The 266,122-nt window shown below is 40.4% G+C and overlaps 7 protein-coding genes across 12 annotated transcripts; 5 read left to right on the top strand and 2 right to left on the bottom strand.

Annotated features, from left to right (window-relative positions):
* Positions 1–11,074: 11,074 nt before the first annotated feature.
* Positions 11,075–17,846, top strand: GNG4 (G protein subunit gamma 4; the record flags this gene model as incomplete). The annotated part of the gene is made up of 3 exons (XM_082302440.1): positions 11,075–11,121; positions 11,272–11,377; positions 17,718–17,846. The coding sequence occupies 3 exons, from the start codon at positions 11,075–11,077 to the stop codon at positions 17,844–17,846; spliced, it is 282 nt and encodes a 93-aa protein (XP_082158566.1).
* An 11,421-nt stretch (positions 17,847–29,267) lies between these two features.
* On the top strand, positions 29,268–56,166 carry B3GALNT2 (beta-1,3-N-acetylgalactosaminyltransferase 2). Its single transcript, XM_082300796.1, has 12 exons — positions 29,268–29,452; positions 40,203–40,347; positions 41,630–41,730; positions 42,803–42,996; positions 44,015–44,110; positions 48,512–48,622; positions 49,371–49,449; positions 50,649–50,832; positions 52,528–52,653; positions 54,745–54,904; positions 55,326–55,382; positions 55,742–56,166. The coding sequence occupies exons 1-12, from the start codon at positions 29,359–29,361 to the stop codon at positions 55,874–55,876; spliced, it is 1,482 nt and encodes a 493-aa protein (XP_082156922.1). The 5' UTR covers positions 29,268–29,358; the 3' UTR covers positions 55,877–56,166.
* An 886-nt stretch (positions 56,167–57,052) lies between these two features.
* Positions 57,053–83,958, bottom strand: TBCE (tubulin folding cofactor E). Of its 3 annotated transcripts, none has more exons than XM_082300765.1 (17): positions 83,891–83,958; positions 83,379–83,512; positions 80,518–80,602; positions 71,665–71,853; positions 70,528–70,616; positions 69,746–69,845; positions 67,868–67,970; positions 63,194–63,270; positions 62,873–62,968; positions 62,191–62,255; positions 62,042–62,106; positions 61,416–61,568; positions 60,526–60,679; positions 59,961–60,029; positions 58,881–58,940; positions 57,451–57,542; positions 57,053–57,201 (listed from the first exon to the last, which is right to left on the bottom strand). In XM_082300765.1, exons 2-17 carry the CDS (start codon positions 83,476–83,478, stop codon positions 57,109–57,111), a joined length of 1,590 nt encoding a protein of 529 aa, XP_082156891.1. In that variant the 5' UTR covers positions 83,479–83,512; positions 83,891–83,958; the 3' UTR covers positions 57,053–57,108. The 3 variants fall into 3 exon arrangements, with proteins under 3 accessions (XP_082156891.1, XP_082156892.1, XP_082156890.1); XM_082300766.1 differs by having other exon boundaries at positions 83,896–83,941; XM_082300764.1 differs by lacking the exon at positions 83,891–83,958 and adding an exon at positions 83,743–83,787.
* Positions 83,959–87,747: 3,789 nt separating this feature from the next.
* Positions 87,748–108,743, bottom strand: GGPS1 (geranylgeranyl diphosphate synthase 1). Of its 3 annotated transcripts, none has more exons than XM_082300806.1 (4): positions 108,619–108,743; positions 104,029–104,121; positions 96,611–96,681; positions 87,748–92,927 (listed from the first exon to the last, which is right to left on the bottom strand). In XM_082300806.1, the coding sequence occupies exons 2-4, from the start codon at positions 104,093–104,095 to the stop codon at positions 92,166–92,168; spliced, it is 900 nt and encodes a 299-aa protein (XP_082156932.1). In that variant the 5' UTR covers positions 104,096–104,121; positions 108,619–108,743; the 3' UTR covers positions 87,748–92,165. The 3 variants fall into 3 exon arrangements, with proteins under 3 accessions (XP_082156932.1, XP_082156934.1, XP_082156933.1); XM_082300808.1 differs by lacking the exon at positions 108,619–108,743 and adding an exon at positions 108,060–108,196; XM_082300807.1 differs by lacking the exon at positions 108,619–108,743 and adding an exon at positions 107,932–107,968.
* Positions 108,744–109,198: 455 nt separating this feature from the next.
* Positions 109,199–198,379, top strand: ARID4B (AT-rich interaction domain 4B). 2 transcript variants are annotated; one of them, XM_082277113.1, is made up of 24 exons: positions 109,199–109,382; positions 110,524–110,585; positions 139,519–139,629; positions 144,340–144,405; positions 145,005–145,095; positions 149,190–149,269; positions 151,578–151,669; positions 154,144–154,282; positions 157,920–157,999; positions 159,299–159,372; positions 160,209–160,354; positions 164,725–164,797; positions 165,839–165,933; positions 167,039–167,136; positions 167,343–167,610; positions 168,615–168,787; positions 179,160–179,408; positions 185,757–185,841; positions 186,600–186,792; positions 188,170–189,375; positions 191,235–191,345; positions 193,637–193,852; positions 195,515–195,661; positions 196,638–198,379. In XM_082277113.1, exons 2-24 carry the CDS (start codon positions 110,580–110,582, stop codon positions 196,766–196,768), a joined length of 3,930 nt encoding a protein of 1,309 aa, XP_082133239.1. In that variant the 5' UTR covers positions 109,199–109,382; positions 110,524–110,579; the 3' UTR covers positions 196,769–198,379. The 2 variants fall into 2 exon arrangements, with proteins under 2 accessions (XP_082133239.1, XP_082133240.1); XM_082277114.1 differs by lacking the exon at positions 179,160–179,408.
* Positions 198,380–200,734: 2,355 nt separating this feature from the next.
* On the top strand, positions 200,735–207,162 carry RBM34 (RNA binding motif protein 34). Its single transcript, XM_082277048.1, has 10 exons — positions 200,735–200,927; positions 201,125–201,267; positions 202,289–202,508; positions 203,089–203,148; positions 203,709–203,752; positions 204,218–204,301; positions 204,521–204,584; positions 204,716–204,758; positions 205,998–206,116; positions 206,831–207,162. Exons 1-10 carry the CDS (start codon positions 200,745–200,747, stop codon positions 207,137–207,139), a joined length of 1,269 nt encoding a protein of 422 aa, XP_082133174.1. The 5' UTR covers positions 200,735–200,744; the 3' UTR covers positions 207,140–207,162.
* An 894-nt stretch (positions 207,163–208,056) lies between these two features.
* Positions 208,057–216,247, top strand: TOMM20 (translocase of outer mitochondrial membrane 20). The gene is made up of 5 exons (XM_082276995.1): positions 208,057–208,270; positions 213,473–213,519; positions 214,214–214,295; positions 214,580–214,722; positions 215,840–216,247. The coding sequence occupies exons 1-5, from the start codon at positions 208,147–208,149 to the stop codon at positions 215,882–215,884; spliced, it is 441 nt and encodes a 146-aa protein (XP_082133121.1). The 5' UTR covers positions 208,057–208,146; the 3' UTR covers positions 215,885–216,247.
* Positions 216,248–266,122: the final 49,875 nt, after the last annotated feature.

Below are 266,122 nucleotides of genomic sequence, written 5' to 3'. Positions count from 1 at the left end.
CTGTTACCTTTATATTTGTAATTTTTGCCATCTTCTCTGTTAACGTAATAGTCTTTGCAATAGATGAAAGTAAAATATTTGTCTTAGTGATGGGCATTCACCTCATGGCATCATGAAACACACTGGTTAGATCCCAGTGCAGTGTGAACTGCCTAACTTTGTGATAGTTGGCTATTGCAGTTCTGTGGAAGAACATCTATTATGTACACACAGACCTTTTCTTCCAGAACTCTGAAAAGAGGTGTTAAAGAAGGCATAGATGTGCTCCTGCTCTAGTGTCATTGAGGTTCAATACACTGTAAAATGTTTGAATCTAACTGCTTGAATAATCAATGTTCACGAGCATCAGATGATTTGGAAAGGTTTACACAGATACACTGTGCAAATTTGTTGTGTATTCCTGGGTGCTATTTTATGAGGGGAAAAAATAAGCCGCTATTGTGAAAGGCTTAACAAATTTGAATTCTTAGGCCAGATGAAAAATTAGTATTTCAGCTGATGGATTAGAAGACCTCTAAACCTGACACCGTGAGTGAGTGCCTACTAGTCATGTGAATGGTAAAGCAAGAATGCTATTCAAGTCTGATGTAGTTACATTTTCCTTTTAAATTGCTTTGCTTTTTCATCTCTGACATCTTCTGCTATTGCCATTCAAGCTGCTGTATCTTCTCATGTTTAAAGCTCATCTGCTTTCAGAACACTTTATGTGAAATTGTCAGGTTGTGACGAAGGTGACGCACACACACAAGCAGTCTTCATACTTCTTTTGAAAATTCCAAATAGTCTTCAGAAATTCTTGAGACTTCCTGGTTGAAGAACTTTTCAAACTAGAAAAAATTAAGAAAAATGTTCTCATAGTTCATGACACAAAGGCTCATCATTGGTTCAGTTAAGCAAGTGGCTGCATACTATATGGATTGAATTTTAAACTGCATATTATTGTAGCAGCATTGTATGGGATGGCTTTAGTCATATTTTTCTCTGTCTAAATGTTAATGTAAGGTCCAAATACAGACTGAAAAGCTTCCTGGCTCATGCTGATGTGATGTGCTTTGTTTAAGAGAAAAAAGACCAAACATCATGGGTTTGGGGTGCTTTTGGGGTCCCTGTTTTGGGGTGTTGCTCACAAAGGCTTATTTTTTTATAAAATAGAATTCCACTTGTTACAAACCAATATGCAAAACTGCTGGCCTTGTAAAGAGTGCAATATTATATATTTTTATGTAAAAGTAAAAATGATTTTTTTGAAGCAAGGAATATTTATTCAGCTTAATATTCTGGAACTATTAAAATAACATTGCAATAGTGTCTGTGCATGGTGTACTTAAATTTCCTGTAAATGTCACATTCCACACTATCTGTATATACACTGTCACATTGTTGGGTAATAAACAGATCTTTGTACCAAACCATTCTGAGATGATTAGAAACACGTCTTTGGCTTAGTTGCAACTTTCTTCTTTTAGGGAATTTTTCACACCTTGCTCCAGATCAGTCTGCTGATTCCCATGTCTTTCATATTTTAAAAATCATGAAGTGGGAAAGTTGTTTATGGACTACATCCTGTGTCTGTTAAACTGAAGGGGGTAAGACAGTGTAAGACGGGAAGTGGGAAACTCTCGGCATGTCACTTTGCACATGTGGGCACATGTCCTTCCTTCCCATATGATGCATGACTAGAATTTGGATTAAATGATGGCTCTCAAAGCCATTCCCCTTCCTTCCATCTGCCTTCTCACTGAAAACCTGTCTGAGCTGCAAAGGCAGAAAAGCAACTTCTCTCTGGATTCTTATAGAGATGGAAACTGCAAGACTGGGATCTCAGGAAGGCATCTGACAGGATGTGAGGCTCTTTCTCTAGAAAGCCAGGATTTGGGAGAGGTTCATGGGGAAAGGCCTGTCTGCCTGATTGCAGGATTCTGGGGTAAACCCAGGCCTTTATGTTCTGGTAGTGCAGAGACATCGTGAGAAAGAAAGGGGACGCAATAGCTGGGTATTCACCTGTGGTGGGGAGAAGGAGTCTCCAACCCATTACTGAAAGGCAGCCCAGATCTTGCATTTAGAGATCCAGTGCTTAAACAAACCCATGACACTGAACAGGAGGAAAAACAAAACTCTGAACTGAATTAAGCAAAATATAATAATAGAAGATAACTTAATGGAGCAGTGGGGGAAGTATCTGGCTTGCTACTAACAAGCTTTCAGTTTACCTTTTAATTTCTTCATGCCTTGTTTTGCTCAAGGCTATATTGGTGGTTTTTTCCTTCTTGCATATGAAAATGGAAGTCACGCTTCCATATGCTGCTAGTCTATCACAAAAGCGATCAAACAATTACTGTTTCAAAGCTCTGCTTGCTTTGAAAAATATCCACTGAAATATTTAAGCCTCTATACATGCAGACAGTTTTTTTTTTTTCCTTAGCTACTGTAGTAGCTACTTAATGCAGTAAGTTACAAACTACTGACAAATGGCCATTGTTTAGAGATTTATTAGCCATTACTGCTCTGGAGTGGGGTCAGAAAGGCACTGATTTTGCTTCTGGGTTTCTGTAATAGGCTCTATTGTGTACTTTGCAATTTTGAAAATGGATTAAAATTAAATGTGGCTGCTCTGATTAGACTCTTAAACTGTTCTGGACTACACACCAGAAAGGAATTGAGTAAAACAGGAGCTTGCTTACTGTTTCCAGCTTTGAGCTAGCATTCCCAGGAAAAAAAAATTAAAATCCTGCTTCTCTAATGCAATTGACTGAAGCCCATATAAGACTCATTAGGGGTTAGTTTGTGTAAATTCAAGGAATAGAAATTTGTGTTAGTTTTATGGGTATTGCCTTCAGAATCTGTAGGGGAGACTCCTGGTTGTGGTGGAAGGTAAGAGTTTGCAGATTTAAAAGAAAGCAATTTAAAAGAAATATCTCTGTAATATATGATGAAAATATGTTTTAAAACAGCCATTTCCCACCTTTAGATTTTAGCTTAAGTCATAAAATTGTTAGAATCCAGTGGTAAAAATATTGGGAGTGACAACGGTTTCATGATTAGAACCATCTAACAGGTGTTGTTTGTCTAACAGCGTGTAAATCCTTTGCCATTGAAATGGGGCCTTTTGTAGACTGCTGATGTGTGGTTGAACATGAATGAAAGAGCAGCAGCATAGGCCAGTGAGGTTTCCATCAGTTTCTGGAACTCTGGTTGTAGGAAGCTTATGAACTTACCTATTTCTATTTAGTGATGTTTACCTTCTTCCTGTTGCATCTCCTTCTGCCACGCCACTGTCCCAAAAGCTGTTGACTCCGTCTCAGAAGAGGCTGCCTTTGCTCTGAAGCACCTTTAAAAATAGGGCTCTTCCTTGTTCTCTTTCATATAGAAAACAAATGTTACTTGGGAATTCTGCTCCATTATGATGGAATGCAAAATAGTGCTGAGGGCAGGGTAGGAGAAAACCTACACCTCTCCAGAGGGAACAGCCACCTTACTGGGGAACAAATTATTGAGATTCTGGTGCTCCTGCCAATGGGTTTTTGCAGCTGACAAAATTTTCAGTTAAAAATGTTAATTGGCACTTTTAAATGCTGCTGATCCATACAGTTTTTATAGGGAGAAGCATATAAAAATTGATCTATGAAGCTGAATTGTATTGTTCTGACATAGTAGCCCTGACAAGGTGAGTTTAAGCAGCCCCTTTCCCCCAGCAGTTCATTCCTCATGGCAGGCTTTTTACTTCATCTTTCCTATGTTCGCTGTGAGGGCGGGACAGGCACTGTGGGCTCTCACCCCAAATCCCAGTGCCCTTCGGGCTTTGATGTTTGAGGTACAGCTCTACAGGCTGGGGGCAGAGTGGCTGGAAAGTGGCCCAGTGGAAAAGGAGCTGGAGGTGCTGAACATGACTCAGCTGTGCCCAGGTGGCCAAGAAGGCCAATGGCAGCCTGGCCTGTATCACAAATAGCGTGCCCAGAAGGATCAGGGCAGCGACTGTACTGTGCACAGCACTGGTGAGGCTGCACCTTGGGTATTCTGTGTTTAGTTTTGGGCCCCTCAATTCAGGATGGACACTGAGGTGCTGAGACATGTGCAGAGAAGGGAAATTAACTTGGTGAAGGGTCTGGAACGCAGGTCCTGTGAGGAGCAGCTGCAGGAGCTGGGATGTTTAGCCTGGAGAAGAGGAAACTCGGGAGACCTTATCGCTCTCTACAACCACCGGCTAGGAGGCTGGAGCCATGTGGGCGTCGGTCTCTTCTCCCAGGTAACAAGTGATGGCATGAGAGGGAATGGCCTCAAGCTGTGCCAGGAGAAGTTCAGTTTCGACAGTAGAAGGAATTTCTTCACGTAAAGGGTGATTAAACATTGGAATGGATTGCCCAGGGAGGTGCCAAAGTCACTGTCCCCGGATGTGTTTAAGGAAAGACTGGCTATGGTACCTATTGCCATGGTCTAGCTGACAGTGGGTGGTGTTCGATCAAAGGTTGGACTCGATGATCTCAGAGATCGTTTTCAACCTAATTGATTTTGATTCTGTGATGTGTGATTCTGTTTGATAAATACCTGGATGACCGCTTGATCCCTAGCGCCTGCTGGAGCCGGGGCAGGAGGCGGCTGCAGCAGGAATAAGGAGGGACAGAGGCAGGCAGAGCGTGGGGGCGGTGGCACCGGGGGCCGCGGCCGCCCCGCCCCGCAGGGCCATGTGCCACCGCCGGGCTGCCCGCAGCCTCCGCGCCCGCCCGCCGCCCCGCACGGCGAGGGAGGGACACAGGGAGGAGGGACAGAGGCAGGGAGGGAGCGCCCGGGGGCCCGGGCGGGAGAAGGTGCCGGAGGGGCGCGGCGGGGGCGCGCAGCGCAGGGCGGGTCGGGGTTTCCGCGCGGGGGTTTCGCGGTCGGCGCTGGTGTCCTGGGAAAGCCTTGGCCTCTCCGCCCGGCATCCCGGTGGTCCCGTGGGCTGCTGCGGGCAAACAAGGGCCGGCGGCGGCCGCGCGAGCCGGAGTTCCCCGGTTATCCGCAGGAGTCGGCGTCGGGCTTTGGGCTGCGTTGTCGCTGGCACCGGCGGGACACATCCTTCTCCGGAGAAGCTGCCCCGAGCCCAGGTATCCCGCGGGCGGCGGGGAGGGGGTCTGCCCGGCGTGCTCGTTCCTCCTCCGTCGGCTGCCTGAGGCGGAGGCTCGAGGAAGCGGCCCCTTTTCCCGCTGCCCGGCTGCTGCCGGCGGGGATCGCTGGTGTGCGGTGCTGGGAGCTGCTGCACAGCAGAGCCATTAGGGCCGTGCGCTGAGACACAAAACTCGGAATAACAACTTGAAAAACGCTTCTGCCCTGCAGGCGATGCAGTGCCGAGCTTCCCAGAGGCGCTCTTCCTACCTTGTAGGTTACAAATCAGTTCAAGTACGTTTTAAGAGGAGTTTAAGTGGAATAATCAGAATTCCTTGTGTATTTCTTTAAAAGCTCACAGCTATCTTTGTAAATTACCTAAAGAGGTAAAACAGTAGACAGGAATCATCTTTTTGCCTCAGACTTTATGGATCTCTGATGGTTTACTGGGGTGTATGTTCACATAACCTGTATGCTGGTGATAAATAATATTGCACGGAAATATTGTCCTTGGGAAATATCGTATTAGTTTAACCATTGTTTCCTTTGATCTTTAAATGTTGAAAAGCAAGATGATATTTTTGAGTAAAAATTTGGGTACGGTGGCAAGAATTTTTGGAACTTGACAGTTAGACTGGATATGTTAGATGAGAACTGAGCTGCTGGAGTTTCACTGTTTTGCAGTTGCATGATTAGAAGTTATTTTCAAAGTCACCACGTTTATGGTATGAAAATTACATTCTTTCCTTATCATGAACAATAGTCTTGCCTTTAATTTAGTCATTCCTGCTTGTACTACTAAGCTTCTCCTTAGGAGATGGAGTGAAAAGCTGTAGTGATTTTCTAGTGTTTCTTTGTGCAGGCATGAGATAGAAAAAGAAAAGGATTCTTTACCCTCCCTCTCTGTTTACAGAGCTACATCAGTTGCTGTAAATCTTAGAGTAAGAAGTGAGATAGCAGGGGAAGTTGGGTTTCTTTCCTTTTATTTTTCCTTTTTTTTTTCTTTTAACATTTTTGGTATACCAGTTTGGCATCAAAGAGCTGGGAGGCTGTAAATTTTGCTGTTTATGTTCCTGCAAGTGGATAATTAAATGTGAAGATCTCTCCTCAGTTTAGGATGTGATTTGCAGATCATTATCCAGGGATGATTCCTGCTAATGTCACTGGGACTTAGTTGAATGATTGGGTTTTCTCTTGGATTGTGTGGTCCAGGAAGTACAGAGCTTGTGTGGAAGGTGTTCTTCAGAGCTGTCAACCTCAGGCTTTCTAATCTAGTAATTTCAGGTCCAGTACTTCAGATTAAGGCAGCAATTTCGTTTAGGGCTTTTTAGATTTAATTCTTGAGGTTGCTTTTCTGGTATGGCATTTTCAGGTTGTACTTGGAGCTGGAAGGGGGGGGGGAAATTGTGGCTTTTCATCCCTGCTACTTGTAGAAATCCATCCTAAGGAACTTGAAAATTCTATTTTGCTTCTATGTTATTCAAGTGTTCAGACTTTTTCTGCATTTTACTAACAAATATTTATAATGTTTAGTAAGCAAAAATTGCACTCATTACCCCAATGCAGGGTCAAGCTATACCTGCAAATATTTATGCAGCTTTCTGCATTATCATAAGTTAAGTTTGCCTTTGAAGTGCTGTTGGGTATAATCATCCATTGTAAAAACAAAATAAGAAGAGCTGCTCCTCACAAGCGTTTTTAGGAGCCCAGGAAATTAAGAAGTTTGGCACACGTGCGTTACCTGCACTCAGAAAAAGGATGAAGTAAGGCAAAAAAAGCACAAAACCCCAGAAAATGCAGCTGGCTGGGAGGCTGTTGATCTGCAGCTCCCAGGAGTAATGCTTTAGGAAAGGGCTGTCTGGTGTGGGGTGCCAGTCAGCAGAAACTGTTTGGCTAAAAAAGGCTCTGTAGCTGCTGTCACTGTTCTTTGTTAGCACAGTTGGTGTTCCCCTAAAAGAAAAGAATCAACAGAGACCAGGTCAATGAACTCGGTGTGCTGCATAAAAACACACTGCATAAATGAGCTGCTGTAGAAGCCAGGTCTGCTGGCTGCATCAGTCACATGCAGAATGCATGTAGGCTGCTCATTAGCATAGGTACTGTAACTACGGTGACTATCAGGACCTGTGTACGCCCCTATCGATCCAACGTAAAAACAGCCAGGAATGAGCATTAGCAAACCCAGCTGAGAATTTCTGGTTCAAGGGGTTTTAGGTAATTCAAATGATGGGGAGACATTTCTCCTTTTAAGTATCAAAAGCAATATGGCCAGCAGGTCAAGGGAGGCAGTTCTGCCCCTCTACTCAGCTCTGGTGAGACCCCACACTGCATCCAGCTCCAGGGTCCCCAGCACAGGAAGGACATTGACCTATTGGAGCGAGTCCAGGGGAGGGACACCAAGATATCAAGGGGCTGGAGCACCTCTCCTATGAAGGATGTCTGAAAGAGTTGGAATTGTTCATCCTGGAGAAGCCAAGGCTCTGGGGAGACCTTATTGCAGTGTTTCAGTAATCAAAAAGAGGCTTACAAAAAAAACTGGGACAGAATTTTTAGCAGGGCCAGTTGCAAAAGGACAAAGGGTAATGGTTTTAAACTAAAAGAGGGTTGATTTAGACCAGATATAAGGAAAAAAATTTTACTATGAGTGTTGCAAAACACTGTAACAGGTTGCCCAGAGAAGTGGTGGATGCCCCATCCCTGGAAACATTTTAGGTCAGGTTGGATGAGGCCCTGAACCACTTGTTATAGTAGAAGATGTTCCTGCTCATTGCAGGAGCCTTGAACCAGGTGATCTTTAAAGGTGCCTTCCAACATAAACCATTCCATGATCCTACAGACTGCTGACCCAGGTACAATAAAAATAAATGATAAATGTGCCTTTCTGTGGGACTAAAGGCCTAGAGAACACTTGGACAGTTTAAGAGGAGTCGTCTTAAGAGAGAGGATCGGAGCCATTTGTCAGGCTGCAGCCTCAGAGGAAACATATCCTGCAAGAGGGTGTTTGAAGGAGAGGTTTCCTCACATTCCAGGGGATGGGTGTGTAATAGATTCTCTCGTAATTAAAATTTCTGTTCTCTCCAGAGCATTATTTCTAAGTAATGATTTTATTTCATTAAAGAATATTCAGCTTAAAGTTATTATCATAGGTCCTAAGGAGAACAGGATCAAGGGTCATACAAAGCTTTGTCTGCAACAAGGACCTTTATCACAGCCTGGTTTGAAAGTGAGTATAATTCTCATTGTCAACATCACACCACTTGTAATAGGGCCTTAAATGATGCACAAATATGTACTGTATTTGCAGAGTGAGTGAAGGTAGAGGTATATGTAGCTTGGTATGTGAGAAGTCAGTCTTAGAAGGTTATGCAACCAGACCTGTCAGTAAGAATATTGAAATTAAATACTTAAATGGATGCTAAACACTTCCAGAAATATAGTAGTTAAATATTTAAATGCATGGAAAGGCCAAGGTTGGAGCAGGATTTGGAACAGAACAAATGTTTGTGCTTCAGAGTATAAACAAACCCTTGCTGGGAATAAGTGGAAATTTTCTCCAGTGTCTGAAACACCTAATGCCAGACTTTTTTTGGCTTTAAAGTTCTTTTTTTATGAAGGCTCATATTCTGGTTGTTTTCTAATACTAAAAAAATTAGAATTTATTAGAATTAGAATTAGTGCTAAAAATTTCTAAATTGCTTTACTAGACAAGATACATATTTTATTTTTTTAAATTTTCCTATTTGGTGTTTCAGAATATAAGTAAGGATATATTATCTTTGTGTCATTGCTTTAGAAACATGGTTCAGGTTTTTTTAAAGCATTTTTATGCCTGATAGCCTTTTCAAAATTCTATTATGGACTTAACTCAATCCTTATTCTGTAAATGCTTAAACACTAGCTGGAAGTACTATGAACAGTGTTCCTGCCAACTCTGTTGCAGCCAGTGACAGTTCAAATTGTCTAACACTAATGTTTATAGCTTTTACAGTGTGAGTGAATGAATTGCCAGAAACGCGTGGGAGATCTGGAATTCTCTGAACTGTTCAAGGAATTGCAGTTGCTTAATTCAGTTTAATTTAAATTTATGTGGCAAATGTAGAAAGGCCTCTGACTTGATTTAGCTTTGACTTTTTTGGCTTTGTGATCATTAGTAGGGTAGGTGTGGAGATGATAAAATTCAAATGATTCATCCTTGTGGGGATATCATTTTGTAAACAAAGCTGAATGTGTTTATTCTAATTTTTATGGATAGGTTGATACTTAAAAGTGAGGGGGCTGAGTCGAACAAAAAGTCCAGAGATGTGCTGTAATTCAGAATCTTCTCCTTTTGTGACTGTCTCGTATCCTTCCTGCTGTTTGACTTTCCACTGCGAGTCAAAACACGCCTCAAAATTGATTGGAGGCTGTGGGTTGGTTGTGGGGTTTTGTACCGTACATGGCATTTTATGCAAAGCCAGTTCCTCCACATGTATTCAATCCTGTGCCTTGTGAGGAATATGAGTTAAAAGATTGTAAACAAAGTTGAAGACAAAGAACCTGCTGTGCTCTGACACGATTTTATTTCATCAGAGCACGCAAGGGGGAAACTTGTGTTCCATTCAAATGACACACGTATATGCAAAAAACCTGTTCTTTGTCTTGGCATATGTTAAAGCTCTTGTTTTCTTTGGCACAATTAATATAAAGTAGCATTTTCCTGCCTTGACTTATACTAGACCTGAAAGAAAAAGATTCTTTTGTTTCTTCAAATTAGTGCTGAGCATGGCTCACCATGGCATTTGTATTCCACCATCCTGTTTAACAGCACAGGTTACTGATTTTTAGAAATAGTCTGTTTCATACCAGGCTGTGAGAAGAAAAAACTGTCTTTGCCTTGTCTCTGAGCATTTGTGTTTTGCAAAATCAAAGCAGTTAGAGAGTTACTCCTCCATTCTTTTTGTACTATGGATAGTGTACTTCTCTTGAGTCTAACATGGGCATTGTACATACAGGTTTTTTTACAAGAGCATTTCCAGTGTCTTTATTTCCTGTTTGTATCTTATACCCCAGTGACCTGATCAGGTAAGCTATCAAGGTTCAAGAAGGGAAATTTGTGTGATTCTGGGTGTTTGCTTCTTATCCAGCAATAAGCTGGAAGTATTCATTTTGAAAGACCTGAGCCTAAAACTCCTTTGGCAGCAATGCAAAATGCTTCCTTGTGTGTTTTTCTCGTGTGTCCCATCTGCCTCTCCCAGTCTGTGTCCTTTGCATTCTGCTGAACTTTGTATTGGTTTCTGAGGCTTGGTGCTTAGTCCAACCTCCAGTGAATTCAAAATAGTAACTGTTCTTGGGCTGGGCCAGCCCTCCATAGTGGTGTCAGCACAAGGGGGTCTAATATGCAGACCACCTCTGGCATAAATATTGTATGTTATTCAATGTCTGAATGTGGATGTCTTGACTCATTTGGTAACAGTGCTGAGGACTGCTTGATATTGATTTACTCCTAATCCCTCAGGGAGTAGCAATACAAGAGAACCAAACACTGACAAAACTTACTTAGATGTCCCTTCCCAAGAGCTGCAGATCTTTAAAAAAATAAAGCATTCCTATCCTGTATGGTGTACTGTACTGGGTTTAGTAATCTTTAGACTTTACTGGGAATGTCTAAGCAAAAAGTTGGAAACCACTGCATTATGTCCTCTTAATCTGTTATTTCATTTCTAAACTTCTTTTATCGATAGTCAGAATTCTGAGTCGTTCTCAAAATTTCTCTCTGATGCTTGGTGAGAGTGGTGTGGCATTCATTTCCACTGCACACATTTCTGAGCTTGTTTTGATGTTTCTAGGTGTAACTGGGGCATGGAGCCAAACTGTGTGATGCCTGCAAGGTCTGTTTGGGAACAGCTGCTCTGCGTTGGCAACGTGAACCAGGGCAACCATTTTCACACTGAAGTCATGGTCACATGCTCTGCATTTGTATGTCGTTTGCAGGATTCAGGCAGAATGCTGATGATGGAGGATGCAAATATGTAATGCAATAAGGTGCCATGGAGCAAGAGAACAGAAATAAGTGGTGTCTGCTTTGTATTTGTGACCTACAGCCTGGCAGCGCTGATGTGGTGGGCGAGGGTTGGTTAGACTTCAGATAACTGTCCTCTCAGTGACTGCTGTATTTCCTACCTGTACTTTAAATGGTCTCAACTTTGTCTCTTCTAGGAAAAACAAAATGAAGGAACTAGTGTCAAACAGTACAACCAGTATTTCTCAAGCCAGGAAAGCTGTGGAGCAACTGAAAATGGAAGCATACATGGATAGAATAAAGGTAAACTTAGACTTATTGTTGATATTTTGAATTCGCTGACTAGTAAGTGAAACAGCATCCCTTTAATACTGCAGAAAACAAGAATCTGTGTTGAGCTATAAAACATTATTCAGTACTGTGAGTGATTACATACTAACTCACAGTACTGGTGGGTTCTAGTGAAGAGATTTCCAAAGCCTGGCTTCAAGTCTGCTTCTGTGTGACTGTCTGTTACATTTGTCAAAAGTGGTATTTTGTGAATGCTTAAAATTAGCTGGCGGGTGCCCGGGTGCTCTTCTTTGTCACCTGTAGCTGAATTTAAGTGCAGCCTTGGTTTCTTGGGTTTTCTCCTTCAAAAATCAGAAAAAGTCTATAAGACACTGCAATATTTTTGAATAATGATGAGACAAGCTGAACTGCTTTGCTCTGTTCTGTTTTAGTGCAGGTGTCATTGCACAAAAAATGTGTATGATTGCAGCATGCAGTTATGATTCTTCACACTTGATAACTTGTTGTATGTGAAAATTTGGTTTCATCATACCTCTAAATATATGTGGATTAAATATTTTTGTTAAAGGCACTATTAAACAGAGGATTTCAGTTTTTTAAACTAGAAAATCCTGTGGATTATTCTTGCATGTCATTCTGCTTTCCACTAGTCTAAAATGTTTTGGAATATCAAGCACGTAGAAGCTAATAATATCACAGAACTTTTCAAGAAAGCAATGCTCATTTCTTTTACTCTCTGCCTCTGAAAATAGGGAATAATTATTTTTATAAAAAATCCAGTCTCTACAAGGAAGAAGTTTTTAGTCTTTCCGTCTATAAAAAGTAATGCATTTAAATTACACAGTTCTCTGCAAACAACCGTAACGGAGTTGTTACAAACTGTAACTGAGATTATTAAGTCAGTAGGACAATTTAGAAATGCTGTACATTAAAATCTTCAAGTAGTTTTAACTCAATCTGTTTGTCCATCCATCCTGTGTGCTGAAAATCTGCATGTAGTCAGCATGGGGACAGTAGTATATATTCATGATTTTTAAAATAGTCTCAGATCACAAACTCACCAGCTGGAAAAAAAGTGTTTATAATTCAGAAATATTAGTGCAATTCAGATGAGCGATCAGTCTTTCTTATATGAAAATAGAAATTTCAGTCGCTCTATTTTGTGGCAGTTTTTAGCAATGTCTTGTAAGACCACTGAATTTGCAAAAGTAGTTTCTCTCTTTCATAGTGCGTTACAAATTCATCACACAAGCTGTTCACAGGGACAGGTGTTTATTTCCTGCAGTAAAAGAAGGTCTGCCTTGGTTAGTCCCAACTCTGGTCGTATGGCAGCTGCGTGACCAGAACTGACAAGGGGGTGGTGGCAGAGGAAAGTGTTGGAAAAATGTAGCCCAATTTACTGCAATTTGAAATCATTGATACTTAGTAAATTGTCTTAGACTTGCTTCTACGTATTCAGTGGTAACTGTCACGTACCACATCATTAGGTCAGTTATGCAGATAGCTTCATTAGTTAAGTGTATACCACCCTTAATTACATATGTGAGAAAGACAAAGGTGCAAGAAAGACATAAGTTACTTTTGCAGTCAGTTTAATTAAAAAGAACACAGTTATTAGCAAATGTGGCAGACCTAAAAAACTGATAGCTTGAAAGTGCAATTATTTCACCTTTCAAAACAGCCTGTGACTGAAAACACGCCAAAGAAAATCTGACATGTTTCAGAATTATGAGAGTTCCTATACTAATATAAAACAAATTTAACTTTTCAGAATGTCTTGATTTCTAGAATTTCTTTGAACAAGCATATGGGGGATTGTGAGAAGTGGTTGCTTGGCTATTTATTCCTTAAAAAAATCTGCTTGGCTTTTAAATCTTGAATCAGTTAAGTGTGGGCTTCAGCATAGCCAAATTTTACCAAGAAACTTTCCAGTGGTTTCAACTGGAGATTTTAAGCTCTCAGATCATCACTGTGAAGGCAGATAAATGAACTTACTGTCTTTTTTTCTGGTGTCTTGCATCCGATTAAACTAGTTAGACATTTAACAAAAGATCAGTGCTTTCCAGATATTTTAACTAAACCTTCTTTTGCAAACAGCCACAGCCAAGTGGTTATTCCCACAATAGGCAAGACCACATTGCTAACATTGAAGAGGTGTCTGTGTTATTGACTGGGGAAATCAGAAGTTCCAGTTTATTTGTCTACTACAGAGGCACTTTGTTTTCCATGCACAGTAGCTGCTGTAACCAGCAAGAGTTGGGTCTGCTCAATTAAAATGTTGTAGTCAAAATGTGTTGATAGTTGCCAACTCCCCACTGTGTTCTGGATTTTTCAACAAATTTAAGAAGTCCTATCAAGTCCTCTAGCCAGTCAGAGCAGCAAAGCAGTGCTGTGTTCTGAGGTTCCACAAAGGCAATTCGCGGCTGAGGTGAGAAAGAAACAAGACAACTCAACAGAGGAGGATGGAGTTATTGGTGTATTGATTGGTAGCTGGAAGGAGGAGTACTGTGGGTGTTTTTGTAAACTGTAGGAATCCCAGAAGGATCATAATTGAACCTGTCTTACCTGGCAGAGGAACAGCTAGAGTTATAATGAAGAAGTAGAAAGCCAGAAATGCAAATTCAAGATAGGAAATACCAAATGAAATCAGATGAACAGTGGCCTCGTGACTAGTAGAATAATGTCTTCTAAAGATGCTAGCAGTAAAATTGAGAAAGCAAAGTTAATATTGGTGTTTATCAGAGTTGTCCTCAGAATAAAGCACTATTTAATCTTCTCTTTGCAAGCAGAAAAGCAAGAGTGCTCTGACATTTAGGACCCTTGGCATATCAGTTATTATTCCATTTTCTTTTTCCTTAGGAAGATAGGAAGTATTCCTAACTGGTAGTGAATAGTGTTGGGAGATGAACAGTGAGAATGCCAATAAATGTGTGTGAATCTCTTTGTTTTAGATGTAAAGGATAAGCAGAGGGGGTGTTTTAGCAGGGATGGTAATTAGTCACAACCCACGGCAAGACAGAAGACATAGTAATTGCAGCATTTTGCCCTGTCACTGAAGCTTATAATTATTAGTGCAGCTAACAGGATGTTCTAACTTTGGCAGTTTTTATCACCTCTGCTATTCTGAAATATAATGGTAAAATTTCACAGTCCACCTGAGACTAATTCTTTAAAGCATCAGGGTTGAGTGTTTTGTTAGATTTTTTTCCCCTTTTGTTGATTTGGTAACAAGATGTGGTTTTTGCTACAGAGAGTAAAAGTAATTCTACAAAATGTGAGATCAGTGTGATACTTATATACTCCATCTCTTCTACTCCATACACCTTAAAAGATTTTTAAAAAATGAAATGTTAACTTTCTGCTAGAATTCATTAATCAAACTGGAATCTGATTTTTTCCTTTAGGCACTTCTGCAATATGTATAAATTACTTTGAATCCGCAGACCAAGCCGTATTGCGTTGGAAAGCTGACATGATAAATGTGTTAGCTTCATTTGAATATTCAAATCACATGCATTTATTTTAATTCTCAGGAAAAGCTATTTTGAAGCTGTCCAGCAACATTCAGCTACAAATAACCCCAAAGGCAAGTAAAAGCTACAATAGAGTGGGCTCCATTTAACTCCTTCCATGGCACAAACAGGACGATCAGCACATCCCTTTTCACAGCACAGGCTGCAGCCCTGGCCGTGGGGCACCTCGGGGTGCTGACTGTGCCAAAGCAGCCATCCCTGCTGGAGCCTTGGTGCCACGCTCAGTGCACAGCCCTTCCACCACTGCTCTTCCCAATAATGACACTGAGCAGGAAACTTGCTGGAGGCAATGTTGTATTTTGCTCTATTTTGGGCCACAGGTCTGACTTTGCCGACACTGCTCACAGCTGCAGGAACTCATGTTTTCATTGCTCCTGGACTGTGATCAGCTCATTTAACTCCCCATTGTGAATGGTCATTATTCCACTGTGCAGGCCTAAGCTACTCCACTTCCAGTGAAGAAATGGCTGTAATTCACTTTCATGACTACTGTAATCCCAGTGGGAGGATTTCTCCTCTCAAAACCTTTTATTTGATTAACAGATGAAAATACATTTATTTTATGGCCCAGTGCAGGTTTAGTTTGTGAAAATGTGCTGAAATGTGATCACATTTCTTAGTTCCTTGTTGCAGGATTTTTTAAAATAAACTATACTATGGTTTGTTTAAAAGCAAACTAAATTGTGATTTAAACACTCTGACATTGAAGGAAGGATTTCTCTTCACAGAAAGGGGTGATAGGGCATTGGAATGGGGTGCCCAGGGAGGTGGTGGAGTTGCCATCCCTGGAGTTGTTTAAGAAAAGACTGGATGTGGCAGCAAGTGCCATGGTCTGGTTGACAAGGTGGTGGTGTTAGGTCAAAGGCTGGACTTGATAATCTCTAAGGTGTTTTCCAACCTAGGTGATTCTGTGATTCTGTGAACGTATTACTCTGCTTCACAACATTCCTACCAGCATTACAGAACAAGTTAGATACAAAAATGTATGTTGACCTTTTGGTAGTGAAAACCCTTTTAATTGTTAGATGATATCAGAGCACAGCAATACGTAGAGAAACAGGAAATTATATTATTGGGTTTATCCCTTCTAAGAATGAGGATTGAAGTTGAGCTTCTCTTCCACTGAATGAAAAGCAATATACTTGGGCTGATGTTGCTTATCCATGCATGGAAGAAACAAGATCGTTATGGGAAAATCATTACAATCCTTTGTACTTTGAGGTCTGTAACTTTGCACACATTCTTGTTTTACCTGCTTCCTTCTTGAGAAGCACTGGTCCTTGTGAACACCTCTTCTGATTTGATCATTTTTCTGTTTTGCCTGTGCCCAGCAGCCTGCTGTTCACATGTAGTGTCTCTGCCACCCTTTTGTCTTACAGGCCAATTCAAAGACAAACTAATTTTAAATAACACTCTTGCTTCCTCTGTCAGGGGGGATAGTCTATACTGGGGTGCCGACCACAGGTACTTCATAGGTTTAAGCATTCTACAAAGGCACAGAAATTAAAAATAATGAAAATAAAGAAATAAAGAGTCTGTAACTGTCTTCAGAACTTCATTTAAATTTCATGCCAATTCTGATTCAATACCCATTGACTTCGCAGGTCTAATCTGAAGCCTGCTATGGGCTGAGCTCATGTCAAAGCAAGCAAGTGGGGAAGCTTAAAGCTAACACTGATGACGCACCTGCTAGAAAAACACCAGAAATGTGATTTGTTTCTTCTCTTCACTCTAGTTGTGCAAACATGCTGACCTCAGTGCTTGACTGGGGACAAGCTGTCATGGTGCTCAGGGAAAAGACATCTTTGTCAAGACTCCAGAATTCATTTTCTCAAATATCAGAATATTGAAAACACAATAATTCACCAAAACAAAGAGATACAGATAGCTCTGCATATCTTGCTGACAGAGCAGAACAAAAAATTATGTATATACTTTCTAAATTCTTAAAAAAATAAATGAGACACTCTGGCCTACTGTCACCAATATTCCTATGGCACAAAGCTGCAAAAGTTACAAGGTTTAATATTTCATTTTTCATTTAATGCAAAACAGCTTGCATTGCAAATACTCAACACACTGCTACATTTTTATATGACTTTTCAGTAAGCATAACCCCATGTTCTGAATTTGGAGACTTGAGAATTGTTTATTTTAGAAGTATAAAAATATTAAGTTAAAAAATATTAAGGCAGTGCTCAAGTTTAAATGAATGCTGTGAATAAAGGACTACTTATAGTAACTTACTGAGCAGAAGATACTAGTCTTGCTTCATTGAAGAGAGCAGTATTTAGCTTAAATGAGAGCTATGACACGTGGCGTTCAAGTTTTGTTCCTGATCTATTGTTTCTCTTTAATCCCATGGTCACGTGCCTAAATAACTTTTTATTTTGCATCCAGAGCAGCAAAGGGCAGAGAGAGTGTTTGAGGAAAACTTAAAACCAATGAATGGGAGTATGAGCTGAAGCAGGTTCCTCCACAGAAGCAGACACCTTAAAGGAGAAGCCGTATAGCCTGTGGGAGGTTAGCGTATAAATGTTTTAATGACTCTGTGCTCCTGACCTCCTTCTGATGGAGAGGAACAGCTTCACATGGATCATATCAATTGATACCATCTATGTCACTACATCAGACAAAATGTATGTAAGGCCTAGTAAGAGCAAATTGAGAGATGTGATATCTAATAATTTAAAGGATGAAGCAATCTACTACCTGTTTTAGGATAGTTTCCCTTATCATTTGTTCTATGAAAAACATTTACGCAATTCAGATTGGTTCAGAATTAAGTGTTACAGTAGCTCTCTCTTCTCTTCTATTAGGTATCCAAGGCTGCAGCAGATTTATTGGCATATTGTGATGCACACATTGGAGAAGATCCCCTTATTATTCCTGTACCTGCATCTGAAAATCCCTTTAGGGAGAAGAAACTCTTTTGTACTATTCTTTGAGTCAGTTTTCAATTAAAAATGTCATCTGCTAAAACTTGGTATCAGTCTTGCATGCTTTTAGCATTATTTTCTTCAGATGTCAATACTTACCCCATAACTACAATATTTTTGGAAGGTAGTACAATTTCTGCTAAAAAAAACCCCTAAAATAAAAAAAATAACCCTAAAAAATTCAAGGTAATTCTTATCTTTCAGAGAAATGTACAAGTTTAATTTCAGTTCTTCATAAATATTCTTTTGGTCTTAATGAAATTATTGAGTACAGTATCAAATTGTAGATATCTTTGCCAGTCATAGATTTTTCTGGGACCTAAATGAGTCATACCAATCCTTGAAGCTATTTTTAACATTCTTATTTTCTTTGGAAGGTGAATTCAATTCATTTGCCTTTACAAATTTCTATCTAAAGAGAGTTGTGTGACCTTTTTCTCAAGTAGCACTATTTAGGAAAAAGTCCCAGTGATATACAATGTTTGGAATGATCGGTCTTATACAGTAAGTGGTGTGTATAAATATGTTTTCTGAAGACTGTAAGAAACTTGACTACAAAACCAGTCCTAGTAAAGTGCCATTGTAGCTACAAGCAGAATGAAGATGTATAGTCACACACCAGGATTGCATCAATAAAATTGTAGAAAAATGTGGTTGCTTGTATCTTTTTTCAAATTGTAATGATTTGAATTATTTAGAAAGTAAACTGGACTGTGAAATAACTCTTCCTGAGGGACTTAGTGGAGGGTGTAAATCTGCCCCGAACAGCACAGGGAGGGGGATTACATTTTTTGAGCAGCCCTCCACATGCTTTTGCCCATGAGAATAGGACGTTATGGGGATGGAGAGTAATGGTGAATAAACGTTGTTCTAGGATATGCAGCAAGACCACTGTGCTGCTGACAGCCACTATGTCTGTATATTTTGTGGCTGCAGATTAGTTGTCAGCAAGTAATTTGTGGAGGTTCTGGGAAATTTTTTTGTTTTAATTTCGAAGTGCAGTGAGAGGAAAAGAATGAGGTGTGAAATAAGACTGCCTTACTCAAGAACTAAAATTAAGCTCATACAAGGCACCTGATGGAAGCAACTGTTACTTCACAGACTTTTATTATTATTATTATTCTCCTTAAAAAAAATAATGAAAGCTGCTTTCCAATCTGGTGCAGTAGGACAGTTCTCTCACTGCAGTACCTCATATATACAATGTATCAGTCAGCCCCATAAGGCAGGAGACAATTTTGTTGGAGAACTGCCCGAGTATTAGCTGAGACTCTGAACAGCCACCGATAACAGATCAAGCTTCCTCCCTTCCTGTGCACAAATGTGTATTCCATAAACATCTTAAATACCTGCAAGGCAAAGAACTAGCTGAGGAATTGAGGGCCTTGGGGTATACTTAAATTCTGAATTTAGGTGCTAAAAAGGGCTGTTTGGTGAACAAAGCTATGTGCATTTTCCCCGAAGTGCATGTACCTTCTCCAGCTTATTTTTAGCAATTTCCATCGATATCTGCTGTACTGTTTTGTGCAGTGGAAATACAAGACATCTGCATTGTACAGGTTTTGTTTTCTTTGCCATTCAACTTGGATAATGTGCTTCACCCGACGGCGTTCAGCTACCAGCCTGGTCACACGAGACAGGGGGCTTTGGACTGTGCTTCTGCTGCTGGCAGAACTCACCTCATGTCTCACATGCAGTATTATTGTAAAAAAACCCTACATAACAATATTCCTTTTAACCAATGGGCTTTTGGGAGGTCTTTCATTCAAAGATTCATTTTTATAACTGAGCAGCTGAAGACATCAGTATCTTAGTAGGCACAGAGCTGCTTGACATGCTGAAAAACATTCAAGTGTCTTGAACATGTCTTATTTTTGTTAGGGACATTCTTGGTTCCTATTTTAAAGTTTTCAGCGTAAGAATCCCATTCCTAACTTTTAAGAAGAATATTTCTTAATGCATGGTGTGTTTTTATTTTTGGGGTAGAAAAATAGGGTTTAGCTAACTGAGTAACTATTTTATTGACAGTGAAATAAAAAAGGCTTTCTGAAAATATTTATTTAAAAAGAGCAACAAAATGCTTAATAAGGTTCTTTAGGGAATTCTTCCTACAGTGTGCATGATTTGGTAACTGCTCCGATCACCATGGCAACATTTTCATTTGTCCTTCCACATGTATGGTTTTAACTGGAACAGCATGGGAGGAGAATATAGGGCATACAGCCTTACTCTCTAAGGCTTTGCAATAACTTGCATTTGCGGCTCATCATTAACATTCCCATCTAAAATAACAAAATTGCCATAGCTTATTACAGTATTGCAAACAGCATGCTTTCTGTTTCCAATTAGGGTTAGTGTCTGACATCCTGAGATTGAAACATTTCACAGTGTTTTGAACATCTCTGGTTACAAGAGCTGCATTTACAAAAATCCAGAATTATTTTTCACAAGAGGAGAATGTCATTTTTTTGATCTTCAGGTTTTTCTCCAAAATTTTTCTTCAAGGAGTCATGAGTGTGTTGGAGTTATGTTTTAAATAGCTGGTTCCCATGTTTGTGGTTTCTTTCATCAATTCACAACTTTCATTAGGTAAAAAAAGAAGAAAATGTATCTATTAAGATGATTTCATGCTTCTAATTTAAAAAAAAAAAATACATGGAATAACATAAAGTGCATATTTATGTTAGTAGATGTCTATAATGTGTTTGAAGAGGTTAAACTCTAGAAGCATAATTCCTCACTGGAAAACAGAACAGCTTTCTCTAATATCCTTGGGCCTTATTTACCAGTTCGTTGAATGAAGATATACTGTTGGCAAATTACTAATTTGAAGGGGAAGAGGTTGAGTTGCACTCGGAAGATCAGCACTTCAAATAAAATTGTAACAGCTTTGAATTGCATTCAAATATATTACTTAAGAACACCATCAAAAAACTGGCTCTCTGAAAGAGAATGGCATCATCTGGTTTGCTTTTTTTTAATGCCAACTTGATTCACAAATCAACATTTAAAAGAATATCTTTTCCTCCAATCCCCACAAACCATAAAATGTCTTTGTCATTATTATATTCTGTGCTGCTTTGACCTTTGAGGCGGTTTGGATAATCTGCTATTGATACTTGAGTTTCATGCTTAAGCACCTTGCCTCAGCTCTACACAAAAGTATCTGAATGATCTTGTACATTTTTCTAAATAACGAATACATATGATATCATGAAGTATACATGATATAAAAAAATAAAAAGGTCTCCAACATGTGGATTTATCTAACAGAAAGGTTCCTGCAGGCTGAAGCAATGAGTTTATATTTTCATCAAACGGTCTGATTTGATTCCTGCTAACTTCAATGAAAATAAGACCAGGCCTGCTGCCATCCTAACATTGTACTCCTCTCTTTCTCTCTGTGTTTCATTTCATATGCCATTAAGCTCATTTATCTGTAGTTCAGGCCCAGAAAGTAATGGATGCTCTCTCTTAACTGTGTGAGTTGGGGCTGCCATCTCACAGAGTGAGAACTTCAGAACAGAATTGGATTCAAGGAGTTTTTGACATGTTATGAGTAAGCCTTTCTTCATATCCCAACTCTTGCTGCTCTGATGAAATGAGAGTTCCCAGTGGTGGATTGGTGGTAAATTGTAACATCTCAGCACATGTGGGGCTGCTGTTTCACCTCCTTCAGATTAATCTCCTTGGTTTACTTTGAATTTAAGATGCTACCATTTCAATAGTAAAAACTATTTTCTTCCTCTCTATTATATACTAAATTCCCCTTCTTTGCTTCCTATACCATGTATTAAATTAGTAGCAGGGTGCTTGGCTGGTGCTGACAGGTAAATTTTTTAAGCTAGCCTCTCTGAAATTATGGTCAAAGGAGAAAAAAAATATGGAGAGAAGTTTAAGCTATTCTACATCACACCATAGCTTAAAATAAATACAAGCTTTGCTGTCAGTGACACTAAGGTAAACACTGACTCGTAAGGACATTATAACCAGGCATTTTTGCAGTGACTTACAACAGGATCAGCTCTAGCAGAAGGAAAGACCACATTGGGAACAACAGTCTGCAAAGATACATATTAAAGCCTAAACTTCAACAAGGCGGTCATTTACCCAGTTGGATTTCTGATATCAAAGGAGTAACAAATTACGTACTTTGGGAGGACCTGATTATGTAGTTTTTCCTATATCTTCATTATATAGGGATAAAAATCTCTATACATAATTTTCTTAGAAAATGCCATAATTATGGCTGTCTGTTGGGTCTGCATCAGAATATGGATTTGTTTCTTCAAGGAGACTAAAGAAGACTTGGGGGAGGAGTGGTTCCTAGGAAATACAGGCTTCTTTTACTGAAAACTAATACTTAAAGTCATTAAACTGACTTAAATAGTAATGTGTGAAAAATAGTGTGCAAATTTATCAGAATAGGTGTTACATAAAATTTTACAGGCACCTGCATATTGAATCTCTAGGTAAATATTGTCTATTTGCATGTAATTGAATTCAGTTTCACAGCACTATTAAATTAAGTACGGCCACAAATACCAGAACTGGTATGGGAACAACTTTTTTGTCTGTTAGAGGAAGATGTATGTCTGAGTTTGTCAAGTACGTTTACACCACTCACGCTTGTGAACAAACAAAATGAGCAGCTTTACCCTAAAATTGGGTCTTTTCTTTACCAAATTCCTATTACAAGTAGAAACTGCACAGGCTCGTCTATTACTGCCACCTACTGATAAAGTGATAAACAGACGACTGAGACGAAAAAGTACCAACACCAACTAAGTAATGACCGAAAGAGGGATCCTAAATTAATACGCAGACTGTCCAAAACAGAGAGCCAGCACTCCTGTTTTTGTGGGCTGCATTGTGTAAGGTTTCATCTGGCACTGTGGCACTGCTGCACTGCTGGGGGGCAGTTAAACTCCATGCTTCAGTTCCAGACTGCTCAAATTAAGAAGACACAAAAGACAAATACATCACTTGGTTAAATAGGTAAGTTGCCTAGCTAAAAACATCTTCAAAAGTTGTGGAAATTGTTGAGTGTATCAGTTGGAGCTCATTTTCCAGTTTAACTCAGATATCTGTTCCTCAGTGCTGCTGAGACTCCACTTGTGCCCTTTGCTCCCTGGAGCAGGTGAGGTGGCTGCTAACAGCAGTAAAGCTCAGCTCTAGGCCAGAGTGAGCCCCCAGCCCAGAGAGCATCCAACAGCTCTCACTGACTGCTGCTCTGTTCCTTCACACTCAAACTTCACTCCTGCCTACTGGGTTTTTTATTTCGGGGTGGGGGGTGTTCTCCAATTACTGGAGTCTGGGCCAAATACTTCCTCATATGCCACAGCATAGTAATACAGCCAGAACAGAGCTTAGGCCACTGCTCATGCTTAGAATGGCATTTTATGGGAAATACACTAGACATGGCATAAGGATGTGTTTCAAAAGACCACCCATTCCACAAAATGTATTTGTTGTGTAGCTTCTCACTGCACCTCTTGTGTCTTTGAGCTTTAAGTGACATCCTTGAGCCCTTCATTCTCTCTATGGCACACTCTAAAGACATGCACAAATTTCAAGCAAAAGGGAGGAGTAAGCCATACTTTATAGGAAAGAATCATTGTGACTTTTAAAAAAACCTTTCAAGTAGTGACTTTAAAGATATTTACAGTATAACAACATATCTCTGGCAAGTGCGGCTCACATGACTTTTTATCCTTTACTTTCTTGTTGCAAAAACTGTTCACTAGCATGAATTCTTGTCTGAGAGGCTTCCCCCTGGAAAGCACACCAGCTTTTATCCTACTCATCGGAATACAATACACATAAATAGATTTCCAATATATATATCTGCAGTGCTGATATGAACATGTCAGTCATATCCTTTAAAGATCAAGTGACAAAACTTCAGGTGCTAAGATTCTCAAGAAAAAGTTCCTCTACAGAAACTTTGAGGAAAAAAAAAATGTTACAGATAGCAGCCTCTCTGGTGTCTTCTTTCTCAGACTTCACATGCTCTCTTTGTTCTGAGAGTTTGTTTCACACTTGGGAAAATTACTACAGAAAGCAACTATGAAACAGAAATTAGAAGGCCATAAAAGTGATTACATTTCTTTACAGTTCTGTCCATACCAGCTAAACAAATACTTGCAATGGGGGTGTGAATACATTTGAGGATACTTAAATAGAATCTGAATAAATGAAAAAAAATACATTAAAAGATCATCAAAGAGGCTAAGTTAAGCACTTGTTTAAGGAATGTCAGAGGTAAGTTTGTTTATGCATATTCCATTTGCTTCTCTCATTTGTATGTACTAGTATCCCAGATGACCAATGCAGGAATTCCCACTAGGCACAGCATAGGCAGTGCTCAGTTAATGAGCAGTTAGTCAGTACTATTTTGGTGTTGTTATTCATTGTCTAGCCCCAGGCCTGATTTACTCACAAATTCTGCTTTCCATGTAGAACTGTTCCCTGATGAGCTTCTCTGTGGTGCTCATCACAGATTGCTTCACAAATCATCTCCACAGTATCCTGGAGGAATATGAGGGTGGAACTATTTGCATCTTACAGTGGGAAGCTGAGGCAGAGCCTGGACAGATTCTGAGTACCTGCTGCTCCAGAGTTAGCTCTTTCAACATCTCACACAATGTTCCCATTTGCTCAGCCTTCAGCTCTGAGTCCTCAGCTCTACAAACTGAAATGCCTTTTGCAAGTCAAACACACAGAAACTAAGGGAAAAAAAGCAACATGAAAGATTTAGCTTTGTGATTTTCCTGGTCTTGTCAGTTCTCCCAAGCAGCAAAGACCCTTAGCTTTGTAACCCCTATTTTGTGGTCCCACCTCATTGATCTTGCATCTGCAACAAATGAAGCAGCCACCTGGTGCTTTCTCCAGCAGAGCACATCCATCCTAGGGCAAGGTAAACAACATGTGGGGAAAATAGCACCAGGTCATGTAAATTATTTTAAATGAAATATAGCCTGAATATTATCTATCCAGTGATAGATAACAATGAAATGATAAACAATAAGAGGCCTATTTGCTTTGCAATTCCCCAACATCTTACCTCTTTACCAGGCATGTGATTAAAAAGCGTATTTGCTGTTGTAGGTCTCAGCAGAACTTTTACAAACCTTATTCTCTTCTGTACATGCATCTTGAAGTCTTTGTGCCACTTGTTAAAAATAACTGTATTCTAGCTGCACATGAAATAGCTAACCCCACCAGCTGGCTGCTGCCTGATTATTGGATATTTGATGTTCCACATCTCTGCAAGACATTCCCATTTGCTCTCTGAGATGTGCTTGTCAAGATTTAGCTGCTTGCCATACGGGCAGTTCTGAGTCCATTTCTATTTTTGATTGTCATGAAGATGTCAAGAACTCAACTAAGACTGTAAAATTTATTATTGCTATACTGGTAAGTTTGGACAACTGTGACCTAATTCAGCAAAACTTAAAGCTACTCCTCCAAACAGACAAGAAGATGCAAAAACTTAATTTAAAAAATGAAAGGGTCAGCAAAATAACAGACAACTTTAAACAAAGCTTCCTTAACTGGAAGTTAATTTGGAAAATGTTAAGTGGAAAAATTAAGAAGATTATACTGTGTCCTAATGAAAGGCATTTAAAGAATAATGCAGTCATCAGACACAGTCAATATGGGTTCTCAAAAGGAAAGTTCTGTTGAACTAATTTGATATCCTTCTATGGTAGGGTCACTGCCTAGTGGATAAAGGGAAGAAAGTGGATATAGTTCTTCTGGATTTTAGCGAGGCTTTTGATACTGTCCCTCACAGCACCTTTGTGGACAAGTTGTCCAACCATGGGATGAGCAGGTTCATGATGCGATGGCTGAAGAACTGGCTGAAGGGTAGGCAGAGCTCAAAGGGCTGTAGTGAGAGGGGCCACATCTGGCTAGTGACCAGGGAAGCTTGTCAGGGCTCAGGTCTAGAGCCAGTTCTGTTCAGTAGATTTATCAACAATCTGGATGCAGAAGCTGAGCACACCATTAACAGATCTGCTGGGAGGTGCTATTGACTCTGTAGGGGGCTTTATAGAGGGATCTAGATAGATTGGAACACTAGGTAGTGATTAAAGGGACAAAATTTAACAAATGAAATGTCAGATCCTGCACTTAGGATGGGGTAACACTAGATACTCCGAAAGGAGTCTGGGAACTCCTCTGCATCTGCACTTCATTGGATCAGAAAGACAAAAGAGGAACCAGTAAGACATTTCTTCTGTTTGGGAAGATAAGCAAAATCTATTTATTGTAAAACCCTAAGAAAGGTAAGGAAAGGATTGATAAATTCTCAATAGGACAGTGAATTTGTTTAGATGGAAATGGAAAGTAATGGAACACTGGAAAAAGAATAAAACCACATCATTGGGATGCAAATTTACAACCCTTTAAACTAATAAAGCCCTTCATACCCTGATCTGTAATCTCTTTTAATATTTTTTCTTTAAAAAACTAAGGCACAAAGATTTTGTGAAATGTTATATATCAGTGTTACTGCTATGTGAGGAGAAAGTTAAGCCCCAAACCCCTAAAATGGAGTCTCTCCAGACCTTCCTCTGCTTTCACATGGAGCACGCAGGGATCAATAAAACACAACTCCCTGGGGATGAACTCCACCAAAATATACACAGCTCCACACTGATTCTTGCTCTTCTCATCTGCTGCTGCTGTCCTAAAAATATCCTGCTGCCCACTTGGGGCAATAATTAGGCAAACAAACATTAAAAAACCTGCATACTATGGACCAGCTAGCTTTGGTAGATAACTACAGCTCTGGTATCCATCATGTCTTCTCTCTGTCAGACAGGAGATGCTTATCCAGGGGGACTATGCAAATTTAACAGAAACATCTTAAGTTTGCAAGCAGCCTGGGGAATAAAATTTCTGTCCCTTCTGTCTCCAGCTCTTGTGGCCAACATGTTGTGCCTGGACTAGAATTTGTGTGCCAGAGGTACCCTCTAAGTCTGTACTGTCAGAAGAGTAAATCTGCTCAGAAAGAGCATAATGAAAATGGTGTACTTTAGAGAATTGTTATAACCCGAATCAAAATATAACCCAACTAAAAATCTTTTGTTTTTCAGAAAAGTAATTTAACATTATCTAGAAGCTATATTCCAGATCCATTTTTCTTTTCATAGTATACATATTCATGATTCTTAAATCTTGGAAAAGATCTAATTTTTATATGGGCACTTTTTAAAAAGCATACTTAAAACTAGGTACCTTGAAACCATGTTTAGACACTCCAATATCAGCTTGCTTCCCCAAAATAGCAGATCTCATAAAAGCCCTCAAGAACTGAAACTTCTTTACTTATGGGAACTTCTGGAAATTGGGTTAATGGTTGGGTCTGATCACCTTATGATTTACATAAAAGTACACACTGTCAGTATCATACAGATGGCAATGAAGTTGGGAGGCTTCGGTAAAATCTTTGGCTTTAAAAATCTCATAGAGAGGGCAACAGAAAAATGGGTTAGGAAAGGCCAATCCTCTACCACTACACTGTGTTTGCAACCATTTCCTACATGACTGACTAAAATGCATACGTATCATCCTTTTGACCTGGATGTCCTGTTTGTATAATGTGGAGAAACAGATTTCTCCTGGTTTGTAGGCAATACAGTTATTTATCCTTGAAAATGGTAGGTAATTCCATAGGAAAAATGAGATATGAAAGGATTGGGCGCTCTGTTTTGCCTGCAAAGAAATAATCACTCCCAGGTATTGTTTATAAGATCAATCCCCATTGGATCACCTGGCATGGGGGGAGAACCTAACATATTGGGTACAAGGAATGTAGGCAAATACAGATAAATATTAGTATTTGGACCAGTTTTTATTTCTGCAGCTGAACTTGCTGAAAAGCAAAGCAAATGTAAATAGTGATTAATAATAGCATTTTTTGTGTAAAAGCTCTCCCAAGTACTACTATTTGCTGACATATTTAATATGCAATTCATACTGCATATTAAATATGTTTTAAGTATGCAGCAAACTAAAACTGATGTATTTCCAACACATTTTCCTTCTGCTTTTAAACCTAGTGTATAAAATCACTGGTTTGCCTTCTAGTATCTCACTCCACTTGATGAAATATTAATCTTAACTAAGCAGTTTGAAAGGACTGCAGGCATTTTCCAAACACTTTTCATGACTTGAGTATTTAAAAAAACTTAAATTTAGTCTTCTTTTTGTAAAAAATAATTTCTTTCAATTCTACTTCATACAGGTCAGGTTCTGTTAGTAATTTAATGTGTTTCTAATAGACTAGCACCAGCAGTCATTCATTTAGGCCTTATGGCTATTACACATAATCTTATTGTTAACGAGAGGCAAAAGGCAGAAACTGATGTACAAAAAGTTCCACCTGAACTTGAGGAAGAAATTATTTACTGTGCAAGCACACTGGAACAGCTTTTCTGGAGAGGTTGTGGAGTCTCCCTCACTGAAGATGTTCAAGCCCCATCTGGCCTCAGTCCTGTGCCATGTGCTCTAGGATGACCCTGCTTGAGCAGCGAGCTTGGACCAGATGACCCCTGTGATCCCTTCCAACCTGACCCATTCGGTGAATCTCTGGTTCTCAGAAGCCTTTGCTTATTTAGCAACACCACTTTTTCAGGTAGATTTATCCTGGGGCAGAGGAAACAAATTTCTCCTTGTTACCTGTGTGCAGGAGACTAGAGACAAGTAAATTCTCAAGGTGCTGATAATATTATGCTCTCCTTCATCTGATGGTATTTAAACCCGTCTAGCCAGGACAGAGCTCTGCAGACGGCGGGTCAGTCCGTAGCTACCCAGCTTCTCGCAGTGGTGGCTGAAGGTAACACGTGAAGCAGGGCTCGGATTAGTGACATTTCATAACGAATTTAAAGATTCTTGGCCGTGATCCAGCCGCAGTTAAGGACACTTTGATTGCCTAGCACCCCCCAGAATTTCAGGCAATGGACATGTTATTTGCTGGAATAAAATACTCCACAAACAGTTTGCGAGCGCCGTAGCAGGTCTTTGCCAAGGCGAAGCGCTCTCTCCTCTTTACTGGACTAGCAAAGGATTGTTCTGGAAAGCTATTTTGTTCCTAACGCAACGACTTTCGAGAGGGGCATTCAGCGGATTATCGAATAACGATTACCCAGGGAGGGTTTCCCCGCAGCCGGGGGCAGCCGAGCGCTCTCGGCGAGGCGCAGTCCGTGAGGCGGACGCGCCGCCGCCGCCGCCGGTCCCTCTTCCGCGCCCCGCGCCGTGTGAGACGCGCGGAGCCGCCGCGCTCCCTCGGCGCCCCGCGGCATTGTGGGGGCTGTAGGCGGCCGCCGCCGCCGCCCGCGCCGCCGCCGCCCGCCCGGGCCGGGGCGGGACTGCAGCTCCCGGCGGCCGCGGGGCAACCGAGCCCGGCCCGGCCGAGCGGGGAGGAGCCGCGGGCGGCCGAGCCGGGCCGTCGCCCCGGCGCCGCTGGGAGAGGCCGGCGCGGACGGGAAGGGGCCGGCGGCTGCGGCGGCCAATGCGAAACTGGCTGGTGCTGCTGTGCCCCTGTGTGGTCGGGGTCGCGCTGCACGTCTGGCTGCTGCTGAGCTGCCCCGGGAGCCACCCGGCAGGTAGGAGAGGGGCGGGCGCCGGGGGATGCGCGGGGTGTCCGGGCGGGCTGGGCTCCTCCACCCTCTTTCCCCAGGCGAGGAGAGGTCGGGGCTGGCGGGTCAGGGCGCTGGTGGGGCCGAGGTAAGGGCGGCGGGAGGCGAGGGGGGATGCTGTGCCCGGGCAGCGGGAGCAGCGGCCGGAGTGCCCGCGGGGTTCATAGGGAGGGAGCGAGCGTCTCGTACCGTGGAGCGGCGGAGAGCAGCGCAGGCTGCGCCGCCCGGACAGGAGGCACCGAGCGCGGTCGCGGTGCGGGGCTGCCGCGGGTGCAGAGCAGCAGCTCCCGCTTCCGAGCGCCTCCTGCGCCACGCGTGCCCTCCCGCTCCCACCGAGGCACGTGGGGAAGGAATTCCCACCGATCTCGCTCGTGTCGCGTCATTCCCGGTCCTAGGAATAGCTCTTCGCGCTGCACTGTGTTTGCCTCAGCGGTCTTTAAAACCCCTGTGCTTCAAGAAGCTATTCATAGGACCGGGTATGATCCAACACAAGTGAAATCCGACCCCCGAGGGCTTACCTTGTGCTCCTTGTAAAATGAGGTGTAGTTTTCAGGCCACAAATCTTCCTGCCTGGAGGAAACGGGCTTTTGTTGGAACAGAAATTTTTGTCAGCTGCCCACAGGTGCTGTTTGACAATATTAAAAAATACTGCACGTGAACACGTAATGGTGTTTTTTTTGACTTGGGATGTGCTTAGGAGTGTTTAGTGACCCAGTAGCCTGTTCACTAATGGAGCCGCACTCTGCGACTGGTGCCTGTTCCCTGTGCAGGGTGTGCACAACTGTGAGAAAACAGGAGTGCTGATTTCCAGTGGCAATTAATAATGCAAATATGCAAGAAGCAGGGTCAGTGCATTTGCACAGTCTGTAGGCTGCAAGTTGTATGGGTGTCTCTGTGTATTCTGGCACTTGCATATCAAATCAGCAGTGGTCACACTTGAATGATAAAAGTATGGGAATTCTAATTGTTGAACTTCTAGCCTGATGTGCGTTTGAATTGCCTGGTTGGTTTTGTTCATCTTTCATGGGGTTGCTTCAGAGCATTAATTTGGAGTTAGAAGTGGCAATGTGAAATCTCGTGATGACCTTTCCCACATAAATGTGTTTTCCCCTAACAAACGTTTCTAAAGAAAATCCGGCAGTTTCTCAGTTGGTGTTGGTGTGAATGAGTGGTTTAGGTCACTTAAATAATCACTGTTAAAGATATTAGCAAAAGTAGGAGTAACACAAATTTGTAGAAGAGCAACTTAACAAACTTGGGTGTCAAGGTCTCCCTGTTGTTTACTACAAGGATGAAACATCCTAAGGAAACTCCAGTTAGAATTCATTTAGAATGATTTACACAGAGACCAAAGACTCAAAGGTGTAAGGGTTGACTCTGGTTGAGTCACAAGGTTCAGGGCAGATCCCCTTGCTTTCCAAGCTCCTAATGGAGCTTAGGTGTAGCTAAGTTCAGTCTTGATCTCCAACTTGATCAATGGTTTATATCTAAATGATTTAGCAGCAGTTAATCAATGACTAATTTAACATTTACAAAGTGTTTTTCCTTTCCTATTAGTGAGTACAGTGGGTGAGAAATGATAGGAAATCCAGGTATGTGTTTCCTCCAGTACCTTGAAGTATCCATAAGCTTCTGTTACTCCTTTTTAGAATGGGGCATTTGCAAATGTTCTGTTTTTCTTAAGATTGATGGAGGAATCACCACAGTACTCCCTGTCCACCAAGTGCTCAAAAACTTTAATTCTCTACTTGGTCCCTGACGTTTTTCAGGTGCTATCTCAACTTCTGCTTTGTATAGTGCTTGCTGCGCTGCTGCCGCCACTTGCCCCACCTTTTCAAGGGAATTTCCTCTAATTAGAATATCACCTATAGATCTGTACAGTTTCACATTCTGAGGGAGTGAGACTGTCTGTGAAAGTTCAGCAAACATGGGATGAGCAATTGTGGGTGAATGTTTATACCCCTGTGGAAGTCTGTTATAGGTATATTGTGAACCTTCCCAAGTAAAAGGAAGTTTCTTTTTATCCTCCTGCAAGGGGACCGACCATAAAGGACACATCTGTCACACCTGGCACTGCTGCCCACAGTGTGTGGCTCCTTGTAGCTGTTGAAATTGCAATATCGTGTACTGCAGCTCTTAGTGGGGCCATGTTGGCATTTAAGAGCTGATAATCAATTGCTAGATGCCACCTCCCATCCAGTTTTCAGACTGACCAAGTGGGTGAATTGTACAGTGGGTTCTGGAAATAATGTGCTGTTTTTCTAACTCTGCTGTTACCCCAGAATTTCCATTTCATGCCACAGCAGGAATCGGGCATTGCGGTACACTGGTAATCTTTGGATCAGGAGTGCCAGGACTGCACAAAGTACATGCACTGTACCCCAGGTTTAGGGGCAAGATTTGAACCAAAGGACCACACACTGCTGACCATCAGGCACCAGGCTTGGATATTCAAAATATCCAAACCCAAAGTAGTTCCGTCATGATCTTTCGCTGCAAAGCAAGTAGACAACATTCACTTCTCGCCCAGAGCCTTAAATTAACTTTTGTGGTCTGGCTAATAACATTTGCTCCATTCACTGCAGTGGTTTTAACTCTGTGCTGTTCAAGTGTACACCCAGCTTCTCAGCATCCTGTTGCATTAATAGTGAAATTTGTGCTCCTGTATCTGTGTGGAATTTTATCAGTTGTTGAGGGCCAACAGGAATGAGAATGTATTTTGCTTTAGTGATGGGTCTGGGCTCATATTCAGAGGAATCTGAGGGAAACAAAGAATCAGCTTTCCTCAGTTTGCTGTCATCAGGATCATCCCGTATGTTCCCATCCCATTCTTCAGGGAATACAATTAAGCTCCTAATCTGTACAATGTCAGGAGGATGGAGAGCCCACATAAACATAAATCTGATGTTTTCCTCCAACTTCTTTTTCTTGTTTTCTTCCTTTAACTGATTTTGCAGCTGCTCTGTTTTCAAAGACAGTATTAATTCAGTTGCCTTTAGGAGTTTTACTTCTTCCCTTAGTTATTGTACCCTTTTATTGTTATTCTTGCCATCTTGATAAGCAACTTCTAACCAGCTACCTAGCATTTTGCAAATAATTCCTTTTCCATCCTTTATCTGGCCCCAGCCACCTTTAGCTGTCCTTTCGCAGCTGTACAATCATGCCAGTTAACACAGCCCCATTCTTCTGAGAATTTGGAACTTGGACTTATTCCATGCTTTCCTAAGTAATCTGTGCTTCTATTTGCCATCCAGTCAAATATGCCAATTTGTCACATATGAGTGGTTTAGGTTGCTTAAAGATTCACAGTCAAAGGTAGTAGCAAAAACAGGTGTCACCTGGATTTAACCTGAGCTCACAACTAAGCACCGTGCAGCCAACTCACTTGACTTCGTTATTTACCATATTATTTACCTTGGCTTCATTAAATCACTAACACAAGATTGGAATAGACATGCCCAGCCATCAATTCTGCTTACTATTTCTTTAAAACAACTCCTGATCTCTGTTGTAAAATGGCAGGTGGGCAGCCTACATTATTTAGTGAAGGCTTGAGGTGGCTTTGTGTCTGTTTGCTTGGATTTTCCTGGCAGTCATAGGAAGAGGCTGTTCCAGAAGCTTGTTGTCCTGATTAAAAATATGTTCTCATTTCTAGCCTAAGCTTACTTGCAACTAGTTTATGCCCTTTAATTCTTAAGCTTTTCAGTCAAAAGGGTCTTTCTCCTCCTTCAGGTACACCTTCAGCATGTAACCACAGATGTCAAAGGTGTCTGTTTTAAACCTTTGCTTTCTTAAGTTGAGCACTTCAGGTACTTCTAACTTCTAGAGGAAAATAGGCTTTCTATTTCTGGAAAACAGTTAGTTTTTGTTATCTATTGGTCAGATGGCTTTAAATGTAAACAGTGTTCCAGTCTTCACTTATTTAATCTGCTTTTCTTCCTGTATTGGAAGTACCTTCTGTAATAAGTCTTCCTTTTAACTACCCCTTGTTAAAGGCCTGTAGTGTGCCTGCTTTCTTGGCCCTCAGTTGTGCAGTATTCAGACTTTCTCCATGTTCATGATCACATTTACCTTGGTGTCACAGAAGATAGAGTACACTTCTTGTAGGCAGTACTCAGTAATTGGAAAAAAATAAATATGCTCAATCCTGAGACCAGAGGCCTTTGTTTTACTGTCCTGACTTTGGTGGCTTCCTGCTTTGTTTTTGTTCATCAGTTAATGAGACTATAATTCACGCTTCTGAACAGATTTGTGCAAGAACATGCTTATAGGTTTAATTGAAATCCTTGTCTAACTGGTTACAAACAAGTGCTATCCAAAGGAAGTTTGTGAGTAGGAAGCTTTAGTTACTTTTTTGTAAAAGTCTTAGATAAATGCTAATTATAAAATGACCTCAGAAACTTGAGAAGGAACAGACAGACCTGCTTTTAGCACTCCAGGTGGATTCATTGCTAATTGTGTGTTTTAATTGATGGCACAAATCTTATTGAGTAGGAAGTTACTCACTGTAGGGCTTCAGCTACAGTGCCTAATCAGAAAGCCCCACACATTCTGTGTAATCTTCTGCTGCTTGGCTGATGCTAATGCCCTTTAAGTCGTTATTCCTGTTACATTTCTGGGGGTGTGTGGCAGCTAAAAATTGGCCCTTTTGGTTTTGCTAGAGTCAATCTTCTACTAGTGAACAATTATGCAACAGATTAAAACCCACCGTTTTCTAGAGTCGGCTTGTGTGCCATCTGTTGTCCTGTGGCTCAGCATGTACTTCTTCAGGCACTGGCCTAGTGGAACCAAAATATGGGAACAACCTATGAGGTGCTCTGTAATGAGAAGTTTTGCTAAAACATGGGACTTTCTTAAGAAAGGATGTTGTCTGAAATCTGGTAGTCCTATCTGTCAGGGAGTAGCACGCTTGGTCCCAAAGTTATTTCATCTTTTCTAGACATGTAAAGACTTACAGACTGGTGGCCTTGGGCATAGAAACTCAGCAGGTCAGGTTTGGCATTGGCAGTAGATGTGCAGTTCTGCCTAAAATGCTTTGTCTCCCACCCTTCATCTCTAAGATCTTATTATAACATTGTTTTTCATGCATGGGCCACCCCCAACATAAAACAATCCCCTAACCTTTGATGGCCACAAAATAATTGACAAAGAATACACAAATAAGCTGATGGTATTTTCCAAAGGAATTGGGATTTTTTTGGGTTTTCAGTTATTCTGTGGACTGATGTCTGAGACATTGCAAACTACTAATGAGTGGCACTGGAATTGCTTTTTTGTATTTTGGCACTGGAGCAGGGGGCAAAGAGGACCAGTTCTTCCAGAGTTGGCTGAATTAAGGTTTTCAACAGTTATCCTCTTAATTGCCTACTGGATAGAACAGCCAGAAGAGATCAAGTGGCCTTCCCTGGGGTCAGGCTTTTGTCCCATGGCAGCAGGGATTGGTAGCCAACTTTCAACAGATAAAGGTGCTATGCTCTGCTTCCCCTGCCCTGCCACATCCCCACCCCTTCCCTCCACAAAATAAAAAAAGAAAAGGAGGCATCAGTTTCTGTGTTGGGAAAAGGCTTTGCTTTTGTTTCTTCTGACTTTGCTTCTGATGCTTTGGCCATTGTTCCCAGTTTTGTCTAGAAATGTGCAAGTATTACATAATTAAGGTGTTTAGGGTATCATCACCCCACCACTATTACTACTGCCATTTGCCAATTCAGAAGGACTCTGCTGTTCTATTTCTTTTGGGGCATGCTGTTGATGTAAAACAAACAGAAACCTCTGCTTGCGGAGGTTTTGTTCTTTGAATTTGTAAACCTTTTCTAAAAGCTTGTCTGCCTCACAGAGTACTGTTCTCCTGCAGAAACCAGGGGTGCACATCTTCTAGCCTGGTGTAAAGTAGGTGCTGCAGGGAGGTCATGTAGCTCTGCTTGCAGCAAAACATGTAATGCAGGTGAGCTGTAGCAGATTACTTTGGGTGAAGTAGATTAAAGGGGGAAAGAGCTGCTTTTGGTCTTTGGTTTGTTCTTTTTCTGTGTGTGTCAGCATTCTGGGAATACAAATCTTTATATTCAGTTAATTCCTTCCTTTGTGTTTGTTTGGATCTTTCACAAAGCAGCAGAGAAGAAAAAAGTGTTAAACCCCAGGAAAGTCACAGGAACAGGCAGAGATAAAAACCTAGAATGTGTAGGATTTTTTATTTTGGAGCAGTGTTGTTTCTTTTTAGTGTTATGAAGTGGATTAGTTGAGAATATTCTAAATAACTTCTGCTTGGCCTACTTAGTTCCATTCATTTATTTATTCAGGAAAAAAAAAAAAAAGAGAGAAAAGCTGCATTGGTAGCAGACGATACAGAGCCCAGCCTTCTGTGGAGCTCACTTATTTTAGCAGTTTTCCCGTGGAGGTGCTCTGGTGCCTGATATTACAAGTAAGCACACACTGCTGTGTTTCTCAGTGCAGACACTAATGATGAGTCTTTGTCCACTCCAGTTGCATGAAATCAACTTTTAATCACTTTGTGGACTGCATATTATGCCAAATTTCACTGAAAATGGCTGGCAAATTTAGTAGTTGATTGGAGACTCATCAACAGAGATATGTGCAGCAAGACTGTGTTTGTTGACAGAATCAAGCTAAATGATCTCTCTTTTCATCTCCTTATGATGAAGCAAATATAATTAACTGCCTAATTTGACATTTTATTGAGGAGCAATCTCATGGGAAGAAGAGATGCATGTTCCTCTTTGTAGTTTGGGATTTTGAAAAACTTCAAGACCTGTTGACTGCTGCTGAGGTGGTTAAAATCTGAGTAGGGTCAGCAGACTGCCTGTCAGCAGTGACCTCTTTCCATGGCCAGCTCAGCCGGAGGCACACCTCTGCATCTTTAGCCATCTGTTCCAAAGGCACAGCTTTGCACTCTACATATGCACTTGTTTATTTTTTCCTGTATCTCTCCCAAACTTTGATCTGTTGGTAGTTCTCAGTCAAGCTTGACAGACAGGTGGAGGCCCCAAAGACGAGCGCTTTCAGCAAGTTTCATGAAAATTGGTGACTGAGAATCCTGTGAAAGCTTCCTGAAGCTCATACTGAGGGAAGACCTGTACCAGTAAAAGTAGATGTATGGTCAGATGTCAGAGAATTGTGTGGAAGCCTGTCCTTACAAATACCACAGCCCAAGAAAGCTTCAGTAGGAGCTTACCATAAACAATGTGGCACAAGGTTCTGGCAGACTGGACTTAGTAGACTTAGAGCTGGCAGAAGCACTCCTTACAGCTGCTCTATGGAATTAAATGGATCTCAGCAGCTGAGGGAGGGCTGCTTGCTTTCATGTTTTTGTAGTTTTTGCTGTGGATTAACAGGTAGGCTTTGTGTATTGTCTCAGGTTCTCCTGACAAGTCTTGGGCTAAGTAATGCAACCGAGGTGCAGCTTTGAGTCAGTAAGAATTCAAAAGCAAGGCAGGTAGTGGTAGTGTGACCTTTGGACTGCAAGCCTTCCTTTCCTTCCTCTCCTTCTCCAAAACCTTTGGTCCATAGCACTTTTCGGGTTTATCATGGAATGTGGTATGTAGCTTTTTTCTTTTTTTTCACCCCCTTCACAAACGACAAGATTTACAGTTTTTTCTTGTCTTTGAAATCAGAAAATTTAAAGACTTAATTATCTTGCACAAGCAGTTCCAGGTAAGAGTGAGCGATATGATATGATATGATATAGTATGATATTACATGGTGTGTATTTTTCAAGCCTATTACCAACACTTAAAATTTTCACCTAAAAGTGCACAAAAATAGAATGTCAGATAAATAGCTTTGGTCCTCAGTGGCAAGTATCGATTGCTTGTCTAAATTGTCACTATTGGCTTTGAGGTCAGCAATGTTTTCTCTTAAATTATGCTGCATCAGAGAGTATTTATGCACATATCAGAATTATGCACATAAGAATTATCTTTATAAATTAATAGTAGCCTTAGTATTTTTTCCCTGTACCTCTCACTTTATCTCTCTTTTTTTTTAATAGTGCGAGTTCAGAGAGACACACATGAATCTATTTTCCTGAAATTTTAGCATTATTCCTACTTTTCCAATGGAAGTAGAATTCTTTACTAGCAAGCAAAAAAAAATGTTTTTGTCAAAGTAAGCTTTCTTTTTTTTTCATTTTCAGTGGTTTTAAAAGTAAAATGACATAACTCTTGGGACAGAGAAGACAATCTTCTGAATATAGAACACTGTCATGGTGTTCTAAAAGCAATAGGATATTAATTCTGAAGCATCTGTTACATTAACATTGTTCCCATGTGGATGGTTCATAAGGAAAAGCTTCACTCATTTTAAAATATAAACTAATTAAAAGTATGTATATTTGATTTGAGTATCTTATTTTTAGTTGGGTTTTTTTAAATTCATTCAAGCTAACTTATGCTATTCTGAGTCAAGTCACCCCATAGATTTGTGCCCTTAATTTTATTTTTCTTTACTTTTGATTGAATGAAATGGTTCTACTTCTAATTAAAAGTGATATTTTAAAAAAGAAGTCTGTGTAAGCAGTACCTCATCTGCAGTCTACAAGCATATTAGACCTATGAAGTTTATACTGGAAGGCTTGGAGTTAGGGCCAAAGAATAAACTAAGGATGGAAGAAGAACAAGGGAAAAAAAGGGAAGTGGAAGAAGGAATTATGTAACTACACAGGAATTTGCTATAGTGTTGTAGTCTTATAAACATATGTCTGTCTCATGTATCTCTGGTGTCTTGGAGAGCTGGTGATTCTTGGCTATGTAATGACCTATGAGGGCATATAGTGCCTCTGGATAAATGGTGTTTACCAGCATAAAGGAAAACAAAATTGGTATTTCCATTAAACAGTGTGTTTGACGTACAAGTTTCTTCACATGTTATATAGGGCACTGGGTTTGCTGCTCTGTAGCAAACAAATCATATTCCTAAACCTCACCACCAATTCAGTTATGGTTGTTGTAATAGTGCAACAGTTGATTTCAGTGCAAAAATGAGGAATGGAACTATTGGCTCATTGCTTGGGGTTTTAAGTCGTTGTGAGCCTAAACTGATAGAAACTTCTCTTAGTAGATTAATGTTCAGTTTAAGTCATTGATAACCTTGTAGCTGTTTTCAGTACAGATTTATTTAAATAATGGTGGAATGTAACCTTCTTATAGAAAATCAGTGTTTGCATGCTTAGAACTAAAGTATTTAGTGGGAAATAGACTGGGAAGGGTTTTCTTGTGGAAACATCTCTCTGTAGTTTTTCTGCTCTTGCCTTGTTCTGAGAATCAATTCCAATTTTATTTGGCTTTGGGAGTCAGGGGTATTTTCAGTAGCCCTAAAGAACAACAACAACAAAAAAGTTCTGAAATCTTGATGTTGATCAGCATGGAACAGAGGCAGGCTAAGGCCTCTCCCCTGCATGCTGAACACTGACAGTGGGATATAAGGCTGGATGGATGTCTGGTGGGATTTGGCACAGCAGTTTTTGTGGCAGATGCTGTGAAGTCCTAGGTTAGTGAGCAGTGTAAAAGAACCATCTATTCAGCTTCAAAGTGGAGAAAGGGGATGCTGGTACGGAAGGTAGAGTCTGGATAATAATTCAGCTTTTCTAGTGGGAGTTCACAATACAGACTTGGCAGTGTTTTTGGTCTCTTAATTAGATTCTAAAAAATCTTGTCTATGCTATATGCAGTAGTTTAAAGTGCACTCACACTTACATTTGTTTTCTTTATCTTCAGCCCAATGAAAAAACCAGTGAGATAAAAAGGAAGCAATCCTTTGCTAAAACTAAATGTAAATCTGTCTTAACTCTAGGATGTCTGATAGATTAAACTAAGCAAATTCACTTTAGCTACTTGCCTGACTGTTTACAGGCTCTAAATCAGAGCTTCTCAGGTCTCTTATCTGGTCATAATCCTGCTTGAAATCAAATCCAGGTTTCATGATCTCTAAATTAAAACAGCACAAGCTAAATCCTGGATTACAAGTATTGGCAATGGCAATCAGCTTTGAATAAAGCTGGAGCATTCCCCTGTGTAGAGATGTAACACCCTGTGTGAAGGCAGAGTGGTGTTCAAAACCACTTCAAAACTTTCTAACTTCAAAAGGTTATAAACAATAAGCCTTCAGATCCCATGCTGGAATGGTGAGGCAGAAAGGTGGTCCAGCAGCTTTAGAAAGAAGGGGGAAAATGGGTTTGTTAGTGAAGGTTTTGGCATATTGAAAATGTTTCTCTGATCCCAAACCAAGAATGCAAACGTAAGTCTGCTGCTTGCTTTTAGTGTTTTAGTTCTCTTGCTTTTGAGATGTCCTTTAATCACAGAATTCCAGAATGGTTTGGGTTGAAGGGACCTTAAAGATCACCTAATTCCAACTCTCCTGCCATGGGCAGGGACAACTCCTGCCAGACCAGGTTTCTCAAAGCCCCATCCTATCTGACCTTGAACACTTCCTGGGCTGAGTCAGCCACAACTTCTCTGGGCAACCTTTGCCAGTGTTTCACCACCCTCTGAGTAAAGAATTTCTTCCCAACATCCAATCTCAATCTCCCCTATTTTAGTTTAAAACCTTTTCCCCTTGTCCTATCACTATCTGCGTTGTAAAAAGTTGCTTCCCCTCCTTTTTGTAAGCCCCCTTTAAGTACTGGAAGGCTGGAATTTTAATTAATGCTGCAACTCAGGCTTGTGGTAATAAGTTCATAAAGTAAATATTTGTCACTTTCTACTTTTAGGTCCACTGTCCTTTCCTCAGTGGAAGCTGAAACATTATGATGTTATTGTAGGAGTTTTGTCGGCTCGACACAACCATGAACTACGCAGTGTTATAAGGAACACGTGGTTCAAGCACCTGAAACAACATCCTGCCCTGAACCAACGGTAACCTCTGCTGCTCTGTAATTTGGGCCTGGGTGGCAGGGGGTGAGGAATGTAATGCTGAAATATCTTGATTTAATAATTTTTCTTTTAAAGTATTTCCTAGTTTGTTTCTTTCTTTGTTTTTGATCATCTTGTACTCTGATAGATTTTTTAAAGTCTGTTTAACAGTATATAAGAATACTTCTTGGGCTGTAACTACCTTTTATACACTGCTGTTTGCTTTTGCAATTACTTGCCACTGTTCATTAGTGACGTATAAGCCTTTCTCTTTTTTGTGTTGCAATGTATGGTATGCAACTTGAAATGCTCTCTAATCCAGGATACTTGAAAACAGGCAGGATTGCATATGGTGAGAGAACCATGAAAGCTCTTGCAACAGCCTCAACTGTAAAGTTCAGGTTTATTTCCTGCTGAACCAGGTGCACCAAACTGCTGCAGTGTGGGTGGCCCTCCCTCATTGCTTGCATAGACCTGACAGGTCTGTGTACAGACAGGTCTGTTTTTTCTGAGAAGCTCTGCTGCAGTTCATCCCTGGAAACGCTGCCATCCTCACACCTTGGTACCTGCCTTGCACTGAAAGCATTTTGCTGTTTCACAGATTTGGTGTCAGCATGCAGCCTAGAGTGCAGCATAGCCACTTCAGTCATCTACAGTTGTGACCTTTCATAGCTTATATGGAGTTCTGGGAGGACATTTAGCTGCTAGGTGAAAAGATAGGTTAAGGTGGATCCCTGCTCCTTGTAATACTGGATGTCTCCCAGCTATGGAATAACCATGACTGGAGCTGCAGAGGAACCTCTTGTTTTGCTACAACCCAAAGTTGAAACATTTAATTATAACAGATAGCCTGGAGTCCTTGTTCCTCCTTTGATGCTGTGTGTCTTTTTTTCTTACTATTTTGTCACTGACATTTGAATGCATAGTATTTAAACAATCTTGAATTAAGTAACAAACCCAGGCCAGGAAGGGCAGGTCTTTGGGATCCTTCAGTGTTGCCATAGGTCTTTTTTCTGTTTAGTATGCTGGCTGTCTTGAATCTCATTTCTAGCTGCCAATCTTCCTTCGACCTCATAATGAGATGGAAAATGTTAATGTGGCTTTGGAATTGAGCTCCTATGGGGGGCTTCACATGGTTGCTCTGCATACAGACTGTTATTGCTTATTTTTAAGGGGTTCAAAATCTTAACCCTGTGAAAGACAGGCCATGATGATAAAATTAAGTTTATTGAAGAGGGAGGGAGGAGGGAAGAGAACTGGTGTTAATAAAACCAAATTATTTTAGTGTCCTTGTGAAGTTTATAATAGGTGCGCATGGTTGTGCTGTGCCAGTGAAGGACAGAGAAGACCCCTACTCCTGCAAACTTCTGAACATCAGTAACCCAGGTATAGAAGTCAACTTTTAAAAATTCTAGTCATCTTTTCTGAAAGTAGTTTGGGGAGTTTAATTGAGACAGCCAGTCTTGAAAACAAATGCCTCCTAGAACTTGTTGGATAACCTTCCTATAAGTACCATGTGCAGGCAAGGAAGGGAGAGATATTTGGGCATGTGAAGAGGAGGCCATTGGCTTCTAATGGATTTGCATTTTCCTTGTGTCAGACAGTCTCTCCCATATAACATAGATTTTTACTTGATCTGTGTGTTAAATGAAATTGGAGAGAGACAGAATGACCTGGCATAGGTCATTGGCAAATGTGAAGAAAGTGGCAAGGTGACAGAGTCTTGTCAGGTGGACTTCTCTGGTGACAAAGTGAATTCTCTAAGCAAGTCTGGCTGATAGGTTTTTCAGATTCTGCTTTAGAGAGAAAACAATTAAGAAATGTTAAGTGGGTGAAAAAATTAAGTGCCATACAAAAATTCCTAACTAAAATGGTAAATTTTTCCTGTCACCTTTTGGTTTTTATTTCATTTTTTTTCTTTAATGCGAGTTAACTGAGGACTGCTGGGCACCTGAGCCATGATTCAACACAAAATGTAACTTCTGTTGCTTTCTTTCTGAATGGCAACATCCCCTGTTCCTAAGTATAAATGGTACCTCAGGGTTTAGGTAGGCAATAACTCCAAAAAGCAGGCTGCTGAATTAAGTGGAGCTGTATGCCATTTTGGTACATGAATAATTATTTTATTATGCTAATATACAGGTATTCATGCAGTCAAATAGCATTTTTGTCTTCCTGCTGTGGATTTATTGTGTTTCTAGTCTTTTCCTTGTGGATATGTAGGCATTGAGTTGCAATTGCTATTAGCCTGCAGATTGCTGTATCATTGAAATTTTTCCTGCTGCAGTCTGCAGCCCATTGTATTTTCTTTTACTCCAGTGTTTGATTATCCTTGTGCTCTTGTGAGCCATCCTAATTAACCAGAATGCTTTGCATGTATGCAGTGTGTTTTGTGTGTATCCAGTTCAGGAACTATGAACTTTTCTCACCTTACCTCTGTCCTTTCCTTTTCATACAGTTTTGAATCAGGAAATTGAAGCATTCAGTCTCCCTGAGGACATACCTTCTGTGCTGTCTGAAGACAGAATCGTCAGTGTGAACTTCCGTGTACTTTACCCCATTGTCATTACCAGTCTTGGGGTATTTTATGAGGCCGATGGGGTGGGATTCCAGAGGAACATCACTGTAAAACTGTACCAGGCAGAACATGAGGTAGTGTATTGTAGTTATCTTTTGAAAGCATGTTGTCTCGTTTTTGTGGATTAAGTTCTTACAGAAAGTGACATGCTGTGTTGGTGAGTTAGAAGAGAAGTATTTAACTGACAAGCATAAGAATTACATTTTTCTTCTGTTGCATTTTAAATTGTCGTATATGTACACACACACGCATCCTGGATGAGGAAAAGATGAAATTTACAAAGTGCTATGAGTTAATCTGGATGCTGTTACGAAAGAGCACTTACATCTAATTCCAATGCACAATTTTTTGTTCGTATTTGAGGTTCTGAATATTGATAGGAAGGAAAAATATAAGGAATAAAGAATAAACTGTCGAATATATTTAAAACACATGTACAGAAGCATAGATTTGGTGTCTTCAAGCAGAGATGCTGGACAGCTGTTATTTTTTCTTGTCTGTCTTCTGCCAAGACATTTTAAGGTTTCTAGAAACTGGTATTATTTACTGGTAATAATCAGACTTCACTGATAATTTCTCCAGTCCCAAGCTGTTATGGGTTTGATAGAATAGCTTTGTGCTTTGGAGGGAAAAAAAATTTTGAGCATGATTGTTGCATTTAATATATTGCATTTATCTCAATAAGATATCAATAACTTGATAGGCCAATTTCAAAACTTCTGCCTATGCTACAGTTGAAAGAATTGTATATATGACTTTCATGATGAACTTCCAAAGAGTCTGGTTTACAATAGCCATAATAAAAATAAAGTTATACTGTAATCAAGTTTATGTTTTCTAAATGGTAGAATTCCTACGTGTTCAATGTCTAATAATTTTATCTGCATTAACTTTTTACTTCCAGTGAAGGAGAAAAATTAGTATCATAAGAGAGCTTGGAGACTGTTTTCTAAAGATTGGAATTTGGCAATGCAGCATCTTTTTGTAATTTGTTATTATCTAAGAGCCCTTTGATGGCATATGTAGTACAGTAGCACTTCTAATGTGTGTTTTGGTTTTTTAAATTTTGATTTTTTTCTCTGTTGTTCTCAGGAAGCAATCTTCAGTGCTCGCTTTAGTCCACCAAGCTGTGGAGTGCAGGTGAACAGATTGTGGTACAAGCCAGTAGAGCAGTTTATTTTGCCAGAGGTATGTGCAGCGTCAGAACTGCCAGCAGTTCTTTTAAGTCATCTGGACAGACTGACTGATAAAACTGGCCTTTGCTTGAGGCTGAAAAGGGCAAGTGAAAACCTCTAGAATGTTAGTTCACAGAATGGGTAGGTAGTTGCAGGGCTGTGCTGAAATCCAGTATTTATTTCAAAGCATCTTATTATCATGAGTAGTTATAAAGCAAAAGCCTGGAAAATACAAATTGATAAAAAATTACATTGTCAAATAGTAGCAACTGCAGAAAACCTTTCTGTTTCTGATTGAAAACTGTACCTGCTTCCTTCCTGTGGGAGAGTTTACCAGTAAATGGGATGCTTCTTTCTCCCTTTTCTGCTTTATCAGACATTATCAGCAAGTTAGGGAGGGGAGGATGGCACAGGTTTCTAGGGAACAGCTGGAAAAGAGGTTTCTACATCTGATGTCTTGGACATAACATCAAGATATTGTATATTACATTTGCAATGACAGTATTATTTGGTTTTGATACAGGGATGTCAAACCTACTTGTGACTGCCTAGGAGGGAACACAAAAAGATTAAACACAAAAAGAACAGAATATCATAGGAAAATACCCTGATGTTGTTACAGTGAAGGTTTAATGAATACAGTCTGACTCAGAAGGAGAATCCTAGTTAGCAGACCCTCCCAGGTACAAGGAATTGTTCTGAGTGGACCAGTGATCTCTCACTAGATATATCAGCTACCATTTTAGACAGTTTCCCTTCATTTAAATATTTTCCTGGACTCTTGCTGCTATGTCTGTAAGTTGTCTTTAGGTCTGGGTTGTTTTATTATTCAAGAAATTGTGTTATGAAAGAATGAAGCAAGAGAAGACTGAAGAGGAAAGAGAGGACAATTTGGGCCAGTTTATTCCCCTGGCTCTATAATAATGAATGCATTTGGAAACCTGTTCATTTTAAGGGGAATCTGCAGCTGGCTGATTGGTTTATCATCTTAGACAGTGTTTACTGAATACTGTACAAGTTGGTATGCTGGCAGGAGACCTTCCACGTGAGCAGACCACTTGCAGTATTTTGTGCATATGTTTTGACAATCTAATTTCATACTAAAATGATTAGGGGTTTATTTTACATTTTTAAAAAGAGTATTGGTTACCCAGTAATTTGGTCGTCTATCATGTGAGCCTTTTCCCTGTAAGACTTTGTTTCGAGATGCTGAAATTCTAGGCAGTTGTAATTTTGCTATAAATGGTTGCAGTTTTCCTGAGAGGCAGATGGGGAGTGTTTCCTTGAGAGAGAGGATATTAGTATTCATATATTTCTTTGTGTGGGCTTCCTTAATCTGATGTGTGTCATGCATCGAATGCTTACAGGGTAACACGATGTTTCTAATGTAGATTAATAGGGCTTATGCACAGCATGTAATTTCCTGTGATGCTCAGGATGCTGAAGCATACACGATGATTCAGAAGAGATGGCAATGCCCACGTGTTCCTGTCTACTTGTCTGAGAGCACTAAATTTAGTGAACTATTAAATTGTCATAGGATGGTTTCTGAGACAGCATCTATTCTCTGTCTTTCCACCTTGAAGTAATGGATTGTACAGACTGCTGAAGAGCTTCATTCATCTTCCAGCTGAAGTGCTGCTCTTTCTGCTTGTCTTGGGGAAAGGAAAGGAAATGCAGCGTTAGAATAAGCATCTGGCAGGCCAGATTGTGAGAGACAGAATCGATCATTCAGCTTTGGAACGACTGAAGGCTCCGAACAGCAGAAACGCTAGCAGATAACAAAAATACACAAGGGGCCCTTACAGACAAGTCTTAGCAATGCACTTATTTTGTCAAAAAGCCATGGGCCCCTTGCATGGAGATGGGACTCTACTGCATGTACTCTGTATTACTAATGGGAAGTAGTTAGAGGAACAAAAAGCACAGCACTGTTGAACATTAGGGAAGGAGTTTGGCAGGGCTGCATTATGTCAGTACACCTGTTCGGTATTCACTGTAAATGCCACTGCACTCTGGCAGCAACAAGGCTGGAATTTAAATGGGGAAAAACAGATGATGTAGTCTCAGGTGTGCCACTAATGTTCTTGCTTTAAGCATTTTCAGACCTCAGCTTTCATTAAGTGACTTGGAGTAAGAATAGCTGAAGGCTAAAGTCATTAGAAAATTTGCTTACAAGTCTTTCAACCTGGAAAATAATGATAGTTTGCAGTTTTAGGACACCTTACACTGAGGTTCACTGGTAATAACTGATTAAGACTCTTGGTACGTTTGAAGTCAGTAATAGTGGTGAGAATTGTAATGTTTCTGCTTGCTGAGGCATGAAAGGACTTTCTTGCTCCTAAAGGACTCTTCTACTCACTAAACAACTTACCAAAGGTTGAGTCTGTAAACAGGGCACTGAAGTGCGATTAGAGCCCAGTCCCTACAGCAAAAACATTGGAATGGGAGATGACAGTCACTGTAAACAGAGAAATTGAGCCACTAAAAAAAGTCTTAATAATGGCCCATTTGTTTTGATAACTGAGAAATAATTAAACAAACAACAGAAAGCTGAGTATGAGTCAGCAGTGCCCTGGCAGCCAGGAGGGCCAGCCATGATGCTGCATCAGGCTCAGCATCGCCAGCCGGGCAAGGGAGGGGATTGTCCCGCTCTGCTCTGCACTGGGGCAGCCTCACCTCGAGTGCTGGGGGCAGTTTTGGGTGCCACAATAAAAGAAAGACATTAAACTGTTAGAAGGTATCCCAAGGAGGGCACTGAAGATGGTGAAGGCCCTTGAGGGGAAGCTGTATGAGGAGCAGCTGAGGTCACTTGTTCTGTTCAGCCTGGAGGAGACTGAGGGGAGGCCTCATTGCAGTTACAGCTTCCTCATGAGGGGAAGGGCAGGCACTGATCTCTTCTCTCTGGTGACCAGGGACAGGACCCGAGGGAATGGCCTGAAGTTGTGTCAGGGGAGGTTTAGGCTGGTTTAGGAAAAGGTTCATCACCCAAAGGGTGGTTGGGCACTGGAACAGGTTCCCCAGGGAAGTGGTCACAGCACCAAGCCAAGAGCTCAAGAAGAATTTGGACAATGCTCTCAGGCACATGGTAGGATTTGGGAATGGTGCTGTGCCAGGGGTTGGACAGGATGATCCTAATGGGCCCCTTCTAATTCAGCTTATTCTATGATTCTGTGAAACAACAGGAAGGTATTGAGCATGGGAGTCAGGCTTGAATAAACACTGGCTAGCTCCATTATTAGATTATAAAGCTGGCATTTTAAATAATAGATGAGAGACTTCTGAAATACACACACAGCTGTTATTAAATACTGAGACTGCTGCAGATGTTCAGAACTACTTCTAGAGGAAAGCAAAAATTAAGCTGAACTCTAATCTAGACTTTATAGTGTTTCAGTAACTGGAGAATTTTTGGAGAAGGTTTCTAGTGTACAAGGAAGCTAAAATGGGGAAGAGATGAGAGGTTGGTATAAGTGAACAGACTTCCTACAGCAACGGGGATGCATCTACAAACAAGTTGTTTTTCTGTTCCAACGCCCACGCTAACAACCAGTGTGTTTCCTGTGAAACTGGGAGAGACAAAATGGAATGTGCTTATCTAGGAGTCAGGAGTATAACAACCCTACTCTGCCATAAAGGAGAAACTGCTTTAAAATTTTTTAAAAATAAAATTCTACCAATACGTTTACCTGTACAACTGTTCCTTTGCATGTTCTCAGGGGTCTTCAGTTTAAAGTTGAGATGAAGTACTTTTAAATGCAGGAATTTACACACACACACTCACACACATATATGTAAATCATGGAGTGGCATAGCCTAATTGAACAGTTAAACCAGAAAATTTTAAAATTATTCACTTGTCTTTTTCTTCCTTATCAGCCAAGATGTGAGGTCAGAATTCTGTGACTCCTACAGTAGCTTGTGACACCTTTACTGGGATAAAGGTGGCCATATTTTCCTTTGAGTTTTGCTGGTGTCAGGATTGACTCTCTGATCTCTGTTTGGCAGATAACTATAAAAGCTGAGCTTGTTTTCAAATCTGTTTTAACGTATTCTCTTTGTAATGCAGGATTTTTTATTTGGTTTTTTAAAATTCACTTCAGGTCACCTTTAAATGCTATTTTGATGATTTCAGAAAGCCAAAGCCTGTTATACTAGGCTTCTGTTAAAAGTTTAATATATTCATGATTAGTCTTAAAAGCGTCATTACGTGTTACTGAGTTTCACGAGTGTGTTTCTTTTATGTGTAACTTATTTTTATTGAAGTGTAAGTAAAACATTTATGTTGTGCACTCTAGCTAAATCTTGTGTGAAGTTGACTATTTTAAAATAATTTTTAAAAGCCCAAACTGTTTGACTTTCATTATTTGAAGTCTTTGTATACCTGCATAACAGTGTTTTGCTCTTTTACCAGAGTTTTGAAGGTACCATTGTGTGGGAGAGCCAGGATCTTCAGGGCCTGGTTTCAAGAAACCTTCATAAAGTGATGGTGAATGATGGAGGAGGTGTTTTCAGAGTCATTACAGTGAGTCCCCTCACCTTCCTTTCCACCATGTTTCTGTTTTTCCTATAAATGTTGAGAATTTAGCATTTTACTTTCTTCTGTTTCTCTGTGTAAATCATGAATTCAGTTGGGCTTCTCCTTTTGTCTCAGAAGAGAAGTTTTGCTTTGCCTTCTAGCAAAAAAATCATGCTTGTAAGTGGCATTTTATTTTGAGGGGAGTAAAGCTCTCATTTTTTTTGTCAGATGTGAAGCCAAATGAGGGTCAAAAATCCTGTGCTAAAATCCCAACTGATGGGATTAAGTCTGGTTATTTGCTTTTTTGGTAGTGTGTCTCTTTTCATGTCAAATTGTTGCTTGCCTAAACATCCTGTGTTGTCATAATTTAGCCAGAATAACTTTACATTTTGCTGTCAACTTTGAAACTAGTTTTCTGAAAGTTTCAGTGGTACTGCTAGTTTTGGGTGAGACTTAAAAAAATACCACAAAGCGGTAGTTAAAAACCTTAGTTTTAGTGTTTCATGGCACATTGTGTGGTTCTTGGGGTGGTCCTGTGCAGGACCAGGAGCTGGACTTCAATAATTGTGGTGGGTCCCTTCCAACTCAGGATGTTCTATGATGCTTTGATTATGCAGGTACCTAAACCAGCAGAGCTTTAAATTAATTTCATTGTTAATTGCTAGAAAACTTCACACCTTAAAATCATAGGGAAAACACATCAATAATGAGAGATGAATTAATCTGTTACTTTCTATTAATCTGTTCCTAACAGGCAGGGGAAGGGTCACTGCCACATGAACTCACAGAAGGTGTGGAGGGAATAGCAGGTGGTTTTATCTACACTATTCAAGGTAAGTCCACAAAACATAGCATGACATTTGATGTTATGGCAAAACAGGTAATTTAAATTATATTTCTGAGTATAATTTGTGCTGTCTCCATGAACTTACTCATCCTAGGTTTTCTTTTAGTAGAAGCAATTTCTTCCTGGCTTTTCTATGCCTAAAGATAATGTCCTGATGTGGTTTCTTTTGCTTGCTGTTTGTGAGCCACTCCAGTTGATTTGCCTCCTTTTGTCTTTTTATCTAGACTCTCTTCTTGGTTTTTTTGTTACCCAAAATCAAGTTTTAAAAAGTCATACAATGAAATCTTTCCCTGATATTTTTCATTTTTTCCAGTTCTGCTGCAGTTAGAGGTACTATATCACCATGTTTATTATGGACAGTTTCCATCCCTCTTGTTGCTCTTTTACACCTATTTCAGCAGAATGTTCAGAGATTTTATAGGAGCCCTTTCCAGTTTCTAAGATTTTGGCCACCTAGTGCTGGAGTCGATGTGTTCTTACTGGTCCATTATAGCCAACATAAGCAGTGACTTTGAGTGTTATTCCTGTGTTTTTGTAGTTAAGCCTGGTAGATATAATTGGGCTGTCCTGTTGTCTTGTCATTTGTGTAGGAGCCTGAATTGAGGTGTGTGCTAAAGCCCTTCCATCTTGTTTGTCAAACTCTTCTTCAGTACCACAAACTACCTCCTTATCTGCAATATATTTTTTGCTTTTACCTGCAGGTATATGATGTGGCTCAGCAGGGACCATCTGTGCTACATCAAAGCAATGCCTATTTGATTATATTTAGCATAGGATTGTTTGTTTGTTTCTGTGTTTACTTTTTTATGCTAGATGCATATGCTTAGAAGTAATTGACAATAGCCTTTTTACTCTACAGATAAGAGTAATAGTGAAGTCCCAGACTGCTCTTTATATTAAGGAGCCTTAAAAAGTTGAATTCTTTTATTACTGAAAAGGAAGAGAATACTTTTTTACTTTAAACTTTTAGTGTCAGACCTTATACAAAAATATATTTCTTTGTTGTTCTGCAACTTTTACCATTTTGTAGAAATTCTAAAATTAATTGCAGGATTTTCATAACCCCATTAATTAAAATTAATTCTTCACATTCATTTGGTCAATGTGCCCTGTATGATCCAAGAGAAATGTCAAATAATATGTAGATATGCATCTTTGTTTAATAATGGGTGCTGCTTCTTTCAGAAGGTGATGCTCTTTTAAAAAGCCTCCATACTCGCCCAGAAAGGTTTACAAGTCACATAAAAAACCTTGAAAAAGAAGATGCTTTATTGAAGGAAGAAAGCAGTACCTATGATGACATTGTTTTTGTAGATGTGATTGACACTTACAGAAATGTTCCCTCCAAACTGCTGAACTTCTACCGATGGTAAGGTGAAAGTATTTTCTTATTTTCTCACAGGAATGGTGCTGTTTGTAGTGCAAGATGATCCAGGAGATTATGTTATTTGATAGGTTCCATGAAATACTTGCCTTATGTGATTTACTTCATTTAGTTGTATTTCTCTCTCACAATTTTGGGTGCATGTAGTGAGTCAAATAGGAGTGCCTATAGTGTTTTGAATGTTGACCCTTGGTGCCTCAAATCAGCATGAGCTGGCAAGACAGGCTTCTGCTCTAAGAGTCCAGGTGTGAAAATTTTCATTCCTCCTTGTAATTTCATTTCATTTGTCTCTAACTGAAAACTAGCAGTTTTAGTATTTTAAAGGATGACTTTTGGCCAGTTTGTATACTTAGTGTTTCAGTTTGTGGCCATTGCCTCTTGTCCTGTCAGTGGACACCACTGAAAAGAGCCTGGCTCCATCTCTTTACACTCTTCCCTTCAGGTGTCATTGATGAGCTCCCCCTGAGCCTTCTCATCTTCAGGCTGACCAGTCCCAGCTCTCTCACCTTTCCTCACTGGAGAGATGCTCCAATCCCATAATCATCTTGATGGCCCTTTGCTGGACTCCCCACCCCGTATGGCCGTGTTCCTCTTGTACTGAGGAGTCTAAGACTGCACACTGTGGTCTAGATGGGGCCACACCAGTGCTGAGTGGAGGGGAAGGATGGGAAGCTTGTGTACAGGGGGGACAGAAGGTTGAAAGGAAGAATTTTCTTAGTGTAATGCACTGTCTGTGGTGAATCTAGTAAGTTACTACCCCTAATTTGCAATGATTTCCATTACTCTGACACAACTGTTTCAGTTAATTGATGCTGCTGTGGAGTAAGAAATATAACTGACAGTTGTAATTTAACCAAAATTCAGTTTAGTTGCTTGCAAGATTATGCACTTACTTCACAAATTTCATGGCTATGAATGTAACTGAAAAACTGAACCATGCTTTCAGTTCAAAAAGGAGGTTTTCATGTCAAGACATAGATCTTTGTGATCATTTCTTACAGATTAGCAATTTTTCAAGATTTAGTAATAAAAGGCTTTAAAAAATGCCTTTCTTGTTATGAGAAGTTACCCTTAAAAACGTTCATAACCAACTCAGTGATGATCCCTAGAATTTTAAGCTTTTTTGGTTATTTTATGCATGTCACATTCAACTATTTCAGACAGGTAAAGATAACATTTTTCATATTTGAAGGGTGCATTTACAGAGAAAGAGTAAGTACAGAGTTGTTTCCACAAATGTTTTTTACCACCTACAACCTTCTCATTGCCCTTGAACTGACTGTCTCATCCTGAAAGTAGGCTACTGACGTGGAGCCAGTGGCTTTTAACAACTGTGCTGCCATCAGCATCAGGGATTCATATCCTTCTGAGGTCAATATTGCTTAAGATGGTTTCATTAGTAAATCCACAATCTGTCCTGGAGAACAAAACTTCAAATTTGTTTTCTTCCACTCATATACAAGTCCATGTTGTAACATCATCATAGGATACTGCATCTCCTTTCTGAAAGACAAGCAGTCAGCCTTCGTTGATAGAGAAAACATTTAAAAGTCAAGGGTAGGAAAGACATTCCTTCCCTCTTGCTTCTCCCCCTGCATCCCAAAAACCCCTTGCAGAGCCTGCTGTCTATAGTTGGTGGTGTGCAGCTCAGCATCTCATCACTTTTCTTTCTGGCTACAGGACAGTTGAATCAACGAGTTTTGACTTGTTGCTGAAGACGGATGATGACTGCTACATTGATTTGGAAGCTGTTTTTAACAGGATAATGCAGAAAAAATTGGACAGGCCAAACATTTGGTGGGGAAAGTAAGTTGTTTTTTTAAGTTATCTTTAAGAGATAGATACCATTTCTTTAGTAAATGGTTTAGTGATTTAAGTCTGTTTTCATGTGGGTTCCCCTCCCATGCCTAGGGAAGCCAGTTGTAAAAAGCAGAACTTCTGGATGACTTAGAACTTTGAATCTCAGAATACAGAAATCAGTCCTTTACAATAACTTTCCTAAGTATGCCCTTACAATGAGTTAAACTTGCTGAATATCTTGTGTGGTTTTAAAATGTGTTATAGACATCTTTGTCCTGGTACTTAAGTAAATAAGAATTTTCCAGCAATACAATGAAGTTTAAAGGAAAGTACATACTACAGAACTATAAATACTACTTTTTGTGATGTCACTGTGATTTTTCTGGTGGGCTTGAGGAAGTGGGGTAAACAGGAGAAACAAAATTTCTGTTATGGTCTGCACTTTATTTTAACATCTGTGAACTTCAGGCTGCCCATTTCTGCTGCTGTTTGAAATGGTAGGTGTGATTAACGAATTTTCGAGTGAACTTTCCCAGCCTGTATTACACTTGTGAATAACCAGGGGGATCAAAATAGCCCATATCTTCCCTTCCATCCATGGAATGCATCACAGCTCTGGTATGACATCCAATATAGCAGACACTCTATGCTACTATAGCATTCACTATAGCATAAGGGCACAATGTGCCTTCCTGTTGCCATCTGCTTATTGAAGAAAAACAGGCCTTTGCTGCTTTGCTTCACAAATCTGGTCCTGCCTGTTGCTTACTCATAACGTGATTTAATAAAGTGTGTGGTCAAGTGTGTGAAATAGTTGGTTATCTTGTGATTATCTCAAAGATCTGTAGGAGTGACATCTTTGATTGTAAATTCTCTAACAGTCACAGTCTTCAGGTCGGGCAAGTGTGACATGTAGGGAACAAAATGCTAAAATAACCATGGAAGTATAAAATGATTATCAAAGCAGATGCTTCTCAGTCTGGAGGGGGTTGAACCCTTCGTGCTGTGATTCAATGGAGTGGAAGATACCAAGTCTAAAGTGAATTCAGGTATCAGATGAGACTTTTATTTACTTGGTGCTTTAACATGTCAGCTTCAGCTGAGAATGTGCAGAATCTGATAACATATCTGCCACTCAACTGTAATTCCTCCCTTTCAGGGCTGTTGTCTGAGGTGACAATTCTTAGTAGCTCACTGAAGCTTTCAGCTGCTTGTGCTCACAACTGAAAGCTGCAATGCTGAATCTCTTTGTAAATCGGGGAGACCCTGCTGCATTGACACAGTTATGTCTCTTAGCTCTCTGTGAGTGCATGAAGTATTTGTGAGGCCAGGGGGGTGCAAGAGCAGCTTGTTCCCAAACAGGAAAAGCAGGATGCTTCTCACTGCCTCACTCGGCAGGGTCCATAGTGCCGCATGGTGCAGCAGCGAGCTCGGCCATGCTGGGAGCGTGTGGAGAGACTGTGCGGACAGAGACTGCTTCCTGCAGCCCTCTAGTAGTGAATAAAGCCTCCCTTAGAGAACACTACTGCCAGGAAGGGCTTTTTGTAATTCAGTGATGGCAGCCTTTGAACATCTCCTTTGTTAAGCTTCATTTGGAAAACAGCTGAGAGAAGGTACATATTGCTTCCTGATTTTTAAGCAGCCACTACTTTTAACAGGAAAATGGGTTGCATGACATTGCTGTCTGCATCCCTGCTGGAGGCACTGACATTGTGTCATGTTGATTAACCAAAGGGGTTAATTAGCAGGATACAGATGTGCCTATTACAAAATAGGTAAGGATGCATGTGCTTACTTGGTTCAAAACCCAGCAGCAAGGTGCACATGTTGAAGACCTGACTGTCAATGTTGCTTTTGTTTCTATTCTGAGAACTTTCTCTTATTATCCAACATTGAGGCAAAACAACAGTTACAATTTTAGCTTTGTGTTCAATTAGATGTGTGCCCTAGAGAAATAAGACTAGGAACTATAATTAGGATCACCTACTTCTTCCTCTCAATCTTACTTTGTTATCAACGTTGCTTCAGTTGTTAGCAGTGTTCATAGGTTGCACAGAGGACTCTCTATAAACATCTCATGTCTAACACGGTCTTCAGTTTCAGACTAAATTGGGCAGTTGATCGAACTGGGAAATGGCAAGAACTGGAGTATCCAAGTCCTGCATATCCAGCCTTTGCTTGTGGGTCTGGCTATGTCATCTCCAAAGACATTGTACAGTGGCTGGCAAGCAACTCTGAAAGATTAAAAACGTACCAGGTAATAAAGATTAGTTCAGTTTTTCTTTTTTTTAAACTGGTCTGGGGAACAGCATGTACTGGCTGAGTCAGAAAGAACATTGCTCAGGTGTTAGTGTTGGGTGCTCCTGGCTAATGCAGGCTTTTGCCATGTTTTTGGTTGCTATGCTTAGTGTCTGTTCTAAGTTAAAGCACAGATGTTTTGGACTGAGAATCTCTGGAGCTGTAATCTTGTTTTTTGTCCTCTGTTTTTGTAAGAACCGTGTATTACCATGGAAAAGCTGTGAGGATTATTTTAACACCTCTGCAGTAGTCTGGTGTAGGTTTTTGTAGTTACCATTCTTTACTGCTGGTAGATGAGGCAACTTATTCCAGGTCACAGTCACGCTTTAGGCTTTCTCGGTGCTAATATCTGCATTTTTTATTTTAATGTGTCATCTCAGGGTGAAGATGTGAGCATGGGCATCTGGATGGCAGCTGTAGGACCCAAGCGATATCAAGTAAGTCTGAAGAAATTGTCTGATCTTACAGAAAGAGGAACATGCCTGCTGTTCCACATAGCATAAAATAGGAGAAATGTTCTTTTCTTTAAAAAGAAATTGAAATAACCATTGAATTAAAATCCAGAGGAAAGAATCTTTTAAAGATGTATTTAAAAGAAAAACCACAAAACTGCCACAAACCACCTGCAGACCCCATCCCTCCCCCCAAGTTCTCTGAATAGGTCTAGGAGATCAGTTGGGGACCTTTGTGTGCAATATTTATTGCTAGAAACAATAAACACCTGATTCTTGGAAGTGAAGATTGTTGGAGACTAAATTCTAAGAAAAGCTATTGAAATGGTTCTCTCTCTTAACAGGATGGTCTCTGGTTGTGTGAGAAGACATGTGAGAGTGGCATGCTATCTTCCCCCCAGTACTCTCCCCAGGAACTGGGAGAGCTCTGGAGATTAAAGGAACTATGTGGAGATCCATGTAGATGTGAGGAAGGATGATGGACTTGCCTTGGAAAACAGGGTAGTGTATAATGATCATGGAAAAGTGTACATTTGGATTCATTTCTGGAACAATAAGAAATATTAAGATACCTTTTAATGCTGGGTTTCAACTAAAGTATAACAATATTTGCACATCCCTTTTGATAATTACAAGTGGACTGATACTATTCATTTTCTATAGTATAGATGGTGATCTGACAAAAACCAAAATGTTCAAGATAAAAAAATCCTTTTTATATAAAGTCAAAGACCTACTTGTAATTAATAAATGCACATAAGAATGCCAACTAGCCTGTCTTTTGTAAATTAAAGCACTACTGCTTTGACTCAGTATAGGGCCATAGCAGGCTCCTGGGGAGAGTTGTGCTCAGCACCAGGCCAGCTGGTAAGTCTTGCTGCAGCAGGTTCTGTGCTGTCGCCCTCATCTGTGCAGGGACAGGGACAGCAATGGGGGTTAGGATTTGTGATTAGTTTGTTTACGCCACTGTCATTTTAGATAAAAACAAATTCAAAGTTTGCTTATACCAAATCTTCAAGTACTGCAAACTTGGCCTCATTAGGAGGGATTTCTGAGAGCTCACTGTGTTACTAGATATGAAGCTGAGGTTACACAAGTGAAAGTAAAATAAGATTGAGGAACAGCATGCTAAAGACTGTAAAATAAATGGCAATGCCTTGCAGTGTGCTGAGAATTTATTTATACTGTGGTATGTTTACACTGTAGGGTAGAAGAGAGGTCTGTCAGATTTTGACCTTCATCATCTAAGGCTGTGTAGATACTTGTAAAATTCCTGCTGGGTTTTGTTCACTTGAAAGTCATTGGATGTAGGTGAAAGCAAAGAGCAAGTGGCCTCTCAGCGCAGCACTAATCTTGTCTGGTAAGCAAAGAGATCACAACTCAACCCTGTACTCGGTTCAGTAAAACAAATGCTCACCGTTGCCGGGGAAGGCAGTATAAAATCTTGGCAAAAGGGTTACATTGAGCTTTATTTAATTGAAGCATTTAAGCACTATTTGGTATCTCTCCAGTAAGACAAACGAGCAGATGTTTTCATGGAGGCTGACGATCAAGTTCAGGAGCTGAAAGTACAGTTGTACAGCCCTCTGGTGCCACGTGTGAAACTCATATTCACCTGTATGTGTGTTCAGGCACAGGCTGTCCGTGTGTCTGTCTCTCTTCTGCAGTTCCTGTGTCAGCTTTTCCTTCAGTCCAGCAAGAGAGTCCCTTCTTACCACCGTACTAACACACAGTCTCCACTTTCTATTGAGTAAAACTGCAAAGGCTTTAAGTCATTGTCTAGTTCAACTTCTTTTCCTTCCAACTAGAATAAGAAAGAAAAAAAAAAAATCTAATCAGACTCAAACTGAAATCCCTTCATGTAAACCAAATATCAGGCAGTTGCAGTCAGGGAGAATCTGTCATATTACAGGAATGAAATTAGGTCCTGCATTACAGCATGAAGACAGCCTTATTCAAGTGAAATGAATTTCTTTAGACAGTATTTTAGAACATGCTGTTGACCTTTAGCAGCATGAAATATTTTGTTGTTGAATACCCATTTTTAACTCACTTTAGAACTTTCATAGGACAGTTTCAGTTCTGAACCAGGAATTTTAAGTAGGCGATACAGGAGTCCTTTGACCTTCTGAATAGTCATAGAGTCTGTAGAGGGAAGAGAGAGAAAAGTTATTAGAAAAATGCTGCTGCCACTGACCTGTAGCAAAGTACCAGTGTTTCACTTTACTTGATTACAGCAACAGTGAAATGCTGTATTGCTGCTTCAGTTCTAACACTGCAATAATGTCTTTGGTACCTGAAACCATATCTGCTACCATCAAATGGAAAATGGTTTAATCTGTGGTGGATAGGGCAGGATGTGCTACTATGGTTTAAGTGCTTTGATCCCATATACCAAATTAAAGTGTTACGGCTTCATAATTCACGTTTTTGGAGTTTGTATTTCTACATGCTAAACTAAGTGACCTTTGGGACACACACCAGCCAGGTTCTGACTGCTTGCATCTGGCAACTGTTCCTTGCAGTTTTCATTACCAGGAATTGGCTTTCCCGGCACAAGTAAGCAAATGGCACTGTGGAACTAGTGACATTCTTAGGAATGGTATTGAGTTATTAGTCCCAAACACATTGTCAGCAGAGCTGTTTATATTATTAAGTCAGTTACAGGAAGGGGTATTTTTTGTAATGGAGCTTGAATGAGTAGATGTAGTTTGTTCCAGAGGCGATACCCGTGTTTGCAATAGATAAACTCAGTATTTTGGTTGAACTTTCACTTCTTTTGAAGCTTTATCTAAAGGCACAGCAATAGTGAGTTATTCCTGTAACACCACACATTGTACTTAGACAAATATTTTTCTATCAGACATTTTTGTAAAAGCTGTATCTATCTGATTTTATGCAACTTGTGATAATAAATGTGATTTTTATTTTAGAATAAAGCTTGAGTATGTCTTTTCTCTCAGACTTAATTCTGACACATCTTTCCAAAACATCAGCTTAATTTAGAATGGTCTTGTTCATTCTAGTCTCACTACAGGCACTAAAACTGCAAAAGACAAATTCGATAGAGGTCAGAACTAGATTTCTAACTTCATGTATTAGATACTAGACCTCAATATCTAGATTTACACACTATGCGGTTGCCTCTTAAGACTTCACATTCTGGTTACTTGGTTAACATATCCACTAGATTTCATCCCCATTAATTGGCCTTTAATTGCCTCAGCCCCATTAATCATGAAACCAGCAGCAGAGGTCATAAGACAAGCATCAGCTTTCAGTCCTCAAGCTGGACTGAAAGTAAGTATGAAGGCCAGAAAAATAATGACTTTTTCAAACAATTTCTGCCTTTGTCATTTCTTTATATGACAGAGGAAAAGCTTTCAGGAGCTGGCAAAGCCAGAGGCAGCTGCCATTCTTTAATATAGTTATTTGAAAAGGAGCTATGAAACAACTGCTTGAACATAAGCCAAGACTTCTTACCTGGTAGCTTTTTCTCCACTGGCTTCTGTTCAGGTTTCTCAGGACACTTAATTGTCAAAGCTTAAGGAAGAAGGGTGAGGCATTAGTGAAAGAACAATAAGCCCTGTTCTGGCAGAGGCACAGTGTTTCTAGTCTGCTTTTATTACAAGTTGTTTCCCTTAGCTCAGCCTGATCTCTCAAAAATTAGGATGTAGCCCACATCTGAGCAGTTAAGCTAGCATTTAGTCATTACCAGAAAAATTAATTAATTTTTAAAAAATTAAAATAACCAAGTTTTTATTAATCTCTGGTAACTTACGGTAGAAGTTACTCCCTAATGCTTAAAGATAGGAGTATTACCTCAAAATGCTTAATTTCTGTTTCATTTTTAAAAAACAACCTGCAGAAGAATGGATATTGCTTATTCAGTTTAAAGCAGGCTCTTGGTCCTCTCAAAAGCACCATATAAAGACTTCTTGAGGACATTATTAGCCTAATTATTTTACAGAGATTAGAAGACTTATCCTTAAAAAAGGTCTATATTATGTCTAGCCAACAAGATTCCTTGTTCTGTTTAGTCTTCCACCTAAATGCATTAGAATGTAATGCTTTAAAATACTATTTCGCCCATGGAGTGAAAAATTTCAGTTTTTCTATCAACTGGGAAACATGAATTTGCAAGTCCAGGATGTAACCTGGATTAAATATGTAGAAGGCCCCAAATAACAAAGCTACCCATATTTTTCTTGTCTGTCCTAAAGAAGTTATAAAAAAGATAGTATCAGAAGACAGTGCAGCTGTTGAGATTAAAACCTGAGATGTCTTTGTAAAGAAGCCATTCACACTGTCAGAATGGAGTATCAATTACCTTTGTTCTCCATTAAATCTCAGTTGAGAAAATCATTTGGTTTGGGTTGAGGGGGGAAATGAGAGAGAGTACACAGAATCAGGGTTCCAGTCAAACTCACTGATACAGTTCAGAAAAGAATTACAAGCTGGAACTTTTGAATGTTTTGTTCTCCATATACACCCAGGAGACACTAAGCTCATAAAATATTCTAAATGCAGAAGAAACAATTTTGACCATTTCTGTCCTCTTACTCAGGAGCTGATTTTTCAGAGTCAAAGGCTGCTGTCCCTTCAGTTCTCCTTCTTCAGGTGCTCCATATTCTGTTGGAAGAGAAGTGCATGTAGAACCCTTCAAAGACTAAAACTCAAGACCTAAGAGCACTGTGGTGTAGGATCAGGCAGGAGTTCCCTTGGCACAGACATGGTAGGTCCTGCACCATGCAGTGCCGCAGACACAATCCTTGTTCAGCTGCTACAGCATTCAGGACATGGGGGTGCTGCTTAACATTCCCACTGCTGAGGGAGCTACTGCCTGCCCAGCAGTACTGGTGGGGCAGATGCTCACAGGTGCTGGGATCTCCGAGGCAGGGAGCCTGAGTTCCTGAGGCAGCAGTGCCCCAAAGGGTGCAGTACTGTGCAGCTGCCCCACAGGAGCAAAAGCCCACTGGCACACAGGTCTACCAATGGATGGGCTTTCCTAAGGCTGTAGCAGCACATGGAAAAATGACCAAAGGGAAGAGAAATTGAAAACAGAACAAACCTGTGCTGCCACAATGCCAGAAGTGAGGAAATGCTATGGTAATGTGCTTGTACTTACTAAGACAAAGTGCTGGGTATCTGGGATGGGCAGCAAGAAATTCTTCACTTGGTTTGTTTTTCTCTGGGTTCCAATGCCCACCAGCTTCTAACCAGTCCTTTCCAAATATTTTGCGATAATCAAGCTCTGCTCCTCTTCTTTCAGCAGGAAGGATCTGTACTGACACAGGAACGGCACAGAATATAATTATGTAACTTCCAGAGAACAAAATCTAATGAATGACACTGACTCCTTGGTCTTATTTGGTGTTCAGTATGTTTTAATGCTACCAAGAATCTTCAAAACCATGTCTCCAAATGCTGACTGATCCATATATTCAGTACATTTTAGAGCCATTAAGAGTCTTACAGACCCTATATCTGTGTACTTGCTGAGCCATAAATGAATATCTAAGTGAAGATTTTGCTGTATATGATGATGCAAGGATGATTTTTGTAGCAATGGATCAGATGCTGCTTCTGCTCTTCTTTATGATAAACATTTGCTGAAAGTTTGATTTGGTTTGGGTAATGGTATTTTCCTATTGCAGAAGGCAAATGCTGGTATTGCTGTCACTGAAACTGATCAGACCATGCTGCTTTTTCTATGTTTTCTTTTTTTTAAGAGTATGGTTTTTGTTAACAGTCCTGCAACTTAAACACACCTCAGGCACTGAGAAAAAACCACCATTGACCCATCTTGTCCAAGTCCCCACTGAGTTAGCAATGCTCACAAAGTGGGCTCAGTCTTGTAGCCCTACTGACTGCCTCACTGACAAAGGGATGGACTAGTTGGCACTTTACTTTTCCTGCACCCAAATAATCAGTAATCTTAAAAGAAACTGAAAACAATTCCTCAGGCAGTGATTTAATGCTTGCCAGACTCATGCAATTTGTTGAAATACCACATACCTCACAGTTGTTCAAAAACTCCAACTGACTTATCTTGGCAATAATGAGCTGTATCAGGGTCTCTGGGTTCTTCTCTGTGTCCGTGAAGGGGTTATTGTTACACTGCAGTGCCCGCAAACTTGGCAGTTTATCAAGCTCATTGATAGATGACCACTGAAATGGAAGGGAAGAGTCTTTTGAGAAAATATAAAACATAACTTCATTTCAGAACAATACCCGGTAACACTGACTTTTCCTGTACAACAAACATGACTGGAAAAATTCTTCTGATCATCAGAACCAAGTACTTGGATCCTGTTCATTTAGCTAAGAACTCCATTACATTTAATTAAAACCCAAACCAAAACAAGGAATTAGTCAGAATTTTAGACCATTAGAATTCTGTGAGAGGGATTATGAAGCAGCAGGGAATATGACTAGCTGCCATAACATAAATGTGTTTAACTGACACATTAAGAAATGTTTTTACATTTTAAAATTATGTCTCTGTGTTAATCAAAGTGTTCAACAGTTATCTCAGATCTTACACATACTATCAAAGGAAGTTTAAAAAAGCAAACTTCAAGTTACTCTTAAACAAAGATACATTTATTTACAAAATGTGAAACCATCACAATCTAACCTACCTGTGATATTTTATTGTCATTTATTGCAAGGCGTTTTAGCGAAGGAAACATTTTAGTCTTGCATCCTAGGAAAAGAGTAACAAGCAAACAGTGAAAACTTTAAATAAACAGAATTTTAAAACTATAAATAAATTACTTCTTTTACATACCAAATCCAGCATCAGGAAAGTGTATAGAAGATATCCCAGTGTTTCTAAGTATTAGCTGTTCTAATCTGAAATTTAATAGATACAATGATCACTGTATGTAGCACAGGAAGTTTTTTACAAAGAAATACAACCTAATTTTTTTTTCTTTTCTTAATAAAGATCTGCAACTTTTGATGTGGTGCAGCATCACTGACAAATCAAAAGCAGCCTCACGGACAGTACCCAGACTTCAGCAGTGCTCAGGGAATAAAATTTTCAGTGAGTAGGTGCAACAATTTCAAGCTTTCAGAATGACTCCTGGATTTAAAATGTGTGATTTTCCAAATGATTTTTTTAAAATAGCTTGTGGTTATTGAAAATCATGGCGGCTATTTTAGTGCACAGTGGAAGATGATAATTCTGCAAATTAGCAAAATGTGGTAAATCACATTCATTTCATAAGTTATAATGAAAACCTAGTAACACACAGCTTAAGAATGTGTTATTGTACAACTGAAGTAAGATTAAATTAAAATAGCTCAACTAAATAATGCAGTTACTCTCCTCAAGAGGGCAAAATGCCTCTGCTTCAAGATCTTATTAATCTTTCATGCAACATCAATACTATCATATTTCAGCCAACAAGGATTATGGAGATGAATATCAAGGACAAAGGATTTCCAGCAAATTTGTTTACAGCTACCTGGGGAGCTGTGCTATTAGATGCAGCTGATTTCCATCCAGTAACTGGTTGTCTGAAAGGTCTAACAACTTCAGGGTCTGCAGGACAGTATCAGGCCTGATACATTGGGAAAAAAACCAAACACAGAATATTTAAAGTTATTGGCCAATGAAAACACTATTTTCCTAAGTATATAACTGCATGCACACAATTGTGCACATTTATAAATGTTCTGAAGTACATCACATGAAGTTTGCATCAATTACTGTTGTGGTGATGTAAATGTCACAGGACTGTCACTTTATGTACTAAGTAATTTCATGGTACATCAGTGTCACTCACCTTTCCAAAACTGTAATATTATTAGAAGAAAGGTACAACTCTTCAAGTACTGGCCATCCTTGAGCACAAAGAAGAACCTAAGAGCAAAACTTTATTTAATATAACAAAAGATGGGAAAAAATATTTCAGAAATTATACTTCATGCAAATTTGCTCTGAACATGTTCAGAACAAGCTGTAGCTCCCAAAACCAGAGGAACAATTATTAAAGATTTCCTAGTCTTCCCTTTCTTCCAGATGGCTCTCCTGTGCCTGGATCTACCAGCCCAGATGACATCAAAGGGGTTCTGCAGTGACAGGACTTACTGTCCCAGGCTTGAGGCCACCCTCGCAAGCTGAGACTGTGTGACCTGGAAACTGAGTTAATTTATTCAGTGAGTTGGAGGGACCAGGTTTTCCCTATGATGAGGTGAGGATATGGCTGTACAAACTCTATATATGTACAGAAGTTCCAGAACCAGCTAACACACACATCAGGTCTGACAGATTATGTTTTAATATCTTAATTTATCAGAGCTTGAAGCCTTCTCTGTCATAGGACTGTGCCAGCCCATAAACCCACTAAAGGCCAAGAATTGCATTAATTCAACATATCCTGAAGTTTTCAAGTTCTCTGAAGAAAATAAATTAATTCAAAAGGGGCTACAAATTGAACAAAGATACTTTTGTTTTAGATCTTATGCCCTGAAATTGCATAAAATATGTTATTTTACTTTACACAGGTTTTTTCTTTGCCAATATTTACAGGAGGTAACAAAACTTTAAAAAATAAACACTTATTACAAAACGATATAAAATACTGGCATAAAATAGTTCTGTATGCAATTGTGAAAGGGTCAAAAATTGTGCAGTTCTAGCACATGGAGTTTCATAAGCACTGTAACTGATTGCCTTTTCTACAAATTTGTGCCTGTGAGTGGCAAATTATTCTTTTCACTGAGTCTTTTTTCTGGTGTGTGTTCTCCAGAGTCAAGTGTGAGCTCATCCTGCTACTCCTTCTCTGGTTGGGAAACTTACAGGGGCTCTTTCATCCATCTACATTCCTGTTTTAAGGGAATTAGTAGATAATAAATTATTTTTGAGCCCCCAACTCTTTCCAAAATGTGATTGTAACTGACCAGGGGATTCAAAGTTTTTGAGATGCAAGAACACAGACAGACAGATGCACAGCAGTCACCTAAAGCTTGTTTTTACAGGAGGTTACAAAGGCCACAAGAAGTGGAGTTCAGAGATCTGGACAGTCCAATTCAATTGCTTTTGTGCATAGCTGACCCCTTCTCCTATAAACATCCCCTCACCTCAGCACCATTCTCCCCGTTACAGCTGCATGAATCCATCCAGCTGCACTCTACACAACTGATTCATAACAGACACCATGCCAAGGGTAAACACTGAGATCTCCTCAAGAGGCAGCCTATGAATTGGAGCTCAACTGCTTCACACCCAAAAATATGAAACATCAACCTGCTGCCATATCTGTAACACACAAAGACTTACAAACTCAGATACAACAACTTTTCCTGTTCCAAAGCCAGAGCAGGAGACACCAATATTTCATCTCTTTAATCTGATAGTGTTTCCCCATGTCAACAAGACAGACCAAAATAATTATCCACTGGTGATGAAGAAGCATGACAAGAAACCTGCAGAGTCAAGAGAAATGAGGTGCATGTTCAGTAACAGAGATTCCCCCACAATAGCCCTGCATTGGGATGGATGGATGGATGGATGGAATAGAAAAACTGCACAAAACTGAAGTATCTGAAGACTTTTCAATAGGCTGACCAAATGACAAAAAAATTGCCAAATGATAGGTCACAGCACAATTCTAAGAAACTCAAATTGCTAAATTTTCGGCTACTGCTTAAAACAGCTTCCACAGAAACAAAAGTTCACAGATCTGACACTGAATCAGCTCTCAGGAAAGACTGGGGCCTCATTGTGGATAGCTGATGGGGAGCTAACAAATAGCCAGAGGAGTAGCCACTGATACTCAAAACCAGAAGAATGGAAATGCAAGAGCTATTGCAAAGAAATAAAGATGAGAACAAGAAACAATTGTCACCATGTAAGTCCATTATGTTCCTATATTTTTAGTCTGTTTATCCCAGGAAGCAAAGAATATACTTGGGAAAGGCACAAAGAAGCTAAACAAGAATTAAAGCCATGAAACAGAGGATAGCAGTTCTCAGTTACTTTCATATAAAACACTGGGACTTACTAAATGAAATTATCAGGCAGCAATATCAGAACCCAAAAAAGGTTAAATTGATGTTAAACAATATCTATAGCAAAATTTTCAAATGGGTTCTTAATACAGTTAGATAAATCATGAAACAAAAACTCCAGAAATATTAATTAAATAGAGGTATATACTCTTGAACTCACAAAGCCACACAATTCCAGATTACTTTCTAAGAAGCTCTTACCATGTGCTTACCCTTTGCCTAGAATTTTTCCCAACTACCTGCTGCTACTTGCTAGTGTCAGAAGCATGATCCTGCACTTCTGTTCTAACCCAGATTTTTCTTTTACCCTGCATAATAGTAGATTATATTATAAATATAAAATCTTAGTTTGAAAACAGAATGACAAATATAACATTATGATTTAAATGCTGAATAAGAAAAAAGGGTTTGGAGCCATAAATATGAATTAATTACACTCAAATGCATTAATTAAATTTCTAAGCCAATGGCTGCTGACTTCCAAGTTATTTTACAGGATATTTTTCCCCCTTGAAAGTTATATGTTAGGTTTTGAACAATCAATCAACAATTATAGAGTAATAAGCTCTTTTACCTATATACTAATATTCTCAGAAGTATTTAGATATGTACAAATAATATACCAATGAAAGAATTCTTTTTGAAAACTGATGCTCAAGGCATGTGAATGTGGAACTTTGTATTATCGTGTAACAGTTAAGCATGTCCCTCTCCTGTGAAAAATACTTCGAAACAGAGGAACAAATTTAAAAAAATCCAAGTATAACTATCCCAATGCCATATATTCTTACAAATAACAGCAAGTAATTTTGAAATGCTGTTCACCATTAGATTGTTTTAATTTTAATTAAAACATTCCTAAGAATTTTGCTTATATTCTCATTGACAATCAGTGTATTTCTCACTTGCTTGGATTATATTCATTATTATTTTCTATTTAAAAGTTGACTTTTCAAGTAACTCCCCTCAGAGCTTAAGCAGTGACATTTTCAAGTGGTTTGTTCCCAGAGTACTAACGTCAGGTACATCCCTTTATTTTTCCCCTTTTGTTTGGCTGCCTCGGAACACCACTTTCCAGCACAGGCTTATGTCTCCCAACTTACAGGGAATGAATTGGAACAAATGTATAAAACAGATTTTGGGACCAAAGAGGTCTTTATGGCCAATGACGAATCATCAGCTAAAGGAGAGTTTCAAAAACAAATGCAAAAGCTGCATCATTTTAAATTGCTCTGACTAAGCTGGGGCTTTCTCACTGCAATTTAGTTACCCCTGGAGAACTCTAATCTGCCTGCAGCCATGGCTCCAACCAGCCTTTCTGTCACTCCGTGGTGGGATGGAGGACAGGTGCTGGCAGGTGCCAACATTTTAAACACCACAATGCACAGATTTACTCTGATGAGCACTAGATGACATTTGAAGTGTTTGTAGCCACTGAATTCTTCCATTCCCTTCACCATTCATATTGCTGCTACTATGGAAGGATTATCAACTGTCCTGCCATAAATCCCACAGGCAGTTTTAAGAGTACAGTGAATGGACACTAAACAAAAACACAGCAGTGACCTTCCTCTAGCCCTCCTGTAAGACAAGAGATAAAGAAGATTCTTTCTACCCAAGCCCTGGTTTTGTTAAGTGCTCTTTTACTGGATGGCAGCTGGCAGCCAAAATCTGAAAAGTCATGCGATTTTACAATGCAGTACTATAAAATCTGACCCTTAGAAATCCAAATAATAGTCTGGAATTTAGAAGCCATTATAAGTAACGTGACACTGCTGAGATGCACTTCCTAAGCCCCATCTCTGAAACAAGGCCCACTGCTAAATATAGTTGCCAACAGGACTGCATTGCTAATAAGACGTCATAGCAGGGGAGAGTCATTTAAATGTGTGCATGTTTCAGTGCCTGAAACAAGTCAGAACGTTGCTTTTCCTCTGCTTTGTGCTGCCAGTAACCAGGCATCATGTAGTTCAAGAACCATCAATATGGTCAAAGATACTAATCCAGTCTCCTGCTGATGCAAAGTGATGCCAAAACAAGAATTTCTCATTGTAAGGAAGTATTTTCTTTCCATTTGCATTTGTTCTATTGCATGCATAAAAGTACAAGTAAATCTTCAACAGCTACAAGGAACCACAAAGTGTTCACTTAGACAAATTTGGGGACACAAAGCTATATTATACTCCGACTGCTTTATTTTGATTTAGCAACTTACAGATGTAGATGAAGTAAAATGTTTCTTATTAGACTCCAATGCCAATAATTACTTCCTTTATTATGAAGGACGTACATTAGTTAATATGCTACTAATAGTTACCCCACAGCATCTTTTCAAAGGATGATTTGATTTCAGAAGAACAATATCGTGCACAAATGTTTATTGTGCTTTCCTTGCCTCAGAAACCTCATGATATTAAATTTTTTTGAAAATCAGGAAAGGTTATTACCTCTGTCCATGTTATTCCAGTTTGATTAAGTGCCAGAATCTTCAAGTTTGAAAATCCACTGGATATAAAAGTTGATGTAGATGGAAATCTCATTTTGTTTTCACTGTGCAAAAAGAATAATTATTCGCATGATGAATAATCACATTTATTTAAGTCATTAATTTGGAATTACATATTAAAGGAAAAAAAAATTACACTTCCCCAAAATTAAAATCACTGCCAAGATGTCACATATTTTAAAATATAATAAAATGTATTTCTAGTTATATTCAAACATATTCTTTCCTAATTTACTTTCCTGCTTTAGGAATGTATATTTATTTGAGAATGCGTATTTATTAATCTGTGGCTTCTTTCTCTTTCACTAAATTTTGAACATTAAAAGAATGATTTTCATTAATATTAAATGAAACAAAGCCAGAGCTTGGGCTTAAACTCTTTAGTGCTGACTGAAAATGAAGAGCCTATATGACTATCCAGACCTCAGTAAAACAAAGGTATGTAAAATCCACTCTCAGTAGTTAAGTATCACCACAAAGAAGAAATGATAAAGATTCTCAAATCTGCAGTCTTCAAATCAGTTTTCATTATTCACCCCAAAAGAGAAGTTTTTATTTCTTTCCTAAGGCCTAATATACCTGCATATTCTCATAAAAATCTGTCAATGTAGTTTATAGTTACATAATTATGGGTAAAATTTCCACATAGAGAGCTGGTGGATGGTTAACCACTTTTATTCTTCTTCCAACATTCCATGCACAAAAAGAAAATCAGTAACAGATTTACCTTCTTTATTTTTTAAAGCAAACAGAAGGTCAAACCAACAAAAAAACTGATTCAGACTATGTCAGTTTGTAGTTAGAAGCATCAGATTCCTGCACCAATCTCATTTTGTTTTCCATTTTTTTCACTAATAACTTCTGAAACCCCTTCAGTCTAGAGTACACTTCTTAACAATGAAAAACTGAAAAAATTATTCTGGGTGAATTAAAATAAATCCTCTGTATTCTCATGCACGCTGATAACAATAAATCATTATATGCTCTAGGCAAAGATAGATTTACAAATAGCACCCAGGTTGCAAACAGCTGTTCAGTGCTAAATATTGAAGAAAATGGAACACCTTCAACTGTTTTAAAAATACATTTTTGTCACATTAATGATAAGAATAAATAAAAACCCTGGTGATTTAGGCTGCTACCTAATCCATTGTGATATTTCACACAGAAAATTACTGTGGCATGTGCCAGTTACAGTGGATAGGTGTCTCCTAGAAATGTTCTTTATTTTGAAACTATTTTGTGAATTTTCTTGTTTCGATAGAATTGCTGCTTTATTTAACAACATCCTCCTTCTTTTTCCAATGTCATCGTTGTACAAGAGATTTTCCCAAGATCTATCACCATGATCTTATCAGTTTCTTACCAGCATCATTTTAGGACAGAAATAGACTAGGTTTTGGGATAATTATGGCTTGGTTAAAACATTATGGTTAATTAAGTTTAGTGTCAAGACACGGTTGGTTAAACAAAAGGGGGCTCCTAAGTACAGACCTGCCTGAGCAGCCAGAATGTATCAACAAAAATAAAACACAGAGTTTTAAAACTTGGAAGAAAATGTTCTTCAGAACTTAGTTTTACACAGAAGCTGAACTCCTAGGGTTCTAGTCTTTTCCTGAATACAGATGTCAGAAAAATATAGCCCACACAGGAGTTTATAAAGAACAAGATTTAAAAAAACCAAAAGAAGTGTTTAAAAACTTAACTCCCATTAGAATGAGTCTTCTTGTATCCAGTTACATTTAGAAAGCTGAACCCTGATCCTCTTGGGTTTTGCCCCTACCCCAAAGGAAGAGAAACCCAATATGAATATTTATACCTGACATTAAGTGTTTCCAGATTTTTAACTTGAGAAGCAATAGCTACTACTGTCTCCCAAGATGATATCAGATTTTTTGATAGGTTTATATGCCTCATGTCTGAAATTTCTTGTTAAGAAGAAGAAACTTATCTCAAAATTGAATTTCTTTTTTTCAGAATTAGAATTAGGGTTTGATTTTGAATCAAAAAGAAATAGATTATACTAAGGGATGTTACTGCTCAGTTACAGCAAATTTTATTTTGATTTGTGATATGGAAATGGCTTACAGTTTTATAAAAGGGCTTAACTATACAAATCCTCAAATGGATTAATTTTTATACTGACAGGAACTCTTACAAGTCCTTATAAATTAATGAATAATAACTGCTTTGTAGTCTTGTAACATTACCACTACATGCAGTGTACTAAACACATTATTTGTTACATATTGGAAACCTCTGGTGTCTACAGAATGTATCAGTTCTATTTCTACAGGGTTGTCTATTCTAGAGAATTTTTAAAAAACCCACTGCTGGAGTCTTCTGAAACTGCAGTCACAGGAGCAACCTATGACTATACTTCTATTTTTATCCACAATTTGTATTTCCTCTCAAGAACTGTGGGCGCCTGGCTTTTTAACTTCTTAACATTGCATTAAACTTCTAAATATAAACTTCAGTTTTAATTTTTTTTTTTTTTTTTAATAAAAGGATACAAGTATCATTCATTGAAGTGAACACTTGGAATGCTAAAGTATGTACTTTATTTGTGGTATCATGTAATATGGCAAAAAAGGATACTGGCACACGTTCTGCTGGTTTCCTCTTCCTGACCAGCCTGGCTCACTGCACACTCACGCACCGAGATATCCACCAGTTTGTTCAGTTGTCTACACAAGAAAGAACATTTTGTTAAGTAATCTTCAAGCAGAAATAAGAATGTTACGTAAATGCCTGGTTGTTACAACTACATAACATCCTTTTCACGTATATCTCTCCTTTGGAATTAGAAATGTGCAGATTACTACACTGCAGTGTTATTCGCACTCGAAAACAGACACATCTCTATTTTTTGCCTTTACATCACTAGTACAAATTAAGTCTGGTTGAACTACAGTTCCTACACCCCCCCAAAAAACCCTCATCCAACTGAAATAAAGAGTGATAAAACAGATTAAATATAGCTTTATTGGAATTTAATTAGAGGTTCCAAGTTAAAAAGGTTTCTTGCAACACTTTTTGCAAGAGGTTCAGAGTTATTTGGGCATTCTTTGTATCACTTATCAAAAGTATTTTTGAGTGCTTAGTACGTTCTGGGAGATAAGGAGAATAGTTGTGGAATATCAGCTCAGAAGGAGACTGCCACCTACTGAACTAATACATCCCTACTGCCGGAGGCCATTAGAACTGCAATTTATTACACATCATTAAGTTAGTTCCTTTCTTACCCTTCCAGGTACGTGAACATGACATGAACTGATTGAAAAACTTCTTCACTAGCAGTACAGTGGCTTTGTGCTTTTCTGCTCTTGGTTACAAAGTCATTAGTGATATGAGTAAAAAAAGATTAAAAAAACCTGTACGCTATTAAGAAAACATAAAAATACCCCTATTTAAGAAAGACCATGCATGTGTATAATGACTGCCAATACCATGATAATTTGTCTCTCATTTCTCACTGGATATCATCACCTGCTACTTTATGAAACCAGAATGAGGATTGTGAGCACTCAAACATGACATAATCCCAGTTCCTATTTGTAAAACCTGTGAATTACGAAGCCACAATCGGAAGATTTCCTGTCTCTTCCACCATAGTGCAGTCTGGCTTGCTTTTAGACATGTAACAATTTTATATGCACATTCCTTACAGTTGAAATACTACCTGACTAATCAATCACTAATAATGTATCTTAGATTTTCATATATTACACTTGCCTTTGCTGTTCTGCAACAGAATCCATGCCAACAAATTCCACAGTCTTTGTTCCAAATACTACTGTATTCCCTGTCCCATACTGAACATCTTGCTTATCATTCAATCCATACCGATCCTTTACTGCAGTAAGAAAATCTACTCCAAAATTTGCCTTGTTTGGCCGGATGAATGATCCTCCTTTAGGATGCCTAGAACAGAGCAGCCAGGAAAAGTTGAAATATGAAACATTATCATAACAATGACTAATTAATTACTACCTTAAAAAAAATACTGAGAACCAAAGCAGTGAAAAGGCAATTCTACAGGCTAATTGTAAACATCGCTGCTCCCAGCAAGCCAAGTAAGACTTTCAAAGTATCTTTGATAGTACTTGATACAAGTTCACATTGTGAGATACCATGACAACTGGAGCACTAGCTCTCCAAAATGTACTTACACATCAAAATTACAGTGTCAGTGCCATTATTAAAAATAACTGCTCTGTTATTTCCAAACTCATTACGAACTCAGGTTCTCCAGAAAAAGAAGGTTCTACCTACGGATAGACACAAAGTAACCTAAATCATACAATAAATGTGCCTGGAGTCTTACCAAAGCCTAAGGAATACTCAGAATAGTGATTGCTACATTGTATTTATCTTGCATAATTCACTTGTAATTCTAAGAGAAAGCAACCTTGTCCTTCAATTCACACAAATGGCACAACATACAAATTGTAGCACTCAGAACGCTTACACAAACTCAAACTTTCAAAAATCCTGATACCAACTTACTAACAATTTTGAATATTCAACAGAAATATCCCACTAATAATGTATGTTCAACACAGTCCTATGAAGTTTCTTGTTTTTTCTTGAGCACTGAAAACACTTTGTTCCTTGACAGTTTCTTGCCATGCAATTGCTTTGACATTTTCTATCAAAGTTAGTGAGGAAACACAGTATCCAGGGTGAACTAGCAGAAAAAAGTTATAGGAATGGTATCACCAAGCAGATCAGGATCTGATAGGAGCATCAGCCAGAAAACAGCAGGAAGAAAGTTGGAAGCTATGATTACCTGTGTGCCATCAAGCTGAGAAGATGACAGGCTTTGGTAGGAAAGAACCCAAGAGGAAGATACCACTTACATAAATAAAACTTCTCAAAACAGCATGTAAGCATCACGTAGCTAATTAGCAAACCATAATATAAACCACCAATGCTACAAAGTTCAAAATTCTCATAGAAAAAGCCAGTAACTAAAGGCCCTGAATCCTATGGACCTATTACAAGTAGATGGAATAGCTTGGGCACCATACATTCGCATTTTTGCTAAAAAATCAGTGCTGGAAATTTCCTGTGCCAATTTCATTCATTAATGTTTCTACTCTCATATCCTAAAGAAGGACCTAAGTAGAAACTAGATACTATTTACTTTCAAAATATTTTCAGTCTAGCTTTGTAGTGACTAAGTTTAGAGTGCAATGATTGCAAAGAAGCAGAACAGTAAACTCTTAAACAATGTCAACCTGGTATGTACTTTTCATGTTTGATAAGCATTTTCAATACATTTTTAATCCAGTCTTTTCTCCCATTCCTTTTAAATTCTTCATAGCTTGCAAGCACTTGATTGATTTAAATATTGAACTTCCTCAAACATAAAAATGATGTGATTCTTTCTTAATACCTCTTCTTAAAACAGTAGATTGCCTTTTTATGACCTGAACTAGAACATCTCTTGCCTGCAAATGTATCGCTTCTGCATTTAATTAAGTCAAACAACTTCACATCTGGCAGATAGTACAGGATTCTACCTGGGGCTCTGAAAAAAAATCCTTGTTCTCCTGTCTATCTGTAATTCACACTAGGTCCTGCTGTAAGTTTATTCTAACAACTGTCCAATTTCCTATCACCTCGATTCTCCCCATTTTGTCATCACCATGCCCCTGCACTCAATAGTTCTGCTGTCCTCAACCCTCTGGCCAGAGCTAATCTAGAACCTCACATCTGCATCCCTCCTGTCATACCATTTAGAGCTGGCATAGCCAAGACCTTTGAGCCTCTCCATCACCATATCCATTCCTAAGCCCATTTCTGTCCCCTCAGGTCACCACTTCTACTGGCATCTCCTTCCTCATTTTCTGTGCAGGAAACAGTTCTTTCCTTAGGAAAAAAAAAAAAAAAAAGCAGAGGAACTACCTTGCCCCTTGACATTTAAAGCTACAGGAAAATGTTAGTGTATTTATCTCTCAAGACCCTTCTCTTTTTGTCTTGATCACAAGATCATAGGTTTTCTCTCTCCTGTTGCTATCATTTCCCATTACTCTGCATGCTAATATGAGTTACCTAATGTATATTTAAATCAATTCCACAGCCTAAACTTCTTTTTCAGTTCCAGTCTATTTATTTGATCTACTTTTTCAGGAACTGCCACAAAGGACAGGAAAGGAAAGTGCAATAGGAACCTACTTTCAGGCAAAATTACTGTGTATTCAAGGAGAGAGGTCACTGTAACTCATTTTCCCTAAAACACACTGCCTGTATTAAATTTCCTACTAGGGCATATGAACTGTACAAGCTGTATGTACATAGCAAACAAATCATGTACGGCACCTGGACTAATGCAAAAACACACCTATTAGCCACCAGTCTCCATAAATGGGAACTAAACAGATAAATCCTAATCCAAAGAGTCATCCAGCATGCATATCATGAGATGGAAGAACCTATGGGTTCTAATCAACCTGACTTAAGCTGAACACCCAGAAGTCTGAGAATAAGGATTTTGTTCTCATGTATGGAAATTGTCTTGCAGCAGAACAAAACACTGTGTGGAAATAAAGTGGTAAAAGCAGAAAATGTGGAATATGTCCAAGTGGGGCTCTGGCAAGCGGCTGGCTCTAGTTAATACTGACATTTCCTACTGACTTTTAGAATAGAGAGGTTGACCCCAATCTCAAAAGTCATCTTGTAGGACACTTCCTATTCATGATTCAGTAGCCTGAAGCATACAACCCATCTGCTGGCATGCCCAGGGCACTTCAAGGACATTCATTACAATTTAGATTAGCCGTCAGCTTCCACTGATTAAGGAGGAAATTTGGCATCATTCTTTGCTGATGTAAAACAAAGTCATGGCAGTGCTCATCATTACAGGTACACAATGGCTCTTCATATGCTAGGGAAATATCACACACACACACTTCTCTGAAAGTACTGAAGAATAATGCAGGAGTACACAAATCACAACAGTTACACACTTGAGCTGTCTGACTGCAGAAGCTTCTGAGCCACAGAGAGAGAGGTCAGCTTTATCAGCCTTGGCAGCAAACATGGATCAAAGGGCTTCTTTGTCCAGTACCGTCTGTTTGCAATGATCAACTCCAGGCAATTATCATCATGACTGGAGTAAATGCACTACAAGGCTCATAAGGTGTCATAAAATGGAGCTGTTTGAACCCATGCACGTCTTTTCTACATAGGCCCTGAACAGATCTCTTCCTTCTAGGGGAAAGCGTTCAACAGACAAAACTTCCATTAGAAGAATCTACACACTGCAGTAAAGAAAATCCTTCAAGTTTTAGAACAGGCCATGGCACCAAATAATGCTTATCAATGACACCTAGCACTAACCTGCCATGGTGTATCAAATTCCTGACTGAACAGAAGAAGCTTTGCAAACACAAGCAAGTACATCAAGTTCTTGAAAGTTTACCTTAGCTAAACAGACATGAAACTTGACTCTGAGCTTCCACAAAAGAAGGCAAGAAAGACATCTGAGGTTTTAGATGCTATCTTAAGGTACTGCTGGTGCACAGCACATGTTAGAGCAGTGGTTAGGGACAACCTTTTGTTTCAACACAGTTCTATTGGCAGCAAAGAGCATGAGTTTCTGATGAACAAAACTTCCTAACTGAAACCCTCTCAGGAATCTTAAGAATGCATTCTGCCTTTGCAAAATGGAAATCACTTTTTTTTCATGGACACTAAAATGATATTGACATTTCTCCTGTATTTGAAGAGTTTGTGCTGTAGGTAGATATTCCCAGAGGTAAATCTGTCATCCCTGAAGAAAAAATAGCCTAATCTAATATAAGCAAATCTTTCATGGAGCAGATCATCTTGAATGCCATCATGCATCCCTGACAACCAAGGGAGCAGGCCCAGCCAGCATGATTTTATGAAAGACAGCTCCTGCTTGACCAACCTGACCTACTCCTGTGACCAGGGGGCCTGCTTAATGGATGAAGAAAGAGCCGTGGATGTTGTCTACCTAGATTTTAGTAAAGCTTAAACTCTGTTTCCCAGAGCACTCTCCTGAAAAAAGTGGCTTCCTGTGATGTGTGTGGATGGGTGTACTCTTTGCTGAGTAGAAGACTGGCTGCATGGCTGTGAGAGTGGTGGTGAATGGAGTCACATCCAGCTGGCGGCTCATAACCAGTGGAGTTCCCCAAGGCTCAGCGCTGGGACCAGTTCTGTTTAACATCTTCATCAATGACCTGGACAAGGGCATCCAGTGCACCCTCAGCAAGTTCATAGATGACGCAGAGCAGGGTGAGAGTGTTGACCTGCTGGAAGGCAGGAAGGTTCTGCAGAGGGATCTGGACAGATCCCTGTCCAGCTGGATTGATGGTCCAAGACCAATTGAATGAAGTTCAACAAGGCAAAGTGCTGCATCCTGCACTGGGGTCACAACATCCCCATGCAGAACTAGGGCAGTGATTGTCCCCCTTGTGCTCAGCACAAGGAGGCCACACTTTAAATGTTGTGTTCAGTTCTGGGCTCCTCATTACAGCAAGGACACTGATGTGCTGGAGCAAGTCCAGAGAAGAGCAGTGAAACAGGTGAAGGGTCTGGAGCACAAGTACTATGAGGAATGACTGAGGTAGCTGAGGATGTTTAGCTTGGAGAAAAGGAGGCTCAGGCAGGATTTTTTCACTTTCTACACCAACCTGAGAGAAGCTATAGCCAGGTGGGGGTTGGTCTTTTCTCCCAGGTAACATGTGACAGGATGAGACGAAATGGCCTCAAGTTGCACCAGGGGAGGTTTAGAAAGATATTAGGAAAATTTTCTTCCCAGAAGAGGTTGTAAAGCATTGGAACAGACTGCCCAGGAAAGTGGTGGAGTCATCATCCCTGGAAGTGTTCAAAAAACATGTGGTCATAGCACTTGAGGACATGGTTTAATGGTGAACATGGTGGTGGTGCTAAGTTGATGGACTTAATGATCTTAAAGGTCTTTCCCAAGCTAAACAGTTCTATGATTCTTTTGGGCAGGAAAATAAAATTCCAAAACAGTAACATACAATTGGTCACAACTGCTGTCTATACACAAATTATAAAATTCAATGAAGAGGAAAAAACTGGTGCCATGGATGACTCAGCATTTCAGGACTACACAAATACACAAAAGTCCAAGTTCCCATCAGAAGAAAACTTAATAACATAAAGGGGGAAAAAAACACCACAAAGATCGGGGCAGCAACTGCAATTCTGGCAGGCTGAAAACATCACAGAAACAAGCTTTACTTTACTTTCTTCCATTTCTCCGGCCTGCTGTGAAACTCAAACCTGTGAAAAGGGATTAAATTTCAATATGGTCAAGACTTCTACAAGATCTATTGAAATATCAGGATTCCTCTAGAAAGTGATCTGGGAAGAACAAAATATTCTCTAGCAGAGAAAGAACTATAACTAAAAGTACCCTAAATGTGTGATTAAATGTGTGTAATTGCTGTGATAACAGCAGAATGTTATGCCTATCTTGTGATACAAGCAGGGAAGTATGTCCGCTTACTGCTGGAGGATCCACACATCTTTCCCAGCAAAACAGCAGGGATAAAACCAGCTGCTAAAATAGCAGTGCCTATGTAAATGCTCTGAGTGACTGGAATACCCAAAACTGACTGAGCAGGAGGGCTAATGAGGAAGATGACCCTTCTGTCAGATTAATAGGGGCAGGGGGGGACACTCCACTTGACAGGAAGCATAAAAGAAGCCTGAACAGAACAGAACAGTTATAGAACATCTGTAACTGTGGGGAGAAAGAAGAGGTACACCAGAGCAGCAGTCAAAACCTGGCTTGATGCTGTCAAAAGTTACCCCAGCAGCAGCACATCTCTGCCTACACCACACAGAGCTGCCTCATGGTCAGATGCCGAGGTGAGCCTGGGCCCAGCAAGGACAGACATCGTGAGGAGCAACACGTGCCCCACATCTCAGCGTGCTCGTGTGGCCTCGGAGGTGCTCTCTACCAGCAGGTGCATTAACAAATTGCAGGAAGCAGTGCAAGGATGCAGCAGCTGGAGCATCCATGCATCCTTCAGGAATTGTGTGGGGCTAAGGCACTGGCATTCCCAGGGGAGGAGGGGTGTGCTTGTAACCCGCATTTCCCAGGGGAGCACCTGCATACAACTGTGTGAATGGGCCTGTGGGACAAGAACCTATTGGAAAGTATATTCATGTTTCAAAAGGTGTATACAAATTTTAACACTGTTTTAAGGCTTGATTACTCCTCATTTCTCTTGAAGGACTGTAGAGTATAATTTAATTACATTATACACTACTGACAGCAAAAATAGTAGCTTCCTCAGTTATTAAGAAACAAGATCCTATTACCACGGGAAAAAAAACCCCACAAAAATACCACTAGATTGTGCATTGCCATTTCTAGCTGATACAGGGTTGATGAACATGGCTCATGATGTCAGCATAATTTGAAGTATGGCTGTTTTGTTCCTTGGTATTCATATTCTTAAGAAGTTCAATTATCACCACACAATATATGATCCAGATAAACTTACTGCCATGAAGCATAAAAGTTTAGGTCATGTTTTCAAAAAACTTACTATAGAGATCACACAGAGCTGTAAGCAGACCTACTGTTCCAAGTAAGGACTAAAAAGAAGATTCTCTGGTAATGAGAATCTCAAAATCAGCTTTATTTTGCTCTTATGATCTTATTTTCAAATGTCACTCTGAAGGATGCATTTTTTAAAGCAGTTAGTTTCCAAATTGCCTTAAAAATAATTCTAAAATGTTCTTTCATTGCATTTGTTTACAGTACAACCTACTTGATCAGCAGCTTCTGCTTATCAGAATTCAAGAAGGGAGCAAAGTAGGCAAAGGATACTCATGATAAGGTGTAAGGTGAAAAGTATATATATATATTTTTAAAATGTGTATATACATCTACAAAGAAACATTACTCCCTCCTAATCAGTAGTAGTAAAGAGGTGATGTTTTAAGTTGTGGGAGGGTTTTGTTTTTTAGCATTCTTTTTTGCTAAAATAAGGTAACTATTTTTACTTAAGTTTGCCTACATCTTCACAGTCAGTACAAGAACTACAAATCTGCCTGAGCACAGGAATTTATGTCTGTGTGTCATGGTGGACTGCTAGAACTGTGTATTCTCTTAGACTCCAGAAGGACCTTTTCTGATTGGAAAAAAGCTGAGTACAAAGAACGGGTATTGTAAGAATGACATGTTTAAAGACCAAAACATTTACATTTGTTATGGGTATTGAGCTTCACTCAAAACATTGATTTTTATATCAATAATTGAGATTACTATCTGAGATCTCATCTTCTAGAAGCACACTAGTGGTTGCTAAAAACCCAAGAGTCTATACACATGTATGTAAATATCATATACACACAAATGTAAAGCAGTCAAGTTTCTGAAAAACATTCATGAAGTGTTCAGTTGCTTTTTCTGTCCAGAGAGATTTGGAATGGTCAGCCAATTATTTCTATCTTTTTCTCCTACAGCAGAACATAGCTAGCTTCAACTTGGAAACTGTTTCAATTACATTCAAAGCATTTAGGAAGCAACTTCCACTAATATATTAATTTAAGAGACATGGTTGCTCTAAAACCATCATTTCCAATTCTTTAGCTGAAACAAAAAATCCAACAATGTTGAATTTTTTTCTTGTATTAAATGAGTTTAGCCTCCTCAAGCCTTGTTCTATTATTATTAGATACAAGGGAAAAAATATCCAGTCCCCACAGGGGAGCGTTTTCTTCTTTACTTATTTTTCTAAAGAGTAGATTTTGTTCTCTCCTCCTTCACCACATCAATGCTCAGGAACTTACTGAGCTAGCAGTCTGCAGTAATTAAGAGCTGTTGATGACTTTCTTCTATTAATTCATCCAGTTACTATTTAACTTACAAACTTTTAGCTGTTGCATGTCTCCTGGCATAGAAATCAACAACTTGCTGCAGTTAATATCCACCCTGGGGTCCTGTATTCTGCAGTTTCAAACATGTTAAGTGCTCAAATCTTTACACTTAGAAGTAATGCATGCGTATACTTAAAAACCCCACACAGCTGCACCATGTTTTGCATGTACTAAATACAGTGAACATATTCAATGATTCCTTAGTGATACAAATATAACCCAAATCATTAACAGGAAATTGGTATTTTCCCTTAACAAGATACATGCAAGCCATCTTAAATTCAAATATAAACTGTATTTGAGACAGTTAAATACGGACCAATATTTCAGTTCAGAATTACCTAATGAAGATCAGTAGAAACTATTGATTTCCTAACTAAAGGGTCTAAAACCTACTAACGGTAATACTACTAACATCCAAAAGTCTCATTTTATAACATACCTCTGAAAACATGACTTGCATTTTCTAAGGATTTACTATATTCCAGTACCTGTAACTGGATTGATATCAATGCAAGAGCCTCTACAGATTAGCTAGTCAGAGTACTCAGAATTCTTTTTAAAATCAGAAATCTTTTTAATACTGGCCAACTGATAACAGAAGGGTTTGCCCTAAAAATCGCCAAAGGGCCTTTTCCCATGACCATTCCATCACCACGCATGACATGCCAATGCTGTGAATCAACTCACCTGCACTTAAAATACTGTGTTCCTTCATAGCTGCCATCATGCTTTCCCCTCTGAGGATCATCCCATTCCACGCCCAGCCAAATTCCTGGAAAAAAATGGTAGATACGTTTTCAAATTTAGGGCATTATATACATAGAAATCACGGCTGGAAAGAACCTCTGCAGTTCACCTAGCCTGATCTTCTCCCTCAAAGCAGGAGATTATCACCAGCACTAAAACCAGTCAGTCAGGTAATCTGTTACCTAGCCAGACCTTGAAAATTTCCAAGGAGTGAAAGATTCCAAGACATCTGGCAAGCATATTCCAGTGCTGCATCACTTCTGTAATGGAAAAGATTTTCCTGCTGTGGCTGTTGTCCTTTATTACATAATCTAGTACTAGTAAGAAGAGCTAGGCTCTGCCATCATTGTAACCACCTGTCAAACAGCTGCAGGAAGCCATTGGATGTCACTTTTTTTTCTCTTCACCACATTAACCAAGCCCAGATGCCTCAACGTCTTCACAACACATGTATGGTCTGTGCCCTTAATCACTCTGGCAGTCCTCCAAGACTCCTCAAGAGAGGAGCAGATCTTTGAGATCCTCTCAAGTTCATTGGCATCCCTCTTGAACTGAAATGGTCCCACGCCAGATACATTACTCCAAGTGTAACCTTGTTAAGACCCCCTGCCCCCAGAGAGGGATCACAACTTCCTTTAACTTGCCGGCCATGTTCATCACTTCACTCTAAAGTAACCTAGTGCAACATGTATCTTTGCTTGTTACACGAGACCACTGCTGGCTCATATTCATAACAGTATCCAACTTAATTCCCAAGTCCTTTACAACAGACTCTGAGTTACTAGTACTTCCTGGCCTATACTAGATGTGGAAATTTATCCTTCTAGAATCTTTTGGATTCAAACCTAAAGTTCATAAAGCTTGATCTGGATTGCAATTCTAACTTGTATCGCAGCAGCCATTTGAGGGTGAACACTGTTCCTCACTCAAGTCACTGGCAAATATGTGAAACAATACAGACCCCAGCATTTACTTTTGTAGTACTCACTCGTGACCTGATATCAACTAATTACATTTCTACTTGACAACTTTCAACTCATTTAACAGTCCATTCACCTATCTTGTATTTCTTCAGCTTCCAAATAAGATTCTTTATGGAGACACTATTAAAAGACTTATTAAAGTCAAGGAATATTACATCCTTTGTTCTCCCTTTATCCACATTCACAGTCATATCATCATAGAAAGTAATTACACTTGTGAAGCACAATTTGTTCTTATTTACAAGTACCAAATACTCCCAACTACTATTGTCCTTCACAGGCTTGGAAATGGATTCCAAGGAAACATGCTACAGATTTTTCCAGAAACTGAAGTGAGGCTAATTAGTCTACAGTTCCTGGTTATCCTTCTTGCCTCTTCTAGAACTGTGTGCAGGGCTAGTCTTCTTCCAAGCACCAGCAATCTTTCCGTAAGTTTGAATATCTATAGTGGGTTGACCCTGGCTAGATATCAGGTGCCCACCCAAAGCCACTCTGTCACTCCCCTCCTCAACTGGAGAGGGGAGAAAAAATATAACAAAAGTTGAGGTTAGGACAGGTAGAGATGACTCACTAATTAATTACTGTCATGGGCAAAACAGATTTGACATGGGGAAAGTAATTGAATTTATTACCAATCAAAATCAAAGTAGAATAAAAAGAAGTAAAAAAAATCTTAAAAATACCCCCACCCAAGCTCTCACTCTTTCCTGGGCTCTACCTCCTCCCCACCAGTGGTGCAGGGAGATGGAGAATGGGGGTTACAGTCAGTTCATCACACCTTACTTCTGCTGCTTCCTCCTCAAAGAGAAGAGTCCTTCCTGTGCTCCAGTGTGGGGTTTCTCCCATAGAAGACAGTCCTCCATAGACTTGTTCAACGTAAATCCTCCCTATGGGCTACAGTATACTTCCTTTGGAACTGCTCCAGTGTGGAACCCTTTTTTCATGGGGTATAGTCCTTCAGGAAAAGGCTGCTCCAGCGTGAGTTCCCCACAGGGTCACAAGACCTATCAGGGGCCTGCTCTGGTGTGGGCTTCCCCTAGGGTCACCACTTCCTTTCAGGCATCTACCTGTGTGACTCCTCCATGGGCTGCAGGTGGATCTCTGCACCCCTATTGATCCCCATGGGCTGCCAGGAAACAGCCTGTCTCAGTAGGTCTGCAGGGGAATCTCCTCTCTGGAGTGTGGAGCTCTTTCCCCTCCTTCTTTACTGATGTTGGTGTCTGCAGGGCTGTTCCTCTCACATATTCTCACTCAGCTCTTCTCTGGCCACAGTTACTTCTGTACAATAAGTCTCTATTCCTTCCCCTTCTTAAAGATGGTTTCACTGAGGTGTAACTACCATTGCTGATGGGCTCAGCCTTGGCCAGCAGCAGGTCTGTCCTGGAGCCTGTTGGCATTGGCTCTGTTGGACATAAAGAAAGCTTCTGCCATCTTCTCACAGATGCCACCACTGTAGCCCTTGCTGCTATCAGAACCTTGTCACACAAACCCAGTACAGTATGTTATCGAAGGAGTACTTGGTCTGGTGATCTGCTGCTGCTGCCTCTTACCCTCCCTGACTATGCCAGCAGAGAGATCAAGGAAAAGACTGTAAAGTACTTCTTACACTCCTTTTGACAACTCTGACTTCTTAAAAAAAACCCCAAAACCCACATAGATTAGAAATTGACATATTAACACAAGAACAATGAGGAAAAATCAAATTGTAAATTGCCTCGCTCTACTTGGCAATATTTGGGTTATTTAATTAAGAAGAACACGAGCAGAACCTCGAGAACAACCATAAAATGTGAAGATTATTACTTTTGTGGCGCTTACCTGCTGTACGAGACACGCTGCCCACATAGCGCACAGTCCCATAGTCGGTGCCACAGGAGACCCGCCGACCCAGCGCATCGGGAGGCACCGCAGCAGCCATCCCGGGACAGCTGGAGTCCGTGCTGCTCCCAGACCTGCAGGGACAGGAGAAAGGCCCTTAACACACGCGCAAGCCGCTGCTCTCACAACGCCCCTACCTTGAGCTGCTCTTTTGCCGCCCGGCTACACGCCGGGCTCCCTCCCAGCACTACCCCCTGCCGCTGGCACACCCCGCCCCGCTGCCTGCTCCCGGAGCAGCCTCCTCTGGCGCTGCGCTCAGCCCCAGCCCCCACACGCGCGGGGCCCCGGGGCGCAGCTCACGCACCGGCGGGGCCGCGCCACCGCCCCACTTCCGCCCTGCCCCGCCCGGCACCCGCCGCCCGCCCCGCCGGCGCTCCCGGCGCCCTCCTATTGGCCGCGAGCCCCGGGGCCGCCCTGCCCTGGCTTGCTATTGGCCCACCCCCGCCTTCTACCTTACTCAGGTCACCGTCTTCGGGGGCAAACCGACCCGGGGCGTCGCCGCCGTAGAGCTTTCTGGGTAGTGCAGTTCGTCGAGGGTAGCCAGCCGCGTGGGCTTGCCGGCCCCGGACTACAGCTCCCAGAATGCCGCGGGGGGAGAGGCAGGCGCTCTAATTGGGCGAGCCGGGCCCGCGGGGCGGTGCCAGGAAGGGAGGCAGCGGCCCCTCGCCCGCGTGCCGGGGTGCCCCGCCCATCCCCGGGAATTGCGGCTGTCTCTGAGTAGCCGCAGACTTGCGGTGGGATGTGAGGACGGAGCAAAGATGCCCGGGGAAGCGCTGCCCTGCTGTAAAGCAGCGCGCGGTGGGCAAAGCCCTGCGGCACCGGTGAACCGACACGGAGCAAGAGATGGTTCCGAGTCCGTAACTCAAGGCTGGGGCGCTCTCTGGGAGCAGCGGCTGAGGAGAACGTGGGCGACACGCTGAGCAGTAGAGCTCCCCGGAGCATCCCCAGGCCAGAGGAACTCCCACGCAGTTGTATTCCCCTGTACGCTGCTACACTTGTTGCTGCATTTATTTCGACATTCAGTATTTGGGAAAAATATCGCCAAGACCTGTAATGATTAGCGAACACATCTGAAAAAAAAAAAAAAAAATTAAAATCGATGTGTCCACTGTGCGTAGATTAGCAGCAAAAACTGAAAGACCTGACTGTATTCTAGTACCAGTTGGTGAAGAACATAAATTTAGTAAGAGCTCTTCAGTTTGATAGAGATAGGCATGGCAAGATCTAATAGCTGCGGTTATAAGAATCAAAGTATCCCAATTGTTGTTTTTCACATATGTTAATCTCTTGTGTTTCATAGTTCAATGGCCCATAGCAGCTTAATGCAAATAATATCATCTGAAAGTTGGCACCACAAAGACTGGAACAGTCATCAAGTAAATAATTAAGCAGCTCTTCCAGTCCTATGCCTTCATTACATTAAATCTGTCTGTTCTTTTGGCAGGCAGGATATTAGTACTCTTTACTCTGAGTCTGTAATACTGACTACAGAAATCAGGTGTGGGTATTTGGTAACACTAGCACATTCCAAACAAAATAATCTGGATAATGTGTACATTCTTTAGTATGCTGAGAGCTTGCATCTTCAAGTAACAGGCTTCAAGCGTATGCTGTACTGTCTTGCATAAAGCAGCTGCTCCCAAAGGGACAATCCAGCGAAGATCTCTGTGCCTTTATCTCATAGTCCTCCTCTGCCATAGGGTTATGATCCAGTTTTAAGGTTCTTAGAAGTGCCTCTGCCCGAATTAAGGTGCAAACAAGACCATATGCCAGTAACAATAGTAAAGGTTTTATTTGATGGTAAATATGAGAGAGAGAGAGAAAGAAAGAAAGAAAGAAGATAGGCGGGGGGGACAGAAAGAGTGACAGGGACAGAATAAGGAAATAGCACCACTCCGTGGCTCCCAGCGATGTCCGTTCATCCTCTCCAGCTGGTCTCTTGGTGGTGAAGGTCTCCCCAGAAGGCACAGAGTCCCATGGGTGTACATGCTCAGGCTAGGTGGGCACATCCGGGCGTGTCCCCTTGACTCTGGGTCTGTTGCACCACGTGCAGCCCTGAGGGGCCAAGCCTCTCACATGAAAGTCCCTTGGATGTGCCCTGTGGGGCTGGGGGTTCCACAGCTGGGCCAGTTTGTGTAACGGAGGATGGGTGTTTATTGCCTCTCACCAGAACCTCCTCCTCCCCCCTCGGTTGGGAGGAATCTGTGTAAACTTGGCTTCTGTGAGCTGTGCTCTCCCCCCACCCCAAACTCACCCGGGGATAGTTGCAGCTGGTGGCTTTGGCCTTTTGTGGATGCAAACCTTTCTCTCAGCGTGAGATGACTGACCAATGCATTTCCCTCTATCTAATCAACAGTTTGACTTTCAGTTCAAAGTCCCACTCTTCAGAGAGGCTTCTTCAGTTGCAGCTTCTTTATCAAGAGCAAAACTTTATATCAATGTTTGAGGCATGAAATATTTTCAGTCTCTGACACATAGGTAATCTGTTATTTCAGGCCAACTAATAGCATTGGGGGAAAAAATAGATACCCTAGTCCTCCTTCCACATCTTTGGTGGTGGTGCCGCCTCATCTGCGTTCCTAAACCCACTCATCTCCCACAGAGGGCACTCTTGGAACGATGTGTTCCAGTTTCAAACCATGCTGAAGCTACATGGATAGTGGTACAAGTGACAGCAGTTAAGTCCTCTTGCTCTCCTTTTCTGACTCCTCCACTGTTCCCAAGGTCAAAGCTGAGAGCCTGCTGCTCCACTTTGTGTACTGCCTGACAGGAAAAGTGCTGAAAACAAGAAAATACCTTCTGTGATCTTTCTGATCCCAGCTGCCCGTCTTATCCCTAGTTTGATGTGTAATCCATCCATTCTCAGAACCTACACGCATGTTGTCAGATTTATGTGTTTAGTATTTCTAAAATGATAAGGAGAATAGCATAACTTACTGTTTATTCTTTCTATTTCTTTGCACTTCTTGTTCCAGTGTTGTAATCAACAAATAGCCATAGCTCATGCTCTGTACTAGACAAGGAACAGGACAGTCCCAATGCCAATTTAACTAGACCAATTTAACATTTTCACCTCATTACCTCAAATTACCACTTCAGCATTTTATAAGCACTTATGTAAAAATGGATTTAGCTTCTGAATTTATTGAACATTCATGCTGGTTAGTGTACAAGATAAGAGATTAGGTTTATAGCACAGTTTTTACATTTCTGTGAAAAGCAATGACAATTCCTCTGTCTAGCTTTTACTCTGACCTGTACATTCCATCCCACCCCCAAAAGAAAGCAGTTACCTACAGGTTCTTCAGCCAAAACCACAGAAAAACTGTTGGAGTTAGTTCCATGCTTCATATACTTACTCTGCAATTATAGGAAATTCTACTTTTAGAGAACTTTGTTTTGTTTTTTTTTTCTTGCAAACCTTTTTTCCCCCCTCCAATCTGTTCACACAGGCTTGGGTGTCAGCCTGGTTTTAAAAACTTCAGTCAGTGAAAGGTTATGCCTCCCTCAGCCAACAGAAGTTCTCTGCAGAGTAACACAAATTGCAAGAGGACAGTTTTTATGCATTTCAAAATACATAAACAAAATGTATGCTTTTGCCATTTTACATACTTCAGTAATTACTGAGTGATTAAGTAACTCACACTATATGCTCTAGAAATAGCAACTGCAACATTATGAAGAGAGTGAAAATGACCCACTGTGCTCAAGAGATGATGCAGCTGCTTAACTGTCAGCATGTAATTCATATACCAATGAGTAGAACATTTTCCTAGAGTTCAAAAGCAGAAAATTATCTATGATTTCCCTTCACCTCAGAGTTAGCCTTCTACACAAATTCATGTCAGGTTTTGCAGTGCTTTCCCTGGAAGTGTCACCTTAGGCCTTCTTGGTGTATCTCCATGATTCTCTATGCTGTACTAAACAGAGATGATCAGTAAATACCTTTTCAGTAGGTTAATTGAGAACTTGCTTGTTCCATAGGGTACACAGGTGAGGAACACTATCAGGGTTAATGTGGTTTAACCTGCATCTTTATTAGAAGTTTTGCAGATTATATGCTTGAAGTGAGTTAATGAATCATGGATTATTCTTAGCCACACCTCACAAGGTGCCTCTGAAGTAATTTTAAAATAACTGCTGCAGAAGAGGTTGAACACAGATGCTCAGCTATGAAAAAGTTATTCAGGAAGGATATTAATGTGAGGTAGCAATCAACTCAAACAGGAACATGGCAGATTATGTTTCCCTGTCTTCAAGAACAGAAAAATTGTTAAGAGAAAGAAAAATACAGCGATGAAACAATGTACTCTGTTTTATCTGTACCTTTAATCAAAATCTTTAGATGATATATGCAAGTTACATAAATAATTATCAGAATAAAAATTTTTTAACTTAAGTATCTCTCACAGTCTATTTGGAAAGCAAGAAGGGAAGCTCAGAGAAACTAAACACACACTTAAGCCTTTCCTTACAAAGTCAAGTAAATTCTGTAAAACAAGGTGAAATTACATGAGGCAGCCTCAGGAAGCAAAAACGGGTTTTCTTATTCTCTCAAATCCTTTCCCTGGCCTTTGTCCACCAGCTAGCTCTGACATTCATCAGGCTCTTGCTGAGTAGGATAATTCATTAACCTGGACAAAAATTAACTTCTCTCCCTCAGGGCTAGTGAGTTAAGTTCATTCATAAAAAGACCTAGCAGGCATTACCACTAAAGCAAAATGGTCCTGAAAGCAAACAGGTAGGGTAAGGAAAGTAGCTCAAGCTACATGAGACAAAAGTAATTTATGGTAATATAAAATGCTACAGGCTTTAGCTTCCTGGAAAAGAACTTTCAGGCATTTTGAGATTGCAGAAAATCTTGGATTAATCTTGGATTACGTTAGTGAAGGCAACCGATGAGCCAAGATTCAACATTTCAAAAGTAGACCCAGACTATTTTGTTTGTCCAGGATCAAAACCAACTTTGATGGTATTATGTGTGCTTGGTATTAACAGCAGAATAGAAATATAGCTGAAAGAAGAATTACAGTGGAAGTACTGAGCAAATAATACAAAGAACATAGTAAATACCAAACCTGAAATGTAAAATGATTAAGACAAGACAAAGAAGAGCAACAGATGCCCATATGGCTCTTGCACATGAATAAAAGCCTGGCCCAATTCAGTGACAAAGGTGTATTTAAGTTCAAACCAGTTTTACGTGAGAAATGCAAACCCCCTCACAAACCCCATGTTTTTATACCTTGTTAGCATTTTAAAAACAACCAAGGAAAATAGTCATTAATATGAAATTTCCATAGCACATGCAGCCAGATTAGCAAAATTAACAAAAAAGCAGAAGCATAAAGAAATGACAACAGTTTCTTTCCCATTAACATTTTTCGTTTGTTTGTATCAACAACTGGCTGATACATACAAAGTTGCTCTGAGTGGGTACCCGAACAGCCTGAGTTCAAAAGGAGAAACCTCTCTCCTAAGCAAGGTCTTGAAATGATGCAATTTTCTTCATAATTGATGGGGTAAACATCAGCCTTTATCTATGAACATCTAACATGAACTAACATCTATGAAAAATCATAGACATATGTCCCATCCAATGGCTGGCTACTCTAAGACAGGTGACAGCATTCATTTACATCCAAGCAAGCACACAGTCAGAAAACAGACTGAGGTGGGGGGGAATGCTCCAGACTTATGAGTATTTGCATTTCTCTTAATGCGAACTGCAAGAACTAAACCCCCAAGAAATACATGAAAAACCTGATCAAAGTAGAACTTGTTTGGAATGGTAGGAAGATAAGGGGAACAATTCTGGCTCAAAGGGACTGACACTAAAACCAGTACCCCCTTCGTTTCCCTGTGGGCATCTCCCCTTGCACCTCGGATTTCCATTTACAACAGTGCATATCTTAGGAAGATCAGGAAAAATCCCCACTCCCTGTGTTGTGGGAGACATAGCAACAGAGAGGGGCACTTACACAGCTAACTAATTCTGTAGTCAAAAGAACTCCCATGCTGCTTTAAAGAAGCGGTTTTCTAAACACAGCTTAACCTCAGGAGCCTGTACCAGTGATAACATTAGAGAATAATGATGAGACTGCACAGACTCATCTTATGGCACCAAACATAAAAACTGCCTTGACTAACAGACATTGTTACTACTGACATTTAGTACTCTGAGATGCTCTACCAGCTTAACAGATGAAGGGGAAATATCCCAGCCTCTTCCAACTCCTGAATACATCAAGAAAAGCTCTCACAATCCAGGTTATCTTAACCAAAGTGATGAGCAACAATGCTCAAGTTCTGAGTCTTTTCAGATATACCTTCAGGGTATGCTTTGAATACTGCCATCAAACGCCTTGAAGGCAGAAGAGCAAGACAGAGCTCCATGGTCTCTTGTAACCTGGAAAAAGAAAGCTGGACCAACTTGTCCCTTCTTACCCATTTGTGGTTTAGATGGCCTGCAACTTGAAAACATCCATGTACCTACTCCTAACATGCTACAAGATATAGAATTAGCATAAATACTGGGGTGAATTGCCAGAACGAAACAAAGGAGGGATGACATAGCAGAAATCTCAGATGGTAGAAAAGCTTTATAGAAAAAGTAAGGAAAGCTACCTCATTATGAAAGTTTGATTACACAAAATCGTTTACATCCAGCAACAGAACAGAACAGAAATGAAATGGCACTAAGTGCACTTTGCATTGTGTTGCAGTTACAATATCCTAACAGGCACAAGGATACAGTTCACAGTAAGACTAGGAGATTCTCCTGACAACAATAATCTTTTCAGTGCTTTCCCCTATTCAACATTAACTGCAACAGTGCTTAGAAACTCCCAAGACATGGCACAAAATAAATGTAATTTGCTGCAGACAGTATTTTCACATAACACATTAAAATTTTACAGGCTTACTGAGCACTGCAAGTTATGCAAAAGGAATTACAATTCTCTTTCATTAACATTAAAGACACCTTTCAACAGCTTTAAACTATTCAGTCCTGGCAACCAGGTCCATTCAGTGAAAAGCCTATTATTCTGTGCCTAATCAGACAAAAGTTTCTCCTCAGCATGCAAATAAAAGGGGTAGGCTATCATCCATAATTACATAATATTTCTGACCAAAAGCAGCCATCCTCAATTTTGTCATGTTTGATCACTTTCAGGAGGATATTAAAGCTGTCCAGGGAAGACATTATAGCAACCTTCTTCAGTTAGTTTTCTCAATGGGTTATCATAGCTCTCCCTGTTTTCCAGGTACAGTAAATGAACACCTGCATAAAACTATCCTTTTACCATCAAAAGCCCAGTACCTCTGTCCATTTCAGAGTATGCTTGAGCTAACACCACAGCTAACGGCACCAGTCCTACTTTTGATCCAAACCATTACCTTGCTACCCCAAAGCAAAGCTTAATATACCTGTGAGTACTAAAGGAACTGAACGTGAATAAAGCCAGCCCAGCCAAGGAAAAAACAAACATCTCTGCTTACATTGTATTAACCTTTTTCTTTCTATATATTTATTTATATATATTTATACTTATATATATGAGCAGAGAACTTTGTTACTTATCCCCACCCCTAAAACTTGCTCTCAGTCCCAGTTCTATTTTGGTACGTCTACAATTTTAAAGCTCTATTTAAGCAATTAACAAAAGTGAAGTGGTATTGTAGCTTGTAAAACAAGATACTGTACTTTGTTTTAACAGAAAAAAAGACAGCTCTTGTCTCTTTGGAGAGATCTAGAACATGCCTCCAGACAGCAATTCAGAACAGGAATGAAGTATGAATTATGAATAAAGTCTTGGAGAAGCCCCTCAATTATAAGCAGAGATAAAAGAGACCTGCACCAATCATGGTGTCCTAAAGTTACCTGGTATGAATCATTTTCCATTTCTAACAGCAGCTCATTATGGTGCTAGCTACAGTTACATATATGAGCTCTAATGCATAGATTTAAGTTTCTGGCTACAGAAAGACAACTTCAAAATCTAAAACCAGGTTAGCAAAATTACTCACTGCAGAGGTGGAATCAGCAGCAAATTTACACTTTGCTGATGTGATGAAATCTTTTTTCTAAGGTACTTCAAAATCTTTATGAAGTCACAATTTCTTATTTGCATATGAAATAATATCTTTTATAACTCACTTTTCCCTGAAAATACCCACAGAAACTGAATAGGATATTCACCCTAGGACATAGTAAACTGACCCACCTGATCTTCTCAAGTTAAACTTAGAAATATCACACAACAATTTTACGTGCATTGTGGTTGCAAGTTATCTTCTTTTGTTTTTTAACACACATTTTGGTTTACAAGAGCATCGTTTAAAATGCACAATAAACACATGTCAACCTGATTTAATTTAACACAGAATTTCAACCAGAATCCTATCATAGCCTGGTTAGGGGCCTGAGAGTTTTAGGTATGAAATAACCCCTGTGATTGTGTAAAGACTATTTACATTTAGATTCAAAACTTGTTTTAGTTCTAGTACATCTGCTTTAACAAAACCAACTGTAAGCAGTTACAGTTAAGACTTCAGAGATAATAGGGTATATATTTCAAAACTCAGTGACAAGTTATTTTTAACAGTAATTTTTGTAACATAGCTACAAGAGAAAGTTTTACATGAGACTGATTATCACACCTCTCCATCTGGTTATTTTCCAATTTTAAAAACAGTTTTAATCCACACCCAGACGTTAATTTTTTAATTTGCAGTTTCTTTGAACATTTTGCTCAGCTGTTGAACTAGTGCTACAAGCTCAGGGTTTCCCCCAAGAGATTCAATTTGTTTATAGGCTTCAGATTCAAGCTCTTTCAATGTATTCCGAGTGTACTCAAAGGAACCAACATTTTCAAGGTAATGTACACAGTATTTTTTTATATCTATGTTCTCTGTCCTTTGACGTAAAATGTTTTGCACCTGAGTACTTTCAGGTCTTGACCAAATTGCATGAATGGTTGGGAATGAGAACTTGCCCTCAGTTAAGTCTTCACAAAAACTCTTGTTCTCACTATATTCTTTGGAGTGCAAGTTGGCATAGTCATCTCTTATTTGGAAGAAGAGACCAAGTGTGTTAAGCAGAGGCTTTAAGTCTTTTTTATAATTTGAGAACAGCTGCATGAGGCCTACAGCTAATCCAAAGAGACCACCTGTCTTTTGCAGTACCATAGCTTTATACTCAGCCTCCGTAGGACAGGTGTAAGTATCTCTCCAGTAAATATCCAAGCCTTGACCTTTATGGAGTTCCAGAAGTTGACGGGTAAAAACTTTAACAGCATCTGGATGATCAAGGGTTAAAACCTTCTCTAAGCCAAGAAAATAAACATAATTAGCACAGTTGATTACAGATGGAATTCCATAGATACTGTGTGCCACTGGAAAGCCCCGCCGTAGCTTTGAGTTATCTTCGATATCATCCACAAGTAGGCTTGCATTGTGCAACATCTCTGTCACTTCAATGATAACCTATCACAAGAAGAGAACATTGTTAAGTCTCTTACTGTAATTTAACCATCAGTTTTGCAAGACTATAATTTAAATGGATAATGTTTTAAAGAACTATATTCTCTATCAATGAGGTTCCTCTTTAGACAACTTGCTTTTCACTGCTAGTACAGATTTATGATTCTCTTCATCATCCAGTTTGCTGTAAGTCCTAGATCATAGAGTCTTTTGTGTAATCTTTTCAGATTCAAAGTTAACTTACTTCCTGAAGTGCTTCCACTTGCATGCTCCTCTTGACTGTTGCTACAGTTCTAAAACATGCCATTATCTAGGAGTCATGCAGTAACTGTTACTAGAAACATGACGAGGGGAAAATAAAATAAACACAGTGTTTTGAAATGTTCAGATTTACAAATCTGAAATCTCCCAAAGTCAGTTCTTGAGAGTGTCAGGTATCATCCATTATCACATTTCTCTTGTGAACCTGGTTTTGATAAGTGGAGAGAGAGTTCATCTTTCTTTTCCCACACTTCGTGCAGTTATATTCAGTACTGAGCTCTTAAAGGACAGACTATTCCCTCTGAAGCATCGTTTGGAAAATTCTTGGCAGAAACACAACAGCTAAAATTTCTTTTGGGAAGCTTTCTACACACTGCTTGTTACTAGGTAGACCAATATCACACACCACCTGATGTGTGCAATAAACCCTTCACAACGCCAGGCTTGTAGCTGACTACATTTGAATAGAATGAAACTTTAATAACTCAACAAAAAAATGAAGAGTCTTAACACTTTACACCATACATTGCTTTTATTCCACAGCTGCCATGCAAGCAACAGGTATATTCAGCACCTGCTTAAATGGAAAGAAATTTAGGCACGTAAACTGCATATTGTATAAACTCACTGTAAAACATATCTGATTAAGATATGATTTTAAAGCTAATGAACCAATTACATTTGTTAGCTACAAACATTGTGTTCAGACAACATTCATCAAAACAACTGTTAAAAAATACTAAGACCACCACAAAATGGCAGCAAATATCTAGTACGGTCCTATTTGGTGGGTGCTGTAGGACAAAACAAAGACTTTGCTGTAAGCATTTTCTTGAGCACCAAGCCACCTGGCGTTCACTGAATATTGTTCCAAAGATTAAAACTCAAACCCCAGCAATTTAATCCCTTTTCCAAGATACAAGTGCAAGAACAACCTACTTAAGCACTCATGAAATCAAAGGATAGAGTACTTACTGAAGACAACTTTACACACCTATTTGTTTGAATAATCTTTTGGTCCATTATCTCATTCTCAGTACTATCAGGAAAGTTTCCCTCTGTTGTGTGAATTCACTGGATAAGCGTACTCTAGTGTTTCTCTTGCTAACCTATTTCATATCACTGTCAGTTTCATGACCTCTTGCAACTTCCATATGTTTAAGATTTAAAGGAAACAGTGTTTCGTGACTCTGTGTTTCTATCAAATTATCTGGTAAACTTAAGACAGTGTGAAAAATGCTTCAAAGGCGAAAGAGAGGAGTGAAACAGTTCAGATACCAGAAAAAGCTTATTTTAGAAGACATCAGGAAGTAGCCTGAGAAAATTAAAAGACTGGTCTCCATTATGAAAGCTGAAGACCCAGTAGAGAATGCTATGTTTTCTGACAACCTAAACTATCTAATCAGTACCTGCTGGACTATCACACTGTGAACACACAGACTTCTTCTACCTCCTTATCTGCAATAGCTTTAAAATTTGCTTGACTCTCGCTAGGCCATTTCAGTGCCTTCTCAGAAGAAAGATCACCTGACAAACACAGTGTCCTCTAATTCACCAAGCTGAAGTGTCTCAGTGCAGCACCAAATGGGAACTAGAAATTCAGTAAGTGTTGAGGGGAAGAGATCACTTGGTTGGGGCAAAAGCTGCAACAGTGCCAGTTAATAGTAAAATAAACTATCAAGGAACAGTAGCCTCAATTGTATAATCTAAATAAACTACACAAATAATCTAAGGTAAGAAAAAAGTCCCAGAATGAGTGCCAGCATTCAGATTTTTAATAAAAAAAATACAAATAGCTGGAAATTAATCGGGCTGTTAGACACAGGGGATATCTTAAGATTATGAGATGTCAAAAAGATGACCAGAGGTGGTCCTCCAGACTTCAACCATCTCTAGTTATTAAAATTAGTATAAGAATGAACAAAAGCTGTAATAATTGGGTCACGATGCAGACTAAAAGATGACAGGGTCTTGTTTTTTCCTCCAATTACAAACAACTTGAGTAGCAAAGGAGACATTAAAGCATTGGTTTTCCTCATAAAGATAAAACAAGTGGTCCAAGTTTTCAATAGCAGTTACATCATCATCAGTTTAAAGTGGCAGAACTGATAACTTCCGCTCACACAGAGGCACTGCAGCTTTAGCTTACTATAGCACTAAGCAAAAATGGACCACATTGTCATGGGTGCTCAGCAAAAGGGCAGGAGGCAACAGTCAGATTGCAACATAAAAAAATCCAGTTGAATAGAATGGAAGGCCTTGTTATAATGAAAGGGGTTCAGCATGAGAAGACAGGCCCTGGAAAGCTGCAGAAACCCCATCACCAGATTTTTAAAACTCAACAAAGCTCCCAGAAGCCTAAAGCAGCTACAGAGCAAGCCCTGCTTTAAGCACAGGGTTGTCCTAGATAACTTCCAGAGGCTTCTTCCAATCTGAATTCTGATCTGTGATATTAGACTAAACCCATACATAAATACACAGATTGCTGTATTATATGTTTTATTTGGATATTTGTCTGAGCACAAAGCGTAAGGTGTCTAGCTGAAAGACAGAAAAAATTTTGCTAGAAAGTTACACAGACAGGCCGAAAACCAGAAGAGTGCCTAGATTATGAAATGCAGCCTCTTAAACCACTTTACTACTTGAGAGCTATGAAGTGTCACTCTTAAGCCACCCTAAAAATGACTCCTTCACAAACTCTAACTTCTGTGAACAATTAATGAAGTCAGCAAAGGACCAGCTGGTTGTCAAAAGCCACAACCAATTGTATTAATTCCTTGCATTGTCTTGGACAGAAAATGTTTTGCACATTCTGTATGCAGTTTAGCAAAACTGCAGTCTAACCTAAAACAGAGGGTAATTTTTCATTTGGCAAGCCACAGTGTTTAGATACACAGCCGTGCATCTTGCACACTTCGTCCAAGAGAAAAGGGAACGTGAACTCCTAGATAATGCTTCTCATTAGAAAGGACTGTAGACTATATGATACACCTGTCTCAGTTTTACGTTTGTAAAGTTGATTTAATTGCCATCCCCGATATTCTAGTATTAAAATCTTAAAGATTTTATTTTCAAACACTGTATTTGTGAAGTCTACAAGTTAACTGTCTAGCTTCTTTTGTAATAACTCAGTGTTAATAACTGAGTTATGTTAAGTGGGTAACAATGATAGCTGCTTATCTACAACTTCAAAGGTTGAACACACGTGGAAAGGAATACCTATTCTAGTAAGACATAGAAGTAATTGCTTTAGTGTTGCATCACAGTAAAAGCTTTGCACTGAAGTTGTTCTCCTGAAAGTTTACTTTACATTCAAAAATTAGTGCATTTAAGATTTCTGATAATTTATGCTATGTAAGAGAATCATCTGTTACGAGTAGTCTTGGAAGAAAGATAACAACCTTTTAAAAAGAATTAGTCAGTACCTGTATTTTATCTTCTGGAACATTCAGCCAGTGATTAAAGGCCTGTGACAGTTTGGTTCTCACTTGCTTACCTACAATAAAAATATTATAGGCATTTATAAAAATAATGAAGTTCATTATTAGGGACAACAGTTTGTCTTAACAACTATAGCTGATTTGAGATCTGATTACAAACACTGATCAGTGTGATGACACAAAAGTGGAAAATGTATCAGTGCATGGCTTGTTCCATCATCGAATAAACATCAATTAGCAGCAGTTTCAGTTTTAAACACTTCACAGGAATACGCAAAGCACATATTTACAGGTTACTATATTTAGTTTTCACAATTTAATTAGTAAGGGATCCTGAGCATGTTGGTAGCCTGTACAGATCAGCTAGTTTGCAAGGCATGTTAATTTTATGAATAAAAAGTTTCAATTATGATTCATTATTAGTTGAAAGTATGGGTATTCATTGAATATCTATTTATCTCAATTTTTAGGTCCTTCTCCTGTAGTATTATTCTTCACTTGCTACTTTGTAAAACATGAAAGTGACACTTCATATACTTACTAAATAACATTTTACAAAAATCTAATCAGAACATTCTGAACAGCATAGAACCTTCCAAGAATTCAGATGTTTATCTTATACCTGAGAAATCTACCTACAAATAGAATTTGGTGTGCTTTGGTAAAAACTACTTTGTTGGAGCCAGGCAGTCACTCTGTTTCAAAGGAAAGAAAGACAACATCAAATGACCCAGTTTAGTGTTAAAACATGTCATTCTATTCAATCCAGATACTTTCTACATGACAGAGTGAATTTCAATACACGTTAACCTTATGCCTATACATTATTGATGCCTGCTTTCTTCAGTAATATGCTAGTTTTTATGTACAAATTATCTATTCAGCATCTAGTCATGTTCAACATGAAAGAAAGTCATCCCCTATCCACACTGAGACAATTCTGCTCTGAACTTTGAGAAGCTCAGTTATGTGTATCTTGGAATAACCACAAGACAGGTTTGCAAAAACAGCTCTGCATATACAGCTCACAAACAAGCATTTGGAAAAAGCTTTAAATAAACTTCAAAGCAGTGCAACATAGACACCCATGGAACCCATATTACTTGACTCAAGTAATTACTGAGACATAATTGAGATACTCTGCAATACTAGTTCTCATATTGATAATTCCATCTTGCCCATAGCACCAAAGAAATGCCAACATTTGAATCTCTCCCTAAGGCTTCTCTATGACTATGCAACCAGCATATACAGAACAAAATAATAAAAATGGGTAAATTCACTTGCAGCGATAGACCCTGGAGGAACAGGACTGAGAATTTTTCCCCTTCTAATTAAGTCACCACCAGGTAAGCAATAGCTTTGTGGGCTGGGCTCTGTAGCAAGGGTGATAACCTTCCTCCCTGGATCAGAGGTCTGCAATTTTTGTCTCAGTTCTCAATGATTTCCACTGCTTCCTGTCACCACCATCTTTTGGTTTTCACTAGACAAGGTTAACAAAATGGTCCTCTTTTTTCCCCCCAGCAGCTCTGTCCTCTGCTTCTGCCACATGTGAACAAGCATTCTTACCTGGACATACACTGTCATTGGCTTATTTTCTCCATTTTTGCTGTCTGTGCTGAGTTTTAAACACTAATAGTTTTCTGCAGAAGGGAAGGATTGTTCTGTCTCTCCTTGAGAATCACTGTTACAAACAACTGCCAAACTGTATGGCTTACCAGTTAAGGATTAACAAGTATTTCACTACATTCATAAAGAAAACCAGTCAGAGATAATACCACATTAAGGAACTGTACCTTATCTGTAGCTGTTTATTCTCTTCTAAGTTACTTGGCTACAGACAGCACCTACTTTCTGCCTTTATAATAGGCAGCTAATTCTGTTTTTCTGAATGTGTTTCCTAGAAAATACACTTAAAGAATGCTGGGTGTTCAGCAAGAACCATTATTTCATCACGAGGAACTAGACTACTAGAACACACTCTAAATGGATTAGTAACATGCACAAAGGATTAAGCCACTTCAGTTCCTTAGTACAGACAGCATTTGAATTGTTAGACTTGTCTACCCTGACTAGCAAGGCTTCCTAGACACTGACTATTCATGGAAAAACACTACCTGTAGAGTGAAGCATTTATCTTTCCTTTTATAGGTGCAGATTTGCTCGTCTTCTAAAGGAACATTATTGCTACATAAATGCTATTTTATCTGATTCTGAAGTCAATCTTATCTGGTCTATGCGATAGTACAGCAATTTTCCGTATGCACAATTTATGCCTGCAGCATAAATGCTGTGATGGCAAAAGACCAAACCCTTCTAATACCGGTCTCTAAAGCCTAGATGCAGAAAGACTCCATTCCTTGCCACACCCCTCCTCTTCCCAAACTAGACAAGAAAACAATACAGGGACACCAGGACAAAATTAAAACGAGCACTGCCAGAATTATCCAGTTTCTTCACTATCATATTTCACCGCTGTGTTAAGTATTCTAAGCAGGCTATTGTAAAATTAAAGAATAGAGGTCTAACACCCAAAATTAGAAGCTCTACCTACAGTATAGAGCTATAATAATAGACATTACTGCACCAAGCTTTTATCAAAGCTCTGTTAAATGCATTCTGTTTTATCTGCCTAAGATCCCAAATTCTTACCCAAATCAAACAGCAACTATGAAAAGCTTTTCTCCTTAGTAGTGCTAGGTGGAAAAGGTGAGAAAAATAGTCAGAAATTCCTTCTAGAGCTAAGAATGTTAAAGCTTTATCCTTAAAACAAATATCAAGTTAGATTAAAGATGTTGTACTGAGGACATTCCCGCCATTCCCTCCCTGCTTCTCACCTAAAGAAATAAAAAAGGAAAAAAATCAGCCAACTTACTCTTTATTTACATGCTTGTTCTTGTGACAGGGCACAGACCCAAAAACTACGGACCCCCATTCTGGACAGGCTCCTGGTTAGTATTGCTTCACTCTTGCTGCATTAAAATAACCACAAATTATGCCCTTAAGGCAGCACCCTGCTTACAGAGAGGGTACATGAAAGGGCTAGAACAGCATGGGAAAGAGCAGAGGGATTATTAACCTAGACCCCATTAGAGCTAACTCAACTCATTAGCCCAGCAGAGAACTCAACTTTTTGCTAGGTTAGCTTTCTGTCAGCTTTATGTACTGAGTCAGCTTATGCAGTGGATCTGCCACAATCAGTACAGGGTGAGCAGCAGATGCTGAGGACTAGGGGAAGGGGCACTGCTCTTTGGAGGAAGAAAGCTCCTGTATTACCTCAGCTGTATTGTACACTTGCACGTTTAGCTGCATCCTCTGATGGACTAAAACTAAATGGATAAAGTCCCCAAGCGGACCTCTCCAAGCAGCTACAAGAACACTACAAACAGTATAAGTGAACTGCAGGAAGACAAGCAGAGAGCAGGCACATACACTTTTAACCTGGCAGCCACTTGTGACTGATTAAGGTCACTGGTATAATTCTCCAGCATAACTCCTCTGTTCAAAATAGGGTTAACTAGTTCAGGGTTGTGATCCTGATTTTTGCTTTGTTCCTTCTCACAATCCTGAATGCCACTATCACATGGTCACTGCAACTAAAGTTGCTTCCAGTCTTAATATCCTAACCAACTCTTCCTTTTTTTAAGGTGGCAGTCCAGCATAATGCCTTCCTTCATCAGGTCCTTGATCACCTGTGTTAGCAAGAGGTCATCAATTCATTCCAGAAACCTCCTGGACTGCCTGTGTCCTGCTGTGATGCTTCTTCTACAACACTGTGAGGTAATTGAAGTTTCTCATAAGAATCAGGGCCTGTAAATATGAAGTATCTTGCAGTTGTCTGAAGGTCTCATCTGCTTCTTCCTGCTTAGGGGGGTCTGTAGCAAACACCCACTACAGTGTCACCTCTATTGATCTGCCCTGAAATCTTAGCCCATAAGCTCTCAACAGGCTCATCTGACTGAAGGTAGAACTCCATGCAAATCAGCTGCTCCTTCACATAAAATGCAACTCCTTCACTAGACCGATTAAGTTCAACAATCCAGCAGAAAAAGCTGAACAACAAAGCCAGTCTTGATTGTTTAGCTTGCTGAACAAGCCCAGGAAAGACTGCAGCCAAGACCAGAAGGACAAGTATGAGAAGATGCACAGTCACAAATGGGATCAGAATCTACCCCTTTCAATAGCAAGCTGTTAACCATATCAGTTCTATGACAACTGAAATTCCATGTACTCCTTAGTGCTGCAAAATCAGCTACTGCTGTTAACTCAGACTCTCAAAAATACAAGATTCACCATGTGTGTGAATCAGGCCATTTTTGAGACAAACCACAACAGAACCTATAAAAGTCAATCCTGCACTTTATGAGACTAAATAACAGAATACTAGATTAAGCAGAACATTGATAAATGTTCCACTACAATGAGACTTAACAAGATAAGTTATTGTTTCAGAATCTGTGTTCTTCTCCCAAGCAATAATTTCTGCTCAAGAAGGAATAAATGTTAATTACCATACTAAACATTAATTACCATACTACCAGTTAAAATAGCACCACACTGAAAATACCTTAAGCCTACTAGCTTCCCTATCCCAGTGCTGTTGGAAGTCAAAGAAATACACAAGCTTACTTTAGGTATCACCCCAAAACCGTTACCATTAAAAGTCTTATTTCAGCAAAGGGAAGCAGAGTAATCAATTTCCTGTACTGAGCAATTAAATCCTTAGCAGTTACAAAAATTTGTGTTCTTACGCTATTGACAACATTAGCAGGCACCTTCCCTCCCCTGCTACCAACCCTAATACTGTTACATATCAAAGTTTGTTTACATTAAAAGGGATTGTGTATCTAAATTCATTCAACCATAGGTTACTAAATTGCTTGGAGAGTTTAACTAGTCTTACAAGATAAGGAATTGGACTGCTGTAGGGCCATAGTGTACAGATTTGACACTCAGCCAAGCTTTCTGCAAAGCTCCTCAGAGCTCAAACTGATCCAACAGAGAAACAGCTCCGTGTCCCTACCCTTGTGCCTGCTCACTTACAAGACAAGAGATTACCCAGGCAAGTTTTTAACAGGTTAGGTGATTGATACCACCTATAATTTGATCAGCAAGCTGAGAACTGGCACAAGTTAAGCAGCAGGAGAACAGTGTCAGAAGCATAGAGGACGGAATGAAACTGCCTCTTTCAGCAAGAGCCTGTTGGATCAGCTCAGGCATCTCATTTGGGCTCCAATCTAGGTAGGAACATATCTGGCCATTTTTTCCACCCTTGCCAAGCACTGACTGATTCATACTGACTCCAAGATTCACATATGTAACTGGCTCCTACTGATCTGTACTTGGCATAGGTGACCTTAGGCAAAGCCAGTGTTTCAAACACAGTAAACACGGTTTATTTATGATTGTGAACCCTCAGTGCTTCACCTGTTACTCAGTACAAGCTTCCCACAAGCACACCACTTTCACCTGCCTAGTTTAAGAGAAGCTTTCCCTTTTGAATCATACCCTCACTGCTCTCTATGCAGTAGTGGTGGTATCTTATCTTTCACCTTCCCCAAAACATACACAAAATTAACAGTAAGTCAACATGGTAAAGTGGACTTCCAGAGTTATACTTTAGCAGGACAGGATATAAAACACCCATACTGCCAGCGAGTGTAGGGTTATATAAGCCACCAGCATAGAGTTATTAGGGTTCAACTCACAAAGTAAAGGAATTTAGCCACAGGAATCAAGGTGGGAAGGTTAAATGTATATCCTAGATGTGCCATTTAAAGTGAAAGGTAACTAAAGAGCTATTGGTCAAGCACTTTTGCCTATAGAAGATTTTTTGGGCACTTTTTGCCTGTTGTATATTTTCTACTAGGAAGCTAAGCTTTTCTTCCTGGTACCTACAATAGCTTTAAAAATAATTAACAGCTAAAGATGTGGAGGTGTTACAACATGCCCTGGTTAATGAGATAATCTAATCAAACAAAAAGTACACTTAAAGATGGTGTTCAAGGAATGTAAATTTCTTCAGGATCAGGGCTTAGAAAGCTCTCTAGTACCACAGACATTCTCAAGGTAGTTCTCTAGAAAGATCACCACCCACTTTAACATAGCAAAAGGAATACACATAAGGAAATGGGAAATAAGCCTTCTGGCATTAAAAAGGCTGATAACTGCCAAATTCTTTCCTTTTCTTAGTTTTCAACTCAGTGCTAATTGCCAAGTCAAATGAAATCACTAATGTTGGCAAGAAAATCCTGGATATTTGTAGAGGTTAATAATGAAATTCATTATACAAAGGTATAATGAATTAGGACTCAGAGGACCCACCCTGCTGATATACAGGATTTGTTGCAGATGCGCAAAAGCCACTTAGTACTCTGCCTGTGATTGATAATGCTACTTGTCTAGGCAGAAGGTCTTCTACCCTGGTCAGATATAATTTTGATCAGAAATATTTCCTTAATGTTTACCCAAATTTTTTATCTTCCTAAACTCCTTCAGCGTGCCGCATAAGCTGGACAGAAGGCAACCAAGCCATTACACAATAGTCCCAATGACAAAGTTGTTCTGCCACTATTTTTACAAAGTTAGTCACTTTGACATCCTGTATGGTCTTTCTTACACTTTAGGTGTAAAAGTCACAGCAACCCGATTATTTAGTTAAAGAGGCTTCCAAGGGGCATATCCATACAGTAGTTTGCTTCCAAACTGCTTCCTACTGTACTATTCAAGACTGAAAACATCACAGGAATGTATTGCTGGTGACCTGATACTACACAGACTGGCTGAATCTCTGGCAAGTAAAGCAAGTTATGAATCATGGACATCTGAAATTGGCAATAAGAGCACCTATCTCTGTACATGCTGAGGAAGATAAATTCCAGGAGAAACAGGCTAATAAAAACTCAAAAAAAAGCCCCAAACAAAACCAAACAAATATACAACCCAACAAAAAAACCCCAAAGAACACCTAAACAAACAAGAAAACCTCAATCAACCCTCCCCCCTGCCCCCCAACAAAACCCACAACCCACTGAGTTCAGTACAGCAAGCAACTAAAGAACAAAACATTGTCAGCCCTGGGTTTAAAACCAGGATCAAGTCTTCAGTACTTGCCCTTATCAGTTTTTAAAAGCCGCTAGTCAGCTACTCCGGAGAACAGAGTAACTGCAATATTACTTACACTACAGACACAAGAGCTACTGTACAAGATTGTACCAATCTCACCAAAAAATGGTGGGTCTAATAAGAGGAAGAAAAGAACAAGTACTGAAAAGTGTTACTTTTTATTACTCTTAAATCCACAAATCAAGAATGGAAAAATTTCTTGGCTTATACTTCCCAAGACAAAAGTTGCTATAAAACCAATTTTGATATTTAAAACAACACAGTACAAAGAAACTTGCCTGGTAGTTGAAGCAAATATTGGTATGGCTCTAGGATTCTTTTAGATGTTTCATCCATCCCATCCATTTCTTTATTTCCTAAGACGGAGTACACTGTTAAAGAAAGCGTTGTTAACACTATTTAGATTAAAAAATAGGGAAGTACACAATAGAGGCATACAACTTAAAAGGCAGCTGACTTACAGGTTAGGTGCAAATATTCCAATTTTGCACATGACACCTTCAGCATATAAAAGGTTTCCAGATGTCATTTACCAAGGAAACACATATAATACACACTAAATACAGTTTTGTTTTATTATTCATGAAGTTTAAGCCAACTCCTAGACTTTGTTCACTTTTTTGTATGTGTTAGATTGCTTAGGTGATGAAGTATTTAAACTTTACCGTTAACAACAATGAAGCTCCACTGCAAGTCTTTAAAGACACTCATACAGAACCCCACATACAAACTCATACAGATACACATACAAAACCTCACATGACTAATCTGATTAGATCTCCCTAAATGCTTTCCCCATACATTAGACATTCCAATGTCTAAGAAATGTCTAAGAGCAGAAAATACACCTCAGACCAAGGCAACCTAAAGAAGTAGAATACTAGCTCCAGTCTTTTGATATAATTCCTCAATCTTTTGTTGTAAGTCAAAATATAAAAATACCATTTTTCTACCACTATTCAAGCATACAGACATATATATACACTTTCCCATACACCATAAATGTAACAGACTCTTAAAATTAATCTTTTAGGATCCAGGGCCTACAGAGCTTGACAATCTTCTATTGATTAGCTTCACTTCACATACTTTTGGTCATCTCTGTCTGCATTTTTTTTTCCATACAGTTTTCTGTAATAGATTTTCTGACCTTTCACCTCTAGCCTTCCTTGCTGCACTGCAGATGCAGCAACTTAAAACAATTCTTCTCATGTGGTTTTAAGACAGGACCTGCAGCAGTAGTATAAAGTCTCATGCTACTTCAGCATTGTTTCTCAGATACTTTGCTAGTATCCTGCAAAAGATTTCCTTTTTTCCTCCTGGAGCAAATGAATAGTTAGGTAAATTAATGTCCCAATTTCGGCTAGACTAGAGCTAATTTTCTTCCTAGTAGCTGGTACAGTGCTGTGTTTTGGACTCTGTGTGAGAATACTGTTGATAACACACTAATGTTTCGGCTTTTGCTAAGTGGTGCTCATCGTAAGTGAAGGACTTTTCAGTTTCCCATTCTCTGCCAGGGAGCAGGTGCACAAGAATCTAGGAGAGTATAGCTCGATCAGCTCCTGTCTGTTCCCATTCCCACCCTCCACACCCATAAGCATTTGTAGCAGTCTGTACTTGGGGAGCTGATCTGTGTTAATAACTATTTTCCAAGCTTAGGTTTAGATAAATTCCTCGCTTCACGCTGTGTGCTCATCAAATGTATTGGCACTTTAGGGGCAAGAAAGGCTATTTAACCAAATATAGTTGTCAAAAAAATGCTCATAAGACTGCATCTTTTGGGAAGGCTTTGCATAGTTTCTTGGCAGTGATGCTGCGATAAGCAGTACAGCCTTTCCATCGTATCCATGGTGTGCCAGCACAGCTAGCGGTCAGGCCACACACTAATCAAAATCAGATTTGACACCCTTGACTCCTTATTCTGTTGCCAGCTTGTTGTTGTAACTGAAGTGCTTTCAACCAGCACTGCCACTGAGAGTCAGCTGTCAAACTGTACCCTTACATACAAAGAGTAAGTCTCAAAGGACTTCAGCGAGGAGGCAAAATCAAAGATTTTCAGAGTCCACCCCCAGATGTTCTAAGCAGAAAGAACCTGGTAGAGATAGATATAAGGATATACTATCAACCTAACAACTCCCGTGTGACTATTATTTGTCAAAAAGCCACACAGATGGTGATAGAATTGAAAGTGCATAGCTATCCAGCTAGGCTGAGAAGAGATGCTAGGACTGGAAGTGCTTTCCTGTAAAAGTTCTTGCTTAGAAGGAAATGTTAAAGTTCTTCTTCTTCCCTCAGGGAATTAAGTGTCTTGCTCATCTGTAGGGCAGTAAGACCATATTCAGAATCCCCAACTAACTTGAAATTCATTAGTATTGTACAGCATCAATCTAAATATTTGCCTCTTTCTGTACAAAACTAATAGGAGTTAACCTGAAATACTGCTTATCAGCAGAAAATTAGTCAGGTACTTCTGCCACAAGTAAAGAGATTCTTACTCTTTTTTTTCTTTCAATAAAAGTGAGGCAAAAAAGCTCTCATGAATAAAGGTAACTCATCTTAAATCACTATAATTAAAATTTTCTGTACTACTATTCTACCATTAAATGAAATTTTAGGTAAATCTCCACCAAGGAAAAAAAAAAAAAGTCTCTTTATTCATCAGACAGCTACATATTTAACATACCCAGTGGAACATAAACAGTGAGCAGAACATCCCCCAAACTTATACATAGAAAAGGACACTTGATAAAGAAACATGTAAATGAAATTCATTACAAAAGCCTCTAAGCAAAAATACCATGATACCAGATGTGTAATATTACTGCTCTTTGCACAAAATTATCACATACGGCGCCTTGGGAAATGGTTGTTATTAAGAATTTCCTGCCGAGGTGACTGACCGATTTGTTACAGAAGTTACACTGTTGCACTGAGAAAGACTTCTCTGATTTAGACACAGTATCTCAACTCACCATCTCCCAATAAGTAAAAGCCAGCAGTTAAACAATATATGAAAGGGAACACAAAGCCTGTTGTTAGTGAAAGTGCAAGAATTGATTACATCTATGCTTATGCATAGAATTGAAGCACCTAAGGCCATTTTACCTTTTAAACCAGCACACAAACTTTTTGCACTTCAATTCATATGCGTGACAAAGTTAATTTTCCAGTTATTTCTCAGCATCTTCACATAAGCATAAAAAACAGCCACACACAACAGAAAGCCCACAGAGCTGCCTTTTGGACTGCATCAAACCTTATCTCTAATGATCTCTTTGAAGACACATGTTACACTAGGATAAGATGGTGACGTGGGCTTCCATAATGTGCAACTACTCTAAAGCTATACTTGAAGCTGTGATCTGTGTCTAGGACCTTTCTAGAGAGGATTAAAGCAATGTTAATTCTAGGTCGAATGTCAAGAAAAAGTTTCCCTTTGGAACTTTGCAAAACAGTTTCTCACCCTATCCTGTTCCATCCCACTCTGCAGAACCTTCTTCCCCTCCTCCCAAACAGGGGAATGTAATAGTCTGAAAGAGTCCAGGCTAAATATACAGACAGTATTTTAAAAAGTATCATCATCTCAGGGGTCCAGTCATAGTGCAATTACAGAGAAAATAAAAGACAACTACCATAGAAGCAGAGAGCTGTAGTATAAAATGAACCATTCAGAAAGTTCTCAAATCAGCTCCATCATAGAACTTAGTGCATTGAGACACTGGCTTCGTTGTAACCGGGGGCGGGAGGGGGAAGAAGCCCCAAATAGGGGGAGCAGGTAGGAGTGAGAAGGTCAGTTTCAAAAGGAATACACAGAAAACTCACTGAATATGTATTGTTTCAAACAAAGACCACCAGAGGTCTTAATCCAAACATAACTGGGACACGAGTCCGCACTCCCTTTCTAATTAGGAGAGTCGCGTTTATAACTCCTCCTAGGCTGACACCGAACAACACCTCACATTCAACCTGTGGGCGGGCAGCTTTCCACAGGTGGAAGGACAGTCACAGTCCACACATTTCCCCCAAAGATACAGCTAAGTAAAAAATAGCTTTCCATAGCCGCCACTCCAACAGTAACGCCAGAACGCCACGAGCATACTGCTCCTGGGATCGTGGTTCCATTTTAATGGGATTTCCAGGTAAAATTGAGCACGAACGCTGCAGAAGCCAGAGAACAATACCTGGGCCGCCAAAGTCCCCGCCCGCAGACGGGGAGGGTCTCTGAGCTGCGGACTGACCCGAAGACAGAAGATGAGTCGGCAAAATCTGCGACGGCAGCTGAGAGCTGCGTTACGCGGTCAAAACTCACATTTCACAGAGAGCACGAAATTGCTGCCGCTCTGTCTGCAGCTGCCGAACTCCCGCCGCAGCCAGACCAAGGGAAATAAGGTTCATTTTTTTCGGAGTTCAACACGACAGGCGCAGCCTCTTCAGCTGCCTCCAGAACTCCAGGACGAGCGGGCCCAGCTCTTCAGCGCCATTTTAGGAGATCGAGAGCCGAGGACGCATCGCTCCCCCCGCCCGCTGTCCACCCCCATTTTCTGATCGGCGCTGTCGGGCTCGGCCGCCAGGGAGGGCCGGGAAGCGCCGCCCGCCGCCAGCCCAGCGCAGCCCCGGCCCCGGAGCACTCCGTCAGTCACTCCGCCCGCCCCGGCGACCGCCGGCACCGCCCAGCACTACCGGCGGCCCCCTTTCACCCGGCCCCTTCCCGGGCAGCCTACAAGCCCCTCCTGGAGCGGGGCGGGGCGGCTCCAGGACCCGCTCCCCCACAGAACTGGCCCCTCCGAGCGCGGCGCCCCCTCTCTTCCCCACCTGGACGCCAGCGCCCCCCACCAGCCACAGCCAGCTAACGGGGCAGGCGACCTCACCTCGTCCTCGTCGTCGTCCTCGTCGTCGCCGCCGCCTCCTCCTCCGCCAGCAGCCGGAGCCGCGCCCCCGAGCAGCCGCCGCTCCGAGACTGGCGGCGGCAGAGCCCAGAGCGGGAGCGCCGCCCCCCTCCTTCCTTCCGCCCCGCCGGGCGCCACCTTCCCCTCCTGAGGGGAAAATGCGCCACCGAGCGCTCCGCCGCGCACGCGTAAGCCCCGCCTCCTCGGTCATTAGCATTCGCTTGAGGGCCCCGCCCCCCTCGCGCGCGGTGCGCCCTGGGAGTTGTTGTCCGCTGAGCCGCGCTGCCCTGCCTGCCGGAAATGCTGCGAGCAGCGAGCAAGAACAGCGTTCCCCATGAGCACCCTCGGCGCCGAGCCTCAGTTTCCATAGAAGTGGAGAAGAATGATGTCAGTATTTCCGACGCGAAGGCCAATGGGACCGCGGGATGGGCGGGCCCTGCGGACCGCGGCCCAATGGGGGAGGTGGAGAAGGGGGCGTGGTTCTGCCCGTTCGCCCGTCAGTCAGTCATCGGTGCGGGAGGGGGAGGGGGACCGAGCCGAGCAGTCACCGCCGCCGCCGCCGGGGCCGCGCAGGACGGATCGGCCCCTCCGCGCGCCGTGCGGGGCCGCCGCCAGCGGAGCCGCTGCAGGAGCGCCGAGCGGGACCAGGGGTGCCCGGAGCTGAGAGGAGCCTTCGCCCAGTTCCCTTCCGTGCCCCCCGCCTCGGGCCGGGGGAGCAGCGGGCGGGCGGTCGCCGCGGAACAAAGGTGAGGGCGCAGAGCCGGAGAAGAAGCCCCCGTGCCCCGCCAGCGGCGGGCGGGGAGGCGGCGAGGGGCCCCGTGGGGGCGCGGGGCCGGGCGTGTGGCGGCGAGGGAGGGAGGGGGGCGCTTGTTTTTCTCCTGGTAGCGAGACTGCGGCGGGACTCGCCGATCCTCCTTCTTCCCCCCCCACCCCAAACACCCAGTGGCGGGCCGGGGGGAGGGATCGGCGGCTTCTCCTCCAGCCCCTGTGCCGGGAGGGAAGGAGCCCCCTCCTCCACACTCACATAGACACACGCTCCGTGTCCCCGCCGAGCAGGTCGGGCCCCTTTCTCCCCGCCCCCCTCCCTTCCTCCCTCCCCGTCCCCGCTCCCTTCTTTTCTTCTTCTTCCTTTTCTTCCCCCCCTCCGCCGCCTCCTGCTTGCCCTCCCTTCCTCCCCCCTCCCGGACCCGCTGCGCCGAGCCGGGGAGTTGCGGCTGTTGCTGCCGAAACTCCTGCGGCGGAGTCAGCGCTTTCCTTTATTTAGGGGGGGAGACGGAGGGAGGAGGAGCCGCCGCGATCCGGAGCCGCAGCCCCTACAAAAGCGTGTGTGTGTGTGTCGGGGGTGGGGGGGACTGCTCCCGACACCCCGCTCCCCCGCCGCGCACACGGGCACTCTTTCTCGTACAATGGAGGAAGAGCCTCCCTCCCTCTTCTCTCTCTTTCCTTCTCTCCGCTCTCCCTCTCCGCGCGGTAAAGCGAGAAGGGGGCTGTTCTCTGCGCTGGGACCCCCGCGGGTGCCCTGCCGCCGCTCGGTGCCCGGGGAGGGGGCGCAGCGCCCCGGGGAGGTGGCCGGGGCGCCTCCCCCCTCCCGCGGCAGCCGGGGGTGGGTTGTTGTTGTGGCAAGTTTCTCCTCCTCTGACAGAAATGGCGTCAATGGCAGCGAGTGTAGGGGAAGCCGCGGCGTGTGGGAGCCGGGGGGAGGAAACAGCGGCCGAGGAAAGAGGGAAGGGGGCTAGCCGCGGGAAAAGGGGGGATCCGGGAAAGGAAAGGGGGAGTTTCGGGAGGAGCCCAGCGCCCCCACCCGATCCTTGGCTCCCCTCCCCCCCCCCCCCCCCCCCCGGTGCGAGCGGCTGGTGCGGTGCCTTAGCGCTTTGTTTTAAATTCCAGGTCCAGCCTCGGCCGCTCAGCCACGATCGAGGCTTTTACCGCAGCCTGAGCTCATCATGAAGGTAAAACACTCGCTCGTGTGCCTGGGAGGGGAAAGGAGGGAGGGTTGCATGGAGAAATGCTGTCCTATCTGTCAGTCCATCTGTCCCGACCCCGGTGCGAGGCTCGGTGCTGGTGCGGATCCAGACTGCGGGCTGCTTCGCTCCCACTGCCGTGTTTCTGTGCCTTGGCTCGTTTGCTGATCGTGGGGCGGGCTTTGCTCCACCGCGTTATGCTGGGGGAAGCTATAAGTTCCCCGAGCAGGGGTTGTTCTCCTTCAGAAACATTGTTTGTAGGAGAATAAGGACATGGCTGCCTGGGCTGAGCTTGCTTCATGGAGGAGCAGGGCACAGTCACCCTGCTCGAGAAAGTAACGTTGTGGGGAAAATGCTCTACAACATTGTGTACTTGAATAGAGGGCAGATTTACTTACTTTCTATTCGTTAATAGGAGTTTTGTTGAATGAATAATCTTGATGTGATCGGGGAGGGTGCATGTAAGAGATTCTCTGCAGTGAAATGATTGCTGTAAGGTGCGGAAAGATTCTCAAACAGGTTCTAATTTTCCTCTCGGTGCTGTGTAGTATTCATCTACCTCACTGTGATGCATTTTTCTTTTTCTAGACTATTTATGTTTGGTATATTATGCAAGCTTTATAGAAAAAGAGATCATATTGGTGGAATAGAATAATTTCTTCTGTGTGTGGTAAAGAACTGTGTATCTAAAAGTAGTTTTTAACAACTGGGTTTGTTAGGGTTTTTTTTTACCATTTTGCTGATATGTTTCGCTCAAACTGCCATTTATGTTACCATGACCCCCCATGTAATTCAGCTCCCGGTACTGCTGGGCGGCAGTAAATCTCATTTCAAAATGCTGTAAATCTTATAAAAAACAATTGTTACAAACCTGTGATACATCAGTTCTTTGGTATTTATTAATAAAAAAGAGCAGTTTGTATGTGGGTTCTTCCACTATCATAGTTGTGCCTACTGTCTGTGAATGACTGTTATATAAAATATGTACCCAGTAGTATATTCACTGCTGGAAATGGTAAATGAAATAGACTCTTTTAATTCCTAGATTGATCTGAATTTCTGAGCAGCAAAGTCTTTCTATGTAGCTGTTAAAGATTATTGAACATGTTTTTTTTTACTTTGGTGACTCTATGGCAGTATTTTTTAAAAATCACGTTTTAATTGCCCTCCCTATGATTTTTCTTTAACAAGTGCTAAGATCTAAAATACTGCACATGTCTGTCTTATTAAAAGTAAACGATTTATGAATTTACAACAACAGGCTGTTGAAGTATGATAGGGAGCTTTCCAAATGTGGCTCATTGCCTGGTGGGGATACAGGAGATGGAAGCAAGGTAAATAGGAGGCGGTATAGGAAGCTTTTTTCCCCAGAAGGAAAAAGCACTTATTTAAATGACAGTTAAATTTACATATGTTTCTAATAGTCTTTTTCCATGTAAACAAATCTTACAGTTACCATAGAGATTAGGTTCAGATACTGTGGTTTTAGAGCCATATTAATATGTAGATAGACAGTTGGGAGCATGAGGAGGTCAGATCACAAGTAGAACACAAAGTGTTCTGTGAAATAGTGATATAGATCCACTTCAGGCGGAATTGAATGTATAACAGATGATTAAATTTAGAGTAACAAACAGAAAACCCTGTTAATAGAGCCGTATTTTTTTTTAAACCCTCACAGCTTACTTATTCTTTGATAAAGTTTGTGATACTATTGCATGCTTATTTTTAAAGTCGGGATAAAGTCTGTCAGAGTGTTCAGGTGTTAAGTTCAAGTCTGTAATTTTTGCAGTTTCTGTGTGTGTGTAGTGTTAAACTTACATATGCTTGAGATAACTCCCAGTACTTTATTTACTGTGCCCTGTAGAGTTAAGGGAGGTTAATCTGTAAGTTATTACTTCGAAGCTTTAGTTTTTACAGGGGAACTTTTAACAGAATTGTGGTTCTAAAGAAATTTCTAAGATTCAACAACCTAACGAAGATTATAGGAGTAATACAGTGCATCAGTCCTTCTGGCTGGCTTAAATTTGTAATTTATTAGTTAAACTTACAGGGATACAAGCTTGTCCAGTAAGAAGCAGTAAGGGAGAATGCTTAAGAGAATTATTAGCTTTCTGTTTGTATCTCTTCAAGGTAACATTGACTACACTAGATCAAGATACTGTTTAAATATGACTGTATATTTTTGTGCATTTATTTTGTAAGTTATCCAAAGAGTGTGCCTCAAGGACACTTCAGCATATAGAGGATTTAATGCTTTAAGACCTAGTCTTGCTTTGAGTCTGCTGACTGCAGACTTCCTTCTGACTGCATGATTGAGGCCTGTGTTTTGATTTATGCTTTGGTCATTCTTTCAAGTGCAGAGGGTTGTGGATTCTGGTGCACAGAGCCTTAGAACTGGATTCCATGTCAGTGTCTTTGTCTCTTTCTATGAACTTGAACAACTCATTTATCTTAACTGACTCCCTCATCTGTGTAGTATGGATAAAATGTTGATCTTTGTAAAATGCAGTGAGGTATATTTAGCAACAGCACCAACGATTGTATTGATACAAAACTGTAAGTCACTCATACTCTTTCATTTTGCAGCCCTTTGACACAAGAGAGGTATGCCGCCTGCTAGGAGATTACCAAAGCTGTTGGTATAATTGTTCTCCTTGTAATAACCCAGCTTAATCCAAGGAAATAAAGTCCCTTGTATAAACCAGTAACTTTAGCCTATTAAGTACTCCTCCTATGGACTGCAAAGACCACTTAAAAACAGACTTGAAATATGTCTTACAAGAAGTGTTCAAGTCTTAACATAATTATACTTGTTATTGTGATGTTCTACTAAATCAGGTTTTTTCCTGTGTTGATTGACCTCTGATAGTTCATACAGTTGTGTAGATAATGGCTAGGATTGCTTGCATGTTGTGAAGTTTTTTTGTTTAGTTTAGCCTTTTGACCCTTTGTATAACGTCTTTTTGCATTAAGTATGCATCAGAAGAATGTAGAATCTGTTTGATGATTTAAAAACTAATTGCATGCCATCAAATCCTTACTAAGTAAGTAGCAATATATATGAAAGTATTCTTATAGCGTGCTTTTTTTTTTTAAGCTCCAAAATCAGGAAATAAACTCCATGAAAGCAAAGTGTCTGCTTTTAAAGAGAGAAATAAACACAAGCTTGGTTTCACCGATGATTGGTACTAAGAACTGCTGCAAATGCTTGTGAGATTTTTAATATGTATCATGGCATTTGCTTGATATATAAATATGTGAATGAAGGTAATATACCCACTGTAGTTAAAAAGTTCACTGCTAAGTGGAGATCAAAATAGTAGATGTCCCAGAAGCTAGAGAAATGCTCTATGAATTAAGAGATCTGAAATGCTTGTTCAAAAGTTTTGATACTATTTGCATGTTAATGTTTTTCATTCTGTAAAGTACAAAATATTTAATGGTTGTTGATACTTCCGTTTGGTAATCCTAGATGTTCCTGAGTGCTTACTCAGAGTTGCCACACTAACAAGTTAAGAAAGCCATGCATACAGTTTATGGTAGATTTTTTTGGTTTGGTTTGGTTTTAATTCATCCTGAATTCACATTTTTGTTTCAGTAGTCTGTCCTAGTGACCTCTCCAACTACCCACAGAGATCACTGGTGCACACTGATGCTGTAGCTGCTTTCCCTTAATGTGTGCCAGACCATTGCTCATATTCTTAGCCAGTATGGCAGAGGACAAAAGGAAAATATCTAGTAAACTTCTCAGTCACTAATTTCCAACTTTGAGCACAAGTCAGTTGAAAGTCTCATTGGTCTTATGCAGGCTGGAAACCAGTCATGGAATGTAGTGACCTTTCACTTTCTGGTTAACTATTTGAATTACAGCAGAGATGGAGATTTCTAAAGGAAAGGTACCATTAGAATAGTTTTTGTGAAGGAGGCGGGAGAACAGGTAAGTCTGAAGAGGTGGTTTTCCCCTATAACCTGTTTTTGCATTGTGAAAAAAGATTTTCTTAAATTCTTTCCTGATGTTCCAGTTTGAACAAGTGATCAGAGGGAATTATTGACTTCCTCATGCTTGCATAATTATGTAGAAAGGAAAGCAAACACCACTTGCACCAAGCAATTACAAGTCATGTTGGAGTAATCTATGTTATTTTGAAATTGTTTATTTGTACTTTTTACATGCTAATCTTTGTATATTTTACAGTGGCTAAACAGCATGGAAGTCTTAAACTCAAATCTGCATGGGTAGTATGTGGCTGTTGAATAGTTGTATTGATAAGGACTCAAAGTTAGTTAGACCACGTAGTGGAAAAAAAGGCTGTCTTAGACTGAAAAGACTGAAGTTGTAATAAACTATGAGCATTAGTACAGTTAAGTTGTCTGTATTATTATCTTCGAAGTTGGTGAAGGATTTTTGGATCAATGCTCTCACGGCAGCATAACTATTGTATCAGCATACTGTCTAAGAGAAATGTTAGTAGGCAGAATAATGAATGTGCATATCTTCACTGGAGCACTTTGAGATGTTTATTCAGTTCACTTTGTAATCCAAAACAAGTATTGTATACATGTAGAGCAGAAGCATGCTGTGTTACACATTGCATGTCTATTTTCAAAGAAATTCTGCATTGTAGTTGAAAAGCCCTTTGAAACAAAGTGCAATGGTTTTGAGATACTAAGCTTTACAATCACTATCACATACTTAATCGGAATGCTTTGCTGATTGTGTAAACTGAAAAAATAAGTGCTCACTTTGAAAAAGGTGGAAATGATACTGTTGTCACAAATTGGTTTCAAAGTTTTTGTTTAAATCCTACAGATATGCACATTTTCCTTAGAAACATATGCTTTTGTAATAGGCTGGGCAATAAAAGGGAGTCTGAGGTGTCCTCATGTGAAAAAGGTAACAAATTTTACAGAAAAACCTGGAGCTTAACTTTACTTGGCACCCTAATGTGATACACAGCCATCCAAATGCTCGATTATCTATCAGTTCATACTTATTTGAAAGCAGTTAAGCCACTTTCTGTTCACTACCTATTGTGAAATGCAACAGTTAGATTCTCTGCATTTCTACTTAATAGGCCCTTCAGTTGTTTTTACTGAAATGTATAAAGCTGAAAAACATGGATCTTGAACTGTTTCTGCCATAAATGTGATTCAGGTCACAGTTGAGAAATGTTGGGAAGTCAGGTATTGTGGTGCTTGCTTTTTAATTGATGTGCTTTGGTAAAAATATTACTTTTTGCCTTTTCCACTTAGCACTTAGTGTTGTCCAGTTACTGTGCTTGCTATCACTCAGTGGGTATTTGCATGGAATGGATTTTTAAAGACTTCTAGAAGACTTCAAAAGGCCTCCAGGGAACTAAGGAAAATTGTTTAGCCCCATGCATAAACTAAATGTTAGTGATTTAATATGTGTTAGAATAATTATTTTAAAAGGTTTTGATGGAAAGTCATAAATCTGGGTAGTTGGGTTTTTTGTTCTTTTTTTCTGTTAACATGGGGTGAGCAGATGAGGGGATATTTCAGGGAATTCAAGTAAGGAAAAGACAGCAACCCGCTTTGATATTCAATACTTGACAAGACATCTATTTTCCTTCTGAAGATTAGTTTTAACCAGGGGAGAAATTCAATAAAAAGAGCACTATTGGTTTTTTTGGGTTTTTTTTGTGGGTTTTTTTTTTGGTTTTTTTTTCGGGGGGGGGGGGGGGGTTTGGTTTTTTGGTTTTGTTTGTTTTTTTTTTTTTTTTTTTTTTTTGCTTGCCAGACTATAAAGCAGTCATGACCTATTTAGCAAGAAGTGTTTGTAAGCAAGCTCTGGGAAGCCAGTTGTGAGAATGTCAGAGCAGGGTGGTGGAGGGTGTTGCTGAGTTACCTGAAGAAAACTAGGACTGCGATGAGCTGGCTGCTTTATGTGTGACCACTGTGTGACGGTGACTTCCTGAGTGCGTGTATATTTATTAATTGAATGTGGAGTACTATTTTGGGGGTTCCTGAACCTGTCTTCACTATGAAGAAGATTGTGCTGAACTATGAAAAGGCATTTTCCTTACTGTGAGCAAAAGCAGTAGTCCTTTCCAGTTAACATGGAGTTACTTGCTCCCACTGCTGTTGTCTTTGAGCCTGTATTTGCTCTAGAGTGAAGATGGTGGTCAGTACACCAAAGAAAATACTTTTCAGCATCCAGAACTCCCAGATTAAGTAGTCTTTGATTGTGATTTACGAAGATCACCTTAAGGAGTAACTATTTAAAGACAGCATTCATCAGTTATCATTTTAGCTAAGTGTGAATGCAAACACCCATAGAGCTTTGTTGCGGAGCAGATCACCCAGGTTGGACTAGTGTGAATAACACTGTTCTTGGGCAGAGGAGTTTGCTGTTCTTACTGTTTAATCTGTTGGTTTGTCCCCCAACAACCTGTAGCAAAGGATTTTGTTTCATAAGTAGTTTGTCAAATTAAGCTTGTACGGTCATGGAAGAATGCAGCCTTGTCTCATTCTTCCGCTCCTGGCTGTTTATTCTTGTTGTCTTCTGTGCTAGCAGTCGATTTGTGTGGTGCCAGAGTACACGGAACTAAGCTGAAATTAAGAGCAATCAGATACATATACTCTTCACTTGCAGACTGTCCCTGTCCTGTCTGATCCCTGGCAGAGGAAGAAAGGACACAAAAGCAGAAGTGCAGCAAGACTGATTACGATTGGTTTAAACTGCATGTGAACACATTCTTCCCCATCTCTCTGCCAAATTAGCAGTTTACAGTCATTAGGCTAAACATTTTGTAAACTCTCTACAGGTGAAATTGCAGTAGAGGGGTTTTTGTGCTTGCTTGCTACCTAGAACACCAGACTTCTTTATAGGTTTGAAGTCCATGTTTTCTAGAAGATTTTGAGTGAAAAGGTGTAATTGAATTGATGCTGTGTCTTGAAGGGAATGAATAAAATTAAATTTTAAATATGATAAACGTTGTTTTAAGAAATGGAGAGGTCTTAAAGAAGAGATGGTATCAGATGAAAAACCCCATTTCTTAAGGAGGCCAATATAAGTTTTGCTTTCCCTTCTCCTTCAAGTTCTTACTCAGTATTTGGAAAGAATACCATTAATAACAATTACATCTCTACTTAAATTAGAGAAACAGTTGGTAGTATAATTTTCTGCAGAAAAATATTTCTAAATATTAGATTTCTATCCTATAACAATCTCTATATACCTAGATTATTTACATTAATAATACGTTCTGACAATAGGTATTTTTACCAATGGGGGGAAGATGTAAGCAATTGGGCTACCTTTATTCCAAATTAGAACAATAGGAAATTACAATTTTGGGAGAAATTACATCACTCTTTGATAAGGAAATTGAAGGGTATGTGTTAAGAAGACCCATATATTTATGGGTAGACAAGTGGAGACTTGGTGACAGTTGGATGTTAATGCCAGTTGGAGATCATAGAGTGAGGTGTGTGACATTTTCTGCTTATTACCACAAACTTAACACAGATATTTGGATGATATATTATCTTCCTTTCCAAGAACCAGAGTTCTCGCTGAGCTTTTATCTGTGATCCTTTCTCTTTTCCCTCTTAAGTGTCCTTCTAACTTAGTATTCCTCATCGTTTAGACAATCCTTCTAAATGGGATTTGGGAAATGGGATTTGACTTCAGCAAAATTCAGATCCAAGTGTATCTGATGCAAGGTTTCAGCTAGTAATAAATAATGTAGTAGGGAGTTATTTGCTTTTTCACATTCTCTTCTGATCTGAAAAAAAAATGTTTCAGTTTGTGGCAGGGCAGCCTGACCCACTGTGATAATTTTTTTCCTTCCTATTTTCAGCTATCCTCTCAACAGCAGATTGCAAGTGCTAAATCTCGTTTGTACATTTAAAATGGTCCACTTTGTGTTTTCTTAAAAATAAATGTGGAATACATTCTTCTAAGATTACAAAGAATACTTTAAATTAATTTAAAATGGCAGAAGAGACTTTCCAATATCCTGTATGGGTATTTAAGTGAAAGAGTGTTAACTTAATCTTTTTGTTAATGCCGTCACACTTAGGTTGGTGTAACTTCTTTTTCTGGGAAAAATAATAAGGGATTGAGAGTTTTTTTAAAATGAGTACATGTTATACCAACATTGCAGAATTCAGGAATTTGTAATGGAATATGTGTTTTTCACTTTTTAACTTACTTTACTGCTTATTGAAAGATAGATGTTGCTGTAATATTAAATGAATGTTACTTCAAATTAGATCACTAAACTTAGAAATAAAATATATATACTTCTTAATCTTTGTGCTTCCATAAATACAAATGCATTTTTGAAAACCTAGCAATAATTTTATAAATTTCCACTTCAGTTTCTTTAGAAGGTTGTCCTGCTAGATGGGCATCAAGGGAGATAGTGAAATACTTAAGCATAAGTAAGACTGCAATACTGTTTGGAAATTAGTTTGATATGTACCAATACCTTGCTGACTGGAACAGAGACAAAAATGGAGACAATAATTCAACTTTGAGTAATTTCCATTTTGTAAATGCAGATTCATTCTGAGGTGCTCTTCCAGAACTTTACAATGACAATCCACATACCTTTACACATAGAACATGATTTGGGTAACCATGTGGTGTCTTTGTCTTTTTGCAGAATTTCATGCCTATTTTCCTGCAATGTTGGACAATTTAAAATACATTAAATCTTTGATTCATTCCTTTACTCATAGATTACTAGTGCAGTTTTTACATTTCTAAAAATCAAGTAGTACAAAAGATTGCGTTACCTGGTGACGTACAGTATTGGCTACATGGGTTGAAACCTGCAAAGTCACTCTTCAAATATATTCTGATATTCTTGATCCATTTTAGAATTGGACTGCCAAGGCTCCTGCCAAGCGTGTTCCCTGGAATAATTTAATATGGAGTTCCAGAAAGTATGTATATTAGATGCCTACACTAGATGTCTACACTAATTCAGTTTTTCTTTGCTAGTAGTTCTTAGGCTGTTGAGCTAATATTCTGACATCATTTACTTTGCAAGCCAAAATGTCGGATTGATAAGGTAAAAACATTTCATTTTATTAAAAAAAAATCTTCTGTTTCATACATTGTACATAATACAAAGTATGTATTTATGTGTACACTTGCCAGTGTAGGTTGATTTAGGTTTTTAAATGCAAGTAAAGTGAATGAGCTGCTTTTGTAACATTCTATATAGGAAGACATTCTCTTTAGGTGACAGATAATAATAATAATAATAATAGTAATATATATGAGAGAGATAGGTGTATGTCCTGCTATGACAAGACTTTTTCATTGGTGTTGTGTGTGGCATTGGTAGCATCTAGATAGCAACTCAAGTGGTAGTAGGTCAACTTTAAATTAGTGGAATGTTTTTATTTGTGTCTCCAGTAGCACTGGTTTCAGTTCAGTAAAATTATACTTATTCTTTTGCATTAAAATAGAGAACAGTCTTCCTTTTTGTCACTGGAGTAACTTGCTATGCAACAGCACTTATTTGAACATTTGAAATGCTTAACGAAATCCTAATTATGGTCTGACAATAAATATTAAACGGCATTTATTATGTGGAATAAAAATGATCCATGATACTTAAGCTGGCCTCATCAGGTTTCTCTAATTATGTATATTGTATTTACTTAGTTGGAGTTTTGAGGAAACAAATCAGTTTTTAAGATCTTCACAGAAATATATATATAAAAATATAAAAATATATATATAAACAAACAAAAAAACCCCAAAAGGAAATGGTAAACTTCAGGTACTTCATTCCAGACAAATCAAGGTACAGTTCCAGAACTTTGCTATGTTTGCTCAGAATTCAACTTGGGAGAAAACCCCAAACCACTGCAATACTTGAATGCAATGTGCAGATGGGACTTGTGTTTACAAGAAAACTCCTTAGTCTTAAAGGAACTGCACCATCTTTCCGTTTTTTTCTGGCAGTTTCTCTTTTGTGTCCACTAAAACAACATTCCAGCCAAGTCGTATGTGGACACACATCAGTTGCTTAGTAAGGCCAGTGTGAATGCTTTAACTGGGTATTCCTCTTCTAGCAGGGTGATGCACAGTATTTCTGTGAAAGTAATTATTACATTGGGCTAATTAGTCATACAGTAGTACTGGAAGATTAGGTTTATCCTTTAAGCCATGTATTTCAGAATTTCTCTTCAATTATCTTCTTGGACTTCGGGAAAAAACATTGATCATAAACATACAATTAATTAGAATTTCATTGGCATATGAAGTTGATACTGTAACCTGGTGATTTGATGGAGACACTGATACTTTATTGATAGGCATTGTGAGAATCCTGCATTGTGTCTTGGGACCAAAGACCTCTTGAGGTGCCTCTTGTTCAACTTTTGAGAACAGAACAAGGTTTCATGTGTAAAGTCATAGTAGAGTTGTTGACATACAAAAAACTTAAGGTAGCCTTTTTCTCTTTCACTTCAGTAATCCTAAATGTTACATTTTGAAAAGAGGCTAAAAAAAATGAAGGTTTTAGTATAAGAGGCTTAAATACTTTTAAGAAAAAACCTAGGCTTTACATAATAGCTTCAACGCACTTGAAAGCGGTGAACAAACTCTTACACTACCTATGCAACTTCAAAAATTTTATTCTCTGTTCTTTAATATGTTGAAGAGTTTTGTGGAATCTGAGCAAGGATCTTCCTTTAAATAGTCTCTCCCTGGAAATGGCTGCCATTAGTCACAGGCTAAGCCAGCTGAAGATGTTTTGGAAACAGGTGCAGCAATGCGTAGCCAAAGAAACTGAAGTATTCTGGGTGGATAAATTGGATAAAAGGTATGAAACAAGTAGTTTAGGTTCTTTAATTCCTTAAATTCTGAAAGGTAACCTAGCTGATTACTAACTGTTTATATATTGTTCTTATTCCCTATATTGCTACAGTAGCACTTGCACTTTCTGTGTAGCATGCATCTAAAATATGTCTTCATAATTATGCAGCACTTGACAAATCTCCTCCAAACTTGTCTTCAGCTGGGTATTTCTGTTTTCTTAATATCTGTTTTATTTTTAATGCTTGCGTGCTTGGTTGGCCCTGGGTATTTTCTGATGGAAAAGTAGAACTTATTTGAACAGGAAAATCTTGCATCACTGTTCTGAATAGTTGCCACATTGACTGCATTTTGCCTGTTTCCCCCCCCAAACCTCCTTTCACAAACTTAGATACTGAGCTCTTACATATAGGTAGAGAACAACTCTGCAAGATGAATGCTGTTGTGGAGAGGAATAAGAAAGAGAAATTATTAATTTTCTTTTAATACTCTTGCTACTGACCATGCAAGAGTATTTGGCCAGTAGTATTCTCAAAAAATTAATTGAGATGGGAGAGAAGTTTGCATGTGTGCTTATGTTTTTTAAATTTCTGTAAGTTAGGAATTGTGTTCCTACAAGTTAGGACACTTGTAAAACTAGCTCACAGAAGAATATTATTAAAGAAACACTGTACTTTTTATGATGAAAAAAGATTAAAAACATATAAACTGTGGACTTTAAATTTTAGTCCTCCGTTTTTATTTAACCCATGTGCAGTTGTACTGAGTTACATACTTAACTCCAGAAGAGGCATTTATTTCTATTATTCTGGGTAAAGCAGGATATACGAATAAGTTGTTGGGGTTTTCAGCTTGGAGAGTGAGAGAAGGATTTACAATTTACTTAATAGTTTGAGGAACTGTCCATTTGAAAGAAAAGTGTATTGTGAAAAATAATGTTTATATTTTTCTGGAAGAGGATTACATTAGTGAAAATCAAGTTTATTCAATAGTGGAAGTAGTCTGCTTGCGAGCATGATTATAATTTACTGCAATTTTCCTAGGTAAATTGTTTGTGGTACTAATTTCTTTGCTGCCCTACCTAGCTAGCCAGTGTCCAGCTTAGTTAAGACATCTGTATTCTGCAAGGATGTGTATATTTTACCTGACAGCAGTGGCCCAATAGGTGATGGTAAGAAACATGAGGTTTAACAGAAAATAATGTGGGTTTTCTTTCTCTTTCAGACCCAGATAATAGGTTATGTGATTATAATTGGTTATATAGCTAAAATCTTAACCAGTCTACTGTCTGCTCCTCTTGACTGGAAACTATCTTATATTTTACATTACATCACATTACAGCTATCTTACATTTTACTGTAGTGGTAGACCAAACTTTATTTGAATTGGTTTTTGTGCTGCTTGGATGCTTCTACACAGTGCAAGTGTGTGTATAGTAATGCTAATACTTCACTTCTCTTTACCCTTATTTGTGTCTTGTCTCCAAAAGCTGCCTTCTCATTGTCTTTAATGTAGTGCTGTGGGTTCTGTAGCCTGTTTCTAAGGAGATTTGAAGATACAATTAAGCAATCTTGTTGTTAATAGGCCTGTTATTATTCAGGTACCTATAGCTCCTTTAGAATATGAGGGGGAAATCAGAACATTGGAAAACTTTGGCTAATGCAACTCTCCTTATGTAATTATATTTATTTGCATGTATATAGTCACCTTTTTCTTTTCACATGCAGTAGTTGTGGTTACTTTAATTTTTTTTTTTTTTGTGGTTACTTTTAAAATTTTTTCCCCTTTTCCTTTTTTTTTTTTCTATTGGAAGAGGAAGCTGAAGAATTTTTTTTGCTACTTTGAAAGGTGTAATATCTTTCTGTAGAGATAGATCTCCATATTTCCATAAAAGATAGTATGGAGATAGATATTGGTATTGCAGTATAATTTACTGGCAGTTCAAAGATTGTAGGACTGTACTCCAGGTGTTTGAAAATACAGCCTCTGCATGGACTCTGGCTGAAGTATTATTGATACTTTACATGCATATAGTTATTGCATGCTATTTGTATCTTAGCTAATGTAATGTAAAATAATTTCTTATTAGGAAGAAGAATGTTCTTCACAGGAAGCTTGGAGAGAAAAATGAATGTTTGATAAGTGTAAAAGAGGGAAAAAACCATAGGAAAGGATTATCATCAGGACACTGAAAAATATATCTAGAATGTATCATACCAAAGACATTGCAAAGAGACCAGGATAGATATACCTGTAAAGGGTAATACTTGTAATTTTTACTTCCAAAAATTTATGTGGCAAAGGTAATAGTGGTCAAGTTTACACTTAACTCATATACATACACATGACCATATGGGTATATATTTTAATATCTAGAAATTACCTACAGTTCTTTAAAAGGTTCAATTTGTTGGCTAGCTTGTCTTTGAATTTCATTACAATTATATTGTTAGAAGTTTCAAATGCATAATTGTGGCATAGGGAATTCCAGGAAAGCCAAATATAAGGGCTTACTATTTTTGAGCCAAACCATTGCACTCCTGGTGTATTAGTTGTTTTATCCAATTGAGATGTGTTTTGTTAGCTCTTTGTGTAATGTTTCCCTTGGAGACTCAAGAATAGCATAGCAGGTTACTGGTGAGGAATAAATGGCTAGTTTAGACCAGGAATGAAGATCTGTCAAAATGTTCCAAAGAAGGATTCGCTTGACACTAAAACCTAAGGAAAAGTGTAGGGATTAGTGTGTATCTAGTTGAAGTCAAATATTGTCAAAACCCAAAACAAGTGAAAAGTATTTTTAGTTCGGCCAGTTTGCAGAATGAGAGTCTTAAAAGTTATTGCTGGCACTGACCTAGAAAGGAAGACAGACTGTTGGTCTGTGCGTGCTAAATCTCCTGAAGCCAGTGGAGAAATTTGAGGATAGTTTTTCAGAACAAGTCACTGGAAAGCAGAGGATAGCCTGGTTTGCCTGTTCTAAAGTGCATCCTCAGGTTCTGTTACTTGTGTTTATATCTTAGTGAATCTGAGCCCTGCACTTTGAGATGAAAACAGCCTGTTTGGAAAAGCCAGGAGAAAAGCAAAAGGCAAGTTGGTAGAGAGAACAGGAGTTTTTTCTGTAGGTAAGGTATCTTTGTGCTACATGCTAATGATTTAGTATAGTCTGAAATGGAGACTTTGATGACTGTATCTCCACCAAGTCTGAATTTATCAGAAGGAACTAGATGCCACAGGTATAATTGAATGAAATGATCTTTGCAGTGATACTGAACCTTCCTTCAGCTGATGTTTTTAATCGCAATGTCAGGCTCTGTGAAGGGGACGAAAGTCTGCATATTCATATTAGTGCATCTGAATGCATGTGCTGTGTCAAACAGTGCTAATGGGATCCCTGGGTTAAATCCATGCAAGACCATGAGACCATTGAAAGAATATTTTCTCATATTTTGATATCTTTGCCTGTGTGGTGTAACCCAAAACAGGTTTTCTGGATTCAAGTACACTTTAGTGTCTGTTACTGCTGTTAAACTCAGTGGAGTTGCCCTGTGTAAGGCAGTGACTTGTGAGCAATCTCGCTTGTCCAGCTATATGGTTTGGGTTAATTTTCTTGTTCTACTGTAGAGCTCTGCTCCTTGACAGACTTTTAAAGACTGCCTCAGGACTGGATCATCTTCTTGGTACAAGTTATCTGTAGTCCAGTCTCAATAAATATTGCATTTTTCAGGAAAGTCAAATCGAGCAGTGTTTTTTGACAAGACTGATCCAATTTATAAATTGAATTAAGCAAAGTGTCTATTTTGTGGTAAATTCTGAAAATTTTGAAATTAAACTTGAACTTAGTTCTCAGTTTACAATTGGACTTCTTATTTTACAAAACCAGATTAATTTATAAATGTTTTGTTCTGTGATCTAGTGATAATGGTACTTCGCTAGTTCTCTATAAAGATCAAAACTTAGTCTAGTCCGAGAGAATGCTCAGTTAAATCACTAATACCTGCTTTGTTTTCAAATAATGTGTGCTGGATATGAAACTTAACATTAACTGTTTTTTTGAGTGCTATCCAAGTAGATTAGACTTTGAATACAAACTTGTGTTTGACCTTGCATATACTCCAGTGCTGAAGTGCTTTCAGCCAGTTTAAAGCCACTTCAGGGTTTTAGTGGAGATGTTTGACTGAAAGCTGTTTGTTTGACATCCAGATCATTTGAAGAAGAGACAGTTAGCTTGACTCTCAAGTTTTTAAAGAAAAAAAGAAGTAGCATGGTAAATATCATCTTTCTCATCCAGCTAAGGGCCTCATACATTCAATTTTTAGAATTTGGGAAAAAAAGAAATTAAAGAGCTAGAGTGTGCAATGAAAAGGTAGATATAGAAAACGCTATCAAACACCCAGAGGAAATGGTAGGAAAAGAAGAAGATTATTTTCTAAGTCTTGAAATTTCTGTGGTTTTTTTTGCAAGAACCTTGCAAGTTCTAAATTATTGTGGAGTACTACTTCATCTTGTAGTTTGAGGCAGGCTGCCAGTTTGCCCATTGACTTATCCTCTTCTACTTTGTTAACTCTGCTGTGGGATCTTACAGTAAAATGATACAACGTACTAAAGTGAAAGAATAGTAATTTAGCAAAAGTAACAGAAACAAGTGAATTGGTGAGTTGAAGCACTTTAGCCCTTAATCAAAGGTGTATCAGAACAGATGCAAAAGGAAGGATGGACAGGGAGAGGCATCATTCATGTGGATTTGAGTTTGGAGGGCCAAGGCTTTCCCCTTTTACACTTGGGTGTTGTTAAATTAACTCACAAAAGAAATATGAAAGAACACACCATCTGTTTTAACTGCTGGTGGTGAGCATCTAGCAGTACACACCTCCCCCCCACCTTCCCCAGTTTCAGGAATTAAGAACTACTGTTGGCAGTAGATAGTGTCTGTCACCAACTTTGATTGTTTAAGGTGGACAGAGATTTTAGAATATTTATTGTAGCATTCCTGGCTTTCTTAGAGGAGTAAATAGGTTTAACCCTTTTTACTAGACTGATTTTCTAACTTTGCATAATGATCAAAACTCCTGCTGATTATTCAAAGGAACCAGGAAAAAACCAAATAAATGAGTGTGATTTGCAATTAGAACAGTTTTATTTGATTAGATTTCTACCATAAAGAAGCTATATACTCTTGCACTAGTTAGGTTTTAAAACACTTACATTTTTAGAAGTTTTCTATCAGTTCTGTAGCATTCAGGCTGTTGTGATGTTTTGCTTCTTGCCACTTCTCAGCACACAGTTCTACACAAAATGGTCATACTTTGATTCTTATACAGGTAGTTGTGTGTTTTGTCTTCAAATACAGCAGAGGCTGTGTTATTGATTTCTTACTTAAAATAAGATTTGTTTTTCTTTTAGTAGTTCCCATTTTTCTTCTTCCCTTCCTGAATTTAACTAAAGGGCCTATTCCATCTGTTCTTTGCAGAGGTAAAGCATTATGACTATTGCTGTTTCAGAAATCTAATAAGCAACTGTATTAAATACAAGCTATGTTACCAGATTTTTTGTAAGCACTAAGAAAAATGCATTATGAAATTCTAATCCATTATAATGGGATGTCTTCAAGGCTAAAAACCCCACAGCTATAATAGCCACAAGATCGCAGGATATCAAAGCGATGAGTATAAGTACAAGGCAGCCAGCTTTGGCCTACATAATTTGTTGAGAGGAAGTGGGGACTGACTGCAACAGTTGAGCTTTTAAAACTTAAGAAGTGAACAGATTGTTGCTGAGTGGAGTTGTGTACAGAGTATTTTTAAAATTAGTATTATGGTAAGTAAATTGAGCTCTAACCAGAGATGAAACCATGTGCATACTTCCTGTCTGTCTGAGACATCGCACAAGTGCCTGGGGGTGGCAAAATGAGTTTTGACATACATCAGCACAAATCAGAAGTGGTAAAGCTGGTATTTCTTTGAATGAGTGATTTTTCTGATTACTTTGATAGGCTGTTTTGTGCATGGGGCAATTCACAGAATCTTGAAAAGCACAGGTAATTGTTTAGAAGACTTGATGTTCTATAGCTGCCTTTTATCAAAATATTTTGTTTTAACTGTGGGAGTTCCTTGTTGATTCAGCATTTGAGTGTGAATACCTATAGCCATATTAGGCTTAGTTAGAACTGCTACCTCAAAAGCTGCTTGATCATCCTTTTAATGTGTATTTAGTAAGACTGTTGATTTAAAGCCTCAAAGTGATGGAGTATTTTAATCGATCTTATGATCTCTTCAAGCAACTAGTTACACAGCATATTAACATCCTTTTTTAAAAACCTAAAAACTGTTCATCCTGAAGCGATGGGATTTTTAATGCCCTAGACTGTAAGATGAAGGGTCCCTGCAATATTGCTTTTTTCCTTTGCAATGAAAGAGCACTTGCGCCTGGCAATATAGGCCAAATCTAGTGAAGGACTGTAGGTAATCTGTGGGTGTTTGTGATACTTCTCAGTGTGAGTGATGGCACTGTGGAAGTTTCCTTTGTATTATAAATGTGCACATGTGGCACTGGGTGCTCTGTCCTCTGGGCAGAAAGAATTTGGTAAGAGTGCTTTATAAAGCAGGGTAGATTCTGTTGGATGGTTAGCTCAGAACCTATCTGCAAGCACTTATGACTTGTTCAGGCATCTCATTTCCTTTAACATGCTTTGTGTAATGGATTTGCAGTAGTCCAGATCCTCTGGAGGAGTGAGGCCGGTGCTTTATTCAATGAGCCAAGACTCCCAGCACATTGAGTCGAGAACTTTGCTGCCTTCTCATCTAAGGTTTTAGTGTCTGGGGCTGAAGGCAGCCAGCAGGCTGAGCTGGGGAGCCATCAGCAGTCAACACTTGCCAGAGTTTCATGGTGTGGTACGTGTCACATTAGTAGTTCGCTGCCTTTGAAAATGGAACATGCTGCATGCTATCCCCACCTCCTGAGGGGGTAGTTCTTGGAAAAATAGCCAAAAAATAAATGGAACATGAGGCAATGTCATACTTCTGCCAAAAAGGCAAATGCCGTTCTGGAATGTTAAAGTATTACTTGAAAATTGTGTGAAATTATATTTGCTTCTCTTGCAATTAACTAGGCCATACCTGTGTCCGATTTTAGGCACCAACTAGAAGAAATATGTGAGGTAATTAAATCAAACTCCAGAGGGACAGTTAAAAATACAGGGCCTATAGGTAAATATATATATATCTATATAAAAAATTTTTACCTATAGATAAAATTTACACCATAAGTTGTTTTTTTTTTTTTTTTAGAGATGAGATTACTCTAAGGAGATGCATCTCTTGAAAGCTGCAAAGCAGAAGTACACTTGTCTCCATTTGCAGTATTGACAAAACAAGAAATAACAGTAGCAAGGAGTATTTAGATGAGATGTTATAGAAAAGCCTGTAAGCACTGCAGAGAGTGTGGGATATTCAGTCCTAAATATAAGAATAGATATTACAGACACCTGTTATTAATAATACAGCTAAAACGATCCTGCTAAGAGGAACAACCTTGATAACCTTTTATGTGTAATTAAGTTTTTGTTTGTTTTTCACAGGAATCTCATCCATTGTAATTTAATATTTGATAAAGTGGTTAGATTAAGTTATTTTGGTCTCTTTGTAGGTATTTTCTAAACTAATGTTCATAGTTCTTTCTCAGTATCTCATCCCTGGCCAGCAGTTCTACACTGAATTAGTATGCAGCAATAGAGGGAACATGGCAGATTTAAAATCCTCTCTCATCTAAAATTTTTTGTGTTCCTGTATGACATTAGACATTTTATAGTACCATGCTTTTGGTACAGTCTTGTGTACAGTTGGCTCTCTGCTACAAACTAATTTTGTATCCAGAACCACAGTGTACTTGTTCTTAGTTCCTGAATGCTTGGATTTGTGCATAGCCTTCATGTGCAGATTGGTTGTGCTTAACTTAGGAAATAATGTGTCTTTAGGAAGGATTTATTCTCAATAAGAAAACTTCTGGTTTTTCACTTTGTTTTGTATTTGCATTTTTTGTTTTGCATTGTTTGACAGTTGTATGTAGGTTTGACATTACTTTTGGTACTCCCCCATCATTCTCCTAGCTAGCAACCGTGGCAAAAACTAAATCCAGATTTTTTTTTTACCAGACTAATGATGTGATTTAAAGTGTTGTTCTGTTATGATTTTAATGTGGTATTCTAAAAAGTACTTTATAATAAATTACAGATTAGCTACAGTCATGATTTCATACAAATATACAAAATAACATCTTAAATGCTTGGACTTTTGGCATATAATTTTATCAGTATATATTTAAACACTGTCAGACTAATAAAATCATAGCTGTATTTAGTGAATCGACTTGGGTTAGTGTTTGAGAAATCTCATTCTGCTGGGGGATTTTGAATTGTATGTCATTCCTTCAGCTTTCCCGTTTTGTTCTAACCTAAGAACAAAAATAACTCCTCCCCTCTTTTCCTTCCTCATAGTCAGTTCAGAAAGTGTTGTACAAAGAATGGAAGTAAACCAAGGCAAGAAATTTTATTTTGTATCTGCAGAAAAAGGGGAGTCATGGTTCATGGTTGGATTTTTTGGGTGTTGGTTTTGAGTATTGGTGGTCTTTTTTTGGTTTTTCAATTAAGCATTAATTTGCTTCTAAAGTTCTACACAATAGAAAATAGTATTCAAAATCGATGATAATGCAATCTTAATATGCCACAATTTCAGTGAAAAAAACCCCAGCGTTCTTAGACAATTACCTGATTTTAATGTTTTCTGTTCCTGCTCTTGCCATCAGTTTTACTATCTAAAAATTATGTATTTCTGTCAACTACGGTACTAGTGGTACCAGCTAGAATACAGACAAGTCATTTCACATACAGAGATTTTCCTGTTCTGTATACTGTTATACTGAATTTATTGTGCAACTAACTTCTTGAAAAGAAAACAATCAGTAAGTTGCCCTTGACTAGAAATAGAAATAATGCCAAAGAATTATCAAACTGTTTCAAAAATAGGTTTGGTTTTTTTTTTTTCCTCTTGAGATTTCACTGACTGTTGATTTTTCAGACTTAATATAGTCTTAGTCTCTTCATCATTTTGCTCAGGAACAGCCTGGACTGGTTTCTTTGATTAAACTATCAAATGATCTTTGTTCCAATCAATTTGGAATGCAAGCGTATCATTATTATATCATTCTTTTCAGTGCTTTAAAATATCCCAAGTTTTTCATAGCAGCATCTCTAGACAGAACTGTGGCACATTTTTTAAAATGAGGCAAGTTTTCCAGACCTAATAATTTAAATACTGCATCTAAGCAATATCTGAAGCTTTTAGTTGGAAAAGGGTGTTTGTCAATGTAAAAATTGAACTTAACTTAGTTAAAGTGCTAAACAGCTATCAAGAACATACTTTTTGCTTATTTTACCCTCTAATAACAAACACTTTACTGATTGCTTCCTTTTTTTGACTTACAGTTCTCCATACTAGAATGAATTTTGGTTCTTGCACAAAACACAGGAAATGTGAAAGAAGTCTTTAAAATATTTGTGATTACAAGTCTTCGTTGAGAAGCTCCTTATTTCAAATTATTGTTAGTATTTTATCTGTATCTATGTAGAAACAATGTTCAGACTTGAAATGTACAAAAAAGTCTGGCCAAAATTAATGAAGTTGGACCATTTTACAGTACTAGGCTATTAATGTTAAATAGTTTGAATATTTAGCTAAACCTTACAGGAAAAAAAAAAGCAATCTGGTAGCTATGGCAATAATAGACTTCAAGAAAGATTTTATATTTAGGGGAATAAACAGCAGGAGTAGGCATTCAAAATATCTTTTCTTCATGTAGTCTTTCAGCAATACAGAACAAGAGACCTACAGAAGGAATTGTAAAGAATTGTCATTCTTTTTAGAGAGCTTGATCAGCAGTTCTGGAGTGTATTTTTTTAAATAAAACATTTTGTAGAGTGATATGCTATACTGATAGAAAGAATACAGATTTCCATTCTTAGGTCTGAAAGTACTATAGAGAAACATCAAATGCCTACTTGCCTTTGAGTAAGGTGTGCATTACCCCTATTCTGCAGACTTGAAAGTTGGTACAAGCCTGCTGGGTCACATCATGGTGCAGCAAGTCTGTGACCAAATTAGGAACAGAATCAGAATTCAGTGGGTTTTATTCAGTATGGTAGGGGAAAAAATACCTTAATGCTGTTAGTTTTTAAAGCACAGTCACTTTTCTGGATTTGCTATTTTGAAGAGGAAATGAGGTAATTACAGTTTAGATGTTTAGAAATTACACTATGCAGTAAATTTCTGGATGGAGAATTGAGTTGCTCTTTGGCAGTGATTAGGATAGACTTAACTTTTAAAATCTTTGAATTATTACTTCTCATTTTCTTAGTAGAGTTAAAATATTTTTATGATTTTATTCATCAACTTACAGTTCAAGAAAAAAAAAAGGAATTAGTTTCATAAAAATTCAACTTTACTTGGATAAGTAAAAATAATGAAAATCCATTCTGCATTTAATACAGATATAATGAATAAAAGAAGTGTTACTTGTGATTACTGAATTGAATTTCTTGTTTTGGGTCTCTTGGTTCTTCATGATCTTAGAACCTGTAAATCCTTTTCACAGCTCACTTTTATTTGGAAAGGAAAATCAGCTTTTGAACCCTTTCAAGTCTTTAAGAACTTTAAATAAGCTTGGCACTGGAGTGATCTAATTTGAAATAAAGAAAATACCTGCTTTGCAACTGTAGAGAAGGCTAAAGCTGTCAGAAGTTGGTTTAACGCTTCCAGACATCAGTGCACTAAGCTCTGGTAACTTCCACCTTGGTTGAGGGGATAGACAACAATGACATTTTGCCACAGTTACGTGCTGTAGAATGTTTGGTTACAAGATTGGTGAGGTGTTACGTGAAACTTCCTGTAGATTTTAAATTGAAACTGGAAATAGGTTTCATTACAAGAAGCTCCCCTCCCCCCCTTTATAATTTGTAAATGTTTGGTTTGGTCAGGATGTTTCCTACCATAATTTTGATTTGTGGGCAAATATTGATAAAATTGAACCATTTTCCTTCATAAATTTCAAAATTAATAGTTCTGCCTTTCTATGAAATGTACAACAGTAACAAAACCAAAATATCAAGTCAAAATCTGATTTTTCAGCCAGAAGAAAATTTGCTCAAAGAACATCCTTATTCTTGGGCTTTCATGTAATAGCCTTTTCATGTGGAAGATATCACTGCCTTTTATTCTATTTTGTAGTTTGCAAGTTTCAGAAAAATTTCTCCTGTTTCCTGTTGTGGTGTTTTCATTTCTGGGAGGTGGATGATGGGCCAATGGATTTACTTTTAAAAAACAAATTTTTTATTTTCAGGGCTTCAGTCTTTTTTTCAGATGCTTCATTTGCCTTTGAGGAGTTGCGTGCCTTGGTGATATGGTTTGTAGAAAGGTTTTAGAAGTTTCTTAGCTTTGTCACTCTGAAAATACATGAGGAATGTATTTGAAATCAATGATAAAGATATTATCTGCAAATTTGAGTATAATAAAGTGTTATAATAATAGTTTTTCCTGAAGATGTCTGTTCTTACTATGAAGTTGAACATCTTCCGAATTACAGCAGGTTGAGCTGTAAGCAAAATCTTGCACTCTTAATTACACTGTGATTTTGCCTATTAAAAGATTGATTCTGCAGTGTGTAGGCGGATCTCTGCTATTGGGTGGAACTTACTGCAGTTTGGAAGTATTTAAGGTAATAATCTATAAGTCAAATGCATTAGAATTTGGGGAGAAAATTTTTAATGGGTTTGTGTCTTTTTCACCTGTGTTCATGAAAATGTTTTTTCAGAACTTGTCTAGGAGGTGTTGGATTTAAAAAAAAACCCCAAAACCAACTGGTTTTGAAAATTAAAGTTTTTTTAAGACTTCATTGCCCCAAAAGTTTCTGAAAGCCTATTGAATGACTTTTGAGGCTGTTAACTCTGCAGGATGGAAATGGAATTTAAGATACCAGCTATGTGAAATTTTTGCCCTTCATTAGAAGACTTTAAGATTTGGCTTGGTTTTGGATTGAAGTAGTGGAGTATTATTGGTGTGTTTTCCCACTAAATTGTGGGACCGGGATGACTGTAGATGGAATAGTCAAGTATGGGTGTAATGGTTCCACTTGAAAACTGTGTTTCAGTCTTAAATTATGGATGATAGGCAAACAGTGAGAAAACACTTCCCTTGGAAAAATAACTTCAAAATACCATTGGCAGTAGGAAAAAAGTTTTGCCACTGCTCCTCATGCTTACTTATGGATAAAAAAAGGAATCAGATTTTGAGCCTTATGATGTTTCTTTTTGAAACTCAGTAATAATTTGGATGCCATGCGGGATCAGGGGAGAGTCTTGAATCTTGAACAAGCTTTTCCTGAACCTTGGTTATTGAAATACAAATTTTAAAAATTTCAAAACTAGTCCCTTCTTTTCACTAGTTGTGGGAGAGTTTGAGTGGTTTTTGCTTGCTGAAAATATATCACTAGTTTCTTGACTCAGGAATATTGTAGAGTAGATAAATGCTGAATTTTGAATGTTTAATGCAAACTGAAATCTTGGCTCTTCAAACTTCATATACATGAAAGACTGAGGGAAGATTTTTCTCTTTGTATATTACTCCAAAAGCAGTCCTGCAGGCTTTTAGCAGACAGTAACCATGTCTGCTATGTTTCTAGATTGAATACTTAATCTTGTTTTCATGTGGTTTACTTGGAACATCCTGTGCATGGTGCAGAAGAATACAGATTAGGAGATAGAAAATAATACATTCACACATACCATATTAGATGTGATTATGGGTAAAGCACAATGTAAAGCAATTTTATCAGCTGCTGTATGGCATGACAGACTTTACAAAGGAATTTGAATATAGTAATGCAGCACAGTTGAAAGAAGAGATGTGAGGATGATTTCATCCCACGTAGATGGAAAAATATATGTGTGTAAAAAAAAAAAAAAAAGCTGGAAAACCAACTTCTTTAACAGCTTTAAAATGCATGTAAAAGCGTGATGCTACCATTTTAGATTGCAATGTTAAAATGTGTATTCCACAGTACTCTGGAGAGGTCTCTGTGTGTTTCTCCTTCATACACGGAAGACCAAAACTACTAATACCGATGTAAATATCCAAATTCAGAAGACGTGCAGGTTGTTTTATGATGTGGGCATCTAGCCATTTATCAATCCTTCCAGGTATAATCAGCTCGAAGGCTGGAGCAGAACCCTTCCAACAGCCTGCTTTTCCTGCCAAAGAAAATTCTGCTATTGAATTGGTGGAAATTGCTGACTGGTCACCTAGAGACTGCTTCTTATTTAAGTGGTAAACCAGCTTTTCAGCTGCGGCAGCCTGTGCTGCAACTCCTGTGCACGCACAGCAGTTGTGAATTGAGATAGCAGAGAAACTATTCATCCTACTCCCATTAATAAAACAAAATTAAGTGTTAGTAGTAGCATGGCGGTTGTCCATTAGTTTGGATTTCCAAATGGAAAGTGCAAAACTGCAGGAAGTGCTTTTCTTTTTATCCCTTCTTGCTCACCCAAGACAGCACCGGAACTTTTTTTTATAGTAATTTGGCCGATGATTATGGCTATTCAACGCCAGGCGCGTTCCAGCGGCGTTCCGGAGGAGCTGCACTGCAGGGGCGCGGGCGGCGCTCGCACGTTTTCCCGGCCGCATCCCGGGAGCTGGTGCTGCCGGTGCTCCGTGCCCGACTCCAGCAGCGGCAGGCTCCCGGGAAGCCTGCGTGCAGATTTGCCCGGCAATCGCCTTAAGGGGACAAATTTAGTTTACGGCAATCCGCGCTTAATCTGCCGAAGCCCTGGGCGCCTTCGGGGAGAGAGCGCGGGCGGGCGGCTGCGCTCGGGGCTGGCTCGGGCAGCCAGAAACTTCTGGCAGCTTCCCTGCTCCGGCCCCTCCCCTTAAAGCGGCAGGTCCCCGGAGAATCGCTGGGGCTCGGCCGGCCACCCCAGCGAGCGGAACGAGTCACCCAGGCGCCGTCTTCCTCCGGTGCCCTTGCCGAAGCCGGAGCGTCGGCCCGGCTGTCCGCAGCTCCTCGGGGCGCTGCTCGAACCGCTCATAGCGCTCAGCACCCCCTGCAGCGAATGCTGGGGAAGGGAAGAGCTCTTCCCGAGCTCTTCCCAAAACAGCCCCTCCGTAGCCCCCGTCTGGCTGCGGCCGCAGGCTCCCGCGGGCTACAGCCGTCCCCTGGTATCCGTGTACGGGCGGATGTCCGTCCCCCGGTGTCACCCAGCAGAGCCGGCCCCCCTTCGGTAGCCTGGCCTCGATCATCCATGCGGACAAAATAGTGATGCCTCTTGGAACCGCCCACTTGGTGAGGGGTTTCCATGAAGATCTTCAATGCCGGTCTTCGGGCAATAGTGAAATAACCAAACGAACACGCCGACATATTACCATCAGCTTCACCTTTCTCCTTCCAGTGTGAGCTCAGAGATTTTCGAAAGACTACATATAGAGACACAAACATTGACAGGATATCCTGGGGTGTGTATTGAAGCTGCTCTGAATGAAAGAAGTTCATGATCTCATTATAAATAAATGATGGCATGTGCTGGGCATACTTTTCAGTGTTGCTGTTGACAAAAGTTTACTGATGGTTTTATGATATGCTACTGAAAAGATGATTCTTATCTTTAAATTATAAAGTGCAGGTGATGTTCACATATAAAATGTAAATGCCAATTCACGTTATCTTTTAAAATACAATGAAGGCTGAGACACCAACATATGAGGCTAGTACAGTTTTAAGAGGCCTTCAATAGTTTTAAGAAGCCCAGAACTTTTTGTATTATAGGGTAGTCCCCCTTCCCTTTAAAGATCACTGCAATGATTCTTGTTAAGATATTTTCAGTATGCTTGCTTGCATTTTAGCATACTGTTTTTGGAGTTTTTTCCTAGTAACCTGCTCTGAGAAGCCTAAAAACAGAATAAAAACAAATCCTGATAAAACATGTCAAAATGAAATAGGCAAAGATACATGCAGTCTGAGTATAAGAACATCTAATAAATGACGTAAGCACGAAGCAGGGAAGGGATAACAGAAAGATAAAAATAGCTGTATACTAATTTTTAATCTCTCTAATGTTGGTGAAATTGAATAAAACCTGCTTGAGAACAGGTGACTCAGAGTTGGTAAAAATGACAAAGGTCATGGTAAGAATTATGTGAAATTAATGCCAGACTCGGATCATTACTGTTTATTTTTCTAGTTTGCATTCTCTATGATGCATCACATTTTGGTTATTATTTTAACTTGCCACTTTCGGCTGTTACTCTGTCAGAATGAGGGAAGTATCTTGGAAATTTCAGTTAAGGGATTTGGTGGGGGAAAGCCCATGTAATTTGTCTTTCAATGGAATAATAAAATTGCAGGAAAAAAATCCAGTATATATCCAGATGGTTTCAGATACTGTTTTAAAGTATATAATGATTTAAAGTGGTAATTAAAGAAATTAATTTAATCATTTTTCTCTCAAAAGCCACTCCAATACTGTATTTCTAGTAGACGTAACTACATTGGTAATCAAATGGTCCATATGTTTGCTATTCTCTGAAATTCTTTACAGTTGTAGATATTAACTAATTCCAGTGAAAGGAATAAGAGTAATTTCAAAGGATTTAGGCTAGAGATTGAAATTAACTTGTATGTTAGTAACAGAAGTTCTTACAGATGTAATTTTTTGAATGAATATTCTTTCTGCAAGAGGTTGTTAAGAATAAGAGTAGTGATAAAGTAATCACAGTACTGGTAACTGTGATCTTTATAAGAATTTAAAGTCCTGCTTAAAGTTTGATTGCTGACTTGCCTGTTCTTCTGCCAGAAATTTTCAACCAAAGACAAGAGCTTCAGATTATCTTGGTTCTCAAAATTTTTATTTTTTTCTTTTTAGTTAGTGTCAGTAGCAGTGAAGAAAAATTGTTTAATGTTTTTCTGTGAGTTCACCTTGATAATATGGATTGGTCTTTGCGATAATTCTTTTGGCTGTATAGGGAACTATAGACTGACACTGACACAACTAGCTTCTTAAGTTTTGTTTATGGGAGAATTGTAGCTGTGTGCATCTGTGTGGACCCATCTGGGATCTGTCACTATTGTTAAAGTAATCTCAGTATTCCACACTTTCTTTTAACTTTAGAAGATGAACTGGCATGAAATGCTATCACCAATCTAGTGGTAAATGAGTTTCTTTATGTTCACTAAAGAGTGCAGTGGAGCCGGTGGGATGCTCCCCTTTTAGAGCTTACTGTCTTTGCAAGAGAATACATTGCTGCTTTCCTCTGCTCAGATTCATGTTGTGTGAAACAGCCACTTCTTGGTTCACTTCAGTGAGAGTACTGACCAAAACCAAATTTATCACCATCTGAGTCCCTCTCTCAGCATCCATCCAAGTGCAGCAAGAGAAAAGCATTGCAGCCTGCCTCAGAGGCTAGTACTTGTTGGATAAGCTAGGAGAGAATGAATTTCAGAATCCCAGCACTCTTAACAGATTCCTTGCTAATCTCAGCGGAGTTTTATTGCTGTTGAACCCGGGTTAGGAAAGGATAGGTGTTCATGGATATACTACCACCAGTGTAGTATATCCTACTACTCTGCGTGCAGTCACGTATCACACATGCAGGGAGAGAAGAGAGCAAGGGGCTCATTAGCACATTCATGCCTCTGATGATCTTAGAAAGTGCAGATTGATAATGATTTTATAGTACTCAGAAATATATTCTGTAAGAGGGAGAGACTGGAACAGAGTAAATGTAAAAAAACATCATTAATAAGGAGTTAACCCTGTAGCGTCTTATGTTTCTCAATTTCAGGTTTTGTAAAACTTAAATTTCTGAGAAACTGTGCATTGAAGCATTTAAGTACACACTTCCATGCCTTTACTTCTGATGTATTGGAGCTGGAAGCAGCTAGTGGGAATTAATCTGATGCTGAGTGCAAGCACCTCAGTCTCAAGTAGTATCAGTCTCTGATGCCTGTGAAGATTTAGCTCTATATTTTTCCTACTGAGAACCTGGATGTGCCAGAGATGCCTTTTGTAAGCTGTGTTTGACTCTGTAGGGGCACAGAAACACGATGTAGCTTCGACAAGGGCTTAGATCTCTTTGCTCTGCTCTTGTCTGGGTCTCCATGGAGGCTTGCAGCTCTTGAAAACAAACCTCGCTCCTCTTGCATGTCACCCTCTACTTTCCTTCTTCTGACTCAGAGTCTGTGAAGCGATACTGAGGTGGTTCAGTTATCTGGAATCTCCTTGCCCAGATTACGTTAGGAGAGGTTGTGTGAGGGAAAATGAACTTCCTTTGAAGGAACTGTGCCTTCATGAGCTCACTCAGTATACTGATTTGACCTATGTTCTCCTCCTACTCCCAAACCCTCTTATTTCCCACCTCTTCTATTTCTTGTTTCCCTGTTTGGGTAAACACCTGTTCTGTGTTTCATGTCACAGAACCTCGTCTTTTGTCTGGACCCTTCACCTTCATTGTGTGTTTAGACTCTGTCAGTCTCCTACTGTACCTTGCCCGTGGGCTGCTCTCCCGATGAGTGTCACCTTTATCATTTATTTTATTCAAAAGTGAAAAAGCAGAATCTCTTCAGAGTTGTTCTATTTACTAACAAAAAATGAACCTTAATTATTTGAGGGAAATAAACATCAGTGTCTTCATGCGACTTGTCAGGTCTTGACGCAATTAAAGGAGAGGGTGGAATGCTTGGTTGGTCTTCACCATTGCAACAGAATTGATCCCCTGCTGTGTCTTCAAATGGTGCAGAGGCTGGAAGCCTATGTGGTGCTTGTTGTAGATAACTGTGGTATCAGTTTATTATGTTTATGATCTTATATCACGAGATACATGTATATTATGAGATTGTAATTATGTTCATTGTATTAGCTTAGTGTTGTGTTCTGTGTTTCTACTGCTGTGATACACATATGCTGTCAATTTCAGTTTCATTGGGCTGTTTGTAATGCTTTGTCCACAAAAACTGCTGGGACTATGGTAGCTGTGTTGCCAGTGGTCAGTAATTAAAAAGCAATTGTTTTCCTTTCTGTTCTAGGCAATTGATGAGCCTCCCTATCTCACAGTGGGGACTGATGTCAGTGCGAAGTATAGAGGAGCCTTCTGTGAAGCCAAGATCAAGACAGCAAAAAGGCTTGTCAAAGTCAAGGTATGTGGTTTTCCTGCAAACACTTCTTTTGAGGAGGGGTAAAAAAGTGATTAATGTTCACAATGGCACAGTGTGAAACTTCTTAGTCTCAGGACAGCTAAGAGGCTGTCCTGTCTTTGGAGGCTGGCAGTACAGTCTTTGAAATAACAGTAAGCTTATTATTGTTGGGATGGGAGGGATTCCCCCACTCCCACACAAGGAAATATGTTCTGTTTCTGTCGTTACTTTGTCATCTGTGTGTTTTTGACCTTCGATGCCATAGGCTGACCTTAAAGTAATTGATTAAAATGTGACAAATGTAGGCTTACATATGGGAGAATATTACCAGAAAATAGCTAAGACTACTCAAAGTAGGCTTAATATGGTTGCTTTTACTTGAGGAGCACAGGTCACTGCCATTTAGCAGTGGCAACTAGATAATGCTTCAGGAATAAGCTGAAGCCCTTCTGCCTTCTGAAAAACACTTGGCATGTTGAGGCCTCCAGAATAGCAAGCAGGGGATCTCACCTAAGCTTTATAATAACTGGTTAATGACTGAATCAATATAAGCCACGTGCAGTACAAATAAAAATTCTGAAAAGGGATTGCAAGAGATAAATTTTAACATTCCTTGAAAATTTAAAGAATCATTTCTAGAAATAAAGAGAGCAATACACTGCAAAATGGCCATATATTTCTCTTCGGATAATGTGTCCCTAAACACTTCTGATTTGGAAGGAGATACTATTTTTCTGCTTTGCCTTTTAACCTCGTACAGAAATATTACAGAGCAAGGATCAAAACCACCTAGAAAATACAAATTAGATTGTTGCTCTGCAAGAGTTATGGTGGCAGAATATTTTTCTTATATCTACTGTAAATTTAAGTGAAAAATATGTGAAATGTGAGTGGTGATAACCTGTTACAGAAGACTTTTGTATGCTGTAAACTATTTTGCTTTATTTGACTCTGCCCTCATGCTGTGGCTTATTTTTGCCTATAGAGTGTCTGAGGGAAAGAGCAAACACTCTCCATAAACCCTGGTGGGAAGGACTATTGTCACTTATTTGATAATAATGTTAAATACAACAAGAAGATTTTAGTCTGAAATCTGATGGAAGGGCAAATTAGTGGTCTTTTCATTTCATTAGTCAAAAACTCTTAATAGCATCAGCTGGTGTATGCTTTACAGTACCATTGGGTTTAATGGTTAACTGTTGCTACTTAAGCTGTTAAGCATCATTATTTAACTACAGGGATGGTGTTGTGCCTAGATCACTGAAATCTTAACACATTTCAGTTTTTTGGGGGACTTCCAGTCCACCTCCTTAGATGGCCACTTGCTATTTATTGTTCATTGCTAAGTATTTTCTTATGGGTTTATAAGTTGAAGTTTGGTCACTGCAAGGTTTGCAGACAGATCTTGACATGAAATGGAGTTTTTCTGTAAATTGTTTATGGAGATTTTGTATGAAGCCCTCTGGATTCAAGTGGGCAGGGGGGTGTTCACTGTTACTGTGTCACTTAAGGCAGTTCAGGCACAGTTCTGTTGTTGCTTTGTAGAGTAATGTGGTTTGTGGTTGAGATTTTTGTGAGTGCTGTAACAATATCTGTTTACATTGTTTTTTCTCCACTAGGAATGTGTATTCCTTAAACTTAACAGTGGCCCTCTGATTTTCTCTGAAAGTCTGTTTAGCTCTTTCTGGCACATGCATACTTCCCCCAGTATTAGCTCTAACAAAGATTCTCATTATCAGGTGTGCTTTGTCTGGAATTTTGGTCATTTATCTGCTGCATTATTTTTTTCGCTTGCTGAATGGGTTTCTTTTGGCCCCAATATATATTTTATGCCTTAGTCTTCTAGAACTAGTAGAGGAGAAGGAAAGTAACTTAACTTCATACTGTCAATTTTAGTGTAAAGCATTCATTTAAGTTTTATAGCTAGGTGTTCTGCTGAGAAAGTAGGATGCCAACAAAATTCTTTCAATATGGAGTATTGTAATCTTCTGACAAGTAAAATACGTTTAATTGTGTCTCCTTTTACCTACTTGCTTCTTCTTTTGAATTCTGCTTCCTAGAATATTTTGAGGAGATACCTTCCTGATAACTTTCCCATCACCAGCATAATTTAATAACTTAATTCAATTTAATGGAGATGCTGTGTACTTATAATTGCAGTGTCAGTAGGTACTGTATTTCACGATTCAGTTTTTGGCAAATTCTGTACATGGTACGGAATTCTACAGTAAAAAATAACAGCATTGCACACTTGGTCGTGGAAAGCATTAAAACTTCAGATTTGCCTGGAATTTTCAAAAGTGTTGAAGGCAGTACAGATTTGACTCAAGGACAAGACTTTGGGTGTTACTGTTAGTCTGCTTTATCAGATCTGTTACAGCTTTTTTAAGAGAGTTATTTAAGCCAGTTTATTTTGGCAGCATCTCCTAAAACAATTAGCAGCGTCATCTACCACCACTTGCATTTGGGCACTCTGCACGGAGGTTTCAGAAGAAACTGTTTTCTGTGTAGGTCTTTATTAAACAGAAATAAGAAAAGCTTCTGCTGTAAAAGGACTTACTAGGACTGTCTTTTCAGGATGGTGAAGAAAAAAGAAATTCCAGCTGAGACTAACCAAGTTGATGGTGTGCTGCATGTCTTAATCTTTTGCCTGAGACAGGAAGGTTCCACACTGTTAAATACTTTGGGAATTAAAACCCACAACTAGTAAATACTGACATCACTTTTCTCAGCTTCAAGAAAGGCCAGCAGTGTCACACTGAGTTTGGAGTTTGAATATTTCTGTTAATAACCAGTATTTTTTGAGCACATATGAGTATCTCAAGAAGCAAAACCTGTTGGTATCAAAACTCTCCCCCCCGCAAAGAGTCAAAGCCCCAAGATCTGTTTAAAAAGACAAACCATTCTGGAATACACAGTAGCAATTTGCTTTGTTTACCTTTCATCAGAGTACATTGTGGCTGACTCATGGTTCTGGATAGAGTTCCTTTTTGCTGCAAAATACATTTAAGATAACTACAGAAAGTAAATAAAGACAGATGTCTCTAAGTCAGAATTGATATACTGAGTATTTGATACGAGCCACTAGTGACCCTAGGTTTCAGATTATTTTGCACCTTAACTGAACTTTGGCTTTCTAGATAAATTCCCCCAAAGAGAGAATTAAATACCTGTATCTGTCAGCATGAAGTTCAGAAGAGTAGTCTTTGCTCGGCTAGTTCCTAGCCTGAATCCTTTGTCCGCCTCTTGGTTACACAGTATGCTTTTGTCTGTGTGGTGGACAGAAAGTACTTGCCCTCGGTAGGTGCAGGTCTAAAAAAGAACTTACTCTCACAACTGTATGTGTTGCTGTAGTTCTCACAGAAGATAGACAAGATGACTGTTTCATTAAGTAGCACCTGGAAGGCAGTGTAGCATTTTAGTACATTTGTCTTCTAATCAGTCAAGATAGATTGTCCTTAGTCCTGGTTGTTGGTGCTGTTCTTGGCAAAACTCCTTAAAATCTCCTCTCTGAGAAGGCTATTGTAGGAGAGTTGGTGTTAGAGAACACTGTGGTTCTGAAGGAAGTTTTGCTGTTGCTGTGTGCTACAGTGAAGCCCTCAACAGCAGTGAGAACGTGTTCTTGGGCACACTTGTGAAACAAGTCCTGAGATTTGATGTGGGATTGCTGTAGTTGAGAGTTACTGTTACACAGCTGGATCTCATGTTACATTCTTACTTGTTTCAAATACTCAGTAAAACATTATATACTTACATAAAAAGAGTATGTTTTGGTGAACATCAGAACATCATTTGTGTGTGTTAATAAATGTACATAGGTACATAAAATGTAATGACAGGATTTTCTCAGTTTCCTATAATTAAAAAACCAGAGTGAAAATAAAACTTCAGATGTAATTGATAGGAGGATCCTATGACTTTCAGTGTAACCAAGTTAATTGTGAATGAAATGAAAGGTGAACATCTATAGCATCTGGTACAGATAGCTTAATCATACATTTGAATTTCCAGACCAATTTTTTTTCTGAGGACACAGTGTGTAGATTAAAGACAACAGCCTTTGTATCTTTATGGGAATGACAGAGGGAAATACCTTGGAAATATTTACAGGATTTACTTACTCCAGTTTTGAAGGATTGAAGTTAGCTGTTTTTACATTTCCTTCCAATTAACTCTGTGTGTAGGCTAGACTGACATTAACTGAAAGCCTGTTTGAGTTGCTCATTTTGTTTAGTCGACAGCAGTGTCCTGTATTTGTGTGAGTCTTTCAACCATGAGGGGAAAAATGCACTTTTATCAGCAAAAGATAAAGGTGCTAAAACCGTTTGATTTCAAAGCATTGAAATATCAGTGTTTCTTTAAAGTTGTACTCAGACGTCTTGAAACTTTCTCCTTTCTTGCTGTGGTACTAGAGAAGTTCAAATCATTTAAGAGAACTGCAGAGATAATTTTGAGCCATTAGACAATTTTGTTATACTCATCTATCATTTCCTTTAGAGATAATGATTCTATTGTGAAGGATGAAAAATATTTTAGAAGTTTTGATAACTAGCCCCTCATGTTTCTAAAATATATGAGTAAAACAGCTTTCAGCAAGTGGAATGGTTATGGTGACTAATTGTAAAAGAGAGTAAGAGAAGGGCTGTTGATGTTTGCATGTGCTTATGCTGCTCAATTGTATCAAGTGATTGTCAGTTGAATTATGTTTTTTAGGTAACCTTTAGGCATGATTCTTCAACAGTGGAAGTCCAAGATGACCACATAAAGGGTCCCTTAAAGGTAATAAATCTGGTTTATATCTTGCTAATGCTTTGAAAAACTTTTTTTTTTTGCAATATTTGACATAAATGTGCATATACGGTATGGGATGAGAGTAGAAGGTTCAACTTATTACACAGGCTTGATGTGATCACAAAGCATAAAAGGTAATGCTGCAAAGTTAGAGAGAGTATACTCTTCATGTTAGCTTTTTTTCTTTGTGGTTAAAGGGGATGCAGCACAGGCTGGTGCAAGCTTCTTTGTTCTTTATGCCTTAAAGCTAAGAATTATGGCTGGTGCTGATTTTTAGTCACTGTTCCTTTGGAGAACTCAGCTGGAGGATTTGATGGGAAAGCTCTTATACAAGAGAATGACATCACTCAAATTGGTTCTTGTTCCCCACCTGCTGGCAGGAAATAATCTGCTCAGTTAGTTGGCTTATTTTAAAGGAATGAAAAAAGAAGTTTAAGGGATACAAGTATATTCAAGTGAAACTGGAAAAAACGTGTTATATTTAGCATGGAATAGGTTAGAAATTATCTCTGTTTGCTTGTACAAAAGTGTTGATTGCATTGCCTGTTTTAGAAACTCTCCAGTGCTAAGTGAGTTCTGTATTTTAGGTAGGAACTGTTGTGGAAGTGAAGAATCCAGATGGAACATATCAGGAAGCAGTTATCAACAAATTAACAGATGCAAGTTGGTATACTGTAGGTAAGAAAAATATTTATGTATTTGAATAAAACTCTTGACTTAAAAATATGCCTGTGACCCGGCCATGTTCTAAGCATGGTGAGAGAGATTTTTTGGAGGGAGATGCTTAGGTATTCAGAGTTTTTATGAAAAACCCTTAAAAATAAACTTCTTATATTAGGGTTTTATAAGAAGCTGTCCACCTTACAATGTGAAATTGGGACACCAAATAAAGACCTAGTGAATTTCTCTATAATTGGTGACTGCTCCTTAGGTATTTAATATACTCTTGTTAAATATTCTGAGGCAAAGTATGCTGTCACACATCCTTAAAAAAAAAGCAAGGAAGTGCTTTTAAAATGCAAGCTGCAACACCTGCTTTTCCCTACTCCCAGACTTAGCCCTTACAACAGCTGCTGTTAAAATACACATAGCTTGTTATAATGTGATATTTCAGATGTTAGATAATATATCCACATGCTCTATAGCAAATAGAGGGTGGGGATTTTAAAGATTTATATGCAGGAAGTGTATTGATTCTTGAGAAACTACATAACCCTCTCCTGGGTGGATATGGGAAGATGAAGACTAAGTCTTGAAAGGACTTTAGCAAGACTTAGTTCTTTTGAGATATGGTTTGTTGTTAATCAAGTGATGTTGAACAACTAGGGAAAGACTTTATTTTCCCTAGTTATAGTCCTTTCAGAAGGGAATAGAGCTCTAAATTTAGATAAGACCTTACAGATAAGTGTTGAAGAAAATATGTCTGTTTTTCTGTTGAAGAGGTAGAGTCTATTAGTAAAGGAGAGAGTCTGTTAGGATGGGGTGAAACATAAGGTACGAAGACAAGAATTAACATTACAGATAGTGTTTTGATAATAAATACAGAAGTGGATCAGATATGGGAGCTTTTAAGAAGCAAATTGTATAGCTGGTGTTAGAACTGTGGTGTATGTGTTTATGTTTCTGAGAAAGTGTGATGTTAGCAGGTCAGCAAGAAGAATAAGATAGGAATCCATGCAGATTAAATTTTGAAGGTAGATGTCAGGGAGTTGCAGTCAAAGTAGATATCTGTAAAAAATCAGGAACTTGGGAAATAGGAAGAAGTATGGGTTTCACTCTATGCTCTTGTATTTTGTAGATAAAAGCAGACAAAAGCATGTTGACCTTGCAGAATTGGTAAAAGCAGCACAGCTGCTGGCAGTGTAGCACACTTTGATAGAGAATTGACTCTAGCTGTGGATGATTAGAATAATCTTTGTCAGGAGGGTGAGTGGAATGAGAGGGAAATTTTCTTCACTGACAGTGATTGCTTTGGCGGATCTGAGTGAAAGCCTTAGTGTAAGATATAGTTGCTGTTTACCAGATTCCAGAATTGGCACACAACAAGCAGCTACTTAATGTTGTCCTAGCACTTGCTGAGAAACATCTAATTATTTGCACTTTTAATGATTTTGTGAATAAAATTGCTATGATTTGGTTAAAAACTTTGTGAAGGCACAGATCGATCTAAAGTAGTACCTTTCCAGAAGTTACTTAAGACCAGATATGCCATTGCAGCAGTGTCTGAAGAGGGATAACCCTTTGAGGGCTGCTTTAGACCTCTTTTAACACTGAAGTATGGGCAAAGTTGCTTTGAGCATCCCTGTGTGTCTTGTATTCATAAGGTGTTGTCTGAATTGAAATTGTACATCAATTTGCTTACATGTTTGGGGTTTTTTTGGTGCTACTGCTTTCCTATCAAAGAACAACAAGAACTAAATTAAATTTTTATAAAAATCCAACTGTTACAGTCTTTTAAAACTAGTATAGCACTGTGTATATATATATATATGCATAAAATTTGTAAATATAATAGGCATACATACATAGAGATATATATATATATACACACATACGCATACATACATATATACATAAGTGTTTAGTTTTGCCTGCCATGTAAAAATTCCTCAAAGAGCTCAAGGTACTTCAGTCCTGGTAACTAGATACTGTTTTGTCATTCATATAAATGTCTCTTAAAGTCTGTGTTTACTATGAAGGGGGGAAGAAAATTGCAGGATTATTTGCTTTACTAAAAATGCAGAATTATGCATGTTCAAAAGTAGTCTTACCCTCTTCTGCACTTTTTTGTCATTACATTGCTTTTTCATAGTATTCAAAGTGGTTTTAGTTGCATTAAGTTGTCTCTTTTCTTCCCCATGTTCCAGCTTTTTTCTTGCTGTTTCAGAATGTGTGGTTTTAAATACATTACACTACTGTATGCCTGCTCAGTAGATTGTTTTCAGGATGTTCCAATAGATCAGAATGTCATACTCATTAAGCCATATGTGCTCTGCTGGCTGCATAAGTCTTTCAGGGAGGTCAAGCTTTTCTTCTGAATGTATTCGTGTTACGGAACAAGATTAAGATTCCCTCTTGCAGGGAAGAGGCTGCAAGCAGATTACCACATAGGACATACTATGTGGCTACCTACCTAGCTCTGAATAGGTTTACCTCTGCTGTAGCCAGCTTATCTCCTGAAGTGGATAGATTTTTTTAATCTTTCTTTATGTAAGGAGACTGTTATGTTAATTAATAAAACTGGATTAGGAGCCTGCTGACTTCACTTACCAAAGAGGGGCTTAATTATGTGTTGACCATTTGAGATGCAGTTCCAAATCTACGTGGTTTGTGTGCAGTTCTTGCCATTGATACTTTCCAACAAATTTTGAAGTGACAGATGTGCATCTCTCAGTGATACTTTATCACAGTTGAACAGTGTTCAACAATTACTGTAGTCTGTAATACAAGATGGGGAATTGTAGTTAGAGGGGAAAATTCCTTCATCAACAGTATTCAGTTTTATGTATTGATGAAAAATTCTCAGAGCTAGATAAAAGGTTCTTTAATATCAAGTAAATACTGGTCAAGAATTTTGATGTACCTTGTTGCTTTTCGTATATTTTTATTTAAATTAGTAAATATTGAAGAGTAGAGCACCCTCCATCTCAAAGAAGGAAATGGCTAAAATTGATCTCTCTAATCTTGCTGGTCAACAGCCATTCTCCTAGCACTGTTGTTTTGATCTGTTGATGGACAGAGGAGGATGTTTAAATGAAGGTGAAAGAGACATGTTAAGTTGCTGAAACTTCTATTTTTTTAATGTAATATTTTAATGTTATCTTGGGGTTACTTCTCCACCCACAAAAGTCTTCAAGATCACCGGTGTGTTGGGAGCAAGAATATAATTATTATCACTGCTCAAGAGGGGAGAAGAGATCAATTCTTGTCTCACTGAACAGCGCAAGCAAAGCCTAAGAGTCAAAATTTGTCACCAGGTTTTCATCTGCTAAGTACCTGCAGAAGACTTGACGAGAGGTTACTTTTTGTATGACCAGTTTATCAGGTTCTGAAGACCCCACCTTAAATGTATGCAGTGCATTTCAGGATTCTAAGGGACAGTGTATGTAGCTGAACGGACTGTATTATGAACTTGTTTCCAGTTGACCTAGTGATAGCAGAGATAGCAAAAAGTCTAGAAACTGGGAGCTCCACAGTTCTGTAATGTACAGCTGGTTTTGGTGATTGTCAGCATTTTGGCTATTGTCATCTTCCTTAGGCTGATATCACTGTTGTTTTGTAGCGTAGTTGCATGAAATCAGTAGAGAAGGACATTGAATTTCCATACAACATTAAATTGCAACTTTTTTCTATAAATACCCATTTATATTTCTCCATGGTAAGCAGAGCTTCCACTTGAGTATCATAGGAGTTCTGGTTGTGTAATTAAGTTCTTTAAAAACTGTAAATGTTAGAAGAGTAGTTTTTGAATTCTAGTGTGTTGAATTTAATTTTGTGTCCCAGTCCATGAGCTGTCTGCTTGACTACTGATTACTCAAGATTCCTTTTAAGGTATGCAAGTGTGAAGTAGCTATGGTGAGAGAGCAGCTTATGTATTTGGTCAATCTGTGAAGTGCTTTCCTGGATCTGCAGTGTTACTTGGGCAAAGGTTTGTCCTAGGAGTTGACTACAGAAATATATATCCCATTCTTTCTGACATATGAATGAATTGCTTATTAATATCCTGAGTTAAAAAGAAATGTTTTCTTTCCTCACTTCTTATCTGGTGACAGTATTTGATGATGGTGATGAGAAGACTCTGAGACGCTCTTCCTTGTGTTTAAAAGGAGAAAGACATTTTGCTGAAAGTGAGGTAATTGAAGGGTTTTTATATTACAACTTTTTATTTAGAAAAATTTAAAAGTGATACTTTTATTACCTCCGTTTTTAGTACATTATGTGTATCCATGCTACTAAAAATTTGGGTTATGCAAAGTATGGTCCACAGGGTCTGCTTATTCTTTTTTAAAATCAAGAAATACACTTAGATTTCACCAAACTGTAAGTTAAGAAACAAAATCAGGATTTAATCTTTTTCATTTTTATATTATTGATAATTCATAGATTGTAGATCACACATAAAACCTGCAATCACACAACTACTTCACATTGTATAAAAAAATTATTTGTACGTATTTGTCAGGAAAAAAACCACAACATAACTATAACATAAAAAACTAATGTACATGTTCCCACATAAATAAGTTCTGCTGCATTTTGATGGTCAAATCTGATTTGTAATAGTTGATGAAAGATAAATGCTTTTCTTTTAAAAGACCAGTAGTAAGTTGCTGTTACTTGTTTATTTGACAACAGCTACCAGTATTTTGAAGCTGGCTCATGTCTTAGAGGTGACTTGCACATTAAAGTACGCAAACATTTGTAGCACATTTCAAATTGGAATTTCAGAATGAGGGTTATTCCTTCATATTATGTAAGACAGTCTGGACAGACGGGCAGATTTATGTAAACATGTTTGTTTTTTGGACAGCTACTGAGGATGGGTTTTTTTGCTCTACATAAGTATGCTGTTATTGTTGTAGTCAGCTGAGTCTGTTGTTTGCGTACTGCATTCTTGTGAAGATTTGGATATCTTCTAGAATCCTAAATCAGGATTAAACGCATGTAAAGGTGGGAGACTAATTAGATGCCTAAATCTAGATTCAGATAGAAATGATATTATTTTAAAGATTGTGGTGTTCCTTCAGTTAGTTCTTTGTTACTAATGGTCAGCACAACTGAAGGTTATATTTCTTCTGTTCCATAAATACTATTTTAATATGGTTTCAGCAGTATTACCTTAGACTACATGGGTTGAAAATTTTGGTCTACATCTATTGCTTTGTGACCTGTTTGGCTGAGTGGGAATAATTTGGATTATTTTGTCAGATTCAAGGAAACCGTACATTCAGATGACTGCTACTTCTTATTTTATCATCTTTTTTATCATCTAAGCTTTTGATGTTTTGCCAGAAGTCACTGATTTGCAATTCACTGTCACCAGCTCTGAATGAAACATGTTGTACTTTTCTAATAATTACCTTGTGATTGCACACCTACTCAGCAGGGAAAATTGAGTCTCAAATTTCATTTGTAATTAGGCCAGTGCCCCACAGTAGTCTTGTTCGGATACTGCTTCCCAAGTGTGTGATGTAGAATCTTTTAGGATGTCCACCACACTTGGAAGTAGTCGTACATTTATTTTTAGATTCTAAAAAACCAGTTTTATTGTCCCTAAATCAGTTCTCTCTGAGACAGAATACTTTTGAGATTCTTGTCAGTGTTACACATTGAAAAATTCATACATGGCAAAGAAGTTCAAATCAGAGGACTATATTTAATTTGGAAGGCTTTCTGCCTTCTTTCAAAGAGAAATAATAAGTGGCTGTACAAAAAATTCTTGTGTACCAGGAGCCATTGAATCTGGAATGGTTATCATTTAAACAGTTAACAGCAGGCTTAAGGAAAGAAGATTCTTCATGTCCATGAATTCCTTCTGTTGGAGCATTCTCCCTGAAGAGGGAAAGTTCTTTCTCTCCCTCTTGTTTTGATGCTGATAAAGCATCAGTTAGCACCCTCCCAATTATCAGTATAGCAGCCTCTTTAAAATTGTTTTAGAATCTCTCTCACATACCAAAGTATGAATTACTAACAAAAAATACAGTTGTCATGTTTGCTGCTATTGAGTGATCTTGCAGTTTCATTTCAAAGGGCACCTTTGTTCATTTTTAAGTAGATGGTTCAGTATTTAGTCTAATGATAGGATAGGCAGAAAATTAATCTGGTAGAGATGGAAGATCCCAGGTGAGCAGAATAGCTGATACTTACTTACTTCTCTGTGTCTTAACGGTCCAAAGGCAGGACTTCTGGGAAGAATTGTCTGTGTATGTTGGACAAAAGCTAATTATTCAGAGGTGCAGAGGAAGTGTTGAAAAAAACTGCAAAACAAAACTTATTTCTTTTTAAAATTCTAAGCATGACATGTATGATGTACTTCTGTATTTCTTTTGTAATGAGAAAGTCTCTATTGACAAAAATTACTTCAGTGAAGCAGGTGGTTTGGAGTAACTTATGCCAGGTTTTTCTTATGTATACGTGTATGTATTTTTTCATTTCAACAGACATTAGATCAGCTTCCACTCACCAATCCTGAACACTTTGGGACTCCTGTTATTGGAAAGAAAACAAACAGGGGAAGGAGATCCAATCATATGTAAGCTAAATATTTTGATATCTGTGCTGTGTGTATGCAATTCTGAAGCTTTCAGTGTGTGTCAAGTTTTATTATTTGTATGTTCGGCTTCTCTTATTAAAAGAAATGGAGGCTGGATGGAAAGTATGGTTTAGCACTCAGTTTGAAAGTCAGATTCATGTGTATTATTGTGTGCAAGCATTTCAAGTTTTCATGTAATCAATATTTAAAATAGTACCAGGTATAGGCAAGAGCTTTTTCTTGGTTTCATTAAGTAAAAAAAAAAAAAGGTGTCATCCCAAATGGAAATGTGATGTTAAGTTATATTGAGAAACATCTCTGTAGTGTTGCAAATGTATTGGACTTGAGCTAAAATCATTGCAATGCAGTTTCTTTGTCCAGCTGATACGAAGTCTTTGTGGAAGGTCCCAGAATCTTCCTACAGACCTTTGGTTTCTCAGTACAGGGTCTCTGAAGGGCTTTTAGAAATAGGTGTACAGTATAACAGAATTACAGAATGCATCAGGTTGGGAAGGACCATGGGGGACATCTGACCCAAGCTCCCTGCTCGAGCAGGGTCATCCCAGAGCACATGGCACAGGATTGTATCCAGGTGGTTCTTGAATATCTCCAGTGAGGGAGACTCCACAACCTCTTTGGACAATCTGTTCCAGTGCTTGGTCACCTGCGCAGTGAAGAAGTTCTTCCTCATATCCAGGTGGAACTTCCTGTACAACAGTTTCTTCCCACTGCTTCCAGTATAGTTTGCAACAAACTTACTGATACAAAAACAAAGTTCAGGATTTCCTAGGTGCCAAAATTCTTGGTAGCTGTGGCCTTGATAAACGAGTGTTAAGTTATCCAGTGCCTATGCTTTGTTGTTTGTGGGTGGGTTGTGAGGTTTTTGTGTGTTTGTGGGGGGGTTTATGTGCAGTTCTTTGCTTGTTTGCTTAAAATTTTTAGGTGTAGTGGTTTTCATGCTTGGGTTATCTTTTTGTGCTTTTTGGTAGCTTGAAATAAATGTTGCCCTGTATATGTAGAGGTGCTATAAATTTACTCAGAAAATTGTTGAGTTACTGATTTGTGAGGAAGTGAAAGAAAAAGCTGAAAAAACCTGGCATTACCACAAAGAATGTGATTGTAGCATCTTTGGTGTCTCTGACTGGGTTGTACAGGACATTATTATGTCAGAAGCAACACACTTAACTTTATCTTATGATTAATACTGAGTTAACTGAGTTAAAAGGCAGTTATGCCAGTATCTGTGCAATTTGAGTTAGGAAGTAGTATCTCCAAAGTAAATTTTGGCTTTCTCTTTAGTCTTTGACTTTTTTCTTTTCCTACAAGAGATTCTTGAGCCCCAGAAAGCAGTCTGAAAGACTTTCATATATTTTAAAAGAACCATTACTTTTAAAAAAAAAGAATATTGAAGGAAAAAGAAATAAACCAAAACAATGCTAAACCAAAACAATTATCATCACTGGAAATAACATAAAATTAAGGTGGGGAGAAGAAAATTCTCCTTAGACTGTACATCTGTTGCCTTCTGTTACACAAATGGTAACTGTGAGATTTTTGTTAATACTGAATTTTGTACTCAAAAGCAGTTATGTGACAAATGGAAGATAGCTTTTAAAATAATGGTGGTTGTGCTCATTAAAGGTGCTGTGTATTTTCTGAGAATTAACCTTTGAAGTGAATATTAAAAAAAAGATGCATAGAGAGCATCGGAAGTGATTTTTTTGTTTGTTTGTTAATCAGTTGCAAGTAATTGTAATTGGAGTAGTGTTGTACATTTAGACTCCTCAAATGGCTAAAACCAGGTGCAACTTTGTATTTGAACAGTAAAGACAATGGACAGAAGCTTTTTAAACGAAAATGTATTTACACCTTGGTCCCATCTACTTACATTCCAAGACTTCATTCAATGTGAAATTGAAACAGCCATAGAAATGCTTCACTGCACATCTTCAAAGAACTGTTTAAGGATAAATAGACTTACTCTTTGTTATTCATCTTTGTATCTGATGTTTCTTCTTCAAAGATTTGTCCTTTCTCAAAAAAGCTTTCCATTCTGTGTGGTTGTTAAAGTAAAAGCTTAGAGAGATTAAGAGGAAAAACCAAAACAGTTTAGCTTAACATTGGTCCAAAACTACAACTGCAACAGTATTTTTGAACAGCATTTCTGTACGGCAGAATGGTTTCACTTTGAATGCACCCTGACAGTACATTTCTCTTCTTCCATATGGATGCATGGTGGTGTTTTGTATGGGTTTTGCATGTACTACTAGTAAATGTGCATTTCTGAGTTTGTAATGTTTGAATTGTTACTATAATATAATTATAAGTACTTTATTCATTTTCATGCCAAAACACCCAACAGGCAATTCAAGTCACTGTTATTTATGCCTCTTTGACAATTAGCTTTGGATCTCTTGTAATTATAATAAGCAAGTTTTGAATAGTTGAGTTTTAAGTCTCTTTCTGTTGTTTAGTCCCGAAGAAGAATCTTCATCCTCTTCCAGCGATGAGGATGAAGATGATAGGAAACAAAGTGATGAGTTATTAGGAAAAGTTGTGTGCGTGGACTGCTTCAGTGTGGATAAGAAGAAAGCTCTGTGGTTTCCAGCCTTGGTAAGAGTTTCATCTTTATTATAACTGAGCACAGTTTCATCTTTATTAAAATTTTGTCATTTTCCAGGCACCAAAGAAGGGTGTGGGTTTCATTTTGTCATTTTTTATTAGAACTTAGTATGTTTTTTTGAATTGGACTTTACCATAATAGTCAAAGGAATATCTAGATGTGTTTGTTTAAAAAAAGGAATTGCTAACATGGCCTTAGTTTTTCCAAACAGCCAGAGCTTGTTGACCTAATTCTAGCTCAGCAGTGCGTTCAGTACTTTTGGACTAAAATTTCAGGGCTTTTTTTTTCTAGGCTATTGCATGTCAATTTTCCAAAGTACTGAGTTTTATCAAGGAAGGAAATATAAAGTAAAAAGAGAGGGAAAGTTTAGTGATTACATAGACATGATTTTTCAACATTCAATATAAACACATTTAATAATGAAATCAAATGTTTCTTTCTTGATCACTACAGTACGTAGTGGAAAATGGCCAATAAATTTACTTTAAAATTACGTTGTAGCCTTTCAGTACCAGTATTTTTTCTCTTCCTTTATTCTGGCTTAAAGACACCTTTTAAGAAATAAACTTCTAAAAAAATATCACAGCTAGTCAGTCTAGTGATTGCATGTAGACTCACTGATTGATGTTTTTGGAAATTAATGTGCCAGTACCATGCTTTTTAATTTTATTTTTAATTGTAAATATTTGACTGATTCCTCCCTGACAATGAAAGCTTAACATGTTTATCCAATTTCAGGGAGACTTGTGCTCCGCTTTTGAAAAGATACCATACAGTAACATTTAACTCTTCTTAGTGTGTGCAGTAGCTCTCAATTGCAGCTTTCTGCTTGTAACCTGCTGTGTCTTGTAGTGTAGCCCAGCAGCTTTCCAGCAGGAATTCTTTTGGAGAAGTTGGTGGAAGAGAAGAAGTCACTGAAATCTTTTTTACAAGGGAGAGGGCAGAATGTACAGCAAGGAGATACCATGTTTACAGCAGATAGCTTTAAGTGAAGTTTTCAATGATAAACCAGAAAAATGGAGATGTTTCTTTGCTGAAAGGTGTCATCAAGATGATGCAGTATCACCTGCCTCTCTGTTCACTCAGAGAAGTGGTCAGTGAAACTGGCTTGAAAGGTTTTGTGTCACACTGTTGGGTTTGCCTTTCTGGTCATGCCCATGACAGGTACCAGTTTCCATGGCGTACTCTCTGAGAATTGTTGCTTCTGCTCCAAAGATGTACTAAAGATACACAATTATTTCTCTGGCTTTCTTTGGAAGACTGGAAGCTTGTTCTTCGTGGAAAGCTTCCTGCAACAAATGAAAAGCAGGGGGATAAAGTTTGAGGGTGAAGCTTAACTCTGAAGTAGCTTATCCTAGCTTAACTCTTACTTTAGTAATCAGGTTTATAGCTCTGCAAATAAACATCATATTGTATTTAACCAGAAAAGCTGTGCCAAAGAATAGAATGTATGCCCCAAATAGCTGCCTTGTTTGGTTTGGTTTGGTTTTCTTTGTTATAATTCCCTCCCCAGTAACAATGCCTCTTGGCTTTTTTACCTTGTAAGCAGGTAACCTCTGCTGCATCAACGAAGTAATCTTATCTTATTACTGATGAATTTTGCATAAACTTTGTATTATGGTAATTGTAATTACATGAATAATGAAATGAAAATTCAGGTTTAATATGCTGAAGAATGTGTATCTCAGCATTATTTCTTATTAATGATACTTGCACAGATACTTTGTGTATAAGCACAGAGGACATTGCACAAGTTTATTATGTGAAAACAAGTTCAGGGATTAGTGTAAACCTTTACAGCAAGTAACAATTAAGATTAGTAGTGGAAACTGAGTACTTTAGATATCAGGCCTCTAACCAGATAGATTATCACTTACAAATTTGAAACTGTAGAGGTCTAAATTTGGTAAAAATTGTTCTGAGGACTCAGTGATTGACTACATTGTTTTAATCCGGCATACCTGTTTGGGTTGGTGGGGTTTTGTTTGTTTGTTCACTTGTTTTTATTAGTTCTGTGGGGAGGGGGTGAGTACAGTGACTAATTGGAATTGTAAAAGGACCTGACAGTTGCTGCTTATGTCAAAGAGTGTGATTTAGTAAGCCTTATAGCATTGCTTAGTTTTAATGTGTAGTTAAAGGCTTTTGAAAGGTGCAGTGACGAAATCTGCCTGCAGCATTTTCAGAAAATTGAGTTTACACAGGATCATCTCTTTCATCCTTCTATGACTCCAATGAAGTTTGTTTTGCAAGGAAATTGAGAAAACTTGATTCAGGCAAAATTGAGGTGATGTTGCTTGATGTAAAGGCACTAGATGAGGTTGTGGTAGGATGTTTTCCAAGCTCTGAATGGATTTTTGACTACTAAGATCTTGATGCTTCTAGAAAACCAGCAGCTAAAGCCTGTAGGGCCTTTCTCCATCTTTAAAGAGCTAGGAGTTTGCACTTGTCAGTTTAAAATAGAGGATGATAATCATTGTCTTTTGCCTTGACATTGCAAAATACATCTCAAGTTGAATTTCAGTTTAAAAGTTGTAGTTTTCTGAAGTAATTTCACTGTAGACTGTAGAATGCACTGCATTTCGAACTTGGTCTGTTAAATTTTGTTTCTCTTGAGTAACACATTTAGCCTGTGCTTTGTGATACGTAACTCTATTTCCAAATCTCTTGGAGCTTTTGACTTTAGCTCCTAAAATGCTGCATGACTGGTGACCTATGCAAGGAGGAAAAAACCCAACTTTTGCCACACAGTATGTTTGTATTTGGTGGAAAATCAGGACTTAAGGCAACAGTTGGTATGAGAGAGAAGAGGTATTTACCTGTGCTAACTTACAGCTACAGTCATCTGCTGCTCTTTGAGGTTTTATAGCAGCCAGAACTTAACTAACTTTCAGGGAACTATACTCATTATGAGACAAGAGATGAGTGATAGAGAGGGGTTCCTTTTCTGTTTTATATCTCTGCCAATTATGTATATAAAAATAAAATTTTAAAAATTAAATTCTTGAAGCTTTTTGATTTGTGACTTGTATACTGGTTTAACAAAACTTAAATAGCTTTTAAAATTGCAACAAATAATTCTTATGTTGTCTCGACTTGATTCTTACGTTGGCTCGACTTGATTAGTCTATTTCTTGACTATCATAACACTTGTACTTGAGGTGCTCTTCTCTCCAAGGGAGATTACTTGTAAGTCTTCCCTTATAAAATTTCATAAATCCTGTTAGCTTTTGGTTTTGACACTGTGTGTGATTACATCCTTGCCATTTCCAGAAGTTTTGAGAAGTAGTGTCTAGCTCAGGTGGCAGCACTTGCTGGAATTTCTGTCCTTTTGGGATGAGGAGTGGAATAAGCTGTAGAGGCATGACGGATACTTATTTTTTGTCAGAATGCTATTCTTATGTTTCTGGCAGCAGCCGTCAGTTTCCCTCTAGGAGTGAGCATGATCTCATGCATTCAGTAATTTCAGGAGGTCATCATTCCTGTGTTTTGAGGGATCTCACTTGCTCTCATCTCAGTGTTGCCAACGAGAAATGAGCACAAAAGCTTTTAGAGAGGCACTGGTATTTACTATTACTCTCTTGTTTTAGCTTTTTCTCTCTAAACTTTGCAATTGTAATATCTTTGCAGGTGGTTTGTCCAGATTGTAGTGATGATATTGCGGTGAAAAAAGACAATATTCTTGTTCGCTCATTCAAGGATGGCAAATTGTGAGTAGGAATGTAGAGGTTGATAATTGAATGAAATTTATGAAAGTGAAAGGTAGTATGAGATGTGTTGGGTAGAGTATTAATAACATCAGTAAGTTCCTGCCAAGATTTTTCTAATGTTTAAAAAACTGTTAACAGCCTCATTGTGATGAAATTAGTCTTGAACTTTGTCATTATTAATAATGGCATGCATAAATCTCTGTCTTGGTTTTAATTTCACTGTTAAAATTGTGGCAAACACAGCGGTATTACGTGACTTCAAGAGTGGCCAGAAGCTCTTTCCTGCTGTGGCTGGAATAGAGCACTACTTTTCAGGGATGTGGCTGTAAGCTTGTCCAGCTTCAGAAGGGTCGGTGGGGATGTGTGCAAGCCTGCACATAACACCACATGCACACAGAGAAATCCTCTTTCTCGTTTGAAGGTACTGAGGCATATGTTTATCTCAGTCTAGACTGCAACTGCATCTTATTGTGCTCCTTGCAAAGAGCTGTAATGCTACTCAAAGTAGGAAAAAGCATAGAGAAACAGAGAAAACCAGACTGTCTGGTATTTGCAACAAAACTTTGTGTTCTTAAACTCACAACAATAGAGTTCTTTTTCTAGGTTTTAGTTTCTATTTTAAAAGTTGCAGATATTGTGCTTGGTTCAGTTAAACAGAATGTTTTGCAGAAAGGATGTGGGAATATTTAACAGTTTTGTTGTGGTTTAATTACTCACTAAGTCTAGGCTATTGCTTTACCATTTGATAGTCTTTCAGGCATCAGTGCACATCGCTGAAGGAACACACATAAGATGTGTGCGCACAAGCACATACCCACCTCCAATCCTCCAGAGCTGCAGTTCAGATTTGCTTCCTTGATTATAGACACAGTAGAAATCAGAAAGTGCTTTGTTCTTTCAATTTGGAAGTCTTTAATTTCATATTGACACTAATTTACACTAATACTCATTTATGTTTTAAGTGAGGTAGGGTTCTAAAGTAATGTTAAATTAATGTAAGGGCTTAAAGTATTACATATATGGGAGATTCCAGAAACTACCTGCTTGTGGAAGTAGCATGCTGTCTTTAGTATGCAGTGAATGCATATAGTCTAACCAATGCAATGTAAAAATTTTGTTTTTAATCCATTGACTAATACTGTACCAGACTTAACACTATAGAGTTTTCAGGATACATTTCATATGCTTCTTATGTGTGTCTAGTAAGTGTGTTATAATCTTAGTGGTAGCTTTGCATTGTACTGTTAGTTTACCTTTAATATATTTTAATTTTTTTTTAACACTTTCTAAATTATTTAGTGTTTCTGTGCCACGAAAAGATGTCCGGGAAATCAGTGAAACTTCACCAAAGCCTGACGCTTTGTTAAAACAAGGTAAAAATAACTTCCTGTGAGAAACGCTTGTATGTATTTGCTTAGTTACATGAATTGGACTAAATCTGTGGCAGATTGATTCATGTCTTAAAGATGCTAAAACATAAGATCTTTTCTTACAGAATTATAAATTAAAGGAGAAAGTCTAAGAAAAGTTAGAGGAACTTTTTTTTAAACAAATAAAACCTAACTAAATGAAACCCCCTGAAACAACACCCCACCTTCTCTGCACTGACTTTAAGAGTAGACATGCCAAACAAAAGATGCACACATTGGTTTTGTACATTATTTTAATATTTTTCCTTTTGCTTTAGAACTTTTAAGAATTATTCTCATAATAGTGCCCTGGTAGTTGTAGGCAAGTTGCCTTTATGAACTTTGAAAATCTGAAATTGTGGGTGCATTTGAAAGTTTAAGCTTCTGTGATGAAAATCTTAGAACTAGCTTGTGATTATTGCTTCCCCCTTGCTCTCCTTTTTTGATATATGTAAACTGCAGTGTAAACCTGTTGGATACGGGTTTTCTCAATTAAATTTTGATATATGCTCTATGCACAAGATCCTTGTTTGTGTTTGTAGACACTAACATGGTAAAAATAGTAGTAATAGCTCTGGGTGGCTTGCTGTGCAGAGAACATCAGGCCAGTTTCACTGGATAAGACAAATAAGGATGGACAACATGGAGTGGTTGTTGAGGTTCTTTGAATTTGGGGTGGAATTGTTAATTAGCAGTCTTTCCTTCTCTTCCCCATCACCCCTGATTACTGTTTTTTTAATTGAAATATCTGTGCAAACTGATACTTCCTGCAGTGCTAACAAAGGCTGGTTCTTTTACAGCTTTTGACCAAGCACTTGAATTCCGTAAAAACAGAACTGTTCCTAGTAACTGGAAAACAGAATTGAAAGAAGACAGCTCCAGCAGTGAAGCTGAAGAAGAGGAAGAGGATGAAAAAGAAAAAGAGGATAACAGCAGTGAGGAAGAGGCAAGTGAAGTTTAGTAAAGGGCACAGATACACAGCTGATAAAATTTAGGAGGGCCGTGTATATTTAAGTGGGCCTTTTTAACATTAGGGAACATTTAACATGTTAACGTAGGCAACACTGTTAACATAGGCATTATTGAGTAACTCTCTCTTTTCCTGGTCTGCTGAAGAATTGCTTCCCCACAAGCTGTCTCTCTAGCTACCCTGCTGTAAAGAAGCAAAAGAACTTTCAATCAAGGTGTTAGTCCATGCACTCCACTTCCACTTTTCTTCTCTTTTGTGTTCTGCAAATATGGAGTCCCCGCCTCATGCTTGGTTTTCTAATTATCCATTCTTTCCTCCCAGCCTCCTGTCTAGAAAAAAAATGAAGACGAGAAAAGAAGACAATTATTGGAAAGATTTCATTTCACAGTTGGCTAAGAGGCTGAAAGAGAGGCTTTTGAATCTTTTACTTCTCTGTACCTTCCTGTGGTACTCTAAATCTGTATCTGCCCATAATCACTTTTTCTCTCACCAGAGTTTGAGAGCTGTTCTCTTAATTTGCTACGCAAGTGCCAGTAATGCAGCAGACTTTAATTTCCGATTAGTTACGGGTATTGTAAAGAAGAGACTGAACTGATTTGGGTCTTCAATGGTTGTTAGGGTCCTTCTCTCAATGCATCCTCCCTGGATACTGTGCCTCTGGCATACCAGAAGATAGTGTTTGATCTTTCAGTTATTCGTTCCTTTAAAATGTGCTGGGAAACTGTAAAAGTGTGAAGTTATGACTTTGCCACCTCTCCATGATCATCATTTCTTTCTGCCTCCTCTTTAAGCTCTCAGAAGATTATCCAGCTCTGATCAAAAGTTTGCAAGGGGCTGTGCTCTGCTTAGTATTTTGAGAAGCAAGGAATAGTTCCTTGGGCTCAATACCATTTCTGAACTTTCACAGCAGGTTCATGTCCAGCTATGAACATGATGCACGTAGATAGGCTTTTATCTATGCAGAATGACACATGATGTTTGTATAGTGATCATTCCCGCACTACTTTTAGGTGAAAAATACAGAGCCTTCAGCTACAGCATTTGTAAACATTTGGCCTTGTACCTTTTGAACACCTTCTCTTGAGCTCCTCTTAGTTGCATGTGATTGTTTGAGCTAGTCTTTCCATGTGCTAGACATAAAGATTTTATCTCAGACAAATATTGTGGAATTTACTGTATCATCTCTTACGATAATATCTTTTCCAGTAAACAGTGATTTCAGTCACTTGTTGAACTAGGAAGTTTCTAAAACAGAGGAAAAATACTTTTTCTTTTTTTTCCCCCCCCCCTTTTCCTTTCTCTTCTTCTCTGCCCTTGGTGGTCAGTGGCATGTGTGTCTTCTCTCTACCTATATTTGAGCAGTTTCTACAGCTTCTTCTCTTGTTTTTGTTATTTTGTGCCTGTAACCTCCTGGTTATCAAGCAGCATCTCTTCTCAAACAGGACTTGTGGGCCTCCTCTTGGGGCTTTGTCATCCACCTGCAGGTTGTTCTACTGCTTCCCAGGACATGAAAAGTTTTCACTGGTGGCACTCAGGCCATCCATGTGGTCCTACTACCCATAAACCAGAACGAAAACCAGAAAAGCCAAGCTCTTACAAATGTCACCACGGGCTTCAAAAATAGATGTTTATCCTATATATTTGTTCACACCCAAGTTCCCGATTTTGTAGATACATAGATGCTCTTCTATATCTCATATCTATATACATGCTTCCATCCTATATGGATAGATGACATACAAATCCTCTGTACTTACTTCTAAGAAGAGTAGTTGCCTTTTTTTTTCTCCTAATGGAAGAGACTGAAAAAAGAGACTGGCCTTCCTTTACAAAATCCGATGGTAGGTAAAAGGCTTGTCAAAGACCCTCTCTTCCAGTGCTGTGCTATAATACTGTGTGAATTTTTTGTTGCAAGAAGCATGTTGTTGTTTTCCTGGATGTCATTATCCTATGTAGAAGCTACTTTATTTTACCTTGTAGCATAGATAGATACATTAGAGACACCAGAGTGACCAGCTAGCGCTCTGGTTGTCTAACTTGAAAGTAAGCAAATATGACAGTGTGACATGCCTGCTTCATACCGTTATCTAGGAAACCTTCTTGTCTAACTTGATTAAGATCTATTCTGTATATGTTTGAAGATTATTATTAGTAGTAGTATAGTATAATATATATGGACTCTGTAGAGATTCTGAGAAAGTGTAAATGCTTTTCAGAGGCATGCAGGGTCTTAAGCTTTTCCCGTTAGCGCACTTTCTTAGAAAGTTCCTTTGTTCTGTATTGGAAAAATTAATAAGGAGTATTCATTCACTTGCCATTCTGGCACCTCTGTGTATTATCACATTAGAGACAAAGGAGTACTCTTCAGGCATTGGACTGTATAGTGGGAAAGGAGTGTTTTATTCAGCCTCTTCATCACCTTTGCCTTGTTTCCCCCAGTATTTAAAAGGAATACATTCCTTCTTCAAAACTTTATTGAGTTTCCTGAAGGTTTTGTTCAGTGGCACCCCTCACCCCTCCCCTAAATGCTCTGTGGAACTAATGTCTTATGGCAAGTTTTTTCTTGTTGGTGAGGAACATGAGAAACCCAAGTAGCTGCTCATGATCTCTTTTCCAAGATCCAGCAGATGCTGGTAAAAGTCCTTTCCAAGTACCTGCTATGGGAGATTAAAATTTTTAAAAGAAATTACACAGTTTTGAAGTTTTATTCCACTCAAGTAATTTGTTCTCCATGGCCCGTGAAATATGAATGTTCTTAACTAGGCTTTTATCTGTACTACATGCAGGGCTGCAGCATCAGTTTGTACCTGTCAGTGAAGAATTGGGCTAGATGTGCCTGATTTCTGATGCCCCTGCCCTGTAAGAAGGATCTCTAGTATATTGGTTGCAGTTCTCCACCCAGCCCATCAAAGCAGCCTGCTCTGAGCTCTGCTGGTACACTGGGTGTCAAATGCCCATTATGTAATGCCCCTCACAGAGACTTTCCTCTTGCATTGGCTTTGCAAGACTGGAACATTTTCATTGCATTTCTGTTGATAATTAAATGTGAAGGACAACTGTTTCAGCATATTGTGAATACTGGTTCTTAATTTTTTTGCCTGTTTGATCTAATGTCATCCAAGTGCATTTAATGGGTAAGAGGAAGTATAGAACAACAAAAAAACCCTACTCCCTGATAGTAGTTACAGCCTTTCCTGACCTTATTTTCAGCTGTCCATCTCTCTATTAAATAGATTCAGTAGATGTTGGAGAGTTTGGGGTTTGGTTTTGTTTGTGTGTGTTTGTTTTTCCCAGTTCTGTTTAGTAATGATATTCTGTTTCTGTTGTTTTCTCAACTGTCTTGGTACAACTTTAAAGACTGTATGTTTTGTCCCCTTTCTTCAGGGTAGGTGAAACTTTAGTACAAAGAGACTGTTGAAGAATGGAAATTATAAACGTGGAATGAAAATACACTAAAGAAAAATAGTTTAGATTACTGAATAACTAGTTATTTTTGGAAACTTTACAAGTAGTATTAAAAATTAATGAACTCATATTTGGCATAGTGTTTTGCAGTAGCTCAGTCATCAGAATTTCTTCAGAATTTGATATATTAATATCGCATTGCTACTAGTTGCGGCAAGCCCCATTTCCAAAAGAAATTATGAGCTGTTATAAAGTAAGCCATAGTGCTTTGTTATGAAACTCCACTGTTTATTAGTCTAAGTCAATCTAATACAAAGGTTTATTAGTGCAATGAACTGAACTTCCAAAATATCCGTTGTTATTTCAGTTCTGGGATTGATCCTGCTCAGCACGCGTTCAGCTGGTACCCCATGGCAGTTCGCATGCAGTGCCATTGGCTGCGGTTTGCCAGTGCAGTGGATTAGAACTCCTAAGAAAGTGCAAGCACCATTTTCTCTTTGACTTCATCTCTGAAAGTGACGTAGTCTATCCAAGAACCAAGGAGTCACTTAACTGCAGTAGAAATAGAGCTGAGATTTCTGATATAATCTCTTGGTCATTAATAGTGCTGTCTCCCAGACTTTCTGCATAAATGGATGAAATTGAGAACACATCTTGATTTATGGTATCACTTACGATACTTCAGTGATCAATCAAAAATCCAGTTTCAATGTATGTTTACAGTCAATGTTTTATACATTTTGAAACACTGTAGTTTATAAAACTTGGTTTCATGTGGCATAGCACTGGGAGCATGTATCTCTCAGTACAGTATCCTGTTGCTGACTACAGTAAAACAAACTTAAAACATTTAAACTTAGATTATCACTACCTTATGTTTCTTAATGAAGGACTGTAACTCAAAATGGTGACAATTTTCTTGCATGCATTGCTTTAAACAGGAGGAAATAGAGCCATTTCCTGAAGAACGAGAGAACTTCCTTCAGCAATTGTACAAGTTCATGGAAGACAGAGGTAGGCATTTTAATTAGCAGTACTTTGAAAAATTGAGTCTGTAAACTAGTAGTGGTTTGCAGTACTGTTTTGGAAACGGGGAAACTGTACTCATCCCTTCTGACTTCCCTATTATTTAGAAGATGAGTCTGTCACTTGACTCATCTAAAATGCAGTCCCATATTTCTGCTTTCAGAAGTAAATGGATAGATCTAAATATATATGCTATTATGTTTTGTGCATATCGTACTATATTTTCTATTGTGTACTTATGTATAGTCAAACACTTAATATTCTCAATCGTACTAATTTATATTCTCAGTTTAATAACTTTAAAATACCAACACACACACTTTTTAGGTCATGGAAAAATAAATTTACTTTGTTCTGATTTTCTTGTGTGAATCCCAGTTGCTGATGTGAATGAACATTATCCATAGATTGAGATGTTTTTAAAAGCCAGTACCATTCATTATGTTAAATCTTTACCAGGTTTTTATACACTGCAAGAAAAGGGCAGTGTCTGTAGAGGCAGGAGTGAGGGTATTTGCATTTAAGTTACTCTTATAACTAGTTAAATTAGTATCTTTATTAATGCCATATGAAATGAGTTAAACTGTTTACATGAGATGACAGTGTGATAGCTACTGCTAGTACAGTCACATAGGAAGTTTTGGCTCTTCAAGCATTGTGGGATTGCTCCTGGTGAGGGTTGGGTTTTTTTTTTTTATTGCAATGAAAGGACTATTGTATTTTTAGATCTAATTGTTTAAGTGGGTGAAATAAAATTATGTATAATAAAGTTAGCAAGAAAATTTGCATCATTTCTGCGTGTTCAGAAATATATGGAAGAGTGTATATATATGCATTAAATAACACAATCCATTTTCCCTCTAGTTCAGTAAGTAACACTCTTGAGTTTTAGTTTCATGAAAAGAAAGTACCAGGTGCAGGAGGTGAGGTTTACAATACTGTATTTAAGAATAGTGCATATGATGTGAATTTCATGCTATTCTGAAAAAAATACTTCAAAACACCCTAACAACTATCTTTGTTACCCAGGGACTCCTATTAACAAACGACCTGTATTAGGATATAGAAATTTGAATCTCTTCAAATTATTCAGACTTGTACACAAGCTTGGAGGATTTGATAACGTGAGTATTAGTATGATGAGTACTCCAGAGCCATAAAACCTGAGGATACTGCTTGTTTTTGTGAAATAATTTATTACTCTGTGAAGTAGTGATAAAGAACACAGGACCTTTAGATGTATAAAAGTTTTCTACTATGGCTGCATAAGACACCTTGTAGCTCTAAAAGCCATGCTTTAACATGAACCAGAAACTAGTTAGGTGCTACATCTACTCAGCATTTTTAATTACTGCTGCATAAAATCAGCCAGCATCTCTGTTTTTGTAATATTTCAAGAAACGTTTGTCTGATAAAGTTGTTAGCTCCAAGTGAAACAAGGCACTGCTCAGTAAAATCTCAAAGACAAGCAATTTTGTTTAAGGTCTGATGCGAGACCCTTAATTTCTATTTATTCTGGGTGATATAAAGAAGAATTTGGTGACTGGGATTAGTGACACGGATCTTGGGAGGAGTAATTGAAATATACAGCATGCATGGTCAAGCAGATTCTGTTTGTGCTTTGAACTACTTCCTGAATGTAGCCTGTCAGCTGAGGAGGTATGTTTGTGCAGTGACACCTTTCTGATATACAAGACAGGATGTGGTACTTGGGTATTGCAGTATATCTGCTTTACCTTCACGGATGGTTAGAAATGAGCACATCACGGAATTTTGTCACCAAAGGGCACGTTAAGGATGTAATGAATGACTGGTAGGCACTATGTCTGGTGCAGTACTACCAGGGCTGGGTGTTGTTAATGCTTTGAATTATTTTTTTATTTCCAATTTAATTAAAATTCTAGCTCTGATAGTTAAGAATTACTTTAAATATAAAATAAAAATGATGTACTGATTTTTCTGATAGTTATATTTTCTTTCCTCTCTTTTATTGCAACCTGGAGAGGAAAGCCTGCTGGGGCTTGTTGCATTGCAGAAATGCTAAATTGCTTAAAGTAATTACATTAGACTACAGTTTGCATTACAGTGAAATACTGTGTGTGATAAATAATAATTTTATAGATCAGAGGAAATGACTTACATTTATTTTCTGAAGCTGTAAAGTTTGTCAATTTAGTTTTTTTTGTCAGTGAGTTAATTCAAAAACAATGACTTCATTGTCTTTAACAGATTGAAAGTGGAGCGGTGTGGAAGCAAGTTTATCAAGATCTTGGAATCCCTGTATTAAATTCAGCTGCAGGATATAATGTTAAATGTGCATACAGAAAGTAAGTAATAAAGCTATGAAGTTTGTGCTAAAACTACAGTGAACTGAAGTGATGCAGTGCTAGGGGTAATACACATAAAATCCATAACTCTTTGGTTATAATACAGTTTTTTAGGCTTTAAACCTACTGTCTATGTCTAGCTTCTCTGGGTAGTATTTTCCTTCTTGAGTCAAACTTGCTTATCACAAACAATTTTTTTTTTTTAGGTATCTCTATGGTTTTGAAGAGTATTGTACATCAGCTAACATTGAATTTCAAATGGCATTGCCAGAGAAAGTGACAAACAAGCCTTGTAAAGACTGTGAAAAAGAAAAAGAATTGAAGATGCGTGAAGAACCAGAGCAGGATGCAAAAGAGATAAAAGTGGACAAGGATGAACGCAAGCAGGAGGAAGTAGCAGTAGTACAACAAGAAGAAAAAAAGTTAGCTGAGAATGATAATGAAAGCAAAGAAAATGATAAGCCCTCTGTTCTGGTAATATATTTTAAAGTCCGTCTTATATCTTGCTTACGAAGTCAGTTGGTGTGTTAATAACCATGAATTAATATAAAGATTGAAATCTCTATGATAAATCTAAAATAAGACAAAAACTCACTGTAAACCTAATTCAGAACAAGACATTTGAGCTATATTTACCCTAGGTGCCTGTTTTACGGGGTCGTGATGTCAAAATGTCTGACTGCTTAGAAAGCAGCTTCAACATTCCACTTGTTTGGGGACCTCCTGGGTGAAATGGAGACTATTTAGTGTCCAGCTTTATCCTTATCTGGATAGTGCATGCTCACAGCTAACTACACTGCTGATATTTTCATTATGCATTTAGTTATGCATGTAAGCCCTCATAAACACTGCTGTTACTTCTGTGTTCCAGTGAAACCAGTGAAGCTCTACAAAGACCTGAGCCATGTGATGTACACATGGTCTAATGTAGTTTAGTGGTCCAGAGAGACAAATGGTTATAGCTTTTCAAAATCCAATGTTGATTCAGTGGCTTTAGCAAAGGAAGTTCAGAGCAATAAACTGATGTGCTGCACTGTACAGGCCTCGCATTTTGCTGTGGAAGCAGTCTGGCTCCTCAAGTCAGTGTGCAACACAACTGTAAATGCTTCTGCATATAAGTGGCAGCCAGCCCTGGTCTGTCTGCTGGTATTCTCTGGGAGGAATGCCAGATGGGCCAGTACTGGTATTTCTGCATCCCAGTGAAAGGTTCACCTTGGGGATTGCTTTGCAGTCCAGGTCTAAGAGCTGCATGCCTATTTCATTGTGATAAAACAGGCTAGGATACTGGCTACAGCTTTAAACTCTGTTAGGTTTAGCCTAAGATTTTCAAAAGGAAAAACAGCAGAGGTGCTGTAATTTTAGGAAAAGCCCCACACTGTAGCATTGTTTTGCACTTATAATTTCAGTGTCTTTTGTCTGCCTTTTCTTAAATCCTTTGTTTTCACCTTGTGAGTTAACTAAAGGTTTTGTTATCCTAGGGAAACAAAAAAAACCTGCCAGATTCTGTGTTTACTCAGCCTGATCAAGAAAAGGACTTAAATGTAATCAAAACTGAGGATGAAACCAAACTGGAAGATAAAGAGGAGGAAAAGATTAAAGAAATGGAAAATCCTACAGTAAATGTGGATGCTGAAGAAAAAGAAAAATCAGGGTAAGTTATGCTGTTTCTAATCAGATCTAAGTCATATGATATGTGTTTTTTAAATTTTACTCTTGTAATTTGAACTTCAAATCAGACATGCGGTTGTTAACTAGTTTCGTATCTTCCAGAGACCGATGTGTTTATAACTGTGTCTTGGTTAGATCATTGAAGTTCATCGATCTATTATTTAAAGAAAAGGCAGCTTAAGTTTTACAGGTTCCAGGCCTAAATATAAGCTGAGTGAGAACAGAATATACAAAGCATAGGTGACTATTTGATTTAGTACAAAAATATTGCAGTCATTGCCAGCAGTATTTTTCTACTTGATTTTGGTACAAGTATATGGCAAACTTGCGGTTTCCAGCTTTTGCTTTTGGACAGTGGTGTGTAATGTGGGAAAAGATGGAAGCACTTTGCACCGCAAGGTTAACAGCCTTGCCGTTGAATAGGCCTGGTACTGGCAGGAGTCTCTTGTGCAGACCTTCAGACAGGTGTTTTGAAAGTAGGAGATTGAAGTAATAGGGATGCTCGGGGCTGTCTAATCGATGAATATGTGGGAATCATTTGGTTTATGGAATGTGCAGGTTTCCCTGTTTAAGTGCAGAAAAATCTCACAAGTGTTTTTCAGCAGCCACACAAAAAAAATACAACCAGAATATAGTCCTCTTTAATCCCCAGTGTTTTAACAATTTGTATTCTTACAATTAAAACAGTCATACAGTATGATTTCAAGTGTTAAGAACACAAAAATTGCCCTTAAGAGGTCAGATGGGAGATCTCTTTTAATACAGTATTTGTCTTTAATAAAAGCAGTAGCAGATGCTTAATGGAGAAGCTGTTACAAGAGGAAAAGCAGATGACAGACACCTCCTTAGACTTTCACAGCAATCTGTATATCAGGGATGTGTTGGGTTCTGCAGGGGTTTTTTGTAGTTAATACCATCTGTTGCCTGACCAGTAATTCCCTTGTTCATTGCGGCAATTTTTTTGTTTAGTAGATCAGCTGTCTTGATCTTCTATCTAAATATCATTACCTCTTAATGCTTTTTCTGGCCCATTAAAAGGTGTGGCCAGAATGTCATAGTTTAGCATATTGGTTTCTGATTCATTGGTAGTAGTATTTTTTTTTAAATTTTATAAAGGATTTTGATATTTTTAGCAGATTCTGGAATGATCCTTCTGTAAAGTGTTTTTGTCCTCTGGAATATTTCGTTGGCAATTTCTGTAACTCAGAAATGCAGAATACAGAAAAATCAAATTTACCTAGACTCAGTTAAAGAGCCTTTTCTCTATGGATGTGATGTCATTTGTATCCTATGTAAACTTTTATGTTTTAAAAGTCTAATTGCTGGACTTTTTTACATTTGCTATTTTAAGGTGAACTAGGTGATTTGTACTGTAACAGGTTTGCAAGATTTTCGAAATTATTAATGACTGATTTTACAATGCTGCTTTCAAAATATAGAACTAAATAGATGGAAAACTTTGCAATGCTTAGAAAATAGCAGTTTTTAAAGTTCCCTAAATTGTGTATTTGCATGTTTGTGATGTTACTTTATATTTATTTACGTACCTGGAAAGTATGGTGGCTTAATGCTTACCATGCTGCTGTAGTAAGTGGTACATGACAAGTTAGAAGCTGCATTTGCTTTTCAGTAATCATTTATTTTTTTACGTTTGGGTGTTTTAAATCCTGATTCATGTCAATTTGCGTTATTTATGACATTAGGAAATGTTATGAGTGTTCCTAGTTTTTTATTTATGAAAGCAACAAAAATCTATAGAAAATACTTACTTCCTTTTAAGTTTTTCCAATTCACCTGATAGTAATTGGGTGAATTATTTTCCCTCTGCTCCTTCTTACTCATCCCAGTGGGAAACTCTTCTAAGTAGTATTTTGCTATTATGACTCATGGAAGATTGTAATGAATTGCTTTGAATAGGAAGCATAACTCTAAAAAGAGGTGTAGGTGGTGATGTGGTCATTGCTGGGAGGTATGCTATGTTTCAAGGAATAATTTAAGTTACAAAAATGGAACACATAGCAGTTAATTGTAAGTATGCATAAGCAATGTTACTGTAGTAACACTGTTAGCATGATTACTTTTCCCTTCTACCCTCTGATTGATAGGGAGTACAAAATGCACTTGTATCTGCTTTAAAGAGCTTTTAAAAATGTCACTGTCATACTAAAGGCTAAACAATGTTTTTAGCATTTATACCATAAGGGCTTAAAGGAATTTTGTGGGGCATTGTATTAGATGTTGTACTTCCCTATACCCAACTTCATTGATTAGAAGTAGCAGAATTTATACGAAGGTGGAAATGCTGTGGTTGGAGTTCTTTGTTGAACTGAAATGCAAAATGAGAATAGGCATTTTTGTAGGTAGAAAACTAATCACACACGCCAATACCTGAAATGTAATCAGAATACATCAGTGTGAAATTCAGACCGAAATTTAGTTATTTGGTGTATTTAAAATGTCTTCCTGGAACTTTTTTAAAGTTATGGATCATCTGTCCTTCACAGTCCTAACAAAATAGCTAAACAAATCTAATGTTACATAAGGCAGACTTGTAGGGTTTTCTGTTTGCATATATGTCTGTAGGACTTTGGATATCTTCATGTAGCTTATTTGTCTGTAGACACAAGGAACCATGAGGACAGAAAAACTTCTGTGTTTCTTCTTGCTGACTTTCTTTTGGGAGGACTGGATGTAACTCCCAGCTTGCAGATCTCAGGAAATACTACTGGAAGCCAGGGTTGTTTATTTTCTACCCATTTTGTTTCTCTGTGCAATGCCACATGTCTCAAACCTTTGAGATTGCTACCACTTGAATTGTATGGTCCCATCTACACAGACTTTAACAATCTGATGAAGAGGAAGAAAGACTCAACTTTTTCTTCCTTTCTTCCCCTGAGTGCCAGTTTCTTGCCTGCTTGTGTATCTGTGAATACTGAGAGTAGAGATTCAAAGGCACCTTGCCCTTTATTCTATACATGCTTTTCTTATTTGCTTTTTGCTTTGTTGTTATTTTTTTCCTCTGTAGCTAGTGGAAGATGCCTGAGCTAGATACAGGTCGTGCAACTTGTGGTCATTAAAACAAGTTTTAAAAAAAGCCAGTAATGTGTTACTTTCCATGTGTCTGTCCCAGAGGGTCCTTTACAAAACTGACTTTGTAAATTGTCCTTCTCCATAACATTGGAAAAAGTACTTCTACTTGGCCACTGAATAAACAAGAAAGTTTAAAATCCATCTTCTTCACAAGTTTCTGCAACCTTCATGTTGTGGGAGTAATGATCTTCAAATGTAGCATTGCATAGTTGGTGTGCTGTTTCCTTTGTAGCATCTAATACTAACTATTCTAACTTGTTGAACACTTGAGTCAACGTCCACATATTGAGAACCGAGATGTTTTTCTACACAATGAACAATGCAGACCATTGAATATGTTCCAAAGAGACTGAGGCCAGGAGCCTAGTGGAGTTTTTAGAAGGTGTGGGTTTTTTAGTAGAAGCTAATAAAATGAAAGGTAAGTCTTAAAAAATTTCATAGTAGGTGCAGTTTGGAAACTGAAGGGTAGGTTAATTGCTTACTAACCGATATTACTAAGATATATATTTTTTTAAACCAGATAGTTAATTAAACTCCATGTTTCTTTGTTGGTTTTGGAGTTTTTATTGAGAAAATTTTTTTTGTTGGTTTTGTATTTTATTTTGGTTTTAGCACTTTGCTCTAAAGCAGCTGTGACGGACCACTGTCAAGAACTTTATACTGAAATGAAAGGTTAAATGCTGAGAATCTGGGTAATTTTTACTTCTCAACAAAAATTGGCATCAGACTTGTGTATGGGTAGTATTTGAATTTTTGAGGTGCCCAGGTAAAATTCTTTTAAGAATCCTAGTTACAGTATATAGACATTGCAAGATGTTTTGTTTTTGTATTTTCCTTCTTGTGGCTGAGGTGCTGCCTTAACACCAGGAAGGGCTGCCATCTCTGGGTGTTACCTTGTTCTTGCTCATCAGACTTTCAAGTCCTTCTTTGGCTTATGAATCTTCTTGAATTTATTTGTTTCTTGTTCTTGAAAACTGTCTAATTTTTTTATTTCCTTCTAGAAGTGCATAAACAAATGTCCTTAATGCTTTAGGAACCTAAACACCTCTGGTTGTCTGATACGGATGGTTTAGGTCTTTATGGTGTGGTTTTCTGGCAGTTGGTAGTCATGTTTTGACAATATCACAAGGCAAGAATGCTAAACATTTACTCTTTGGTTTAATTCTGTTCAAAACTATCAGCCATTCATTCACGCTGTACTAGTTTGAAAGCAAACCAGTGAGAGACTCAAAATCAGAACTACAATTTAGTAGGAAAATTAAAAATAAATGCAGTAGTACAGAAACACTGCCAGAGTCAGGGTGCAACCTGACACCTTGTCTGGCAGGGTGGTGGTAGCAGTCCGATTAAATGGTGGCTGCAGTCCTCCTGAGGTGATAGATGTGTTGATGCGGTAGTCCTGTAGAAGGGTCTGCTCTTCCTCGGAAGGTCCAGTGGTGGCTGTGTAGCTCTTGTCCTCTGGGAACCCAGTATGTAAGGGCTGACTGTGGTGTTCCAAACCTCAGGTTATATCCAGGAGGGAATGCTTGGTTCCTCCCCCTGGGCGGAGCATCTCACAATGGGATGATGTAGTTTTATGAGTTGTGCAGTGAGGCTGGATGGCCCATTAACAGAAGATATTTCCGGAGGGAGTTATCAGGGATGTGTCACGGAGGAGATAAAGAACACTGCTCTACATGGTTTTAACAGCTGGTGATAGAATACATACTTTTAGTTACATCTTACATTGTAACCTAAGACACACATGCAAGGAAAAATCTTAATCCTAGAGCGTTACATGCATGATTCATGCAGTAATAGCATTTCCCCTCCTGTAAGCAGTAGGAGGGAACTAGGATTAATAAAAGCAGTAATGGAGAACTAAGGGAAGATGGGCAGTGTTTCATGTGAAGGATTTTGCTAAGGTTTATTGCCCTTGTGGAAGAGGACTACCTGCTGTGCCTGTGCTGCTGCTGGAACTTTCTGTATGAAAGTTAAATTTTCTGGTAACACCTATTAGGGATTTTTTGAAAGCAGTTTACAATGGGATTATATAATAGTCAGAAGCTCCATTTCACATATGGGAGAAAGACATTGTTAAACGCAATGGTTTCTTCAGTTCCTTATCTGTTAAAGTGACACATCAGAGCTTTGTGGTGGTGAATATAAAATGGTAGTGAGAAGGTTAGAATATTTGGAGTGTAGAATATTTTATATAAAAGGCATCTCTCTTAGTTTCTGAAGAGTTAAGAACTATATATTGAGATAACTTTCTCCAGTTTGATTCAGGTTTATGTGGAATTGATTAGCTTGGGAAAAGGGAGAACAATGTGTTGTGTTCAGTGCATGAGTAGTATAAACATATGGTCAGAATCTTAGATGGTTGGTGTGTATGCAAAAAAAATGCTTCTAAGAACCATACTTAGTAGTTTTATTTATAGGAACATATTTCTGTGTTCTCAGTTGTGGCGCGTGTTCTATTTATGTATTTCAGCTGTCTTTGTATTAGGAAAGAAGTTTTTGCGTAGTCATGTTTTCAGGAAAGTCTAACTGATTTTTTTTTTTCTTAGTATAGAATACAGACTGATACATACTTGTAATGATTGCTTCTGATACAGCAATAAGCTGCAAATGACACAATAATAAATTGTAGAGTGGCAGTGTAAATGTACTGGCTCTGTGTATTGAGTGGAAGGGAGACATCTTTGGTTTGGAAAAAGTGGTTGTGCCATCACATGTTACATAGCAAATGGTCGGTGTGCAGGTTTTTAACCACGGTAGCTGTCACCAAGACTTGGGGAGTGCTTACACATTCATCAAACACTGGATGCTTCCAAGCTGAATGTGAACCAGTGCTGTAGAACTAGGAAGGACTGTACTCTTCAGTCAGACTTTGGAACCACCCACTGTCTTCTTGAGGAATGTTTCAAAACACGTGGCTGAATGATGAGAAGCAATAACATGGGGTCCTCTCAGCTGTCTGTGGCAGCAGAGGAACATGCTGGTTACAGACTATGTGCTTGCATGATTGATGTGTACTGCGCTACACTCAGGTGTGATTCAGATCAAGGTAGTGCCTTCCCCTTCCCTTGGGACAAGGGACCGTAACTGCATTTATTCCAATTTTCTGTGTGCAGACAGAAGTCCCTGGGGCTTTTGTTTTCAGATTTTCTTTGTAGCTTCAGAGGTGTTGTGGTTTAACCCAGCTGGCAACTGTGTACCATGCAACCACTGGCTCCCTTTCTCCCCACCCTGGTGCATCCAAAACAGAGTACTGTGCTACCAAGGAGAAATAAATTCTATCCCAGCCAAAACCAGGACAAGAGGGAAGACAAATACTGGTAATTTTTTTGGGGAGGTTTGTTATTTTGTGTAATTAAAGATGAGATTCCATTCTCATGGCGTAAGTAAAGGTCTTAATGGCCTCTCTGCCTTAAAACTTAAGGTCACTTTAATACATCTGTGATTAAGAATATGAAGAGAGACTGAACATCTTTCAACTCTATATTATGAGAAGTAGAGGTTAAATTATGCTCTAGGATGAGAAAAAGGAAAAAAATAAGCAGGAAACAAAAATAGAAGCTAATTCCTGAACTTCAAGTGTCAATTATACTGACGTTTATTTCTGTTAGTGGTTCAATTAACTGTAATTACTTAATTGAGCCAATAATTGAAATAATCCTGCTTCCTCAAATTTTCGAATAACCCCAGAAATGGCATATGCCATCTCACCTGCTGTGTAGACCAGTTTGGTGTGTCAGGGGAAGTGTATTTTTGAGTAGGGTTAGGTTTGCTGCAAAACAGGGGTCCTAGGAGGCAGATATAATGTTCCAAATCACACTTTGTCTCTTAGGTTTCACCTGGGCTTTGTTACAGCTCGTGTTTAGTGGCAGAGAATGGGGGTTGAAAGAGGTTTGCATGATGCTGCATTTTCTTGAGTGGTGTAAGAGCAGCAGTGTTTCATCTATTAACTACATCTGGTTGTTAATACACTTAATTATGGGCCTGTTGGTGTTAAATCTTTATATTGACTGACAATGACCTGTGTGTGTGGTTTTAGCCTTTTGAAGATTTTGCACTGTCCTTTGGAACTAATGATAAGCAATATTTGTATGACCTAAACATTTTAATGGTTTTACTTTATTAACAAATAGTTTTGCATTTTAATTCATTCATTTCTTGCTTCTGAAGGTTTATATATTTGTGAGATGGGGTGGGGGTATTCTTTCCAGTCGGTGCTTGTAATTTGAAATGCTTTTGAGTCCTGATAAGCTTTCTGGTAATACTTTGTATTCTAGAACAGTTACACTTGTATTGTTGTGTCTCCTGTACATTGTGCATGCACGACTGCAGCCGCCTTGTTTCATCAGCTGCTGCTTGGATTGTTCAGATTGTTGCAGCTTTGTGGTAGATATTGCTTGGTACTGGTTTTAAGTTGACAATTACTGTCTGCTGCCAAGAGGTTTGTTTCTTTGTTTCTTTTTTTTTTTTTTTTTCCTTTGCCCCATGCCCTCCCTGAAAATGGGATTTTGACTAAACAACATTGAAGAAAATCCAATGGTCTCATGCATACATACGTGGACTAATGAAGTTATGACTGTGCATACTGGATGCCTACAATCACAATTTCCTCTTAGAAGCCTCTGTTTTGTGGCAGTCATGGCTTCTCCTTTGTCTGCACTGCCAGGTTTGAGCTATTTATGGCATTACAAGACAATATCTTCCTTGCAACCATTGGTATATGTTCTTGGGTTTTGTGTTGGGGGGGGGGGGGTTTGTTGCTTTTTTTGGGTTTGGTTGTTTTTTTGTTCCAGGAGCTATATGAGTGTGTTGGTTTCTTTCTGCTCCAAAATGAACTATCTTTGCTTCTGTTTGGTTTCCTGAAATCTTGAGCTTATGATCTCTAACCAAGTCACTCCTTAGAACACTTTTTAATTACAGTCATCTCTGCTTCCATTTTGCTTTTGCTTCCTGACATGCCCTCCGCCTATGTACAGCCTGCTGTTCACATCTCCTTGACCATCCAAGTTACTCAACTTCACAATGATGGTTTCACGCATCTCTTCCAGAGGGCACCAATTTCTGGTATTGTCATGGAGTCTTTGTAGGATATCTGTTGGGACACCAAGAAAGCCATAGGGTGATTAAGATGAGAGAGACTCCAAATTTGTTCAGCTTTCAAAGAGCCACTGGCACCATAATTGCCAGTGTCTGGAAAATCCTGAATCTCTGGCATAGGCGTACTTTACTTTGCAGACAGCATTCAAGGATTGTGCCCCTACATCTTGGAGAGGAAACAAAAAAAAGGCAAAATTTGGCTCATTGCAGTTTTGAAGTGGACTTAGTAATGGAAAATCACAAGCTCATCTTGTTCTCAGAGCCATGGTGGCTCTGCTTCTGATCCCAATTTTTTTTTTCGTTTTTGTATGATAATACCTCTTGAACTGAAATTAGGATTTTTTGTTTAGTGCAGCAGAGAGTATAACTTAAAATCTTTTGAATTACTGGTTGGTGCTTTTTGTTGTTAGCTGTGGAATTCTAGTCGGGATTTTTTCATCTTAGTCTTTGGGTACCTTTTCTCCTGATTTCTTTGGGAAGTAAATTTTTCCGTAAGTGAGCTTTCAAAGCTGGTTTATTCATGTTGCATTTTTAACTCTGGTGGTTTTAACTTCACTAGCAAAGTAGTTCACTGAACATACATAGTTTTATCTATCTGTCTGTCTATCTATCTGTCTCCTGGAAGGCCAAGACTTCATGTATATATGTATATATATATATATAAAAAACTAAAATCTTGGCCTTCCAGAATTAAACTATGGTCCATGCCATGTATACCTGAATAGATATCTCATCTGTGACTTCGTGTACTTGATAGACAAAGAGGGATTTTTTTAGCCTTTGCCTCATTGTGTATGCACTTGTGTGTATATACATATATCTATTTTTACATTTAGTGTGCCTGTGCATATATGTATATGTGACAACTTTAATTTCTGGAGTAATTTCATTAAATCAGTGTGGCTATACTACAGTTGAATTTAGCTTATTGTTCTGAACTACTTCTGAACTTTTGCTAGCTAATTGGATAGTAATACTGCAGTTTTACTTCTGCAAAGGAGCATCCTTTTGCAGAGAAAAAGTAGCTTGGTTGATCTGAGTATTTTCTACTGAAAATATTATGGAAAGGTTTAGATTATTAATACAGACTTTTGTGTTTGTGAGGCTAACTTAAATATTAGTGTGAATCAGACTTGGAGCAGTACTTACATTCGCTTATCCAGACATCCAAACTTACCTCTTCCACGTGTCAGGTTTTTGGATTATTGGCAGTCTGCAGTTGTTGTGAATTTAGTCAGCAACTAAATCTGTTGTGTGTTGCACAGGGTGTGGGATTAGAATGATATGTGGGCCAATAATACTGCTTTATAAGTCTAAATAAGATTAAAAGATATTTTCCCCCATTAACTTTTGTAATGTAGTCTGCCTCTTTAGGCTGATTGCAGATAATTTTCAGGTAACTGAGCAGCCCATAGCTACCATTGACTGAAACGAGCAAGATTTGTGGGTTCTTACTGCTTCTGAAAATTGGTCAAAAATATCTAAAGATGTGTTCAAAATTAGCTCACTTCTGAAAGCAATGAACACCTGCTTGTGTATTTATATAGTAATTAAATGCACATTTGACATATTTAGAATACTTTCGGTGTAATTGTCAAGGAGCGACAAGGTCATAAATTAGCACAGGTTGTTTAATTTGCTAATACAGTCACATAAGGTGTTGGGGATTTTTTTGGTCCAAAATCTGGTTGTGGTTGCAGTAACAAGCTGTTGAGATAGAGTTTATTTATTCTAATAAAGCAAGGATTTTTTTGCGAAGAAAGTTTCAAGAAGCATTTGTAAAACTTGTAGGCTGAAAAATGGAATTTAGAAAATTTTCTCCATATTGAAAAGAATTAATTTTAAGTGAGAAAATTATATTTAAACAAAGAGACTGCATGCAAGAATCATATAAAGATGAGTTTGAACAACTTCTGCTCATACAGATTTTGATGGATTTTTTTTTTTTTCTTTTAGTCACTTTTGCACCTTACAGTCACTGGATTTTGTGTGTGTTGCTATATCCTATTTTGCTGATATTACTCAGCTGTAGTACAGTTTCACATATTTGGAGCCTCCTGTTTCCCAGTCTCTAATGCATCCACAATATTTATCAATATATGTGGTTTGGAACTGAAAAGCTTATGAAGTATCTCATATTAACTCTACAATTTTTTAAACCTTTCAAGAGATGACACGAATAAGGAAGAAGATGAAGATGAAGAAGAAGCAGAGGAGGAGGAAGAGGAGGAGGAGGAGGAAGAAGACAACAATAACAATGAGGAAGAAGAGTTTGAATGCTATCCACCAGGCATGAAAGTCCAAGTGCGGTATGGAAGAGGGAAAAATCAAAAAATGTATGAAGCTAGTATTAAAGATTCTGACATCGAAGGTGGAGAAGTCCTTTACTTGGTGCACTACTGTGGATGGAACGTGAGGTAACTTGAGTTTTAGTTAGTGATTACTTCTTGAATTACTTCTCAAATACACTTATGAATTTTAAAAACTAAATTAATAGACATCTGGAGTCCTAAACTTTCAGTATTGGTGTTCTGTGAAGGTCATTGTACTGTATGAAACTTAGATTTTTAACACTATATAAATGCAGGGCTTTAGATACTTTGAAAATCATCTTTAAATGACTTGTTCAAAGAAGGCTTCATTTGTTCCTCATCTTACTTTTAGATCTTCCCTTACAAGTGACACCTCACTCTTTTCAGATTCCTCCTCTGGCTCTCTTAAGCCGATTTTCTCTCATTCAGTATTTGAGTAGTGCATTTAGCTAAGGCTGTGAGCTCACTCTTGTCAGTGAAGCACAGAGTACATCAGCAGTATGGTATTTAACTGGAAAACAACAAGATTCAGTGGGAAATAAGTACACAGCAAATAACTGCATTTCATCTGATCTGATATCTATCCTCCCTACCCCACCTCCTGCTGAGGCTGCCCTAATCTTCCAAGCAAGACTCTTCTTAGCCTAGTGGCTTCTTATGCTTTCTTTGATATAAGGAGGAGCATATGCTTTTTATTGACTTTAGTCTAGCGTTAATAGAAATAAGTTGAAGTATTTCTGTTGCTATTTCAGACCTCTTTTTTGCCATTTAAAACTTGAAGCAACTTTGAAAACAGTAGAGAAAACTAAAATTTTTGAGCAGCGTATAAGCATGTCTGCTTCTTTCCTCAGTTTCAATGTAAGTGCTCACTGTCCTTAACTATTAGCTTTTCAACTCTATTACTGCCTCTAAAATAACTCCAACCCCCTGCCCCCCCCCCCCCCCCCCCCCAAGTCTGAGACAAGTCTGATGTACTTTTCTCTTTACTTATTTTTCCTTTTCTGGGAAAGCTGAGTTTTCAGCTGAAAGCTGAAGGTAGCCTTCCTCTGTCATCTGGGCATCCTGCCTCTGACCAAGAGGGCAGGACAAATGTCATTTATTCAGTTCCAGCAAGGTCTGCTAGCAAAGGTAACAGAGAAGTGTGATGCTTCTCTTGCTGCTTGAATTCACCTCTTTGCATCGAGGCCTGGTGATTTCCAGGTGCACCTGAGCTACTGCCGAGGAGGACTCTCGCTCTTGCCAGTTTTGATACCGATCTTCTGTAGAATTTTGATCTACATTGATCTACAGGAATAGGATGTGACATAAACTGTCTTCAGGCAACATCTGTAAGCATAGTGGGCTGTGAAGTCAAGATACAAGGGGAGATGCAGCCTGCTCAAGGTGGGAGCTGGGGTGTGACTTGCGTTTTGGTCTGGTCCTTTTTGAGGACTCCCCCCTTGGAGTGCAAGTTGGTGAAATTTTCATCCTACTCACTGAAGATTACTGTGTGTACCATTCCAAGAGGTTTCTTGCTTTTAAACTCTTGTTTTGGAATTCACGTGTAAGCATAGAAGTTATTTTTCTTTTTGAGCAAATACTCATGCTATTATCCATGCTGTGAGGTGAGATGATCAGATTTTTATTTGAGCAGTTCCACTTCAAATCTGAAGAAATGAGAAGTCAAAAATGAGTCTTCTTCACCTTGGAGATTCCAGCACCCCAGTTCTTAAAGGAGAAATCAAGATTCTAAATTTTTAACTTTGCATTTTAAACAAATCTGCAGATTCATATCAGAGGCATTATTTCTGTGACAAGGATATGTTTGATAATAAAAGCATTTTTAGTAACTTGCACTCACTTGAAAAGTAAGGAGTGTTGGTTGTTTGGTCTTTCTGGCAGCAGGACTTGGGTTTATATTTTTACCTCGTGTTTTAAAAGAGCCCTCTGAAAAGGTAGGGGGAGGGAGTGGGATTCTTCACTAAAAAATACATCAGTGATTGAGATTTAGCTGTGGGACTGTGCATGGACTCTGCTAAATGTGGCTAATTTTTTTCTTTTGTGTTTACTTAATTTAATTACTTAAATTTTTAGATTTGACAGAAGACTGTGTAAGCTTCACCTTTAGCCAGCATCTAAACACTTTGATAGTTTAGTATTGTGAAGATTATTCTTGTATGCTTTAATGGCTTGATTTGGCTTTTAGTCAGTGACAACCTGCAAAAGCCATCTGCCTTAGTTGGGTAGGAAGCAATGCCCTCCTCTCCTTAGTCATTGTAGCTTACTTAGCTGGCACAAGTACAGTACAGGGGATGAACTGAACTAGGATTTTCTAGTCATCCAGGGTTTTTTTTAATTCTGTCATCATTCTTCTACTCCTTAAAGTTGACTTTCCTGTTTCCCCTTTTGGTCAAGTATGCCATTTAATGGCCTGTTCTTTAAACTTGTACGTTTGAGCAGAAATACTAAATAACTACTAATGTTTCTTATCACAAGTTAATTTCAGTATCAGTCTGGAATTCAGAATAAGTGTGGGTGGGTGGGTGTGCTCACATGCTTTAGGGTACTTAGAATGAAGTTTGGTAAACTTGATACTCATCTTCATTAGTTGGGCTTTTTCTTAAATGCTTTGGAACCAGTGACACTGAGAACTGTTGAACTTTTTTTTTTTTAAGAGTAGTTAGAAAGTGCAGAAGCTGTACAGCGTTATGATCTTGTTGTTAGCTCCTGAGATTCAGGTGATGTGTGTCTCTGATAAAGCTCTCTGAATGGTAGTGTTCAGTGGAGCCTGACTTGTAGTGAAAGGGAATGGTAGAAATCTACCCTGTTAGAGGGACCTGCTTACCACGTGTTAACCAGAAAAAGCACAGAAATACAGAGAAACTGTGCTTCTTCTCACAGACCAGTAATGTTCTGAATTATGTATGCTTTATCTGTAACTAAAACTGCTTTGGGGCTTACGGTGCCAGTTCCTTCTGTTGTAATTTTAATCTTCAGATGCCAGTGCAAAGAAAAGTGCATTGTGTAAGTGTTTGAGGTGACTTTCCTCTGCAGTGTGTTCCCAGTAATTAGAGGGTGCATATTTAAAAAGCATTTAGATTGTTGAACCTGTGTGCCATTATTGTACGACATCAAATGTATGTTATTCTTGAATGTTTCAGATGTTTAAAGCTAAAGACTTACTATTTTCAACACTTCTTTCCTTCTGTATGTGAAAGTGGTAATTTCTGTCTAAGTTTGTTGAAACATTACTTCATATATAAATTTTATACTTAATGGTCAACCACTGAAAGTAAATGTTTAGCAAACTTTTGGGCCCTGGAGAGTAATGTATGTCATGGGGGGCCAGGGGAGGGATTATTTAAAAAAACAAAAAAGAAATTAAACAAACCAGAATCTCCATCTAACATTCCAGTATTTGGGTATCAGACTAGTTTTCTCCTTTCTTTGATCACAGTCAAAAAAAAAAATTGATTCTCCCTTTTTAGCAGCTACAGATAATATACTGGAACTTTTCAGTGAATTTGCTAAGGCTTGCTAGTTCCTTGAGGTCACTTGTCCTTCTGAGAAAGTGGTACCTTTGCTAGTATAAATCTAGTCTGGAAAAGTATGCTTTCTTCCTCCTCTACTACTTCTGTGGAAGATTGACTGTGCAATCTCTTGACAGTGTGTTGTGGTGCATTTTAGCTTGCAAGTAGTACCTATGGGTGTAATAGAATCAGTGCATACTCTGATGCAAGGTGCTCTTCTTTGTCTTCATTTTGGTAAAGTAGGGAGATTTTGTTTATGAAAGCATTCCAGGTTTTCATATGAAACCTGATTTAAAAAAATAAGTAAATAATAATATCTTATTAAATCCCCCCTCTTGATTTTCAAAGAAATCTGTGTAAACTCTTCTAGGAGCAGCTTCCCATATTATCTCCTTCCTCTCTACACTCATCTGCTCACATTAGGGTGCTGAAGCAAGTACATGTGAAAGACAGCACTGCAGTAAAACAACTCAGGTCCTCTGAAAGTACATGCTTGTAGTGAGAACTGAAGAACTTTTTTGATAATATTTTTGGGTTTATTTTGTTTTGCGAATAGACCTCTAAAGCAAGATTAGTGTTGAAGTGAGTTTTCATGTTAGCAGGTGCAGTTCTAGAAAGAGGCTCTAGTCTGAGTCACACACCCCATTTTAGATGCAGCTTTCAGGGTGCTTCTCTATCTTGCAGTGGAGGAAAATGTAACTTAGGGTCAGGTTGTCAACTGTGGCTTGGAATGTGTCTTTTTTGCACGATCTGTTTCTGCCTGGGGTCCAGTTGTCCCAGATTTAGGCAAACCATATATGCATTCAGTATGTGAGTAGTGAAAGGAGCTGTGTGATGCAAAGGTGTGAAGTGTGGGCAGCTGATTCCCTGGAAAAGATGTGAGATTTCTGTGGCTTCGTCGAAGGGTCTGTCTGCTGTTTTGGGTGCAGTCAGGAGTAAAGCAGGATATGCTCTGGCCAGGAACTGTGACTGTCACACATTAGTGTTTCAATTTGTGGTCCTTGGCATGAGGGCTTGCGTGACCACTGCTTCTCATGCATAGTGTTTAAGACTCTCTGGTATGTACAGGTATTCCCTTCAGATTCTGCATTTCTCTCCTTTGGTTCAGTGTGCCCCCATGTCTATCAGCTCTTGCCCCAACAGGCACTGCAGTTGCTGTGGAACTCAGACAGTGTGGGCTGTGCACAGACTTTGCATAGGAGGAAGATTATTTTCTTATTGGAGATGCATAAGAATGAGTGAATACGAATTTGGTATTCTAGCAGTGTATTTGAGGCAGAAAGGACACTGTCAGAATCATCGCTTTTCACCATGTGTTTGTCAGGTCCTATGCTGTTTTCCTGCATGTATTTAGATCTAATAGAATACTCCTACATTTCTCTGGGTCACAAAGTCCATTTGGCAGACACTCCATGGTATTCCTTATGCAAAACATGTCTTTTTCTTGAAGAAGGATTGCTTCAGATAGGGTTTCCCATAGTCTCACAGAATATGGGATTTTTCTATACTGAGCAAGTACTCTGCAGAGTTCTATTTCAGTTTTGAACCTGTTTACTGACGTTTCACCTGGTAATGAGAGTGTAATAGTACAATGACAGTGGTATCTACAGCAGTATAGGCAGTCTTGGTATATCGTAGTCTGCATGGTCTGCTGTGAGATTTTGTGATTTTTATTGTCAAATGGAGGGGAAAAAACCAGAACAAATTGTTTTGGAAAGCTATTTTTCAGACTGCTGCCATAAATGTAAGTTACTAGGATACAGTATTTATCTTCTGAAATCCCTTGTATAGATCATAACTTATAATACATAGGAAAGCAAGTTGGAAACTTGCATGTTTTTCCCTAAATATTTTTAAATTATGTCAATATTATGGATATAGTTGGCAGTGGTTGCAAAGAAGCTGAATTAGGATGGTATCAGTAGTCATTGCATGTATGAAAGTAAAATCAAGTAAGCCCAGCTGGAAACCAGCATGATGATTATGCTCAGCTCCAACTTGTACCAGGTTTTTTTGGAGAGTGTGGTTTGGGGTTTGTGGTGTTTTAAAGTTGATTTTTTTCCCCTCTATTTTCACGTTTACATAGGAGGATCAGAATTTGTATGTACATTCAGGCCAAAGTTAATACAAACTAATTTTTAACTGAACTGTTTCTTATGCAGGTGGTTCTTGAATTTACAGTTTAAATAGTAAAGAGCTTATTTTTATTGGGAGGGAAAAAATTGATTTAAATGATTCCTGAATTTTTTCAGAAATACACAAAGAATCTGGCAAGCACAGTACCATAGGTGCAGTATAGTCTTACTAAGAATGTACTTCTTTGGTCTTGGATTTGTACTTAACAGGTCCAGTCTTGAATACAAGATGCCTGTTGTTAATATCTTGGTGCTATTTAGTATGTTTTTGTCTTGTATCAGTCTGATACAAAATGGAAACCTTTAACAGAAAAGGAACTGAAAAATGTCACTGTGAAGTCAGTGACTCAAAGTTGGTGACTCTGAAGAGTTACTCACACCAGATACGTCTTTGCAGTCACTTGGGATGGAAAGAGTTTATTTTTATTAACTGGCTACATTTTATGTAGTTGAAAGAATTAATTTTATTGTTAAGGTTTTACAGTGTATAAATAGGAAGTATATCTATTAGAGGTCCGTACAGATTTCTCATTCAGGTAGTTTGTTTTACCTGCATTACATGGATTTCTGCTGTTCTGTGCAGACTGGAAAATAGAGGATTTTGCTTTTAGCCTTCAGTGTAAAAGGACTTTAATCCTCTGAACATTAGCTGAAACTGAACAGACTTGAGAATTACAGAAATTACTTGATTCAAATTCCAATTCTGTTTTTATATGGCTACTAATTCTCTTTTTCCTCAGTTAAATTTCTGCTGTGGTGTGATTATCTGCTTAAAATCATAAATGTGTACAATTTCTTTTTCTGTTTAGGTATGATGAATGGATAAAGGCAGACAAGATAGTGAGACCAGCTGATAAAAATGTACCAAAAATTAAGCATCGAAAGAAAATAAAGGTAGTTTTCCTCCCTTTCTCTCTTGTTGCCCCCAGCATTGGTTTGATACATGGTTATGTAATCCCTGCCTCCCTTCCTGACCTTTTGATTGGTCTATAAATGCTTGTTAGGAAAAGCAACTTTGTAGCGTTTTAAACATGGATACTCTTTTCATCATGGTTTTGGGTATTCTCTTTGAGGTGACGAGGGGAAGCTTCTCTTTCCTTCTTTCCCGAATTTTTAACTTAGATGTATATAGTCATTTACAGAAAATAAATGAGAAGGATACAGGTTATTGTCAGTGTTGGGAGCCAACATGGGGGGTTGAAATTTGAGAGCTCCCTGATTCTGGAGAGCAAACCTATGGACTAGTCCGTGTGCATGGAACTTTGTAATTTTATTGCCAAGCATTTCTTTCAAAATTGATTCTTTCACAACTGATATTTGGGCTTAGATGATGACACATTTCTTTGACAGTAGGCTACAAGGAAGCTTTTCCTTTTGCCACTGCTGAGCCTGGCATATCCTGCAGTGCCACTACTCCTAGAGCACTGCTTGTGTTTGTTTTCCCATTTGTTTTAGTGTTGACAAAGTCCCTGTCTCCAGTAGAAAGGTCTTGGCATAGAGTGTAGAAAGGTATTTGTAGTCCTTTAAACAACGAGGAGAGCTTTCCTCTACAGGTTGAATGTTTAAGATAACTGTAAGCATTATGTCATTGTAATCCATGATAAGATGTGTGTTCAAATGGGAAGAGTTTTTGTATCTTTTTTCTCACCTAGAATAAAACTGACAGAGAGAAGGAAGAGAAGTATTCTCCTAAACCCTGCAAATTGCGACGTTTGTCAAAACCCCCCTTTCACGCCAGCACATCACCAGAGACTGGGTCCAAACTTGACAGCACTGAAGCCAAAAATACTGAACAAGCTCCAGTTAAATCAATAGAAATTACTTCTATCATTAATGGGCTACAAGGTATTGTACTTAAAAGCTTTTTCTAATTCTGTAAACAGCCTTTAAACAGGAGTAAATGAAAATGTAGAGCAACTGCTGCAATTAAATGCTTGAGTCTGTCTGGCTAATTATAACATCATCTTCAGAAATAACCCTTGGACAAAAGCAGTGTTGGCAGTTTCTGTGGATTCAGTGTGTCAACAGTCACATTTTGTGTTGCCATCCTTTTTTTTTTTGTTTGATATAGAGGAAAGCGTTTTTGCCTCCTATCTAATTTCTAAATTTTTAATTTTTTATTTACCTAAGCTGTAGGACCCATTATTCATATCTGCTTGTCTGTTGTTGGTAGAACTGTGTTCCCACAGTAGCATTATAATACCTAGTTGCTTCTCTTCATTCTTAGTTTAGATCATGCATCCAGAGAAAGAAACTGTGTATGGTATAGGTAGTTTGGGTAACCACAAACTTTTGTGGAAGCTATGTGAATTTAATAATCATTCCAACTTGTTTGAACTTGGATGACACTGTCCACGGGGTCCAAAACTGTAGGTAGAATAACAATCGACATAATCTAAGAAGCTTAATTTCCTTAGGAAATGAGAAACAAAAAAAAAGCAATTAACGATGACACTATTATTAGTGCAATAATTAATCTGAAATTAACTTTAGAAATCAAGGAGTTACATATATATATGTATATTTATATTTGAGCCAATTGCTGTGTTTCTCCTTGAATCCATATCTTTTCCCACTGAATGAGATTGCTGTTGATTCCTTCTGGATTATATGTCTTTGTTCTTCTCTCAGTTTCCTTATTGCTGATCCTGAATTTTCTTGCAGTTGTCCTATATTCTTCTTGTCCATTTGTTTCCCTAAGTGCCTTTCTTTATTGCTTTCACTTCCTTTTTCCAGGCTGATCATCAGGTTGGTTTGTTAGAGGGTGTCCAATGTGTGTGTTGTTGTTCTGTCCTTGAGACACCGGATTTTCCAGGGAAAATGATGTCTATGTTATGGGCATTGGAAAAAAGGCAGATAATGATAGCATTTGTAACCCCTAAGAAATACGTAAGGACATCTTTCCTTTTCTGGTTTGGGTAATTACACAGAAATTTGTATTTTATGGATTAATGCTTTCTCAACCTCTTCAGAAATTCCTGGAGATGTACTGTATAACAGAGAATCTTCCTAGTTTCTAATGTAGCCATTACACCATGAGTTTTTGAACTCTTCAGGAGGTACCATTTAAGAGAGACTGCTAGAGATCCCTGTAGCATGTCTTCATATCTGTATGATTTTCTTTAGTTGGGTTTGGGTTTTTTTAAATAATTTTTTGTAACCAGAATCAAGACAAACTTTTCTTGTTTTGTTTTTGTTTTGTTTGGATTTATTTTTAATTAGCTTCTGAAAGTTCTGATGATAGTGAGCAAGAAGATGACCAAAGTGCCCTGAATGTACATGCTGATGGCAAAGAGGAATCTCAGCCCGAAGCTGTAAGCCAAGATAAAAATGAACTCCGTCTAAAAGAACAGAGTGGTTCATCCCTTCCAGAAGAAACTAAAGCTCTTACAGATGCAGTAGTGCCCAAGTCTGTATCCAAGTCTCCTGAAAGATTGCGGAAAGAGATGGAAGAGTTATCTGAAGATAGTGACTCTGATGGAGAAGACGAAGCCACAAAGAAGAGAAAGGACGGAAAAAAGGAGATAGTGGATAAAACAGCAAAACCACAAGTGAAACGTGGTAAACGACGACACTGTGTGGCAGAGGAGTCCTTAAAGACCGTGTCACCTAATAGAAAGGATGAGAAGTCCAAAAACAAAGACTCCCTTAGTTTAGAAAACAGCAGTAACAGCTCCTCGGATGAAGATGAGGAAGACAAATCTAAACTGAAAATCACAACGAAAAAGTACAATGGACTAGAGGAGAAAAGGAAATCTTTACGGACAAGTACTTTCTACTCTGGATTTTCTGAAGTGGGAGAGAAAAGAATAAAGCTTCTAAATAACTCTGATGAAAGACTTCAGAACACCAGAGCGAAGGATCGAAAAGATGTGTGGTCAAGTATCCAAGGACAGTGGCCGAAGAAAACACTGAAGGAGCTGTTCTCAGACTCTGATACTGAGGCTGCTGCCTCTCCTCCACACGCTGCTCCTGAGGATGCTGCAGCAGAGGAGCAGCTTCAGACTCTTACAGAAGAAGGTATTTCTTTGCCTAACTGTGAGCTTGAAAAATCTTTGCCAGCAACTGTGGATGTTAAACCTGTTGAGGAGAAACCGGCTGAAGTGGGTGAGAAGAAAGTTGAATTTCCAAGCAGCGGCAGCAATTCAGTGCTAAATACTCCTCCTACAACTCCTGAGTCACCTTCCTCTGTAACTGTGACAGAGTCCAGCAGACATCAGTCCAGTGTCACTGTCTCTGAGACACTGCCACCAAATCAAGAAGAGATACGAAGCATCAAAAGCGAAACAGATAGCACAATAGAGGTGGACAGTGTGGCAGGGGAGCTGCAAGACCTCCAGTCTGAGGGAAATATTTCTCCAACAGGTTTTGATGCCAGCGTCAGCTCCAGTAGTAGTAATCAACCAGAGCCAGAGCATGCTGAAAAAGGTAAAGGAAAGGGTAAACAGAGCTGTCTCCAACCTAACCAGCTCTTATTTCTAACATTGCTGGTGTGTTTTCATTCTGTTATGGTTATGGTGGAGGGAAGCTAGTTGTTGCACGTAGTAGTAGTCTGCTGTCATTTTCAGATGTGTGGAAATGGCATAATCCTCTTGTGAGTAAAATATAATCTGCCAGCAAGTTTATTGGCCTTTTATTAGAAATTGTGGTGGTTTCAATGAGGGATAAAGGGTAAAAGGATGAAGCTTGTACTGGATATGGCAAAAAAAGCCCAAAGCAAACTGTAATAGCTTGTGTAAGGAATATTTATTGTAGCAAGATGGAAGCATTTTAAGCACCCTCCTTAGAAGCAGAAGTTGCTTTTCTTGCATAAAATTTGATTCTCTATAAGTTGTTTGTTTGGGGGGAGAAAGCCCTCCTGCTGCTAGGGTGGTTAGGCAGTCATTTCTAATTTGTATTTTTCTAGAACATTAACTTCATAAGATTCAAGTCAAGCTGATAAAAGCACTGACCTTTTTAGCTGTATTTCACTTTCATATGTGATTTTTCAGATTGAAGTTCCTTTCCTGAAACCACTAGAGAGCAGGTGATAATAAACACTTGTGCACATGATGTCGCTGTACTGCTGCCTGCTTTTTAACTGCTGGCCAGGCTAGATTCAAAAGCTTTTTTCTGAAAGTGACTGGCTGTTTTGCAGATCATCAAAAGTACAGCTACTTTTACTGTGTTGTAGTGGCTAAAAATTAGGAACACAAAGGAAGAAAATATGTTTTGGCTTTAATCCTAAGAAAGAAGTGGGGTTTTTTTATCTCAGTAGATTCTGGCTAATAATTAGCTAATTTTTTTCAAAATGCCCTTAAAGGTATGTTACCTCCAGCATTCTATTGGAAATATTCTTCTGAAAGTATGCAACAAAATGTGTTTCCTTAAAGGAGAGAGTTTGAAAGAGGTGAATGTGTACCCCTCGATAAATACACCTGCTTTGCTAATTAGAGCTGTGTAGGTTTAAGTTGTTAGGGTCTTTTTAATGAAAGTAGTTTATTGCCACTTGAAAGAAGTTTTACACTGTTTAAAAGGAGTACTTTTACATGCATTAGACTTTAACTTCCTCTCTGATTTTGTCAGCATGTTACCTGTTTCAGAAAATTGAGTTCCTTAATTAAAATTGTTTTATTCCAGGAGTCATTTTTAATCTTTAAGTCACATGGTTATGAAACAACGTTTGAAGAACTTCTAAAACACTCTCTTTCAGCAGGTGTACTAGAATTCTTCCATCTTCCTTTTCTACTTTTTCCCTTTGTAGTCCCAAATATCAGTAGAATTTTCCCCTGTTTTTTGTTTGCCTTTCTTTTCTTGCTCTTTTTTAACATTATGTAAGATTTATTTTTTTAATACCTTCAATTAATGTAATTACTGATCACAAGTTACGGCTTTGGTTCTTTTCTCACAGCTTCCAAGTACAGCAAAATTTTAAAAACATTTTTTAGTCCCAGTAGGTCTTGATAACTTTTTAAATAAATGTATTCTTATTTAATTAACAGTATTAAAAAGATAGTAAATCCATGTGGTTCAAGAGAAATTCTGGTGATGTGTATGGGAAAGCAATTCGTAGTCATGGTACATGTGCACTCTGTACAAAGAAACTTTGCCTGCTTTCCATTGTCTTTCACCTCCTCTTGTCACTAGAAGTAGAAAACTGAGCTGCCTTAAGGATAAGCAGGAACAGTTGCACTGTTGTCTACAAACTTAAGCTTTGAAGTGTTTTGTGGGTTTTTTTGAGGCTGAGAAAAAGTGTGCAAGCATTTATTTAATTTCAGTTTTCGGGGTTTTTTTTCCCCCAATTATAGTCTGTACGGGCCAAAAAAGACTTAAAGATGCTCAGGGAGGAGGCAGCTCTTCAAAAAAACAGAAAAGAAGCCACAAAACGTCTGTGAACAGCAAAAAGAAGAGTAAACCTAGTAAGTACAGCAGCTTGGTGTGAAATAAGAGGTGTGAAAGTACTGTGTCATTTGTTTGACTGATTGTAGGAGATGAAGTCTGTTAATAAAAAATGTATTAGGACAAAATGTTCTCATCAGGGAATTCTTAACGCTGTTTAAATGAAGAAACTGCTCTACCTGAACGCCAAAGTGTTTTTAAATGTCTTGTATTATTTCTGGGCCTATTTCTATGAGGTCCTTAATATTCTGTAATTCAGGAAGGCCAAGAAGAGTGAGTATTTCACACATGGCAGAACTGGGACAGGTATCTCTGTATCATGATAGCTGCCTGTTTTAGATGGGAGACTGGGACCAGAAGGAAATTATACTCTGTATTTTCTGCAAGATGAGTTTTTAGAGGTTAGTATCTCTACCCTGTAGCAAATATGAGAATAATTCCAAAAGAATTCAGATTCTTGTTTTCTTCCTGTGCTGTCTGTTACATATATAGTAAATAATGCAGCTTTTGCAGTTGTTTTTAGTTTAGAAGCTCATTGGGATAGAAACCATAGTACTGGATAAGAGAGCTTAATAAAAGCAGAGGTGTGTTAGGGAGACAAGGCTAGCACACGTGTTTGGGAGATAACAAGATCAATTACTGCTCCATTTCACTGTTAATAAAAAAATACCAGGAAGCAGCTAGAGACTGAAGCCTGGAGGATAACTGTAAAAAATGGAGTTAAAGCAAGGATAAAAAGCATATGCCATGCCTTTTTTCCTCTCCCAGCTTCTCTCCCCGCTTTCTAGTAACAGCTTTTAGTAAAAGTCTGTACTTGCTGGTCTGGTATTTGCTTTCACCCCACCTGTCCTTCATGTTCATTGATCTCCTCTTATATTTTCTCATCCTTTTTAATTCCATTTCACTGGTCTCCTCATTTCATAATCTTTATTCTTACCCTTGCATCAGAAATTAACGTAAGAATACAAACTGAATTTGCAGAACAAATACACCATTTTTAGCCTTGCCATTATTCCCCTGGATTTGGTGAATTTACCCCTTTTTCTCAACTTGTGTCTTCATCAGGATGTGAAACTTAAAAGCTACTACCACATAATCTTTAGTGTGTGCTTTTTGTTAGGCTTCGGGCACTACTGGATGTAATAAGGAAAATAAATAGATAAAATGTGAGTCAGCTGTAAGTAAAAAAATCCCAAAAAACTTCTGGCAAAATTCAGATGTATCTGTTAAACTGTCTTTGTGGCAGCTTCAGCTCTTGCCTTTGCATTAAACCAGCCAATGCCAACAAGCAGCTGGACAAGCTCTTTCACACTTCATGTCTTGGGTATTCAGTTTCTACTGTGTAGATCACCAGATCATAAAGGCCAAAAGGTTCAGGGCTCATTTTGTCGACACCTGGGGCAGGTGCAACTGAGGCATACATTTTTCTTAATAAATATAAATTCAACGTGTTTTTAAAAATAACTCTTAACAGTGGAGTTTGTGCAGATTCCCTAGGCATTTTATTCCACTGCTTTGCTAGACTTGTGTTGCATTACAGTCTCTTGCACCTGCTTTCACCCCAGTTTTATTTTAATAATGCTAAATAAACTTCATCCTTTCAATCATTACTCATAAATCTTGTCTTTTAGATAGATTATTTTGTTACTCTCCTTTGAGTGGTTTGAATCAAAACCTGTGTTCAGTTCAGCCTGTTGCTTTATAGTTAGAAAGAGGTAAAGAGGTGAAGTTCTTCTGTTTTGGGTCAGCTAAAGATCTTTTTCCAAAATTAAAAGATTTTATCATCATGTCTGAGGAGATTGTAGAGTATGTCACACATATCCAGATTATTGATAGTGATTTTAGTAGAGGAAAATTAAAATAAAGGTGACATAAGGCTAAGAAAAGGCTGTGTTTGCTCTGATTTCTGCGATACATGTCCTAAAAATGCAGTCAAAGATTTGTCTGTAACTGTTAGCACTAAAATGGGATAGTGGTTTATATATATTGTATACTGCAATAGAAATTGATGTTAAAAAAAGGTGAACAGGAGATGGAACATAACAATGAGTCTTGTGAACTCTTAGAAAAAGTACAGCCCCATGAGCAGGCAGATGTGAATCATTTTGGCCCCATTTATGTACCTGGTTTGTGCTTCAGTGATGCAGAGAGCATCAAGCCAAGCTGCTACACCAGGATGGATTCTGTTGTTTTAAAGTAAAGGATTTGTGTCAAATCCTCATTGTATGAAAATCAGCACAGGGGTTCTGTCAGCTTCTGACAGCCTTTAGTTTGGGCTTTGTTTTGTAACAATGTCTTCTTGTTTCTTCAGCAAACAGCAGCGACAGTGACGAACTGTCTGCTGGCGAAAGTGTGTCCAAGTCTCAGTCAGCAAAATCGGTTTCTACTGGCATGAAATCTCACCAAACCAAATCACTCACAAGAACACAATCTCCAGGAAAATGTGGTAAAAATGGAGAGAAGGAGTCTGATCTCAAAGAACAGAATAATCGTTTGCCCAAAGTTTACAAATGGAGTTTTCAAATGTGTAAGTATTTTCTTGAAAACACACCTAGTGTCATCTTGTGGCACAGTGTAAAAAGGTTTTTTGAATGTTCTGTATTTTGGCTTTCTCATTTCCATTCTGAATTTGCTTAAGTTTGTGATAAATCCTCATTAAAAAAAAAAAAGTGTGGTGGTTTGGTTTTTTTTTTTTCTTTTTTTGCAATTGCAGCACAGGGAACTGCCTATGTCACACTCTTCCAGGACTGTTTTTAGATATGGCTCCTGAGCTGACTTGCTGTTCTCGTTGTCCTGTGCATACCTGTCATTCTGGCATGAACATTATCTGCTCTGTGTGCTTCTTCTGTTGCTATTTCCTTGCTGTTTTATTCCTCATTCCCTAGTTCTTGGTCAGACACGTAGGTGATTGATTTGTAACTTTTTCACCTTCCATTTTGCATTAGTGAACATGTTTACTATTTCTAATATTAAGAACTTGCACTGTGTTTGTTTCAGCCAAGCTACTGGTCTGGCTACGGCTGAGCAGAGCAAACTGCATTTGCCTATCTGAAAAACAAACAGATCAGTGGTTTATTAATTCTGACATATTAGTACAACTTACCAGTTGAATCTGGCTTTGCTGGGTTGTTTTTTTTATTTCCTCCCCAACCCTGAATCTCAGCATTACTCTACTTTAAAAAGTACTTTTCCCCAGTAGTTCTTCACAAGTTACATTCTGGTGCTCTTCAGGAGTACATAATGTAAAAGGTCTTTATTGTCACTTACTGCCCTGTTGAGATTCATTGAACACTTTCCTGTTGCAACACATTTAAAGGGCTTTTGCTCCTTCCTTTCTTTTTACCTTGGCTACAACTCCACATGCTAAAGTTGCTTTGCTGAAGTTCATCTCTGAGTGCTGTTTGACACATTTCCTGCTGCTGCAGAGTCAGACACTCGTAATGTCTCTGAGCTTTCCTCATTTTCCCACAGCCTAATACAGTTACGGCTTCTGGTCCTTTGGTGCTGCCCTCATTACAGGTTGATACAGTGCGTTTTGCACCCCACAGTAGTTTAAATGATTCTTAAATGCTTTTGAATGGAGTGTTACCAGTGTGGCTTCCCTGTGGCTTCCCTGGACTGAACTGAGAGTTTCTCCTGCCTGTGCCACCGACTGCTCTGTGCCGTGCTGTGGAGAGCTCCCAGCTGGAAGCAGCCAGAGGGGCGGCTCCTGTACTGGCCATGTCTGGCAAGGGGGTCCTGTGTGGTTATTCCTTATGGCACATATGCCAGGGGGTCCACCAGAACCACCCCACAGCTGTGCAGATTCCTACTGTAACCGGCTTATTTTGTAACAAGGCTGACCTTCCTGGTGTCAGGAGCCAAACTGAGCTCCAGCAAGGACTGAAAGCCACAGGCTCAAAGCTAGTTTTGGCCCTTAGGTTTTCATCAGTTGTCTTAATTTTTTTTTCCTTTTCCTCCTTATGGGGAAGGGAATGCGTTTTTTTTTCCTCTCCCAGTTCCTTAAAAAGTCCCCAAAGAGTGTATGGTGGTATCTTGTAAAGAATAAAAAAAAATTAACAGATTTGTCTTTGTTGTCTGCTACCTTGAAGCACATCACTAAGATTTGAGTATTTCCCCCTTCACTGACACTCAGAAGTGTTTGGCAATGCTTCAATACAATAATTAACAGAGATTGTTTAACTTGCAGCTGACTTGGAAAACCTGACTAGTGCCGAACGCATAACAGTTCTCCAAGAAAAATTGCAAGAGATCAGGAAACATTACCTGTCCTTGAAATCTGAGGTGGCTTCCATTGACCGAAGAAGAAAGCGCTTAAAGAAAAAAGAGCGGGAAAGTGAGCACTGGAAACTAAATTCTACTTTTAGAGGGCTTAATTGCATGTTATATTAAGGTCCTGATAAGAATTGGATAATTTGTAGGGAGATGTGTGTCATTAGGAATGTGGTTTTGTTTGGGTTTTGGGAAATGCTATGTGCAGTTATTTTATGACCATTAGAAGGCGGGATCAGATACCCAGGGGGGTAGAACGTTACCAAGGTTTGCAATCTGTTTCATGCTCTTGCGGCACAACTACTTCATACAGGAAAAAATATACATAAAATAAACACATCTAAGCAGAGAACAAAGGGTGTTAATAACTTCTAACTTTTCTTCAAGTTACGGATAAATTTACTGTAGTATTGCTTGTGGACAGTTAGTGCTTTCCCCTTAGGATAAGGGGTTTATTCCATGACTTTAAGGGAGACCAGTTAAATTTCTCATCTTTCAGAAGCTGCCGCACCTGTTGCTGTAAGGAATGTTCTAGTGTGCCTGCTTCTAGGAATGCTAAAAGGATCCTTTTCTCTGAGAAATGCCACGTGTAGTAGGATTTTATGGCCCCAGCCATGACATGGGTCATGGTCATGGGTTATGGGTGGGAATTGCAGTTGCTGCTTGGTTGCCAGAGCAGGGCGGATGTGCAGATTCAGTGCTGGGACAAGGCCCTGTGCTGGTTCCCATGGGAAAGAAAGGCAACAGTTGACTGTGCTGGTGGGTCAGGGGCGAGCTCTGGCCTCCTTTGGCTGGGCCCTTATCTGGGTGGTCGATGACCCAGGGCTACAAGGGGTAATGGTGCTGCACTGCCTTGCACACAGCTGCATACTTCTGTCAGTGTTTCTACGCAAACCAGGCAGTGGAGGCTTGTTTCTTTTCCATTGCTAGGCAGTAGTTACTGGAGTCAGTATGTGCCAGTGCTTGCTGCTGAACAGGAAAACATTTTTATTGCTTGATTTATGAATCTCTATAACCTGTATTTTCCTTTTCCTGTGCAGGTGCTGCTACTACATCATCTTCCTCCTCATCACCTTCCTCTAGTTCCATTACGGCTGCAGTTATGTTAACATTAGCAGAACCATCTATGTCAAGTTCATCACAGAATGGAATGTCAGTTGAGTGCAGGTGACAGCAGGACTTGCCAAAGCACTTTGCACTTAATGGCTGCTGAGGGCCACTCTTTTTTTTTTTCTTTTTTTTTTTTTTTATACTGCACAGTGGCACAAAATTCAGACAAGCACTATTTTGTATTTAAAGTTGTTTCTTGACAAGCTAACTTTGCACTTAAGTGCACTTTTATGAAGAAAAAGTACAACAAACTGCTTTTCCTCAAGCAATAATTGTTTCCAACTTGTCTGGGAATTGTAAGTCTAGTGACTCGAAGGCCTTCCACTGTGGCAAATGGAGGCTGTTCACTGCCTGTAGAGACAGGACAATAAGTATATATAGTCGTTGGGGTGATCTAAATCAATGTGGTAAGGCTTACTGTATTCCCTGGTATTTTGTTAAAGCTGGAACATTTGATATTTTTCCATTTATTTATGACAAATATTGAAAATATTTTCATTTGTACAAGCTAATTGTTTTTTAACTGCTAAGTCACCTTATAGTGGCTTTAATTGTATACGTCAAGCACATCTATTCAAAACCTGCAGTTAGTAGGATGTCTGACATCAGTCCTGATAACCAAATATGAGGATTCCTTTAAAAAAAAAAAAAAAAAAAGACTGACTAATGTTTACAGGTTTGAATTAGGCTTAAATAGGTTACTCTGGGTTTTAAGAACCCGTTAATTGGAATGAAACTACTGTACTTTGCCATTTTTCTATAAAACAGTATTTTTTTTTAATTTTGATAAAATACATTATGAAAAAGAAAGAAAATGGCTAACAAACTGTATTAAATCTTAATGTATAAAGATTGTATTCAGCCAGTTTAAAGTGTATATTTATTCATAATGGATTATAACAGGTATATTTTTGTGTTTTCTTGTAAATGTTTCTTTTCCCCTTAAAGCAACAAATATTTCATTTGTAATGCTTATTTTATTACGAGCTTCAAGGAGAGGACTTCAAGAGGGAGTAAAGTGTGAGGTTATAATTTCTGGTTGCTGATACCAACACTGCCACAAAAGGGTAGTTGTTTTTAAAATAACTAGCTAGCCGAGTGGTAGATGTTTAATTTTTTAAATGCCTTGTACAAATTCCAAAACCAACTTCAAAATGTTTTCACTTGTATTGATTTTATGTTGAATGGATCCCAAGCTCTCTCCTGTTAATTCTATACCTTTGTAAGACATTTGTATATTGCGGAAGTGTTCATTCAAGCTATTTAATACCTGGCACTGTTAATACACAGTACTTTATTGTACAGATTGTTTTACTGTTTTAATTGTAGTTCTGTGTACTTCTTTTGCCTGGGGAAGTAGGGGCTGGCATGTTTTTCTTTGTTTTCTGGCAATACAACATGTAAGAATTTGAAGCATTTTGTTTGTAGATGCTAGAGTGTCAGAATCCTTTTCATTTGACTTTTCTAAGAAAAGCATTTTCAGTCTTCGTAGTGTGCGCTTAAGGTTATAACTGATTTTATTGAAAATGGTTTCAAAGTATTCAGAATTGTACAGGACTGTAAAAATTTGTTGACAGACATTGAAGGAAAAGCTTATAGAAAAAAGCTATAAAATATATATTAGGTTCTGCAGAAAATGGAGAGTTATGTAATATATTGTACAAATGTAAGCAAAGGCCTCTGAAATAAAATGCCATAGTTTGTGAATCCCTGATTTTGTTTCTAACAGTTTAATTAAGCAACTGTAGTGTGTTCATGAAAATTATGTCAAGCTACAGAATCAGTTTAGCAAATGATCTTCGATGTGCTGTAATGGCCATATAAAGGTAAGCTTGAGTAGGTGCATTTGCCTCATTTTTCTCTTAAGTCATTATTTCAAATCCATCCTCTTTTTCAGCAGAAGGCGAAAGCGTGGCCCATCTCATTAAGGCAGAGCCAGTTGAAACAAACTACTGGCTGTAGTTCAGGTGACCAAAATACTGCTACACCTGCAAAGTGACAGATAACTGATGAGACTGACAGTAACAGACCATGATAAATAAGCTTTGGAAACATTGACTGTGTTAAGAATTATGGTGATCTGAGACTGACAGGTGATTTTAATATTTTCAGTGAAACTACTCAGAGGATATTTTCATCTGTTTAGGTTTAGTGGAATCAGAGTCATAGTAGTTCAGTTCTGCTTTTAAGTCTCAGTAGGCATAAGGGGTATGGACATAACTGGGAACTACATCTGGGCAAGCAAGATTCAAATTCAGCTCTTCACTCACTGCTAGGTTCTTGATCAGCTCTCAGTTTTAGTGCCAGCCTTGTTTGCTTTGATGTGACAATTACTGACTCTGTGATCTGGGGAGGGGGGATTTGTTTACCTGTTTAAAACAGGGATCTTTAGTCACCTCTCTGCTCCCAAGTCAAGTTTTTACATAAATAGGATTTTTGCTTTTCCTTAATACAGAGATTATTTAATTTTCATCATATTTCTGATGCAGTTTAGTGGCTACTCAAACATTTGTCTGAATGTGTTACATTGCACCTCTTCTGTGAAGTGTGTCTGTAAATGGTGCGCTCCAGATTCATGGAACCACTTGTCTCCCAGTAAGTAACAAAGGAAGATATGTTTGGCAAGCTGTTAGCCAGGCAGTTTTATCCCATGTTCCAGTGGGTCAAATCTGAGCTGCTTTCCAGGGTACGTACTGTACAGAGCTTTACACATGGGTGAGTTCCCTGCCTGGCACGTGCACTCTGTTTGCAGCTGAGGGAGTTCACCACTAGCAGTGCCTGCTGGGCTGTGCCCATACTCCTGAACACCTGCTTGGGCCATGATCCGAAAGATGCAGCAAGGCAAACAACCCCTGCTGTGTTGTCTGCACCTTGGCTGAGTGACAGACTCGGGTTTGCCTGCCTCACAATTGATTGTGTTGGGAATAGCTGAGATGGGCATATGCCGGGGGAAAATGCGCCTTACTTGAAGGGTCTGCAGAGCTCCCACCTCCCTTTATTTGCAGTCTACACTGATACCTGTATATACTTAACGACTGGGTAGTTGCCATCACGCTGTGGAATTTTCCTGTTGACACAGGGATTGAACTTGCTCTCAGGCAGAGTTCCTGGAGGCTGTAGGCCTCTTGCAGAGTTTCAATGGCCATGGGTCTCTGAAATGGGCTTGGATGATGGTTGAGCCTGTTCTGCCCCTCCTGTGTCACTAGAGCTGTTCTTCTGTGTGAAAGCAGATTGGAAAAGCCACTACAAGTCATGCAGCAGCCACCTGCCCCTTTTAATGGATTTGTGTATTCTCTTGGGCTGACCCCATCCATGAGGGTCACTGCCTTTCCTGGCATGCAGCAGGCAAGGCAGGGGGGATACCTGGTGCATGTGTCAAGACCAAGACTTTTCCTTTATTCAGTAGCTGGGTTACTTGTTTTGCCTTCAGTTGGATGCTGGTGCCAGCCCAGCTGCTTACAGTGGCAGCTCAAAAAGTGTATGACATGTGTAGCAAGACAGCCACAGCGCTGCCAGGTTTGCTTTAGCTCCCCTTGGATCTGAGGGTCGTGGGAAATCAGTGAGACAGCACCATCCCACGCTCATCACAGAATCAATTAGGTTGGAGAAGACCTCTGAGATCTAGTCCAATCTATGGCCAAACACCACCATGTCAACTAGACCATGGCACTAAGGGCCACGTCCAGTCTTTCCTTAAACCCCTCCAGGCATGGTAACTCCATCACCTCCCTGGAAGTCCATTCCAATATCTAATCACCCTTTCTGTGAAGAAATTCCTCCTCATGCCCAACCTGAACCTCCCCTGGCACAGATTGAGTGTCCATCCCGTCCGGATGTCGGACGTTACCAGGGTCCCACTCCGCGCACGCGCAGCGCGGTCCCGCGGTGGCCGGGAGCGGCTCCCAGCTGTGGCCGGGCGCGGGGCAGGGCTGCGGGGGGCGGTGAGGAGGGAGCGGGGCGGTCCCGGGAGCAGCGCCCGGCCCCGCGCGTCGGAAGTGACGCGGGCTGAGCCTGTTCCCGCCGCGCTCGGTGCCACCATGCGGGCCCGCCGGGGCGGCGCGGGGGCGCGGCACCCCCCGGCCAAGGAGGAGAAGGAGCAGGAGGAGCAGTACGTGGTGGGGCAGGTGTCGGGCAGCCTCGGGGCGGCCGCGGCTCCCGCTGCGCCCCTCGCTCGCCTCTTCCGCGCCGCCGCCCCGCCGGTGCTGGTGGCCGTGCCGGGGGTGAGTGAGCGGGTGCCGGGGCAACTCTCCCGGCCGGGAGGGCGGGCGGGGGCTGGGGGTGTGGCAGGGCGCCAGCACCGCTTCCCGCAGCGGTGGGCTTCGGGCAGTGGCGCTCCAAATAAGTTGCAGTAAGTGAAGTAACTGCGGGGCGTTCCTGGAATTTTGTCCTTTAAGTCTGTTTCTCTTACCATTTTTAGAAGGGAAATAAGAAAAGGAAGCGTGCAGAAGGGGAGAAAGTGTCAGAAGACCAGAGCTCATCCGTCATACAAGAACCTCCAGTAAAAGCGAAGAAGAGTAGAAAAAAAGAATGTTCAGAAGCAGAGAAAAAACTGTCAGAGAGGTGAGTAGGTGACACCATTTTATGGTAAAATTAAGCCCCCCAGCATCTACATTACTCGTAATATGAGTTTAGTGAAACAATTAAGTTCTCGTCTACTACTCATCTTCAACTTGGTGTTTAAGATTATTTTTAAGATTGTGCAAACTTCTGTAGTTTTCCCTTGAAGGAGAATGTAGCGTAGCTTCTTGAAACGCTAGGTCCATGAAGTGCAAATGCCCTGCTAGAGAGCCATCAGGTCCAGCAGTTGGAGATGAAAACACATGTATCTAGTTCTCTGGCACAGGGAGATGCTTTCTAGCTGTCCTTGGCTTTATCCAGCAGAGGTGGTTTCGGCAGGGTGCCAGGCACAGTGAGCAGTCTGTATCTGGGCCTCTGCAGTGACACAGAACCTCTCTGTGACCTGTTCTCTTAAATACTTGAAGCAAGGTGCTTCAGAGCAGATTGGAAGCTGATCACGCTACAATGCAGTTTGGATAATAAAGTGAACTTGGTTGTAGCACAAGGCTAACACCTCATCCTGGCACTGGGCCCATGGGACCTGCTTGCTGGGTTTATGTGTAGCCTTCCAGAGACTCCTTCAGATCTGCTCGTTGTTCATGCTGTTATGGCAGGTTTGGATAGTGAGAGATTTGTTAGTGCATGGCAGTATTCCAGAGGTTTGTTCTTATCAGTCTCCTGCATACTGACAAGGATTTAGTCTGTTCTTAGGTCCAACATGCAAAGATGATTTTTTTTTCCTTCAGTTTTAAAGGCTATCAAATTATTTGATTTTGATGTATTTCTGTGTGATTCCTTGTAAATAGTGAATGCAGTGTCCTGGGAACGGCAAATATTTTTTCATGTTACTGAATGGTCAGATACATTTGTTTAATGCAGAATAAACAAAATAATGTTTGAAATTTTAAGTTTAACATAGTAATTTCAAATGTAAGTTAAAATATCTTGGAGGCTTCAGTTCTTTGACCCCAAAACACCTGTTTTTTTCCCATCAATTGTAAACTGCCTGTTTGTTTCTGGTCAGAGAGAATGCTTTGGAGCAGGCAGATGAGGAGGAGGATCAAAAATTGTTTCCAAACAAAGTGAAGCAAAAGAAAAAGGCTTCTCAAACCATCACCAAAAGTGTTGTTAATTCAGCTACGAGTGCTACTGCAAAACAGCGGAAGAGAAAAAGGGTGGCTGATGAAACAGCGGACAGAAGAACGGTGTTTGTTGGAAACTTGCCTGTCACTTGTACTATTCAGGTACGTGGGTGGGTTCTGTCCACTGAAGGAATGAAAGGAGTTACAGCATTCCTCAGTTTGAGGGGCTGTTTCCAGCTGGGAAGCCATACACACTTGTGATTGGAACTGCTTTTGGGAAAGTAGGAAATAGTGCTTGTTCTCAGAAACCATTAGAGACAATCTCTGGTTTCTTGGAGTTGGGCTTCCTACAGCAGCAGATGCAGTGGCTCTTTCTTGAGTAGAACTGGTCAGTTTCTTGTCAATGAAAAAATGACTGAATAAATGAGAACTGCATTTACAAAGTTACTCTGCTACTAATTTTGTATGCAAACAGTGCTTCAGGTTGTTACATAAAACATGTTAAATTTAAACTTTCTTCCACAGTAGGAGGCACGACTTCAGTTTTGGCAATCTGTAGAAGAAGAAGCTGCCACAAAAACCACAGAAATAGTTATGAATTACTTGCATTTTTTTAGTAGCCCATTAAGAGACCTCCTATAAGTAAAACCGTGTAAGAACAGTATTTCTTATAAATACTGAAAAATAATTCTCATTACCAGGTTGAAAAGTGTACTGAATATTTGTAATATCATCTGTTTAGGTACTGAAATCTCTTTTTAAGAAGTATGGACAAATCCAATCCATTCGCTTCCGGTCTCTGGTATGTTATTTTCTTTAATGTTACATGCCAAAATTATTTGTTGATGTTAAGGGGCAGTAGTATTTGTAAGGCTTGTACCTTCACTAGTTCGGAAGTGGTTTGGGGTATGTGGGTTTTTCTATTAGAAGAAGCCTTGGAGATGTTACCCCAGGAGCACCACAGATGCCTTTTTCCTGTAGCAAGAGCTGATCCAGGATCAGAGCTATAAGTTCTCTGACAGAGGAATGCCTTTGTTATTGCTGTTTTGGCTGAGGCATTGCTCACCTATTTTTAAATCATAGTAGCAAAGACACGTTGATTGTAAATCATGGTACTCACTAAAGTAGTTGACAATAACCCTCTTGGGACTCGAGAAACAAGTCAGACAAATTCAAGGCAAGCTCTTTAACTCTGAGGGTTTTTTAGACCATCTCTAGGTTCAGCCGCTTCCATCATTTGCTCACTGTACTGGCGATGTTGCTTTGGGTGGCACCTGCTTGAATTCTTCCTTGTCTTACAGAAGAACTTTCTGTTGTAAGTTGACTCTAGGCCCACCTAACTCAAGCTTTTTTATCTTTAAGATTCCAGCAGAAGATACTGTATCCAAAAAGGTAGCAGCAATCAAGTAGGTTCCCCTTGTGACTTTTGTGTATTTTTCAAGGCCTGAACAATGTTTTACTGTTGGTTGTTATAAGTTTGTCTGTATTAAGTCTTTTTAATGTATTTTGTGTTTGTCTTTTGTCATTGCCTTTGTATTAAGGTATTAAGTTTTCTCGACAAGTAATAAAGAATTATGTGCCGTGTGTACTAGTAATTTGTTACCTGAGGTTGCATTTCTTATATTTTAGGAAGGAGGAAGATGCTAAAAGTATTTAATTTCTTTGGATATGTCTATGAGTTGAGGACGCTTTCTCAGGGGGCATATATGGGCTGTACCTTGCATGTACAGGGGTAGCTTGACCTGCAAGTGAATTGAAGTTGTTAATGTGCACAGAACAAGCAGAGGCATAAATGTGTTCAGCAAGAAGTGCTTGTGCACTGCACAGCATCAGCAGGATTTAAGCAGTAACGTGTCCCTTTTGTGTTCCAGGCATAAGGTGCACCCAAATGCAAAGTTTGTCAATGCTTATGTTGTCTTTAAGGAAGAATGTGATGCCCAGAAGGCTCTGAAGGAGTAAGTCTCAGTTTTGTTTCTCATCCCCTGTTGAAGATGTAGATCAGGTAGATTTATAGCTAAATTTAAACAACCTCCCCTCTGTTGCTTGAATCAGAAAAAAATGTTGGTTCAAACTTAAAACTAACTTTGCTTTTGGAATACTGCTATGCGGTGACATTGTTGATTAAATAATGCTTTTGTTTCACTTTTTAAACTTTTTGCTTTTGACCACGAAAGGAACGGAACAGAAATTGCTACTGGATTTCACATCAGAGTTGACACTGCATCTAAAACCAGTTTGGTAAGTAAGATGTGTGGCCAGAAATCCCCTTTTCTGCTTTGGTTGTGGGGCTTTTGTTGTTTTTGTTTGGTTGTTTTGGTTTTTTTTCTGTAACAAATAACTTACTGTCCTGTTTCTCTTGTTTCCTTTAGCATGACAATAAACGATCTGTATTCTTGGGAAATCTTTCATATGGTAAGTCTAAAATGGATTGTTATGCATCATTAATTTGCATTTATGAGATAGTTGACATTAGACTTTTTGTTACCTCATTTATTGGTATTTAGGTATTTAGGGTCACATGTTTAGGCAGATAAATACCTTTTGCTGGAGGTAATTTTTATTTGTTAATTGAAACACCTAAAGGGGCTGTAAGTTTCTGTCAAGTTCTGCACATTGATTGTAGGTAGCATTGCAAGCACTTTGAATTCTTGTTGTTGCTTCATGTTTTTTAAATAAATATGGCTAAGTTGCATAGGCCATGGCTTTCTAAACTGCTCAAGGGTTACCAATACTTGTTTGTGAACCAATTCCAAGTGATGGACAGTGATGGCTTCTCCTTTTGGTGCATTCTGTGAGCCACAGGCTGAGTGACTCCGTCCAGGCAGGGCTAAAAGTTGGACTTGATAATCCTTGTGGGGCTGTTCCAACTCAGAATATTCTATGATTTGCTGTGCTCTGAAATTACTTCAGCAGCTTGGACCTTTCTCAGCACATCTAGGTCCCATTGCTGTAGTTAAACCCATACTGTTGAGTTCAGCCCCTCCCCTCAGCAGAGAGGTATTTTATCTACAGCAGGGGATTGTGTGAAGTATACCTATACAAAAAAGGAAAGTAACTTGTGTTTTTGTGATGGCACATCACACTTGGCTCTCTAGGCGTGAGATGGAGAAAGGCTCACAAATCCGGCCATTATCACAATAATTGCATAGCAGCTGTGGTTGGAAACTGTAAATCCCTTCTCCCCCATTCAGCTAAAATTCATGGCTCAGTCAACCAGCAGTTGAAGAACAGCCGGCAAGCTCATTATCATCAGCATTAATTCTTAGAAAGAAATTCTGGCATAAGGAGGAGCTTATGTATAGCAGGAGTCTTAATTTCTACTCCGTTAACAACCATAAATGAAATGATTTCAAGAATTTATTTCAGTCTTTGCCTTTGTTGTATTTACTGATTTATGTTGTACTCTTCAGAGCTGGAGAATTGGTAACTGTCAAAGTAAATAGCCCTTTATAAAGTCCGCATTGTCAGCTTGCTGGGATTTTTCTGAACCGCTGATATTTGTCTACCTATCCATATTCATGTGATAATATACACTTAAATATATTTGTCTATGTCCCTGAATTGGTAAATGTGGAATAACTGGATTTGTGCCAGGCTTTTAAAGCCATGTGTCTCCCTGAAGAGGCATCTGTTCCGTTGTGTTGCCTGCAGACATCCGCGATGACGCCGTGCGGGAACACTTCCATGTCTGTGGAGATGTCGTGGGAGTGCGAGTTGTGAGAGACAGGAGGACGGGCTTGGGAAAAGGCTTTGGCTACGTCCTCTTTGAGGTATGTGTGAACAGCCTGCTCCAGCACACCGGGAGTTCTTCAAAACCTGAATTGGGGCTACCTTTAGAGTATTTTTATTTTCTTTTCAGTAGTTTTTTGGGGTGTGTACATGTGTATGTATGATGTTACATGGTAGCATTGTTGTGTATGGTGAAAGCAGCTTGGAAGACCGGTTCTGTGGAAGCAGATACAAAGCAAACTATTTCAGGTTTTGTACACGCTTGGGTAAAGGAAGTGAGTTTGAGGTAAAGACTTAAAGGAGGGACAGATGAGTTTGTTTGGTGTAATTCAATGTTCTTCCATTCCTTATGTGTCAAAATGTGAGTGGAATCCTCTCCTGCAGCTGGTTTGCTTACTGGTTCTCCACTTTTGATTCAGTACAACTTCTTTTCTCTCTCCCAGCCTCATTTTCCTTAGTTCATTTCCTGCAGCCCAGTGCCTCTTTTCCCAGTTTTTCCTTGTCTCTCTGCCTCAGACTTTGGTGTCTCATGAAAGCTGTTTCATAGTCTGTTTGCAAGTGTCTGTGCCTCTGTGTGTGCGCTGTGCAGGGGTGCTGGTGTTCCTGAGCAGGGATGTTGTGTCATTCCCTAAATAGAGTGGTTTGAGTGCTGTTCATTGTAAAATCCTGCTTACCAATTTTAAATACAGGTAACTATTCATTTGAAAGCAATCTGTTGGAGGTAATGCTTTTAAACTGGTTGTCTGGTTTTGTAGAATACAGATGCTGTACATCTTGCTCTGAAACTCAACAACTCAGTTCTGATGGGAAGAAAGATACGAGTGCAGCGTGTAGTGGACAAGAGGAAAGCACAGAAAAGTCCAGACCAATCTCATGCTCCCAAGGACAGAGCTGATAAGAAGAAAAAAGAAAAGACCTGTTCTAATGATTCTTTTGTTGGTGAAAAAGCAACCCCATTAAAGAAGAGCACGAAACCAAAAAGACTAAAAACTATTCCTAGGAGTAAAGCTGGGAAAAATAAACAGTCCTTTGATAAAAATCAATCGGATAAAAATGCTAATTAGTGTTATGAAGATGGATATATATGAGAGTGTTGTGTCATAAATTTTGTTTGCTAATATAGCTGTTGTCATTCTTGGTGTTTGCTCTGGGGCATTTGGCTTTTCCCAGAAGGCAGCAGGAGGTGCTGCATGATTTTATTCCTATGTTCCAGGAATCCGTCTCTAGCCGAGGTCTTGCTGTAAAGATTATCTGTGAATTCTTTGTTTTGGAGTTGTGTAGGATTACCCACAATGATTATAGGAAAAAGTTACTCACATGCAGAATGATGAAGTAGAAATCGTTACCTTGATTTGGGTGGGTTTTTTTGTTGTGCAGAGAAGGGCAGTGGAGCTGGTAAAGGGTCTGGAGCCCAAGTCTTCTGGGGAGCGGCTGTGGGAGCTGGGGACTTTCAGCCTGGAGAAAAGGAAGCTCGGGGATGGCCTTATCGCTCTCTCCAGCTCCCTGACAGGACGGTGTAGCCAGGTGGGGGTCGGTCGCTTCTCCCAGGCAACAAGTGACAGGATGACAGGACATAGCCTCAGGCTGTGCCAGGGGAGGTTTAGGTTGGACAGCAGGAGAAATTTATTCACAGAAAGGGTGATTAGACATCGCAACGGGCTGCCCCGGGAGGCGGTGGAGTCACCGTCCCTGGAGGTGTTTAAGGAAAGACAGGACGTGGCACTGAGTGCTATGGTCTAGTTGCCATGGTGGTGTTCGGTCAGAGGCTGGACGCGACGATCCCAGAGCTCTTTCCCTGGGATCCCTGGGTTTCCCGTTCCCCCGGCCCCTCACGGCGCTCCGCGGCCCAAACGCCGCAGCGCACGCGACACCCGCTCGGCCGCGCGCCTCCGCCCGCGCATGCGCCCCGCCCTCCGCGCAGGCACCGCGGGAGGCGCCCTCTGCCGCCGCCGGCTGATGACGTGAGCGGAAGCGAGGAGGGGTCCTTTCCCTGTGCCCGCTCGCCCCAAGGTGCCTGCGGAGCTCGGCGCGGGCCGCGCGGCGGGAGCGGCGCGGGGGCGGCGGCAGCGCCATGATGGTGGGCAGGACCAGCGCCATCGCCGCGGGGCTCTGCGGGGCGCTCTTCATCGGATACTGTATCTACTTCGACCGCAAGAGGCGGAGCGACCCCAATTTCAAGAACCGGCTGCGGGAGCGTGAGTGTCCCGGGACGCCCCCTCCCCTTTCCTCCCGTCCCTTCCCGCCGCCACGCGCTTCCCTCAGCGATCCCCCCGTTTCTCTCTCCCTCCCTCACCCGCCCGGCCGGGGCGCGGGAAGGCGGCACGTGGTGTCGCCGCAGCGCCGGGCCCGGCCGGGACCCCCCCCGCGCCCTCTGCGCCGGGCCCCGGCGGCCCCTGCGGCTTTGTGGCCTCTCGCCGTCCCTTCGCCGAAACCAGGGGCCGGGTCACGGAGTCACAAAACCATCAAAATTGGAAGATACCTTCGAGTCCCGCCCAGTCATCCGCCCAGCACTACCACTGCAACCCCTGCAGCACTCACCAGCATCGTCCAGCGCCAGAGACGCCTCTTGAACACCCCCAGGGATGGTGACTCCTCCACCTCCCTGGGCAGCCTATTCCAATGCCTGACCACCCTAACAGTGAAAAAGATTTTTTTCTAATGTCTAATCTGAATCTCCCTTGTCTCAGCTTAAGGCCATTTTTTCTCTGGTCCTCTTCACTGCAGGCACGGTAGAAGAGACCGATCCCCACCTCACTACAACCTCCTTTCAGGTAGTTCTAGACAGGGTCATCCCATCGGAAAGCGTTTGCTGTAGGTGTTGGGTAACCTGTGGTTTTCGTCAGTGCTTGGCTCAAATTTGCCTCCCCCCTGCCTTTTTGGTTTTTTTTCAATCTTGCTGTCCTACAGGCTGAGCAGCGCTATTATAGCCACTACATTTACGTGGTGACACTTTCTTTTTTTTTTTTTTTTTTTTGCTTTTAGAAGACGAGCAGGTAAAGCAGTGTGATTTCTTAGAGTGCAGTTGTTGCTTTGACGAGACTGGGGTCGGTGGCAGCTCTCAGATATTTCATCGGCTGCATTCTAAACCCTCCTGGCAGCCCTGCCATTGGCTTCCAGGATAAGAATGAATGCCAGAGAAAACTGTTGATTAATCCAAGATGTAGAGCTCTTCTCCCATGGCTCTTCATTATTTCACGTCTTCAACATTTATTTGAACGTTTTAATAATCAGGGACAGTTTTTAATGCAATTGTAGGCATGAGTACTGAAGGAACACAAATGAATCGTGAGAAATAAGGTAATACTTTCTGTACTGAGTTATTTCTGTCAGGGTAATGTGTATATTATTCCTTTGGTAACTAATCTGAAGATAAGAAGTTATCATTAAGGTAAATTTTCCTGGCAAGTAAACATGATGTGATCAGCAGTTTCATGGATGGAAAAATCAATAACTAGATGGGTTGAACATGAGTATTTACCTGATAACATTAAAATGTAGTGTAAAAGCTTTGGTTCTGCCTTCATGGGTTGAATTTGAGTGGCCAGTGCTGTGGCTTAGCAGCACATTAATTCTGCTTTCCAAAAGCTCCTCCACAGCAAGTTACATCTGTCAAATATTTCGCCTTCAGGCCCTCGCTCCTGTGTGTAGGATTTTGGGCACATACGTCTTGTGCATCTTCCAAGTCCTTTTTTTTACCTGCAGTGCAAGTCATCATTTGGGAAATTTTAGCACAGTTAACTGGTATGTGCTTGTCTTGCACAAGCAAACTTGATTTTGGCAACATAATCAGCCATAGGTGTTTTTTTAATGATGCCAGATATGTAGTAGGAGAAACACCAAATTACATAAGGTTTTTGCAGAAGCACCAAAAATTATTTTTGCATTCCAGGTTTCTGTAATCTGAGCCTCTATCCAGTCATGTTCTGAATAAACCTTAGAGTTGCTCTGATTAAGATTTGACATCGTCTTTGAAGTGGAAAATGAATCCATTTAGATTTGACAGGAGGGGGCAGGTGTCATTTGAGGGACTTCACTGTAGGACTTACAGTTCTTGCATGTGATGTGCTGGTCTGCATTTAAGGCTTTAGTTCATTTGGTTGGGTTTTTTTTGTTGGGTTTTTTTTTTTTTTTTGGTAGTGTAACAGATTATTTTGTATGGACGCTTCAGCAGTGGTGCCAGGGATCTGGGTATTACAGCATTTTTACTCTTGGGTAGACAGGAAGGCATGGGTTGTAAAATACTTGACCAGGAAAGGTTCAGTGCAGCAGCCAGCTGCAGTTCTTTGTGTAAAGATGCTCCATGTGTTGTGCAATAGTGGGGGTACAGGATGGAAAGCTTGTGGAAACCACCATCACAGCGCATCTTTTCCATTAACCTTCTTAGGATAAGATCCTTTTTCAGCCTCTGTGCTGCAGTGTCACCAGAATATGGGAAGGACAGGAGATCTGACACGTCAGTGGATTGCCTGTTGAATTTGGTCAAGCATTTGCTGACAAAATGAAGAACCAGTTGGTGTTTTTGCCCTTCCAGTTCCACTGCACGTTTCTGTGTGCTGTGTTAGGGCCAAAGTTTACATTGCAAAGGCCTGTCATAAGAATGAGGTGGCCAGATTTAGGTTTCTGGGAAAAAATCTGATTTCCTGGAAATTTCTGGAAGGCTTATAGAACTACTGGGCTTTGATTTTCCAGATGTTTTAATCTTATTTAGCAGGTTTTGTGGGTGAGTTTTTAGCTGCTGAGCTTCCCCAGCTGTATTTTATGATTAAAATACTTCAGGTATGTTTGCTATTTGCCTTCTTGAATGAATAAAATAGAAGTGTTCTGCTTTAAACTTTAGACACAGATGTCTTTGTTCAGAGACAGCCAGAATTTCTGACCGTGCTGAATTTTGCTCAAGAGCATCTTCTGCCTGGACCAGCTGAGTGAGAGGAGGGCAGTAGGCAGACTTCACTGATGGGAACTGAAAATGCAAATGGCTTTTTGGTCCTTCTGCTTTTTCGTGGGACTGAGTGGGAAGCTGCTGGGGCTACTCAGGGGCTTTTGTAACCCATGCCAGCAGGACAGGTCATCCATTGGTTCTCTTTTGAAACTTGTACCCTTGTACAGGAGCTGTGCCTGGAGGACCTGCAGTGTGAGAGCTGCAGTTTAGCTTTGTGTTTTGGATGCATGCACTGCATTTCTGTGGTAATAAAGACTCATTCTATGAAAGATTGCCTTTCTCTTTTCAAAATGTGATTATTTCTTTAGAAAAGAGGGAAGTGTTTCCCTTTTGTGGAGGTCCCTGAGGGAAAACAAACTTGGGGTTTTTTTTAGGTGTGGGGTGGGTTTGTTTGTTTGTTTGTTTTTTGAGTTTTTTTACCCTTCAAAGCCATTGCTTTTTGCTTGTCATATTACAAATGTAACTTTTGGCTGTTATTGCAAAGATAGTTTGAAACTAGTATTTCTTCCCAAGAAGAAGAATTCATAAATGTCCTTTAGAGTTGGGTTTTGTAATTGTTTTAGCTAGTGAACTTTTAAAGAGTCCGTAAAAAAGTATTAAGAAGAGAAAGTAAAGTTCTATAGTAGTCAGACTTGAAAGATTTGGTAGATAATTTTTCAGTTTTAAAATCTTGGTGGTTCTTCATATTCCTTCACAATTTTCAGCTTAAAGTACATGATTTCAAATCTGTGTGATCAGTGGTCAAAAGCTTTCACTAGTTCCAGTTACCAGCATGTCTTTTGTTTTGTTCTTTATTTCAGAATGCTTAACCTGGTGAGTGATACCTTTTATTATATTTTAGAAGGTGTCATAGTCATGCCAAGAAAACTCAATTTTCTCCTGAAAATGACGTACAAATGTTAAGCTGTTATTCTTTGTATTTCTCTTTTGTGTTTTTGCTGAATGCACTACACTTGCAATGTGGCTTGTTTTAATAGTAAAACATTTCAAATACTAAATGAAAAAAACTTTAATCTTTAGGATTTTATCTGTTATCAAAACTTGTTTGCATAGTAATGCAGTTTAAAGTTTTGTGCAAATCAGTGCTTCTGAAAAGTTGGAGTGAGCTAACTGAAGGACTGACTTTGAAGAGAAATTCTTTAATACTGAACCCACGAAAATGATAAAATTATAGAATACTACAGTTCTATCCAGCACATTTTTCCATATATAGTGTAAAATAACATACACAGGTCAATGAGTTGTGGAAATCTAGCTGCTAAGTGTTATTAAAGTTTTGTATTAAGGTAAAAGGGTGTTCCATCTTGTTAGAATGGGAAGTCCTTTTGTATAAAGAACACAGTCTTGTCCGGAAATGCCACATGTTAGGTTATCAGTATACTACGGAATAGTATTCCTGAATGTCTTCATCATGCGGACAACTGAAAGTTTTTTATTACCATGTAAAAGTGCTAGTCACATTTGGAAGTATTTCCAGCCTGTAAAATTGTATCAAAAGAAAAATCAGGGCTGGGTGACAGTTTTTCTTTGTCAGTATAAGAGTTTTCTGAGCAGGCACTGAGGACAGAGAGTGAAAGGATAGTTTAACCATAGGCTGTATTCAAAGGTTTTATTGATGTAACTATTTCATTTGATGAATTGAAGACTTGCTAAAATGATTATTTTAAGGAAATTGCCAGTGTTAGTATAATTATTCTTTCTTGTATGAAGAGCTGCTACTATAAAAATATCTTTATCCCTGCCTACCTGCATTAAAAGCAACTTTAATTTTAATTACACTAGTTTTGCTGGAGCGATACAGCTTCATGTAGCAGACCAACTTTTTGCCTTTAGGTTAGGTAGTTAAATCTGTAAATGTTTGTTCCATCTGTAAATGTTTGCTTTCCTCAGGTTTCAGAAATGTATGCTTTAGTACTGCTCTTGCTGGGGGATGATGAGATACTGCCACTTATTAACTAGTTCCCATGTCTTTGCTATAAAGCAGCTGAGAAAGTGCACTGTGTGGGTACCTGCTCTGGCCTGCCAAAGTTCCCCTTCCCTGATGGTGCACCATACAGTTCAAAACTAGATAGCCTTGACTTGTAGACAATTCTTCTGTGGCTTATTGTTAGAAATCATGTAGATAATTCCTCTGTTACTCTAATTCTCTTTGTGTGCCTGCAGTGCACGAGGTGTGCTGTGCTGCTGGTGTGCTGCCCTGCACAGCTGGTGTTTGCTGTAGCCATCAGGAGAAGAATTGCCATTTTGAGTTGGTGCTACTGCCAGCCCTCATTAGACCCCTAAATGATGCTCTGTTGCACTGAGTGGGTTTCAGTCTTGTGCTCAGTTTTCAGTGTTTGCAATACATTATCAGTTTCTTCTTTTGAAAGGAACTTTGATTTTTTTCATGGTTTTAGACTATAATCTGAAGGGCTTTTTAATTACAAATTGAAAATAAAAGATGTTTTTATTCTTACAGGAAGGAAGAAACAGAAGCTTGCCAAAGAGAGAGCAGGGCTTTCCAAGGTAATACTGTGTTCAGTAATGTAGTGCCATTTTGAAAGATGTTTCATTTGTATTACTTGTAAGATTTACTTAAGGATTTGTTTTGATTCCAGGATTACAAATATGCAGTCTTTAGGTTTTTTTAATGCTCACAGATAACTGTATGGTTGTTCCTTTTTTGTGTCAGATAGAGGAGTTATATTAGTACAGCATTCACTGTGTGTTTCGATGGTGTTTGCCTTTTTGTAATATGACCAAGGACTTCTCAGACTTAAAATCATTGATAGGACACACTTATAAGTGAACTTAATATGTTGTTTTGCCATAAGTATTTGATTTCCCTTTCGTTATCATCAATGAATCCAGAAAGAAAATATGAGATTTCTCTTCAAAAAATTGCAGTAAATACAGTTGTTATAAACATAATACACCTTAGACTTTATATTTGCTCCTAAATCATGTACTTAATAAACTGAGTAGAGGTATTTCAGGCTCTGTCTCTACAGATTTGTGATGCAGTGTTATGAGACCCGAGTCTGATTTTCAAAAACATTCTGTGTACGTTTAACTTAGTGGTGACACTTGTTTTTTTGCCAGTGTCAGTGTAACAGTAGGGTTGTGTGTGCATGTTTAATTTCAGTTGAGAATGTTTTCTGCCAACTTTTTATTAGCTGGTGTTTAAGGGCTGGTTTAACTTTTACTGTGTGTGTTATAGTTGCCTGATCTAAAAGATGCTGAAGCAGTTCAGAAGTTTTTCCTTGAGGAGATTCAACTTGGAGAGGAATTACTAGCTCAAGGTAATGGCATTTTTTTTTCCCAAAGAGTAAGTTGTAAAATAAGTTTTCTCTGCCTTTGCTAGAAGATTATTTTTATACATTAAAAAATTTTGGGGACTCAAATTCACCTAAGAAAATCTGCATATTTCTTTTTAACCTTGTGTGTTCAGGAGGTCCATCAAGGGAGGAGAAGAGCTAAGTAGATTGATTCACCATAATTTAATCCAGTCTTGGTGGATGTCTTATGTAAATGTGTTACAGTGTCAAAGATGGTTGATTTCAAAGCATTATAATTTGTCATACAGGTGAATATGAAAAAGGTGTTGATCACTTGACCAATGCCATTGCTGTGTGTGGGCAGCCACAGCAGCTACTACAAGTTCTACAGCAGACTCTTCCACCACCAGTGTTTCAAATGCTTCTAACTAAGCTCCCTACAATAAGCCAGGTATGTGAAACATTCCCTGATGGTTTGGAAATAACTCAGATACTTACTTTAACCACTACATCAGTCTTGTGTATTGGGTTTTGTAGGCTGTTGGTTTTTTAATATGTTCAGTTAGATTAAAAGTAGCTCTTTTTTCACCTGAGATGTTAAAAAGTGAGTATGAAAATCATCATGTAGCATTAATAGCAACCAGGATAAATCAGAAATACAAAACTTCTCTTGTGTGTAGGGTATGCTAAGCTCTTGAAGTAGAGGCATCTGACCACAGCTGATACTAGAAGTGGATCCACTGTTTCCCAAATACAAGTTGGGGGGATTGGAAAAGCAGTAACTTTATTGCACTGGGTCTTGAGGTTTTTTTTTTAATTTACATGTCTATGAGTGTGTGTAAGCGCTATGAAAGTTCATCAAAAGGAATCTGTTGCTTTTGCTACCCCGTTGCTTCTGGGGACAGCTATAGACACAAGATGTTAACTAGCACCAGAACCCATGACAATTTTGGAAGCTTGGGAGTTTCCCTGATGATAAAAGTGTTAGTAGCTCTATGTATAAAATGCTCTCCTGTTTTAGTCTGAGTACTGAGCAGGTAATGTTGTTAATATGCTGGCAGGTGAGTCTGTTGTAAAATAAATAATATGTTTTATGTTCTTGGAAGTACAAGGGAACTCCCTAGCAGTGTTAGCTGACATAAAGCAGAGAGTCAGTGCTGGTTATCAGCTGGCTCTTCTTACAGCTCAGGCCTGGTTACATTTCAGGTTAAGTCCATATAGTCAGTGGTAACACTGGAAAGTGTCAGGTACACGAGATGGAAGAGTCAGGGAAATGACTGAACAAAAATGTTTCCTAAGAGAACAGTGCCAAAACCAAACAGAGATCATCACCTGAGGTTGACAGGATATTGTTTATCTGATGTTGGCTTTGTTAGGTATTGCACTGTATGTAATTTCTGTGGAACTGACTTCAAAAACCTAAGGCAAATAGATTGCCATTTTTAACTTTAATCAGTTTGTTCAATAATTACGCTGCCTAATGTTCAGTGTAAAATTACATTGCTTGATAATCAGTTGCCTACTGTCAATTTTATGTAATTGTGAATGAGTTTTTCTCCTTCTTACAGAGAATTGTAAGTGCACAATGCTTGGCTGAAGATGATGTTGAATGAGGTCACACCACAACGGGGGGAAAAAAAGTTTTCTTACCCCAGAAGATGAGCATCAGTAGGGGGATAAAGGGGCAAACAGTAGTTAATGGACTGTGTACCACATCGGGTTCTACCAGAGTTAAAATTAACTTTGTGTAGGTGGGATTCGCAGGATTTTATTTATTATCCCAGTGAAAAGTGTATTTTGATAAGAATTCATTTTATAAATACACTGTGTTGAGTTATCAAAGTATCACTAACTTCATTATTATTAAAATACGCAGTTGTAATGTTGTACATATACAGACATAAAACTACGACCTATTGAAAACCCAGTGCTCATTTTTGAAAAAACGAAGTTATGGCAATAAAGATTTATCTGCACTTGTGTGTCCCTATAGTACTACTTTAAAATCCAGAATATTTGGGTGTCAGAGCAAATGATCTAAAAATGACAACATTAAAATTTATTTTTAATGTTATGGCTGGTCTTCCAATGCTTTTAATTAAGTTTAAAACCTTGTGTAATTTCCTGAGAAAATAAATATATGATCATTTAAACAGTAACAGATCACCTTAGAAAGAGATGCAAATCGCAATGGTGATAGATAGCTGGCTGCAGAAAGAATGACAAATCCATTTCTGTCAGGAACAAAAACATGTTAAGTGATCAAGTCAAAATTACTGGCAAACTTGAAAGCTCTATTAATACAGGTGTCTGAAACAAAGCTGTTTGGAATAAAACCTGGGTAGATTTTAAGAGCACAAAGGTTGGGGTTTTTTGGAAAGCTTGGAACTTATTTTGCAAGATAGACAGTTGACATTTCAGTCTGTAGTCTTCAGGACCATAGGAAATGGTTATTAACAGTCTTTTTAAGGCATTTGCCTTAGGAAAAAAATTGCACTGGTAAGACAGTTGTATTCCTGGGCTAAATAGCAAAAGCTAATGGAATTAGATGTTGTAAAATTTCAGTATGGTGTGGTAAATTTTCCTTTGCCAATGAAAAGGAAACAAATAATATACAGCAGGCTCAAGTGAGTAGGAGAAGTGTACTTATGAAAGCAAGTTTTTCAAAGGATCTTCTAAATGTCAAAACAGATTGGCTTCTGTTATTCTCTGGGTGTGTACTATCAGCACTCAGGTGGCAGAAGAAACAATTAAAAATGTAGCTTTATCTTTTTGGCACAGTGACTGATTTTTAACTTGAGAATGCTTCGAGGTGTGTTTTTCAGACCAGCTGACAGTTTGTACTAATGATGCTGCTAGATTAATAGTGAGGTACTAGGTGGCATAATCTAGTAGAAGTGAGGTACTTTGAGAGCACTCTAGCCAACTCTGTCTCATTTCAGCCTTGTGTAAGTTTCTGCAAAGGCAGATTCTCCTCAGTGGTTCAGGAATTGCCTTACACAGGATTTTTGAGAGGTTAAGTGGATAGTCGATGGTGACCTAGCAGTCAGTACCTGAGTTTGGGAGTAGAAGTGGCTGTTACTGAGTCAGTCTGCTGAGATGGTTTGTAATGGAAGAGGTACTTTCCCCTTAAGCCCTTGAAAACATTATTTCCAAAGATCTGAGGTGCTGTTGAAACTTTCTGTAATGTAATAAATACTGAAGTTAGTGGCTGGTCTCAACAAACATATCTTAAACAGCTGGTTGTAGTTTAATCTTTGTGCTTAAATTGTTCAGGTAGCATAAGGTAAAAAGTAAAATGTAGTAGCCATATTCTTCAGGGGACAATGGCCAGCATGCTCTTTTAATTTATTTTACAGGAACAAAGTTATTTTGCACTTAATAAAAATACTGTGAAATTACAGAAGGTTCTGGTTTTAATGAGGCTTTTTGAAGGAGTTTTTCTTTTCCCTTCTAACGCTTGAAAATAAAAAGCAGGAATTCTTAGGTTATGTTGACAGAACTGTTAACCATATTTACCTTCTGTCTTGCTGGTCACTTCAGTGTATCTTTTTAGTTCAGCTTTTAACATTGTCTTAAGGTGAATCAAACTTCCATCCTGCCTTGAAAAACAAACCCAAACAGCCTAAGACAAAAGCAGCACCCTTATGTCAAACCTAAGCAATTTTCTACACTCTTTGGTAGAATGATGACAATTTGAATTCACATTTTAGCTTACAGCAAAGCTTTCCTGAACTGTGTTTCAGCAAAGCTGGGTGTCAATTCTGATTTTGATGGAAGGCTTGGTGACAGTCTGATTATATCTATAAATGGTATTTGCTGTAATAAGCATCACAGACACACACATAATGCTCTAACCTTTTTTGGTTTCTTGAGCCTGCAAAGTTAGATGCAAACAAAATTTAAGACAACATAGGTTTAAATGAAGCCTTAAATGCAAATTTATTCTCATATCTGATAACCCAGAAGTACCTGGTTAGTATGCCAGAGGAAGCTCTGATACCTGTTTTGAGTGCCTTGGGCTAATAAGTTGGAATGCTGAATCCTTTTAACGAGACTTGAATTTTTTTCTTTTCCCCAAATCTCCCAGTGAAGCTAATACTGTACAATTGTGAAGACTTGGAAGATACTGTCTAGAATGCAAATTTGCTGTTGCTCCAAGAGTGGCAGGCTGACAGCTGTAGCTAAGCATGCACGGTCCACAGATGTTTCAGACATGAGCAAAGACACTGCTTTCAGACACGAGCAAAGTGTAGGCCATCAGAAACGTGGTGGTAATGATGGATGTTTCTGCATCAGCAGTAGTAATGCCATTGCATTAGCTGTGCATAGTGCTGTACATTTCTTTTCACCTGTGCAAATGAAAAAAGTGTGGAAGTAAGCCATTCCAGCTGTGGATTTGCTGTTGTGGAGCTCACAGCTGCTGGAGAGTAAGATCTGTAATCTTATTTTACTGCAGGTTAAACTGCTAATCTTTCTCCCAGAAAGCACCATCTTCCTTTCTGTGCTTCTCCAAGAACAAGGCACTTGTTTTCAGCACTAAAAGGATTTCTTATAAAGAAAATGAGAGGTCTGTTAGTTTTATGTTGGAAAGTCTTCTATTATCGGTTACGAGCTTCTCAGGCAGCTTTTATAGAAAAAAACCCACCCAGCTAGTTTCATTATCATCCAGGACTACCTTTGATGTCTCACCGTTAAGTTTTCTAGATAATGGAATCAAATCCAAAACCAGAGTGATCAGGCACACACTGAATCATCTGGCACTAATTTCCTTCCCCTGGGGACTGACACAATATTATTGTTGCCCTTAACTTGAAAAATGGAGAAGTCCCAGCCCTGCTGTGTAGGAGGCCAGCCAGCCATCATCAAAGTAAAGCTCCAGCTATTTATGCACTGAGAAGAATCTTTCTAAAGTTTCATTTGTCCATCTGTTGATGATGTGTCCCTTAGGCTGAACAGTGGCCCTACATGACTCTTGTGTTACAGTTAACATGAGTTAAGCATCAAGGGAATCTTTGAAGTGGTCACCAAGTACTTTTAGCAATTGTTTCAAAGGCATGTTGTGCTGCACATCCATGCTTCTGTGTTTTTAAACATCTGGATATGAAAAGGGCTGATGTGAAAAAAAATAATAAATTCTGCAAGGCTTCTGTTGTACCCAAGCTTTGGTTTTGTTTTCAGTCTGTGTGTTTACACAGACCAGCACAGCTTACAGTATTCTTTATGCACTGACCGAAAGCCTGTTGCAAAGAGCTGAAACCTGTGCTTTATTCACGAGGACTGGGCTAGGCTTCATCAGAGGTGCTCCAGAAGCTGAACTGGTGTGGGTCACAGTACTTGTTTTCTGCATTTGTACCAAACTCGAACTTCCCAAAAAGATGTGGATGTCTAATGCTGTTCTCACAGGGCAGAATTTGCCACATCCTGTGTATGAACGTGTGAGTGAAACTGTAGAAAACAGCTGGCCCTTCTGTCCAGCATACTGGAACTAGACAATGGTCAGCTTTTTCGAACTACAGTGAACATGTGTTCTTGAAAAGAAAATCCAGGTTCTTTCTTCTTTCCCTGCAGCAGGAGCTAGCTTTAAAGAATACTTACTGGACATCTTCTGATGACCTCACTACCCTGTTTTCCAATCATTCCTGTAACTTAATAGTCCTTAACTCTTAAAGGCCTCTGAGCTTAAACTTTTGACTCCAGGCATACAGTTCCTGTTCCTGTTTTGTAAAGGTCAGGTCTGTCTTTAACAGGCTGACAGTGCTCACTCACAATTACATGATTTCCCTTGCACCATGAGATGTTCTCGACTCATCTTTGGGATGAGAGGGTGTCTGCTGGTGCTCACCCATAGTGAATGAATGTTGCTGAATGGAGTGAGTGTTGCAGCTGGCAAAGTGTTGCTGCAACCTACAGATCTCTTGGGATGGTCTGTGCTGCAAGGCAGTTGTGAGTGGCTTTTGTGTATGAAATTTCTGGTGTGCATGGAGGCAGAAAACAGATGAAGTCAGATAGTTCTGCCTCTTTGCATGTTGGAACCTTACAGCTAAAAACTGATTTGGTCACACAATCATTTACTTGAGCAGGTCTTCATCTAAACAGCAGGGGGCAGTTTTGCACACACATTTTGTGCAAGCTCACCCTGCAAAATCCTAATTTTTAGAATCTTCCTGTCTGGTGAGGTGATGCAATGCAGCATTTTGTCCAGACAGATTTGGTACGGTGTATAAGACAGGCTCAGTGGAGCAGCAGTAGAATGTGTTTCTATTGATAGTATCTAATTTTGGCTTTTTAAAATCCTGTGTGTTTAAATTGTTCCGATGACATGATTAGGAGGATTTCCCTTTTTCTCTCCATCCCTCATCACAAACTAGGTATATAGATAAGCCAGCTGCATTGTACAGCTTAAACTCTGCAACAAAATGAAACCGCATCTGATTCCCAGGCATGCAAGAGAAGTTTTCCCCTGCCCTGTGATTATTCTGGGTGAGCTTTGCTAGCTGGAGTGAAAGGAATGCACCTGTTAACTGCAGTAGGGGTGGAAGTGAAATCTGCATCTTGAGATTTTGCCTGGAGTTGGACTCTGCCTGTGATGGCCCAAGTGAGGAGAGCCAACCAAAAAAATAAAGAGGCAAGATATTATAGGTGGGTGACAGGATGCATTTTCAATGCTGGTTGAATTTCAGCTAAAGTTGACAAAATCTACTCACCCTGTCGTGATCCTGCAGCTGACATGAAGTGAGCTGATCTCATACCTTGTCTCTCTCATGCCTTGGAGGCAGCTATTCGCATTGTAGTGGCACTCTGGCTTGAAACTGAATCTTAACTGCTCCTATATCTCAAAAGTGTTTTTTCTCTGCTTCCTGGTCTGTGTTTGTGGGGGGAAAGTGTATGTATGCTATACAAGTAAATGGAAATTTTCCACCCTTGTAGCTGCCAATCAGCATTTTTCAAAACATTCAACTTGTTAATAAGAAATTCTTCAAAGTCTGCTTAAAACATGGCAATATCTAGAGAAAGCTGTTGAATAAAAGATTCTGTCTGAAAACCATGCTTCTTCTCCTTCCTTAGGTCACTCTAGCCATGTTACACCCTGTAACATAGCCTGGAAGATACAGAAATTTGCTGTAAAAAACCAATATTTGCCTGTTTTGGCATGTATGTGAAAGAGCACTTCCTGGAGCTCTGAAACAACCTGGTTAGCATCTCTTGTTGTATTTAATATTATTTAATGAGAAAGAATGTACATTCAGCTTTGATTATTAAAATGACAATGATTATTGCATGAATTTGTGAATTATAATGCAATGACTAATTAAATGGAGAAATGAAGAAAAGGGATTCTTGAGCAAGCATGTTCTTTGAGAAACTCTCCCTTGTTTTAAATTGATAGTACACACCTAATCAATTCATAACAGTATTTCATTACTGGTGGGAACAGTCTGGTTTTGATGAAGATTTACTTTCACCACACATTGACCTGGTATAATTGCCTGGTCCTGTAAGTTACTGTGAGGAAGACTGCCAGCTCCCAGCACTAACGAGGTGGAAGTTTTTGCTTATATAAAGAAAGGAAGTCCCATCTGACCCCAGGTTACAGCGTCCATATTTATTGAGTTCTTCTAGTTGGAGTGTTTGCTATAATGACACTCACCTGAATTTGCATAACCATGAAGGGTTGCTATTTTGTTTATGTTTTGTTTGTTTTTATCTCTCTGTCTAAAGTTTTGAGCTTTAACGTCAGGTTCCTTGGCTTATGTTAGAAGTTGTCTGACACAACTAAAGGCCCTTTTTTACTTCTTTGTAGGGATGTTATTTACTGGCCACTGGCACTGGCAGAATTCTTAGCATGAAATTATTATTATTATTACTTCTGTATCAGCAGAGATGTGTGTGGCACTCTGAAGAATCTGTCAAGATGAAGTCTCTGCTTCTGCAAACTCACAGCCTGCGGTCCTGATCCCGTAATTTACCCTGCATGGTCCTTTCCTCATGGAAACCTAAGCAGTCAAGAGCAGGACATTGGGACAGTGACACAGGAAGTGAAAAGGTAAGGTTTAGATAGTATGATTGTTTTGGTAGTAATTGGGTGGGTGTTTTATCTGAATTTTGTTTGAAGCTCTGAAGCTTGCTTCTTTTCTACGTCACATTAATTTTAGACTAGTTGCCTAATCAGTGCTAGTTACTAGTGTAATCAGGAAAAATGAGACTTCAACCAACCATAGGTCCGCTTATAAATCATGAAACCTACAAAAGAAAAAGTATTAAAGGCACTCTCTATAACTGAATAGATTTGAGACACAACTTCCCCCTCCACAACTGAAATCAATAAGCTGAGCTGTCAAGCACTGGGTTAATTGCTCTGCTGGCAGTCCTGCAGTTCTTAAGTTCCTTCTGCATTGAAACTGTAAGAAGCAATCTTTCAGAAATCTAGCTTGCTGTTGGATAGCAGCTCTAGAAGGAACTCTGTTCTGTCTAAACTTTGTAATCAGCCCAAACCATAGTGCCTGAAATTCAGTGACACCATCATGCAAATAGGAAAGCTGGGCATAGGTATTAAAGCAGGCATAAATAAGGGAAACAGCCTAGAAGGCAATGCAGCAAGTCAGTGTCCATCCTAGATGTTGGATTGCAAACTGTGAATGCTTGACAACCTGATAAAACAGTTGAAAATTGGAGAGTTACTTTACAGAGAGAGTTGTAGCTCTGTTTTGGACAGCTGCCCCATCCTTAAAAACAATGCAGCCTTCTAAAGCATGCCTTTTGACCCTTGAAGTCCTGGTGGTTATAGCAGGTCTATTGTCCAGAATGGCTCTATCCTCCTTTTTCTAATTTTGAGCTGGTTTCCAGAAAGGAGAGGAGGCCAGACAGGAGCTGGTTATGTGGTAACCATATATTCAGGAAGTCAGATGATCAGACTGGTGCGTCCTGCCACCCTCAAGAACCAATGGACTGTCTTAATGGGAGCTTGAGCACTAAGCTTGAGCACCACTTGGGCACCTTGGCTTCTCTGGGGAACTGTGAAAGTACATGCTCATAAGTTATGTTGATTTTCTAGAGGGAACACAGCTCCTGGGATGGAATGTATTGATACTTGGGCAGTGCTCTTCCCATGCTTTTGGTCATAAAATGTGAAGCAGGGAAAAAAATTGACTCCTGCGTAGAATCCCTCTCTTTATTTTGGTTATTTCCAGGATGGTGTTAGGACCTTGTCCTAACGGACAAGGTCAGGAGCAGTGTTTCTCTCCTGCATTGCCCTTGAAGATCTTCAGCAGGCCTGACAATATCTGTCATTAGACTTTAGATCTTTTCACAGATGGATGTCTCCTACCTTGGGCAGCACATTTTCAAGAAAAACAGTGATCTCACCCTGATTTTAAAGAAAAAAAGAAACAGATTGCAGTCTGACAGAACCAGCAATGGCTCAGACTCAGGAGTATTCATGGCCTTTCCTTTTTTATATATCTGACTGCTCAAACTCTGCCTCCTCAACTCCTGGTAATGTTGTAGGTGATGTAGGCTTGGTCTCAGGGGGTGACAACACAAACTTTATTATTAATTGATGCAGGAGTGGTTTTGTAAATTCAAAGTATTTGTAGGTCCTCATAGTATATACAGTCACCAAAGAATTTGTAGAGGCCATCACTGGGTTTTTGAAGACATGCTGCTGTAAGAGTAGTTCACTGGAACAGCACAGATTATCTTCCTTTGGGGGAACTTAACTGCATTTTCCCTTTTTCTTGGAAGACCACACTATTTTTTGCTAATATCAAAGAGTATCACCCTTTTTGACATGCCTGCAGATGCAGTATTGCAGTGCTCTTGTGAAGCTTCACAGGGCTCAGGGACCAAAGACACAAACCTAATGGTTAGCTAGACACACCATCCTTTGCCCCAGAGCCAATACAGTCTGCTGCTAATCACCTTTCAATGCCTACAAGGTGTGAGACTGGTCATTTATTTCAGTGGGAAGGTCATGTGCCATGAAGCAGAGCTTTGTGGACAGTCTTGGATGCCTGATGCAAGGCTTCTTCCATTGCTTCCCAAGATGATGGTGTCTTCTGGCAGAGTTTAGGCACTGGGAGTGTTTTTGTTTTCTGGGCAAATGTAGCCAGGATCTGTCAATTTAACAGCTTTCAGTGAATGTCAGAATTCTCATACACTAAAGCTCTCTTTTCTTTTGCTGTGTGAAGATCATAAAGAAGAATTTGTTCACTGCCCTTTGCTGGGCATCTTCTGAAGACCGAGTGCCTGCCTTTTGCTCTCTAAGGGGCTTAGCACTTCGGCTTTTCTTCTTTAAAATGTTGAAAGGTTAACATTTGTGTTCTTTTCAGAACACAAATGCAGAGGTACATCGCAGAGGTACATAGTGGAGTCAAATTTTCAGGGTTGGCACTGCAGATAGCATTAGGGCACACAGGTGTTTGGTCCAGCATGACTGGGAACAGGGCATCAGGTCTAGATTCAGGCCTGTCTCCGTGGGACAAGGTAGCGCTCACTGTTCCTGCCAGCCCATCATTTTGCCACAGCCATCCATGTGATAACTGCAGAAGATGATGAAGCTGCGGTAGCTTTGTGTGCAGCAGCAGTAGCAGCAGCAATAGAAGATGTGGGCCTCAGTGTAAACACCATCTTTTCCTAGCAAAGCCAAGCTTGTCTGAAACTTCTTTATGGTGGAACTTTTCCCTTTTCCCCTTGCCTTCCTACACCTGTCTTTTATAGACCAAGTAGTTTTGCAGTTTCCAAGCTTGGCTGTAAATCACGGGAAGGAAAGGGGGTCCCATGTCCAGGTAGCTGCGGGCTGGCCACTGGGGCCGGCGGAGCCCCGCTGCTTCGGCTTCCAGAGCCCGTGTCGCTAGATGGCAATGTGGCACTCCTGCAGCTGTGGCTCCTGAAAAATGGCTCGCTTTTCCTGTATTTATCTCTGCCAAACTGATGATTGCACCCACCACCTCGGCAAGAGAACAGAACAAAATCATTTCATAGAACATTACAGCTGTTGTGCCTTTTTCTTTTCTTTCTTTTTTCCTTCCCCCCCCCTCCCCCCCAGTTCTTTGTCCCACAGCAGGGTGCAGAGGTTTAAAAACCTTCTTTCTTAATCACTCTCCTTCTAAAAACAGAGAAAACACAGCCTCTTGGGAGCAATTAGCTGTGAGAAAAGCATTTCTCAAACAATTGCCAGGAAATATTGTCTTGACCGATATTCCTGATGTAACACTGTCGTTCTCAGTACTGTTATTCTAACATACTCAACTGAAAAAACAGCAGGATACAGATCTGTAACGCATGATCTGCAGCTTACCACCTACCTTACCTTTTTATATTCATTTGCTTTCAGTTTGTGTCCTCCCCCCACCCCCTGGAGCCATTCTGTTTAGGAGAGTGAAGAATTATTTGTGACTCTCCTCTTGTGAGTAGTGTATCAGGCCAAGACTGTGACAAGGCACGGCTGAAAATTAAGGTTATGCCTCTGCTGCCTGGGTTCCTGATTGAAATTCAGTGTTGTGTGCTGTGGAGGGGATCAGGCTGCACGCTTACAGTGATCCTTCCTAGCCTTAAAGCCTGGCAGCCTGAGAGTACGTGAGGTTGGTGAAGCCTGAATTTCAGTGGGAGCAGCTGGAAAGCAGGTATACATGAAGCAGGCAGCAGAAAGGCACTGAGACCAGGGTCTTGACCCTGAAAGCCCTCTCCCCATTTTTGTATTCATGGAAGATGGACCAGGCTGTAGGGTGGGGACAGGTTGGAGGAATGGTGGTAAACTTGAAGTGCTAAAAGCCAGTGTTAGCAGTGGCTAGGAACTGCTACTAGCTATCCAGATAGCTGTGTGTACACATGTGCGTGCCCATTCGCATGTACAGCCATAGCTGTTTGTATTGTGTGGTTCAAATTTTGTCCCTCCTTACATAAATTTGTGGAGATTTGAGAAGCGAGCCTTGCTCTGTGGGACAGGGTGTGAACTGAAGCACCTTCTGGAAGACAGACAGCAGTGTAATCCTTTCATTCAACCATGTCTGCAGCTGCTTTTTATAAACTTGGCATAAATACATACTCAGTGAAGCCAGGCCTGTGTAGCTGGAAAATATTTTCCACCATCCAAAAAAACCAGAAGATTGGAAAAAGAGCCCAGAAACTGTGCATAACATGGAATGGCCTCACTTGTGGTTTTTTTCCATGACTTCCTCAGCTCATTTTTCTGCTGCCAATTTTAGAAGCCCATAAGTCATACTTGTTAAACTTTCTCAGTTAAAATGTAACTCTAAGAACAAAGTCATATGATACGTTGCAGCCAAATAATCCTCCCAGAGCCTCTGACTGGAGAAAAGCTACCCCGATCTGGCCAGCTTGCAAACCCGCATGGGCTCCTGTCCCAGGAGAGGCAGGGCTGAAGGGCAGGTTCACTGCCTGGGGCTCAGCTGTGCTGCCTGCATGGGTGATGGCTTCCCAGTGGACTTCAGCAATGTCTCCCTGCTTTTGCCAGGGTGGTCAGGCAAAAATTTCAGCTCCTCCTCAAGATGGACTTTAGGCAAGAGGCTGAGCAGAGGAGGGAGCGAGGGGAGGCAGCACAGAGGGTTTGGCAGTGGAGGAAGGTGCTGCTGTGGTCAGGGGGAAGGAGCTGAGGGATGAGAAAACAGCAGGTTGCCAAAAGCGAAAGTGAATTTGCTGGAGGGTTTGAAGAAAGGACATCCTCATTCTCATTCAGTGCCTTTTTAAGTGTTGAATCAATATGGAAGTACATTCATGCCAGGAGCAATACTTTTGTTTGCCTGTTTTCCCCTATTTTATAGGGTGATTTTGCTTACACCACGCCTCAGATGACTATTTTGAAGTGCCATCCCTTGTCCAGGGTCTGCTCTGAGCCCTTGCAAAGACCAGATTCCCAGTCACTGCTAGGAGGATGTCACTCTAAATTTACCCTTGGCAGTAGCCAAGAGTGGGATCTGGCTGTTGGCCGTGCTGGCAGTGGTGCTCCAGCCCGCCTGCGCTGGCAGTCCTGGCCTGGGCTCCTGTGACCTGCTGCTGGCTTGGGAAGGTAGGGAGTCCTGGTATCCCATGGGCTACCTTGGGTGGCCTCTGTGCCCAGAGCGTGCAAGGCCAGCAGGGTGTGAGGGACTGGAGCCGGCAGAGGAGAGGCAGATGAGAGGAGGGAGTGGAAGTGTGAGGGGCTTCATCTGCTCAAAGTTCCAGCCCTGCCTCCCCCTTGTGCTTGAGGGCGGAGCAGCATGAAAAAGCTCCCTCTGGAAAAAAAAAGAAATAAAATACTTATGTTTTCCCCCTAAATATCAGCTTTTGAGTTTGGTTCTGGCCCTTGATGGAAACTAGGAGAGTGTCTGGAGGAAGTCCGGGGAACCACGCTGCGGCGCAGCGGCTGCCGGGAGCGGTGGGCCCCAGAGACCGCCTTTCTGCGGCAGGGCGTAACGCCCTCGCGAAGCCTGTGTGGTCTTCACGGGAAGGGAGGAACTGAGCAAACCCACTGGAAACCAGCAAGGGTGTTGTAATGTTTTTTGGACGGCCTGCTTCAAAAAACAGTGACTGCCTCTCTCTCTCTTGCTCTCTCTCGCTCTCTCGCTCTCCCCCTCTCCCTCCCCTGGCAGCTGCTTCCCGTGCCATGACTTTGAGGGAGGTGGTGGTGACTGATGTAACCGCGGCCAGGGAGAGTCACTTGCCCAATGTGCAGAGGCTGGACGGTGGCCAGAGAAATTTGCTAAGGCTGGGGTTTCTCACAACGAGCTCCCTGTGCCTCCGCACATACCTGTAACTGGGCCAGGTGCTTGGCACGGCCGCCTACCCAGCCGAGTACACGAGGTGGCAGAGCTACTCAAGCCAGGAGGAGGAGAAGAAGGAGAAAAGGAGGAAAATGTTGTTCTTTTCCCACATGAATGCAGACCCAATAACATACCTAGGCACACATTGTTTGTGTCACCATGTTGTAATTAATAACACTGTCTGTTCACTGAGGCCAGCTGTTCTATGTGCTCCTGGCTGGAGTGTGGGGGAGATAGTGAGGAGAGGCCTAGCAGGTTTTTTGCTGGATCACCACCTTTAAGTTATTGTGACAGACCTTTAAAAGGATGTCTTTGTATAAACTGGAATATAATGCTCAGCTGGGCTCTTAAATTCTGGCTCTGTTGAGAAAAGAGATCCTTTCATATCGATTGTCATTTTGTATGCAGTTCAGGCACCAACTTGTAGAAAATCTGGGCCAAGAGAGATATCATTAGGTATTTATGGGGGTTTGGTTGGCTCAGCAGTCAATTTTTCCATTGTCATGCCGTGACAGTAGTGCATTACATACACCCTCAGGAGACATCCTTCTGCTACCACAACAATAAAGGACTTTTTTTTTCTTTTTCTGACTCATCTTCAGCTTGAAAAAAAAATGCCAACCACCACCAGTAAATATAATTAGCAACAGGCAGATACACTTTAGGTAGCTTTCAGAACCCATTGGGATAGTTCTTGTTAGAATATATTCTCATGGTTGCTCACCCATGCTTGGACCTCCAGCTGCATTCCTGATTATACTTAGATGTTTTAACATAGCCTGGTGATATTGTAGGCTGAGGAGCCATTTCTAATTTGGACAAAGAGGAGGAATATATTTCATGCTGGGATCGTCTTTCATGCACACACAGGAGTTTTGGCCAGACTCACAAGGCAGGGGAGTACAAATGGCTGTGCTGTGCCGGATGCGAGGTCTGCTTAGCTCTTTATCCTGCCTCTGACAGGGGCCAGCAGCGGATGCTGCGGGAAGGAGGACAAGAAGCAGAGCAAGTCTAGACTTATTCTGCCCCAATGTGCCCTCTTGGCTCCCTGCAAGCTATTCTCATTCACCAAAGGGCAAGGGAAGAGGGAACTTCTTCCTTAGGCCTGTTCCCCAGCCTCTTCAGGTCCCTGCTGTGCAGTGGCCCTTGTTTGTTTTGCTTCCCAGATGTGGCTTTGGGTGGGGTGGAGCACAGACCGAGGTCTGCTCAGCTTTGCTTTACATCCACTTGGTCACGTGAGGATTTCTGGGTTAAATGTGTCCTGGCCCCCTCAGTATTTCCCTTATGTAAGCATGGTGGAGCTGAAAGCAGGTGGCATACAGCTGGGCTCTGCTCTCTGCCAGGTGGGTGTTCCCTTACACTGCAGGCCGAAGTCTGTGCCATCCCAGTTAGGGGCTACTGCCTGTCCTGTTTGTCCCACTGGAGCACTGCGAAGCCAGGACACAATCTTTGGGTCCAAATTTCACCTTGGGGTGAGGGCTGACATCAGTCACATGACTGTGAGCAAGCCAACTGGGAGATTGTATGGCTTTGTTTATTTATTTATTTATTTTAGCCTGTGACTAAGATGGGGGAGTATTTGGATGGAGCCACTCCTCCCAGAAATTGCTGTTTATATTTCAGTCTCCTGAGCAGAGTCAGTCATATCTGAAGTGCTCATGGCCCAGCAGTGGTATGTGGGCTCTGCTGGCATGTCCTCACATAACCTGGCATTCACACTGCTGGACAGAGTGTGGGCTGGTTGTTTGCTCACCCCGAATGCAAATGAGCAGAAGTTTCCCTCTGTATTCCTGATTGCTGAGCTCAGAGGGGTGGAGGAGAAGGAAGAGCAAGCTTCCCTCTGAAAAGTGGCCAAGGATTGAGTAGGGCCAAACCTGGGGTTACACTGAGAAAAATGAGACAGTATGGGTGGGGTGGTGGCCCTACAGCCACGGACAATATTGCAGGGCTCACTGGTGTAGCATGTGTTCAGCACAGTCACTTGTAGCACTGCTGTGTGTGTAAGCAAGTGAGTACCTGCTGCCATGTGATCAAAAGGAGAGATGTTTTTAGAAACATGCGAGGGTGGTGTGATAAAACAAGTCAGCTGAAGCATCCCTAGCTTGTAGGACACCTGTAGGCTAGTAGGCACAAATGAAACTGCACAGAAACTCCTCAAATATCAAGCTCGTGTTTACTTCATTATCTCTACCTAATTCCACCTGTGTGAGCTACTTATTTCTTTGGGATCTCATCAATTCAAGATACTGGTTGTAGACACACCTAATCTCTGGAGGAAGGACAGAGCCAGCTCAGACAACTTTAAGGGAAAATGGTTTCCCAAAGCAAGGGTCTTTGCCCCTGTGGCAGGGCAGAGGTCAATACAAAGAACTAGCCATGAAGAATGTAAAGCCTAGGGCTTTAAACAGCATTTGACTAGGTGGCTAGCAAAGTAATGGTATATGGGGAAATCAGATTTTGTATTCTTGAGCCAAGGAAAGTTTGGGGAATCCTGTCCCCATATGTCATCAGTTGCTAAAACAAGTCTTCTGGAAATGCAAAACTCTGTCTCTCCCTCTCCTTGCCCTATAGCAATGTAAGTAGCACAACTTCATCTGAGTTTTGTGATAAATGAGTAATCCTGCCTCCAAGGCTGTCTGGGACTTCTGCACCACATCCTTGCTCCAGCTTGTAACTCAGCACAGTATTTTATAATGTCTGGGATAGAGATAATTTCTTCTGTGTAGTGTGCCGTGGTATGTTCATTTGGCACAATGCTGTCTATGAGGTGAGAAGTGGGGCAAGACTCCTCTTGGCCATCGGTATTGGGCATTTTCTGGCTTAGCACTTCCTAATTCTTCAGTAAGTCCCCTGATCAGCTAATGACTGAGGTCAGGCCTGTTAGCTGTTGTTCAGCAAACTAAAACCTGTTTTTTTTCCCCTGAGCCAAGTTTGTAAAGAAGGCATAGACCAAAACTTTAAAGCTGACATGGCAAAGGCTAGAAAATGGGAAGAAACCAATGCCAGCTCAAGTGAAGTGGTGCTCTTATTTCCAGCAGGGAGGACTTTGACATTCTAAACCAGCAGCTCAGCCATGGCACTGCAGCAGAAACCTTCCAGAGAAAGACGACTGTGGAAACTTGCCTTGTGTTGGTGGTACCTCCTGGTCAGGGCCCAGCAGTTGTGGGACTGCGGGGAAGGTTTGTGTGGTGCTTGCTCATGTGTTTAGTGAAGGATCTGCAGGCTCCAAGCTGCCCTCCTGTTTGTGAGCTCCTTAATCTATGTTTTCAATGGTAACTGGGGGAGAGGAAAAGCAGCTTTCTAGCCATGTTGAGGTTGATCTTTTTACAGTGAAGAAAGACCTACATATTAGTGGTTCTCAGAGATGCTGAGTGAGACAGGTTTGGTCTTGGGAACACCTATGCAAAGATGGGGTATTTCCAAGGAGGTAACTGTGAGAAACTGGTGTAAATGAGGCCAGAATCATGGGGTTCTGTTCTCCAAATATGAATTTTATATTGAGGTCAGTGGGAGGCAGAGGTGTATCAATCTTTGGGTGCATGGGGGTTTTTGCCACTGCTTGAGCACAATGGAGAACCTTGGGGAACTATTTATGAGTGAGTTGACTACCTGCACCTTGCCTGATTTATGTCCTTCTGGCTTGTGCTGATGCACAGCCAGACATTGGCAGCTTTCTTTGTGTCTAGATCACTGCTTCCATGTGGTTAAACATGCAAAGTGTCTTTTAGAGAGAAGGAATGGGGTTAGGAAGAGGAAGCTGCTGTGTGAGACTTAGTTTGCATTATTGAATCACGCTGGGCTTGGTTTGGTAATTCCCTCTCTCTGGCCCAGAGTTTCAGTGGTTTCATGTTTCAGCCCAGCACAGGATCAGTAAGTCCATTCTTCCAGGAAGGTCAGACTTACTTTTGATCCATCCCTCCCCCTTCTCCCTGGCATACTAAGGGTGTTTAACAGCAACAAGGGTTCAGGGTGCAGTGTGAGCAGTAGGAAGCACTTTTGCTTCCTGTCAGTTTCTTGTCCTTCTGTGAGCAGGCAGGGACATCTGTCTCCTTTCCCCATGTAACTACTGAAGTGTCCAGCTGCCCCTATGGGGGTTTCGCTGCCTGTGCCTCAAATGGAAGTCAAGGCCAGTTGTGAGTACTCATGACCTCCCAGGACTGGCCCTTGGCATAGTTTTCCCTCTGGCCTCACCAGCTCAGGAGGAGCCCCATCCAGTCATGACAAATTTGGAGGATGTGCTTTTATTGACAGTGCCTAAGGAAAATTGGTGGTGGCAGATGACAGTGCACTTGTGTCTTAAGCTTGCTCTGTGGTACTGAAGGACAATTACTGAAATGAATAAATAAATGTAGCAAAAAAAAATTCAGGAAAGAAAGCAGCTCAAGGGGAAAGTTACGGACGTAGCCATCAGCTGGGTTTCATTCATTTTGGGCTGGGTGACAGCCACAAGTTCAGAATTCAGTGACATTCAAACCTTTCTCTACAGGTGAAGGGACACAAAATGGGACCTAATTTGTTCTTCATGGGGCATCACTTTCTGCTGTTCTCCTTTTTTTTTTTATTTGGCAAGAAACTACAGGTAATTTATGTCAATGTCATCAAAGAGTCATTCTTGTTACTCACGAATGTGACCTTGTATCCAGCTAAAAGGGTTATAGCGGGTAACCAGTGAGATGCTCAACTTACAGGGCAGATTTTCCAAGCAGCAGCTATACTGGCAGGGCTACCTGCCATGCTGTCCAGCCACATCAGTGCCAAGTGAATCTGGGAAAATGCAGGCAGTGATGCCATAGACCAGTAATGACGGAGGAGAATTCCTGGAAGAAGCCTTCTGAGAGCAGCAGCCCCTGGTGCTGCATACTGTGGGATGCACTACTGTAGGGACAACCGAAATGTGGGAGAAGGGGTCAGACAGTCACACTGGCAAGCAGCAGTGTCCTATCCGCACAGCAGGCAGCGACCTTACTGAACCGGTCACGGAAAATGGGCTGCTCGGCCAGGAGGAAACAGCTTAGACATCACAGCTTTCATTCAGAATTAGCTGTGAGCTGGCCAGGAGCTGGCCAGGCATAAATTGTGTTTAGGGTTTGTCCTGCCAGCTGCGTTACCAACAAGGCAAAAACTGTCTGAGGAACAAGGCTCGGGTTCACACACTTAAACCATACCTGTCGTAAGGTTGCTAAACTTTTCCCTAGGGCTGGTACTACACTATTTACTGTATTGGCATGCTGTCCTGTCCGTTCAACTGCTGCATGATCGTACTATAGCACGTGCTGTTGACAAGGACTAAAGCTCAGATCGAGCTGTGTAAAGAGGTAACTGTGGCCTTGATCTCTCCATGATGAAACCAGAGTAAATTACTGGATGCCAAATGAGTTAGTCCCTGTTTATTTCAGTTTAAGCAAGCTTAGAATCTGATCTTCAGATCACATTATTTTTCTAATTCAACTGGTCATATTTATAAATTCATGTAATGGTCAAAATGATCCAGTAAATGCCAGCACACAATCCTAGCACTTGCAGAACACTGAATGTATATATTGGCACTTTTCTTATTTGCTGACTGCAGGACAAATAGGTTTCATATTGGGACATCCAAGTTTGTTTCAGCAGCTGGATGCATGACAAAGCCGTGTTATAATCTGGGTACTGATTACGGCTTTGAAACATGTTGGCTCAGCATGTGGTGAATTTGGATGTGTAGATAGATCAACTTTTTAGTGACCTATGGCTTGATTTCAGCATGGAGAAGATTGTCAGCATATTTGTGCTAATTAAGGAAACGGCATGGGAAACTCCTTTCCACTGCAGATACAGCCAGAGCTCAGGAAATGTCATTGCTCCTCAATGTTTTTGTAACAGCCAGTTTTTCTTGAAGTAGAGAAACAGCTTTGTATCTTACCTGTACTTCTAAGCTGCACTGAAGCTTGTTTGGTTCTTGCCCAAGTCTTCTGTTTTAACCTGCTTCTGGAGGATGGATTGAACGGTTAGGTCACAAACACATTAGGAGAGGGTTTCACCTGTATTTGGGGCCAGTAGTGCAGGCTTAGATTCTCTGCCTTGATTTGGTTTATTTGTAATGTTGACAGTAACTGAACACCAAGAAATAAACACAAGTTTGGGCTCACGCTTTGCAGGAATAACTTTGTTGCTGCTGAAAATAATACTACTGCCCAACACTAACTCTTTTCTTTCATTCAGACAGTGTTTTGGATATGTTATGCTACTCTTAACACATTCCCATGTTCAAGTTCCCGAGAAGGCAGGCTGAAATGTTGCCAACTCTATTAAGATCTATCTGTTACACTGAGTCAGCTGGTGTGATTTTACCTTTGCTCTCGGTCAAAGTATTACACTCAATTACCTTTTCGTTCTTTTTTTTAAACGTAAGAAATTGCATTACAAGTGTTTGTTCCGTGTGCCTATATTTCCTCCTACTTCAATAACAAAAACAGCACATTACTTTTGTTACTAATAAACCAGGTACACATAGAAGCCCTTGATGTTTGGGCTGTGGATTCCCAAGGGATTCACAGCTCAAACAAAAAGGGTGAACAAAGATGGGAGAAATAAGTGCCTTTATTTGCATTTATGAACAGGGAACTGAAATAACCACAATTAAAAGGGCACTCAATTCCTTCTTAGTGAAAGGCCAAAAGAAGAAGTCTTCAGTGAGGCTATAAGTAGACCCAGGACCAGCAGATCTCTGTTCTGTGGACTCAGTTCTGCTTGCAGGCCCCAACAATGCTCGGTCCAGCAACAGCCATATGTCCACGTGCCTGCCTGCCTGAGCTCTGGCCAGCAGCCCAGCCCTTCACTAGGTCAGCACGGTACTCCTGTTCCCAGTGCAAGGTGCTCCCAGAGCTTCTGGCCTTCTGCCCCCTCTGCTTTAGTAACAGTTCTTGCTGAATTGATGCCTGCAGCGAGAGGTTGTGGTGGCTGCTTGTATTGAGCATTGAAGGCCTTCCGAATGGCAGCTTCCATAAGTAGGGGGTCATGGCAGACCTTCCCCATATGCCAGTTCATGGGAAGAGTTTTGCAGCTCTTACAAGTTGAAGGTGGAGTCAGCTGTAACCTGACTTAGCTTCCTTGGCATTTTGAAGTCTGGTGAAACATGATGCATAATGACACTTCTTCTGCCTTTGCAAGTAGGAGACTGCCTTTAAGCCAAAGTGTCTCATCGGCAAACCTCACCTCAATGCAGAGTGCTTATTCAGATGTAACCACGAAAATGGGGGCTGGCTAAATAATGCCTGTGACTGAAAGGATCCAGTGAAGCTCATTATAATGATCTTAATGACTTCCAATTCAGCTGTGTCTGTGATATCAGAGTGCAAAGGTAATTATGGAGGTGCTAAATACTATTATTACTTGATATTAGTGACAGGGTGGAGGTGAGACCTGGTGAGTCCTTCTCCCATCTGGTATAGAGAGGAATGAGGGTTGCCCCTTCCCTCCACCCCTTTCAAGGCATGCAAAGGAAGGATTGTGCAGGCAGGGTGGAGCCAGGACTCTGCTCCCTCTTCCAGCTGCAGCAACCTTGGCTCTTACTTTGCCTTCATGGTGTCAGGAGGTGGCTTCTTTCCATGTGCAGCAAACAGAGAAAGGAGAAATGTCTCCACACCACCCTTCTTGCCTCCATCTTGTCAGCAAAGGAAGCAAAAATGTCTTCTCTCTCTCTCCCACACTGGTTTTGCAGGTCTTTCTGTCAGTTTACTCTGTCTTTCCAGTGGCCCTCTGCTACTACCTGATGTTGCTGAATTTTCCCATCATTTTTATTTCTTAACTGTGTGGTCTGGGTGGGGCTTCACAAGCACAAGTGCTCTTTGGCTTGCATGGGATTTGTGCTTCCTCTGTGCCAGCTCAGACTCTGAGGACTAGGAGCAGGGTGTTCAAGCCTGGCCTTGTAGGGGTCTCAGACCAGATGACCTCCCGAGGTCCCTGTCAGCCTCAATTATTCAGTGTTTTGGAGGCCTTGTCTTGCTATTGACATAGCTCTAGCCCGTGAAAGTGCTAACCCTTTGACCCATGAGGAGTTTTTAAGGATACAGTGATAGCTTACATGGTTAACAATTAGCTACCTGACTTTTGTGTGGGGCCCGACAGACTACGTGATGTGTGGGAACCCTCTGTGCTACCAGGGTCTGCATGGAAAGCTGCAAGCAGCCTTGCTGGCCCTCCTGGATCATGGGTGAAACAGTGAGAGCACATTCAATTAGCTCTGTTCACTGACCACGCCAGCCTGCGCTAGGAGAAACCTGTGTGGTGGCGGTGAGTCAGACTCAAATGATTACTTGACCCAAAGGAAGGCTTGATGATACACTGAGGCTGGGACACACCAGCAGTGATTATATGATGATTCACTGCCTGTGCTCTGCCATTCAAAACATCCTCTGTGTTGCACAGGCAGGGCCATTCATGGAGGCTGCAATGAGGAAATGATGTTTGCACCTTTAGCTGCCACCTTCTCAATGAACCTTTCAGCAGCTGCCTGTGGTGTGGCGCTGGTTTCCCTCTGGGCAGGCTGACACTGGGGAGGTGTGCTGGCAGGGGCAGCTTTGTGATGTGCCAGGTGACTACAGCTGGGCACTTCCTGCCAATAATATCGAACCTCACCCTCAGAAGGTTTGGCCAAAGTGAAGTGCAGCCAGACATCCCAGTGTCTCCCCAACACCATCCTCTTCAGTGTGAAAGCACATCATTGGACTTTAATGCTAAACTGAGGGGCAGGTGGGAACTCAAAGTCCTTTAATTCTCAGCATTCCAGCCCATAATTTGCACATCATTGTTCAAAACTCTCGTAAATTCTTTGCAGAGCTGTTCCCATTTCCATTTTCCCTGCTGTCAGAAATGTGCACCTCACACAGCCCAGACTGCTTCTGTGTTTCTTTTATAGAGGGGTGCACAGTCGGCTGTCTATACTTCCCTCTGTCCTGATCCACCCACCTTTTTGTCTTTCACTCTTCCTCTCCTCTCCTCCAGATCCTCTCCTGCCAGATGCATGCACTCATATGGTTTTACAAAAATGGTCTGAGTGTACTGACTACATCTATCTCGTTGTGCTAAATGCTTCCTAAAGTGCTGATATTACTGCATGAAGAGCAGGGAAGTCCTCAGCACCTGGGAAGCACCATTTTTTCCTGACCCAGGAGCTGATACTGCTTGTGGCAGTTTGCTGGCCACTGGTAAGATCTGAGGCACAGAAAGTTTACTCATGTTGGCTGGGACTCACAAATGTGTTTGGGCTAATAATGCACATGGTTTGTATTGTTCTTTCCCTGCAGCTAAGTTGAGCAACATATTAGCTAACAGGCAAGGCATTACTCAGAGCTCCTAAACCTTGTGTTTTGCCAGTGACAAAGTTGCAATCTTGAAGTACAACAATGCTGACGTTTTCTGTGTAGTATAAAGGCCAAGGTCCAGCAGAGTTGGGATCCATCCTCTCAGTCTTACAGTTAGTTCTGCCTGGACTTTTTTCAAATTTAAGTCTTCAGCTGTCATGCATTCTTGCCAGCTCTTCTATATGTCTAAATAACTAGGTGAACTCTCTCTGGAAAAGAATCTATCTGATTAATTTAGTCCTTTCTTCTTTAGTCCTTTAGTTCTTTCATTCTGTGAATGAACTGTCTTCAAATTGTCTTTCAAATGTATTTTACATGCAATAGTATTATTTGTGTTCCATCTAAGTGTTTGCTGGCTATGGCTTCTCTGTGTGCTCTTGGATGCAACTGTGGTTTTAAGTACTCTCCGCTGGTTATTCATAGCATGCATTTAGTCATTTAACAAACATGGTATTAGTTCTGCTCTCTAAGTGGATGACTAATACTCTTATAAATAGGAAGAATGTGATCTGAAAGGTCACGTGAATGTTCCCAGTGTGAACATATCCCCAAACTATGAGACTTCTCATTCCAGGATCATGCTTGCAAAAAAGAAAATGCTCATTATTAGGAAGAAGGAAAAGGGTTCAAAACCCATTCAAGCAGTTTCTCTGCTTTAACTCAAACAATTTGCAATTGTTTGTAGAGTTTTGCATTGCAAAAGGTTTTTGCAATGTTTGCTTTTCTCTGCAATCTCTCCTGACCTGCTTGGGAACATACAAATTGGAGTAGTCGTGATCTCTGTCCTGTGCTAGTGCCCTCCCTTGGAACACAAGACCTGAATGTTTCTAAAGTAAATATAAATATAAGAAACATCTTTTTACTTTTTTCCTAATCTCTTTCACGTTGCTTTGGAAAGCAAGACAGTGCCTAACACTGGATTCCAAAGGAGTTGAGAGTGCACGGTACAGGTTTTTGCACTGCCTGTAAACTGACAGCTTTCCTCAGCTCAGTACTGTGAAGAAATGTTGTGCTGCCCAGGCAGGGGTGGAGGAATGAGGGCTGCTTGCTAATGCAGCCTCCCAAGAGGTCAGGTTTCTCTGATGGAAGATGCAGGAGAGAAAATGCAGGAGATCAGCTATGCAGGCACCCTTGTCTTTTCATTCTTATCAAATGAAAACAGAATCACTGACTGCTGCTGCTCTCCTGCCCCTGCAAAGTTTGGTTTATATTCACAGGAATAAATTACTAAGGAAGGGAGGACTGCTGGCCTCAGGACATCCAGCTTCATTTCATGGTTGTGCCAGACTTGCTGAGGGTATATCTGTAGCAAATGCTTAGCCCAGGTTTGAGCCCAATCTATGTTCAGTCACTGCCTGTTTGGCCAATTAAAGTCCTTGGCTGGTCTGTGGCACACCCTTGGTCAAGTCTGAGGCCCTCCTTGGCTGGAGCAGTGAGGGAAGGCACATCATTCTGGGACTGGGGCTGGGGCAGGAGGGCCTTGCAGAGGTCACATGCCAGGGGTTGGGCTGTTTCTGCTGCCATTGTGATGCCAGCCAGTGAGGCACCTTTTGTGCTTGCCTGTGGCATGAAGTCAAAATGAAGCCTTTCCAGCAGAGAAACAGGCAACCATGGCACCCTCTTTCTCCCTGGCTACAAGTCGGGTATGCCCAGGTGCTCACCTGATGGGATTTGGTAGGGTAGCTGGGTAAGATGCTCCTGGGGACAGGCTCAGCTCCCAGCTGGGACCTGGCACTAGCTGCATCACCTCTGCTCTGCTCAGCCTCCTCAGTGCCAGATGTGATGGTTTAAATCAGCTGTAGCCAAAGTTAGTTTGACATTGCACCAAAAAAGTGGGGGAAAGGGCTGGCATGGCTGGCTCAGAGGTGTGTCCTGATCAGCAAAGGCAGGTACAACTGTCTTGCAAAAGCCTGAGGCACAGGCCTGCATGGTGTGGGCCATGTCTGTGCTAATAAACCAGGCAGCAGCTTTGTTTGTGGCTGAGTAACACTGTCTGGCCCTGGTGTGACAGATGTTTAAACCCTCTTGCCCTCCAAAAGCAACTGGTCACATACAGACTACCTATGGGCAACAATCCTGGGCCATACTAGCTCCTGGACTGTGCTTGAGAACAGTTTGGTAGAGCACTGGTTGTCCTGGGCCAAAACTGTACCCAGGAGCACACTAAGAGCTGGAGGGATGGCTGGTTGAGCTCCCCTACTTGTGCTTTGATTCACTGGCTTGATTTTCTGCTCTAGATGCGGCCAGTCTGGCTGGTGTCGGGCAAGTTACCTAATGCATGACATAAGAAAGAAAAGTCTCTTCCAGCTTCATTTCTAGCCTTTGTCACTTCATGCCCTCTCTCCCATGGGGGTAAGAGTGTATCCTTACCCACAGACCAAGGGAGGCTGACAGATTTGGATACATTGGGAAAGAGAAGTGTGGTGCAAATGTAAATTCACTACAGTGGTTTATAGAAATTTGATTCACTGAAAAGCTGGGTGTGTGGTATAGGCTTGCCATGAAGATGGTATTCCCCATTCACAGACATATTGTAACTTTGTCCATGCTTATGATACAGTTACTGAAATGCATTAGCATTAAAGTATGTTGTATAAAAGCAGTCAACTGTGTCCTATATTCTCCTCCTGCCAGCCTTTGTCTTGACTTTATGTTGCAGATTAGGAAGGACAGCTGAGGATCTGGGTCGCCCCACGCATGCTATACACAGTCAAGGAGTCCAAGAGACCTGATAGACTATGCATGGTGTTTCTTTCTGAACACACAACTTACTTCAGCAGTCTCAGAGGCTTGATTTCAGTGGAAGATAGTATACATAAATGATGCTTGCTGAGAAGTGCATATGCAGTTCTTATAAAACAGCATGCGTGTCTGCATGTGCCTGCATTAAAATAACAGGGCAAAGGTGACTGCCATATATTATTTACCTGCTGGCTGAGATTTATCTGCCTGCCTTAGGGTCTCCTGCCTCTTGTCTCTCAGATTTTGTTCCTGGGAAACATTTTGGTTTGAATAACTGTGTTTGAGGGTGCTCTACTATGGCTAGAGGGGCTGAGTTTAAACTGAAATTATTTAAATTGAAATAATTTAAACTGAAATCAAATGTTCCACACAGGTTATTTTAGGTATGCCAATATTTTAGGTTTGCTTGTGGGTGCATCTGAATTTCTCTTCTCCCTTGGTCAGCAGCAGAAACATTTTTCTTATTGTTGTCAAGTAGGTGGTAGTGGTGGGGGCAAGCCTTGTTTGTGGCTAGTGGCCAGCTGACGATGATAAAAATACAGAAAAAGATGGGAAGAAAGGAATGGATAGTGCAATTACACCTGATAAGGATCAACTCTACACTCAATGTGATATGTACACATTTGAAACCTACACACATAAACACATAAAACATTCAAGACGTGGAATCAGGTTCTTCCACACAGCAGCTACAATTACATAAAGAAACTAAACCAGATTTTTTTATACTGTGGTGCTGGCAGTCAGAGCCTCCCCTCTGACTGCGTCTGGGAGAAGAGTGTGTTAAGTGTGAGCAGAATAAATGATCCGTTTGTAGGCAGCATGGCAGACACCTGTGTAGCACCTCACTGCTGCCCGGGTGCCAGGCATCATGACTAGACAAAAGCAAACCTAATTACAGCAGACCTTGAACAAGATCCTCGGAGGTGACTGTTGGAAAAATGCACCTACATGTTCCAGGTAGATCTTTTTTCAGTGCTGTTCAAGTCATGCTCTCTGCACTTGGACAAAGGCAGACCTGGTTTTGCACATTGCAGGGCAGCTGCACTTCTGAAGAGGAGCCATTTTGCGAAGGAGAAAGGAGCAGCACCTAGCCTGTTCCTGAGTCGCTGCCTCTCTCCTGGGGTCTGAGAAAACCAGAAAGGAAGCCCCGAAAGCTTTCTCCTTTTCCAGTGAGGCACAACAGAATAAAACAGAATTTTTGAGTTGGAAGGGACCCACAGGAAACATTAACTCCTAAGTGAATGGCCCATATAGGGGGTTGAACCCACAACCTTGGCGTTATTAGCACCATGTTTTAAGCAGGTCTCAGGATTTCCTGTGAAGCAGTAACAGGACAGGCTTTCAGGATTCTTACAAGAGTGAATTCAGATGCTAGAAAGTGGAATTTCCAAATGCATTTCCCTTCCTACACCTTTTCTTTTTCATCTCCATAAATCTGTGTCAGTTTTTAAAGAACCTATTTTGGTGAGAGGAAAAGGGGACAGAACAAGTGATGAGCTATTCAGAGCTAAAAGAAGAGATTCATGCTGCCAGAGGTAATACTGTAGAAAAATGTGTCAGTGTAGCAGATGATAGTTCTCCTCTCCTAATGTCTCTCCTGAAGCATCAAGGTGTGTGTGTGTTTCAGAGGCAGTCTATGAACTGCATGTTGAAATGGTTGCCATGGCAGTGACTGAGTATAAGTTAGAGAGCATGATTAGCCAGAGTTGGCCTAAATAGCTAAAGGGAAGGAAAAAAGAAATAAAGGGAAAAAAAAAGGCCAAGGACTTTCTGTTATTTGTAATACAGATCTATCAGCATTAGACTGTGCCAGGAAAAGGAAGCAGGGCTGATGGAGAGGACCTTGCAGGAGCATGCTCCACACCCCAGCCCTGGCAGCACAAGCTGCCAGGGGACCTTCTTCCCTTTACAGTGTGCCAGTGCTGCAGCTACAGTGCCAAGCATCCCTGTCAGTGCTGATTCAATGAAATGGTGCTTCTCCAGAGTCAGAGGTGAGGCCAGGGCTCTGCTCGGCCTTCAGCAACCCAGAGAGCACAGTCATGCTGATCTCCTGGCTGATGCAGGGCACAGCCACATTAGAAATGTGGGAGACTGGCCTGCAGAGAGGTTGCAAGGCTTGCTCCAAGAGACATAGAGGGCTGCTAGCCTGGGTGGGGTGTTTGTTAGCAAAATCCCTGTCCTTAGAGGCATTCCAATTCCTCTGGCCCACTAACCCACATCTGATTGACACATACCTGTGAAAGGTATCCTGTCTTCATTTGGAGCCTGTGAATTGGAGTGCACAGCCTTTTTTGTTAATTCATTGCAGTAGTTCATTAAAAAAATAATATCCTGATATCTAATTTAGATGTGTATGATATTAATATTCAGCCTGTGCTGCATGCTGTGTTATTCTCTGCTATATTAAAAAAAAAGTCACTTCTTGAGATCCTGTGGGTTTTTGTAGTGAAGGTTTCTTATGCACTAGAGTCACTTTCAAGCTTGTTTTTGAAGAAGTAAAGATTCAGAATTCTTTCTCTCAAAGGATTGTATTTTAGCTCTTCTCAGGGAGAAGTGGAAGAGGGGGAGACCAACATAAAGATGTCTCAATAGCAGTTCTGGAGCTGTGGAGTGCCACATTAGGGGGCCAGATGCCCAGTGTAAAATCAGTAGAAGGCTTTATGCAAGCTGAGAGTATGGAGGTAGGTGTTTGCAGGAGCAGAGCCCGCTAGCCTGATTCTCTTCTCTTACAGCTTTCTAAAATAGACAAGTTTAATTTACATTAGCCTGAAGTGCTTCTGCTCTTAGTCCTTTGAGTGAGATAAGATATGAATCCACTTAGGCCAGTCCATAACATATGATCACTTATCAAGGATATTTTTGTCCCCTCATGTCCAAAGGGATCTGTAGGTTCCTCTGTTAAGAGGAGTACAAACCAGCAGTACTTACTGCGGTTAATAGGCATCTGTTTGGCTGGCAGAGCTGAGATGAGAGAGATCAGATCATATGGCCTGCAATTTAGGAGGAAGAAAAGAAAAACCCACAAGACACCTATTTGCCCTGCAATCAGGTTGGCTTTTGCTGTTATTTGCAGGAGTCTCTTCCACTTCTTGCATCTCCTAAATCCTTGTCATCTGGGTTTGAGAGCTAGGACTATCTTCTTTGGCACTAAGTCAATGATATGTTTTTTAGCACCAGCAGCCATTCATATTTTACGTTACTGTTCCTCTCTGTTCCTTTCAAGCAATAATCATAAATATCAGCCTTCATTCCTAGAGTGCCTTTCATCCCAGGGGCTCCCAAAGTACCTTCCAAGCTTAACAAGCTTATTGTAGAGTACTCCTTTAGAAAGGTTGAAACTTACTTCCCATTAAAGCCTGATTTTGGGAAGGAAAATGCTGAATTATAATGACTTCAATACATGAGGGAGCCTTTGCAGCTGTTATTCACTATGTTCCCTTACAAAAAAGATTGCTTCTTGCTCCTCCATCCCCCTGTCTCCCCAGCTCAATCCAGCATTGCTCAGTTACCTGGGGGAGAAGAGTGCAAGTAGGAGAGGTGGTCATCCCCTGTGATCTGAGAGAGTGCTTTTTTTCTGGAATCTATAGCTGCCCTCAACGATTTCTTCTGACAACTCCATTTCCATCCAGTCTATTTTGTCTTTATCAGGGAAAATGTCCTAGGGCAGAGTTGAATGTCCTGTGGCTTTGGCCAGAGAAGTCACCATCCACAGTTAGGCTATGCTACAGATCATGTGAGAAATTGTAGTCCTCTTCAGGACAAAGTCGGCTGGCCTAATTTAAGTCACATTCCCCTGGAATCAAAGCACACCCGGTTGCTTTGCACTGAAATTAATCACAGCCTTTGAAATGGTCCTTTATTTGGCTCATCTGTTGGAGCAATAATTCCAGAAGAAAAGATTGTTACTGGTAGTTTCTGAACTGAAGAATTTGTTTCCTAATGAATAATATGATTAATTTTAGAGAAGCCTGAATCCGACCAGTGTCAATTTGTTTTCTCTTCTTTCAGGAGGACTCAGCACGGTGGGACCTGTCCATCTCATGATGAACAGAACTTTTTTCCATGCTGCCATGTGGGAAAGTGGTCTCTCCTCTGCTTGGCTGAGAGAGGCCTGGGTCAGGCGCACAAACTCTCATTGCTTTTCGAAGGACACACCAAGAGCTCATGGTAGAAATGGGTACAGAAATGTCCTATCTGGTTCAGTGCTTCATCTGCACAAACATAGTTTATCAATACACATAGCTTTAGATGAAAGATACATCAAAGCGTATTTTTGGCTGCAGCTTTCAGAAGTAGTACTAAATCTCCTGGGGGAATGCAAGCAGTGAGATATGATCCAAGTATCCAAATCCCCATCTTCTTACTCTCTTTCCTCCTCTCTCACACTGGTGGGGTTCACAGGAAAGCCCTTCCTTGAGGTTATGTCATCTATTCCCATCAGTAGATTTTGGTTCCTAAATGCATTTTTGCTCTTTTCCAACAAAACACTGCCTGTTTCAACACTAACTCTGAAGATTTGTAAGTTGGCAAAGGATACAAAAAGAATAATGAACCAGCAGTTACTGTTTACATTGGCCACCTTGTATAAATGCTGATATTAGCATTTCTGAAAGGATTCATTCATCACTGAAAAAAAAGGTTTGTACCTGTGAACAAGAGCTTGCCTGGGAGGGCCTGTGTGCTTCCTCTCCTCTATCAACAAAGCCTACAAACATGAAGAGATGGTTTTGCAATGGATATTAATGCATATCTATTATTTCAGGATGAGAATAAGCCATTGAATATATTCCATGCAGTAGTAAATGAATGAAAGCAGCAGTAAATTTAAAGAAAGAGAATTTATTTTCATGTGTCATGTATATTTATTTATTTATTTATTTTGGGACTGAAAGTGTCTCTTGGGCTTTTTTCTTTGAACTAAAATCCTGTGATACAACCTCAAGTGATCTAACCCAGTGGTTAGATCTGGTGTCATGGAAAATCAGATAGACCCACACTAGAAAGAACAATGGCTGCTGAAAACATTCTGCCAGTTCCAGATGATGACCTCTTCTGGGGGCGTCAGTGAAATAAACACACTTTTAGAAGTACCCTTAAGCCTTCCTTACCTCCTGCTGTTTGTCACACTTGTTGCAATTTGCCTTAAATTAGTTGATTTCACACCAAGGTTCATGGTGCTGTTTTGTTCATAAAAGAGGTTGGTACATCCTGCACTGGTCCTGCCGACATGCCATGAGCCACAGGTCAGAGATGGAACAGAGCCCCAGCATGGCCAGCAGCCAGCATTTGTTCCATCCTCATACTGCAGGTGAGGGGTCTTTCAGCAATGGTGGACACATAACAACAGCATTTCTGTGGCAGGCAAAAGTGTCCAGACTCTGTGGGATGGTTACATTTTGACTAGGTTTCTTTGGGATTCTGTAGGATGAAGATCAAACTCTTTTTCAGGGATGTTATGTTAAAACCTCTAGTATGACATTTTTCTTTTAACCTTTAGACTGCTTCACTTTTAGGCTGGAAGCAGCGGAGGGCTAGGATGCTCCCTGGGCACTCACACAGCTCCTGGCATGGTACAGCTTCAGTTCTGGCAGGAGACAGGCCATTGCTGCAATCCAAATGCCTGATTTTTTAGAAAATGAAAAGTCTGGAAGGTAACCTGCTTACAAGTGCACCTTTCATGCCAAAGGTGATGCTTTGCAAGCACAGTGTTTGTAAAGCAGAGGAAGAAACCAAGTGTAAATGAAATGAAAGAACAAGGATCAGCCTGCTGCTGTCTTTGGGAAGTTCTTTGGGAGGGGTGCGAGCCTCTGAAACTCCTCTAGAGGCGTTTCTACTCAATTCTTTAAATTGTGGACAGAGGAAGCTGGGCCAATGACTGAGGAGGAACCATGAGGGTCATTCCCCCAAGGGCCGTACTTCCAGCGTGCAGCTCTGTTGCACACAGAGAGCAGAAATAGTGCTAGGAATCTCTAACAGGGCAAGTGGTGCATAGGCCAGTGATGCACAAAAGTGATTTCATCATAAGTGGTTGGAGAAGAGGTGCCTGCTCTGCAACAGGCAAACACTGCTCTGCACAGAACCAGAAAAATTTCCCTTCAATCCGGGGCAGATTGCCAGCAGCCTCAAATGTAATCCTCATGGTATTACTTCCAAAGATGAAACAAGGGTATTATGGACACTGCCACTGAGGCAGGTAGTCTTTAAATATAGCTGCAAATTGCCAGGTTTAAAGCCAACAAACTCTAATGTTGAGGAAGACAAGACAGGTAGCAGCACTGATACAGCGTAATATAATGTGATGGCTGATATAAATGTGAGTCATTCTAGCCAGAGGCTTTAGTATAGGAAGTCGGATAAAAGATATAAAAACAAATCTGATTTTTTTTTCCTCCCTGGTGAAGGTCACTGCCAGGAATAGCATGGGAAATAATTAATGCAGGAAGAAATGTTCCCCTTCAACTTAGAAGTATTGTCTTGCTTTACAGTTTCATTCTCCTCTTTGGACTCCCATAACAAACACCGGCAAACACACAGGGCCTTTCTCCCTGAAGCCACTGACAGGTGTCCCACCCGGTGGGCAGGGACTGTCTGTGCAGTGCTTGTGGACTCTGTCAATGGGTGTCCCCCTTGCTGGCAGTCCACCGCAGCTCTGTGCTGAATGGGCCTGAGAGGCTGAATGGGGCTCTATGTAATGGCAGCCAATCTTCCTGGTTGGCAGGAAGGCGCGGTGCCAAAGCTGTGTGTGAGAGCCTGCTGCTGGGAGGGTTTCATCTCTTTCCCTCTGCTCCTGAGCCCTGGGGAGGTGGGTTGTCTTTTCCTGCATCCTCAATCCCTGTGCTTCATGGCGGAGGACATGGATGACACAGCAACCATTGCACTTGCAGGGGCATTGCCTGTTCTCTGCCCATCCCACAGAGACCTGGGAGTCTCTGGGCTGCTCGTTTGCTCCCCATGACCATCATTGCATTTACAAATGTGCAAAGGCATGGGGAAGCCATGCAGCTGTCCCTGTGGGTGCAGTGTGCATACAACACTACCTGGGGCAGGAGTGATCCACAATGCAGCCTGTCTGCTGCGCAGGAATGCTGTAATGCAGTTTAATTCCCTTTCCTCAAAGTACTCTTTGAGTGGGGGCAGGTGAGGAGAGGAGTGAGTGTCTCTGCTTCATGTCACCACCCTGCAGGCTGGAAACTGGGCAGCTCCTGGGGCTGAGGGGCTTCTCCTCCCCAGGGCACTACTTTGTTTTCTTCCAGCTGGCCATCACAGGGAGAAGTGCTGGTGGGAATCTCTGAGCTTCACACTGCTGACTAAAATCTCCTGCACGTGACTCTGTGCCTTCTGCCACAAATGACTGGTCACATTTTCCATTCTTGGCTCCATGTGGCTGCTCTGAACATCCCAGGTTATCTCTGCACCAACTAGCTGCCTTTCCTAGTGCTTGGCTCACCAGGCCTTCATCTCTGCTCAGCATCCATGCCAACATGCTAAGACAGTTAGCAGAGTGTTAAGATTCATTTATTTTTGGAGGACTTTTCATTTGGGAGCCCAGGAGGTAAGAGTTCAGATCTCTCTCCTTCAGCCATGACTCCACAGTGGATTTTCAGGGATAGAAGCACTGCAGAAGTCCTGAGTAGTCTGGAGCTCCCAGATAGCACAGGAAAAACTTATTATGGGAAAGCTGCTAATAGCAGAGGTAAGCTCTTAGCCACATTTTCCACTAGTGTTACAGACTCTGGAGAATCAGCTTGTTTCTGCCAGGTTTCCAAACTGCTTTCTGGTGTTTATCCAAAGACTTGGGGCCACACATTCTCTTATTTGGGCTTTTCACAGCTGCTTCGCCTTGAAATGATTGCAAATGGGTGCTGAGTTGGGTGGGATGACCGGTTGCTCTCAGGTTTATTTCTTTGGAACATCTCTGTCAAGAAAGACTGTAAGACATAATAATTAAAATACTTCTAGATCACCATAGTCTTGTCAAACTTCTTGTTGTGATCCCTGTGAATGTGACATTTGTGAACTCATTTACCACAGCTTTTATTCACTTTTTATTCACTGAAAAAAGAAGTTATGTAATTCAAGTTTTTCCTTCTTCCTTCTCTTTTTGCTCTTAAATTTACCATATTTGCAGATAGACTGTGCCTATGATTAGCAGCTGGTGTGGTGCATTGGGAAGCAGATTCACAGAGAGGGCTGTTTGGTGCTGAGCACTTGCTGTGTCAGGGGATTTACATCAGACTGCCTCAGTTCTGGTTCCCAGGGACTGGATGCTCATTAGAGGTTGGAGTGCAGGAGTTGTGCTCCTGGAGTCCATCTCCTCATTTCCTTTCACTCAAAGGGAATCCGGATAAAAAACTGCTCCCTAACATAAATCAAAATGCAGCAAGTGGGACGAACGTGGCATTTGTCTCATAAACTCACCCGTGATGTGAACAAAATCCAGGACATAGAATGACCTGTAAAAAAACCAAGGTCAAGAGACCAAGGCCAGGCACATCACTTTACCTTGAGGTCCCACATGGTTCGAATGCATGGCAAACAGGTCAGTTCTTTGGCTAGTGAAATAGCTGTTTTTCTTGGCTGAGCAGCTCTCTTATTCTTTCTTGGATATAGCTGCTAATCTATTCTTCTCTCCTTGTACACTTCCCCAACCCTCCCTTTTGCCAAACCCTCACTAAACATATACATATATATCTGTGTGTGCGTAGGCAGTCGTGTCTGCTGCCGGGATTTCCTCCCAAACAATACCTGTTGTGCTGGCCACAGCAGTTCTCTTGGTTCCCATGCTCAGAGCAGTTCAAGTTTCCTGCTGGCTCAGCAGCAAGACTTTCAGGGCTTTTTATACTTATTCTTCTTTGGGAGCCAAGCGGAGGAGCGCAGTTTGCCTGTGAATAGTGAGCTGGCTGGGCAGGCAGCAGGAAGCTTGCATACTAAACCGTGTGAACTTTGAGGAGGGGAAGAAGGGGGCCAAGGGCTGCTATCTGGGCATCACGAGGCATTTATTGCAGCCCTCTGCCTTATAAACTCATCATCTCAGCACAGGGATGCTCTTTGCCAAAGGAGCAATATCTGTAAAATGGGGGTGGAAAGAAGGGAGAGACATGAAAACGGAATTTTAGAGAAAACAGGAGGAGGGATTGGAGCATGGAGAAGAGTGAGGAGGCTTGGGTTTTCATGATTCACATGAAAAGTTGTGCATGGATTCCCTTTACAGAGTGATGCCACTACAGCTCGTGCAGCTCCACAGGGCTCACAGGCCCTCTTGTTCACGCGCTTGCTGCCGCAACAGTGGTCACACCATGGGTCTAAGGGCAGCTTTCCTGTATTGCTCAGACAAAATCAAAAGCACAGGAATTAAAACACACTTCTCTCTTGCCCCCTGCACCCCACCTCCACTCCCTTCTGTTTCTGTCAGCAAGGATAAATAAATAAGCAGGTTCCCAGTCGCAAGAATCAGGAATCATGGTGTAGCTATGAAAGAGGGGCTTGAAGAGCAGCACTGTGAAATGCCAGCACTAGCTTGTTAGTCGCAGGCAAAACCATCCCTGAAGCAGGGAGAGAGGTAGGTGTTTCAGCAAGTGCTGTGCCTCCACTGCAGGTGCAAGCATGCAGTGGGCATTCTCGGGAAAAGGTGGGAAAAGGTGGGAGGCAAGAGGAAGGAAGGAAGGACAGGTTGAGCCCATCTGTCTGCAGACCTGCTACCTCCCTCCTACTCATGTTTGCATAAACAAATGGGGAGTAGGCTTTGCCTGTGTTTTGAGGTGGCAGAGGATTGCACATTCTGCAATGCTTCCTGAGCAAGAGCGGCCTGATGTAGGGTATGGTGCCATGGTGGGTATCGGTGAGATGGCCCTGTGCAGGGAGAGCATGTTTGTGTGTGTGTGTGTGTGTGTGTGTGATGTAGAGATGAAATGGAAATGCTCAGCAGTAACAGACCAGGAGATGGGCTGAGGCTCAGCTCTGTTAGTTCATGCCATAACATCATTGCAAAGTGATGTGACCTTCCTGGCCTGATCCAAAATAACAACCCACAGCTTTCCCTCTGTTTGGCAGCACCATTCACTGAGGGTGCCTATTACTCCAGGCTCTAAATAATCCACACATACACAGTAAATCCAAAAAGCCGGGGCCCTTGCTCCCCTACCCAGCTCAGCAGCTCTCTGTGTCTAGCTCCCAGGTGAGCACTGAGCAATGCAACACATTCTTGGCACCTGCATCCTCGTGGTGCCCCCCCAGAATGAGTAACCTTCCCTGGAGGTCTGCGAGTGCTGGGAAAGTGGGAAGATACAGCTCCAGGTCCCAGAGTGGGCTCCTGGAGAGCCAGTGGTGGTCCTGGGGAGAATCACTCATCAAGCCCATTTAGATCCCAAACAGTCTGTGCCTAGGCAGTTTGTGGCAGAGCACAGGCATTTCCAAAGGAAACAAATCTCTTCACCATGGTCTTCCTAGAAAGTACAAAAGCAGTTACGAATTTGGGGAATTTACCATCAAATTCATGCGTTTTCTGTTATCTCTACTCCCGACTCAGCAGAAGCTCAGTTTCAATTACATGTACTTGATGACTTTGATGCAGACTCTGCCTGTTTTTAAGACTGTCTAACGTTTCTTATAAGACCAAGAGTTCAGCTGCTTGTAAAACCCTGAAAACTTTAACTATCTACCACTTAGCTGTTCTGGGTATCTGTCTCAGGCTGAATGTATCTGGGAAGCTTCAGCAAAAAATGTTTTTACTTGCTTACAAGAAAGAGATGGAGAAACAATTTTTTTTCCTTTATATTCAAACATGTTCTCAAAGTGATCTGTTGATGAACTCTCACTTTCTGCCTCTTAAGGGGAGGCTTGAAATTTGGCAGATATCAGGAATGCACCTTTGGTTGTTTTTCATGGGGAAAAAAAAGTAAGTTGACCTAAGAAACCATAGGGGGAAAAGGGCCTCAGATCTCAGCCACTCAAGAGAAACTTCTTAAGAGTTAGAATCTGAATTCTCTGAAGACACTTGCTCAGTGAGAACTTGTTCAAGTCTGGCGGCTAAATCACAGATGATGATATGGCAGGCACACTGCAGCCTCCTGCTGCAGGTGCTGAGCAGCAGCTCTTTGACGTTATTTTTCTGTGCTGACAGGGTCGCTGCAGTGCTCTGGACCAGAGCCTGGAGGAGCTCCCAAATGTGCTCCTTTGCTGATACTGAGGTGAATGTGCAGGAAGGCTGATGCTGACTAGGGCTAGGACCTGGCTAAGGGAGGGAGGGACGGAGGAACAGAACCCTACTGCAGTGCAAGGGCCGAGGGCCCCCTGCCTGGAGAGGGGAACTGATGTCAGATGTGGATATGGGAGCAGGACCAAGGCAGAAGACAGGCTGGAAGGATCAGGAGGAGCAGAAGAAGTCAGATTTGGGAGTATCCTCACAAGATCATACCTCCTGCAGAACCTGGGGTACAGCAAACCCAGGGGTTTCCGCTGCGCAGTAATTGTCTGTTGTCAGCAAATATGTGGGGAAACTGTTGGTACAGGCTGTGAGTCATTTCTGCCTGTTCCCTCAGCAGAGGCTGTTGGGCTATCAGTATTCCCAGTTATTCTGCTTTTCAAGCATGATGGAATTAACATCTGAGAATAAGAGCCAGTCCTGCCGGTGAGTCATGCAGTAGCCAGTGTGATGTCACATGATGGGATTCCTGCATTTTTGTTTCAGTTTGCCAAGTGTAAATCAAGGAAATGACACAAACCCAACAGACTGAAAGTATGGGAAGCTTGTAGGGTCAAGCACTCAGCAGTTAGAAATGACTGATGTAACACTTGCCACCTGAAGCCCATCTGCACAGGTGCCATGATGGTGTTGCTTTTAGCTACAGGATTCAAATGCATATGTAAAATTTTTTTTCCCCCCAACAACAACTCTGTATCTTTTAATGCCCAGGCAGCCAGTTCTCAGGGGAGTTGAGGTTGTGTGGAGAAGGGTCCTTGTCCTGCCTAATTGCAGCTGTGCCAGTGAGAGGATCCCTGCTTCACCTTCGAGGCCACAGTAGATGGCAGCCCTCGGCATTGGTGATGGTAGGCAGCACCTGTGTCCCTGGCCTGCAGCAAGACCAAAACAGATGCGGTCCTCAGATAAATTGTCTACCAAACTCAAACAAGCCCCCATGAGGCACATGCAGAGTGAGGCTTTGTATAACTTGTAACTTGACCACAGGTGGGGAAACTTAGGACCCTCAGGAAGGCACATCCCCCTCCCCTGGCTGAGTATCAATACTAGCCTCTGAAGACAGACACACTTGATCTCTTGATTTGAACAGAGCAAGCTAACATATTTCTTTCTAATGTTATTCTAGGAGACAGTTGAATTATTTTAGCTAAAAATTACCAAAAGAGTCTGCCTGAGGCAGACATCCAGCATGGTGTATTTGAGCTCGAGCAAGCCATCACTAATGGGAAGAGTTAAGCAACTTTAACTCCAGGCAGAGCTCACAGGGAGAAATTAGAAACTGGCTCTATGGACGGCCCCACCAGAAAACATGTAAGGGTGTGTGTGAAATCTTGCCGCGCTATGCATCCGGTTATCCAACTGCTACAGGCAAGTACTGACCTGTGCTTGTAACGTGGCATTTGCAGGCTCCAGGGGTGGACTTGCTGTTTTGCAGACCATTGGGGTGCTTTGTGCTTTGCTGTTGAATCAAATGTCGGGGAGAAATGGTATTTTAGTGATAGGAAAATGTGAAGAGAAACACTTTGGATTTCTCTTTCTATGCGGGAGGTGCAGGCACAGGGGGACAGGACCCTGCTGGTGTGCAGGACACACAGCATGTGTGGCAGGCTGCTTTGCAGAAGGGTGTTGCCATCGTGGCTATGAGTGGTCCTGGGGACTCACTTGACAACCTCTGCAACAACTGAGGTTTTGGTAGGGGGTTGAGAGGGCTGCGAAGGTCACCAGCAGAGGGTTAGCAGCTCAAACTTCCAGTCTGCCTTTTCCCTTTCTGCAGTAAAAGGTATTTTCCTTTCTTGTTACACTTCATCTAGAGCTCTGTAAACAGCACTCTCTCCTTGATGTTGACACCTTCAAATGATTTTATCTTCCTCTTAGGGATTTACTTATTCAAACTGTACTATTTAGTTATTTAATCTCCCCTTTAGTCATTTGATTGTTGTTCATTGTTGAATTCTTTCCAATATGCCAACATCTCTTTGACACATGAGTGCCTGCAGTTGCTTTCTCTCTTTAGAGGATGGCTCAGACCCAGCAGCACACTGCAGAGAAAAGTCATCTCCCTTCTGCTCAATGACACAATGTTCTTCACCTCTCTGCAGGTCCAAATGAAGCCCTCTTATTTTATAAACCAGCATTTAGTTTGATACTCCCTCTTTTCCATTTGTTAAACCCTTTTCAGCCATTGCTATGGATTATTTTTCCAAATGTTTCCTTGCACTGCACATGTCCTGGCAGGAGCTGTTAGATGTTGTTTTCCTTCCCAATCCCCCATTTCAGAAACATTTTTTTGTGAGATCAGAACTAGAAACCAAACTTCACATACTCCTTGTCATTAGTAGATCCAAAATGAGAAAGAGAAAGAAATGCTTTACAGCTTGGGAAATGATTCCTCTCCGTTCATGGTCACACTGGGCACTCCCTGGGGTCTGGGCAGGCTGACAGTTTGGATATATGGAAAGGGAGGGGCGTTAAAATGGTGAGCAAGGCTCTTCTGGAGAAGTCCAGCCCCTGATTATTCTAGCACTAATGCATTCTGCTGAAACTTAGGCAGAGGTTTTAAGAGCTGATTGTTTGGACACATAAAAGCTTTGGAATGGTATATGCACTTCGTATGTGCAGGTCGCACTTCAGTTTTTTATTCAATGTGGATTAGAATATGAAAGGACCCAATTTCAACCTAATCTGTAAATGACACCTAAGCCCAGCCTGTGAAACCTGTGCTACCTGAAGAGCATTTACTAGGACGTCTATGCAGTTTTCATCTTTCTTAAGAAACCTTTTTGACTATTTCTTCCCTGTAGGCATTAGAGGTGGAACTAGGAAGGGGTTTGTACCTAACCTCATAATCAAGGAAAGGAGAGAGGCAAAGGGCTTTGTCTGTGTAGCTACCCAGTATCATTGTGTTAAACTGGCAGTGAACTGGAAGCTTTTCCAAAGCCGTGGGAGCCAAATGTCCCACCCTGTTTGCCTGTGGCTCATGAGTTATTTGATTTCTGCTTTTGTGGTCTGAACCCTTCAAAGCTTTGTCTTACATGGATAAACAAAAACTTGCTACAGCCTATGGACAGACCTGGAAACCATTAGGTGCAGAAACATCACAGGACTTCAAGAATGAATGCAGACTTCTTTTTAACTGAAAATAATAAATACTTTAAAAGGGTAGAACATGGAAATACATTTGTAATGACCACTATGAGGAGCTGCTGGCAGTTTCTCTGAACAGAAAAGCCCTTTTCTTAGAGATTTCTGCTACCCCTCAGGCTTCTGTACATTTCTATGTTGTTACTTGCAGTGTTTAAGCATCATTAAGTTAAAATGCATAAATTTTCTTTGGCTATTCAACCCCAGGCACTTTTGGGAAGGAATTGGCCAGAATCCCTGAACCTAAAATAATCAAACGTCTGTCTTTGCATTAGAAAGGTTGCCATTTATCTGACAAGTAGTGCAAAATGGAATAGGTAGCTCAGTTCCAGCATCATCTGAGAAAGCTGTTGTTGTAAAACCAGGCAAGTGGCTTGCACATAAGCAGATGGTACCTTTGCCAATACCCAGGTTGTTGCATGGCATGTAAGTATATCTGCTTTCTTAACGCGTTACTTTTATTATCAGTCTCTTGGTTTCTACCACTCTTTATAAATACTCCAGCCACAACTTGTAACATTTAGAGGCTCATCCAAGGAGCGTGGCCTTTCAGACACTCCTTTTGAGAGTATTAATTGTGCTCCAGGAGAGGATGTCTTTGTTTCAGGATTGTTCTGGGCATGAGAAATAAAACCCAAAATGGAGATGGTGGCCAGCACAAAGAACCGACCAAAGTAATTTTAATGAATTTCTTTCCATACCTGCCAGTCCACCCTCCCCTGCAGGAAAAACAACTCTCAGATGAATAAAGCATATGGCACAGAAGATGGAGCACCAATGCCAAGTTTGTCTTTGCCTTAGCAGAACTCACTGCAAAGTGCTGAACCTGCAGATCTTCTGAACATGCTTGTTCCCACTTCACTGCCTTCTTAGCTGGAATTGTGCACTCTCACCGTTTAAATCCTCAGTTGGCAGGACATTACTGTGGATGCAGTGCTGGGCAGACACACAGTACTACATTCAAACTACCTGCTGTGGAGAGCAGTGCATGTTGCAGCAGCAAAGAAAACCCATCAGTGAGGTGGGCTAAATATTTGAGAACGATCTGAAGGTCTCACTAACCTGCCTTCTGCATGCACATGGGCTACCCATTTGTGACAGGCATGCCGGCTGCTGTGTGGTTAGATACCCTGTTCCTGGCCATGGCTTGTTGTATTTGAGCTGTGCAGCAGTGAAGCATTCGGTGTAAGTCCGATCATTATGATGGCTCTACAGTGGGCAGATAGTCGGCAAACCCCACGTTATTTATCCTAAAGGAGGTGTGGAGTGTTGTGAGAGGGTACTCCTCTCTCTGCATAAGCTCAGAGAAAACCCTCAATGCCAGCTCAGCCTGTGTCCAGACATTACAGGTCTGTCTGCTCCCAGCTCAGCCCCATCAAGTGAGGCTCTGGGAGGACGTGTGGCTGGTGGGTCCTGGTATGGCACAGGTAAATGGGATGTCACCACCAACATGCTCTGCTCTCTTCTGAAAAATGTAGGATACTGGAGGAATGTCCAGTTCCTCTCAGCAGTACATCTCTCCACGGTTGGGTGACACTGAAGATGAGTGTCTAAATTAAGAAGTTAGGCATCTAAGGCCTTTATTGGACCCATGTCTGTGGGGCCTGAAGCTGAGCAGACATATATAAGGAAAACTCCCCTGCTGAGTTATTTTAATCTTTCAGACAGCTGTGGACACACTCCTACGGACGTGTTTCTTTATGGGTGCTCTTGGACCCAGGAGACAAGGCCATCATTTTCCCTGGGCAAGTGCCATGGATGTACACCATGGGTTGGGTGAGGGGTCCTGCTCTCCCAGGACCTCTTGCAGCAGTTTGGCTTGGAGATGTTTCTTAAGGTGGGGATGAATTCCCCACCTTTGGACCCATGTTCTTCCTACCACTGTGAGTAAACAATGCCTCTCTTTCCAGAAAGTAGGAGATACCTGACATGGTGATGAAATTAATGGACCATGGAGCTCCTTTGTTTAAATGAATGCTAGGAGAGGCAGTAGTAGGCTTGATTTTTCACATGGTTAATGTTCCCAATCCTCTTTTTAGTTCTCTCATGGCAACTGTGTACTTTGCAGCTCAAAGTCACATGAATCTCTGCTCAGCAGAAATGTAAATGTTTTGATAAAACTGTTCTTAACAAGTTTAATTCATTTAATCAGCTTGATTAACTGTGGAGCTTTATGGTCTTTAATTGGGAAGGATTTGCTATAAATTAAAATTTTCTGTAATTTTATGAAGAATGTGGCAGTGTACAGGATCTTGCTGCCTTGGCAGTGGCATGGGAGGTGCCTGTCTCTGGCACCCAGCCATTCCCCTGCAGCTCCACATGTTTCAGAGCCCTGGAGACCTTCGGGTGCTGAGCCTGCCTGCAAGGCCAGGAACATGCTGGGCAAGGGGCACTGTGTAGCTGCAAGTGTCTCAACAGACACTATTTCTTTTCTCTTGTGTTTGCATCTCCTAGATGATTAATCTCCCAGTAAAAATGCAGCATGCCTCTTTTTCCGACAAGTCCAACAAGAAAGCAAGCACAGATGTCCACAACAGCCCTCTCCTTGTTCTGGTTCATAACCAGCCCCAGCCTGCACCTAGTTGTCAAAGTCTCCAGGTATATGAGTAGAAAGAGGGAAAAAAGAGGAATGATCAGAAGATCTTAGCTTAGGTGCATGTCCCAGCTGGTCTTTCCTCTCTTCCATTAAATGTGGCAGACTGACAGGCTATAAAATATGTCCAGCTGGAAAGAACATAATTTTGTTTTACTTTGTCCAGCCTCATTTTTGTCCAGTTGTGTACCTGTATGAAACCTCCCAGGCCCTGGAGGCTTAATGCAGCAATATTAATTCTTTTGAATAGGCAGTTTATTGTCCACATGACATTTTTCTGTGCCTTTTGGTCGATATCCCAGACTAGAGAAACCAAGAAGAAATTGAAAATAAAGGAACTATCCCCTTAGAGTCTGCCCAAAGCAACGGAGCAAGCAGAGCATCAGCACAGTGTCTGCACTGGTGAGTTTGCTCTTTGCTGGGCGAGCACTGTTTGCCCTGGCACTGCCGCGCTGCAGAGCCGCTGTACAGCGCGTGCTGGGGGCCTCGACATCCAAATGCATGGGCAGAACAATGTGGGTTTGCAGCTCTTGTCAGACATCTTTGCACATTTACTCCTGCCTGACTCTGAATTGGAATGGTCTCTGGGAAAACAGTGTATTTCACAAGAAAGGGAGGTTTTTCATCCTTTCCTAGAACTTCCATGGTGCTTCTGTACACATGGCTCTCACAGGCCAGTGTGATGCAAGAGGAGACATTTCTAACAGCAAACAACCCCTGTTTCTCTTTTACCCTTGACATTTCTACATTTCTACATCTGATAATTTTTTTGCTTTTTTCTTTTTTTTCCACAGACTAAACATTCACATGTCATATCCTGTTCGAGTAGTTGTTTTAATGGATGTGCTGCCAACAAAGACACTTGTGTTTAGGTGGCTGATCCTTTGTGATTGTAATGGCCTTTAATGAAAGGTTTTGTCTTCATAAGGACAAAATGTTCTTTATCCAGCTTCAACTTTTGAAAGAAACACCACCAATGTTTTTGGATTGGATGCGAAATGTTGTGTAAATTCTTTATACCAAGGTGGAAAATCTGCCCTTCCCTTATTAACAAACTGTCTATCAAACCAGGGAGGCCTAATGCGTATACATAATTAATTCATCAGAGTTTTAGATCCCCAGCAAGGAGAGTACTTAAAAACAGAAGAAACGTGTAAAAATAATTTAGATATGAAACTAAAGAAATACTTGTCTGTGTTTGGTTGTTGGTTTTGTGGTTTGGTGTTTTAAAATCAGATTTAGCTTTTCTTTTCAATTCCTCTTCTCTGAAATTGCTTGCACTTTGAGGCTGCGCATCCTGAGCCCTGGAGGGCTCTGACAGGAACAAACAGGGGCACTAGAGCCCTGAATGACTCTTCATAAAGGCAGAGACTCTGAGCTGTCCTTCAAAATTATTTCAGTTCATGGTGCGGCTGCTGCAGCTCATGTTTGAGGCTGAGGAGGCCACAGCTTACTGGTGCAGTCAGAGGAAGTGGCAAAAACCTCCATCAGTGTTCAGGATGCAACATGGTTTGGGTGGCTTGGAAAATGAAAGTCTTGTTGCCAGTTACTGGATTCAAGGAGAAAGCAGCTATGTGCTGCTGATTGCCTTATGGGAGAAGTACCAGGTGACTGGCAACTTTTAAGTTGCTCTTTCATCGTGCTGTGTGAACTGCACATGAGGCTGCACTGGAGGCTGTTGCATTACAGATCATGATTTCAGCAGAGCTTTTCAGAAAAAAAAATGAAAGTAAACGGTGTTATTTTCAGCCTGAATAGTGAGCAAGTTCTCAGTATCTAAATGAGAGCCCTTGAAGCAAGCTCCAGGTGCTACAGGAAGTGGTGGAGGTGACTCAGTAAATGTCACACTTCCCTCCAAGTCAGTTCTGAAGCGGTGTCCAGAAATAACACTTCATGGGCATCTGGCTGTTTGAGATGGCTCTGCTTTTCCATGGAACTCCAAACTAGTGCCACCTGGCACCTTCATGATTTTACACCTCTTTTTTGTCACAAATGTTTGCCTTTATCTTCCCGTGTTTGTTCTTCCCTATAAAGACAAATATATGAAAAGTCGTGTAGGTATCTCAAAGCAGGAGAGTTGTCCTTGGCCCTGGCTGGTGGATGGGGGACAACACTCCTGGAGTCTCACTGTGGCTGTAATGTAGGGAGGGCTTCGGTGGATTGATGCCACGTTTTTTCCACAGGGTCCCTCGTGGACACGCTTAGCTGGCACTGTGATAGCGCCTACGCGTGCCCCCGATCTCACCCTCGCGGGTGGCTGCCAACAGCCGCTCACACACACAGTCTGCGCACGAACTGGAGACGGAGAGGCGAGAGGGGTTCTCTGAATGCAATTCCGAGGCGTTTCGTGGAACCAACACACTCGAAGGGAACAGAGGCAAAGAACCAAGAACAAAAGCCCTTGCGTGGTTTTATTCCTAAGGGTCCCAGGGGCGGGCAGAGCATCAGAAGCCAATAGTCTGAGGGCTAGGGAGTAGAGGCAAGGTTGAGTGACATAACAGGGGCCAATGGGAGAGGGGAGGGGGGAAGGACCAGTGACCAGTGGGCTCTTGGTAAAGGGAGAACTTTCTAGCACAGTGGTGGGGGGAGAGACCACTTCGTGGTAACATGGGGGTGTAAAGTGGACTTAGCCACTGCAACATGGCCGCTGTGCCACAGGGGAGCTCTGAGGAGCTGCAGTGGTGGCACACAGCAGGCTGCACCTCGTGCCGGCAGTGAAATCACCCTGGAGCCCCTTGCCTTAGCATGAACTGTCACCTCCTGCTTTCACAATGATAAGGTTTCATATCCTTTCTGGAGCTGCCTGGGCTGCAGGCCAGCCCGCCCAACTGCCTTTTCCTGGAGGAGGCTGGGCTGAGCTGGATGCCCCTGCCCCACTGCCTCCACCCCCATGTCCAGGCCTTCAGTCAGATGTGCATTGAGGATCACCTTCCTTCTCTCTCATCACTGCCTGCAGGAGCACAATGTGGGCTGGGGGTGGAAATGGGGATGAGATTGTCGTCGGAAAACCTTGTCCTGTCCTACTGGATCCCAGTGTACACAGGCAGGGTCTGTAACTGCATCCATCTTCCTCTGCAGCATTGTCTTCCTAAACATATCTCCTCTCCTTCCCCTTCTCAGCCAGTGTCCTCTGTGCTTGTGCCTGGTTGCCTGGATCCATTGAGGTTGCTCATACAAGTCACTTGGCATCTGGTGAGCAGTGACAGTGGGGCTCTTCCATTTCTGTGCCCAGGGCAGATGGATGAGCTGGAAGTGCTTGCATTACTGGCTCAGTTCAGGCTGGGGATGCCCTTTGCACAAACATCCTGGTTGCTCCCACACAACTTTCCACCTTGCGGGGTGACCTTGCAATACGTAGGCTGGGTTTCTGGTGGAAGAAACTAAACTGGAAAGTGCTCTCTGGGAGCACCCCATCTGCTTCCCAGCTGAATTCGCAGAGCCAGACTGCAGCTAGTCTGATGCAACCCTTCCTAAAATGTGTGCTACATGGATGTAATATCCTTAGTCCCAAGTGCTTTGCCCTACAGATATGCTCCTGTTGGACTGCATGACTTGGTCTCACAGTCACAGCCCCTGGGACTGCTGCTGGGGTAAGGGAGCAAACCTGAGCTCTCTTGGTAGTGGCCACAGCCCAGCCTGCTGAGATGTTATGCTACCCTGAAATGGGTACCAAGCACACCAGTGTGTGAACCGTAGCAGTTCAGCAGTGTTAGCAGAAACCCACAGTGCCTTGAAAGACCACAGGGCACTACAGAAACAGCAGCACCCGTCAGCCATGTCCCCATGCCCTACCTGTGCTCCTCAGACTGATGCAGAGATGCAGAAGGGTAGACAAAAGGCACAGAGGCCGCAGGACAGAGTTTTGTTTCAGAACACTCAAATGTCACAGGTGGTGGGGATTTTGTCTGGAGGTCATTTTAGTCCCGTAAGTACAGAAAATAGAGGCCATTTGTGTCTCACTTGTACTGATGGGACTGTGTGTGTCCCTGTTATGCATCATGTTTCCTGGCACAGAAAGCAAGTTTTCAGGGCTTCTGTTGTTCTGCTTCAAAAATTCCTACCTTTTTTTTTTACTTAGATGAAGGAACCCTTTGGAGAATGATGTCACCTACACCTCAAATACTCATAAGTTTTTGATCATGAGTTTTGGATGGCTTCAGGGTCAGGCTTGCTGATTTACAAAGCGCATACATGCACTCTTCAAAACTTGTAAAATATGGAAGTGATTTGTGTATGGTTGGGAGAGGTGCTCACAGGCTTGAAGCTTTGGGTTTTTTTTCTGCATCTAAAATTTCTCAGTCTCAGGGGCTTTTTACTGTTTTTTTCAAGCAGACACAAATGCCTTATGTGAAGCACAAGGCTTGGCTCTTTTAGCTCAGGACTAAGTAGCTCTGAGAAGTGGTCAACCCTAAAAGCAACGTCTTGTGAGGACCCTTCTCAGTTTTCCCTGGCAAGGAGCCAGCACAGAGCACCCTGCCTCTCCTCTTTCTGGGACCATGGCCTTACGATTTCCAGACTGTAATAAGAGGATTGCACTTGTACCCTTTCCAAGCAGCAATGGCAGCCATAGTCATGGAAAGACAACAGCTGAGTTGGCAGGCCCAGCAGCCCCCTGAGGGGCAGGCTGTGCCTCTCTGACCTTTACAGTGGGCTCAGCTCCCCCTCTGATGCGGCTGCCAGGGGGGCAGAGCCAAAACATCCAGGCAGATTTCCTTGAAAAGGTCAAAGCAGTGCAGCTCAGTGGTGCTGGCAAGGGAATGGTGGAAGGGGATTTTGGCCTCATTTGTGGGACAACAGCTGTGGGCTGGGAGCTCACCCTGAGCACTGGTGCTGGCTGTGGGGGGACCCCAGCTGCTGCCCATCCCAGTGTGGGCATTTTTGAGTCTGGAGGAGCGCCCCAGCATTCTGCAAAGGTTGCTGGGGGCCTGGCAGCCGCAGTTTCCTGCTGGGGCAGGCAGCAGTGCAGGGAATCATTCAGGGCCACTCAGCAGGGCAGCATTTTCTCATGGGGGAGCCCAAACAGCACCTCAGAGAGCAGGCACAAAGTGGGAGCAGAGCAGGGGATGTGCTGGGGCCTAGGCTAGGGTGATATAGCAGGAGCCAGTTGTGCTGGTGCTCAGCAGGAGACCCGGGACATGCTTTGGAGAGTCGTGTGGGGACACTTCTCCTTGCACTGGCTTAGGGTTGACATCAATCCCTCCAAACCCCACGGAATACTTGGATGTGCTGGTCCCCACTGGGTGGTTGTGAACTATCCCCAAGTGTTTCTGCTGGACATGAGCAAAGCTGCGGGTGATACAGCTGGGCCTGCTGCCCTCCTCACAAGTGTGATGCTACTTAGGAGGACTTTGTGTAGTTTCTTGAAGGGAAGGATTTGGCAAGACAGAAAAGGGGAAATGCAGATTTTTTTCCTTTGGTTTTGTTTTTTTCTTTTTTTCCTAGGGAAGCCACAGCCTTACGAAGTCACCATTCATTTTAGCAGCCAATGCAGCTGCACACAGCAGATTTGGTGACCGGACGCTGCGGTCTGGTTGTGTGTGTAGTTGATGCAAAGCTTGGAAAATAATAAACACAAGCTTCCCCGAGCAGGGCACGTCCGTTATTGCATGCACGCTGTAATTCAGGAACTAGCAGATGTCTGAGCTTCATGCCCAGCCTGACAGAGACACAAGAAGGGAACTGGTTCAGGGTTTGTGCACAGCTGCGCTGGTCAGATGACTCTGTCAGCTGAACCTGCCTCCAAATCAGGCCTGATTTATCTTAGCAGGGACTCTGACCTTTGTCTGGTCACCAAAATACCATCTTGGAAAGATTTCTGACGGCTTTGTAAAGACGGAGAGTGGTGGTAATAATAGTTCAGGGGCGTCCCTGTAAAGGACTCTTTGCCTGCCAGCTGAGATGTGAAGCCTTCTTTCTTTGCATGCTTTTCACCACGGCTAGTGAGAAGCAATCACATAAGATATTTTCCAGGGCCCTATCTCATGGGATGATTAACATTTTTGCTTGCATTTGTCTGGGGATGATGGGGCATTGCTCTGCCTGGTGGTCTTGTTTCCACCTTCAGGCAAGTGCAATTTCAGGTCCACCTTCAGCCTTGTCTGCAGCGTGAGTGGCTCAGACCCATGACCAGCCCATGGCTGTTTCCTGGCCAGGGTGACACGAGTTGGCAGCTGCCATTGATCCTATGCTGCAAAACCAGTGTACATTGACAACCTCAGTCCAAGCTGAGCAGGACGGGCTGTATTTCTCACCATCAGGTCCACCTTGCTTGTAACTTGAAACCTGGGCTCAAGCTCTACTCTCATGTGGCACAGTGGCCAAAGGCTGTCTGAAGATAGCTGTGCAGACCAGTGTGGCCTGGACTCAACCACGTCTCCAAAAATAGCTGAAAAAGAGAACTGGAGAAACCTGTGGATTTCCTTTCAACCTCATCTGCCATGGCCAGGCACATGGTGCTGCAGGCTGTTGTGGCCATAGCTGAGTTGTTAAAATGCTCAGTCAGAGAGCCTGAAGCTGTGTAGGCAGACTCTGGGGTGCCGTTCCTACTCTTCGGTGAGACCTTGGAAGAAAGTAGGCTACCACCTGGGCTGCACCTGTTGGGTGTGAAAATGGAAAAGTGTTTTCTTTTAAATGAAAAGTGCTGCTTAGCCGAGTTACGTATTCACCAAAGTCCCTTTTCTTTCAAAGTCCAGAGGGTAATTGTCTTTGCCTACTGTGTAAGGCAATAGGGACTTTCCATTTGCAGGAAGAAGGGAGCAGAGGTTGGTGGCTAAAACTCAGGAGTGGCAACTTGGAGATATGAGTTCCATTAACCCACAGGCACTGCCACGCTGAGTTGTAATTACAGCTAGCTCTTAATTCCTTCCATTTTTTTTCCATTCCTCCAAAATGCCCTAATGAAAGTTGCAAATGAATCCTGAAAGACACTGTTGTCAAAGAGATCTCAGCAGGCAACTTGCAGAAAAGGCAAATGGGCAATACCTTCTTGTAAAAATCCGTGACTTGTTCTCCGAAGGCAGGCGCACAAGGATCTGGGGTGTTCGCAGCAGAGCCCAGTCTACAGCTGTGGCCCTGAGGGAATTGTAGCTACTCCTGCCAAAAATAACTTGGTTCAGGATCTTTTCCTCAACCTTCACACCATGTAAGGTTTCGTACCTTAACAACAAGCAGCAAAAATGCACTTCAGAGCAGCAGGAAGAATGCCATCAATTTGCATGGGTGACCATCACGAAATCAGGAGATCGGGATATGGATGGACAAGAAGAATGTGCCGGTTGGTGATCGCATAATTTCTTTGCAGTGATTCATGATCTTCCACTTTCACACATCCCCTTGGCCTCCTGCACAAGGATGCACTGCCTATCTCTGCAGTGTTCTGTGGAACGACTGTGTCTTTTGGCTTTTCTGGACAGTACTCTTCTCCTTCTTGTGCTCTGGTGATCCTGTAACTTGACAATGCCTGCAGTATCATTTCATTAATGCATTGGATTTTTAATGCTTCAATGATATTTACTTAAGTCCTGTGGCCACACTTAGGAAAAAATTACTCTCTTCACCAAGAGGAGCCAAATGGAACGGGTGTTTCATGAAAGGAACAACAGTTTGGGAATGGGAAAAGTCAAATGAGTGCAAACAGCGATCAAAGCTGTTCTCTTGCTCAAAACGAATACAAGAAAACTTGCTCAGTGGGTCATGATGAGCTCATTCAGTCCACTCAATTACTGGAAAAATCTTCCACTTTGAGCAGTATGCATGTGTCTGTGTTGAGTCAGAACCTGGCACAGCAGCTTCAGTACACATTTTTGTTATAAAAAAGTCCCCCTTGTCTTTTGCAACCCTAAAAATATTCTGCCCTGGATGCTTTCTGTGTTGCATGTTTTTGACGCAGTAAATGTGGGGACTGTAGTGTTACATTTCACCTGGAAGGTGATGTCTATGAGCCTAGGGTAGGTCCATTTTTCTTACCTGAAGCATCTCAGTGTTGTACATCTTTTTATTTGCTGTCCAAGCACATTTTATTCCATATGCAAATAGCAATGCATGATGCATGAAAAGGCTGCAAGTGCACTATGGTACATGGAAATCACGTTTTGAAAAGTTTGCTAAAAGCATAGTGGAATTTTTCTGCTGAACTTACTGGCATATTTTCAATGCAAAGCTGGCAGCTATTGTATAATGCCTCCAGTCTACAGTACGTGGGCCTCAGAGAAAATGATGCGTTCAGTGAGACTGAGAAAACACAGTTGCAAACACCACGGAGCCCTGCTGGGATGGGCACAGCAGTTGTGGGGAGGGGTCACAGTCAAATGCGCTATTTCAAGCAAAATCGGAGATGAGGATGTGTTTTTAGCCACAGGAAGAGCGTTGTCTTAGTCAGAACAGTTAATCATGCAACACGAAGAGAAATACACACTGCAAGTCCTCATGATTTCTGTTCCCAACAGCTCTTTTTCCTCCTCTGAAATGACTTGCATATATTTTGGCGCTGCTCATTTGCAACATAGTAGCATCTGTGCTCTGGCTTTGTTGATGGAAAGCTGGAGGTTCTCCGGGTGTACGAGCCATGCTTCTGTCACAGCGTTAGCCTCCATGTGTCTCTTTTTGGGAGGCAGGCAGACAGAGGGAAAGAGAAGGGAAAAAAATGTCCTGCTGACGTCAGTGAAGACCACACTGGGCTGGATAATATTACTGTGTACCTCAACCGCCCACTCCCTTTAATTTACTAGAAACTAAGCAAGCTGTTTTGAAACGCATCCCTTCCAGCGTTTTTGCACTGTTCTCCCTTGACCAAAGGCTATTAATTGTCAGGAGGTTGAAAGCTACCTGATTCCTTGTTCAAAGCACTGAGACAGAGGGGATTTCCATGAGTAATAATTTCAGTCTGTGCCTGTGCAGTGCACCGTAGGCTAGAGTAAATTGATCCAGCTGCTTGCAAGACTAGATGGAAAAGTGCCCGGGGGGGCTGGGAGCACATCACCAGATGGAGCTGGATGCTGTTGTCATCACATGGGTCTCCCCAGCTGCTGGGCATGCTCGGGCTTGACTTCCACCATGAGCAGGGAGGCTCAGCCTTC

Source organism: Coloeus monedula, assembly GCF_965178545.1.
Source record: "Coloeus monedula genome assembly, chromosome: 2".
NCBI lineage: Eukaryota > Metazoa > Chordata > Aves > Passeriformes > Corvidae > Coloeus > Coloeus monedula.
The sequence above is the reverse complement of the archived record's forward strand: the minus strand, read 5'-3'. Positions and strand labels throughout refer to the sequence as shown.

Excerpts from the sequence above, each read along its gene's own strand:
- RBM34 (XM_082277048.1), top strand. The coding sequence starts at position 200,745 with ATGCGGGCCCGCCGGGGCGGCGCGGGGGCGCGGCACCCCCCGGCCAAG. Across the intron at positions 202,509-203,088 it reads CTGTCACTTGTACTATTCAG|GTACTGAAATCTCTTTTTAA; the intron begins GTACGTGGGTGG and ends TCATCTGTTTAG. Across the intron at positions 206,117-206,830 it reads TTGGCTACGTCCTCTTTGAG|AATACAGATGCTGTACATCT; the intron begins GTATGTGTGAAC and ends CTGGTTTTGTAG.
- ARID4B (XM_082277113.1), top strand. Across the intron at positions 164,798-165,838 it reads CAAGTTCATGGAAGACAGAG|GGACTCCTATTAACAAACGA; the intron begins GTAGGCATTTTA and ends TTTGTTACCCAG. Across the intron at positions 185,842-186,599 it reads AGCATCGAAAGAAAATAAAG|AATAAAACTGACAGAGAGAA; the intron begins GTAGTTTTCCTC and ends TTTCTCACCTAG.
- TOMM20 (XM_082276995.1), top strand. The coding sequence starts at position 208,147 with ATGATGGTGGGCAGGACCAGCGCCATCGCCGCGGGGCTCTGCGGGGCG. Across the intron at positions 214,296-214,579 it reads AGAGGAATTACTAGCTCAAG|GTGAATATGAAAAAGGTGTT; the intron begins GTAATGGCATTT and ends TTTGTCATACAG. Across the intron at positions 214,723-215,839 it reads AGCTCCCTACAATAAGCCAG|AGAATTGTAAGTGCACAATG; the intron begins GTATGTGAAACA and ends TCCTTCTTACAG.
- B3GALNT2 (XM_082300796.1), top strand. The coding sequence starts at position 29,359 with ATGCGAAACTGGCTGGTGCTGCTGTGCCCCTGTGTGGTCGGGGTCGCG. Across the intron at positions 42,997-44,014 it reads TGTACCAGGCAGAACATGAG|GAAGCAATCTTCAGTGCTCG; the intron begins GTAGTGTATTGT and ends TGTTGTTCTCAG. Across the intron at positions 44,111-48,511 it reads AGCAGTTTATTTTGCCAGAG|AGTTTTGAAGGTACCATTGT; the intron begins GTATGTGCAGCG and ends CTCTTTTACCAG.
- GGPS1 (XM_082300806.1), bottom strand. The coding sequence starts at position 104,095 with ATGGATGGGATGGATGAAACATCTAAAAGAATCCTAGAGCCATACCAA. Across the intron at positions 96,682-104,028 it reads ATATTTGCTTCAACTACCAG|GTAAGCAAGTGAGAACCAAA; the intron begins GCAAGTTTCTTT and ends TTTTTATTGTAG. Across the intron at positions 92,928-96,610 it reads TTCCAGAAGATAAAATACAG|GTTATCATTGAAGTGACAGA; the intron begins GTACTGACTAAT and ends TTCTTGTGATAG.
- TBCE (XM_082300765.1), bottom strand. The coding sequence starts at position 83,478 with ATGGCTGCTGCGGTGCCTCCCGATGCGCTGGGTCGGCGGGTCTCCTGT. Across the intron at positions 80,603-83,378 it reads CAGCGTGTCTCGTACAGCAG|GAATTTGGCTGGGCGTGGAA; the intron begins GTAAGCGCCACA and ends ATTTTTTTCCAG. Across the intron at positions 62,107-62,190 it reads CTTTCCTGATGCTGGATTTG|GATGCAAGACTAAAATGTTT; the intron begins GTATGTAAAAGA and ends CTCTTTTCCTAG.